Source organism: Ascidia mentula, chromosome 4 (genome assembly GCF_947561715.1).
Source record: "Ascidia mentula chromosome 4, kaAscMent1.1, whole genome shotgun sequence".
NCBI lineage: Eukaryota > Metazoa > Chordata > Ascidiacea > Phlebobranchia > Ascidiidae > Ascidia > Ascidia mentula.
The window spans coordinates 17,164,075-17,406,309 of record NC_138569.1 but is presented as its reverse complement, the minus strand read 5'-3'; the positions used below and the strand labels follow the sequence as shown (position 1 = coordinate 17,406,309).

Genomic DNA, 242,235 nt, shown 5'->3' with positions numbered 1-242,235 from the left:
TGGGCTGCGAAGCCTGTAAACCTCGTGATCTCGATGCGATAGCAGTGATCGCCAAGTAAGGACCTGCGCAGTGGGTCGATCCTGCCAATCATGCCCTTGCATGAAACTTTAATGCGTTGCATACAGTCTTTTGCAATGGCGAGATAAATAACAAGCGGTAAGTCTAGAATCAGGATGGAATTAATTGTGCCACATAGTAAAAGACAATAAACATTTGAGTTACACCCTAACTTGATCGCGATCAAAATTTTCAAAAACTATATGTGCAAGACAAATAAAATATCCAGTTTTTAAACCGTGTGCTTATAGGTATAAAACACTCTGCAATAAAAAGAATCGTTGATCCAGCTCAAAACAAGCAAAATCAAGTAAGTGTTAATTACTGTAAGCTTCATGCGTAATCGATGACACAAGCGAAACGACGTAAAATGTTCCTTCCGTATTAATGACGGTAACGTGTGGCGGACAATTTCCTGGTATAAAGTATAACGAGCAAGTAAGTGCTCACACTTTGCTCTTTTTAAAAAATGTTGCACTGATAACAAGTAATGGGATGGGACAGTAGACATGCGGGTTATTTCATAGCTGTTCAGAATATATTCGGCAGGCAAAGAGCAGCTCCCACAAAACTTAACAACGACCAGTTTGTTTTAAATGCTTGTGAGTATTTTCTTGCTGGCACCTTGCGGAAGCATTGTGACAGACATGGCAAAGAAACAAATCCTGAAATAAGTGCGCAAATTTTTCACCAAATGGGACTTGTTTATACACGAAGAAGTCCCGATAAAGTGTGTTTGATTAAAGCAGCAGCACTTATGAACGCAGCTCTATGTAGAGAGTCCAGTATTGTTGCAGACATACAGCGCCATTTGCGTAGGCTTTACGAGCACGTACTGCTACTAGCTGGTGCTGCCACGCTCGACGCTGATTTGGAGAAACCGACGGCTCACTGCAGGAAACAGCTTGACGGTTTGCGCTCGGAAGTGGATCATGCATTGAAAAGGTTTGAGAAAATTGAAAAGAACATGAACGATGAAGTTAAACTGCAGAAGGCTGACCAAATGGAATGTCTTCAGCAGTGGATAACGAAGCGTTATGTCGCCATAATGAACGAAGTGATGGGTTTTTGTGTTAAAGCGATGGGCACACCGCCATGTAGGTACACATTGGTCGCCATGGGGTCACTCGCCAAATTGGAAATAACCCCGTATTCTGACTTTGAAAATATTATTTTGCTTGAGCGGGGTGTTGAGACGTGGCCAACGTACAATGCGATTATTGATTACTTTACCTGGAACTCCGTGCTGTTCCAAATGATATTAGTAGGCTTAAAGGAAACGATTGTCAGGTTTCTTTCTATACCGTCCCTTAACGATCCAGAAAACTCTGTGGAAGATTGGTTTTATGATGTCTTTACCCCATGCGGCGTGTGCCCCGATGGTTTGCACCCACAAGCAAGTAAAAATCCGGTTTCAAGCGATTCGAAATTGATAAGACCGGTCGGTGAGATGTTAAAGTACGTAGATCCCAAATACAAGGCCTCGCAAGACCCGCGCTTGGCCGAAATGCTGACGCGTACCCGATTCATTTCTGGTTGTCCAGAGGTCTTGGAAGATTTTCAGGCCGAAGCGATTAAAATCGATGCAAAAGAAGAAAGTTACGCCATGAAGATGGACATGCTTGACGAGTGCCTGCACAAGTTTTCGACAGCAAAAAAGCTCATCTCTGTACAGTCCAGCAGGAAAGTTGACATCAAACGAATAGTTTACCGCAGTACCACAATGTTCGTTAGTGTCATTGGAAGGTGTCACGGCATCTACAAAGCTTCGACTTTCGATATCGTTAGAGAACTCCAATCTAAAATCGTTATTGTGGACGAACTTGAGGTTGATCTTTTGTTTGCGATTGCAGTGGCTTGCGAGCTGCGTTTGCGAGTCTACGGAAAGTGGAGAAGTCAAAACGATTTGTTGGCAGCCAAGCCGGACTCAGATATATCAAGTTCCACATTGCGCAGTTTGATGGGCGAAGAAGTTTCGTTGGCGTATTTTCAAATCGCCTGCGAGCTACAAAACATGGCTCTTTGTTTGACGCCTTCTCAAAGTGCTAGTATACAAAATGTCGGCCGTAATGGAGTTGAAGGATTGGAAAATCAAATTAACAAAATCCGCATATACTACTCATTATCGCTGTACGACAAAGCTTTGAAAATGTGTGAAGAATTTGGATGGTTGAATCTTGACCAAAAGCAGGCCAAATATTCGCCGAAATGCCTATTTTTAATTGGTTTGTGCTTTCAGAAAAAACACATGCACGACACGGCAATGGAATACTTGACTCGTGCCCACGATGCCTTCAAAGAAATTACAGAACCACCCCACCTCGACTTACTCAACTGTATTTCAAACATGATGCGTTGCTGCAATGATAAGGGCGACCCTATGCAAGCCATGAAATACGTAAGTGAGAGTGAAAAGTACGGTACCTATTTGCGGGTTCCTTCAAAGCTTGAACTTCCAACCGCATTATTCCAAAGATACACAAATCCAGCCGTTCGTGCCAAATTGGAAACCACCTTCTCCGCGGCGAAAACGCTGCACAGAGTCGGTCAAGTATATCTGCTTTTGTCAATGGAAGAAAAAGCACTGTCCAGTTTTCAGCAAGAGTTGGCATTAAGGACAACTCAAACAGCGTATGAAAACGACCCAAACGTGGCCAAATGTTACATGTGGATCGGCAAGTGCTTTCTCTTGCTGGAGCGATTTGAAGAAGCAGTGAGGATACTCACAAAGACCAAAATGGCATATGCGCTCTGCAGGCACAACATGAACCGTAAAATATGCAAGGTGGAAAGTTTGCTTGGTGATGCCTACCGAGGGTTGCGCGATCAGCAAAATGCTCTGCTACATTACGAAGAAGAGTCGCGGTTGCGATTTGAAAATCTGGATAACGTAGATCTCCAAAAAGCCGCACAATGTTTCATCAATATCGGTTGCATCCTCATGCCCCTTGAACAGCCAGAACGTGCACTAACGTACTTTAAGACGGCCATGTACATTCTAAAATCCCTACAACATACACATATGCGTGACATGATAATAGATAATTGCAAGACTTTTATTTTGGCCGCTAAATCAGTTAAACAATCCCTGGGATTTTCATTTAAACGTATTTGATATTTTTTATATAAGACATTACCTAATCCTTCATTGTAAACTAACAGAATTATTGTTTTAAACATGTTTTGTGTTTTCGGCACGTCAACTGTCTTTTTAAACTGTTTATGTTTGTTTTCATTTAGGCACCCCAAGTCAAAATATCCTGATTAGTAATCAATTAACGTTATTCCCCTTCCGAAGGTATTAATAATATCGGCACAATCCATGCACATATTTGGTTTTGTGGTGTCGTCTTACCCCAAGCCAAAACTTACAGCAAAATACGTGGGAATTGAAATTTCGCAAAGACTTTCACCAGTTTCACCTATCCAGTTGGTTGCACTTTTAGTCATTTTAAAAGCTTTTCACTGTATGGTGTATTCAAATGTTGCCAGATGAATATTAGATATCGGTGTTACATCATACAAGCTGGCGGCATTTGCAAACAGGTCTAGGTAAAATCTACTGTTGCCAGTTGCTATTGTATTTTCTGTTGCTGTCATACTGACCTTTTCTTTTGTTAAAAGACATTATTATAAGTAAATCTATAAGTATTTTAACATCTGTTGTCGTTCAATTTCAGACTTCGAAGCCGATCAAACATAGAATCCTTACAATATTTTGCTTTGAGTGGTGTTTTGAAAGAAGTTTTTATTTTTTACCTTAATTAGTGTCCTGTATGTAACTGGCAGGCATGTAAAGGCGCGTAATGTAACTTTGCTTCCAGATATTTTGGGTAAATTTTTACGAAATTGTTTTTCAGTTAACAATCTAGTTTACATAAATGGGCCGCGAGAGATCTTTCGCCATTAAACCATGAAAAATTAACAGACCATAGGCAAGCTTCGCAATAAACCAAAAATACTTTCTCATGAAAACAATACATTTTTGTGTTAGAGTCTGAAGTAGCTAAGAAGATACAGCATATAGCCTACTCTTCAGTCCTGGCTATAAAGATGTTTATTAAAACAAGTTTTGCTCTAGTTTAATAAAAATAGTAATTTTGTCATCATTTTCTTTTGCATTCATTCGTCTTCAGGCGATTCTTTCCAAATATCCAATTCACAGCGCTTTTTCAAATACATTTTGAATTTTTTTTAAATTAATTTAGTCCTTTTACTTCAAAATTAAAAACAATTAAATAACTTTGTACATTACAAATTTGTGATGAAAACCTAACCTATCTTGACATTGCCGCCAAATTTTTCGATCAGCTGATTGGTAAAAAGAAGCTATAGTTCGTCGTAGTGATGCACCGAAACAGCTATTTTTATATTCGGCCGAAACCGAATATTTGGCAAAAGTTGCCGAATTAATTCGGCCGAATAAACCGAAACTAATTTTGGTATCCATCTCTTTAAACGCAATAAATTTAAACAAATCATGTGCTGGATTAGATCTGATCCTATCATACAGCCTTTTATTGGCGCTTGAAGAATAACCTCGTCTTCTGTACCAACTGCTTAAAGTTGATTTTTTGTCATTTCTGTGAAAGTCAACAAATGAAAGGAACATATTCGTACAGTTTAAAACAATGATTTTAACCTTTTCAAAATTTGCGTATCAGCGTTATATGCAGTAAAAAAGTTTCGGTTTCGGCCGAATTTTGCAGAAATATTCGGCCGAAACCGAATAATTGCGAAAACCTTAGTTTCGGCCGAATAAATTCGGCGAACCGAACTTTCGGTGCATCCCTAGTTCGTCGAAACCGCTTCTGAACTAGCTTGAGCTGTGATGCGTGACGTTATTTCCGAAAATGGCAGAAACCGGGTAAGAAGCGAGTCGCGAATCCGCATTGTCATGAACGTGACCGGGCAACTTCCGGACGCAAAAGTAACAGAAAAAAAACGCTAGAAAGGTGCCAAAATAAGCCAAACCAAATTTTTCGAACCAGACAAAATGAAAAAAAGTCAAATTTGGGAAATTTGGCGCCGTAGGCGCCAATGTGGCAACCCTGCGGGGTGGAACAGACAGGCGGAGTATTTCATAGCCGCGGAGAGTATATTCGGCAGGCAAAGAGCAGCACCCACCAAACTAAACAGCGACCAGTTTGTTTTAAACGCTTGTGAGTATTTTCTTGCTGCAACCTTGCGGAAGCATTGTGACAGACATGGAAAAGAAACGGACCCTGAAATAAGTGCGCAAATTTTTCACCAAATGGGACTTGTTTATACACGAAGAAGCCCCAATAAAGTGTGTTTGATTAAAGCAACAGCGCTTATGAACGCAGCTCTATGCAGAGAGTCCAGTATTGCTGCAGACATACAGCGCCATTTGCGTAGGCTTTACGAGCACGTACTGCTACTAGCAGGTGCTGCCACGCTTAACGCTGACTTGGAGAAACCAACGGCTCACTGCAGGGAACAGCTTGACTGTTTGCGCTCGGAAGTGGATCATGCATTGAAAAGGTTTGAGAAATATTACAAGGATATAAACGATGAAGTTAAACTACAGAAGACTGAACAAATAGAATGTCTTCAGCAGTGGATAACGAAGCGTTATGTCGCCATAATGAACGAAGTGATGGGTTTCTGTGTTACAACGATGGGCACACCGCCATGTAAGTACACATTGGCCGCCATGGGGTCGCTCGCCAAATTGGAAATAACCCCGTATTCTGACTTTGAAAACATTATTTTGCTTGAGCGGGGGGTTGAGACGTGGCCAACGTACAATGCGATTATTGATTACTTTTCTTGGATCGCCGTACTGTTCCAAATGATATTGGTTGGCCTTAAAGAAACGATTGTCAGGTTTCTTTCTATACCGTCCCTTAACGATCCAGAAAACTCTGTGGAAGATTGGTTTTATGATGTTTATACCCCATGCGGCGTGTGCCCCGATGGTTTGCACCCACAAGCAAGTAAAAATCCAGTTTCAAGCGATTCGAAATTGATAAGACCGATTGGTGAGATGTTAAAGTACGTGGATCCCAAATACAAGGCCTCGCAAGACCCGCGCTTGGCAGAAATGCTGACGCGGACCCGATTTATTTCTGGTTATCCGGAGGTCTTGGAAGATTTTCAAATCGAAGCGATTAAAATCGATGCAAAAGAAGAGAGTTACGCCATGAAGATGGACATGCTTGACGAGTGCCTGCACAAGTTTTCGACAGCAAGAAAGCTCATCTCTGTACAGTCCAGCAGGAAAGTTGACATTAAACGAATAGTTTACCGCAGTACCACAATGTTCGTTAGCGTCATTGGAAGGTGTCACGGCATCTACAAATCTTCCACATTCGATATCATTAGAGAACTCCGAACTAAAAAGGTTATTGTAGACGAACTTGAGGTTGATCTTTTGTTTGCAATTGCAGTGGCTTGCGAGCTGCGTTTGCGAGTCTACGGAAAATGGAGAAGTCAAAACGATTTGTTGGCAGCCAAGCCGGACTCAGATATATCGAGTTCTACATTGCGCAGTTTAATGGGCGAAGAAGTGTCGTTGGCATATTTTCAAATCGCCCTCGAGCTACAAAACATGGCTCTTTGTTTGACGCCTTCTCAAAGTGCTAGTATACAAAATGTCGACAGTAATGGAGTTGAAGGTTTGGAAAATCAAATAAACAAAATCCGCATATACTACTCATTATCGCTGCACGGCAAAGCTTTGAAAATGTGTGAAGAATTTGGATGGTTGGATCTTGACAAAAAGCAGGCCAAATATTCGCCGAAATGCCTATTTTTAATTGGTTTGTGCTTTCAGAAAAAACACATGCACGACACGGCAATGGAATACTTGACTCGTGCCCACGATGCTTTTAAAGAAATCACAGAACCACCCCACCTCGACTTACTTAACTGTATTTCAAACATGATGCGTTGCTGCAATGATAAGGGCGACGTTGTGCAAGCCATGAGATACCTGGGAGAGAGTAGAAAGTATGGTACCTATTTGCGGGTTCCTTCAAATCTTGAACTTCCAACCGCATTATTCCAAAGATACACAAATCCAGCCGTTCGTGCCAAATTGGAAACCACATTCTCCGCGGCAAAAAGTTTGCACAGAGTCGGTCAAGTATATCTGCTTTTGTTTGTGGAAGAACAAGCACTGTCGATTTTTCAGCAAGAGCTGGCATTAAGGAAAAATCAAACCGCTTATGAAAACGACCCAAATGTGGCCAAATGTTACATGTGGATCGGCAAGTGCCTTCTTTTGCTGAAGCGATTTGAAGAAGCACTGAGGATACTTACAAAGGCCAAAATAGCATATGCGCTCTGCAGGCACAACATGAACCGTAAAATATGCAAGGTGGAAAGTATGCTTGGAGATGCCTACCGAGGGTTGTGCGATCAGCAAAATGCTCTGCTACATTACGAAGAAGAGTCGCGGTTGCGATTTGAAAATCTGGATAACGTAGATCTCCAAAAAGCCGCACAATGTTTCATTAATATCGGCTGCATCCTCATGCCCCTTGAACAGCCAGAACGCGCACTAACGTACTTTAAGACGGCCATGGACATTCTAAAATCCCTACAACAAACACCTGTAAGTGTCATGATGATAAATAATTGCAAGACATTTATTATGGCCGCTACAGCAGTTAAACAATCCCTGGGATTTTCGTTTAAACGTACTTGATATTTGTGTATAACCTGCAGACAGATGGCCACTGTTTCGACCGAAAAGGTCTCATCAGTGCAGCTGGTGTGACTATAAGACGACTTTTCTGACCAGACGGTACTTGATATGTTTTCTATAAAACATGCCGTAATTCTTCAATGTGAACTAACAGCATCACGCAATCCATGCATTTATTTAGTTTTTGTGTTATTGTCTTACCCCAAGCCAAAACTTACAGTTGCACTTTTAGTCATTTTGAAAGCTGTTCACTGTGTGGTGTATTCAAATATTGCCAGAAGATTATTTGAAATCGTTGTTACATGATACAAGCTGGCGGCATTTGCAAACAGGTCTAAGTAAAATCCACAATTTAATTTCATTTTGTTGCATTTACATTCCTGTTCGATGGATAATTTTGTAATATATGAGTGTTTTATATTGGAGAGTTGCAGACAGGATGTGTACACGCACTGTTTCGATCTGTAAGGTCTCATCAGTGCAGCTGTTGAGAGTGGCACTGTGCTTGCTTTTACACTAGCGGGCACACTAATTTCCACTCTGGTTGGGTTTTATTTATTGTACAGAAACCAACTGAATAAAATACAAATCCCATACCACAGAGGCTTTTTATTTACAGAAAACTCAAATTAGGTCGCACCACGTTCAGCATGGGGAAGGGGCGGTTTGTTCATGACAAGATTAAACAAGAAAAATCTCGGCGACCTCTAAACACTGTACATACAATTCTGGAAGGCGCAGCGGATAAAGAGAAGTATGGGTTGGACGCATCAAGCTCGTCAACCAACGAAAGCATTAAAATCACATTAACGCGATAAACAGAGTACAAGAATTAGTTTCACTCTCTGTACACAAAGCGATAAATAAAAACGCCTCGAGACGAAAGCAGTGGGTAATTTTTTCTTACATTGACTCGCAAGTTCTTTGCAACTCTGCAGCAGGGTGTGGAATTATTTTTGAGATAATCGGCATCATGGAGGTGAAAGTAGTTTTCTACAAGTTGTCTTGTTTCATAAGTGCGTTTGTTGTAGTTGTCACCTGACCGAGGCAGACCCGAATATTCGCAAACACAACCTCAGCTGTCAATTACTGTTTTTTGTGCCGACGTAACATCACAAATAAATATGTTCAAAATTACACGAATCAGGGTTTGTCGTCAACACTACGTTATAACACAGAAGCCACGCGCGTGGGAAATAAACAGAGACGAAAAAAGTATGGTGGTTTCGTACTCAGTTGAATCCAGGAGACGACTCGACGATCTTGAACATATTCGCGCCGCCCATAAAATTAAACTGCTTGGGTTTGTTTGGCTGTCCGTTCGCAATAGGTTTCTTCTCCTCAACCACAGCGGGCGCTGGCTCGGCTTTCTTTGCCCAGCTCGGCTTTTGAGCTGGTTGGTTGCCGCCAGATTCAAACATGGCCGCCAAGCCAGAGATCTTGCCGCTTGAAGAACCGGTTCGGACTTTCGGGAGGTCGGCTCTGGCCCCACCTTGCGATTGGTTGTTGACAAATCGGTTTGGTTGGTTGTTAACAGAGCGGTTCGATGACACCACGCGGTTGACGTTGACCTTCGCTGGAAGGGTTTCCACAGGGGTAGCTGGTGGCGTCTTGGGTTCCTCGCGTTTCGAGTTTTCTTTGCCTCGGTGCAATGCTGCTGCGGCGGCTGCTCCTGCTACGGCGCGCAGAGGTATGAGGTTTTCGTCTGTGTATTGCAAAAGCCAATGTTATAATTGATTATAACCTCGATGAGTTTCCAACAACGTTTAAAAAGAGCTCGGTTACAACTTGAAAACATGACTAGATATTTGTTTGTGGACGTGTTTTGTATCTTGTGCAGTAGACAAGTGCGTATACATGGTATGTTAAGGGCCTTTACTCCAAGTAGTTTGCAAACAACTCTTAAACTTTACAAAGGAAAATTTTGTCAGGGTACAATTTAATAAATATTTATAGCCAACCTTGCTGCTCTACGATTTCCTCCAAGACAGCTTCCTTAATTTGTTCCTCAGCTGCTTCCTCAATTTTCTCTTCAATGGCATCCTCGATTCTTTCCTGGACAGCATCTTCGATTCGCTGCTCAATCGCATCCTCAATTCTCTCTTCCACCGCATCTTCTATTCTTTCCTCAATCGCATCTTCTATTTTCTCTTCCACCGCATCTTCTATTGCTTCCGCAACAGCATCTTCAATGCGATCCTCTACAGCATCTTCAATGCGATCCTCTACAACATCTTCAACGCGATCCTCTACAGCATCTTCAATACGATCCTCCACAGCATCCTCTATTTTCTCTTCCACAGCGTCTTCTATTCGCTCCTGGACGGCATCCTCTATTGCGTCTTCAATGCGCTCTTCAACAGAATCTTGGATTTTATCTTCAATAGCTTCCTCTACGCTTTCTTGAATTTCCTCTGCCGCTGCATCCAGGATTTCCTCACGAACCTCATCTTGAATCTCATCCAAGGCCTCCTCTTTTGCAGCCTCCACAACGGCTTCAGCGATTGCGTCATGTAGGTCTTCAGCAGCTTCCTCCCGTAGTTCCTCTTTTGCTTCCTCAATCATCTCTTCCTTGGCATTTTCTATCGCTTCTTCACGAATTTCTTCTCTTATCTCTTCAGCGAGTTCTTCGCGCGTCTCTTTCTCCTCCTCGTTGGCTGGAGGAGGAGGGAAAGTCAGATGAGGAGAATCATCATCTTCCTGCAAGAAATAAACATCATCTCAATTTCGGGAAGTTGTGGAATCAGTGAGTTGCAAAATAACATGTAACCAATCCATCAACGAGGTTAATAGCGCTCTAACCTGCTCGAAAATTTACATCTGCCAATCTACACATAATTTTGAACACACGAAACATGGCAAAAATGGTCTCCTATCAAATCAGGTAAAGTAACCTTTATCTTGGTAAAGTACGTTTTTACATTACCTGCTTATCGTCGGGTTGATCGTGAACGGTGGCTTCCGCCTCAACCAAAGAAGACGACGTTGATTTAGTTTCAAACGCTGTGAACAACAACCCAGTTTAAGCGACCACATGAAACAACCAGCTTACAAGGTCTGCTATCTATGTATACATACCGTCTTTGACGTCTGCAATCGCGTCAGCTACAGCCAAAGCAGCGATGATCTGTATACCCTTGTTCTTGTAGTAGAGGTCGGCTTGTTCGTCCACGACAAGGAATGTCACCTGAGTAAACAAGCCATCATCAGTTGAGTGCGGGCGTACCATTGCAATTACGTATGTGGTGTTTGTGAGTAACTTTGGGGACAGTTAATCAGTGTTGTTTGCGTTTGTTGCGCAATTCGTTCATTTCGTTTTTATTTTGCACATAAAGCAGTTGAACGCGAATGGACTACAAATATGAAATAAATAATCTCATGAGTACCGATTAAATCCATATAGGCTATATAGTATTCGCTAAAGCGTGACCATTGCCAACCAAAGTGTTTTTTATGCTGTTAGAAATCAGGATAATGTGAAACATATATACTCTACCAAATGTGTTGTACGTTTTTTCCCAATATTTACCTGGGTGCCGCTGGAGCGAATCATCTGAACAAGTTCGTCGTGATTTTTACCGCTAATGTTGGTTCCGTTAATTTCGATCAGTCGATCACCTGCAGAAATAACAAAACACAGTTACACACAACATAATACGATTCGCACAACATTGCCAGGCTAGTTGATTTTTGTAGTCGTAATAACTAACATGGAAACATACACAATAGGAGCTATAATAATCGAGTCCAAATTACAATAACTCCAAATACTTTCAACAGCTGTATATGTGTTTGAAGCCCGGAATTATTAAGAAATACATATCGGCAACAACAAGTTGCTTTACACTTTCACATACTATTCGATCTTCCCAACTACAGTTCCTACCTTCCTTCACTCCAGCCTTCTCGGCCACCCCATCCGCTTGCAAACGTCGCAAGTATTGACCAGGTCTATCGCCGCCTTCTCCGTTCAAATGGAAACCGTAGCCACCAGGACCCTTTTCCAACACACAAAGTCTTGGTAGAGGTCGCACTTCGTCCTTTGCTTCAGATTCTTTGAGGAAACGTCAACAAAAAGTTTAATTTTTTTGACTTAGGTCTGTCGGCAGTAATGCGGTTATATTAGCTTTAACCGTTTATTCACTGCTACAACTGCTTTGCTCATAGCAAAAAAATGATGAAAAATTTTCCTAGTTAATATCAGGGCTCTCTAGGGCATAACTATACCATCAGGGTCTTACCTGCAACCAACGCGCCGGCCAAAACAATTAGTCCCTTTGCTTTCAGGAATTTTTTGTCCTCTTCGTCCAATACTGCGAATTTGACTGTATCACCTGATTCTTTGATTCTTTTGACAACCTGAAGGGAAAAATTCAAAATTCACATGTTTGAACTGGACTGTGATTTTTTTGAGCGAGTTCAATTAAACATTCCGATGAATTTCAGAGAAGTACGGATTTAAAAATAGTTTTGATGCGTTCTGCCCGGTAAGATTTGGAACTCATATACACAAGAAAGGCGTTCAAGTGACTTTGGCATTCTTTTCAGTAGGACGTTTTGTTAGGACTCTTACATGAGTAGGCAGCTAAAGTAACGTGTAAATGAACACAATGACAAATTGGGACGCGCGTGTGATCACATGGTTGGCTTTAAAACACACAGCAAGCAACACTGCTCAAACAAGCAGCTTATGGAGGCAAGCACCTGTAAGCTCCCTTCTGCAGGTCGTAAATTACACATAAGCGTGCATGATTTACAACACCAGTCATCAACCCATCGAACATTAACCAACCCCTCACCTCATCGTGGGTCTCCTTCTGTACGTTGACGCCATTGATTTCTATGATCTCGTCATTCTCTTTCGCGCCTGACTCCGCCGCCGGTCCTCCCGCCTCCACACGACTGAGGTAGTGGCCGTCGTCGTCACGCAGGAAGAAACCGAATCCTCCGGACGTTTTGGTAAGCTTACAGATACGCAACTTCCGGTCCTAATAAGATAAAATGTAAAGAAGGGGCGTCTTGGGATATTGCTGTGTTGTTATTTGCAGTTTCATCGTGCTGAGATGTTTTTAATTTGCGAATAAAGTGTTTAAAACGATTTCCAGCAAAACTATTTAAACCGACTGTTTTGAATTTATAGCGCAACATTTTTTTGTGGTGTTGTCTGTAAACGACCGCCAAACACAACGTAGAGTTCGTACACATAAAAAAAGTTTCTCGGTAAAAGAAAAAATAACAGAAAATTCCGCACGCCCAACAGACTTCAGGAAAGAAATCATCTTAAAAACTCTTAGTATAATCATCACAAGACAACGTTCCCCACCTCCTGTACTTCTTCCACGGCCTCCTTAACAGCTTCCAGCACTGCTTCCTCGGCCGCTTTCTCGGCCGCTTTCTCGACCACGGCCTCCTTGAGTTTTTCCAGGGCCACCCCGACGAACGAAGGCATGAGGAAGCAGGAGTCGGAAGGCCAACTCTTCAGGAACTCCTGGTTCGGTTCGACTCCGATCTTGTAGAAAAGTTCCATGGTCGCACGCGGCGCCACAACGAGAGAAACCGAGTTCCCAGCCTCCCTGTAAATAAGCGGCCCGTTCTTTATTCGGTTCCTCGTAATTTCATCGCAGATATCGGCGTCGCGTATCACACAAAGAGTAAATAGTGTTTTCTTCCAACAAACCATTATAACACCATACAGAGTAATGATAAAGCCGTGGAAAATTGCTGACTTTATTATGCAAAAGTTTCACAACTGTGTTCATCACCAGTGCAAAGGGTAAATAATCAGTGCAGAATATTACAACACCTTTCTCCCATGGTACAAACGCTCCACTTTCCACCTTTGTTCAATACGCTTTACTGAGGTTATAAAACGCCTTCATTGCAAGCAAAATAAACTACGACAAATCAAACGCATTCAAACACCTAATATGGGCCTCACTGCACAGCAAGGTTTAACCTTCAATCGCTTGATTTTATGATATGGCGCCATTTGGATTGCTGGCCTTACTTGATTCTGCCAACACATTCCTCATGCGTTGCATGCATCACGTTATGTTCCCCGACCATCGCCACAATTTGGCCGTTTTTGAGGCCGGCGTCTGCGGCGGCGCCGTCGGTTTCAACGTCGGCCACAATGTGCATCGGACTGCCCTGAGAAGTGGAAAAGATTGGTTAAATCGAAATTTTATTAAACATCAATACAACCATCACCTTGTCCATTTTCAGGAAGAACCCGTAAGAATTATTTTTCTTGTCCAGATCGATCTTTGTCGGTTTCTCCATGAGATGTTCCTTGGCTCCGAGCAACACTGTCGCCAAGCCATCGGTTTTGGCTTTTCTGTAAACATTGGAGTCGTGAGTTGTTATTATGTAGTCGTAAATTAAAAAGTGTATTGGGTTGCAGAAATCCATTTAGGGCATTTTTTGTGTCCAAACATATGCATGCCAGTAAACGTAAAAATACAAACAGTTCGAGAATGAAAGCAACAACTGTAATATGATTGCTAGTTGTATAGACAGTCTGCAATAACATTAAAAGCTTCCCAAGAAAATCTGCTATGTTAAGGGTATCTTAAATGTAAATACAGCCATGCTAATCGACCCACACCAGAAGCTAGGAAACACCCAATTCAGTTTTGCTAAAGCTTACTTTTCAGCATTCGGTCCAACCACGACCAACACCACGTGATAGGGGATGGATTTGACCAGTTTGACGACCTCGCCGTGGTCGACGTCTATTACAACATCTCCGTTGACTGCGATCACCCTGTCGTCCTCACACAAGCCGCACAGAGCCGAGGCTTGATTCTCAACGAGGTCGCCGGCGTATTCGCCTTTGAACATGTGATGTTTTAAATGGTTTGAATAGTTGGACTTTAATGGCTTGGGAGAAAAATTTTAGCTTTAAATGGAAATCGTTTATTTAAAAGCACGGTTGTCACCACGTGGACTTCAGTGAAGGGACTTTCTTTTGGACAAATCATAAATTGTGTTTCTCCTTATCATTAACATATTGTTTCAATCACCAATCAACTATTACAATGGCAGACGGTAACAGTTTAACATACTGTGGTATGTGTTGCACCGTTGTGTGTTGTTCATATGCTATACTGTATGACTAATGATTTCCCACTGATTGACTGAAACTAACCACATTTTTGTGGATTACAACCTCATTACATAAATACCTGGCTGTCCTTTCTTCACGCGTAAGAAGAACCCGTATCCGCTACTCTTTCCTTTCACGACGTGGATGATGCGCGCAACCTCGTCCTTATTGGTTGCAGTTGACATGGCAACAGACTTGATCGACTGCGAGGACTTGCTGTTAGAAGCGCCCGACGTCGACCTTGAATGAGAGGCCACGCTCTCGCTCGTGCTGTATGCATGCTTCTTCTTGATTTTCTTCTTTCTGTGCGAGAACAAGGACAAACGACATGAGGGATGATCTTCGAGGATTCGATATAAGTGATATTCGGTTTTAAATCGTTTCGTCATTATCTTCTGACCAAAGGAACACTTTCCCTTTTGAGCTGGTTGGTTGTTTTATAGCAAGCTTATCGGCACAATATTTGCAGTAATGTACTAAAATCATATATTGCGAGATCCAGGCCGATAGACTGATAAGAGGGGGTCAATACGCCTTGTGGCGCTTTTGGTTTGCATAGCGCGCTTAGGAGAAACAATATATTCAAATATACCCAAACGAGAACGAAAAAGCAAACTGCAGAAAAACAAAACATGTAAAATTGCCAGATAGAGCATTTGTTCACCTGGCTGCAAAGTGTTTGTACGTCCCTTCGTCTGCTACCAACAGAACAGTCGTGTTGCCGCTTTTCTTGATCGCGTTCACCACCTTCTCGTGACTCATCTTTTCAACGTTGGTCCCGCCTACTTCGATGATTCTGTCGTGAACTCTCAACCCGCTTAACTCTGCTGGACCTCCGTCCGCCACCTCCTTGATGAAGTGGCCTGCAACGAAAGTTACCGTTAAATTGATGTAAGGATAAGAGTTGATAGAATTTTGAGCTTTGCGTATTATTATTTTTTTTAAACACACCAGGGTTGGAACCCAGGACATCCTGGGCACGAATCTCGCGGAGGGTTTCTTCTTGGTATATGGGTCGTGCGCTTTGCGTTATGTGGCTGGATGGTATTGTTTTTTTCGTAATGGCTCATCTAGTGACAAGTTTGGTGGCTGTCCATTTTTCAGTGGTTAAGAGTAAACTTATTTTGCACATATGCAGATATAGCCTAGAGAATACCACAAAAGTTGGGGATTGTGATATATGAATGTATGTTCCTATCAAATAGAGATTTTCCTAATATACTTCACGGCACATTTTCAGTTTTTTAGAGCGTTTCGAAAAATTTAATCGTATACCTGCTAGTCTACCAGCTACCATGTGCAACGGTCACCAGCAGCACTGATGAGACCTTACAGGTCGAAAGAGTGTGTACATCTGTCTACAGCTCTCATTGACTATTATGGCTGTTTTGGGCATATAATTAATCATATTGTTGTATCATATGGAAAGTTATAATTAAGAAAAATGTTTAAAATCATGGGTCTTTAAGTTATTTTTGACTTAAATTTTCTAGTACGATACTACAGGCTGTCAGAAAGATAATTCACCTGGTTTATTATTTCCCTGGGCTTGCAAGTGAAATCCAAACGTTCCTCGTTTCTTCGTAATTTTGCAGATTCTCGGTCTCAGGTCAACTTCACCCTTATGTGCGTTTCCGTTTACTTTGGGCGACCTTAGGGTCAAACATTTGCACATTACACAAGAAGATCACACAGACAATACACAAGGCTTTCGTTGATCATGTTTTCGTTGCGTTTGAAGCATGAAAATATCTTTACAACCAACGTCGTAAGTTACATCACAAAAGCGTATAGGTAATTATTGCATGTGATCTTGCGGTCAAATAAAGCTGAAAAACACGAAAATAGACAAATAAACAGTTAAGAAATCGTTCCTGACTTACCCTCCACCTTTTGGTTTGTCGTGCTCCTCGTCAATTAGAATAAATTTGATTTCGTGCTTCGGGATGCATAACCTGATAATGTTCACTATCTCATCATGCGACTTGGATTCCACATTCTCTCCGTTAATCTTAACCAACCGATCTCCATCCCTTACTCCGGCGCGATGGGCCGGCCCGCCGTGGGTTAGATTTGTGATAACCTACATAGGATGGCAAAGTAAATTAACTTTGACCTTTTCACAGAAGTTTTCTGGTCAGAGTAAAAGCACAAAAAATCTTTCTCCCGCTTTGTCTTCAGATGGCAAAAAATTGTTTGTCCTCGCACTGATCAGTCATTAGTTACAAACAGAAAAGTTACAACATTTATTTGGAAAATTTATGTTAAAATCAGTTTGTAAAATTGTCATGTGGACATAGCTTTAAACACGACTTGACGAAACAGCCAAAAGACTAACAAATACTTTACTTGCTTTACGTATTTTTTTTCTATATTAACAATCAGGCAAACCAACTTTGTAAAATAAAATGGAAGGCACATTTTCACCAAACTAATGACCGCGGCCTTCAAATCGCTGGAAAATATTCATTGCCGCTAAAAATAGGACCAGTACTGTGGGATGGTGGCACAATAAAGAATGGTAATTTATGCTGCAAACCGTTGGGCACAAAAATGAGAAGAGAACAGCAAGCGCAGTCAGCTGTGGAAGTCATCAATAGACCAATGCTTGTTTGGTTACGGACGGTGACTACAAAAGTCTTTCTTTGAGTGAGCAAACTTTATAACCGGTCATTTATATGCATTGAGTGGGGTAGGGGTGTCGACGAAACATGTTCCTTTAGTGTTTGTCGAAGGCGAGTTATTGAATAAAGGTGGTAGGTGCGGCAATGTGGGTTACATAAATCTAACTCGTGTACTGCAAAGTCAAAATGTAGCATTTTTTGGAACGCCTAATACCAGGATATTCCTTAAATGTGGAATTTATAAGGTTACGCGTTACCAAGTGCACGCTGCGAAAAATCCTTCACTTTAAGGGTTTATTGCCGCTTACCTGGCCTTTCCGTTTGTCGTCCACCTTCAGGAAGAATTCAAACTCCTCGTCTTGCTTCTTGACCACATGGCATTCGCGTAAACCGTCGTCGACTGTCATTTCTGCTAGCGTGCAATGCAGTAAACATAAATGACAGATGATTCTAAGCGATGTTACACAAAGAAAAAAACATTAATGGAAAATTTAAAACATTATATTGGATCACACAATCAATTTGGTCACAAAACAACAAAACCTGAGCGAAGTTTGATCAGTCAACGACTGACTTGTTGCGATTTATTACCATGCAAGGACGGAAAACACGCAAACAAGCAAGCAGTGGGGCGAGGCATTTATTATTCCTTGTTAATATTTGTCAGGCAAACCGTGGGCGGGCAGGCGTACCAGCCTTGCATGCGCGTCAGGCCAAAGTCCTTACGCACCACGGGACTGCAATGGGGCCAGGCCATCGACCCTCAAGTTACGGGACCGCTCGCAACTCTGGTTAATAATTACTGCGACCGAACCAATACGTCGTAGGTTTGACGTGCGAAACAAAGATTGCGAAACAAAACAAGGTTTCCGAGTTGCGTTTATTTGGCAAACTAATCAAGACAAAACAAACAGAACCAACAATGACGGCTCAAGATATATAGGCTGTAAACTGACTGCAATAAAGTCTGCCTCATAGCGTGTATAATATTATAGAGCGTTGGAACTTTCAAACACTGGATTTCTAATTTTCATCTTCTTTGCTTTCCTGCAACGAAGAAAAATACATGCTTTATTCCAAAAGTTATTAAAATTGACCAAGCGGCACATCACGAAGCTTACTAACTGGAAGAGGAGCTGCAGGTCTTACTTCTAGATCCAGAAACACTCGCCAGGCGCACATACCACAACACAAATCACAAGAACATTGGTTACCGCTACACAGGTCAGGGTACGGAACGATCTAATTTACAGTGACGCCAAACTACCCGAAGTTATGTCGCAACTGTTTGCGCAGTCAACAAAATAAGGAGCAAACAACTGAGTCATTGCCCCAGACCTCTCGCATTCGGCTTAAACTTCTTTGAATCGCGATCGTCTATCAACAACCCTTTGTCTGAGTTATTAGTGGCAAAATCTTGAGCTGCGTGTGGCATGAAAGACGCATAGTATTTGTCCTGTAGGAACAAGGCGGGTTTCGACGCAAATAGAGGGGTTGCAAATCTCAATTTGCGAGCAAATACACACTGACAAGTCAGACCAACAGCTTATAACGGTACATCCATTACCACATTAATGATCATGTACATACTGAACAATTTATGTAGAATATATCTGTACCAACTCTGTGTGCGCTCATACGACCTGTTCGGTCTGGTGTATTTTATCAATACCAATTACAAGATGTAAGCTCGTTGTCTCAATCAAACATGGTGTATTACATTGTAAACAGTAAACCGAACATTCTTCACAAGCAAAATGGACCACAGCAAACGAAAAAGTTGAAACTTGGGCAAGTAGGACTTTTCGGATATTCCATTAAGCTTATGGCACAGCTGGACAAATAATGGCGAAGGTAACGACGAACAAACTGTTGTTAATCTGGAGAAAACAGCAATGCCGTTGCATTGTCTAAGATTGAATTTTTTTGTTCCAATATACCTGAACAATTTATATATTCCAAAATCACCCTAATAACCTACAAAAATTCTGAGCGAAAATCAGTTGATTTCTAGGAAAACAACCCAAGCCCTAAACAGCGCTGTAAAGTCCCCATTACACTTCACATGAAATTGCATCGCCGTACAATTAATGATGATCTTGAGGATATGTAAGAATACATAAGATCGATTTGGCAAAGCAAACTCATTAGGTGCACCACTGTGATGTTACATGCACGTTCTTTAATGTAATGGTATCGGTGAATTGGGTAATTGAGTTTGGATTGAAACTCCCATGACATATAAACGAAGTACCAGACAAAAGTACTTCAGCAACAGGGCGAAAAGATCCGAAATTCTTGAGGCCTCTCGATTGCGAACGAACAATAGACGCAAGTTTATGGCTTATTTCTTCGCCACAAACTGAACTTTGCGCTGCAGCACAATTTTTATGTCAGGGCGACATTCTGGAGGCTGTTGTTTACAAACCAAAAGGTTGGAAAGGATTTCGTGCGCAGTTTAACCAAGGCAATGAACTAACTGTACAAACAAAACGGAAAGGTTACAGATTTTTCAAACCATACGAGCGCTGGTAAGACATCTTCGTACATCCACCACATCCATTGGCTACACAAAATTTTGATCGACCATCTCGTATACTTCACTCCATATTTCCAAAAAAATATTTACCAGCACTCGTCCAACATGCAATTTTGTACACTGGGAGAGTTTAACTGCTGCTTCTACAATGGCAGCTGAACAAACAAACTGCCTGCCACATGTCTAAACAGTGTTTTCACACAAACGCCTGAACAGAAAATACGACCTCTCTCCTGCGCTCGGAAACGTGTCACGCCACCCGACTCCACAACCAACAAGGTAAAAAACTGTAGCCGAATACTTACTGCGCGACAGACTAAAGTTAATAATTAGACCGGATTCCGAATTAAGTTACTTTCTACGTCACGGCTCGGGCGCGGTAAGGGCGCGCAATGCTGTTACCCAAGGTTGTGTCAGACTCACGCCCTGTTATACAAGTCCCTAAACGAGTGTGCCATTTGCTTCTTTCCTTCACCTTTATTTAGGCTAAATTTTGGCCTCCGCGCCAGTTGTAGAACTGGCTGAAGTCAGCTAGGATCGGCTAGCACGGTACTTAGTTAACCACATGTCTAAACTCTTTTCATTGGAAAGTTAATAATAAAATTTCCAATCAATTGTGGTTTATGCTCACTGGTTTGGGTGCCCAGGTAGATTGTCAAACAAGTTTTGTTGCGTGGTTGTGATGTTGCTGCACCTTATATGATGCGACATCTCATCCATTTCGACACACCTTTAAATGATTTAAACCTGTGTCACCTAAGACCTACATTCGGTACAAAAGAGCTCCAACCTTAGGAACAAACACAGAACACTTCGGCCGTTTCCATAATGGATAGGATCCCGATCCCTTATATTGAGCCTCGATTTCGGGCAAGTCACAAGGCAAATAACGTCGTGTGTTTGAGAAATAATGAATCACCTCCGCCCGCTTGCAAGCATGCATGCTGTTATTTGCAAAACGAACGGGGCAAAGGAGAATGATGATAAGCTGGCATATCACTTACCGATGAAGTGATCTTCTGCTTCGTTGTGCACCAGAGCACGGTTGTCATAACCGAACAAGTCAGCACCCTTATCAGCCCTGCAAAGAAAAACACCGAAATGTTGACAAGCACAAATCCTTGTGCAATGTTGTTTAGTAAGCTTGTGGTTGTCATCACCAGCATTCACAAAAGTACATGAAATAATGTTTTCGAAAAACTTACCAATCTGGTGATTCTTCGTCAAACCGGCGAAAAACTGCAAACGAAAACTTGCATAAATAACAGTGTTTATTTTGATGGCCTGAAAAAGTAGGTCGAATAAACAAAAAGTTTAGTGAAAAATGTGTTTGCTTGGTCGTGAATGTTAACGGCGATGAGGGAAGCGCTCAACGTCGACGTCGGATTATGCCGCGTTCTTTTTACGGTGGATTCGTATTTATACGTTGATCGATGTTGACTCTGTGGGTGCGCGTGCGCGACATGTTGGCGTAATCGTCATTCGCAACGTTACGACGCGTCGATTGGATTTGGTAGTTTAAATGATTAATGGCGAAAGCGTGCATAAACATGTGCAACCTGATGATGGTAAATACAATGACCACCGATTTCGCTTCATGACTTAATATCGTCCGCTAAAATCGCTTCATGACGTAGTACCGCATTGGAATAATATGACAAAAAAAGACTAAAGCTAGACTATGGACAAAACTTCCCTTGCATTTATACAACAAACGGCTTAACTGTTTAGCTTTGCAATTTGTTTTCTGAAACTACATCTTTAAACATGTGCTCTATCCAGTCTAAACTAGCAACCAGAAACAGAAACAATCTACGCGGCTAAAACGAAAGCGTTCTTCTCTAAACGTTATGAGGCGACACACACAGGCGAAGAACATCTTTCGTACTGTTTTCCGACCGTGGGTTGTTCCCCGATGGGTTCTAAATCCAACAAAAACGACCGGGAAACATTTAGACTACTATAAGTGGACGACAGACCAGGGTAAATATGGTTGGCATGTGCTTAAAAAAAGATAAGCCCTTGTGATTCGTGGATCGACAGGAAGAACGGCGCCTCACGTTTTTCCCCTTATTCCGATCAAGTTGATTTTCCACTCGGTGCGAGATATTATTCGCCTGTTAGTTTCTTTCCGCATCCCGACACCATGCCATCTCTCGGGGCCACTTCACAGAAGTTGGAGCACGGCTTTAGCCACGGCGCTCGTACAGCCCAAGTATTCATTCAAAGCTGGTCGGATTTGGGTCGCGAAACGAATTTTCAATGCTTATATGCTCTATGGGTATATGTAACGCTTTGTCAGGTTATTGGGCATTTTCGTTCTGATGTAATCGAGTTGTTGAAAACACGAATGACGGAAAACCCAAGTGGTGACAGTTTCACAAATTACGATACATCCGCAGTCGCAACATCGCATGTGTTAAACTGTTTTATTCGAAAATTATACAGATAAACACTGTTTTTCTGACCTGCGAACACAAACAGCTTGCGCGCAATATAAACTTCATGAATGTGCTTTCGTATGAAACAATTATTTAAAAACTGCCTTCCAACTGCATGCTGAATAAAGTCGGGCCGTCAACTTCTCTATTCCGTTTTTTTTTCTCAGCTTATTCTCAGCGTATTTTTCAACATTGCACGTCGCCTAATACATACAAAAGGTCTTGGGCGCGAATTTTTTGACCGCGAAACGAAGAAAAAACATTTGTCAACAAGACACAACACGACTCGTCCGGCACAAAGACAAAAGCTGAAACATCCGTCACGCACTGACAATCGATCGAGTATCTACTCCACATTCCGGAAACTATGGCAACGGGAGACGCTCGACGGTCGGACCGAAATGCGCAGAAGAGACTGAGATAATTCCTCTTTTATCCTTGTATGGTTTCACCGGTTTTGGCAGAAAATAGCGTCCAGTTTACGTCATGAAAATGTGTTTATATCGTTCGCCATAGCATTCGCAGAATATTTCGAAAAACCGCAAAATATTTCGAGGTCACAGAAGAAATTGGCGCACGAACCTGAATAATCTGGATGTTTGCTTTGACAACTGCCGCCCACAGGAATAATAAACATGAATAAAATTGTGCATAAGCTGCAGACAGATGGCCAGTTTTTCGACCTAAAAGGTCTCATCAGTGCAGCTGGTGTGACTTTCAGACGACTTTGCTGACCAAACGGCCAAAATAATCATATGATTATTGTGACAAGGGGCCTGACGGCACTATTGGTTGAGCTTTGCTTTTTCCACCTTGTTTTCTCCGTAAGGTTGCACCTGGTTTGGTGCCCAACGGATGACGGTGATTGTATAGTCACCACAAAATGGAAGTCCTTGCTTGGCTGTTTGGTGAGACCTTTTAGGTCGAAACAGTGGCAATCTGTCTGCAGCTTATACACAATTCATATTATTGGCTCCACATTGCTTATCATGTGAATAAAATTGTTGGGGCATCGATAAAATCATAACGATTTCAGACGACCATATTAAGGTGATTGCAGAAAATTATCCTCTGTCACAGGGTCGTAGTCAACAGTGATACGACGGGTTGCGACAGGCCGCATCGGACGTTAGGTGGTCGGTCAATTTCATTACAACCATGCATTTTATAAATGTTTTGTTTCTGCTTTTTAGAAAAGTTGTCGTTTGCACTTCCATTAATTTCTCTAAAACCTTTGCACATTCGTTCTTTTACAACTTGGGAAGAAATTTCATTATGGGCAAAAAAGCTAGTGGCGGAGCCCAAAGCCAGATCGATCACTTTTGCAAAATAAAACAAACAAACAAACAATGAAGTTACGACAGGCCACGAAGACAATATTGGAGGTTTTACTTCCGTAGGGGACGGAACCGGTCAGTTGTAATCAGAAAATCAAGTGTTTAGCTGGTTGAGTACACTTTCGTGCTCTTGGCAATATTTGCCAACGGGGTTCCTTGAAGAACCGCCAGATTTTGGTGCAGGAATTGACACAGCAGGGTGCGCACTGTGTGCTCAGCCCTTTGTATCCAGCTTTCCCACCGTCCAGGCCAGAACTGCAACGTTAGCAGGTCAACTGCATTGTGCTAACTGGAATGTCACCCACGGTGATGCAATTTTACATTGCGCGTTTAGCGTATTAGCTTCGAGGCATCTGATTCCTATATCACAATATTTCTTGAGCGGTAAAGATATTGAGAAATGCAACCAGTGGTTTTTAAAGGGGATTTTTAGCAATGTTCCCGTCCGCTAAAAGTCACACAAAGCGTGTGTAAGGCCATCAACCCTCAATAAAAAATCATTTGAAAATCAGGGTTTTCAACATTAACATTTCTTTTTCATTTTTCAACCGTGTTAATGCCGCAAAGTATCTTGCAGTATCTGACGCCAAAATCAACAAGCCACGCAATTTAATAGAAATTGACCTTTTATTGTTGCAGAACCGCGCTGCACAGGAATAACTACAAATATGCGAATTGCAGCAGAACGTGCGCCACCTAAAACAAATAGACTGCAAACCAAACTACCATAAAACATCGAATTGCGCCAATACAGCAGGGTGCTGCCCTCATTGATGTCAATTTTATGGTCCACCTACAAGCGAAGCACTTGCGCAATAGGGATTTTTTGGAATTTCGACATTAAAAAGTTAAAAGAAAGATACATGACAACAAGTAAAAAAAAAAAAAATTTGGCTACAGCGGCGGTGTTTCAAAAACATTGAATTTCAAAAATCAGGAATTATCGCAGTAACAGAAGTAACTCAGTTGGCAAAAAACACGCATACAAACAATCATCAGTGTAAAGAATTGACTGCAACATAGATTGTAAAAAGCAAAAACTCCATTCAAACTCTATAACACCAAAGTCAAATCAAAAAGCGGAGTTGCGTCACGTGTTATGTAACAGAAACGTCACAGAGCACGCATTTTGCGAATCAATCCGCTAACACAGAACAAATATTGTGTCTCCTTGCAGTTCTTCCCATCGACGGCCATGTTGCGGTTTGACCTGTCTAAGCAAATCAATACAAAACCATAGAACGATCGTAACGGCGGGGACATGTGGAAATGGCTGGTACAAACGACGACACGACCAGCTGCGTAATTGCCAAGGTGCTCCAACACGTGGTCTCGTTTGATTTCCATTTTACGTTGCCATAGCGTGCAGAGCCTCACCGATAATTAAGCCATAAACTAAGGTTACGAGAACAGGTTTTCGCTGAACGCCGGTGTTTGCACGAAAGCCACTGCCACCATCAAATTGCTTCAAACCGCAAGGAATGCCCCGGAAGGCTGCGACTCCTGCGGTCAAACTGCTGGCGATGGGCCGACCTGTAAAGGAACAATGGTTATGGGTTTAATGGCAAACGGTTTTAAAGGTTTACAAATCTTTCAAAATTTTCAAAACGGGTTTAAAATTCCAAAACTAACTTGTAAACCCATTGCACAACTTCACAGAAATCAAATTTCATATGATATAAATATACTTGCAGTAGGCTTCGTACAATAGACAAAGACGTAGATATTTACCTCAGGTAGTTGATGCTTGCTTGGAATGCTCTGGCTCGTCTATCGTCCAAATGATGACGAAACAATCGCCTTCCAGGCCGCCTCAACTCGAAGGACAAGTCATAATCGTCTGCGCAGCGTTTGTCACGCAAAACCGTAGTTTAATAAAAGCGTATGCGCGCTCATAAGCGTAAGGGAACGACGGCCTTAAAGCACTAGATTTAATAACTGTATTTATATCTAATTCACACATATAACTAGACATACACAAACGCTTCCAGAGGCTGTCCTATCGATACAAGCTGCTAATAAAAATCAATTGGTTCAAGCTACTGAGGCTGGAAATTGTTTTGGTTGATGAAGAATTTGAGATGTTTTTTGTTACAAAGGTATTGCGTTAAAAAGGTCAAGTGTGTTGGGTCTTCTATACAAATTTTACCGCATTCCGTTTATCCTTTTCTCGTTGCGCTGGCAAAGGTTAAAATTTCACCAACCCCCAAACAGACCACGTTTTGATTTCTTCTAGGTTCCGAAAAACCTTTAGCGCTGTTACCACTACGAAACTGCTTGTGTTTATTTGCAGGCATTGGAAACTCTTGGCTTATGTAGATGATAAGAACGTTATCCCAATGTAAAGAGCGAATTTACACGAAATTGTTAATTGTTAACAAACTTGGTTAGTGGATTCAAGAACTTATTAGAGTAACGTCAAAGCTACTTAAGCTATACGCATACAATACCACAACCCATTCATCCGTGTCGGTTACTTAAAATTACTCCTTACATTCTCACCATTACTGTTAAAACTACAGGTGGGCGAGGAATGTTATCCCTGCAGGGGGCCGAGGTACATTATCAAAAACATATACGCACAGGCGACATGCACATTTTTCACAGGTGGCCAATTCTTTTTCGCGCGAAGTTGCGGCTAAAGAAGCCAAGCCTTAAACAAACATGATGAGCAAAATCGTGCAGCAAACAAACCGCACCCAGAAAACGCAGAACCGAGCACTTTGCCCGTTAAGTGGCGCTGTTACCAGTCACACAAACTCTTGATCACACACATTGAACCACCGCAAGGCCCGGGAGCTTTAACACAATAAAAAGATCAGCTTTAGCGCTTCGAAGGATAATGTTTGCTTTCCTCGTAAACCTCGCCAACGTGAGCAAACGTCCTGAATCGCTTGTCGGTCGACTTGGTTAATGTTTAGCCGGCGCCCATTATGCAAGGGCCAACATTTCGCCGTGCTCTGCAAATTGTCCTGCAACAGGGGCTCTAACGCTTACTCTGCTCCGCCTAAGCCGATTTTGCGCCGCATTGAAGCGATAAGACAAACAGGCAGCCATTCCAAAAGCTACATAAGGTGAAATACTGAATTTTATGCTGACGTAGAGGTTGTAGCCTCCTTAATTAAGACCTACGTTTGCTAATAAGAAATACTTGCATTAAAAAAATACACATACCCAGTCAAAAAAACACGCATAAACTTACCCATCTTTCGGCGTCGTTTCCGGAAGTGACGATACGTGATTACGTAGGCGCCAACCACAACCAGCAGAGCGAGGGTCGCAGATACAACAGCCGCGATCGGAAATTCCTGAGTTTCGGCTTCTGTCGGCACTGTTTTTGTTTCCTCTCGCGCTGTCAGTGACAAAGCATGGTTTAGAATAGTGTTTTGCAACCGCAGGTCAGCGTTGATTATTTACTGGTCTCCCGATATATACATTTTTGTTCTGTTCAGCACATTTTAGTTTAATTTATTCAAATCACCGGGTCATAAAATTATTAAAATTTTCCCGGTGCAAATTGCAAAAAGGTTAAGAACCACTTGTTTAGAGGTTTGGTGATATTTGCCACTGTTTTAGCTCAAGTTCGACGCTTCTATGCGTTTATTAGAATTTAATTATGTACGCTCCAAAAATCGCGATACAAGCGCAGTGTAACAAAAACGGTATTTAATTGTTCTGTGTTGCCTATTACCTGTACGGTTACCACGTGTTTGTAAACTTTACCGTTAGAAAGACAAACCAAGATTATACAGTATAAAAAACAACACAGGTACAATACAAACCACAAAATCTTTTGTAAAGGAATGAAAAAACGTTTCGACCGGATGCTCGCAAATTCTTGGCAGGGCACATAGTAAGGCTATTGATAGCTGCAAGTAACAATACAAATGTACACATACCTTTAAAGGCTACAGTCCTAGCAGGAACGGGGATACCGCACCCCACGTTGATGCTCCAGCAGAGGTTGACCTGAACTTGCCATTCAACTGATGTTGGAAGGTTGAGACTGCAAGCTTCTGTCCATGCAGCTACGCACCAAGCCACAACGCGCCACCTTGTTCTACAGTATTGGAAAATATTGCAAGGTATGAATAGCGTAACATCATCTTGTAGCAAATATGGTTGAAATGTGTATGATGTTGTAAAGTTTTCTCACGCGACTTTAAAATTGAAACGGAAGAAAAAATATCACTTTTATAATAATGCTTTTTCCACTTATGTTCAGTTCACGCAGAGCGATATTAAAACGAAATACCACGGCATCATTTAAGGAGGTCAAGAGCCGATAATGCAGATTCAAATTAACAGATTAAACATAATCCATTACGTTTTGGTTGCATGACGCTTTACATCCATTTGGCAACCACTTTATGTCTGGATGTAACGCCATTTTTACGTAGAACTACAATCTTGGCAAATATGACTTACTGGTTCGCACTGCGGGCCTCGACCTTCACACATCGCTGTAGCGAACTCGAATTCCACGACAAAAGCTCGTCTTCGAACGAAGATTCTAGACGCCACCTCACCCAACCATCCGTGCTGTTATACACGATGTCTTGTAATCCAAAGGTTCTCTTGCTGGGCTTGGTTGGGCTGAAAGCGATTGTTGTCGGTGAGTTGGTTACTGCAGGGGTTGTTGTTGGTGCTGGATTTGTGATAGACTCGTTTCTCGGTGTTGCGCTGGTTGATTCTTCGGGCGTTGCAGGAGAAGTGCTCGTGGTCACAATTTGCAATTTTTCTGCAAAAAAACGGTCGTTATGTTGTGTTATCATGTTGTATAGTTGGCTCCAATACTTTCCACGGAAATTCCATGAAAACGCATAGGTTAAATATGTCAATGATTTAAAGCGTAGTTAGTAATGGAAAATAAATTAAACTCCTGGTCCTCACTGACCTTTGGTTTTCACCGACACCACATCCGACTTTTCGCTTCTTCCAGCCGAATTTACTCCGAAAACTTGAACCGAGTAGACCGCATCCGCCTTTAGTGACGTCACGCGACATGACGTCGTTTCACAAGACACTGTAACAGGAGGAGCGTCGTCCCCACTCAGGGATACCTCCGCCAAAAATTGTTCGCCGTTAGGAATGTGGTTTTCCAGTTTCCAGGCAACGACGAAGCCGGACTTGGTCACGTGACTTATCGCGACGTTGGTCGGAACAGGAGGCAAATCTGGGACACAGGCCAAAGGCGAAAGGTCAGCAAATACGTTCGTGTATAACGCATTATGATTTCCCGCATTATAAAGTTTGCATGTGCATCTAAATTTCTGCAGCGACGTCTAATAAAGGGTGTGCAAAAAGAAACACCGTTTATCTAATCGATTCGTGAAACAAGACTACTATTAAACCCAACGTCAATCGCTCAATTTAATCGTAATTAATACACATCACAATATTGGTAATTTGTATGAATGTTTACAGTAGCAGACATATGATCCAGTTAGGTATGACAATGTGTTCCTTCCAAGCACAATGCACAGCATGTTAAAACTTTACCCATGCAACGAAGCTCCGTGAAACCCTTGTCAGACCCGACCACGTTCTCCACCCCACAGTAATATAGACCACAGTCCCGCAAACCAACCCGAGTTAACTGCAAGAAAGAAGAATACGCGGTTAGGAATGATTTATTTATATCAAACAGTTAAGTGTTAGGAACTACATGTTTAGTTCTATCTCTTGACTATTGTGTTAGTGTTTATACATCAACGCAAATGGTGCTATACTTGTTTTTACTTTGTCAGGACAGAGGGAATTCGAATAAACCGCATTTCAATGGCATTAGTGTTCTAACTTATAAAAAAAAACAGAGCACCAATCGCCTTTATAGATCCATCATCATTTGTTACTGGGTGCAATTATTCCTAATCAACGTGAACCATAACATGTTTGCATACCATTAGTTTGCTTTCTAGGGTTGTGTCATCCAGACGTACAGTTGATATATACAATCTCCCTCTTGTTCCATTCCGAACAACGCTGGCTATGCGAACATCGGATGAGCGCGATGAATGCGACCATTCCATCCTCGGCAAGGGATAACCGCTCACCACACACGTGATATTGACGTCATCGCCGACCAAAACACGACGTACAGATGATAATATGGTGATTGTGGGAGGATCTAAAAAACAGCATATTTGTCGTTCTTGCGTGACATGTTTCGATGGTAAGAACATGGACATGGATACTTGTGTGTTGACGTGTTGCATAAACCTTGCATGTCTTCTGTATATCTCTATACACTGGAAAATCAAGTGTGCATTTTTCACACACTGACGTGTTGTTTTAACCCACCTGATGGGTGTTTATGACACACCACGTGTTATTTTCACACGGTTGGTGTGTTCCATAGTGTGAAAAACCCTATACCCGTGTGTTATTTGGCAAATAACCAATTACACAACGGATTGGGATCGAAGCATGTCAAAAGTGGCTGTTTTGCACACTAGTGTGTAAAATGGAGAACTTCGTTACACACCAACCCGTGCATAAATTTTCATTGCAAAGTCGAATTTGCAGTTGTCATAAAAATGAATGTATTGAATGTTTCAGCTATCTCGCCTGCATCGGGTTGTTTCAATATCGGTATACCGAGAGGAATGAGAGCAACCTGTATCTAATTTTGACATAGCAAATAAAGCAAGCGATAAAACAGCTTAGCATAAAAAATATGTCCGTATGCGAAGTCAATTTTTTGTTCTGATTTTGTAAGCTGTGAAACAAATTCGTGTGCGATATAACTGGTGGCACGTTTATGCTCGATCTTGCTTGGTAACATGTAAAAACTATTTATAACAGCTGAGCACACAACGGTATACTTTCGACACCACACAATAGTTTACTTACAGCGTATGTGCACATGAGATTCCGCAAAAACCATCCCAAAGCGATTTTCGGCCTGACATCGGTAAACACCCCTGTGTTGCCGGGAAAGCCTGTCAACCGTAAGTGAGCTGGATCCGACGACCGCACTCAGCTCAAAATCGGCGTCGATCTGAATGTGGTCCTTATACCTAACAGGTGCCGAAAGCAAGCAGGCTAAAGTTTGTCTAAATTCCTATCGCAAACACTAACACAATAGCCGGCACATGCATCTGCATTAAACCTAAATATGTGCTTTGGTGCGCATGTTTTCAATGCGATAAGCCATGGCGGAAATAACTTTCAAAAAACTTTTAAAAACTAAAAAAGTTCGACGGAATTTGTAGACGTAGCGAAATGTTAACAACAATCATTAACCAAGGGTATATTTACCAGGTGTATTTCGGTGCCGGAAGTCCAGTCGTGTTACAAACCATCGTGAGATTTTCCCCGACGTCCAAAGTATAACTGACCGATGGTTGCGCGATTATCGTCGGCGGGTCTGAGGCCAAACAAACACAATGATAAGATGATTACTTGGTCATTTATATTGATTTTTGGTTTCCTTGTTTACCAAGCTTAAAATAACACGGTCAAACAATAAAAATGTCAAAATAATACAAATCGTACGAAAAATGGATATTCTAAATGTATTTTTTTCTCAAGAGAGGTTATAATTGTAAGTGAAGGTTTGCAACTTGTGGAAATAATAACAGGTTTGTCCACTTTCAGGAATCATGAAACTATTGTAATATCATGTTTTGTTACGTACAAAGGACGGTAACGTCGGTGGCCGCTTCCTGCACTGCGCCTATTCCATTTGACACAGTGCACAAGAATCTTCCCGAATCGTTGCGAAATAACGGAAATACAGTGAGATTTCCATTAGGTAGAACCATAAACTGTTCCTGGTCTTCTTGCTCGAATGAAACTTTTGCCCCTCTGGAAGTTTCCCATTGAAAGCGAGGGGCCGGGTTGCCAAATCCTCCACAAGGCAACGTCAAAGCACTTCCCTCCACAGCGGTATAAGCAGGCGCAGGCACGAGAGTCAATGACGGTGGATCTGGTTTTAAATATAACACCAGCCATGATTACCTTGTAATGAAAAAATGTTGCATGCAAATGTTGCCATGGAATCAATAAACACAACACAATGATAATAAAGTGATCAATAACTGGGGACTTTACATTGCACATCCAGGGTGATATTGATTGAAACAGGTTGTCCCACGTTGTTGAATATTGTTGATGTGAAAATTCCAGCCACCGAGCGCGTGACATCTTTTATTTCGAGTTGACTCACTTCATCAGATACTTGTGTGATCCTGAACAGGTAAAATTGCTCATGAAACACAAATACTTACAACATGATAAATTTACAGTAAATTCAGTGCTATTTTAGTGGACACATATTCCAATGATGTGTTTACTAGTAAGTTTTCAAGTGGTAATTTTTTCATAGAACAATATTGCACAAATTCTCATTCCTACCTCAAAAATGGATACACTTTCGTACTTTCAAATCCAAAAACATTTGACCTGTAAACAAAAGATGTATATTGAAAATATCATTTTATGTACCATGAAACAGAACACATTAAAAAGGTTAAAAAGGAAATCATTAATCTCCTTACCATCCAAATAAATCAATTTCTTGTCCCATGTAAAACCACTTAAAGGTAATGTTGTTCGGCACTGCCACAGCTGTTACTGAAACTAATGCATCTTCCCCTTCAATCACTACAACAGGCTCCTTAGGAAACTTTACAAAGGTGGCAGGTCCTTGAAACATACATTGATAATTAAAACATTGCTGAAACAGTTTTGAAAGAAACTGACTTTTTAGGTATAAGTTGAAATATAAGCTTGATGATCCAACATTATTGGTTGCCTCACAGCGAAATGTTCCTTCAAAAGATTTTGAAAAGTCTAAAAATAAAATAAGCAATGTGATTATCAATGTATTTTGCATGGTAAATGTTTTAATGGCCTAACAGAACAAGTGCCTTACCAGAACAAATAGAACATTAAATTTATAACAAACAAACTGCTGTTATTTCAATGAACATGCCTGAAATATGAAGACTTTTTCCATTGACATACCACAACCTTGGGTCGTCATCAATATTTATAAATTTTTCTGTCACGTAAGAGTCATCTGAAACAGGAGCTTGAAAATACCTTTGCAAAACAGTAAAAGATGATTTTGTTGGTTGCAAATGACAACAGAGATGATTTACCAATAGTAGTGAATTTGTTCAGGTAAGCCAGTTGCTTTACACGAAAGTTCAAGATCATCATAGGTATTAACATAAAGGGAAGTATTTGAAGCAAGAGGAAATTCTGGTGGATCTGTTTGTAACAGCAAAAAAATGTCAGTTTGGAACTCAAATTATTTTCGTTTCTTAATTTGAGGGAAATTGTATTTCACAGACAATGCTATGATAATTTAAAAGTAAATTATGTCAAACTGAAGCTTTTTTGGGACGTTTTTAACTATGAACACGACATAAAGACGGTGTAGGGTTTAAGGGATATATGCAATGGTCACGTACAGGGGGCTCATGCAAATACCCTTTTGGCAACACCAAATTTTTGACTGTCACCACTGGAAATATGTTAATAGTGGTAGGGTAATTTCATTGCACTGTAATGTGCGGTAAATTGACTTACAAGTAACAATTAGCTCGGTTTCAGCTTCTCCTTGTTCGAAACTTGGCAAAGGAGTGACTTGACAGCGGTACTTTCCCGAATCCGATTTGTGAACTGGTGACAACTGAAGCGATGCGACCCCCACCTGCTTCAAGCGGCCACTATAGTGTTTTTCGTCATGCGGGTTCTGAAACAAATTGATCATTGAACTTTTCCAGTGGTATCAATTACTTACAGAAAAAAAAACAAGTTACAGGAGTTTGGGTCAATATTCAAAATATATGCTACAATTTTTTCTTTTGACAAAGACAAAAGTGTGTTATACATGAAAAACCTACTTGCGAATTAAAAACGGTCGTTGCCGTTCCGGTCTGTGCATCCAACTTCTGCCAGAGAATAACAAACAAAGTGTCGGATAAATTTTCTTCAGAATAAATGCAACGAAGTACGGCTTTTTGACCTTCCAACGTTTCTTCTGACGGGGCTGTAGAAACTTTCAAGCCTGATACGTCTGCAAAACAAATAGTTTACATTAATTATACTATTTTATATGGACCTTCAAAATTTCAGTATATATTTTAATTAGTCAAACTGCATTGGTTTCCATACTAACGCGTTTATATAGGCTAAGTAGGTTTTGTATTTACTATTACTAAACCAAATGCATTGGTTGGTGAAGTAATAATAAATATGTGTTTGTGTGTCTATTATCCAAACAACGAGCATATTAAACAATTTGCCCACACCCTTTCAATACCAGCATTGCTGTTGCTATTGGAAAAATCTGCACTGCAGAAAAAACTACACTTAAACCGTAAAAAAGCGGTTTTAAATATGAATGCAATATCTTACCTTGTACCTTAAATGAAACCAATACTAAAAAGACCAAGGATTTTCTTACAGAAGAAAACATTTTTTATCTTCTGTCGATCATAGCGACCACTACATAACCAACGTTAAGCTTTTGGATTCCACGCATTGAAATCGTTCCAGAAGTCGAATACTCAGCAGAAACCGCCTAATACCTACGACACAAGTTCAGCTTCCCGGATATCCTTCACTGAATAGAAAATCTCTCAATGCAACTGAACTTTTTTGATCTATTTACAAAACTGTTGGTCGTAACTTGCGAAAAACATTCTGCTAATGCTTAATTATTATAGGAAGAGGTCAGATAAAATATTTATCATTCAGTTCAAATACGAGTTCCACACATTCACAATCCACCAGCCGTCACGCAACAACGAAACTGAGCAAACGATTAAATGAAAATTGGACATATGTGCAGATCTTGCCATGACGGCATTAAAGGCGATTTGCAGTTGCGGTCACAATGGACATAAGCGTGGCGACAAGTGGTAAATCCCTAAAACGATTAAGTGCCCATGTCGTACAATCCCGTACAACCGTTCACCAAAACAATACATTCACAGCCTTCGTATCAGCATGCATTAGTTATTTCTTCATATATTCGTGCAAAAAATCACTGTTAATCCTTGACTTTGCTGGATTTTGACGACACCTTTTTGGCAGTTGTCGCTTTGCTTTTGGATGCGGGTTTTTTGTTCGTCGCTTTGGACGCCGCTTTCTTCTTGGTAGGATCATCATCTTTTTCTTTTGATTTGGGTTTCTTTTTCTTTGCGGCTTCTTTAGGTGAAGTTTTTTCTGTTGCATTAATAAAAGTCCATCAAAAGCAGTTGTGCATTCGGTTATGGCAACTTGGCAATAAAGGAATAGGCCTACTTATAAATCTGATTGTTATGAAAGCGTTTTAAATATTTTTTTGGTTACAACTCGAGTCACCGTTTTACCTGCTTTTGCTTTGGTTGTCTTTGCCTTTTTGGTTGCAGTGGCCTGAAGCAATAAGCATTTTTTATCACAAAAACATCGCGCGCAAAAATTTTAAAATTATACAAATCAGTGTCGACATTTTTAGATAGCAAGACATCTCAACCATAAAAATCATACGTTTGATGAATTTTCGTCAGCAGGTCGTTTTTTTCTTGCAACTGGTCTTTTTTTCGCGAGTTTACTCACGGCCGGCGACATCGCGAGAGATTTTCTTGCTTGTTTGACCTTGTCTTGGGCCAACTGCAAATCAAACAGTATAGCTCCATATCACAGGTTAGTCGTTACTGTTATAAATACGTACCCGAACTGAATAAGGTTTATCTTTCAAGCTTGTAAGATTGCTTCCGTCTATTTTCGGTGCCTTCGCCTTCGCCCCTGTCGTTTTCCGTTTGGCACTTTGGGCTTTCTTTTTTTCCAGGGCCTTCTTTTTCTTTTCCTTATCTTTTAGCCACTGAGGGTTTACCTTGAATCGTCCGAGCAAACCTGTTGATTGAAATATCCGTATTTAATTGTGTGATACAAATTTGATCAGATTCGTTACGATTACGATCAAAGTAGACATAGCGAACCAGTCATTTCCTTTGCTCCTTTTTTCGGTTTGGGACGAATTAGTATTCCATCAGCTAAGCATTTTTCCAAGGTACTCTTCAGATTTCGTTTTATTACAGCCTGCTCATCAAATACAAAATCACGAAATTCGCAAGTAATAGTCGTTGAAGACAATATGCCGCTAATGAAAGGGAACGTTAATTTAAAATTGTAATACAATTTTAAATTGATTTACAGTTTACAAAATATAGCGCTATTAACACAATAAAACACTTCGTTAACACAGCGGAACACTTAAATAGTTAAAACTAAAATGCTTTTATTTCCTAATACTTTCGTGATGAACGTTGGTAAACGACTACCAAACATAACAAATAAAATTAGAGTTATAAAATATAAATTAGCAACTAACGTCAGAAACGAAGTAGTTCGCAATGATGTAGGTCTTGATCGCTTGGTTGCTTGCGCCTTTTTTGTCATTAATCCCCGAGATGGCGCTGATAAGCATGTCCGAAAATGGTGGTCGTTTTGGGCCGGTTTTTGAATTCGTTTTTAATTTTTTGTTGGCGTCTTTCTTAGGTTTTTCTTCGTCACCATCATCATCATTCTCCGTTGAACTGATCAAAAATTTCAAAATTCGTCATAGTTCTGAGAATAAATAGACTGGCCCATTCTGTTTAAAACATTGACATATTTTATTTATTTTAAACGTTTCGGCAAGTGCTAATGCCATCACAAGCACTTGCCGAAACGTTTTAAATAAAACATGTCAATATTTCCTACAGTATGGGGCAGTCTCTTTATTCTCAGAATCATGAGTAGATTCGCCATGGAGTGTACGCACAGGAATAACTTCCCATTAATTTTACTGACATAATGATTGATTTTGGAAGCCTACCTTCCATTACTTTCAAACTCAAGATGCATAGGTTCGGTGATAAGTTCATTGTCATCAGAGTTCTCATCGCTCGTCGTTGATTTTGTAAAGGTTCTGTTCATTTTGCATGGTTAAAATTATCTCTCTGATAAAGGTTAATGTAGCCCAGTCATCACGCTATCTGCCTTAGTTTAGCAATAATCACAATTTATAAATCCATCATTTAAAATAATTATGACGGCCGTGTTACACTACTTGAATGAAAGGGTATAATAAGAACTAACACTGCGGTCAAAACAGAAACATCATTGAGGTATCAACACCAATACATCAAAAAAAGCAGCAAATCGACTTCGTGCCGAACCGATTCGCAAATCCGACAAGCATGACAAATTGCGTGGCAGGACGCATTCTCCACACGATGCATTCGAGAACAAGTTGTTTCACGATTTTTTTTATTGCGGAGTTTAACGTGGCATAAAATGTTCTACTTTGGTTCATTGAACATACTTTTTACGTGCATTTGAGAGTGTGGTGTGTTATCATATTAATCACATGCTTTTGTACAAATATTACGTACTTCTGTACGGAAATAGTTTATTAAAAAGTAAGGAATATTGGAATACGCGAAGCACTGAATCGAAAACGAAACAACGACAGTCTTAGGTTGAGGAATACCTGATAAGATTATCCTTAGGAAAGAGCAGTGTTTAGTCACAGCCGTAAACGTGAAGCACTGAAGCGTGGCGACACTGTAGCCAGCTAACAACATTTGCTCATTCTAACGCAGGTAGTTCATCGACATGGAGCTAACTGCAAGTGAGGAAAAGGTTAAGCGCTCTGGTGGAGCAAACAGTTGGAAAATAACAAACTTTTCATCAAGGTATAAAGTAAACATTATTCAGCAGGTTGCATAACACTGTTAGTGTACAAACAATGCGGTAACTATAGGGCAAGGTACAGTCACTCTAAAACACTTGATCGCGTGTTGGTTTTCGGTACCTTTGCTTATTTCCAAGCTGTAGGAAAAAATAACGGTGTAAAAGCATAGAGACAATGGAATGTAGACAATCAGTAATTGTGCGCGTATCAAGTTACGTTTAAGCCAAAGGGAAAAAGTTAAAATGTGCATTCGAAAAAATCGAACTAGGCGCTGTAGATTACTGCGAAGTTAAAATGCCTGTTCATTTAATTAGGGTTTCGGATGCAAACATGAATGGAAAGGCTTCTCAGTCGACCAAATACGACGTCACGTTGAGCTACCACAACATCAGATATGAAGTGCTTCAAAAACTGGACGATGTGCCATTATGTGGCAAAACTGCAATGAAGGAGATACTGTGCGGCGTAAGGTAATTGTCATACAAACTGTGTCTGATATTGGATTTGGTTGTTTTGCCAAGTTATTCATATGTGCATGTTTTCAGCGGTCTGCTTCCACCAGGACTGAACGCTATTATGGGGCCAACTGGTAGCGGCAAAACTTCGTAAGTTCATCAGACAGAGCAACTAAAACGAAATGTCCAATCATACGTATGTTTTTAGGCTACTTGACGTGTTGGCCAAACGAAAGGACCCCAAAGGGCTTAAGGGTGGATACGTTTTGCTGAACGGCGAAAAAGCTCCACAGGACTTTCGTCTTATGAGTGGCTACGTTGTTCAGGTAAACGACGCAATCGTAATTAAACCAGTCCAGACACAAAGGGTTACAGCTTGCTAAATATTAACTAAACCGTTAAAGCGCGAGAGGTCATATACATTTTTTCAATTATTTGTTCACGTAACTGCTTTTACCGCCCAAGCGTTTAATTTTAATACTTCTATAGGACGACGTAGTCATGGGAACGCTGTCGGTTAAGGAAAATCTGGCATTTTCGGCCAACCTGAGGCTGCCACCGGAAAAGTACAGCGCTGCTGAACGAAAGAAAAAAGTTAATGACGTCATTGAGCAACTCGGTTTGCAAGCCTGCGCCGATACATTGGTATTTTTTGCCTGCTCAGCGAACCTATGCACAAAGTTTATTGTTTTACGGCCCAACAAGCCCAGTCATGCGTGCCCCTGTAAACCGTAAAAAATGTTGTTTATCCTTCAGAATTTCTTCCTGTCGCTTCTTTCAAACGGTTTACTTTAAAATTGGACACCAAAATCTTGCTTTTTTGCAATGTCACATGTAATATGATCAGGAGTGTGCTATCCTTTTTACACAATATCTTAGTAGATAAATTCAAATGCGCCAAGTTTCATCGTATCTTACACCAAAAACACGAAAATCGACAGGTTGGCAACGAATTTATTCGTGGCGTTTCTGGGGGTGAAAGAAAACGTGTGAACGTCGGAATGGAGATGATTCTGGACCCGCCTGTGCTCTTTCTTGACGAACCCACGACTGGACTCGACGCCAACACAGCCAATTCCATCGTTCTGCTTCTATACAAGTAATAAATTTGTTTATTTTTATGCTGTCGTTCGAATATGACGTCACGACATATGTCCAGTACTGTAAGTATATATTTGTACTGCGGTGTTTGGTTAATATTTCTATGTTTACATATTCAAAAGTTCGAACAAAAATATGCCTGAAGTCAATGAATACAAGACAATGAGACAAAATAAATCTCGAACAGTTGAAACTCACTTAACCAAAACTGACACGGCTACAGGCACATGGGAGAGTGCTGGGCCGTTGTGCTTTGGTGCAACACAAAACCTGCTGCTGGGTTGAAATTCCGCAACGGCACCGCGAAATCGTCCAGGTGTTGATCGCGTTTGAAAGCCGTCTATCACCGCCTCCCTTAATGTTTACGAACCTTGATTGTACCTCACTGCTTTGTCGTTCATGTGAACAGGTTGGCAAGCGGTGGTCGAAACATCATCATGTCCATCCACCAGCCGCGGTACTCGATATTTTCACTCTTTGACCGTCTGATTATCCTTAACAAGGGAAAAACGGTGTACAGGGGACCTGCTAAACGGGCGGTTGGCTATTTCAACGATATAGGTGCGTGTCATTCGCTTTTGAGCTTTATTTTAATCGATTTCTACGTAACATAATGGACTTGTTAAGTTAAATATATCTACAGAACTTAACCGAAGTTATTTTCGTTGTTTGATAATGGGAAGCAACATTATACATGCACCTGAATGTGAATACTAATTAACTTGAGAGATAGGCAACTTGTTCAAATTAAAACGTGGTTGATTAGTAGACACTATGACATGTGCGTGCAGGTTACCCGTGCCCCCAATATCACAATCCCGCTGATTTTTTCCTGGATATTGTTGGTGGGGATGTAAATACTTCCCGGCTCATCGGACGAATGAACCGCGAGTCAGAATCGGAAAGAAGTAAGTCATTTGTTTAGCAAAAATCTGTGCATTGATTGATGTAAGCCTTTTTCTTATTTTAATTCTTTTTACAGTGAGAAGGTTTTAAAAGCACTGAGGCATTGCTTTACACGGTGTGCCTTGTCATATAACAAAAAATTGGTCAGCGGAATTAACAATCTTTTATTAAGCACTGAAACATGTATTGGATTGTAACCGTTTTTTCTTGCTTTATTTTAGTGTGAATTTTATTTTACTGTTAATTTTGATCTTAGAAACTCTTGTTTTGAATTTTTGTAGCTGACGGCGAGGTGAGCACAAGAGCAAATTATCAGGAAATCCAAATTGCAATGGACCAGGACCAGAGCGGAGAAAGCGAGGACAAACATCTGGCAGAAACTTTCGTGAAGTCGAACTTCGGCGCTGAGGAAAACGCCAAGCTCATGGTGGGTGCTGAGAATTACAATAACCGCATGATCAGAACTTACGTCAAATAGAAAATTGAGTTACGGGCATATCCCGATTTAAGTACACTTCAAATTGATGTTAACACGTTAAAATGTGCAATTTAATCATTACATTGTATTTTAACGTTAAAACGTGGAACACTTGGATGCTTAGCACCGTTAAACCTGATTCCGTTGCCCATTTGGCGCGTTTGCGCATGACTACGCACAGTAAAACTCAGCTTGACGTACTTTGGGGTTTGGTAATGACGCAGCGTTTTTTAATGGCAGTCTCTTCAACGACCTTACGAACAAGATGCGGACAGGACGTCGGTAGTTTCGGATCAGTCCTATGGCACTCGATACTGCACAGGATTTTTTCATCAGGTACAAGAACAATGTTTGTGGGAGATATCTATTTGGTCTTCGACTGCAAATTAGCAGCACTCTTTACTTATATCTCGTAAAGGGTTGCCGCTAGATGCGTTATCCAAACATTACAAGCGAGAAACATGTTTTATAATGACGCTTTTCTCTAAAACGTCCAGTGCACTAAATTAACAAAAATGTATTCTGGTAGTTGTATATATCCGTGCTATTTTATTCCTTTACATTCATTGATGTTGTTTATGTTAAAGCTGCATGCGGTGGTCAAAAGAACGGTTCTCAATATCATCAGAAACCCGATGACATCATTTGTACAGATCATTATCATGCTTATCTTCGCCTTGCTGATTGGTCTCATCTACTTCCAGAGCGACACATCATTTAAAACAGGGTTACAAAATCGGTAAACAATGTTAACTACCAACAATTTCCTATGTTTTCTGACTATGTGAGAGTTACAGCATGTGGGAAAAGTAAACAAAAATACGTTTTACTGTTTGATACGTTGAAATGCACCTAAGGTCGACGATTTAGGTTTATTAATTTCAAGTTAGTTTTGAAAAAATGTCAAAAAAATAAATTATGATGGCGGCAAAACAAAAAAATAGCCCCGTGTTTGCAACTTGCACAGAGACGGGGGAGCAATCAAAGAGAAAGAAATGGCTTTATTTGATTTGAAGTGTACTTCGACTTAGATCCTGCAACTAACAAATATTATGTGTTTTTTGTAGATCCGGAGTGTTCTTTTTCCTTATTACTACCCAAGTTATGTCCAACTTGTCTGCCTTGGATTTATTTATCAAAAATCGCGCACACTTCATGTAAGTCTTTTAACTGTTGAAGTTTGTCAGATTATGTTGTTTGTTAGTCTTGGTTAATGTTAGAGAATTCATTTTACTGCACCTTACAAGCCTACATAGAATACAAGTACTATCACCTGAGGGCAGGTCTTGTGTTTCACGCTAATTAAATGCACAGTACCTTTAATTGTCACTAAGATAGTAAATCAACCCAAAGAATAACACCCAGTCTTGTATCTTATTTACAGTCACGAATCGGCGAGTGGTTATTACCGGGTTTCGGTTTATTTTATCGCCCAAGTCTTCGCCGATCTCATACCCAATCGTCTGATACCGAACATTTTCTTTACCATCGTTATTTACTTCATGGTCGGTAAGTGAGTGGATTTTTGGAATAGTTAAATTAGTTTGGTCATTTTGTATTAAAAAACTATCCCCTTTAAAGCATGGTTGTTATAATAAGATGATGTGGTCAATGCAGAAAACATATTCGGCAAAAGAATAAATTGCCTTGAACCAAAGAAATTTAGTAGTGATGGGTGGACTTAATTAACGTTAAAACGAACCCGCCAGGATAACTTGCGTGTTAATTCCTGTCCTTTATGGGCGAGTGCAGCAAGCTAAGGTTTAATATTTACAAATCACGACAAATTTTACGGTATGTAATGTCACTGCACCTAATATTTGTTTGTTTCTGGCATAAACAGGCTTCCAGCTGGCGGTCGAAAAGTATTTCTTCTTTCTGCTGACAATCGTCCTCACAGCCGTATGCGCTTCTTCGCTCGCCTTCTGCGTTAGCGCCTCCGTGCGGATATTCGCGATCGCGAACGTGGTGGTTTCGTTGCCTTACATTCTCATGATGCTCTTCGGCGGATTTCTGGTTAATGTTGGATCGCTTCTTAACTGGCTTGAGTGGATCAAGTATATCAGCATCTTTCGCTACGGCATCAACGTAAGATTGCACAAATTATTTTTTTCGTTCATATCGGCACTCAACATTTCTGAGCGTTTTGTGATGTTTTTCGTGTGTCTATGCAGTTAATTGTGGCGAAAATTTGATAACGCTAAGCTTAGTAGTTGTTTCAATTATTGCGTAGTGAAAAAAGCTATTTACTGTTTGTTTATAGGCACTTACTGTGAATGAAATGACAGGATTGGTTTTCATTGACAACTCATCCTATCCCGGATTTGACCCTGATTCGCCAAATCCTTGCTGGAGCACTTTGAATAACTTAACGATTCCAAACTGGTAAGCGTCAACACGTGCTTTAGCTAAAGTCTATTCAAAAGTTTCCATTTTCATTGTTTTTTTATATTGATATGTGTATCATTCGGTAGTTTATTTCCGTGTGTGATAAAAACAATTTTCAATTTGAAATATATTTTTCACTTTTAGCACGACAGGCGAGATTTACATGGACATACAGGGGATACCGTACGGCGTGTGGGGAATGTGGCAGAATATATTGGCGCTCGGTTGCATGGCTGTGGGCTTTCTTTTTCTGTCGTACGTTCAGTTAAGGCGCGTGAACAAGTTCAAGTGAAGGAGTGTTTGAATGTTCTGGAGGAAGCTGCGATTTTGTGTTGTTCAATTACACACGTTTATTTCTCCTATTTTGTATATGGTGCTTTTTACTTTCACATCCTCTGTTACAATTGCAATAAACTACAACATTGACTTCGCAGGCTTAGGTGTTACAAACTACTAAAGAAATTTCAAACTTGCACACCAGTTTCACAACTCTTTTTTACATTTCCACATTTTCTATGCTCGATGAATTTCAAGTAACAGTCACATCAAAAGAATTGTTTCAACAATATCAAAAACTATCTCCAGACAAAATACATATTTGAAGGTTACGCAGTAATATTTCATGCAATGCCTGGGCTGCCAAGCCTGCAAACCTATTTGAAGGTTAATTTTTTTCTAGATTTTTTTTTAATCTGGGACAACTAGGAAGCCACATCAGTAAAATTTACGTTGTTTTCTTCTTTATTCGCTCTTTTTAGCATGAACTTAGGGACATGATAGGATACCTGAAAACAAAGAATGCTTTTAATTCATCATATATTTGAAAGGCACAGGCCAAAATTTTTGATCGAAAATCAGCATGCATTAATGACATACAAATTATTAATGGTTGATATGGAGTCTATTTTAATCACTTTGCATGGTATTAATGTACCTTTTGATCACAAATAGTATGATTGTTGATGGACTTCACTTTAGATATAGAGTCCGTATCTTCAAATTTAATTTCCGCACACTTACAGGGTAACCCATTACGATCCTAAAAACACATTGTTATTGAAGCGAAATAATGACAAATTTGTTTACATTTCATGATGGTATTATATACTGATATATAGTCTACATACACTACACAACACACCAAGGTGCTAAACACCAGTAACTTACAAAAGGAAATTTGATGTACTCGATATTTCCATAATTTCCAAAATATGTTTCCAAGTCTTCCCTTGCGGCCGTAAATGGCAATTCAAAAACAATTAAAGATTCTGGGTTGGCTTTCCTTTTTAATGCTCCCAAAGCATCTCTTTGCTCTTTATGTTTTATTTGTATGTGTTTTTGATAATAGTAGCATACGGGTACTACAGAAAAGCTTTGTAACCTTGGTCGAACCGTACTGAAGACTTTTTGTAGCAACGCCATTTTATGACAACCTTTCCCTTTGCCAAGTCAGTGTATTTTCCCACAAAGCATGACAAAAGACGTCCAAGCACCAACCACTCACAGCCAACGAAAAACAACTCACAAATGCAAGTGATTGCAGAGAGAGGGGGTCTAACCTAAATTTACCATCATTCTACCCGAGTAACCAGATTGCCCCTTTGCCCTTTTTTAAACAATTTAGATTTGACAAATTGCATGTGGCCCTTTTTTCTGATTGGGCCTGAAATTGGACATATTTAGATTATTTTATGTAAATATTGAACAGATCGCACAAGGTATAGGCAATATACTCTCAACGTTTATTAACGCACCTCTTTCTTCATTTAAGTTGTTCAATACGTGTAACCCGTTCGCACTTCACTCGGACATTCTCTTTGCCACCCAACTAGTCTCTGACACTAACCAACTGGCACGCGGTAAAAGTTACTCGCTCAGTCACTAACGCGCTTGAACAATATAAAGTTATTGCCACCTGATATTGCAACGTGTCTTTCTATAAAAACAAGATATGTCTGCTCACGGAGTTCAAATTTAGTTGCTGTAGAACACGCCCAGCGGACTTAGTTTCATTCATAGTAACCGTCCGAACTACAAGAACGCTGCACTACCTATGTGGAAACAGTGCAAGGTTGGTATAGACCACATACTCCAACGTTTAACGAAGCTACCTATCATGGACATAGTTCAAGGCAAATGATTTAAATTTATGTTAACCCCTTCTTGGATAAAAGTATGTACCTTTCCCGCCACGGTAGTCATGTGTTTAGGCTACTGATTTTGTCCAGGCAGCTGATCTTGGATTATTGGCTACCTTAGCCGTAACGTAACAGCCCTACAAGGCATAGGGGCCAAAGTTTCTCCTTCATTTCAAAATCAGTTTTAAACTAAACTTCCACACCCTTTTTTGTTATCAATTTATTTCGTGTGTACTGTGGACAAAATAAGAAGATTTTCTTTCCAATAATGGCATGTTAAGAAACAATGTATTTTACATTTTAACTGTTGGAGATCTAATCACAAAACACATCAAAACCCTTGATGGTTGGCACCATCAAAACCCTTTTTTAAGAAGAAACTTTTCTACTTCTTCTTGGAAAGAACCTTTGATATAAATTTTTTGTGCCACTTCATTAACTGTTGTTGCAAGGTCATATTTGATACGAGGCCTCAAATGATTTGCAAGGTCTTCATTTAATGCCTGGCAAAAATTGCTTTATTACACACACATCATAAAATTAAATGGAGCAAAGAAACAAGCTTACCCAGACGTCGCCTTCAATATTGCTTACTTTTGTGTAAACAACTACTTTTATCTTCATCTCATTGACCGGTAGAACATGGTAATGATTGCGACTCACAAAATACGGTACATTTGGTGGGGTTTCTAAAAAAAAGACATTCACAATATAAAATGGCAATAGTCTAATTATTTTTTCTCATACAAGTGTAATAAACTACCAAACTAAATTTTCTACCTGCAGGCGGTGACCAACCAGAAGGTGTGGGGTATGATGTATGTTTAGGTGGATCTGGTATCCTTGATGGTGGAAACAAGCGCTTTACCCAATGAAAGTCTTCCTTGCTAACAGTGTATGCTACCGCATTGTTATTTTCCTCATCTGAATGAGGAACTTGTGCTTGTGATGTGTAGCGCTGTGAAAAAATATACAATTGTGTTACATTTTGCAACATGTTTAACTATAACAATCAACTTACAACACAATTTGGATGTCTGGATTTTGTCATGTCTAAGATGCGCCGACAGGACTTGCAAACTACGTCAACCTTTCCAAATTCTTTCAAAGCAAACATTTTGGGACAGAAACGGGAGTATCAAGATTCGAATTATTAAAAAGCAAGTTCCAAATTTTGTCACCGTGTTCCGCATGACTAGGTTCACGGTTGGTTTTAATTTATTTTTTTTATAGTGTTGTTTTCGTTTTTTTAGAGTGTTGTTTTCGTGATAAATAAGGTTATAAATATAAAAACGAATTTGCAACATTTATCATGGCAATCTTTCAATCGAAAATCTGTTTTATTAACAGAAGGTAAGGTAAAGAGTACACCATATCCGTGGCCATCAGTGCAAAAGTTTAAACTGGTGGATAAACACAAATAACACACTTTAAAGGATAATTCTGTTGACGTTTTTACACATGGATATTTTATTATGCCATGTATTGACAAATATTTTGGCATTTAGTATTTATTTGGTCTATTGGTAACCACGCTGGTGTCATTTACCACGTAGCTCAGGATTTACGCAGAAATTTGTTGTTAAGAACTGTAAGCTAAAGTTGAAATTAAATGGTGATGTTGGAAACAATATTTTTGGTTTGTGGTGCCACTTGTTTTTTAACTGTTTTGTATGTATTTTTTACAAACGGATAAAATTACTAATGTTCAACTGAATTTTATTATTATTCTTTTGTTGTAGAGAGTTTATGCAAAACTGCTTTCATGGCCCATCTTCTGGGGAGTAAATTCTGTCTAGAAAGTTTGTATCATGATGTGAGGGATGTTGAAGAAATAATTACTGAGATTGCATCCAGGGTTGGCATGGTCAGTATATTTTTGTGTTTCATTGAACTTTGCAGAAACCATGTTTGTCGTCATACAGGTGAAAGCACAATCATGGAAATTTCCAGACAAGTCATCATCAGATATCAACATTTCAGAACTGCTTGCAGACTATACTTATGATGAGACTGATGAAGAAGCAAACCAAGCTGCACATGTGATGCTTTATGACCTAGTCATAGACAGGCAATACTTCAGTAACATACAAGTAAAACATTAATCAGCTCTTTTATCCCAATCTTATTTATCACAGACTCCTGTACACACTGCACAGCTTTACAAGATACAATGAACTTCTTTTGTCATCTGAGACAGTGTCACCTAGTAAACATACAGGATCATTGACATCCATGTCTGCTGGCTTGACGACAAAGAGATGTTGGAGCCGTATGACACAACTGGCTGGTGTTATGCAGCAATTAGCACAGGAGGTATAATCAATTTGCAAAAGTCTTTTTGAGGCTACAATGGCCTGACTTGAACATTTCTTGGTATTTGTTTTCTGAAGATTTAAAATTGAGATGTCAAATTGTTACATTTCTTACTATGTTTGATGTTACACAAATTTGTACCTCGTTAAATTTGCACCATAGCATCCTTTCAGTATTTATTTTAACATATTTCAAGGTGGAAAGAAGCAAAGCCTTGTCTCATTCATCGGGGAAAATCTTACATGAACTAAAACAAGATAGCAGCAGTTCTGACACGAAAACATCTCAATCTCTTTCCGGTATTTTGAATGTACTAATACTGCTTGAAATGAGTTTCCTATTTGATTATTACTTGAGTTTACTTATGTGTAAGAATATTTTGCCCTCAACCTCAATTAAAAGCTTTTGTTATTTTCTTGAAACTGTTATTTTATCTTTGAATGCTCTGTAGTTGAAAGGAGTCAACCCATTTCTCATGAAACTACCCACCGTAGTACACAGACTGAAGAAACTGCCTACAGTTCTTGTGAAACTTGTTCCAGGACGCAGACATGTCTTCATGAAGTTGGAAAGTAAGGCAACACATTTTTCATAGGCATCGATTTTTTAACGTTTTGTAAAATATTAAGGGTGACATTTCCAGGTTTTAGAAACACGCAAAAAATTTTTTGTCAGTCGTATCGCCCTAAACGTCAGTAAACGACGCAAATTCCGTTTCGTGTCACTTCGTTGCATAACAATCCACGAGACACTTGTTTGTCCTGATTGTGACGGTGATTTTAAAGGTCGTTTGAAACCAGCTTAATGCATAGTATAATGTATGTGGTTTTTCTGACAATAATTTTTAATTTAATCGAAATCCAGTGCATGCTTTGTCACCCCTGTTTATTTGTGAGGGGTGACATGTCAACCCAGTCACCCCTAAATCGATGCCTATGGCATTTATGAAAATTTTTCAATTGCATACAAAGTATCAGGTTGCTATTTTTCTGCTCAAAGGTCAATTGTGAAGGTTTGCAAATCACAGGGACTCCCAACTGCATTGGAAGTTTATATTTCAAAACAAACTGATTCTTCTCTGATGTCGATTGCGGAAATTTCCAGGTGGTGTATGGCAGTGCATGAATTCCTAAATACATTGCTTCAGTGGCCCCCTCAGTATATTTTAGTAGGGAAAGTCAAGTGTGTATTGAATACATTTTGTATACTTCCTTGTAAGATCTGTGTAAATTCACACAGTCACATCTCAGTTGCAACAAAACTAGAAATAGTGTCTTTCAATAGTTTAACAATAATGTTGATCACTGCTTGCATGTCAGTGCTTGTACAGCAGTACATGTGCAAGAAATTTGGCAATTTTCAGGACATAAATTGACGATTTGTTCTTAGATGGAAAAACCTTCAAACAAAAGACTTGTCGAGAGTGGATCGACATCTTGAAAGTCTCGTAAAACAGATTAAACCACTTAAAGAGCAACTTTCTGCTGCAAACAGACAAGAAGCTGATGCTAAAGCAGAAGTACATAAACTCACTGTTTTGGCCGAATACAGAGAAAAAGAATTTGCTGAACAACAAAGAAGAAGGGAACAAAAGCTTAATGAGGTTTGTTATTATGTTTCTGTTGCTTAATATTTAACTTTAGGTGGAAAAGGTTGTTTTAATGGCACTTAACACAGTGTACCACACTTTTCTATTTACAGGAAGTCAAATTGCTCCAAGCAAAAATTGCTGATACTACCAAGGAAAATGTTCAAATCAAGACTAATTCTACTTCTCTTAAAAATAATTTGTCAGAAATCAAAGATGAGCTCTTGAAAAAGCACAGAGACTTTATTCAAACAGGTTTTACACAATGTGCCTTAAGCTCCTGGCCAAATGCTTTGCAAATTTTGGATTTTTGCTTCCATTTCAGAAAATGAAAAAGCCAAATTGAAAGCAGAATCTTTGGAAAGCAAAAGGTTCCAACAAGATTCAATGAGATTACGATCAGAAGCCAGTGAACTTCATCAAAGGGTCACAGAACTAGAGGAGAGATTGAAAATGACTTATGAACAACTGGAAAAGGAAATTGCCAAAAACACAACTTTGTCAAGTCATGAACAGGTTCTGATTTGTGTAAACTATGTTTTAAAAATTTTTTAAATTACATGTTTCAAAGGTAATTTTGTCATATTTATCTTGACTGATTTGAGTAAAACAAAATAAAGGCAAGAAATATACTGCTTGTCTGGCATAAAATTAACATTTGGTGAACCAAACCCTGACGAAATCTTGCTGATTGGCAGGAGAAACGTCCTAACAATATAGTATGTCAATTTTAGTTTTACTGTTGCTGGTAACTACATACTCTCTTGTTGGTAGGCCATGCAGGAAAAGCAAAGTGGCTTGCTAAAACGTTTGGATGAACTTGATGAGGAGTGTGAAGACCTCCGTGAAAGATTGTCGATGGCGGAAGAGGAAAGAGATCAAATGGAAGAGGAGGCGGGGGGTGACACTGAGCAAACTCAAATCCTAGAGGAAAAGCTTAAAGCAAAAGAGGTTTAACACAATTTTTTTTCATCCTAGTTATTTGTAGAATGTATTTGTGTAAATTAAGTTTACATGCATGTTAAAAAATTTCATTGTCAATTCTTCATCTTTTGAAATTTATGCAATTGTACAATTGTACGAGTGAATCAGATAATTTAGTTTGAGTACAAAAGGGGAGAGACAAACTTGAATTTTGCATCAAAGGCTTTGGGCACTTTCAAATTCAACATTGTATCTCTCAGGCAGCATCTCTGCGTATTCTGAATTTCTCTAATCCTTAGGAACTGGCAACAATCCTGCAGCAGGACAAAAACACTTTGGAAAGAAGAGGAGAAGATTTAGGAGCACGGGTCAATGAACTCCAATCACAAATGGAGAGTTACTTGGAGAGAGAACGATTGCTGGTGGCATACCCTGATCTTCACATAAATAAAGTTCCTCTTCCTAACAGTTAGTATATATTGACCCTTCCTTTTCTGGAAAATTGGCAGTGTTACACCACTTAGTTTTAGACTAGTGGTTTATAATTTTTGGTAGAAAAATAGTTTTAGACTAGCGGTACTTTGGGTTATAAATTATCTCAGGCCCTTGCAGGATTAAATGCTTGTTTTGTGATATAAAACTGAATAAAACTTACTCAACAAAGACAAAAATAAAAAAACATCTTTAAAAGAGCTGTCTGAAAGATTGACTTAAAAGTTGTACTCAGCTACTACAGATACGGTATCGATCGACAGCCTACCAGGGTGGCTTGGTTCACCGATCCGGTGTTGTTTATTGTTTTTCCTCAACGAAGACATTTATTAAAATTCTTGTTGTTAGTTAAAGTTTGTTTTGCATAGGTTCTGGTGATGTTTACACTGATATGCAGAATCAAATTGAAGCCAACAACTTAAGGATCACTCTGTTGGAAAAAGAAAACCGATCCCTCACGAAAACATTGTCAAATATTTCACTTTCGAGTCGAGGCACAAATGAATCTTTGGGTTATGACGAGAATATAGAGCAGTTTGAAAATGAAAACCATGTCCAGGTATCTATATACCTGTTTACTCCCTTTTTAGAATTATTCTTGAGTAGATTTGGGAGTTAACAAATTTAGTTGCTAATTGTAGTATCAGATGCACATTATCAAAATTACACAAACATTTTAACAATAACAGAGAGGTCAATGAATCAACTGTTATATTATGTAAGTGTTTTTTATGGTAAGTTCCCGAAAGTAAAGTATTTTAATCTATGATTTACATGACTTAAAATCTAATTAGTGTAAGAGCTCTGAAATTAGTTCTGGGTTTTGGTATACACTATTGGTGTTAGATGTAGTATTATTTTCTGCAGCCTATTCAGTTGTGGAATCGGGGCAAGGATGAAGACAGTATCTCATACTCCAGCAGCCAAATTAGGTAAGAATGTATTGAATTTTGATAAAACATAAATTGTAACCTTTTTAATAAACTCTGTTGATTGGGGATGAACAAATAAATTATTGAGCATTTATTATTGGTTTTGAGACACTTATGAATAAAGTTGATATCAATGCTTGATTCGTTTGTACTTTAAGTGCAACCGGGAAACCAAAAAAGATAAGCTCAAAATCGGAAAGATATCGTCATTCAGAAAGTTTATTTTCTGATCAGTCACACCAAAACAATGTGATTTTAGCATATCGAAACATCAAACAACAACATAAGGTAAGGTGCTGATAACACACTATAATCAAAAACATAAAAAACAACAGCTGATAACATATCACATGACTTTTAACTCCAAAATTATTCAAGTCTGTTTTATTATTCATGCATGACTCATTTTTTATTTTGTTAATATTATGTAAGACAAAATATTGCATTTTTCCGCTTTTCAGGAATCTCAGGTTAGATCATCTTTTCACATTGGGCCGGGCAAGCAACGCAGTAAGACACCATCAACTTCAACTCCAAACTCTGGTAGAAGCGCTCTGCTCAAACCTTGGACATGATATATGTCATTTAGAATGTCTTTGTTGCAAGGAGCATGCATAAATATATTTATAATGTAGTAGCACTGGAAAAGAGTGCCCGTAGTTTATTACTTGTACCTTTCTATGCTAAATGGCACACATTTGCATTGTGTTTATTTCTTCATCTATTGTAAAACCATCTCCCCATTTTGGTTGTTGCACCAGAACAGGTTTGCACCCACACATTGGGCATAACATGTTTCTTATAGACGATGCTCTCATCCAAACTATCAAATTGTGGCGCTCAGAGTTTTCACCACTGATTTCCATTGCTCCATGTTTATGCTGACCCCTGTGCAAAATGCCGTAACCAACTCTGTGTTCCACTCTGGTTGTGTGCAACAAGTTGTTCTGCTCCTAGAAATAAAAATAACTGCAACATAGACTCTTTAGTAGCATCTATTAAGCCAGGTTCTCACCGTCCTCATATTTCCAAAATACAAACTACCTTCTTCAAAATATTTTCCCAGGCAAATATTGATAGTGACCTCAGCATTGTCAAAGTGGTAAGAGAGATGCAAGTCCTCCCCGCACTTATACTTGACGGTAAACGCTTTATGTGAATCCAGTCCAGTGCCAACCCACTCAGGCAGCAATAGTTTAGCAATCGGTGCAAGATATTTTTGTCTAAAGATATCAAGAAATCTTTCATCAAACCCAAGTTCATTTAACAAAATCTAAAAAAAAACATATAGTCAAGTCAAAACGTTGTTTATCCCAAAAATGTGTGATCTATTTACCCCATAATTGTTCATTGTGTTTGGTCTCCCTTTTGGTGCATCATGTGCTTCGAAGTGACACATTTCTTTGACGAAATCATTGCAAAACTCTTTCGTAAACACAGGAAATCTCCAAACTTTTTCTGCACATGTTTCAGTCATGGAAATCACACTTTCACTTGTGGCTGTCGGTGATTTGGCAAAGTTTACAATCTCCACAAACTTTGGGTCCAAAAATTCTGGCTAAACAATATACAAATGAAACTGTCATTTCATATATTTTACCGACCCCTGTGAACTATTAAGGATTTATATTTTGTATCCAGTAGTTTGTAGTTATTTTACTTTCGATTATGTACATTTACAATAATTTACTTGTTCAAACAAACATAAAATTGTTTCGAAGATAGTTTTGGTCTACCTTAAAGTCATACAGATAAGGATGTCTTGGAGTGTAAGTCTTCTTAATGCATTTACCCCTTTCCACACTCTCCACACCCAAATATCTCCTTCTTTGCTGCTCCTCCTGCAATGTTGCCAAGATTTTATTGATTTCCTCATTTGTTGCACCTTTGCTTTGCAATATCTTTGTAAAGACAAAACCAAGTTGTAAGTTTGATAGCCTTTTTGTATTTTTTTTTGTAATTACCGAAACTGTATTTTCATCCAGGTAATTATTAAATTCTACATGCATATTGTATTTCTGGATAAAATAGTTTCTGGTGAACTTACACGCGCATACATATGCATCTGACATGTTTACGTTGTTTGGTAAATCATAAACAAAACCAAGGTGAAGTAGGTCTACAAGTAGTCTGGAATTCTGGAATTACCCGGGTGAATACCCTTTGGATTGTCGTACCATTTATCAAAATCATTGGACTGAAGATTAAAGTTTTGTGTAAGCATTTTTGTATAAAAATAATCATTTATGTCTCCAAAAAGGCTTCCATTGTTAACAAATTAAACGTTACAAAATTTAAATAAATAAGTTAATGTGGAATAATTAACGCTTGGATGAACACCAAAACAGCGTGGCTTTCCGAGAGATGAGAGTGAAGATGAAGGAATTGTAAAAAAGTGTAATATTGCAGGGTTCTTCTAATTATAACGGGCTGATAGGAGTTTTCAGGATTGACTGGGAATTTTAACATAAACCCTAACTTAGATTTTGGCCCCTGGCAAACACAGCAAACCAAGCCTCTTGCCCTCCCGCAAACCAATATCCTGTCTGCCAACCCATAGTATTAAGTTCATTGGTACAGAATTGGTGACGAAGCGCAAGGCATGAAAGACAAAAAAACACAAATTTAAAAAAATTGTAAGTGTCGGTAGTACCCCTGAAGTTTAGAGGAGCTGAATGTTGCATGAGTGACCCTGTGTTTCCAGGTTTTACATATTTCAATTGTTATGTAGTATCATGATCATGCATATAGAAGAGAACATTTTGTTTTCATGTTAAAATATCTGAATTAAATTTTTTTGTTGCCTCAAGGTGTGATACCAACACATACATTAGAAAAAGTTAACACTACCACAAGCAAAATGGCTAAACTTAGGCCATTTAGGAGCCGTGCAAAGAAAACTATTAGCAAGTCCAATGCAAGCACAAATCCAGGTAAGTTGTAAAATTAATGAAATCTGATCAATCATAAAATGAAATGAATTACAGATCGCCTGCAAGTGGTTGCCAAAGGCGGACAAAATATGCGATCACAATCCACAATCAAACGTTTAAACATGTACAAAGGTGGAAAGCCTATTAGGTATAAACTGTTTTGAAGTGTGTTGCACAATAATTTTGCGGAAAGGTTAAATTGACACATATACTATGTTTAAATAAAGGTTAATCATAACTTATTATTTATTTATTTAAACTATTTTGCTATATTGAAAAAATAAGAGATCAAGTTGAATATATTGCAGGAATCGTAAAGGTCAAGTTATAAAGGCCGCTGAATTTCAGTCAGAAGTTGCATCTGGGGTGCAAGCACGGGTGGAACCTAACAGAAGATGGTTTGGTAATTTAAAATTATATTTCTTGTCAGTACCAACCATGGTCTGCAATTTTTCATTTGTTTATTGCAGGCAACACACGAGTTATATCACAAAATAGTTTGCAGAAGTTTCAAACCGAAATTGGAAAAGTTATTAAAGATCCATATCAAATGATTTTGAAGCCAAGCAAGCTCCCATTGTCCCTGCTACATGAAAGGTCAAAGGTAAAACCTTTTCAAAACTATGCAGAGTTAATAACAGAATTGTAGGATATTTTGTCCAGCAATCAATATGTTGAAAATTTAAGCCGAATTTAATTTATTGACAAAAATTATTGATTGAAGTAAAAAACTATTATATAAAAAAAAAATTATCTTAGAAAATACATCATTTATAAATAGAATAATTGTGACTTGGAGAGTAAAATGTCAATGACTGGTGTATGTTTAGAAGAAATGACAAAAAATTCTGACCAATTTGTTTTGACCACAGACTGCCAGAGTGCACATATTGGACACTGAAAGTTTTGAATCCACATTTGGCAAAAAATCCAAGCGAAAAAGACCCAATGTCGCTGCCATGGATTTGACCGAACTCAACAGCAAGGTAGACAATTTTCCTGAATTTGTTGCAATGAAATTTTCAGAATCTTTAATTATTGTCTTCGTGTATATACAAGATTGCCAGTAGTAACGAAGCTTATGATGCTGAGAAAGATGAAGATTTGGTAAGACTGGATGATGGAACACGTGATATTGCATCAGCCTACTACAATAACGCTGGCCAGTCAAGAAGAATTTGGAATGAATTATACAAGGTAAATTTAAGATAAAGCAGTTTCCTTTCAGTACTTCGAATATATGCTTTGTGCAAGGTTTTGGATTGCTCTGATGTTGTTATCGAAGTTCTGGATGCACGAGATCCTATGGGGACAAGATGTGGCAGAGTAGAGAAGTACCTGAAACAAGAAAAGCAGCACAAACATCTTATATTTGTACTCAACAAAGTTGACCTTGTGCCGACCTGGGTTACTGTAAGTGCCAAGTCGTGTTTTGTATCAAAACACCTTATTAATTATGATTAAATTTAGAAAGCTTGGGTAGCCACATTGTCAAAGGAACATCCTACAGTTGCATTCCATGCATCAATCACAAATCCATTTGGGAAAGGTGCTCTAATTAATTTGTTGCGACAGTTTGGAAAGGTAATTCAAAAGAACCTTACATTTAAGTAATTTTTTATATTATAATATTTTTATTCTTAACTCTATGGAACTTTGGTTATTACACATTTAATTTTTTTAGCTTCATTCTGACAAGAAAAATATTAGCTGTGGTTTTATCGGTTATCCAAATGTGGGAAAGAGTTCTATTATCAACACGCTGAGGAAAAAGAAAGTTTGTAAAGTTGCTCCACTTGCTGGAGAAACAAAGGTGGAAAAAAATTTTTTAATACTAACTTGGTTATGCATATCAGTGAAATGTAATGTGTGTTATGCATGCGTTAAACATTAAACTACAATAGATAAAATATTACTGCAAACTAGAAATATGTCTTGTTGTGTCAAAGTATAAACTGCCAGGAGTGGCATGAATATATTATACCTACATATCCTTTTCGGTCAATCAGGTGTGGCAATACATCACACTCATGAAGCGAATTTTTTTGGTTGATTGTCCTGGAATCGTTCAACCAAGCGGTGATACTGAAACTGATATAATTCTGAAGGGTGTGGTAAGTCAAATCTGTTCTGTAGAGATTATTTTCCCAGATTATTGTTTATGTTCAAGACCATGTGTCTACCCTAAATCTACCCATTTTTTGTGTAAAGGTTCGAGTGGAGTATGTACAGGAGCCTGACCAACACATTGCGGAGATTCTTCGACGTGTAAAACCTGAATACATGTCTCGGCAGTATCAAATTACTGAATGGAAAGACTCTGAGGACTTCCTCACACAGATGGCAAACCGAATGGGAAAACTGTTAAAAGTACTCACATCATTATTATGTCAAAAACAGTTTAAATGAATGCTTGTGGTTAAGGGTGGGCTTCCTGATTGGAAAACTGTTGCGAAAATGGTCCTCAATGATTGGCAGAGAGGAAAAATTCCGTACTTTGTCCGACCACCCAGTTCTAAAGAAAAAACTGATGAGGTATGGACCTGTAGAAACATGTGTTGGGTTCGCAAAAAAATCGGTTTAAACTGGACGCTTAAATTGTGTAATTACAGCGCTTTCATTTGTTGTTGTTTTTATTCAGCCAGAGAATGCATCTGCCGAAGCGGACGTGCAAGCCGAAGGCGCCACTGACAACGAGGGGGACACTGAGAAGCAAACGACGGCCGCCGAGTTGGAAAAGAATCTGCAACCGGTGGAACAAGACCTCGCGCAAGTAAAGATCGGCCTTGTCTTTGATGATGAAACGCTAGAAGACAAACAAACGAACGAATCCGTGATGGAAACCCCTGAACCGCCTGTGGATGCAACTGACCATGAAACAAGCGCAAGCCCCGAAGTGGTCGAGGTGGAGGTACCTGGTGAAGAAGCGGTTTGTGACGAAAATGTGTCGGAGTTGGTAAAACGCGCCGACGCGAAAGTAAAAAAGCTGCGGAAGTTTTTGTCTTCAAGCCAGAAGCGGCGATTTGAGACGGTGGCGAACTTTACCGACTCGCTAACCAGAGAGGACCTGCCGCTCACAGCGCGCAGAAGAGGCAAGAAGCTGGCCAAGAAGAAGAAGGAGAGTACGGGTAGGACGTATGTTGACAATTTTACTTTGGGAGGTGTTTAAACATGATTTGTTTTTCAGGCACAACGGAAAAAAGTGAATTTTCAACCAAATCTTCCAAACAGGTGAGCGTTGTTTGTCCCACATGAAAATTTACCAGACGGTATCACGTAGGCTACTTTTACAAACTAGTTTGTTAACGATGTTGTTCTAGAAACGGAAGGAACAAGGATTGGGAAAGAAGAAAAAGACCGGAAGCGAATATTACAAATCAGCAAACATCAAAAACAAAAATCGACGTTAATCATGTTCGCTAATAAAATTTATCTTGTCGTCGAGTAATCAGCTCTACGTTCTAATATCGTCTGTGTAGCAGCGCAAAACAAACCCAAACGAAGCCCAAGGGTGATGATTACTGAACAAAACTTTCATGACTCGCTTAGGTTTGCTGCAGCACAAAGGCAGTTACGTGAGTATCACGAAGAAACAACCACCTAGATCTTGGGTCCGCCAAAATTTATGTCAAACAAAACACCACGCCCATTCATGAAATTACGATGGCGGACGACTTCCAAACGACAATTGAACATGACCCGCTTTCCGCGATTTAGCAAACGGCGTCATGCATATATAAAAATATATATTAATAAACTGGTGTGTAATGTTGGTGAAATTATAATATATTAGTTTGATGTGAGGGTGGAACCATTTTAAACCGGATCGTTGTGAATAGGAAAAAAGCAGCATCAACTTTAAAGCACCTTGTGGTGTGGTCTTTGTTCAGAAGTTGTTTTTTTTTATTTCATTTTAACAAAACTTACGGTGGCCCACAAGTGCCAACACGAAATGATAATGCATCGCGAAATATATTTCTATCGCTCAAAATATATTTTGCTTCGCGAAAAATATTGCGACATCGCGAAATATATATATATATATTTTAAATGCGCGAAACATCTAGTAAGTTATTATCAGTTAGAAATACCTGCATGGCAGTAGTCTAGTTGTTTAAAGGTATGTCTAGTCGACTGGTCAGCCACCCGCAAAATACACTCGTAGTAAAATCAACGAGAATCACAGCATTTCGCAAAAATAAAACATTTTACGCACTGAAAATATATTTCGCGATGTTGCAAAGTATTATTTGTAGCTGTCGAAATATATTTCGCGATCTCTTAATATTTTTCGTCAATGCGAAATATATTTTGAATTGTGTATAAGCTGCAGACAGATGGCCACTGTTCCGACCTATTGGTCAGCAAAGTCGTTTGATATATCACTATAGTTACACCAGCTGCACTGAAGAGACCTTATAGGTCGAAACAGTGGCCATCTGTCTGCAGCTTACACAAATCATATCATTGGCTCCGCGATCTCGAAATATTTATCGGGAAAGCAAAATATATTTTGCTCAATAGAAATATTTTTTGCAATTCGTTGGCATTTCGCGGTAGCACTGGTGGACTAGAGGGATATATGTTAGTTGACGCTTATAACTCTTTCAAAGGGTATTAAAATATTTAAAATATTCGATTTGAAAAGTGCAGAAATATGCATTTATGTTTCGAAAATGAAAAAATATCGATTTTTCTTTTTTCACAGTTGTGATCCCATTTTCAATTTACAACTTAATGAAAGCACGTAAATCAAACTTTCCAAAAATATTAAACTTATTACCCCCGCGTAAAGCGCATACCCCTGCGTAAAAAAGTCATGCTGCTACCTCGAAGGGCGGCCGAGTAATCCGCGTTTATAGTTTTGTTAACTGGCGATTTTTTTAACATCCCACGAATTTTAAAGAAAAGAAAAAGGTACCACCAGAGACTACTTGGTACTTAGTAGTAGTCTCTGGTACCACCAACTTTACCTGGGGAAGCACCGTTTGGTATGGTATGGTGTGTTGTCAGTTGTGCGCTTTTACGCACGCCTCATTTGTCGTGTTTTCTTGGGTGTTTGCGTTTTTTTTTGTTGCCCCTTGCGCTTTGGGCGTGTTTCAGAAATTCAAAAATTTGATAATTAGTTCATTAATTTTGCGACGAAACGATGTTTAAGCCGTATTTATCAAAGTAATGAGTCAAAGTAATGAGTGTTACTGTGATCAAAGTAATGAGTGTTACAGGTGTTGCGTCCTGCTCATGGTCTTAGTTTACGGTTTAAGTGTTCAACCATAAGCATGAAATGACGATTGGTGTACATAGTATGTGTAAATTTTATTAACATCGGGCGCATTTGGGCGTTTTGTTTTAGCAGAAATTGGCGCTTTTGGGCATGTTGAGACAAAAAATTAGGCGCTTTTGGTAAAAAAAATCTGGCAACAATGGTTTGTTCGAAAGTATTTTTTTATTTCATCTCAACAAAATTACAGCAGTGTGCCTTTTTTAGAACCAAAGTGCTTGGTGACTCAATTTGTTGCTAAAAAACAACTAAATTTGTAGCTTTGTGGAGAACGACTTTACAGAAAAATGGATGTTGACCAAGAACAAGTAATACATTATACAATCTTTTTGAATAGTGATTGAAACTTACGGTAAAATATGCCCAAGCACGTGTAAGTGTAACCTATCTATAACGTCATAGATGCCAAGAGAATTCAATTTGAGAATTAGTAACATTAAATATTTTTGCTCCAAACATCGTTAACATAAAGAAATCTAATGATTTACTGGCATTTTAATTTTTTTTCAGTCCATGTCACACAATGTTGATGACCACTATGACTCAGTTCCTTCACCCTCTTCAAGCTCTATACCTGACATGAATGCTATGCGAGGTCCTCCAGGATCATTAAATGGTGAATTTGGAGCAAGTTCGCTGGTAAATCTTATACAACTTGAAAGCAATGTCAAAATCTGAATTTCTAATTTTCACAGGCAATTCCCAGTGATGCTCCATCATTTGAATCACAGAAAAACTATGAAACACTACAGGTTTTTAAAAGTGTTAAAGCCACAAAACAATTCTATAATTTTTGTTATGTTTTGTAGGGAACCATGGAATTACAGTTTAAGTCACTACAACGTATGGTGCAGGTAGCTAAATCTTGGGCAAACTTGGCTTCTCAAAAAGCTGATTCAGCCAAAAATGATGCATCATTTGTAAAACGCAGTGTACAAAGTTTACCTCACTTGCAGGTAAATTGGTTCCATTTTTGTTTCAGGAAAACTGTCATTCCATGTCAAATCAAATAATAACTGAATTTGGCATATTTGTTAAGTATTACGGCACAGTCACACATTTTAGTCCAAATTTTAGCCCAATTGGACCAGTTTTTCAAGAGTTACTCTCCAAAATTTTCGTTTTGGGACAAAGTTAGGATATACCTTCTGTTTTTAAACCCCTATATTTAAAAAACTACTGGGCCAATTTTGATAAGTTGTTTGAAAGCTAATTAAAAACAGATCCCACTGTGATTGTTTTTCAATTTTTTGTTTTATTATTACACTGACCTTTGTTATGTGTTACCGGAGGCTATTAACTTTTTGGTCTACCTATTAATTCAAACATATCAAGTTATTGAAGGAGCATTTTTTTGTGTTATATCACTTTAAAAACTGAACATTAGCCAAAAAACATTTTGTTTGGTTATGCAAGAGTATTAAAACCCTTTTTCTGCACAGAATGGATTTTTTTAATGCAATACTGTTATTTTCCTGTAAACTGTGGTATCAAAAAGGGCAGTTGGGTGACTTTTTATTGCATTGTCATTCATTTATTCCAACGTACCTTTGAAGCATTCTTTCTGTCCATAAGGTTTTGCACCAAACTCATTTTTCTTTGCGTATATACACAAAAAAAATATGCCGTATTCATAGCACCCCACTATGTCCACATTCTGATAATTGTTACATCATCCGCTTCTGTTATAGTATATGTTCTGCTTAATAAGGCCGAACATCTGTGAAAAGTTAAGGTGTGCTTGAAGATGTTTTTCCAGTACGACAAAAATCTGAAATGGATTTCTAGTTACAGAAGTAATGTTTCTTATACCTCACCATGTTTTTTTCTGATTCAAACTAATTTATCTCATTAATGGCTTGTGTCCTAATAAACCAAAAATGGTAACTTGTGCATTTCTTTTTTTAACACAGAAAAAACAAGGCCTGGAATTTGACCCATGTCAAAAAGGATCCTAAATTATTTGTTGGTAATTTTTAGAAAATGGTGGCATCTCAGACAGACAAAAATCTTGCACTGAAGAAGGAACTTGCTGATGGTCTCAAAAATGGCGACTTGAAACTTGAGGAGGTCAAGAAAAAGTTGGATGAACAACAAGCTGAAATCCTTGTTATCCGGCAGAAATTGGAAGAATTGGAACGAAAAGTTGAATCTGGCAGTAGAAGTGGACGATCAAGCGGCAGTGATAATGCTCCAGGTTAATAAGCTGCTTATATGAACATCTTCTGACATGGATGCATCCAGGGCCCCTCCTAGATATACCTATGTTTTCCAGTGAAGATGACACTTGTAAAATGTGTTGTTTGCAGACAACCTGATGCAAATGATAGATGCTTTTGAGAGGCAACTTGGGATGTATGATGTGAGAATTGCAGAGATGGATTGTCGATTCCAGGTTATGCTTTTTAGTGACTCTTTTTAAGTGGTTTGAAACTGAAAAGATTAGATAGTGTAACTTGTTTGTAATATTTAGTTATTTATCCTGGATTCGTCAAAAAAGTGTATTCCAGGAAGCCATTATAGGGTCTTTGTCGCTCCAATGCAAGATTTGTACCAATAACCCCGTTCACATGACCAACTCCTCGTAGCTGGGTCACATAATTTTTACATTCGACGCACAAAGCGATGAATTTACATTGGTTTTTAAATCTGCTCAAGTTAAGCAGTCTCCGCACTTACAGGATGTATTTCAGGCCCAATACTAAATGAATAATAAATGTTTGTGATATTACTAAGAGAGATAACTTATTGGCACATTCTTTTCTCCTAGCGGACTACTGTTTATAGGAATTTTTTTATATCTACTTGTGGATTATAGCCAAGTTTTCTGTATTTTAAGGATTTGTTTTATTGCTACAAAATAAGGTTTTGGAGAACACAAGTTACAATGGAGTGTTGGTGTGGAAAATCAAAGATTATGCACGGAGAAAGAGAGAAGCTGTCACCGGACGAAGTTTGTCGCTTTACAGCCAACCGTTTTATACAAGTCGATATGGATACAAGATGTGTGCTTGCATCTATCCTAATGGCAACGGATTAGGTATTTCCTTGTTTGCTTTTGGAATTTTTCGTTGTAAAAAGTGCTAATAAGAACACATGTTGAAATGCTACTGAAGAAGAAATGTATGTCATGGCCAAAGCTTGTGTACAAAACAAATTTCAAATATTGAAAACATTCAGGCCTATTTTCATAATTTTGAGAAAGAATTTAAAGTGATACATGTTGTACATAACTCATGAAAACAATTTCACAGCTTCAATGTATTCTAAAGCAAAGCTATATTTTATATTTAAATGGTACAAAACACATACTAAACTGCTGGCTTTAGCTGCTTGAGAGATATACTTTACTATTTACCTGCAAATTGTACCATATTAAAATATTTTGTCCGAAAATCAACACAAAACCTGATGAACTTAAGCATAGATTACATACATTGTCTTCTAGTTCTAATTGATAACTGTTGTTTTGTGTTTAACTAATTTCAGGTGAAGGTTCACACATGTCCTTGTTCTTTGTGGTGATGAAAGGAGATTATGATCAACATTTACCATGGCCATTTAGACAGAAGGTGTGAATCATTGTTGTGTGAATTGTTTTTGTGTTTTAAATGTTTACTTTGCATTGAACGCAGGTGACATTATGTCTTCTGGACCAAGGTCCTAATTTCAAACATAAAACAAACACGATTCTGCCAGATTCAATTTTTCCAAATTTTGGGAGGCCCACATCCGGTAGGTAAAAGTTGGAAAGCAAAATATATAATTGTTAAACAGATAATATATGATATCCTGGCATATGATATACCTTTCTAACTGCATGTATTGTTTAGACAAGAACTTTGGAGTGGGTTTTCCTTATTTTATTGTTCATGATGATCTTGATTGGAGTTGTTACATAAAGGATGACACAATCTTCATTAAACTTAAAGTTTTTGCATTTGATCTCAACAACGTTTCTGGGGGCTAACCAGAGGGTAATATCAATTTATGTGACCACCACATGAACCTGCCCATCATTGTTTTTGTTTTGATTTTATTTTTGTTTTTGATGCACAGAATTCAATGCTTCAGGGCCAACTCTTCATTATTAAATACAAAATAATAATTATTGCCTCTTCGCCGTACTTATTCATTGTTCTTTCACTGCACAATATATTCACTAAAAACTAAGAGACTGGGGATCGGTTGCGAATATCTGACCCATCATACCTGATGTTAGTACCTATAAGGGCCAGATATAGGCAGACCGATAGCGTAGGTCTATGCGTGACATTCAACCAACCTATTCTGCCAGGTGTTGAGGCTAACATAAAACGCATGTATAAATCACCAATCCTTTTGGATAAGGCGCTCTAATTAACTTGTTGCATCAGTTAGGAAAGGTACTGCAAAACATTTGGGTGGTGCTAATACATGCCTGCACAATTTTTTTGTATTATTTGCCATTATCTCTTCACAACTCTACAGTTTTCATATTAGCATACATATTAGCTCAAATGTAAAGTGTATTAATTAGTTTCAAAACAATAAATCCTTATCTGGAAAAAGTCTTGGTGTTTTGTGTTCAGGGTTCCATCAAGCAAACTATAGGACCTATATGGGTATTACATTGGAGAAATCCTGTTTTCAAGGCCCTCTGCTCTAATGCATCTAGCGACTGTTCCGCTTGTTTCCCAATGACCGTTGATGGGTCTTGTGACTTACATAGGGACGTGCATGTAACAAAATACTACTTTGCAGAAATGTCTTTTCAATACCGACGCATAACCGAAAAGGTCTTTCTTAAGTAGGCCCCGCATTTTCTACGACCGACCATGTCTGAAATTAAGTCATAAATTCGTGCTACCAAATTTTCACCACTAAAAACATGTGGCCATACCTTTCTTATTTCTATTATCCAAACCGAGGACGCATCGGAGCCTGACATAAATGGGTTGCAGTGCAAAATACATTTACCTTCAAATATAGGTGTGGCGTGCTACAATTTGAGCCCGAATCATTGTAAGGACGTTAAAATAATACCAACTGGCCTTTACCAGGTGCATTACCGTGTGGGCCTTTCGCTCAGCAAACCAGTTATGTGCTGTAATGTGTAATCTATTACAAATAGCCCAAAGAAAGAGATATCATAGAAGATTGGTAACGTATCACATGAAACAATTTTTGGAATTTCTGCTCTGTCTTAACACTGCATGGGCTTTGATGAAAAACTTTTATCTAAACCAGTGTATTTTCTGCCAATTTTGCAGCAGTGTGATGTCAGGCCCTAAAAAAACGTGGTAAAATAAACAAACATATAAAAATAAGCGATATTCTTCTCTCCAATATGCCGTTTGCCGTGGAATCGAAAAAAAAACAAGAAACAAACTAAAAAGATTAAGTGTGCTGGAATCCATTACATTGTATGCAAATGTGAACGGTCTCTACACCCAAAACAACTTTATAACCTGTGTCAAGCACTTATCTTTTAATGTTTATCTTTTATCTATTGCAATGTGACAAACTTAAAAAAGAGCACACCTGAAACCCTTCGCATATGTCTGTTTTCCAAGTGGATTGAAAGCGAAGCGAGTTCAATGCACCTCCTTCGAACGGGTAGAGCGCGAGAGCGATTGAGCGCTCCGTCGCTCCTCTTGCGCATAAAACGGAATGAGCGATTGAGCGAAGCGCATTCGAATTCGCCTCAATTGTTTGCTTGAACGGACTTGATGTCAAAACCGCACAACAAAACAGCAAATATCCTTGAAGCAGGTCAGTGCTACATTAAGGCTCTGTTGGCCCTCTGAAGCAAATTGTGACAAATTTCCTGAAAATACACGTAACGTATATATAAATGCGATGTATAAACATCAAAGAACAAATCTGTCTGTTTTGTAATTTCGAAGTAAAGCTTGTAAAAGTATTACTGTCGATGCTTGTTGAGTTGTTGACCATTATACTTTTAATCCTGAACTTTCGTTATACGCCTGGATGTTTTGCTGGCCGAAGGCTCTTGCCTTGTTTGCCTAATGTTTGCCCGATGCTGATACCAGGGGAAAACCCAGGTACTGATACAGAAAAAAACCGAACTATTGCGCTCTGTGTCGCAAGATTGCAAAAAGCATCGTGTTAGTTATATGTAAAAGAAGACTATTGTAAATAGTTTAATTTTTTCAGAATAAAATTGAATGTTTTAGCTCAAACTGTTGCTAAAAACAAGTAAACTGCCTCGATAAGTATATACCAGCTTTGTGGTGAACGACGTTTCAGAAATATGGCAGTGAATCAACCACAGGTGACAACTGTAGTTTTTAAGTGAAGTTTGTGGCAATATCTAAGGCTTTAAATAGGTCAGCGTAACTTTAAAACCTATGAAGTTAATGCTATTGTTAAGAAAACATGCCTTTTCAAAAACAATGCGTTTTCGTACCTATTTTCTGAACATCTTGTAAACTCTGAATAATGTGACATTACAATGGACGTCAATTCCCGGGGGGGTTGCCCCCCTGATTTTGAAATGTATAAATAACGTCAGGTTTCCGACATGCGTACGAAAAGTTGTCCATTGTCGCAACACTGCTACAGAATTCAATGCTGTACCGCATTTGGTCAAACGACAATTGCTTTCGCATCAGTGCGAGTGAACGTAACGGGGAAATTATGATGCAATAAGACAGATGAGCACAACCTGCAAGTCCGTCATTAAACAGCAATGATGCAAGTCCGTCATTAAACTGAAGTAACCCGGTGGCGCGATGGGGTTTCCCCATATCGCCCGACCATGAGGTAGTTAAACTTTCTATTGTCTACCTCGACTGTTGTTCCAGTGGTACCAGCACCATCCCTTTTTCAAACTTTGAAAGAACTTGCATTAACTCGGAATCAAACTGGTTTAATTAAATTCGGATTTGCATGAACAAACAAACTATTTCTCAAAAGGTTGCTGCTGTCCCTCTCTGTACATTTGGTATGCGCCAATAGTAACATTTTCTTTTTTTTTCTTATTTTGACCTCACCGGGATTCGTCGCCGGGATATGCTGGGGGATATATCCCTCCAACGAATCCCGATTACGTCACATCTTCTTGGTAGCCTATATGGGTCGAGCGCTTGACCAATGCTGGCAATTTAAGTCAATGTTTTGATGGTCGTGTTAACTATATTGTGACCTGGAGCAAGAAGGACCTGCGCAATGTTGAAATCCTGTCAATCATGCCATTGCATGAAACATTACTGCGTTGACATATAACTAATATATAATAAATTTTGTGATGTAAAATATAGTAATGAACTAGTGAAATTTTAAATATTAGGTTTGATGTGAGAGTGGAACACTGATTAAACATGTTTAATAGAGATCAGTGGGGTGAAACTATTTTAAACCGGATCGTTGTGACGAATTTTTAAGAAAAAGGTACCACCATAGTATACTCTTATGGTAGTGCAACGGCTCCTATTTTCTTTGTTTGTTTTATTGTCTGTGGGAAACTCCGTCACGCATGATTTCCAGGAGATCAAATGCGACTTTTTGCATACGAAGAGATAGGAAACACGCAAACAAATTCGAATTACTTAAAACGTGGGTAGAGTTTTAAAACGAATTTTCAGTATGTTAAAATAAGTATTATACTGAATCGAATGGGTAAAAAAATAAGAAATGAATCATTTCCTTTTTTGAAATAACACGTCGTTTTTCCGAAGAATTTTTTGAAGGCCTTGTGCAAATGGAATGAAAAAGCGTTCCACTTTGCATTTGTTTTTGTTGTTAAATGTGTTTCAACATGCCTCTGCTGACGTAATCTAAGTGTGACGTAATCATGACGCAGATTGTGAGTACTAACATGGCTAAAACCGCTTTGTTTGTTGTAGAAAGACATTTCAAGGCAAAATAACGTAGTCTGCCATATGTAGACTATATTTTGAAGTTATTCCGGGTCTTCAGACATTTATAAATGTGCTGCTAATCTATTTTTGCATGTATCTTACATCTTGATGTAATATTTTAATGGGTTTGGTCATTTTTATGTGTTGGATATGTATCAATGCACTCCACAAACTAAGTGACCAAACAAAATTAGTAGATTTCGGTATTATGTCACAAGTTTGCTTGTTGCAGTTTAAAGTAAAACTCTACTTAATCTATCTTCCTTGCCTAAATTTGTATGTCCAAATTATCACATACTATTTTGCCAGAACATGACAAAAGTAATATATTTCAGACAATTTTCAAGATTCTCAGATGAAAGAAGCAAGATTTTTGTACCAATCTCCACAAATTTATATCATTTGAATTCTGTCTCTGTTAGTTTCACAATATTGACTTGAATTCTGTCTCTGATGAAAACATTTAATGTGTTCAAATATTAAAATTATTGTAAGTTTTATGGTGTATGATAATAAATTCTAAATCAAAATGTATGACTAACTCCTGTCTAGCAAAAACCAATCACCACACAAAAAGTAAACAGGATACTTTGTTTATGTACAATTGCAAAGGAAATACTCATGTCATGCTAGCATCAGAATATATTTCAACAACATGAAACCCAAAGCTTCTTTGAAAAATACATTTTTGAATCTAAGTTAACAGGCACACCGCACATTATGTATTGCTTATTTTTTATCTAGTTTTGTTTCTCCACACTTTTAATTTTGTAAACAACAACCTAAAAGAATTCATAACTGACTCACATAGAAAAAACTGTAGGTGATTATGAAACACATCATATTACATAAATTTGTATGTATATTCTTAAAAAAAATATTTTTGCCTGTGGTAGGCTACTTAACTTCACCAGTTTCACAAACATTATTTCAGAGCAAGCAGCCCCAAAGCATTTCGAGCTTTGGTCATCTGTTGATGTACATTGTAGTTAGGAATTGAATCTTGCATGAAAATCAAAAGACCTAAAAAAACGCAGTTTAACACGACAGGATAGGCTACCTTATAACCGTATTTATGCCTATAAAATGACGTCCTGATTACGTCACTAGATTTATTACGTCAACACAGGTATGTTTATACATACTTAAACCAAATATTACGTAAGGTGGTATACTTACACTTTAAAACTTCCAATTTACACATGGTGTCCAAAAACTGTTCGACAAAACATCACCGTACCTCGGAAAGAAGGGTAGGAAATATTCAATATTTTTAATTATTGGAATCAATATAGTGCTAACTTTAACATACTAAAAATTCAGCTCGAAACTCTACCCACGTTTTAAGTAATTCGAATTTATTTGTGAGTTTCCTATCTCTTCGTATGCAAAAAGTCACATTTGATCTCCTGGAAGTCATGCGTGACGGAGACCACCAACTTTCCCTGGGGAAGCACCGTGTGGTGGTTATGGTGTTGGTTCGGAAGTTTTTTTTTGTTTTATCCCAACAAAACTACAGCGGTGTGCTTTCTTTTAGAACCAAAGTACTCAGTGACTCAATCTGTTGCTAAAAAACAACTAAATTTTTAGCTTTGTGAAGAACAACTTTACAGAAAAATGGATGTTGACCAAGAACAAGTAATACATTAGGTCTCCCATGCCTTGTTTGTCTATAGTAACTCTTTTAAATAGTTTTAGGTGAAACTTTTGGTAAAATATGCTCAAGCACAGTGTGAGTTTAATCTATCTAAAACGTCATAGTTCGGGTTAAAGACAACAGTTCCTTATTGAAAAAATATTTGTAGGATAATCGAATGAAAAATGAGGTGCCCAGGCTTACAATAATAAAAAGGGATACACTAAACATTACAATTTTTATCCCTTTTTTCATGAAATGCAAAAGTACTCTACGTCACTATAACATGTTCAAATATCACACCCAATGTGCATCATTGATTTAGTCATTATCACATTGAATTTGTAGGTTTTGGTGGATTTATAAATTATTCACCTGAAACTAAATGAAATTTTGCTTTATTAAGTATGTGCCTTGCATAATTCCTGTATGACACTTAACTTTGCCATGGCATTTTTATATACAATGGGATGTTGTACCTTAAATTAACAGATATATATTGGGGAAACAAGAATACACTTATCTTAGGCAAATCATGTCACAATGGCCTTCGAAATTATGATTTAGATTCCTGGGTGTTGAAAATCAAATTATTAAATGTGTTGTATCAAAGAGTGCCAAATCAAGAGAATTCAATTTGACAATCAGTAACACTAAATATTTTCACCCTAAACATTGTTTATTTTAAGAAATCTAATGATTTACTGGCATTTAAATATTTTTCAGTCCATGTCACACAATGTTGATGACCATTATGACTCAGTTCCTACACCCTCTTCAAGCTCTATACCTGACATGAATGCAATGCGAGGTCCTCCAGGATCGTTAAACGGTGAATTTGGAGCAAGTTCGCTGGTAAATCTTATACAACTTGAAAGCAATGTCAAAATCTGAATTTCTGATTTTTACAGGCAATTCCCAGTGATGCTCAATTCTTTGAGTCACAGAAAAACTATGAAACACTACAGGTTTTTAAAGCATTATTGGCACAAAACAATTCTATGACTTTTGTTATGTTTTCCAGGGAACCATGGAATTACAGTTTAAGTCACTACAACGTATGGTGCAGGAAGGTAAATCTTTGGCAAACTTGGCTTCTCAAAAAGCTGATTCAGCCAAAAGTGATGCATCTTCTGTAAAACGCAGTGTACAAAGTTTACCTCACTTGCAGGTAAATTGGTTCCATTTTTGTTTCGGAAAACAGTCATTCCATCTCAAATCAAATAATAACATCCCTTACCTCTTCAATTTTGACAAATTTGGGGAGTTGTGTTAGGTATTATGGCACAGTCACACATTTTAGTCTAATTGGACCAGTGTTTCAAGAGTTACGTTCCAACGTGTCTGTTTTGGGACAAAACTGGGATATATGCCTTCTGTTTTAAAACTACTATATTTCAAAAACTAGTGGCCAATTTTGATGAACTTAGTGTTGTTTGGAAGTGAATTGAATGCAGATCTTTATTCTGTGATTGGTTTGTATTTTTTGTATTATTATTACAATGACCTTTGTTACAACTCTGCTTTTGACATAGTCTTATGTGTGACCCGGAGGTTATTAACTTTTTGGTCTACCGTACCTAAACATATCAAAAAATTGGAGGGGCATTTTTTTTTCTTGTTACATCATTTCAAAAACTGAAATTTAGGCAAATATCATTGTGTTTGGTTATGCAAGAGTGATTTTTGGGTTAAAACCCCTTTTCTGCAGAATGGATATTTTAGCAATACTCTTATTTTCCTGTCAACTGTGGCATCAAATACGGCAGTTGGGTGACTTTTATTGCCTTGTATGTAATTTACCTACCTTTGAAGCATCCAAGCCTTCTGTACCTAATTCAAATGCATACAGAAAATAAACCCTATTTATATATTCATCGGACCCATCTTCATCCACATTCTTATAATTGTTACATTGTCCTCTATTGTTATAGCATATGTCCGCTTTATGAGGCCAATAATTGTGTTTCCATTACACACAAAATATTTTCTTCAGTGGTCCAACAAATTTCTTCATGGTTTGGCCAGCAGAACAATGTAGATTGCCCATAGGGATGCATGAAACGAATAAAAATGTCCCAATCCATGCTTTATTCTTGTACAAACTACAAATGAAGCTTTGTTTGTTTGTGTCTGGATTGATGTGAAAGAAACCACATCAAGGAACAATTCATTGGTGGATCAATCAGGTTAACTTATAAGCTTGTTGTGTGCAAAGGGATGAAATTGCTGAGTTACTTTTGCAGTCTTGGGATTTGCAAATCTTATAAGTAAAGCAGATTGATCTGCCAACATCAAAATTAGTGCTGATAGATGAAGCAGATAGATGATTGAAGCATATGGCTTTAAAGTAGACCTAAAAATTGAAGGGCGAACATCCGAATTAACATCCAGGTCACACATCAGGCAAGATCAAATTTGGGGTAACAACAAAGGTCATTGTAATTTGTAGTATAAATAAAAATTCAAAACTATATACAGATGTAAAATTTAACCCAAAAAGAAAACTATTAGTCCGAGTGGGCTAAAATTTGGCTTGTGTTACTGTGCCACAGTACTTTACACATGTGTTTCTTATTAAAATTAAAGAAGTAGGTTTTTGGTCATTGGGTGAATTGACATTGGATGAGCCTGGTGTATTAATTAAAATACATAGCAGTGAAGACTGTTTGGTACAATTTTAGATTTTACCAGATGCAGTCTTGTACAGAAAGGCATTCTGACAAAACTCTTTTTAAGTCTTGTGGGATAGGTGGCGAAACATCTGTGAAAAATGAAGGTTTGCTTGAGGATGTTTTGCCAGTGCTATAATAATCTGAAATGCACCACTTGTAACAGAAACAATTAATATTTCTTATACCTCCACATGCTATTTTTTTCTGATTCAAACTAGTTGATCTCATTAATGGCTTGTAGTTTAATAAATAAAAATTGTAACTTGTGCATCTTTTTTATGACCACAACAAGAAAACAATGCCTGGAATTAAACCGATGTCAAAAAAGAGCTTAAATGATTTATTGGTTATTTTTTTAGAAAATGGTGGCATCACAGACAGACAAATATCTTGCACTGAAGAAGGAACTTGGTCTTAAAAATGGCGACTTAAAACTTGAGGAGGTCGAGAAAAAATTGGAGGAACAACAGGCTGAAATCCTTGTTATCCGACAAAAGTTGGAAGAATTGGAACGAAAAGTTGAATCTAGCAGTAGAAGTGGAGGATCATCTAGCGGCAGTGGTCATGCTCCAGGTTAATACGCTACATATGTGAACATCTTCTAGTATGAATGAATCCAGGGACCCTCCTAGATACACTCATGTCTTCCAGTGAAGATGAAACTAGTAAATTATGATGTTTGCAGACCGCCTGATGCAAATGATTGATGCTTTTGAGAGGCAACTTGGAATGTATGATGTGACAATTGCAGAGATGGATCTTGGATTTCAGGTATATAGCATGTATTCTGGGTAAATCAGAATGATGAATGATGCAAGATCTGATTGATTAAAACTGCGTTTTCCGAATTAATCGAATTATCGGCATGGCTATTGCATATCAGAAATTTTTCCATAATCTACTTTAGTTTAAAGTTCAACAACTCGACACTCAATTTAGTTTGGTGTAATCACAAAATCACCTGTAACTTAACTCAACAAAACAGCAAATACGACCTTAACCTCACTAGAACTTCATCGTCGATAAATGTTAATTCTTACATCATAGACGCATAGTAAAAGAAACAATTAAAAACAACTTTGAAATCGTAAAATACAAAGATAGTGAACCATTTAAAAGTAAAGTAATTGTACAATGTACGTATTGTAAAGCTTACTAAACCACTCTAGTTATGAAGCACTGCATTGATTACTGCTTTCGCACTGTATGAAATGTTTTTAGATATATCTTTACGGACCCCCGTGCAGTCGCTGCAGACCACCCAGGAGAACCCTTGCTTTAAGCAACTATCCTGCAACTAATTTTGACATAAATGCATAAACAAAGGGCCTAACATAAAATGACAAATGAAGGTATACCTCTGTGATTCATTTTTTAGCTGCATCCCCTTAAACATTTTGCTGCTTTTTTAACAAACTTTTTGACAACACCCAGCACTAAATAACTAGCTGACCGAAAAGGCCAAATAATGCACTAAAACTGCACCAAACACTCTGAAAATGGCCCTGGCAACAGCACATGCGTTCCTGCTCATTCAACCCTAAATTTGACCTTACTGCATCACCGGTTGCTTTGTTACATAGCATCTTTCTTTATAACAGAGGACTATAAGGTGGGCACTTCCTGCACACAAAACTTCTTTAAAAGAATTCCTGATATGCAGTCTACATTCAGATGAAGATTTTATAATATTTACCACAGTGATTCAACAAGTGACAGAAATTAGTAGAAGTTTGTAAAGTAGAAAAAAAATGTAAAACAGCCATAGGAATAAAAACAAATTTCTTGCAACGAAGGAGCCTTGAGTTCAAGGATTCTCACAGTAAGCCACAAGTAGAAAGCATAGCTGTTTACATCATATACTTAGATGCTGTAGGATTGTAGGACTAGTCAGCCGAGTAATTCAATACTAAGTTAATGCAAAATAAGGAAGCAAAATTCCATTAATTACATCAACATTGAGGGAGACCTATATGTGTATTATTAAATTGGAGAAATCTTGTTTTCAAGGCCCTTTGCTGTAATGCATCTGGCGACTGTTCTGCTTGTTTCCCAATGACCGTAGATGGGTCTTGTGACTTACATAGGACTAATACTCTACAAAGTTAAAAAAAGGGGTGTGGCTAAACTATTTTTCTAGAGACTAACTTTGATCAAAAATTTTTCATCTGGGATGAATGATGAATCTTTCATAAAATCACGAATAATTGACCACTTAAACGATTCATTTTTCCAAAAATACAATCTGAATTTTGTTCTCCATTTTCACCATAATTTTCAGCAGCAGCCAGTAACCACCTGATTAAAATACCCCAAAACCCCGCGAGAACTGCCCCAAACACCCTAAAATTCGCCATGTCAACAGCACATGCATGTGTGCTCATTCAACCGAAAAATTGACTTATTTGCATCACTTTGTGACATGCTCTTTCCATTGTGACAGAGGTCTATCTGGTGGGTATTTCCCACCACCAAAACTTATTTTCATAGAAATACCAACATGCATCCTAAACTAATAATAGCAAACAAAATTGTACTTTTGAAAAATTATTTTCTTGCAGTGTGAAAAATCACAATTGTCTTTATATCCCTGCTACAGCTTTGTTTTCTTCCCCAAGTTACAATATGACATCACTTGGTTTGGAAATAAAAAAAAACTTTGTTACTAAAAAACATGTATATCTGTAAAGATATAACAAACTAAACTATATTTTAATTAATCAACTTGGATTTTTAACTTGTACTCTGGCAACATACATTCTTTACATCTCAACCTATGAAGCTTGACCTTTACTTATGAATAAAGAACAAATATAAAAAGACTTTTAAAATTCAAAACAAGGTTTTGGAGAACACAAGTTACAATGGAGTGTTGGTGTGGAAAATCAAAGATTATGCACGGAGAATGAGAGAAGCTGTCACCGGACGAAGTTTGTCACTTCACAGCCAGCCATTTTATACGAGCCAATATGGATACAAGATATGTGCTCGCATCCACCTTAATGGCCATGGAATGGGTATTTTGTTAATTTGCTTTATGAATTTCAAAATTAATTTTACACAGGGTTACTGAGTAAAAAATGTTAGATTTGGGATACCAATCCTAGAATTAACCTTCTAATTTTTTTTTTAATTTTAATGTTGATTTTAAAAATTGTTTCAGGCATGGACACACACATGTCTTTGTTCTTTATGTTGATGAAAGGAGATTATGATGCACTTCTGCCATGGCCATTTACACACAAGGCATGTTATATGATATTTACTGTCTGTATAGATGTTTCTGTTTGTTGTGATGTTAGTTTTATGTATTAAAACACAGGTGAACCTTGTTCTTTTTGATCTGGGACCTGATCGTCAACATCTAACACGCTCATTTAGTCCTGATCCACGTTTGCATTGTTTCAAGAAACCTACTTCCGGTAGCAAGCAAAAATATAACTAAATTATATAAATTACAGTAAAGTGTTAAGTACAACTCAATGACTTCCTTTTTTTGATATTAAACAGATCATTGCTAAATTGTGTAAGCTGCATACAGTTGGCCACTGTTTAAACCTAAAAGGTCTCATTAGTGCAGCTGGGTGTGACTATGGACAACTTTGCCAACCAAAGACTTCATCCGTATGCAGCTTACACAATTTATATTATTGACTCCACTTTGCTTATCATTGCTAATAGTTTATTGTAATTAAATTTTATTGAAGCTACAAATACATCTTTTGTGTAGATATGAACAGTGCATCTGGGTTTCCTCTTTTTGTGGCTCAAAATGTCATTTATGGAAGTTCTTACATCAAGGAAGATACAATTTTCATTGGAATTCAGGTTGTTACTTCCAACCTGGATAATTTTGGTGCTCCCTTTGGAAGAACCCTTGTGGACTCCCTAACAGTGGAAGGTCTGTCTCTCTCCGCCCGTCATAGAGGTAGCAAAAATATTTTCTGTTAAAGCTCCTCACTGTTTTAAATTTGTGGTGTGTTTTTGTTTAGAAATAGTGGAAAAGCATTTGGCAAACAAGACCACACAACCAGTAAGTGTCTAAATTAACTAATATTTAAATTAACTTTTGTGATTTTTTTCTATTTATTTGAAATTATTTTCAGAAACGAAGACAGTAACAACTATTATAAACCGTTTTTGGAATTTGGAACACATACGGACCGAAGGATGTATATACTCTCACAGTCTTGTGGCATCCGGCTCAACGACAGATCTTTTTTCATGTAACTAATTAAATACGTGTAACCCGTTTCCACTTTAATTCTTTGACATTCTCTCTGCCACCCAACTAGTCTCTGACACTTATCTGACCAACTAGCACGCGGTAGGCGGTCCTTCTAAAACAGTGTTTCTCAAACTTTTTCCAATCACGTACCGCTCATTTCTTTTTTAATGCACTGCGTACCACCGTATTACTATACCATAACTGTTATGACATAACACCAATGAATAACAATTTAGCCAATATCAGCAGTTGCTTGGTTTTCTATATTGTGCGTTTGTGACGCAATAGTATCAACTTGAAATTGTTGCACAGTTGAATACACGATGTCAGAATTACTTCAACAGTGCAACAATTTCACGTTGATACTATTGCGTCACAAATGCACAATGAAGAAACCGACATCATGTATTTGCAGCGGTTTTGGCTTCTGCAAAGTGCGGCAAATTGTATAGAGTAGACTAAATCGCGTACCACTTGAAAAGCTCTCGCGTACCACTAGTGGTCCGCGTACCACAGTTTGAGAACCACTGTTCTAAAATGTACTTGTGCAACTATGTGGAGCTATGTAAAAGATTCTTCTGTTTATATTTTGTACACTTGTATAGCAGTAATAAAGTTTGACTTCTATGGTCGTTTAATGGTATTGCTGCTAGACAAATAGGGGAGACCGGGGATAGCTCGGACGGTTTTGGGAAAATTCTTCATATTTTTTTTTAATTATGAACCACATTCTTAAATTTTACTTTGTTGTAAGTAGTAAAGCATTACCCAAAAAACGAAAGGGTTTTGGTTGGTTTTATCTCACAAAAAATGCTCATTCAGCCCATTTTTTAAACAGGTCTCAAATGTCCGAAGTCACCCCGGTACCGGGGTAATATCGGACGTGACTGTGGATATCTCGGACAGCAAGTTTTAAACAGACGTTTTTTTGTTTATTTAACAAATATCCGAAATCAAACTTGGCGCAATATCTCAAAATAAAATATCATTCAAGCTTTTCGCGCTCAAAATATCATTCAAGCTTTCAAGAATCGGGGCGTGGCCACTCATCGTTTCGACCCTACAGCACGGATATTATAGATTTTCGGGTCAACAAACGATTTTTCATCTTTGGGGCTTCTTCTTACTGCCAAAATTCGATCATTTCATCCAGCCTCTGTTTATTCTCTTCAATGACCTGATAATTTTTCATAAAACTCAAAAAGTGTGGTCTTCTCGCGATTTCTTGCCATGATGTCCGAAGTATCACCGACCACGTGACGACATAGAAATTATTAAAATTTGGCCGTATTTTTAAAGGTTACACAAAATCATCATTGCCCTATATCCAAGAATACGTATTTGAATATGCAATCAACCAAAATTTACTGCATTTTGATTAACTGTGACTGATATATAGCCTTTAACACATACAAATTAAAAAACTTGGTTTAACTGAAGTTCCTGTTAACGTTTGGTGGAGACATAAAGCTTTTGTAAAAGTGTCTTAACAATACCTAATTGGGACGTAAAATACCTGGTCCGAAGTATCCCCGTGTCCGAGGTATCCCCGGTCTCCCTACATTTTATCAGGCGTAATAATCACACCAAAAACATCAGCTGCCAGCAAGGATTAGTAACATGGATGTAGACCAGGGGTTCTTAACCTGGAGTCCATGAACCCCCAAGGGGTCCGAGAAGATGCTTTAAGGGGTCCATGAAACGAAATACAATTATTCCGAAAACCCACGAATTTTCCTCTGTCCATACGGTTTCACTGTCCACGATTTATGATTTTTCGACATTTGCAATGTGTTTCTTGCAAATGGGTCCATGGCTTTTCAAAGAATGTTTTAGGAGTTCGTGATCCAAAAAAGGTTAAGAAACACTGATGTAGACCAAGAACAGGTGGCACTAAAATTTTTGTATTGTGTTTAAGATTCTATTCACTTTCTCATCAGTTCAAAGTCAGTTACATCAGGGGTTTCCAATTTTCCTTTTGAAAAAGGAAGGACTTTTAAATGATGTCCATGTAATTGATGTGCTGCCGCAACAGCTACATACCTTTCTTTTACAAAATATTCGTTTTGCGTCTAGTCTAATTGGTTGGTGGTGGCCATTTTTTCAAAGCAATCATCATAATTTTTTTGAATTTTAAGTCTCCACAAATCCAAACTATAACATGTTTGAAATTCTCAATTGTTTCCACTGCTCTGTTTATAACATATTTGTCATACCTTTCAAACCAGCAAAGGTTTCATTGATTGAAATGGCAAAAAGTTGTTGCATAGCTGTTGCGCTGTCATTGGCAGTGGGGGTGGGCGTGACTCCCGCGCCCGGACAATGCAAAAGGGGGATTACTACAATAGTTGCAACGTGCAACCCACTTCCGTGAAAACGAACAACTCCGTTTTCTTTTGAAGGTTTTAAAGGTTTTGAGCGGTTTCTAGTTGCAGTATTATAGCAACCAAAAAGAGAAATAGGCAATTTTTGCTATTACAGATTCACAAATTTCGGGAGATTTCAGATCAACCAGTCAGCGGAAAACAACGGCACTTAAATTATCCTTATGCAAATAGGCTGGAATATAAAATTTACAATAAGTCAGCAGCTCAGACAGACAAGAACAAGTCGACAGCACGAGCAGGCAGCAATATTCCACTAACACTAAGATCCGTGCGACGCAACAACGGCACATTGAGTTGACGTCAAACAATCACAACACAGAAAACAAATTGTCAGCATACAATTGGCGATATGACACTCCACCCAAAAATGTGTGAATGACATGAAACATTTATACAAACACGTGTAATGTATGCTATGTGTAACATACGTCACAGAAAACAGTGTTTATATTGCGTAATGTTTTGCGTGCAACTTTGTATTGCAAAATCCCATAATGTGACTCAAATGATTTGGCCATCGAATGTTTTCAAGTAAAGCGAGTCATTTAATATTCTGTTTACCATATAAAATGTTCTCACAGGATACAAACTCTTATATTACACTAACTATTTCAATGCGTCCCAGATAATACAAAAAGGATCAACTCCTTCCGCTAGTGAGCACCAGAACATGTGAACCAGTGACTCCCAACGTTTGAATCATTTATATCCCTTCTCACAGATAATCTCGATGTGTACTGTATTTTATGCTCTTGTATTATATTGACCGTTTGGTAATATCACGTGATATTATTGATCAATCAGACCTCATAATGGAAAGCGTAAAAGGGCCCAGTTTTTACCCGTAAATTTGGTCTTATAGCCTTCGCCATTCTATTTGCTGACATTACATCAACGTTGTATTGAAAGTTGTAATGTACCGAAGCAGATAACAGAAATGAATACAATTATTCGGGAAGATATCCTAGTTCTGGGTGCTTTATAGGACGGGGCAGAAGCAGGTTTATTAATCGAAGGGGCTCAATTCGCGCTCAGGCCATCGAGACACTGTAAATATCTCTGAGACCCTTAGAGTTATTTTCATATGCATATGGTAAACATAAATTCCAAAGTAAATGAAATGTTGCTATAAACCAGTAGAAATATGTCTAACTGTGTCAAAATATAAACTGCCAAGAAGGTGTTCCTTATCTGTTAACCAGGTATAGCAATACATCACATTTATGAAGCAATTTTTTTGTTGATTGTCCTGGAATCGTTCAACCAAGCGACGATACTGAAACTGAAATCGTCCTAAAGGGTGTGGTAAGTCATATTCTGTAGAGATAATTTCCTAAGAATATTGTTTATGCTAAGACAAAGTGTCTACACCAAATCTACCCCCAAAAAAACACGCTTCGGTTCGCCGAATTAGCAATTTCGAGGAAGTTTCGGTTTTAACCAAATAATTTGTGATGATTCGACCAAAACTAAAGTTTTATGCTCAAGAAAAACGTTCTGAAATACCAACACTTGCGCGTGGATTTGATCTATTTCAAAACTTTGAAAGATAATAGTATTTCGGGCGCAAAATTGCCTTTTCCTCGTAATTGTGTATCACACAATTTGAAACTGCTGCTGTGACATGTTATTATTGTGTTGCATATCCTAGCATAGGCCAATACGTTCGCTAAGGACATATCGTTTAACAAACGGGAGTCGCCAAGTACGGTATTTTCCTCGCTCTCAATCATACAGAATAATTTCTGTAAGCTGCAGACACATGGTAATTGTTTCGAACTATAAGATCTCATCAGTGTAGCTTGGTGTGACTCTTCTAGACAACTTTGCCGACCATATGCGATCAGGCAAAGACTACTAGACTTCACCCGTCATCCGTTGGGATTAATGTTTGTCACGGTTTCCGAAAAAGGTAGTGTACTGAAACAAAAATATTTGTGTAAATGTTTTTGACATTTTAATTATGGCAGTACTTTTAACAATTTTCCCATTCGCTTTGCTACCTGGCGAAGAAAGTCCTCGGAGTCTCTCCACCCAGTAATTTGATATTGTCTTAATATATTAAGTATGATTTACCATAATTGATATTGTGATGTAAAAACAATACTTTAATTATTAGGTGTGGCGTTCGCTACAAGTATTTTAAACTGGATCGTTGTGAAGACGTAAAAGAACGGCCTGTTACCACCAGGGGAATAACCGTTTGAACCTTTTGTTGAAAAAAGAGGCGTGATTGCAATCGCAAACGAATCATAAAAACATCGAATGAGTTTGGTAACGTATCATTCTAAAACTATACCATCAAAGCGACAACGAAAAAAATGGTCCAGAACAATATTTTACTGTGGGTCTGAATATTGTTCAAAATTATTTAATTCCAGCTTTGACAATGCTACAGAAATATGAAAGTGGATATAAGAAAGGTTAGCTGAAAGGTTGTTTTTTAAATTCGTTTTTTTACTGTATTTAAGTAGTTTGATTAGTATTAAATGTGGGAGTATTCTTCTTACCCATTGTTTTATCCATGTACCTAAAAAATATCTTCAAAAGAAATTCTTCAGTTCAGTTGTACGTATGAGGGTGAACAATAAAACTTTGTGAAATTACTTCAAGCATTTTTGTCGAAATTTGTCAAATATAAGTAGTGCTTGTTGTAACTTGATTACCAGGGATGAAAATGCTGGCGCATAGGATCAAGTACCAGACAGGGGCAATCTGTTGTGTGAAAATAAACTGATTATTGAAAAAGGATGGTGAGGTCGTGCATTATCCACACAATTACATCCACCATGAAAGGAAATTTTCCAAACTAACTTGTCTAGAGCATGGGTGATAAGTTGTTTTGTGTTTTTGATTTGACAAAAAAACAGTGAGCAGTGAATAACCATCAAAAGAAATGTGTGATAGAATTGACCTTTGTGGAAATTTTAAGTGATAACAGATGCACCGGTAAATATGGCCTTGTGATGAAAATGTTTATAATTCAGTTACGAAATCTTCACAAAACATTATTTGCACTGTGATACCAGCAATAATCACTATGTTCCACCCATTGTACCATTATAACTGCTTTTCAATTTTGTCTTAAAAGCTGATTTGATGACATCAGTCAATCTTCTTCAAGACTAATTTTACAGTTTTATAGAGACGATGCCTGGGTTTCTGAATGCAATTGGTGTTTTCGAAAGGTCTTGCCTAAAAAGATGTATCACACATAAAAGAGGTATGTTACCCTAGTATGCTCTGTTGCCAACAGTTCGGTTCTACTCTTTGACTGCAAGATTTTGTACAATAGTCGATTCTGTTACCAACACAAAATTATGAGAAACAGTACAATTTTCTTTAGTCCAGCATGAAGCAAATAGCTTATGTGCACTTCTAACGAAACACTCTTGCCTCTCAATAACCAACCATTACAGTGCTCTATAAAGAACTCTGTTTTACTCCTTTGCAGTGCTTATTTACAGGTTAAGTATTTTGTTTCTTTTGTGTTCTGTATGATTTTACTGGAGATTGCGAACAATCTATAATTCTCTGCAAACAGGTCACATGATAACTTAAATTATCTGGGCAACCCTATGCTGTGTCAAAAATATATTCAATATAATGTTCGGTTTCTGTTCACATGAAAATATCAATGCCAGCCTGCGCTGGCGAACTTGGGACAGACAATTAGTTACCAATTACAAAGCCCAAATTGATAAGTGTGAATACAGTATAACAAAACGGAATAACTGTAATAGATGAAGCTGCAGGTAGTGACTACATATCGGTAATACAGAATCGAATTGAACAAAAGTAGAATGCCGAGCAACCTGCAGATGTACGGCGGTTCAAATGGTAGATCACATGAAAATGGAAACAAGGCTATTGTGTGTTGTATACTAGCATATACAATTTAGTAGGAGAGATATTACCGATGTCAGTTGAAGCATGGTCAAAAATCCCTGGGGGGCGGGATTTCGGGGATTTGTCTCCCAATATTTGGGTTGTTGGAGCATAAAATGACTTGCCAATGGAAATTCTTGCACAGTATCGTTACAGATAAAGTTCTTGCCCATTTGTCCGGCTATAATGTTTTTGGCTTTTTGCCAAGTGATCAAGACAGCGGAGATTGTACTTCGTAAAACCTGAATACATGTCACGGCATTATCAAATTACTGAACGGAAAGACTCTGTGAAGACCTTTTCACACAGATGGCAAAACGAATGAAAAAATGTTAAACGTTAATTTGTGGTAGACTTGGTAATGTGTAAGACTAGAATACGTCATGTGGCAAAAAAGGGCTAACAAAACACCAAACACCAATGCACCCTATTGAAATGCACCAACGCGCCCATTCGAAAAAAATATCTTGCGTCAAGCGCACCCTGTGGCTGAGCAGTGCAGAGTTGGAAACAAAAGACCATCTTTTACCAGGGGAATACCCTTTCGGTAGCCTACCTTCCTACTGGATTGTTCCTGTTATTGCAACATAATTGTATGAACAAATGCTATCATCGAAGAACTGTTTCAAGAGAAGGTAAGAACATATTTTAATGCACTTAAAAGCAGTTTTTTGTTGGTGGTATAATCTATACTAACTAATATGCCTTAACCTCGTATAATCTAGCAATACACTGGTGAATATTGCCCATAATAGGCCATATCAGTGTAAGTAACATAAGGCAAGTAATAGAAACATCGCATAAAGAAATGGAATCGTCTGATGCATATAAAGGCTATGTTTTGCAAATGACTCGTGTTTGACTGCTACCCCTTTTTGCCGACCCCTTTCGCACAATGCAAGTTATTACATTACATTCAAATGGGCATAAAGTGCATATGACACGGTCATGGCAACTTTTCGTAAACTGAAGGAACATCTACAACAAACATATATCCAAGTTTTTCGGTTCTACGTCAACTAAAAATTGCAGAAAACTGCACGAAAAGTAGCGACGACCAAAATCGTAGAGCTTTTTCGCTGCAGCAAATTTGACGCCACACAAGGCGCTCGCGTCAAAAAATGCATTGTACCAGCCTTATATTGCAGATATCGAATAGTTTCAAACATACGAGAATCCACAGGTTACCTTTACCTCAAAGGTCAGGGTTTTATATCACACAAAAATATGTCACTGTGACGTCACAAACTAAAGGCTTATTTGTCTCTTATTATGGGAAGACCAAAGGGTATTACAGCAGCGACATACGCTGTACTTCGATAAGACGGGGATGGTGCGTTTCTTTGCTCAGTGACATTGTATGACGTCATTTTGGGTGTGATGTCATAACTTTAACCTCACCTTAGTGTTGACTTTAATTTGATGATTCCAACATTTGTAGTTACGAACTATATTGCGAAAAATACATTATAGTGGTTGATTGTAGCAAATTAATTAAATCATTTATGACGCAAACTCGCTACTGACAGACAAAAAGTGATACTATGACAGTGTAACTGTGTTGCATAATCAGCTAATTTGGTCGGCCTTTCTCAGCGGGCTTTGCCAGCCTTAAAATTCAATTACTATATGTTTTGCTGTGAGTGGTTGCAGAAGTTCATGCATCCCGTTAGCGATCATAATAGCTGCAACCACAAGAACACCTTGTCCTAGTAACTGTTTTATTATTACGCAACTAAATAAGACTTAATACGTCGAAACAGTGGCAATCTGTCTGGAGCTTAAATTATCATTAAAATCCGTTTGTTGCACTTGTTCACTTGTTTAAACGTATAGCTTTGATCGGAACGGTTTAAACTTAACTTTGATCACCGGTATCTCAGGGTTTTTCAAACAATGTGGCGCGGCACACTGGTCTGCCGTGAAGCGTTCAGGCATGGCGCGAGAATTTTTATTTAAAATGTAATACCATTGCAATTGTCGGTTTCCTTGATGACAATGACAAAAATAGCAGCCCCGAATCATAGCAGTTCGCTCACCTAACCAGGACCACCTGTTGTTTCCTTTTCAATCTTAAACTGACTTAAAAATTTGGCGTTCGTAAACGAATTAGGAGGATCCAAGTGTGCCGCGAGCCCAAAAGGTTTGAGAACCCCATTCTAAAATAAAAAAATGACATTACCAGGGGAATCACCTGGGCATTTTCAAAAAATTTCCGTGAAGGGTGGCATAATAATTGACAGTTCTGTTTTTGTAATCTTAAACATACATCGATCTATTGTGTTTAACTCGTTCAGAAAAAAATTATATATTTGTTTCAAGCTGTTCCTAAAAAAAGTAAATTTCAGGGTAACAACAAATCAGAAACATGGAAGTGGACCCAGAACAGGTAACAACTAGCTCTGTTTTTTTTCTGCTTGTTTCTTGGTAACAACTGGAGTGAACAACATCTTTTTAAAAGCATCCGATATTCCCTGTCATTTATTTACTTTTGAAGTCCACCTAAAGTAATTTGATGTAAAAAAATATGATGACCACTGACATTTTAATATTTTTTAGTCGATGTCACACAATGTTGATGACCACTATGACTCAGCTCCTACACCATCTTCAAGCTCTATACCTGACATGAATGCAATGCGAGGTCCTCCAGGATCATTAAATGGTGAATTTGGAGCAAGCTCGCTGGTAAATTTTTTGAACAACTTGAAAGCAATGCCAAAAAAAAGAATTTCTAATTTTCACAGGCAATTCCCAGTGATGCTCAATCCTTTGAGTCACAGAAAAACTATGAAACACTACAGGTTTTTAAAGCATTAATGCCACAAAACAATTCTATGATTTTTGTTATGTTTTTTAGGGAACCATGGAATTACAGTTTAAGTCATTACAGCGTATGGTGCAGGAAGGTAAATCTTTGGCAAACTTGGCTTCTCAAAAAGCTGATTCAGCCAAAAGTGATGCATCATCTGTAAAACGCAGTGTACAAAGTTTACCTCACTTGCAGGTAAATTGGTTCCATTTTTGTCTTGGAAAACAGTCATTCCGTGTCAAATCAAACAATAACATCCCTGACCTCTTCAATTTTGATAAATTTGGGATATGTGTTAAGTATTATGGCACAGTCACACATTTTAGCCCAATTGGACCAGTGTTTCAAGAGTTGCGCTCCAACGTATTTTGTTTGGGACAAAATTTGTATATATACCTTCTGTTTTTAAACCACTTTCAAAAACTCCTGGGCCATTTTTGATGAATTTACTGTTGTTTGGAAGCGAATTGAATGCAGATCTTCAATCTGTGATTGGTTTTTCTTTTATTAGTATTATTATTACAATGACCTTTGTTACAAATTCTCTGAATTTGGCATTGTCTCATGTGTGACCCATAGGTTATTAACTTTTTGGTCTAACTTATACCTACCTAAAACATATCAAAAAATTGTAGGGGCATTGTTTTTTCTTGTTACATTACTTTAAAAACTGAAATTTAGGCAAAAAACATTTTGTTTGGTTATGCACGAGTGATTTTTAAGTTAAAACCCTTTTTTTGCACAGAATGGATTTTTCATGCATGCCTTCTGTACCTAATTCATTTTTTTGCACACCAAACTTCGTTTTCTTTCAAATGCATACAGAAAGCAAACCTTATTCATATATTCATAGCACCCATCTACATCCACATTTTTATAAATGTTACATTGTCCTCTACTGTTATAGCATACGCTTTATGAGGCCAATGATTGTGTTTCTATTACACACATATTTCCTCAAGTGGTCCATCAAATATCCTCATGGTTTGGCCAGTAGAAAAATGTAGATTGCCCATAGGGATGCATGAAACGAATAAAAATGTCCCAATGTTCTTCAGGCACATACTTTACTGCTAATCCATGTTTTATTATCGTACAAACTTCAAATGAAGCTTTGTTTTTTTTGTGTCTGGATTTGATGTGAAAGAAACCACATCAAGGGACAATTCGTTGGTGGATCAATCAGGTTAACTTATAAGCTTGTTGTTTGCAAAGGGATGAAATTGCTGAGTTACTTTTGCAGTCTTGGGATTTGCAAATCTTATAAGTAAAGCAGATTGATCTTCCAACATCAAAATTAGTGCAGATAGATAACACAGATAGATTATTGAAGAATATGGCTTTAAGGTAGACTTAGTTGAAGGGCTAACATCCGAGTTAACATCCAGGTCAGACATCCGGCAAGATTAAATTTGGGGTAACAACACAGGTCAAAAGGTCATTGTAATTTGTAGTATAAATAAAAATTCAAAACTATATACAGATGTAAAATTTACCCAAAACGAAAACTATTAGTCTGAGTGGGCTAAAATTTGGCTTGTGTGCCTGTGCCACAGTACTTTACATATGTTTTTTATTAAAATTAAAGAAGTAGGGGTTGTGGTCATTGGGTGAATTGACATAGGGTGAGCCTGGTGTATTAATTAAAATACATAGCAGTTAAGACTGTTTGGTACAATTTTAGATTTTACCAGATGCAGTCTTGTACAGAAAGGCATTCTGACAAAACTCTTTTTAAGTCTTGTGGGATAGGTTGCCAAACATCTGTGAAAAATGAAGGTTTGCTTGAGGATGTTTTGCCAGTGCTATAATAATCTGAAATGCACCACTTGTAACAGAAACAATTAATATTTCTTATGTCTCCCCATGCTATTTTTTTCAGATTCAAACTATTTTTTTCTCATTAATGGCTTGTAGTTTAATAAACAAAATATTGTAACTTGTGCATCTTTTTATGTGACCACAGCAAGAAAACAATGCCTGGAATTTAACCGATGTCAAAAAAGAGCTTAAATGATTTGTTGGTTATTTACAGAAAATGGTGGCATCACAGACAGACAAAAATCTTGCACTGAAGAAGGAACTTGCTGATGGTCTCAAAAATGGCGACTTGAAACTTGAGGAGGTCAAGAAAAAGTTGGATGAACAACAAGCTGAAATGCTTGTTATCCGACAAAAGTTGGAAGAATTGGAACGAAAAGTTGAATCTAGCAGTAGAAGTGGAGGATCATCTAGCGGTAGTGGTCATGTTCCAGGTTAATATGCTGCATATGTAAACATCTTCTGGCATGGATGCATCCTGGAACCCTCCTAGATACGCCACTGTCTTCCAGTGAAGATAGCACTTGTAAAATGTATTTTTTGCAGACAACCTGATGCAAATGATAGATGCTTTTGAGAGGCAACTTGGAATGTATGATGTGAGGATTGCAGAGATGGATCTTCGATTTCAGGTATATAAATAGTATTTTTTGGTATATCTGTTTGAAGGATCTGTTAAAGCAGGGCTGGATCATAAAATTTTGAAGAATTTATGGAAAACTTTTAATCCAGGAAATTAAACAGGACATGGATATGTTTAAGTGACTAAAAGAGAAATTGTAAACAAATAACCACTATTTGTTTTAAATCAAAAATACAAAAAGAATTAAACTTGGACAAAATATGGAAAACTCAATGAGTTCAAATGTATTAGAGGACTTTAACATCTGTTAATGTTAAAGCTCCTCTCCTCTTCACACTCAGATGAGAATTAATATTATTTACCACAGATCAACAACTTAGTGACAGACATTAATAGTAGGTAGAAGAAAATGTAAAATAGACAAAAGAATAGAAACACTTTTTTGGTGGATTGTGTTTATCTGGTGACCTCATGACATTGTGGTTTGTTATTACTGTTGGAGGTTATTATTGGTTAGTGCTGTTCGTTATGAAGTGTGCTTTGTGTCAGGCATGTTAGTCACATTGTTTTACTTTATTGTTATTTGATTTGAATAAGGTTTAATTTGAAGACATATCAATGAATTCCTGGAATATTGGCCAATGACTCCCAAGGGCTTAAAACTGCCTTTTACATACTGTCAAGGACTAAAGAAGCGTAAGAAGCACAGAAAAAGCTCAAGGAAAAGCACAAGGAAAGGCACAAGGAAAGGCACAAAGAGAGGCACAAGGAAAGGAAAAAACGAAAGGAAAAACGAAAGGAAAAAACGAAAAGGCACAAGGAATGGAAAAACCACAGTGAAAACCACAGGGAAAACCACAGGGAAAAGCACAGGGAAAAGCACAGGGAAAAGCACAAGGAACAGCAAAAGAAAAATCAAAAGAAAATGCACAAGGAAAGAGGAACGGAGACACTAAAAGCAGATGAAAGCTATGATGACGTTACTACAAACAGGTGAGGGTATTTCTGCCACCCATATCAGCGCACCCCAGACCACGCCTAATTTTAGAGCTTTCGATTCCTGGATTATGTATCCAGGTTTTTCACTTTTCTAAAGGCTCACAAAGTTTCGGAGGCAAGAAGAGCATAAGTTTTTCTGACGAATCAAACTGGTACCGTGTACAAGCTTCTGGCCAATCTGGCATGGCAGGGTAACCCGCCCAAACAAGTACACGATTTGTAGATGGAAGATATTAGAGCTTTCGTGGATGAACAGTATGACTCCAAGCGTTTCGTGGTTAGGAAATAAAGCGAAAGCTGGGGAAATCGATCCAGGAACTTGCAGCATACAATCGTCAATACCTGTGACTTTCCGACCCATTGGACGAAGCATTAAGGACTCATTTCATCTGCTATGTTGGGAATGAAGTTCGTCTGAAAGCTGTTTTCATAAAATAGAGTGATGAATTATCGTTTTCGTAGGATTAGTGAACAAGGTGGAAAAGTTTCGCAAAAATTACAGTGAAATATTTCAAGGATACTGTGAAGAAGCATGTCCTGCGTGTTATGAAACGTTGATGCACCAGAAACACCGAAATTTGAGGTACTGAGCCTTATCAACACAAAGTCCTGCTTGCTGGAAGTGGATACGGCGGCCGGAGGCTACTTTGTATCCAAAGCTGTGTGGAAATTGTTGGGTTGCTCGCAACTTCGAAAACCGGAAAATCGGATTTGCGCTACAAGCCCGCAACAGCTCATCCTATGCCAGTTTTCGGTTATTTTACTGAAGATGCAGAATGTTCTAACTATCAAACGACGAAGGTAACGTTTCTTGTACTGACATTCCACGACTCAACCTTCGTGGTCGTTACGGCATCCGTCGACTGAAAATTTCCCTTGACCGACTTCTCTGTGGGAGCAATGACGCACCAAGGCCTGTTAACGCCATTCACGATGATAAACTGCAGAATGCATGTCAAAGACTTTGTGAAGCGTTTCCACAGTTGTTTTCATCAAAATTGGGTTTTCTCAATGGTTACGAGCTCGACGTCCAGTTTTGTCTCATGCACGTCCATTGTATTGCAAGCCAAGAGCTGTTCCCATTGTCTTGCAAGAGGGCTAAGCTTCGTAAAGCTTTGTTACCCGGTCAAATTTTTCTGCCACCAACTAGAAGCCCATCAACACCCGTTGCAGTTACCTGAGCAGCTGATGAGGAGATTGGGAGGTTGACACTGTTTCACAAAAATTGATCTGGCAGATGCCTACAACAGATCCGGTTTACTCCTGAAAGCAGTAAAAGACTAGCTCTCAGTACACACTGTGTTTTGCTGCAAAATGTCTTGCCTTTGGAATCTCTCCAGTACCTGAATATTTCAGAATGTTATGGATGATCTTACAAGTGACCTATCCGGAGTTGGATGATATTTTGGTTAGTGGCTTCACATCTGAAAATCATCTGCGAAATCTTTGAAGCGAAAAGGGCTGCAGTGTCGATTGAAAAAATGCCAGTTGATCGAGCAAAAGTGGAATACTTGGGACAAACCCTTCCCCGGAATGGGGAGGAGGAAGGTAAAAAGCTCAAGAAGCACAAGTGAACTGTTAAACTTCAAATTCACACAAACTTGGACATTCTCCTGCAATCGCCTGTACACATGGCACAAGGTCTATAAACGAGACTTGCTTCTAACCCGAAGAAGCTTGAATCAATCGTCACAAAATCTCCTATCAAGCAGGAGATCCATGCTATACATTGTATTTCGATACAAAAGATCAACGTCAAGCACGATATGTGCCTGCAACAGCTGTTAAACACTACGGATCACACAGTGTTGATGTTCGTGTGTATCCAAATGGTGCAGTGTGGAACAACTTCACCCACGATACACTCCCACAGAAGACGAGGAGCCTTGCGGTGACTCAGATTGGTAGCAGATTCTGTCTCAACCGAGCAACATTACTGACACACGGCCTGATCATCATGTGTCTGTTCATGATGGGCCTGGTGATGAAGTAGTAGTTCCAGAGAGAGGTACCGTACTGGAACTCCCGGTGTTGGTACCTTGGAACCTTAGACATTCCTATTCCACGTGCAATTATTTCAAATGTAATCTTAGTGTTACATTATTAAAATCTTGTTGGGGAGGTGTTGTGATGGGGGAAGCTTAACATTTTTCGTGCCCTGTGATATTTCATTTCGCACTCTGTTATTCCAATGCTGATAGGACTGTGATTACCCTCTTTTCATATATAACCATGGTTGTTCTCTCTTGTGGGGAGTCTCAATTTGTACGTGCTATTGACTCATGCTTTTGCAAATGCAAGTTGCTGTAGGATTGTAGGACTAATCTGTTGAGAAATTCAATACTATATTAATACAAAATAAGGACGCAAAATTCCATTAGTTACCTCAATATTAAGGGAAACTTCACCAATAATAGCCAAAAAAAATTTACTTTTAAACCTTTTTTTCTTGCTTGGACCAACCTATCTTTGACACAAGCATATAATTTACACAAGATTTCTTGTCCTTCGTTTGTATTAATTCCAGCAAAATATTTTTGAGTGTGCTCACAAAGTACAAAAACACTCCAAACGAATGCAACAGCCTTTTTTAGAAATGTTAATAATGACTGATGATAATAATATATATAAATAAACAAACAGTGTTTTCATCTAAAAACATTGTTTTTGCTTTTCCCAGGGGAACATAAAACACAACTTAGTACTGTGTGGATTATCACAATAGCCCATATATCCTTACTACAGTTTTTTTTTGTTCCCTAGTGTTGCAATATTACCTGGTTTTGGAAACAAAAAACCTTTTTCACTTTGTACAAATGTTGCTAAAAACTAATAGGAAACATGTTATGTTACTTGTGTCTATCTGTAAACTCTTGTGATATATGACGTAGCAAACTAAAGTATAGTTTAATGAATCAACTTGGTTTTTTATTTCACTACCCACGCCCAATTTCATTGCTGCAAATTTTGATATAAGTTTATTTTTGGAGAAGCTTCAACTCTTGCACAGTATTTTTTATTTCATTTCTCAATATATATATGTACGATTTCTGAAATATAGTAGTGGTCACCTTGTATTCCATGTATGGCAACGTACTTTCTTTACACATCCACCTATTAAGGTTGACCTTTACTTATGAATAAAGCACAAATATAAAAAGACTTTTTAAAATTCAAAATAAGGTTTTGGAGAACACAAGTTACAATGGAGTGTTGGTGTGGAAAATCAAAGATTATGCACGGAGAAAGAGGGAAGCTGTCACCGGACGAAGTTTGTCGCTTTACAGCCAACCATTTTATACAAGCCGATATGGATACAAGATGTGTGCCCGCATCTATCTTAATGGAGATGGAATGGGTATTTTCTTGATATGCCTTTTTTATTTGGAAAAAAATGCTATAAAATGTATCTTAAAAATGTATAATGTGTTGGAACAACACAAAGGAATTATTGAAAAAATACCAATGTAGTCACAAATACATGTGTTTTGCTTAATATATTTAAAATAATATGTTTGTTATACAAAAAAAGTGTAAAAATGTACAGTATTTTATCATGTATTTATATGATGGTGAGTTGGCGGTAAATTAAGGATTTTGTGTCCTCTAGCCAGCATCACCCACTAAATTCTAAAAGTAAACTGCTAAATTTGATCAACTTAATGATTTGTTTCACGGAAAATAAACTGACTGATGACTGTGTGGATAGCAGACAGGATGTCATTTCACACCCACTTACAGCTTCTGCTATTTAATTGTGTAATGTGGCTTTGCCTGACATGTGGCACTGCGATGGTGCAACGTGTAAGTAGACACTCCCTAGAGAAATTAATTAGTTACCTTTGGTAATACAACAGGCACAACTATGTAAGCAGTCCTTTTAGTAACCCAATTAGTAAGCAATTCCTTTTGAGCTCTTTAATCACACATTTCAGGCAAGGGAACACATATGTCTTTGTTCTTTGTGGTGATGAAAGGAGATTATGACCCACTTTTGCCATGGCCGTTTAGACAGAAGGTATGCATCAAAATTTTACAATTTTTTTAAAGTTTTCATAATATGTTTGCATTGCAACACAGGTGACTTTGCTTCTTTTGGACCAAGGCCCTGATCGCAAACATCTTACAGATACATTCAGGCCTGATCCATCTTCATCATCATTCAAAAAACCCAACTCTGGTACCTAATAGTAATATAACCAACATGTATGAAACGCATGATTGCAGATGATGGCATTTCATGAACCTAAATTGTTTTTTAACCCTAAAAATTAAAGGGTACATTATCACAATTAGGATAAATCTGTAATAATAAAAGGTAGATATGACAAGACAAGAGCCATTGTTGTGTAGATATGAATATCGCATCAGGGTGTCCACTTTTTGTGGCTCACAATGTTGTTGATGGGAGTTCTTACATCAAGGAAGATACAATCTATGTCAGAATTCAGGTTGACATATCTGACCTGGAGAATTTTTAGAACCGGCTGGTGCACATTTACATTTTATTGGAAATATGACTCTTTCAGCAACCAATACACGAAAACAGGTCCTTGTAATGTTGTTAGCCAAGAGCATTTTTGTTGGTGGGGTTTGTTACTTCAGTGGTTTCCAACTTTTGTTGCAGAATATGTTGACCATCTTACTGGTAGATTATATACATGGATAAACACAATTTGTTTTGTGTTCTTTAACTGTATCAAAAGTGCAACTAAACACTTGTTGCATTAGGTCTACTTCAAATACTGAACTATGTTATTTACTGTAATTTTGTCACTTCAGTCCCGATTTTTATTCTGTACATTATAACGCAGTTTTAAAATGTAGCTTCAACACAGTTTTTAAAGTTTAAATGATAATGTAAAAATAACTAATATTATTTTTTGAGGTGGGTTTAATGCAATAAGAGCATAGTTGTTACTTTTGATACAGTTAAAAATATCAGAGACTGGGGCAAAAGCTAATTATATTTACTTGGTTTAATAGACAAAATGTTCTTTTTTTTATCTAATGCAATTTTTGTTTACTCGCTAGTTTTATAAGTTTATTCAGAAATAAGTTTAATTGAATTGCCTAACTAAGTAGTTAAAATTAGACTTATATGTCTGTTGCATTTTTGTTGGAAGGATTTTGTGAAGGTTGAGGCGAACATACCATAGAAGGGTCTGCTTGAATTTATATTATTTATTGTATATTTGTACAATGGTTTTTTTCTCGCATATTTCAAATTTCTGGAAAAAAATTGTTTGTACAATGCATTAAAGAAATAATATAAATGCTTTGAAAGCAAACACGCCACACTTTCAACAAACATTGCTATGATGGTGTTTACTTTTTCTGAATTGTTGAGCATTAAAATTTCCTGTCATTAAACATTTGTCAAAAATTCATATATTCCCCCAAGGGAGTTGTTATCTAAACATTAACAGTCCGGTATTAAGTTGGCAGTAACTGCACCATTCAAAAGAATAGAACATCAATTTGTTTCGTATTTATCAAAAACACAAATTTTGCTTGTACCAGTTATTATTTCCCCTTATGATTTTTTTATTTTAACCAATATGGTCAACGTATTTTGTAACTTGGTTGGAAACCACTGAAAACCCATCAAATGTATTCAACAATACGTATAACACTCCCATTTCAAAAAGTTCTAAGATACTGCATATCGATTCCGTGTCCCTTCCAACATAATCGACGCTGTAATTTAATTTTGGTTGTATCTTGTGCATATGTAACTAGCATCAATTTCGCGTTGTGTAATTTGATTTTTCCTTGTTTGCCTGTTTGGTTTCGGGGCAACTGTAAATGTGCACATTGTATCGAAACTTGGAGTAATAATTCTGTGTATTGTATAGCGTAGTGGCATGCTTTATTCTAATAAAAGAACGTTTCTCCGTGAAAGATTGCATTTTAAATTTGTAAAACCCACAAAGTTTTTAAAGTTATTTGGCACTCTGCAGTACGTGGATACGGACGTCAGTTAAGAGGCAAGTTCATACGTTGTGTTAGCTTTTAAGTCCGAGGTTGGAAAGATTAGTAGTGTACAACAGCTTCGTTTCATGATTGATTTCATGTACGTTGTAAAAACGATAAGTACGATGAAACTGTGTGCTGTTTTTTTACACCAACAACTCACCCAAAATTAGATAATAGTATTTACACTTACGCGAAAGTTTGAAATTGTCACAGTTTATTAAAATAAAACAAAAATCACTTGTCTTTCAAAGTTTAATTTTTTATAATGTTCAAAAGTTTAAAAAATCTAAACACACAACAACGTATTATTAGCATCACTTTGAGTGTTTTTGGAAATCAACTTTCCTCTCGACTATTTGCCCACGCCCCCTTTTTCTTGCAAGTTGCTGCACTCAACAGGCATTGGACAGTGGTTTTGATTCAACGGTACAACAAGTTGTATAACTACGAAGTGCAGTCACAGTTGTAGCAAAATGATGCATCCCGTAACCGTTTTGATAGTTCTGCAAGCTCTGTTGATATATAGGGGTAAGCATAGTAAAAGAAGCTGATTGTAACTAAACTGTTAATGTGTTGCCAAGTGCCCATAAATAATGCAATATCTACAATGCATTTCAAGCAAAAAAGTAAGAATACAAGTCAATCTTACTGTGTTTAAGGAAGCGCAATAAGCCGGAGTCACACGTTTGTTACAAACAGCAACTTTGAAAATCCGGATCGTTGGCTTGATGCCGAACATGGGATACCGTGTGGTGGGGACAAAATCGAGTTCGATCAAAACTCGGTGAGTAATGCATAGGACAAATGTTTTTGCAGTTACTTTCTTTTAGTTGCTCGCCTATCGATATGATTAAAAGACCAAAGTTTTTTAAATAATTTGTAAGATTTCCAATATAGTCTACAGCTGAGGCTAGCCTATATTGTATATATTGGTCTGTGCATAAAGAAGTTCAGACTTTTTTGTCCTCAGTATGTGTACCGATGTAACGGAAAAAATTTTGGGCAGAAGCGCTTTAAACTAACAACACATTGTATTTAACAGGGACACACCAGTTGGTAAATAGTTAAACCTACTGCAAGAGACAAAGAAGCATGCGTTCAGTTTGTGTGCATTCGTAGTTTATTGGTGCAGTTTTGTGCGTCAAACAACATTTTATTGTGGTGATAAAATTGCCCCGTTCCACAAGCTGTGCCAGTCGCCTGGTATTTGTACTGCAGTTTCCCTAACGTGCCAAAGTTCCATTTACTGGTCCAAACACTATTGCTTTATGAGATACATGCTTTAAAATAACAGAAACTATACTTTCGTAATCACACTAAAAATAAGCAGTATAGCTTTTTACTGCAAGATCAGCGTGGCTTTTGACCAGGAATATATATTTCGCCCATGGGCATTTTCAGTTCCCTACAGTAAACACAATAAATTCAGAGGAATATAGTAATTTGTAAAATTATTCCAAGCTTGTCCTATTTGTGTTTTACGAACTGGATTGTCTCAAATAAAGATTTTCATGTTTTTCAGAGAATGTCAATCTTTGTTCAAAGCAATTTTACCATCACCGAAATCGTGAGTAACTATTGCTGATTTAAAGCGACAACAAATTTCCCCGGAATGAAAGTTTCATTATCACTCCCAGGTTTTGCCTTTGGATGGTGAGTTTATATTTGCCGACGGAGTAAATTGGGGACCTGATGAATCATTAAGCTCATGTCACGAAGATGGCCACGACGATCACGGTAACCGCAGATAGAATATTTTTTTTTATAAACATCTTTCAAAACCTACATAATTACATATCACACCACGTTATGAACGCAAGTGATAACAGAATGTGATTAACTTCCGCGAGGCCACTTTGTACAGTTTTTTACGTAGCATGTACAATTTTAAAGGTAAATAAATCATTCTGGCCTTTTTTATCTTTTCTTACAATCGCAACAATTCCAACTACGTCAAGGTAAACCCTGGCACATTCCAAACTCGTAAATATCTCGGTGTGCCATGCATTATCATCCATGCCACACATAGGCTGCCGAATCCTGTATTAAACTTTAGCATTATTGCATGTAGTCATCAGGTTCAATTCACAACCGGACAATTGGTTTGATGCAGCAAACTGGCAAGCCAATCTTGGAAGTGGAGATGCAATGAATCCAATGGACTTGTTGGACGTGGAAAAGGTTTTGATCATTGTTTATAAAACACGTAGCGAATAATCTTATCTGTTGTAAATACTCATTTTGTTATATTAGGTACCATGTGAACACGACGCTGCCCTTTTTCCGGAACAGAATTCCTGGATCACAACACTTTCTTATGACTTTGGGCTGCAGTCATTTTCTGTGTGGGAAAAGGTATTGGTTCAAGATGCGCTGCAACCTAAATAGATTGTATGGAAAGCGATGGCGTAACTCTGTATATATTCTCACATTGCCGCGATACAAATGACATACGTGTAATTTATGGCTTCTTATTTGACCAGCAAACAACTCTCTTGATTTCCAACGAGCTAGTTGTATAGGAAAATATTTCTTTTAAAACTAAGTTCTTTTTAATTAGTTCATGGGTTCTGATTTTGTATTACTTTTTGGTCTAAATCACATAAAACTTTTTACCATTTAAATTTGTTTTGAAATAGGCTTACGGCACAAACGAATTAGTTAGCTACCGTTCGTCGGGTGGTGGCTACTACCAGTTTCAAGGAGACGGACAAGTGGCCATAAACCCGAGTCAATGCCCAGATGTGACAGGATGTGCATGCAGAACCGGGTCTAATACAGCAGTAGGTTCATAATCCATTCATAAACTTTCAAAGAACGATAAAAATAATCCATGCATTTGTAAAACAGGAAATTCAGGCACAAATATGCAACTCATTCCAATGCAAAAGTTCACAGCAGTGCAAGGACCCGATTAAGGCAGCAGGCCAGTGCTGTCCGCTTTGCGGCGCCACGGTGACGTTTCAATACGAAACGGGTTATACCGAAAACGCGATGTCGAGTTATTTGAATACTTTGCTTGGGAAATCGGAAGTAATTCACTGACATACGTTCACTAAGAACTGTTCACTGTTGGTAAAAGCGGTAAAAAACAAATTAACCTGTATATTTTAGTACCGAAGTTGCCATTTCGCCTTGTCAAAGATTGGCCTTGCAATGTCAGGTGCGTCTTCGAACGTGCGTGCGGGTGTCGGCACTCAAGGTACAAGCTGCACTAAGTTAAGTTGATTCAAAGAAACCAATTCAACTATTACGAGTTTGCACTCAGGTATTTCTGCAAGAGCCAGTTCCGATTACATACAAGTTATGGTAACCGCAGAAGACAATGGAAAATCCGCCCAAAAGTTTGCAAATGAAGTCGCCAATTACTTAAAATCAGGTTTTCTTTTAGTTTATAACCACGTCCTTCAGTTACACCTTGATTTTGTGGTTTGTAAATAAAAGTAAATACTGAAGTGACTGTGCAAGTGGTTTCACGTTGCTCGGACCGACTGTAGTTTTTTGCCTATGACTTATATTTGTGATAATTTTACTTTCAGCGTCGAGTGGAATGGGGGCGGTAAACGTGACGGTTCGCGCTTCAGGCGATCCAACCGGTTCAGGTCTGTCATCAGGCCAAATCGCAGGGATTGTGATTGGCGTCATCGCGGGAATACTGTTGATAACCGCTGGTTTGGTCTTCTACAACAAACGGTATGGGAAGTGCTCCCATGGCAAAAATGGGGTGTTATGTTGGCAAAATATTATATTTGACGCTGGGAAGATTGAATTTACCAAGTTCGAGGTATCTTGGCGAGGGAAAATATATCTTAATGTTGTGTCAAAAAAAGTTGCTTTTAATGTGGGTTAACCACAGGACTTCAAACAATATTCAAAATGTAATATACGCACAACAACCCAGCACACAAAATCGTTTACCTGTGTTTAAAAAAGTCAGTTTCTACAAATATTCTCCTTTGAATATAGCGGTTGCTGATCCAAGTGCGTCTGTTTCAATATGGAAGCGCTTTAAACTAACAAAGCCAATTCGTTCTGACCTGCCCGCGTCGCTGGTCTGGAAAACGAGTCCCACTTAAAGTCATAATATTTACTCAATTAAATCAACAACTTGCGCACCCTCCTATTCTCGCAAAGCTTTGAATTAAATCCTTTTTGAAATTCGTGACCTGCTTGTGATCGTGCTTTACCAAAATAGTTCGTGTTTCCTCACCCAGGGTTGCTTACCAACAGAAGTTCAAGCTCTTTCAGTTTAAAGACGATTCAACACACGTGGAAAACCCCATGTACAATATGGGTTATAGTCAGGTAGGTCATTCAATATAACCCACATATTTTATAAATAATTCCAAACCAAATCTATCTATACCAATGCGCATGTTGAGGTTTTGCATTAGAAATGTCTAGACTTTCCCAAAAGAAATTGAACCCTTGCATTTCAGCAGAAATCTGCACGCGTCTGCTTCTGCATATTCGATTGTGGTCGTTTATTTCCTATACGAACCAGTTAACAGTTACTGTTTTTGCCCCACATTGTAAATGCCCACTTTACGCTTTTATTTTATTGCTATGTGGTAAAGTATCAATGAATTGTACTCCACTAACTGTTTGACAGGTGAATGGAAGGTTAACTTGTGTCACGCGAAAGAAGTGTGGCTGGTTAAGTAGATTTCATGAAGTAAAAACATTTTATTGCTGTTTGACACGTCGAAACTATTTTCGTTTGACAAATTTTAAAACTTGAAAAAATATTTCAGCCGATACTTGTAATTTAATTTTTTTAACGCAGAAACCGGCTGTTGAAGCAATGGAAGGCGAATCGCTTGATTCAAGTGTGACTGGTATGCCAAGCATGAGCGCCATGACCAGCGACTTTGGCATTACCTTTGGAAATCCCATGTACAGAGAAGAAGACGTTTAGATGATTTTAACCGAATTCAAAAGTTGTTTTTTGGAATCAAGCCACTCGTATATGACGTCATAAAATAATTCACCATAAAAATCACGCTAAGCTTTTTGTATTTATTGAGAAGAGAAATATGTCTGGGAAGCGCAAATAATCTTGATTTAAATTCGCCAGCACTTATAAAAGTATAAAACATTTGTAAATTTTTACTTCATACAATTACTCGAAAACAGCAGAACCGAATAAAAACATCGACGTGTCGTGTTTCAAGCAACAACATCAACATGCATCCTGAGTTGGTCAGATGTATTCCGATGTGTTCCTGGGAGCGTAGTTTCGTTTACTGTATTTTGGTCGATACGATCTGGTCGTTGGAATTGGTATATTGTGGAATTTGTTGTCAAAGTCAAGCTCTTGTGAGTCTTCGTACAAAAAGCAGCCCGATCGAGATATTAGCTGGCAGATTCCTGTGCAAAGTTTGAAAACAAATATGGTTATAACACCTATCATTTTTTTTAAAATAACGTTTAAAAATTTGTAACAGCTCTCGCAGATTTGCTGTTGGTTTAGGTATAAGTACAAAATCCAAGAACAAGTACTATTTTGGTCATCATACGTCAATGAAATCGATATTATTTTGGGAGGAAGTCAAAAGTTATCAGATCATTTCGCAATAGCGTTGTGTATGAAAAAAAATAAGATAACAACACAAAATTGGTATATACTTTTGAAATTTTGCAAAACAAATAAAAAATCACTATTTTTAACAGTGCCAAGACCAGAAAAGTACAGCTCAGTGTCACAAGACTGATACAACTTCTGAGTATAAAGAAACTGGCCCATAATGTTATTAACCTTGTCATGTTAAAATAAAATGACATAAGTTTTTGTCGAAACGTCTTATTTTAACATGACAGTGTTAATAACAATATGGGCCAGTCTCTTTATACTCAGAATTATGAGAAAACCCGTGAGTTGTGTTCCTGATACAACTTGTTATATAATATAACATAAAAAAATACAGTAACTATGAAAAAAAAGTATTCTCGTAAAACAATATTTTTACCACTTATCAGTCCAAACAATCCCGAAGCAAGAGCCATCCAAATTCCACGTCCCATTGTGTAACCTAGACCTGCATTCTGCGCCTGATGATACCAAATTCTCTCGTTGTAAATTTCCAGTAGATACCAACAACCAGCCGAACCCACCAAGGCCCCTGTGTAAGAATATCTGCATTTAACGGAATATCAGTTCAAGTTATATGTGCAAACAAAGCAATTATATTCATTGAGAGGTGCAAACAGGGTGTACACATTGTTTCGACCTGTAAGGTCTCATCAGTGCAGCTGTTAACTGTTAGTACATGTTCTTTCACAGGTATTGCCCACGTCATGTTACCTGCGATAAGAGCAAACCAGCCTGAAATGTTGACACACTTTCCTTTCTGCTGAGCGTGAAGGGATTTGATTTTGCAGCAGTAACTCCCATATCCGCCAAGGAGCAAGGAAAATGAAACGAATATGATAGCCGTTATGGTCGCTGCTCTGCAGTAATGCTGCCGCGCTATACAACAAAGGTAAAAGAGTTTTTATTACAAAGTGAAAAAAGATTTAAATCAGGAACATGAAAGCATCCCGTTTCAATGGATCAAATAACTTGATTTCAAACCGGCTACATCACAACTCAGAAACAGTTTCACACAAAAACTAAAAGAAAACACATGTTTTGTTTTTCTTATTCGGATTAAGATGTATAGTATTTTATTGTAGCCTATAGCTACTTTAATACACGTCGTGTCGTGGGCACAAAATAACAACCTCTTTTAAATGTTGTACAGTTGAGCCGGCAAAATTTCGACAGTAATTAACGAAATGGCGCTGTGCGAGATCACAGATATCACTGCAGTACGTACGACTTACGACTAATGTTTCGGTCAATGACCGTTTTCCCAAAATAGCCGTCACACACCCAACTTCCATCGGTGTTCACAGTGCAACCAATCCATATACCGTAACATATGCTGTAGGGTTGGACGGCTAAGTCAGCGCTCGAAGTTTTCCAGCAGGGATCAAAGAGGCACCATAGCGATCCGGCGTCACATAAAAAACCGAAAACCAACCCGAAAAGTTGGAGTAGAGTCGGAAATAAATTGTTGTTAGGGCCGGTCGTGTTTGGAAACATACTAACTTTTACTTGATAAATTATGCACCGGCTGTTCTTTAGAGTTAAAACACAGGATTAGTTATAGATAAGCGACGTTATAAGCGTTTTCTCTATTAATAAAGTGTTTTTAATTAAAACTGAAACAATTTTAAACAAAAAAATATCGTAACTCATTTTTTTACGTTTTTGTAACAAATGTATTTGGAAAATCAATTAGGTTCGGTTTAATAACTTAAATAAACTCTTTTCACCCAAATTCTGTCTACTTGAAGCGAGCAAACTACCGACGTCCATGCATCTACCTCGTTACAACAAACTAACTTTCCGATGAGGTACATCCGTAACTTTAAGGCTGAGTAAACGTGCTGGTGTTTAGGGCGGTGTTTTGTAGTTTGCGGCATAAGGCGAGCCTCATTTCCTGAATCTCACACTTCTCCTTTATCGGACTGAGTCTTCCAAACGCAACTGTTGAGACAAGCAGACAGAAAATTCATTTCTTATCTCGCACCCGCCCTGGCATCAAAACAAACTTCCGTCGGTGGCAAGCGATTCTTTCAGCAAACTTTGCTCCTTCAAGACGAACTCCAGACAGCGAGATCGGCCACAGCTTCCCAATCAAACGCGGGCCGGGTGAAACTTGCCTGGAGAAAACTTACTGCCCTACATTTGGGCGATGATCGTGCGAGGACGAGATTAAAGCGATCAGGCATAGAATAGGATTAAACGGGGAAATTTTGGTCGTCGTCACTGGGATGAACAAACACCAAAGCGCATTGAAAGGTTTACATGCTGTGCCGGATTACTAATATGAAGTACTGCGTAATATACTGGAGTGATTACTCCATTATATATTGGGATATTGTCCTTTTTTTCAAAGAAATAAAACATAGTTACCCTTATTAAGTGATGACACAGTTTTATTTTTACAAAACAAACATATTACTTGGTACTATAAGTGGAAATTATATGGTTTAATACAGAACTGTTTGTTGATGCGTACACTCAATACCATTTAATTAAAACCATTTATAGCAATGTACTTTTCGGTCCAATTAGGTTCGTCCTGTTTGATTAAACTGTAAATGTGTCTTAATATTTTATAATATGACGTTGGTAATCAAGCGTTGATTAGGACCAGTGGAAACGTAATACTGTGCAATGTGATATAAGCCATTTGCTTCTACAGTGAATGTACGTAGATTTTGTTAATCATGTTAATTTTTGAGTGACATAAATTGCTGGCCTGTTTTTTTCCTTCGTACATGCTATATAGTTGTGACATTACAATTCGTATGTTTAAAGTTTGTTATATCGATATCTAAATTAGATGGTGTAATGGATTTAAAGATTTGTCAATAATGATTTAAATCAGCACAAGCATGCTTACCTTTTTCTTTTAAAATAATTTCAAAAGTTACCAATGCAGTGGCCTATATATACGGTTAGTTATGTTGCAATGATGAGCACCGCCATCGTTGTGCACTAGCTTACTTAATGGCGCCATCTAACGGGGTATATTAAATCGTCTTGACCCACAATGTTGCAAATGTACTGGTAACAATTTATTAGGAACATATGTATAAGTTTAAACAGAATTGTACTGTATGTATACAGTATAGTATACCATACTAATTCTATGGAATTTAAAGTTATAGATAAATTATTAATACATTCAAAAAACATTATGTTTGTCCTGGCGATTTATTGTTCATTTATTGTATTTGATTCAATAAATGTAATAGATTTAGTGATGGTACAAGTAAGCTGCACACAATGCAAATGTTTCGATCAGCATAGGCATTTATTGTTGACGAGTCACGTAATTGATCCTTCCGTACATATTTCCCAATGGTGGTTACTCACAGACAAAACAAAACCTTTCGGGCCGTTTTTCGCACAATCTCCGCGGAATCTCACCAACGAAAATCGGTCGAAGCACAATAGGCCAAAGCGGGCAATCCAGCGAGACAGCTGGGCAAAGTTGCAGCGCTCGGACGCGATCAGTCCCGCGGCCCTAAGTGGTCCTTCACGCCGCAGCGCTGAGCCTCTTTAGCCTCCTGATTGACGGGGGTGGCCGGGCCGGAGGTCCAACCGGGCCGTGAGCGCGTTTGAAGGCCGAGCGCACCGACAAACAAGCAATGCGGGCCAACACCGCGTTTCGGGGCCAAACAGCGGCCGGAGAAGAACAAAGCGATGACGTGGATGCGAATCGATGAGCCGAGTGATGAATTTTCGCCCCGCTTCACATCCGAGAGCTGGGAGTTTTTCGGGAAAATTCTTGCCGCAGGTGAACAGTTTCTTAAGCAGTGGCTTTATGAAACGCACGAAAGTGGCCATACAGCGGAGCGAGACGCCGCTATTTTATTGGAATGCACCTCACGCGACCGCTGTGAAAAAACATCCGGGAAGACCCAGACTTCAAGGACACAGCGACCTCTTCAAGATCGACTGGTGGCAAAAAAATGGCCTCGGCAAAAATTAAATTAATTTTTACATGAGGTAGAGGAAATATTTTAAAGGCAAAATGGCCGACTCTTTTAGATGCTTGCATTGAATCAAAAAAACTTTGGGTAAATGCCGCTTAAACACACGGTGGCTGTTTAATTACATGTATATCTCAACGGAAAGGTATTAATTCATTGCAACACATTTTCGTTTATATTCTTATTATGGTGTTTTACTCATTCTGTTTTTCAAAAATTTCAAGAAACATAAAAATATGTGTTCAACATTACTCACATCAAGATATGCATAGTTTTAGAAATCACGTGACTGAATCGTATGCCGATTTTTTTTCAACAAAACAAATCAATAAATTCCATTTCCAGTTCAAAACAGTCTGTTTATTTAGTTTTGTTTTGTGTGAAGCAAAAATTGTTGAGTGCAATTCAAACAAGTCACTTCATGAGTGACGCCAGACGGTCACTTGCACGTCGGCATGCCACAATGGCCAGCACTTGGCCAAACGGCGTCAGATTAGGCCCGTCAACTATCGCTAACGGCGCGGCACAAGTATTTAAACAGACACTGTACAGTGGGGCGGGCAACTTGTCCGATTAAATACCGATCATGGAAGGGTGACGCGTGTCCTGTCATCACTACGACTTTGATGCCAAAGGGAGGGGAATATTCGTTGCAAGTACCCCTCCAATGCAACGCTTTGTCTGTCCCACGTTTTTCGAGGCGGTAGCCAGTGTGTGTACACAGAACGGAGCCATGTTAGTTTTTTGACGCCCCACTACGAGGGTTTTGCGTTGAAACAAGGTTGCACGCGGAAGGTTGAGGGCAAAACCTTCGTTTCGGTTCCTTTTTAGGGTCGTATGTGTTATGTTGGCAAGCACACCACAAACACATGACAATTTTTTGCCATATATTTCGGCAAAATTTGTTTGTAGAAAAGACCTGATACCAAGGCTATTTTTTGGTCTACACTAAAGTTTTCCATGTCCGCTTGCAACAAAACTTCATGTTACACAGTCATGAGAACACCGGGATGAGGTCTTCCCTAGCGATGCCTCCTTCGTCCGCGGGAACTCGCAATTTCAAATACGCGTGTGGTTTTGTTGCCCCCGGAGTCAGCGCGCGCAAAATCAAAACACGCGCGCGGAGTTATTGGAAAAGTCGGCAATCGACTGGCGGGAATAATTGCGACAGTGCGCGGAAGCGGACAACTCGGCGGCTCCGGGGGCCCCCACGCGAACGAACAAAGCAATTCGGGAGACTACAAAAGCTCCCAGTACGAATTCTGGGGCTCGCTGATTTGCCGGGCGGGTATGAAAACCGTTAACGAGGAAGCTCAGCTGTCCCTGAGTGCCAGTCCGTCGCTTGCAGACCGCGTTTCGAGCACGTGAAGGGCCCTCGGGTGCCTGCGTTGAAGCCAGGGTGCGCAGAAGCCGAGCCGCAAATTGCGCTGAGTTTGGAACGCAGCGGCGCGAACGTTACCGAAGTTGCGCCAAAAACTCAACTAAAATCGATGAAGGTGGAAACAGCGGCGATGACGTAAACACAGCCTCGCAGTGAATCACCAAGGACAGATGGGGGTTAGGGTAATTTGTGTTTTACTTCCAAAGCGCGCGTCCTTACTTGTGGACTGTATCGCGACTGTCCGCAAAATGGCGCTGCGAGTCGGTACCACTATTCGAATAAGCCGCCGGTTTCAATCGCCCGTGGATTTAAATATTAACTTGAATATGAGTGAAATGCTTAAAATTACAGCTGTACAAATACATATTTATTGCTGCTTTTTCTGTGCAATACTATTTTCATTTATTTGTTTTTCTGATTCTGTTGGCGAAGAGGTATTCTTTCAGTGACACGTATTTTTCTTACTTGGCTATAAAATACATATCGCTCCTCGCTGCGTTTCAATGTAATAAACATAATTTATTTAAGGTCAAACCAACAAAACTAAATAGCAGTACATCTACCGCATGTGGGATAAAACGTTAAATTCACAGGAAAACATTTGAAAAAATATATTCTCAATTTATTGACGGACAGACCATTTGTTTTAGGCACGTGAAATAAACATATTAACTTATTATTTTAAAAAGGCACAGTGCATAATATTTCTTTTTGTAGTTTGTTCAGTTGTTACTACAAATAAATATGAAAATTACGAAAAAACAACAGAAAAAAGCCCGATCAAGCGACCAAGAAAACTAAGATGTGTAACACATTATCATAAATTTCGTTCGAACATTTGCCCAAAAAGTTTAGTATATTTACAACTCATTTTAATGTTTTTTTTATTTAGCAAACGGAGTAACATCGGAATGCCCTAATTGTGATACAATGTCTACGGACAAACTGCTGCACTACAACGTTCATCACTACCAGCAAAATCCTACCGCATGCGTGAATTCATCAGAGGACAATATTGTGTGACGGTCATAAAAAACAAATGTTAACAATGACAACAGTGAGTTACGTAAACTACAAAAATGTCCGAGTGGCGAGTTGTAAACAAAATTAAACAAAGTTTAAGTTTGTTCAAAAACGATTAAAAAATTTCATAAAATTTCTCCAATAAAATTACACAATCTCGTCATTATATTTACGCCAAATCACCACCATGTGTTAAGTAAATGACCAACAAGTCTGTGGACGGAAGATAAAAGTGTTCGATTAGCAAACGAGAATTTCCTCTTTCAAGGGCAGCCAACACACTTCCGACCGGGGTCGGATGTCTTTCATCGTCGACTTGTTTGTTTGCAATCTGGTTTGCTACAACTAATTACGCGCCAATCGCTTTCAGCGTCAGCGTCAGACCTTCCGCCGTCAGAATGATGACGTCACGAGCGCGGGCGGCCGAATTATTTTTCCTCTCTTTTGTCGATCGCGTACCTGAGTCGGCCACACAGCTCGTTCGCCTCCCTTTTTCGGCGTGACGCCCCGTCGGCTCTCGGTCCGCCAGTGCACAGCTTCGCCTTTCCGAAATAACAATGCCAACGCGCGCGTTCCTCTGGAATCACCTAAAAATTTTAACAACGAAAGGGTCAGGTTTAAGCAGGAGTTTATAGCAGTAGAAAGAATTTAGCACAGCGGCAAAATTTAACGAGATTTGTTTTTGGTTTGTTGCAGAACTTAAGGGTTGTCGCGCCGCGTCAAAGAGGCTCTGAAGGACGCAGTTTTGGCCGCCAATATTTGTTCAAGCATAAGACGTAATACCTGACTTGGCGCTGCGCAGTGTAGTTAACGATTTGCCAGAGCGAGCTTGTCGCGCGTGAGGGAAATGTCCTTGAGTCCCAAGCAAACGACCACAACGCCATTTTCAGTAACAGACATCCTCAGCCCGCTCGACGAACCCTACGGTCAACAGCACGGTGCTCATACGGTAGACGAAAGCATCAATCTCCCACCACCTTCAGTAGGAACAGCATCAATAGCTGGACGGCGGGAAATTCACGACCCGTACAGCGTGTCTATGGATCCTGGACACACGGTCGCAGCGTCCAGCGGCCTACACGTACCAAACCTCGGCGGCTCCCTAAGTGCAGGGTCGACCTCTCCGCCCATGTCGTCGCTCTACCGTCAGCCCATGTCGATGGGTACACCGCCACACCACAGCGTGCATCACCATCAGCAAATTCCGACCGCAAGCGTGCCTTATCAGAGCGTACCAACAGCAGCGGCGGTGGCAGCTGGTATGAACACTGGGTACAATCTTCACCCCATGGCCCCGGCGCCTCAGGCAACTTTCCACACGATGCCGGGCTCTGGATCGTCAACAGGTTACTGCAACGGCGCCGACTTGCCGTCGTACAACAACGTGCAGGCGGCGGGTTGGTACGGTGCGCCGGCAAACCCAGACCCGCGGTTTGGAACCGTTTCAAGTGAGTTGAACTTTTTTGAGATTTTAGCGTTAACAGTTCTAAAAAGTTTGTGTAAAAACTACTCCAAATTTATATTAATTGGGGTGATGGTTCAATCTGAAACCGAGCAAAAGTGTTTTAAATGTCTTTGAAGGTTTGAAAGTTAACTTAAAAACTATATAAACCTCTTGTCACGTTTGTCTATTTTGAGTAGATAACAAATATGTAAAATATGGTGAACGTGTGAGATTTATTCAATAATTTAAAATAACGTCGCACTCTAGAGCATCTATAGAAAATGCAATTGTAAAACGGTTTGCCTAAAAACACATTAGAAAACCATTGCATTCCTAAAAATTCTGCTAATTATGAATAAATTAATACATTACAATAATTGCATAGTTTCTTGTCACATTGTAAGATTTTCCGCGTCATTATCTCAGCGTACCGTTGTATTTGACAGACATCACAACCAAATATTTAATCGGACAATATATATTTTCCGTTTGTCTCCTCCAAGTCAAACAAGTGCCAAACCTGGTTGCACCATAACGCGTTTTTGATTATTTATGTCCGGAATAGCCACAAACTCACAAAAAGAAATATTGACAAGCTTTATCGGTCAGGCGATGGTTGTTATGGGCTTTCCGCTTCGTGTTTCAATCGGTCGCCATTTTGATTTTCGCATGCTGTGGTCAAGGTATAGCGCTTCTATATGACTCTGTAGCGCTAAGTTTGACGAATCGATTGCTTCTCTAAATCTTATTTCAACTGAATTAATCGCCCGTCAAGTATGCGAAAAATTCAGTATTCTTTACCAAAAATCAACTTCATTTGAAAAGGCGACAACTCGTGTTCGAATCTTTGCTGTGCAGAACCTGCGTGAGCATTTGCCCTCTTGCCTGCGTTTCGCTCATTTGTTCGGGGTTGAAATCTAGCAATTATTCTTTGAGGGCGGCATAAATTAACGCTGTCTTTGCTATTGCCCATTGGGCCACTACTAATCGCTATGACGGTACGCGAGGTCTCATATACCAAACATTGGGATGATGGTGCTCTTGCCCATCATCTCAAGCAATCTTAAAGTGCGCTTCGTAACACGGGCTGAGAGCAATTCGCCGTTAAAGTAGTGCCCGTAGTGCGCTTGGCTGTGCCGGCCGAGGACCTGGAGCCTGCTAATAGAAGGCCGCCGATGACGAGATAAGAACACCTCGATACGTAAAGGGCCCGCGCTCATAATTCTAATATTAAGCCAATGCAATAGTGTTGTGTCCACAAGCTTGGAGACCACTCAGACGTCGGTGCTTCCGATTGAATGGGAAGGAATCTCTGCGATAAGCGCAGCAGAAGTGCACTTGCATACAAGCGACCTTTGAAGAAGTCCCTGGATGGGCGACTTGAAACTGCCGCAATGGCCCCATGATCAAGGGTGCTGGATTAGACTGAGCGTGCTTTGCATTACTGCCGATTCGGGGCTTATAGTCAAACATAGCGCGTACCGCCCGTTGAAAATAGATTGAAAATCCTTTTGCACAACGCAAAAATAACCGACGGATCCTATATTATCAAATGCACAAGTAAGTTGATATAGTAATACAGTGGTCGAGCTGACACACCTGTTCTCCCAATAATTCAACGAAATACCACAACTCGTGGAAACGAATGGAATACATGTTACCCTATATCTGCAACACTGCAGATATAGCGATTTCGTATTCTTAAAAAAATTAATAGAAATAATAATGTTAGTGGATTAAATTCGCAGTTTCTCTTTGCTAAATTCCCAGGGGCACTGCCTCAAATGTTGTTTACCGCCCCTCGTTGTCATTTTAAATCACAAAAACTAGCGGTTTTCAATCTCTGAATTAAATACATTGGACGTGTACTTTCCGCACACCCATTAATTTGCTCTTGGCACACTTCGGAAATAACAGCACAGAGTTCAATAACCTTAATGCAGACGATAAACGTTCCGCGTGAATCAGTATCAATGCGAAAACGCCCATTGAAATTAGGCTTGTAGTTAGACTTGATTTCGGAACTTTGCTTACGTGGGCGAGTTTAAACATTTTTGGCAAACACGTTCTCACAGCGGTTACTGGATAAGGAAGAGAGTTAAGCGATAACAAATACCACTAAGAACATATATTTTTTGCCAAAAAGCCTTTGTTGGAAATGCATTTAATATAAGTTTAGAAACCGAGATTTTTAGTGGTTGTTATTCTAAAAAAACGGAATATCGCTTATTCATTTGGCACCGTTAGATGCGTTTTATCAAGGCAGCCATTTTGTATTTTTCCACCCACGTGTAAGTTGCAGCCGCATCCAGTTACCAGGCAACCGACAACTTACGATACAACAACGAACGCCCAACAAAAGTTAACGGCGTCCACCCAGGATGGGTTGTGTCTCGTTGGAAAATCCCACAATTGCGGTGAAGGATTTCGCGTGCGCTGAAACAACAATCTGGCGTAATCGGTTGCGCATCGAAACGCGACCAATGCTCATGAAGATGTCCATATATTGCGATTAGCGTTGCGTTGCGGTGATCGGCTTTTTCCGGCTCACTTCACTAAGAACGAGATTGAGTAGCGTTGATTCCAGAATGATACGCCACGCGCCAACGCGAATCGTTCTTTATTTAATTAGGTGCAGCTGCGTTTGCAAATCGTATCTTATCGTTCTTGCCCACCTTCCATCTGAATCACAAATCTGGGGTTGTGGCAAATGAACCGTTAAAATCGCCGACAGTGTTCAATGTAAAGAAATGCATACGAGCTATCTCCATATCATACAAGTAGTGAATGTTACTTTTTTGTTTATCTTTTGTCTTTTAAACTTACCTGTACTTCCCTGTCATATTTCGATTAGCTTAGTCTTACACCTTTAAAGTGTTTCAACCAGGGGTTGCTACGGACCCCATTTGGGGTCGTGGAACATAATGTTTGGGGGTAATTCTATGTTTTACGCTTTTTGTTGTTCATCAGGGGTCAAACAGATTTTTTTCAAGATGGGTTCGCCAAGAAATTTCCCTTTCTAAATGGAGTTATTAAAGAAACAAGTTTACCTTGGTGTTTAAACCACATTAACAGCAAATATAGACGTCAGGGCGAAGTAATATTTAAACGGGGCGCGTGGATCCAATGGAATTAGTTTGCGAATTGCGCGTTCGATTGTAGATATTTATCGAACGCCATAGATTGGCGCGAAAATCGTGACAAAGCAATACGCATTTGGCGCATTAGACGAACAGGTTATATCCCGGGTGGCAGATTTGCATCGATAAACGGATAATACGCGCGCGAGCCATGCTGCGAAAAAACATACATCGACCTGGGTTCGCGTGTAGCACAAATCCGTATAAATCCGAGGATGTTCCACGGAGAATGTCATGTAAAAATTCGCAAGTTGAATATAATTAATTTTTGCTAAAAACGTTGAACACTAAAAGCAAAAAATGGATATTAAAATCATTTCAAGAATTTAGCTGATACCAAAAAATACTACCGAACGTCCAATATGCGTTTATTGTGTTTGCAAACACCCATATTCGCCATTTTGTGCACAGATACGACCCGGCAATAACTTATTGTTATAACAATCCAACAAACCTTTCATTTCTTTGCAGTGTCCCGTTATCTCAACCCATCGGCAGGAATGGGGATGAACAGTTACGGGGGGGTGAACATGATGTCGGGAACAGGGATGGACGGAATGCACAAAACTTTATTACCAGCCTCACAACGGCGGAAAAGGAGGGTGCTGTTTTCACAGGCACAGGTGCGGAGAAATATTACAAAATGTGCGATTGTGGTAAAGCGTTTGACAGCCTTGCAAACCTGAGTTCGAGAAACTTAAGAAAATTCTTAGTTCCCGGAATTCATTTTTTTTGAAACGCTTCTTATGTTTAACCTGAGAATTAAAAACCGTGAACCCAAAGGCCGTGCCCTTAAAAAGTCGCAAGATTTAAAAAGAACTGTTGCAATGACTGTTGAATTTTAAATGGTGATCCTTATGGTAAAAATACATCGTAACTTTGATTTTAAATAATGACTAAAACATAATCGTGTCTGGGTTATTGGAAAAAAAATCGTAAGAATATTAGATAGATTTTTTTCAAAGTCAATTTACCCGTCGATGGGGACAACAAGCGATCGACCGCAAGCTAAACTTTGTCTCGCAACCGCGCAGGTGTTCGAGCTGGAGCGTCGGTTCAAACAGCAGAAGTACTTGTCGGCCCCCGAGCGCGAGCATCTGGCCCAGATGATCCATCTCACGCCGACCCAAGTAAAAATATGGTTTCAGAACCACCGCTACAAGAACAAGCGATCGCTCAAGGACAAGCAAGCCCAAGTGGACGCAGTGACCGTCGCTACGCAGCAACAGCAGCAACAACAAGGTTCTCAGGTGAATGTTGGGTCCCATGTAAAGTTGTGTGGAAAGCCGGATGTTGCATGAAGGCTGTTAGTGTGTCTAACTATTTAATACAGAATCCCGTAATTGTGCGAGATAAAACATTTTGTCAGTCATAGCGGACACTCGGCATCTTGGGAACAAAAATTTGTCGACCTTAAATTTACATTAGTATTTTTGTTTCAGAATACTAACAACCAAAATCACCACAGCAGCGAGATTGCGCACCAGCAGCAGAAGCAGGCGATGGTTAGCGGCGCACACACACCTCAACAAACATATTCGCCAGTGGCTGTTGCCGGAACCGGAAACGCTGGTCAAGTTCAAGTCGTGACTTCGATCGTTGAAAGCGGCGATGGCTCCGCTCATCACATGGTACACGGGATCGTTCAGCCTGGACAACAGAACGGCGAACACTCGCCCGGACGGCATGCCATCATGTCCGACGTGTCAGTGAGCAGCGACCACGGGGTCGAGGAGTCACCAGGCATGCATATGGCGCTCACCCCAGTCGCTCAACCATCGAATATTTCGGAAGGTGGAATGGCGAACGGTGGAGAGGTGGCAATGAGCCAATACTCGACCTCCGTCAAAATAGAGGAAGGCACAGCAACGGGTAGCGAAGGCTCGAATGCGGTACCCCACAGTCACTACATGACCGGGGTCAGTGCAACAGGTCAGCACCAGGACCTCATGAACGTGAATGTGACCACTCTTAACACAGTGGATGCGTATCAGCAAGTACAGCACCATGGCCACCACCACTTGGCTATCGGCAACGCAATGCTCAACGACTCTTCGCTGCTCTACGGTGTGTATCGCTGACTGCGCGCCGACCAATGCCGTTCGTTTGCCAATTGTGCGACCTGCTATCAGCCAGTTCCGCCGCAAAAGCAAACACTGATTTCGATTCGTGCTCACTCGGCTGTCATCCGGGCAAAACCGCGATCCAACACAATCATATTTAAAGACTTATTGTTCCGAATGTCAATCCCGCGTCTGCACGCCGCAATCCCAGGTTTTACGCGCAGAGACACACAACGTACGACAAGCTGCCGTGTGCTGTTCAGTGAGCGGTCATCCTGTCAACATGGTCGAGTGTGTGAATTTGATACGAGTCGCGAGTCGACATTAGAAGCGGGCTAACGCTTTGATACGCACTCGAGAATGCCTCGTTGATGCGCTCTCGAGACCAGTGTGTAAATCCACTTTGCTCGACTTAAAAGGAACAGTCAACATTATGTATCGCACATTGGAATGGAGCGCAATTAACACTTCATTGACATGTGAGCGAAACCCCACGGGGAAGCACCTTCTTTGGGGTGTCTCTGTATACAAATTTATCTTTGATCGTGAAGTTTTTGCGGATGATTTCCCGTCAATGTACTTGTACAGGTTAGAGTGTTCACCATTCCGCCTGCATTCCTAACGTCGCCTATTGCTTTTAGTCACAAACACACACGTTGCGTAGTTTCTCGTTTGCGATGAACTCGTTTGTTTCTCGCGCCGTTCGTCGATACGTACTTTACCTATCCATCGCGAAACAGGATAAACACCGTAGTAAAAGATTTGATCTTGAAAATGTGGTGTGTATTTTTTGTGTTTGTATTGAAGAGAATGCAGGACAAGTTATTTCGAGCGTAAAAATGTCAAATTGATAAAAATATGATGTAGTTGAGAAAAAATACTCATGTCATTAGTTCAGCACAGAAAAACATCCGCACAAGCAAATGTGTAAAAAAATCCGACTTTATATAGCCAAGGCAAAAATAGCTATGCAGCAACAGCTTTATGAAATAATCCTTCACAAAGTCAGGAAGTATTCTTATTCGGGCTTACGTCATCGTTTAAACACACATGCCCCCGGGTACCTGTTGTCACAACGGATGCAGTTCCCGACCCGTCACTGTTACAGTGTTGTTACAAAGGCGTTCACCAAATACACAGTTGCGCTGCGCGGTCGTCACAGAAATACGCGGTTGCTTGCTTAAAGGTCCCATTTTGCCAGCAATTTATCCAAACACTTGCGAACGGCAAAGTTCGCTTTAGCACACAACCTATCCACACCTGTTCAGGGATTGGAGATATGCGTGGTTTATGCTGTGTCGTATATATTTGGCATGATTAATGACACAGTGTGCTCTACGGATACAGCACTTTTTGCAACTATCTAAAACAACCGATCTGTAGAAGGCAACTCGCATTAAAAAGCCGCAATTATAACCAGTTAAGCGATGGTTCTTGTGTATAAATTTAGCAGTCAAATGTTTGGCATTCCTTCAAGCAAATCCGATGCACATTGTTTCAATGGTTTTAGCAACAAATGACTGGAAACTCATAGAAAGCGCCTGTGCTGGCCCAGTCATACTCATCAGGTTCAAATTATGCACGGCGTCATTCAACAAACTACGATATGCCGAAGTCTATGTAAAACTTGGAAAACTTTGCGGGCGCATTAACCTGTCCGCTTTGTCGCACGTCGAGATAACACGGCGGAAGCGGAGCTTGTTTGTCCAAGCAGGTTTGCCTTCGTGGGATCGTCGAAGGAAGGGCTCCGCGATTATCACCCGATACAGTTTTCGGTACTGCTCCAGTCCTGGCGCTGTTTCAGTGTGTATGCTGTTTGCAAGACAACATACTTCACGACAATATCGGAATGTCCTTTGCGTATTAATCTGGCTTTTTTTCTCAAAAGCAATTCACGTACCATATTTTGCAGCGCTAAAATTGGGATCTGATTTCTTCACTTGTGACTGGGATTCATTGCAAAAACTGCCCCTTGGAAAACACCTGTAAACCCTTGGACTGCCACGTTGTACACGATTATTTTTTAAATATAAGACTTATATGCTCAGAAAGGACAGTTGATGCAGAAACATTGATTAAAAACACGAAACAAGAATTTTGTTTGTCTTGTATTCACTGGATGTGAACGTAAGCAATGTGATTATTTATCCACTGTGAAAATCGACCTGCTGTGCAAAGCGAGGCGTCAAAGGCGACTCCTTAAATACAAGTGTTAAGTCATACCCAGAACTCTGGGCGTCAAAAAAGGAATAGAAACTTGGTCATTTCGTCTGAAACACCTTCGCACACAGCACATATAAACCAGCGGGAGATTCGGACGTTTCCTCACCGCGACAGAAGCAACACCTCATAGATAAAACTTGGCAGCGCCACAAAGGACGACCGATAGCGCGAGCTGGGTATTGTTGTTTCTGGGGCTTCGCGGGGAAGCGTTGGGTGCGCAACTGAATCAGCTCGCGACCGGTTAGTGGCAACGAGCTGTGGGAGGTTCACTGGGACAAACGCAACTGTGGTGACTGGTGGTGCGGGAACGACGGGACGCCTTCAAATGGACGTTGTACAAACAAGTTCCAACGGGAGTGCTGAAATCCGGGATTCTTCATTCGACCCGCAAATATTCTCGTCTTAGATTCAGACATCTGAGAGAGGGATATTTTCGACCAGATTCTCACACAATAATCGACCGAATATACCCAGACCAAAAGTCAACAATAATCTTATATCGTTTTCAATATGGTGTAGCCTGAATCAGGTAATATCCATTCACAGACCATGGTTAACGCCTTTCACACCTCCGATATCCTTTATCTACTCACGTTTAAGTACTTCCTTGTTTTTTTAAGATCAAATTTTACACAAATCAAATTTAATTTGGTTCGATACACAAAATTTGAATATGTATAGTTGGAATTAGAAGTCCAATGCGAAATGTTTTTAGGATTTATCCCCCGTGTTCCCGTCAGTCAGGTTCATTGGTAAAAAAGAGAAACTCTTTCGGGGAGGAGTAAATTCACCGCTCCGCTTATGCCTTCATATCGATCGTATCGGATCACATGCTTATTCGTGGGGGTTATTGCACTAAATCATATAAAGGCCTCTTTCTTAAATCAATGTGGCCGCTGGGGTCGGGCAAGCGAACGGGACCCAACCGGCGCATTGTTTCAATTTGTGGCATCGGCAAATATTTTTTCAGCGCGATAAGTCTGTTGAATTAGGACGTCCTGGCTCAGACTGCCGCCCAATGTTGAAACTCGCATAACAGAGCCGCTATATTATACTTTAACCAACTTGGGATTTTTCAATATTCGTGTAGAAATCGCAACATGTTGTAATTGATTAAAGTACTGTTTAGATGCACAACACCTGTATTGCTGTATTTTTTACAGTGTTGACCCAAAGCGCGTGAATAAATTTACAGTATTGCAGTTATTTTAGTTTGTCATCCTATTAATCAAGTGTCACTCAAGTGTTGGGGGAACATCCCGCCCGACAAGACTCACAAGGTACGTCGACACGCTTTCTGTGTGTGCAACAATTATTAAAGCATTAATCCTGGGCCGGTGATGGCGTGAGAAATGGCGGCGTCAAATATTTGCCTTCGCCAAACAATTTACGCGTGCACAGAACGCGAGCGTGCCGCGTAATCCATTAACAACCGGTGTAGTCCATCCTCAATATAAGGGAAGAAAACCATTTTGAACAACGTTGTTTCCCAGAAGTTTATTCAAAATCCACTTTTTATGGGAGTAGAAAGTCCAAGCGTGTGGCATCCTCGAATTATAGCCTATAGTTTATGATTCACGTACGGACTGGTTGCAAATGCTTCACGGACCGGTACCGGATCCTAGATTTGAAACACAAGTATTTGGAATACGATTGTTCTCGTCTGATTGGTCAATAGACTGAAACAAGTTTACTGCCACTGTACATTGAACATGGTGGACAAAACAACATTGGTTGCAACTATTCTCAAAAGGATCCTTGGAGTACAGCCAGTAAACTAGATTTTAAAGGTTAGAACTGAAACGAAGCATGTCATAGCGAGAACGGGTGATCTTTAAGTGGTTGTGCACTATGCCATAAAAACTCTACAAAAAATGGTGGAATCTATTTCGACAAAACAGATGAATTAACTCAACAATATTACGAGACTTCTACTAGGAATGTGTGTAGTGCTTGCTACAGGCACTATATACTTTGTCCGGATACGCCCTAATTGCAATTGTTAATAAGCAACCATTCCCTTGGCAACTCCTTGTTTTCGGTGAGGGCAGAAATGCAAACAATCAAGACCTCAGAGACCACAATTACGCTCTGCCTATCAAGTGCAGTCACAGGAAAGATAAATATGTTCGGAAAACATCAAATTTGTGTATCGTGTCCAGAGGTCGTCGTCGTCTTGCTCGCGAGTGCAAAGGGCAAATTCGTCGCGGAGCTGTTTTTTTGGCAGCAACCGAAGCCAGAGACCGAATACCCACGCCCAGGGTATGTTTGTCACAATTAGCAGCCTGGTAAATACGTCCAGTGACCCGATGGCGCGAAGATTTTCGATAACACCCCGCCTGCCCGCTGGCTGCTCTATTTGACTGTTTGCTTTTTCAATCACAGCAACACACCGATCGAAAAGCTTTAATGTGGGTAAAGTGCAGTGAATCTAGTACATGTAATAGACGGTTACCGGCAATTTACTGTTGTTACAGGGAACAAACATGTTGGTCACGCGTATTCCGACGGTATTGCAAACGTAACCAAGTGTTCAAAAAGTTTGGATTTCAACACCAAAACGAGGTTTGGGCAATCTTAACGACAAAACAAAAGCACTAACGTGTTTTGTGATTCTGGGCTAATTTGTCACAAGCTTATACGTCAGGGATTATGGCGAGAAAAAAGAATGCAGCACCTCTGAATATCATGGACTGAGGAAATTGGAGTGCAGCTCAGTGCACGAGTTCAAGTAGCCACGAATCCACCTGAACCTTAACGTTCTTGCGCGCGTAACATCCCAACAATGTGCTCACCGCTGTGATGGTAATACCCTGAATAAAAGGCGGTCGAGACTAGCGCCCTAAAGCGGGAACAAGTTCGCCACAGCGGGGCAGCCGCCACCCAATACATTGTTACAATAGGAACGCCTCCCGTAGTTCGAACGCACTTTGTAATGCGAAAGTGACATTGTGACGTCACACGCACAGGGAATTACAAACGACGATTTTAAACCTTGAGGCTTCAAGTCAAGTTCATGATTTAAAACTTGTTGCTTCTTCGTTACGAGTTTTTTAGAACAAAAAGATGCCCCATACTGATGTTGGATCGTGTTTAACTTTCCACTTATAAAAACCGCTTCGTTGGTCATTTGTGTGACGCACGTTTATCGCTACTGGATTCACCGCAACATCTTTGACTGCGCTTATAATTTCTTCGCTACAGAGAGAATCGAAATAAATTCTAATTCGATAATACTTCAAACAACACATAAAGATATATACCACGCTTCACCGCGCGAGGATTTCAAAAGCGATTTCAATTTCAAGTGTGGAATGATCCTCTAATGAGCTTGGGACCAAATTACTGATTGGGACAAACCAATATGCGGCGGATTAGGCGATGTCAGATCAGTCAATGGTCAGCAGGTCAAGTGGTAATATTCCAGTTCACCTTCCTGATTACCGGCAGCATATACCGCAAAAATGGGAAGTCGCACAGATTCGTAGTTAGATCGTCGACTTGGATCTTCTGCATATTACGCCTGTCAACATACGCGAAACGCGTAAGCTCTTGTGGCGACTAAAATTTTTTCAATATGCGAAATTTAGACAACCTCGTAAGAGTTTCTAATTTTCGAAATTGCTGTTTTTCATGATATGTTATCAAAGTAATTTCGGCTGCATTCGCAGTTTCACATGTGACATGAAAAATCGTCATTTTAGAAGCGACATGCTGATAAGAACCAGGATACTTTCCCAATGACCGCGCGGGGACCATTATCACGAAAAAACAAACATAATGTATATGCTGCATCCTCAAGAGACTTTTTTGGGGTTTTGGTTGCTTGTTTTTTATGTGCATTTTTGGCTCTATTGCGCTCATAAGTGTTGCTGTCATATACATCCGTGCCGGTTTTATAAATAGTTTTTTTTTGCCCGGATGTCGTCCGATTTATCACATTTAAATATATTTGTACACTGTATTGTGACAATGATAAAAAAAGGAAAATGAATTAATTTGAATTATAAAATTTCCTTGAAACGTGGCTGGTTTTGGCCACTTTCGGTGCCGGGTGGTACGAAGCGGGTTACTCGGCCGTCCAAAGACAACAGGCCCACTTTTGGCCCTTTGATCGGCGCGCCGTCTAATAACGCTGTTTGATTGGAACGATGTCGACGATTTGTTGTTTCTGGCCACTTTAACATCCTCCTGTTTGCGTCGTCGATTTCTTGGAACATCTGCATTGCGAATATATTTTGAAGCAGGCGATTCGAAGGCTGTTAATGTTTTTTTTTTGCAACAGTAATCGTATCTAACTAAAAGTAGTATCGTACCCTACGGTAAATTATCGTACCATAAAACAAATGAAAAATTTATCGAATTATCGACAACCCTTAATTGAAAAAAAATATATTTCTGTCATTTTTCTCATTGCAAAATGTAAATTGTAAGTTGTGGTATTAGAGAGGATAGGGTGGTTTTGTATTGCTAGAAACTAACAAAAAAATCCCGAAACCAACCCATAGGAAGTAAGTTCTCGATTTCCATATAATATCCCCGCTCATGAAAACTTCGCCGACGTGACACAACTCGAACGGATGAGCGGAAAGTCCCACCCCGTTGATGACGCGCGCCTTGCATAGGTGAAAAGCTCTGTGATATATCTGAGATGGTGTCGTCATCAGCGTCAATGTTGAATCGGCGTGGACACGAGTCAACGGGTTTCGAGTGGGAAATGCCTCTGAAGTCGGCCGCTTCACTCAGCCACCGAACACACACCTTCCACCAACAGTTTTGCTTAGCCTTACTGTAAACCAGTAGGCCCACTACCGTTTTTGGCGATTTAAGAAGCCAACAATGTGATAAAAAGACCTTATTTCATTGCCTGACCTTTGCGATTAGTAGAGTTTGAATCTATTTATAAAACAAAATGTTCCAGAAACTTTTTCACATTATCATAGGATAAATATGATGTTTTGTTATGTTTTCATTTTTAGTTGTAGTATCTATTAACCTTGCCAACCCTGATATTAAATGTGTTTCAATCAATAGTGCGAAAATTAATGCTCAACTTAAAACATCAAGTGTTTGGACTAAAACCATTTTACTCTTCTTGTAATTTCTCACAGCAGTTCGGGGATTCAGAGCAAGGATACGTCAAACAAAAAGCGTGCACACAGAAGAGAAAAAAATCGGTCATTACAAACTACATGTATCTGCGATTATCTCGGAAAACTTATTTGAAACAAAAGAGTTTCGGTGTAACACAGGCACCCTGAGACGTCATCGATGGAATTACGATAATATTCGTACTTTAGTTGAAGAAGAAAGTTTTTGTTTCCACAACATTTCGACTCAGCTTGACCTGTAGCCAAAACGCAAATTTGTTGATATATTATCGAGATACGATACCAATGCTGAAGCGTCATGCTTCCGTTGTATTCACACGAAGCTTACGCGCTGCTTTGCGGATCGCCTGAGTAAACACCTGCCATCGCATAAATCGTGGGAACAGCCTATTACTATTATCGGTGAATATGGAATTGGTGAAAAAAACTTTTCCAAAACTGGCACGGACTTGCAGTTCGAAGTGGGTGTGTGGCGCATTTTTATCAGTCTCGTTTGGACAGAATGAAGCGTGGGACTTTTTCCCGGTTATTTTGGGGTCAAACGAGCTATTGGCGCATGTGTCATAGAAGCCAACGCATCGCCGTCGCTTTCCAAACAGCCGGGACCGAATGTGGGAATGTGCGGGCGAACGGCGTAAATCACGCGCTAAACTAACAGCGGCGATTGGACTAAAAGCGGTCACTCGGCCTCGAAACAACAAAGCTCATAGACGGCGTTATGGACTGCAGGTGGTCAGCAACTAGCCCGGAGTGGCTTCGCACCTTTTTCACACATGAAACAACAGATCGGATGGGGGTTGGGTATCGAGCAGCCACAGAAGGGCATCGGGCTTACCCACAACAAAGCAAGCACTAGGCGAATATTTATCGGTCTAGAAATAATGTATGTGACCACTTTACTGCTTCAAGCCGTTATATGATGGCCGCGGGTTCAACAAACCGCTACACAGTGCACAACGCTACATTGGCAGCTGTGTTTATTTACATTTTGTGGAACTTTTTGTAAGTTTTCCGCTGTCAGTGATTTATATTACATATCATACCTTATAACAATTTACTCTCATTAACAAACCATTTATTAAGACGCACCTTTTGCCTCTGAACATTTTAAACACCGAATGCTCTCCTTCGCAGCTTCGACCACTCAAGAGGCTAATTGGTTCACACTTCTTCATTTAACTTACAAGCATGTCCAAATATGTTATGCAACAGTTGACATTATTACATAATAGTCACTCAACAACCTACGTATTTCGGCGTGTTGTTTTGATGAGTCGCCTTGTTGTAATTAAATTTTGGAATACAAACTTAATTGCAATGACTTATTTCGAAGGGCATAACTTATAAATGCAGAAATATGAAAAATCAAATCAAAAATTCCAGTGTGAAGAAGAGAAAAAGAGAGAAATCCAAGAGGTATTGTGTGACAAATATATATTGTACAGATTGAACAGCAAATAAAATTTTGCATCAACTGAATTGTTTATTTTTTAAGAATGGAATACGATTATTGTGTATCCCTTAAGTTTAGTAAAAGTGTAAAACAAACAAAGTGATTAAGTAAAGAGAAAAAAGCAAAGTCAAGCATTTAAAAATAGCAAAGGTTTGAATTCAACAATAGTGTTCAACATATACAAATGTGCCGAATATTGAATTCAAACAATGTGTTGCAGGCACGCCTCGTATTTCAATGGTTGGTGGCCAAAGTGAAAAAAGGAACAACGGCCCCCGTCTGTCGCGTCAACGCCGCGAACGGATTCTCACGAAAGTGCCACCCTTTATTGCCACCTAACGACAAGAGAAAACAAAGTGAACGTAAAGTGAAATTTTAGAGAAGTGTAGATAGGAAAAACAAAACTGATTTTGTGAAAGGAAATTTGAGGACGACATGGAGTTACAGATACAGGCGGAAAATTAAACGCAAGAGAAAGACTACCTGGAACATGGGCGAATGTCTGGAGGAAGTTTTCCAGGAAATGACATGTTTAAGAAGAGCTGACCTTCTTTCACCTATAGACCTATCTCCGGTAAATGTTCAAATTAATACTATACCTTCGAATATACGTTAAGCACCGAATTCTGAATTAAGTTAAAAATTATTTGCCACTACATTATTCTGCCTTCTCATCACTTTTTGATCACGGATAATGATCAGGTTTTGTAGAACCATCGTAATTGTTTAAAAAATAGTGCTGCAATACTCAACCTTTTATCAGTAATTAAAAAAAGTGAATTCCACTGTACAGGAGATGGTTCAAATTAGTGCCAAGAAGTGGGAGCAGTACGCCAGACGCAAGAAATGCCTCGACGCTGAAAAGCTGACTTGTCGGGCGGAGAAGACGCATCTCGTAAAGCAGGCTTACTGGCGCCGCGAGCGGATAAGAGTGTTGGAAAGAAAATTGCGCAAACTGGAGGCAAAAGTTGAATCAGCCTCTCGCAAGAAACTGAAGGTCGAGGCCAAGCTTGTACATTTGGTGGAAGAAAGTTAACTGAAAGACATGTTGGAAATAAACTCTGGTATAATGCGTGGCCAACAGTAATGGTTAGTGTTTTGGATACGACAGAGAAACACCACGAAAGAAGTGAATCCTAAACAACTGAAACCGTGCTTGTGCCGGTACCAGGCCGTTTTAAGGATCCCCGACCGTCATGAGCTTCCTAATGTACCAAAAGGCCTAGATATCCCTTTCATTTTCAAAGCAACAATGATATACATGCTCTGCTAATATTCAAGTGTCTTGGTGCGGCGCACCTATACTGCCTGCACTTCGTAGGACTTAAAACACATTAAATAACGTGGCAAGTTTTGCGGACATAAGCGCAAAAAAAGATTTCGCCACAATTATCTCCAAACAAGTGAAAAATACTCGTCTATTATTACTTTTCTCTCATAAAAAACAAAGAATGTTTTGGCTTACTTGTTCTCCTAATACTGCAACAATAAGTAAGAAATATCTATTAAAATCATGGCCTGGTAAAAAGAAGAAACCTTTATGTTGGAATATTTATTCCTATTTCTTTCCAATTTACCATAAAGCTGTAAATATGCCATTCAGGCTTTGTTGGCAGATATCGCCTGTTTTGCATACTCCCATACAGTGATGGCACCGCTAACATGAACGTTTAGCGAGCGTATGACGCCCACTTGCGGAATCTCCAAGCACACGTCGAGACACCTCAATAACGCCGGGGGAATTCCCTCTTTCTCATTACCCAGTAATATCACACATTTAGCGGGAAACCTGTAAAACGGTGTGTATTTTATTTTTATGAAAAAAAAACGCAACAATTTAATTTTACCACGAAGTCATCGCTTAAATAGAGGAGTTACGAACATTTGTGCGAGTAATCAAAGGACAAAAGTTTCTGTTAAATTTTGCTATTGGGGTAAAACATCGTTTTCCAAACAATTTTGTACTTCTTTCAATGCAAAACATCTTTTCAGCGTGTGTAAAGACTTAAATGTTTGTAAACGCACCTGTAGTTTGACAGGCATTCGCTCTGCTCAGTCTGTTCAGTGCCGATTATTGTATAACCCTTCGCCTTCATGTCAACCACGTACTTCTCCAAGTCCCACCTCTTCACCTCGTCCATTCTGAGCCACTTGTGAGCAGTTACAGACAGTGACTGAAAAAACTTATCTTCCACACAAGAGAGAGTGTGAACGACAAGACGTTCGGCCCCTGCAGATACAGTGTTGTTGATAGTGTTGGAAGTTTAGTTAAGTTTGATGTTGTACTGTTTACCAAAAACTTCGCAAGTTCTTGCGAGACCGCCAAGGTTAGATGGTTTGTCGATCAGTGAAGCAACAAGCACAAGTCCCGACTTCTGAAAGAAAAAAAGAAGTCTGTATTTGTATGTTATGTCAGTAGAAACGATGGAATTTTTCAAAACGCACCAAACTTATGGTTTCAGGTACAGAAAACGTGCCTGCACTGTATAAATATACATTATTTTACCGTTCGTCAGCCGTTACTCTCACAAAATTCCATTTAATATAAAAATAAACACAGATCAATAATCCAAATGCACTTAAACTCCATCTGCATTTCACGCAAATCATATACCAGCCAAAGTTACCTTTGTGGCCTGGGTGTTTGAAACAACGATTTTCTTCTGCATATTCATTCCACTTGTCAGGTCTCCTTGAGGTTCTTCTTTAATCGATTTTTCTGGTTTCGTGGAAACAGAGGAAAGCCACACTGACTTTGGTAAATTCCTCAGGATATCTCGGTCGTTTCGTGCAGGAACCCTGTTACCCAAGTTTTATAGCAAGTGTTGGAACTTACATGAAAAGGTTAACAGTCTTTGTTACAATTTAACTTAATACAAAACCTTATGATGAACCTTATGATCAAACTACAAGAGCTGGGATCGCCAAATATAAAGGACCTGCGCAGTGGGGCGATCCGGCCTTGCTATGAGAAAGTATGGTAGTACTTCACGAAAATCTTGGCTCCCGCTATGCAGGATATACACTAACCATGCATGAAACTGCATAAGCTTTTCCAAAACATTGACGTTGGGATGAGTCACGTGACATAGGCGAGGCAACGAGCAAAAGATCGTCTCCATGGAAACGTCGAGCACCGGGTGAAAGTGAAAGAGGACAGGACTTTGTTTTATTCTCTGCCAATTGGTTTTCACATTGCCGCTCGAATTGTCGGCAAAGTTTAAGCAAGTCTCAACCGATGGAAAACTTTTTCGAAGCTGATTCAACTTTTCTGAACACATGAATGGAAATATCGCTAAGTCGTGGAATCAGCTGACGTATTGCAAGTTTATGTTCCAAACTAACTGGTCTTTTATTATTGTGCTTTTTTGCAGTTTACTGGTAGTGCATAATTACCGACAGACCAGGCTTACCGTTGTCCTCAAACAACAATTTCGTGCGTTGTAGAACGGCAAGGGCGCAGAGACGAATGGTAAAGTGCTGTGTCATGCACCAGGGTATCACAACCTCAGCCAAGTCCAAGAAGTATTGGATCTGCAGAATGAAAGGTTTTTTACAGGGCGGATCGCATTCTATACCGAAGCATAGGTTTTTTGCATCACATGATAACGGTTATTTTGGCCATGCACATAATCACTGGCTGAAATGTACCTGAAACTGTTGACAAGATTGATTCTGGGCAATTCCGAGCAACAAGGCAACGGTCAGATAGGAACACATTGCAGGAAAAGTAACATCACCCATACAGTTGTGCTGCAAGCGTTGAAACAAAAGTTCCCGGTGCATAGGGTACCTTAAAGAAGGGATTTTTTGTTATGGACAGGCAAAACAAAACACCAAACTAACCTGATTAAGAGTAAGGTGAGGCACCATTCCATAAAATGCCTAATGGAGGCCTGGACGTTTTGACTCAAAAAACAGAGAACATCATTTATAAGTTTAAGATCGGAATCAGCAAACGGGATAAAGAGTAAAACGTTTTGCCACAGCTTCTGCTTCGTTAAATGAATTGTGGAGTTGAAGTGGCAACGGTCCTTACTCTGTGTAGAATAAATATTGAGTTACGCACTTTATTGCTGCAGCACGTTCTTAATTCATAACTTTCTTACTTTACTGAGAGTCATCTCCATGTTCATCAAATATTTTAGACAAATTGCACCAAAGTTGGGGTTGTTTGTGGCCAACTCAAGAAGCACACTTGATGCAAGAAGGTTTATTTCCACCACTAAAATATACAAGAAACAGGTTTTTATGGTCTCTATATATTAAAATATATATTCCTGGCAAATACCAGGCTTGTCCTGTTTTGAATAGAAACACGTTATATCTGTTTCCGAAATAACACAAGAAATTTTTGAAAACAAAAGACTCCAAAATGTGTGGCCCTTACATTTATCCAGATCAGGAACAGGAATTTGATCAGGTAGAAGTTGCCTCATGTGATTAAGTGCTTGCTCGGTTAACAACGCACTCTTGGATGGTACAGTGGAAATTGTAGCACAATGAACCAAAAAGTCCAGATAGTCCTCAATATGCCTTGCACTTGAAGTTATACTGCTGTTTTCGACATTGAGTAACAAAACTGTACTTAGCACATCAGCTTTTGTGGTATTTGAACATGTATCCTTGCATTCAGCAACAATATTAGCCATAGAAACAACAAGTTTTTGTAGCAGTAATGGTTTGTTTTGAGACTCCGCCTGGATCTCATTAAGTACGTATTTCACAGCATTTGTCACTTCATCAGACTTGCACACAATGACTTCTTTTTGCACAACAGCACCAATTAAAGCCTTGTACAAGTGCCTGAAAACTGATGAGTTTTGTAAATCATAGGTGGTCTTCCATAAAAGTTTGATCATTTTGCTGCAAACACTCGAGTTGTCTGAATTCAAATGAGCTTTCTGACAAGCCTACATGAAAATCAGAGTTTGAGATATTGGAAAAAAATGGAAAATTTTAGGCAGCAAAACATTCAACTTACATTGTAAAGCAAAGTTTGTGCAATATTAAACAAAGCAGCAAGATGATCGTAACTTGCAACTTCAATTTGATCGAGCAAACATAATAAATAATTTGAGGTACTTGTATCTTCTGCTTTTAAGTTTAAACGGAAATCAAAAACAAAAGGAACCACACTCCACCAGTGCATTTTCACCATCTCTCTAACTTCCGTACAATCATCTCTGTCCCCAATTTTTATTAATGAGAGCTCAGCAAGTTGACAATCAAAATTCAACAAAAATGCTGCAAAAAATGTGGGTTTTGGTAAAAATTCAACACTTCCAAGTTAATGAAGTTTCTGATAACAGCGTCAACCTGTAAGTCTATTTGAAGCATCCTTCATCAGCTTAAAGTCAAACTTTTGGCACATTGTGCAGGACCAGGTTAAAGTTCTGTATGCAGTTGATAGCACGTTTTCCTTGGCCTTGTAACAAGGAACTTAGGTAAAAAAAGTCAAATTACTTCATGTCCAATACCTTTGGTGCTTTAATAGTTTTCTCAATAATGACAATTGATGTCAAAATGAGAGACTCCATCATCCTTATTCCTTGGGCCATCATTTTATTTCTGTACTGAGTCTCCCAGTAAAGGTTTACTAAAGCATCGGCAGTATCAAGATAACATTCCAGTGCAAACATTGAATCACTATATGCTGGAAGTTTCCTGGCAACAAATTCCACGATTCCTGGCCAAAGTTGCCACAAGCAACTTAAAACTGTGACACTTGGAATTGCTGTAAAAAATGTGCAGTTAGTAGTATAAAAACAGAAACATTTTCTTATGCTTCACCATTTTTGGATGTCTCATAAGTCACAAGTGCTTTAATAAATTGAAAACAGGACAACACTTGGTTATGTGATAGGTAAGGATGGGTGGCAGCTTTGTCAGTTATTGACTTGACTTGTGAGGTCATATTTTTTATTAGAGCATCATGTTGTGGTAAATGTTCTGCAAAAAAAGAGTTATGATGCAAACAAAGTCCACATACATTATGCTAAGTATTTTCTTACTTGGGCTGTTGGCATCTGCATAAAGTACAAGCAGCATTAAAAGCACGCTTGAATCATTGTTGAATTTCTTTGCAGGGTCATGACACCCAGTACTGTTAAAAATTCTTTTGAACCAGCTTATTGCAGTTTGAAAGAAATCAGTAGATCCATCTGTTAACCCAAAACTGTTCACAAGCCACTGGGAACACTGTGAAGAAAGAAATTGACTTAACAACACAAGTTTCTATAATTATTGAAATGATAATGATTAGAAAGATATTTCCCAATTATATGGTATTGACACAAGCTACACAGATGTACCTTACCCTAGTCCAGAGTCTGGAGGGCCTCAAAATCAATTTCTGCTCAAAACAAAGGACAAAAAAGCTTAACAATTCTTCCATCTTTGTGTCTGTTACATCCGTATGGGAGATTAACAGCAAAAAGAATATCCGTTGTAGAGCAATAGTTAATGGTTTGCTATTGCCCTTAACAGACTGAAATATTAGAGTCCTGTACATAAAAAGAAGTGATTACATCAATAAATATACAAATTCACTGCAATTAACCTTAAAGTTTGTACTTCTTTTCGTCCCCAACATTTTGAATGTGGAATAGAAAGCATTGAGCTGGCAACATACACCATTGAAACAGGACTCCATGATGAATTGTTTAGACCTGACAGCAACTGTTTCAAAAGAGTTTGTTTCTTTACTTGAGGTAACATCACATAGCAACTTTTGAAGAAATCCCCCAACATAATAGGAACAGTATTTAAATCTTTGTTTGTGTCAACGCTAAGAAATATTGATATTAAAGCATCATTATAACATTTTGAAACTGACCCCATTTCAGGGCCATTTCCACAATAAAAATTTACCTTGAACAATAATAAATAGACTCATCCTTCAGTACAAGTAGAAAATCATTAACAACAAATGAAACAAATGATGGTTGCAATGCAATAGGATAATTTGAATTGTCCAACCTTAGAATCAAAGTGACTCCCTCCTGCTGGACATGCCTTGAAAGTAAAGTATATTACAACAAAAAATGTATTTCTAATTTATTAGTAACCATACTTGCTATCATGACTCAGCATCCTTCGTGCTACGATCAACAACCAATCCAATGGTATTTGGTTCTTCTCACTGGTGGAAAATAAACCAAGAAGCTTTGAAAGAACAGGTCTGATAACATGGATTTGGTTTTCCTCTAAAGTTTCACAAATGGAAATGAAATGCAGCCATTCCCTAAAGCTTTCAAACTCAGAGGTGGAGGAAAAGAGCTTTAGACCTCCTTCTTTCTCTGACGTGGGTAAACAGACATTTGTTTCAAGCTTTTTGACCTTAACAAAGTTTATGGTATACCTAAGGCAGTTTAAAGCTGTTTTCCTGGTAACCGACTTCGAATGATGCAGCCCAGCTTGCATGACACACCACACTGTGGGGTCTGATAGAGTTTGCAAATATAGGTCAGTGTCCAAGTTTTCAACAATACTTTCCATAGTTTCCATTGCTAAGTGGCAAATGCTAATGCATTTTGCAATGCAACTATTTTTTTCTTTTTCACCGCAAGACACAGTGGATGGTTGAAATTGATGGACATGATTAAGCATTTGCAATATCATAGATTTTACAACAACTTGTCCATGGTTCGATTTCAATAGAATTTGCATGCTGTTAAATAATATTCTGGTAATTTGTTTGTGAAGAAAGGGAAAACCCGGTATTAGTGCAAGGATGTCACAGAGTTTGGGTAAAACATTGGATAAACATTCTACTTGTTCCATTTGAACAAGGTTTTCTAGTAGGGAAAAACCAACATGTCTTTTTGAAGAACAATCCTCACACCAGTCAGAATTTATCTGATTCACTTTCAGATCCAAATATACACCATCCAGAAATTTCACCAAATACAACATTAATTTCTTCGAAAAAAATGTTTGGGAATCTTCAAGACAGACACAGGAAACCAGAAAGGAAACAACAGAGTTTGTTTGGTGTTTATCATCATGTAAAGATGCCAAAGTAAAGGAAAATAATTGTGAAATACTGGCTTTCACACCAGGAGAAGAGCTTTCATAAGTCCATTTAGAGGACAGTATTGAAGTGATAAGATCCAAGTCACGTTCTTCTGAATCCTTATTTTTGCTTCCTTGTTTGGAAAGATGTGATTCACACAAGGCTGCAATTATTTTTTCGGGACAAACGTTAAACTCAGGTTTAAATAATAAGTTTAATGTGTTAATGTCAACAGAAGAACTCATAGTGAAAAAAATGGAAAACTGAAATAACATGGTACATTTCGTCAAACAAAATTGTACATGTACGGTTTGCAAACATAATCTAAATACAATCAAATAGACAAAATCTGTGTAGATTTTTTGTGTCTTTAATAATGCAAGAGCAGATTAGAAAGCACAAGAGCTGAGTTTCTGGGTCGCTAAACATAGGATGGATAGGACTCTATATGGCAAGTATGCTGTCACAGTTATTTTAGTCAACATTCTTTGTAACACATAAACCCGATCATGATGTTGGTCCCAAAAAGTACACGCAAACGCAACCCTAAATGCAAATAACGTCTCTGAAAAAGTCATTGAACGCACGTGTGCTTGTTTATGCTGTGAGGTTCAGAGGTTAAACTCAATGGAGTGAAACATACTAGCTTTCAACAAAAATATTAGCAAAGCAACATAAAGTATTTTGAAAACATATAATATAAGTTTAAAGCATGAAAAATGTTTTATAGGCCATAAAAATTAAAAAATGGGATTGTGTAGGAAGCAGATTGTTTTTTCACACGTTTGCTGTGACCATGACTGCGGCGAGACTAAAGTTTCATAGCAACCGTTGCTATTTAATGTGCAAATGGTTGCTTCAAACGCCAAATGTAGTGTATTCAATATTTTAATATCTGTACTAAATTGAATCTGAAAAAAAGTCTATCAGAGAGTTATGTGAACAAATTTTTTATATTTGCTTGTTGTAATTTCCAGGCATTGGGCAACTGAATTTCATCGCATCCATTTTATTGTTGTTTTAGCCAAAATTGTAAAACAAGTTTTCTGCTAGCCTTCACCAACTATCTTAAAATAAAAACATGTCTGATTTAGGCTCTGATGAATTTGAAGATGAGGGAGGTCCTTATTTGGGTGTAAGTTTCAAATAGGTTTGTGTCAGCCCCAGAATATGTGATTGATAAAAATATAAGTTCATTTTTGTAATGTAAAATGTTGTACATGGTATAACGTCTGTAGCGTATATTTTATATTAATTAAATAAAGCATTTATTAAAATAGACCACATATCAATTTTAAATATATTTTTTTTGCAGGAATATGAAGGTGACAGAAATGATGAAGGTGAACGACATGGTCACGGTAAAGCTACTTTACCTAATGGTGACACTTACGAAGGACAATATGACAGAGGAAAGAGACATGGACATGTAACATTACTTATTTATTTATGTTAACTTTAATTGAAAAACATGTCACAAAAGTGTGTAAATATGGGCAACATTATATGAGAATTAAACTATTTGTATAACAGCCTATGTTTTTTGAAGGGATTATACAGATTTAAAAACAGTGCCAGATATGAAGGGGATTACTTAAGAAACAAAAAGCAAGGACAAGGAATTTTCATATACCCTGACGGCTCCAAATATGAAGGTGCATGCATTTGATAAAACTAGTATTTTTCATGTGCAACAATATTGCTTTTTGCATCAGGCTCTTGGGTGGATGATCAAAGGCATGGAGTTGGGAAATATTATTATGTAAATGGTGACACATATGAAGGAGAGTGGTCAAAACATGAGCGACACGGCCAAGGCAACTATGTCTATGCAGAAACAGGTCAGTCAACCAGAGTGTCTAGTACATTTAACAATATTGAACTACGGTTAATTCATACAGGGTCAAAGTATGCTGGTACTTGGATAAATGGAAAGTGTGAGGGTGCTGGGGAATTTGTTCATGCAAATCACAGATTCCAGGGTAACTGGACTGATGGCAATGTAAGTTGAATATGGATAAAATGTTATGAGACAAAAGTATAATAAAATTGTTTTCTAGATGCAAGGACCAGGCAAATACATTTTTGACATCGGCTGTGAACAGCATGGTGAATACATCTCAGTTGAACAGGTTTGTTATCAAAGTAAAGCAATTACAAGAAAATTAATGTAGAAATGAATTATAAAGAATACATGCTATGCACCCACCTTCAGTCATGTGTTTTTTTTTGTTGAAATTAATTGGTGCCAAAAAACTATCAAGTGTAATTTGTGAACAAACCTTATTATCTAGGCCCAAGGAGATGGTGAAGAAGAAGAACCTATGACGATAACAGTTCCAAAATGGAAGGCTGGAAAAATTACCCCCATCACCCTATATGCATCAGAAGACAAAGCAGGTCTGCTAAATATTTATCGTTTACTCCCAAAATCTCATTATTTTAGTGAAGTAATATCAAAATAATCGATGAAATGTCAATAATGACCAATCCTGAATTAGTATTCGTTGTTTTTTTCCAATTGGAATGTTGGTTTTTCCTCAAATGCAAAAGTGAAAATGTAATTGAGATAAATATTAAATTTTTATCCCACATTTGCACTTTTTGGAACAAAATTATTTTCCTGAAAGTAAGCACAACAAAAAACAAATATCTTAACATGCAACTTAATGCCTAGACGATGTAGAAAAAGCTGCTACAGAAGCTGTGCTAGAAGAGGAAGTTGCTGAAACGCAGGCCGAGGAACCAACCCAATCACCGGCACCTGCTGAAACAGAGGCAGCTGAAAGTGAGACTCCTGCACCTGCACCTGCTACTGAAGAAACTGCACCTGCAGAAGAACCAACTGATGAGCCTGATGCCCTGGAGGAAACAACTCCAGCTGAAGATTAAAACTTTTCTATGGTTATTTTTGTTTGCGCAGTTTTGTCACAATATATTATCATTTTTAAGGAGTTGCTTTGTGAAAAAGTTTTGCAATTCTGAGTTTATACAGTTGTTGATCGAAAAGACAGTGGTCCTACTCCTTCTTTATCTTGCCGCCCCTTTTTCAGGACAGTTTTATGGACGGATTCTTTTAAATTTAATATTACCACTGTGAAATTTGTTTTTTTACATGTGTCTTTTACAGCGATCAACTGGGGTATAATGTTTACAACGAAACTTAAAAAGGGGCGTTCACACAAGCTGAGGACTTTGCAAATGACCTATCTGTACGGTAACATATTTGGCAGCCCACTGGTTGGGAATCCCTTAGTCATCAACTGGAGTATAATGTTTACAACAAGACTTAAAAAGGGGCGTTCACACAAGCTGAGGACTTTGCAACTGACCCATCTGTATGGTAACATATTTGGCAGCCCACTGGTTGGGAATCCCTTAGTGAAGGAAAAGGTTCCATTCTTTTTGGAAAGGGCAATGGGAGATTTATTTAAATGCAACAGTAAACTCTTTTAAATGGCCACCAACATGATCTACAAAAAACCAAATGCACTTTAAAAGTTGCATAACATATGTACAAGTATGATGCACCATACAAACAACTGAACACAAATGTACATAAATGAAACCAATAAGTCAAATTGCAACATATGGACAAAAAAAAACTTAGTACAATATTGTAAAAGGTAATGGACAGCAGTTATGCAATCACCAGAAAACTTGTTAAAGTTGCTACACAGTCAAAGTGGCATAACACTGAGAAAAGTAGACAACAACTGTTACATACAAAAAGTACCACTTCTGACAATTGTGTAAAGAGCATGGTAAAGAACTAAAGCACCTGATCAATATGAAACTTGATAAAAAGCATGTATATATGATAAAACATGGTAGCAGCGATTTGGATGTCAGACGTTAAACGTTGGACTCGTATCTGGCAAAGGCTCGTTTACGCTCGGCTAGTTCTGCAACAATTGACTGACGGTTGGCTTCATAGGACATGACTATTTGTTCCAATTCCTTTTTCATCAGCATTGTAAGCATTTCACTAAAGCAGTCAAGCTCATGGACTTGAAACAATTCCCACCTTAACTTGCTATCAAACCTAAATGGACATACACTGTGTCACCACACAACCACCAGTTATTATATTAACTTAAGAGAAAGCTGTTGACCAATTACCATTTAAGCAATCAACTAGTTAATGTGTTTCCATTGTTGCATAACATAAGTTTCAATAATTGGCATACTGGCAAAAACTAACGAAGACGAAGAACGATCACCAGTAAGGAATTTGCACTATTTTGGTACTTTCAAGGTTGATAAAATGACATTAAGCTAATTTGTACCTTTGTGGGGCAGTTGAGTATATTTGTAGCCAGTGAGGAATTTCAGTGGTGCTGAGATAGGGATTGGCTGGAACAACTTGATTCAGTCTCCATGTATCATACTGTTGACTTGGCTCTGCAGGTGGTAGGGGTTGTTCAGGATTGGCCCTAACATTTTCTCTAACAAACCAAAAGCATTATTTAAGCCGGGAACTGTGTGAAGCTCAACTTTGTGGAATGTGTCACAAATCCTTTTACATCAAAACATAAACTGTGGCACATTGGGTCTTTGTAAGTTACAAACAACAGAGTAGTACATATTTTGCAGAAATTTAAAAAAAATTAACTTAGATATTATACACAAATTACTAAAATTTTTGGAAGTTTATCATATATATACCTTGGAGCAAGAGGATGCTCGTACTGCGTAATTTTGCTGACATGATTCACATAATATGTTCCAAACTTGTTTGAAGTTACTTTCTCCCAACCAGGCGGCAAGCTATCAGATGTGAGTGGGTGGGTCCAATGTGTAGTATTGGTGTTGTGGTCAACATAATAGTGATGGCCATTAATTGTCCAATCCACAGACCATCCAGGAGGCAGGTTTGCACCCATGTCAACTGAGGATGGATTATGAAGATTGTCTCGTGTTTTTTGAACTATGTGGAGAAGCAACAATGTAAAGAGCAAATATAAAACATGTGCTTATGCCTATTGACTAACTATTTCTTGACCTTAATGTCCTCTAGAGACAACCCAATTATATCATTATTGCTGTAAATTATTCACATTTCAGGTTTGGATGATGTTTTAAATATTTTAATACCATGTCAATGAACAACAGTCATGTGGCTGTTGAACACTTAAAATTTTATGACATATGTACTTACCCAAATTTTCTTGACTCCTCACAGCTTGCGAAGTTGAATAAATTTGCCCAGGGTAGTGAACTGGACTGTCAGTTTGGGAAGTCGGCATTGCTGCAATTTGTGATGCCTGTGGAGAAACATGTGCCTGAAAGAAAGAAAAACAAAAATATAGTCAGCAATAACACTAAATGTGATCATAAGGTACAAGTGGTAATGTAAATCAAAGCCACTTTTTCCTAGGTCTTAAATCAAAAAAAAAAAAAATAAAAAAAGATACCTACCTGTACAAAATGCCCACTGTTTCTGTCAGCAACCTGGTGGCTGGCATTTGGTCCAGGGTGTTGGTATGAATTGAGTGACTCAATAGATCTTCTCAGATTTACTTGTGCTGGTGTGTATTTTTCATTTTTTATTGGCTCCTCTGTAGCAATGTTGAGGCTCGGATTGGAACGAATATGAGGTATGTAGCTTTGTGGCTTACCATACTGATCAGATGATCCAACGTTTGAAGCATGTCTGTAAAGGTTGGTGGCCTGCTGTACTGGCTGCTGTGGAGGCCGTATGATTTGCTTGTGAGCATCATGGCCTTGATAGGGCCTCTTTGGTCTTTGCTGGATGGCATGATGGGGCATACTAGGAGGTTGCAATGGTTGGTAGACTACAGGTCTGGCTATCTGTCTGTTTTTTCCCATGTACACAACATGGTTGTCTGGTTGCTGCACAATATATGTTTTTTTGTTGCCATTGCCACTTCCTTGATCCACAGCTGCTGGAACACTGTGAACACTTAGACCATTTTCATAAACACTAACATTAGTGTACTCTAGATTTCTTGTTGAAGGGTTGTATATGGCTGGCATAGAACCAGCAAGTTTAGGCTTAGATCCAGCAGACATTGGGTGCTTCATTGCAGGATAAACAACTTCCTGAGGGGCGCCTATCAAGCGTTCATTGTACTGAGGCTCAGCACGTTTTTCTGGTGCTCCTTTGAAAACACCATGTTGAGTTCCAGGCTTGCTAACACCAAGAACTGAAATATTGGATGCTGAATTGGAGCGTTTTTGCAATGTGGGGCCTTGGCGAATGACCCCTTGTTCAGGTGCAGCTAAAAGAATGAAAGCTGTTAAATAATGCAACAAAAGATTTCTAGTTAATAATGTCTGGGGCACAAAATTTACATTGATAGAATAACTACTTGCCATTAAAATTCTGTTTAATCTGGAGTGTTAAATTAACAATTTATTTTAATCAAGCTTATTTGATAAATAACCCAAAACAGAACTGCATAAGCAATAATAGGTGAAACTAAAACCAGTCATGATTATTACACCAAGTTTCATGCTTCTTACCTCTCACAAACTTAGACGTATTTTTCTGTACATACTTTCCAGGCAATGGAGCAACATTTTTATGCTTCGATTTTTTGCCGAATAAGGGCATTTTCCAATTGCTTTCAAATATCAAAAATCTTTAATTGGACATGCTATTTTAAAAAGTGTTTCGGATGTGACAAGGCTACGAAATATCAATTTAAACAACCACTTCTCTTCAGTAATAAACAACTCTATCAGACATTTTCCTGCGGGAACTGCTTTCCCAATTATATCGGATACTAGCGTCTCTATGGTGGATACTAGGGATGAAAAATAACATAATTATTTAGAAAAACATACTAAAAATTCTCAGAACAAACAGACTGGTCCATACTGTTAGAAATATTGATATGTTTTATTTATGTAAAACGATTCGTTTAAAAAACACCGCATAACTCAACAAATTGAAACTATGTGCATACAATAAGTCTGGCCCACATTTCACAACAAAACGTTAAACATTAACCACTAAGCTGCGTACCATTGCGGCATTATGTCGGCTTTGATTTTCTGCGTAGTCAATCAGTTTGCCAGCAATTAAAATGCACAACGACGAATTTTTATCCGTCAACCAGCCACCTTTGGATCAGCAGTTTACCAAAAAAAGGTTTGAAGGCAAAACTGTTATCGTCACAGGCGGGGCATCTGGTATTGGATTTGCTGCAGTTGAGAGGTTTGTTAATGATGGAGCAAATGTGACGATATTCGACAAGAGCGCCGAGAGCATACAGCTTGCTGTGAAAAACCTAAAAGCAGAATTTGGTGTAAATGTTCGGTATGCTTGTATGGATGTGACCGACAAAACTGATTGTGTTGCCAAAGTTAAAGACGTAGCAAAAGCGTCAAATGAAGGAAACGTTGATGCTCTTGTAAACTGTGCTGCTTACTTTGGATCCAAAGGTAAACAAAATAGTAATACGCACCTACATGTGGCCTAATTAGCTCGTTACGTGTTTTATGGTAATGGCAGGTTTATCCAGCGAAAAGAAGGATTGGATGACAACGTTTGAAGTAAACGTGGTTGGAGTGGCAAACATGGTCCAGGCTACATTTCCTTTAATGAGCGAAGGTCAGTTCAGTTTCTTTTTAAATTTCAATAAAACAACAGAAAACAAAAGAATATTTTTTTCCCTTTACCTTTAATATCAATGCAAAAATTTAGGTGCAGCCATTGTAAATGTATCGAGTATCTCAGCCCATCGCGCTCAGCCGAACCGCTGGACTTACTCAGCCAGCAAGGGTGCCATCTCCACAGTCACGAGGAACATGGCGTTGGATTTGTCCCCGAAAAAGATTCGCGTTAACTCCGTGTCTCCCGGATGGACATGGAGCCCTCAAGTGAGAATAAATTTATCTTGTATTTATGTTTGTGAGACTAAAAGTATATGTATGTGCCAAAAACGCGCACAAAATTACATTTTAACCCACAGCACGTTGTTTTAAAGATGGCCAAAGCATCCCCGGATGGCACTTTGGAAGCTATGTTGCCAGCGGTGAAACAGTTCCAACTCAAACCAGTCGGTTTGACGTCGGAAGTAGCGGCGGTGGTTGTGTTTTTGTGCAGTAGGTAAGTGCTTTTATTTCTTGCAATTTGTGGTGAATAATCTCAAACGAACGTAGAGGGCACAGTTTTAGATGTCTCAATATTACAGTTCTTTTTTCTTGCAGGGACGCGTCGTTCATCACAGGGACCGATCTTCACGTAGACGGAGGATACACCGCTATTGGGCCTGAGCGCCGAGGAGAGGAAACATCCATTGTCCCGGAATAAATTTGCAGACAAAATGAAAAGTTTTTCCAAAAATGTAAAAACGTAGCCTTTTCGTTTCAAAATAATCCGAAAAAATTTAGTAAATTGGGTTTGAGTCAAACATTTACTGCTTGGCGTGAAAATTCTCTTTTCACACTACACTCGAATATTCGCAATTGCTTCAAAATATCGTATGGATTGGGGCATTTTAATAAAATAGTGTAGACTGTTTTTAACAATGCGACAGAAAGGTGTCAAACATAACCTGGGTTCAAATCCCAAGTGCTTCAAAAAACAATTTTTTGGGCAGATATCACGAGTGTATGAAGACGTTCCTGTACCACACCACCATGCGAAATATAGTGGTTACCCTTTGGCGACACCTTGCTGCAGGCAAGATCAGTACGATTATAAACTCCCAAATGTACACTTGAACGCTGCTTTTGAACTTTGCCAAAGATAGCCGACTGCAGATATTTCGGTTACATTTTTAATGCACAGAGGACAACCTGTATACAAAGTCATGCGGACTGTAATCGGTATATATACTCATCCATGTAGAAGAAGACCAGATTTTTAAACGTGAAGCGGGACTATACTACAAATTATTACATATTTCAAAAATCAGAAATTTTTTTGGTGAGGTGATATCTTCTGACACACCGAAATAAAAAAAATCAAGACATTACCAAGAAAGGACATTTATGGGACTTTGAGACGCCAAGGGCGGTTCCAAAGTCTTGGCTCTTTTAGTGGAACGTTGGACTGTTTAGCGGCAAAAATGCGCAAAATATTAGAAAAGAAAGAGGACATATACGTTTAAAGTAAAAAGTCTCGTCCAATTCGTATTTTAGCGTAACTTCGATCTGATTTCGGTGTGATAAAACATTTGGGCAGTTGGGGCAAGAAGTTGAACATTAACCACCATGGGAAGCATGGTGACATTTTTCTGGTTTTCCTTCTGTGTGCGGTTGATCAGTTAGCCAGCAAATAAAATGCACAACGACGAATTTTTATCCGCCAACCAGCCACCTTTGGATCAGCAGTTTACCAAAAAAAGGTTTGAAGGCAAAACTGTTATCGTGACAGGTGGGGCATCTGGTATTGGATTTGCTACAGTTGAGAGGTTTGTTAATGATGGAGCAAATGTGACAATATTCGACAAGAGCGCCGAGAGCATACAAGTTGCTCTAAAAAACCTAAAAGCAGAATATGGTGTAAATGTTCGGTATGCTTGTATGGATGTGACCGACAAAAGTGAGTGCGTTGCCAAAGTCAACGAAGTTGCAAAAGCATCGAAGGAAGGAAAAATTGATGCTTTAGTGAACAGCGCCGTTTACTTCGGCTCCAAAGGTAAATAATTTAAACTTCTACCACAAAGTAGTGGTGAATTGCATTACTATACAAAGATTAGTTACGTTTTTCTCTACAATACACTTCATTTGGTTTTTTACTGATTTTTGTATCTTCATTTTTGAGCGTAATGATAAATTGCCGTGGCAGGGTTATCCAGCGAAAAGAAGGATTGGATGACAACGTTTGAAGTTAACGTGGTTGGAGTGGCAAACATGGTCCAAGCTACATATCCCTTAATGAGCGAAGGTCGGTTGAGTTTCTTGTTTAAAATATCAATCAAATTCCATGTAAAATACAAGATATAAATAAGTAAAACTAATTTTGATATCTGGAGGTCTATTGGCAATTGTATCCCCATATCTGTGAATGCATTACTTCGCAAACCTCTCCATCGTGAAACCGCAAAGTCCGCGGGGTGATTTTAATAATTAACGTGGACATTCAGGTGCAGCCATTGTAAACATATCAAGTACCGCGGCGGTCCGCGCCCAGCCTAATCGTTGGACTTACTCAGCCAGCAAAGGCGCCATCACCACAGTCACGAAGAACATGGCGTTGGATTTGTCTCCGAAACAGATTCGCGTTAACTCCGTGTCTCCCGCCTGGATATGGAGCCCACAAGTGAGAAAAAATTATCTTGTTTTACTTATGACGAATGGCACAATTTCACAACGCAGTTTAAAAGTTTTACATCGAGATATGGGCGTATATAGGACATGTAACAACGTTTATTAATTTCTTTCTGAAATTAACCTTTTTCAACGTCACTTGTTGTGCGTGACACAGGTGGCAACTTCACATCAATAATACAATATATATATCCCCGTGTCAAACGCAGTTTATTGCGTCCAATTTATATGGAATATCCTGAAACCACAAAATAATTTTGCTTATTTAGTCATGAAAAAGTTATTTGAAAGTTATAAATGTATGTATAAAGATGGCCAAAGCATCCCCGGATGGCACTTTGGAAGCGATGTTACCAGCGGTGAAAAAGTTTCAACTCAAGCCGGTTGGTTTGACCTCGGAAGTGGCGGCGGCAGTGGTGTTTTTGTGCAGTAGGTAAGTGCATTCATTTCTTGCCAGGTAATCTCGCACGAACGAAAAGGACCTTGTTTTAGAAGCCCTAAAACCACGGTTCTTTTCTCTTGCAGGGACGCATCGTTCATCACAGGGGCCGATTTGTATTTGGACGGGGGATACACCGCCATTGGACCGGAACGCCGAGGAGAGGAGACAGCAATTGCTCCGGAATAAATTTCCAAGCAAATTACTTCATGTAATTCGAAGAAATAAATCCTAGTAATTAAAATTGAAGCTGTGCACGGCATTTGTAGCTGCAGATGCAGATATTACGTCGTGAAATTGTTCGAAATTCACTTCATTCTCCAAAATGTCTTTCTGTATTTAAGACAAGAAAAGTCTAATACTATGCGTTCTGTGAGCTTATTGCTTCCGAATTAAGTATCCGAAGTTGGCCTCAGTGAAACTTGTTGCAAATAGATCAGTGTGATGAACAAGATTATTTTTCCATCAAACAGGCGAAATCTCCAAATATTCTTTTCAGAAATCTTTTATTTGACGTGTGACGTGGAAACACCAAACGCAAACAAGGACTTTTGTCAACAGCAAATCGAAAGCATATTTTGTGGAACCGCGTATTTTGAACATATAAATACAAATGCTCCACGCAGACGTTGCTAGGTCATTAAAAATTGCCTACAGGATCCAAAAAAACGTCGAAATAATTTCAGAGAACATTATGTCGGAGAAAAGAGTCATGTGATTGTAGGGTGTCACCAGGTAGGTGAGAGGGCAAAGGAGTGCACCCATTGCACGTTCCACGCACGAGTTGGAAACAAAAATGACGCGGTGAAGCCTTTTCTGCAGTTCCATCACGCACGAGTTGGTGTGTAATGTTTTTTACAAGTTTCTGAATGGTAACTACAAGTTACCCCCTCCATTTCTGCGCGAATGCTACAGATTATGTTTTAGTCCTTATTGATGCTGTTATGTCCCACGCAACAAAAGTGAATGCAATATATATTTATTAAGTCACTTGGAAATTAAGGTTTGAAATAAGCTTCACGTTACAATTATGTAGTACATTTACGATGTATCTATTTAAAGAAAAAGATGAAAAGCGTGCGAGCTTATTTTTTGGATTGCTTTTGTGTGTGTGTTACACTAAAATGCTGTGAGCACTGAAAATAGAATGACTACTCACCTGTCCATCGACAAAAGCATTTGCACCGCGATGCAATTCAAGAGCATTAAACCTATAGTGAGGAAAGTTACTGCCGCGGGCGTATCGGGGTGTAAAAAAACACGGAGGAGAAAAACGCTTTATTTGCTCGGTCACCCACGACGCAGAGACGTGGCACCCCCTCATTACAATTCTGATTGTATACCCACCTAGACAGCAACATTATACAGCGGACAGAAAGCAACACCTTACAATGACAACATACGAGTTAATGTACTTCAATGCCAAGGGCAGGGCAGAAATTATACGTCTTATGTTTGCACTGAAAGAGGTGAAATACGAAGACACCCGCATTGGCGATGACTGGGAAAAGCGCAAGGGGGGTAAGTAATTCCACACGTTACTGTTTTTACTTTTCTCTGTTAAACTCATAACTTTGGTCATACTTTTGTTTGCCAATATTAACACTCACGTAAATGACGTGGGAAAAGGTAAAAATTTAAAAATTTGTCGTAGAAATGCCATTCCGGCAAATGCCGGTACTCGTCGTCGACGGTAAACACAAGATCGCCCAGAGCGGAGCCATTGTCAGGTTTGTCGCCAGAGAGTTGGGTTTGGGGGGCGCAACTTCAATAGAACAAGCCAAGGTTGACATGTTCGCAGAAACTTTTGGAGAAATCGTATCCAAAATACCTTTTTTCAAGGAAAACCCGGTAAGATTTATTTATTCTTTTCACAACATTATCATGCCTCACATTTGCACATGTCACAGTGTTTATTCAGTTTTTGCTTTTTGTGCTATACTTTTAAATTAACTATTTCCTTTAATTTTGCGTTTTCTAGGAGGCGCTGATGAAAAAGGCTATTGAAGAACATATCGGTTCCTTGCTGGCCGCTACTGAGAAGCTGTACAAGACGGAAGGGGGAGAATATCTCGCGGGGAATGTAAGATGTGTTATGTATTTGGTATCATATATACCGAAAAACGTAAAAATACAATCAGTTAACATCATTTTCCAAATAAAGATTGGCCTAAAATTCTGTTTACATTACCGGGCGAGTATAACATGTGAGTTTAACAATCAATCACAAAAAGTTGAACTGGTGATTTTGAAACTTTACTATAATCAATTGCCTTGACTTGGTGGAGGGTTAAAACATATTGATAAGTTACACTCAGTAAAATGCATCCATTTCTTGCAGAGTCTAACTTATGCCGATATTCTTCTGGCACATGTTGTGGAGGTGATTGAAACTTTCACTGCAGAGCAGGCAAACTACGTGAAGTCGAATTTTCCAGAACTTCACAAGCTGAGAGAGAAGGTCACTGCTTGTCCTACTGTCGCGACTTGGATCAAAAACAGGCCCAAAACCAACATGTAACGGCCATTGTACACACACAGGTCGTTCTATGCTCGATTTGCACGACCTTTTTCAGTCGCAAAATAAATCACCTGTAAGGTACTTTCCGAGTGTTCCATTCATGTTTGTACAAGTTATGTTTCATGGCGCAAAGTTTTTTTATTGCATGCTAAATCTCTTAGCCTAGCAGGTCAAACTTGTTGCAAGCTATGGCCAACACCAAAGAAAAGAGGAACAGCATGTGAGAAATAGCATAAAAGTTTGATCAGACATGGCAGAATTGAAAAATTGAAAATGAATCAGAGACATTGAATGATCTCTGAATCATTTCTTACGTTTCGGGCCATCACAGCATTCAAGATCATTACATTTTGAGACATGTTACGAATGTCTAGTATTTTTTTTATTAAAGCACTGCGTCTAAATGTGTGGCAGTGCAAAACCAGCAGTGTGCATCATCTGCGGAACAATCAAAGTGACAGAAATCAGCGAACGTTTGTTTAATTAACCCAACATTTACTTTACAAAGACACTAATTAACTAAAAACATTAAGTTATAACACGAACGGAAATATGGCCTACACTTTTTAAGATTTCTATTGGGAAACTTCAGCAACATATGATATTAAGAAGTCTTCAAAAGCTTTTAGTCAGTTTCATGTGATAGGCTAATAGAATAGTATACTTATATATGTAAACTACTTTGGTTTTCTATTTGCATATACAATCTACGTGATTCGTAAATAACAGTTACATCAAAAAGCGCTGCCATATTCATCCTTATCACAGAACAGGTTTTGTTTCTCGCTGTTCGTAGCCTGAGGCGTTATTACGTAGAGAAATGCTCGTGCAAGCCGACTACACAGCTTTACTGTTCGAAATGACTTCGCCGGTTAAAATGCGAGGCTTGATGCTGTTTGTAACGGCGTTAACTGTAATGTACACAGCTCATGTAACGCTCAACACCCTGTACCAGTTTCAAATGGGATGCCAGGAGTTGTCTTCAGTTCAATCAATAAAAAAGAGCCAGTTTGACGGACAAGACGATACAAAACCGGACGTAAATGTTGTTCAGAGAAGTCAGTTCAGAGCCACAGAATCTTTGGCAAGTTTAAATCGAACCGATTATTTTGGGTGCTTGGATTTTGACAAAATTCCCAAGACGACACAAGCAATTAAAGAGAACACGAAGGGGAATCGTGGAATTTCTTTTATTAAGGTGCGGATCAACGGAATTGTCACCTTTGCGGTCTTCAAAGAGGCTAATAAGTAAGTTGGTGGAATGTTCATACATTGCACTCATGCATATACGTGTTTATGGTTCAAGTAGCAAATGATTACAATTGGTTTCATGAGTTGTAACGCCGAATCCTTGCTAATGTAGAAGATGATTTAATGATTTAACTCTTCATTGCAGGTTTATATGTAATACATGGACAGGTCCAGCAACATCTTAGTACCATATGTATTTTTGCTGGTTCAACATGAAATTTAATGTAACAAATATTAAAGTGACAGTAGTATTCTGGCCATGCTGCACATGACAGCTTCTGAACTAATCTGCACATACTATTCAGGTACCCATTGACGCCAGCAAACACGTACAAGTACAACACAGCGAAAAGGGAAATCGAATTTCTTAACAAACTGAAAGGTTTGAGTGGAGTTCCACATATTTATGGATCATGTGTCAACGAAAGCACAGTCAGGTGATGACAATTTATCAAGCTATGCCGGATATACAACACCGTTCTCTTTTTATTAAATGACACTAGTGCTGGAAAAATATTAATCTGCAAACACCAGCTATAATAAACAAGGTTCACAGGCTTCGCAGCCAAGGTGAACCTTATGATCAGAATATTAGAGCTGTGATTGCCAAATATAAAGGGCCTGCGCAGTGGGGCGATCCCGCCTTGCTATGCGTAAGCATGGCATTACTTCTGCGGTGTTATAATAAACAATAGTGCTTGTTGAAAAGCTTGCTCGGGAGTTCAAGATCCATTGTGAAGTGCACTGTTTTAATAGTGGGGCTCGACTTCATTCTTCCACGGTTACTGTTATCCATTTGTGTCACTGCTACATTGTGTTTTTGTACAGGTATATTGTCGAGAGGATAAACGGGTTTACAATATGCAACGACAATGGAACTACAGTAAACTGTTCCAAGTCTCAGTTCATTTTGAGCGAAATAGCCAAAGACGAAGACCCCGGATTGGCTGCATTAAAATTAGCCTTGAGTACAGCCGAACTGTTCCGATTATTGGGTAAAGTTGTGTTGCTTGTAGTTTGTGTTTTACTCTACTTAATCACGTTCCAAATTTGCAGAGGAACGACACTTGTTTTTTGAGGACATATCTGGCGTCAATTTGATGGTGACCAAGTCTTGGAAGTTATACTTGGCTGACGCAGATTCCTTGGTGTTTTATAATGATTCGAGGTAAATATGGTATCTATTTGAATATAAGACAGAAACTGAGGATGACAACAGGCGATATTAATATTAATATATCATGCACTGGCGCTGATTGTCCTTTACTCCTTTTGGAGCCTCAGGAATATAAGACAGGTATACAAAAGTATTCATTAATATGCAAACAAAAATATATTCTAGCAGAACATTGTTTTAGCAAGCGATTAGGGTAACACAGTACAAATGCAGTGTGGTAATAATTTCTAACAATGAAGCACGAACAGATCAGCACAAAAATGGTGATTTGTTTCTCAGAATGTTTTCCAAACTGTCGTGTACGACTGATGAGCACTGTCCTGGTCCAACAGGAAACTTGTGGATCTCCAAATCGCTGAATGCCCGAATTTACACAAATTGTCGGGAACTTCATGGAATTTGCCACATGAAGAGATGCAGGGGGTTCGATACTATGTTGCATGCTTGCGGTATGGCAAATTGGTACATCTGCGATCTATCGAGGTAGGCACATGCAGTATATTCTGAAGCTTTACAACGGCAATAACGGGTTGAAATATTTTATGTGGGTAGGCTTACGAAACTGCTAGATGGAAATTACATGAAGTCAAGTAATTGCTAACGAAAGATAAACATTGTAATAAACAAGGGCACCTTTTACAAAATTTTAGACTTGATAAACTAAACTTAAATAGCACACTGCTGTTTGAAGTAAATGTATTGGGGGCAAAGTTTCTAGTTTGAAATTTTGGGTAATTGTGGTTAAATAGAGACAGTAGCACTTTCCCATTTCATGAGTAAAATATTAAAAACAACTTTTACAATGTGACAATCACCATACTTTCTATTAGGTTTCTAACTGAGTTGCCGGACGTTCAACAAGAATTTGAGAAAATGTGCACATGTATGATACAACCACTACCGCAACACAGATGCTCGTTTCTCGAAGCTTCTAAGCATTTCAAAACTTTGCTGGATACGTACTTAAAAGCCAAAGAGGACGGGCAGCACTGATATGACAACGTCAAGTGCATAAATTTGTGGTTCTGCAGTGGCGTTTATGAAGTTTGAAACAATTTTGCCTGTGGCCGATATCCAAAAACGGAACCAAAACTGCAAATGATTTGCTTTGCTGGACTTACGAAATGTGAAGATTCGGCAAAACTTTCCGTCACTACGTGTGGTGTTTGTTTCTCGCTGAAACTGTTTGCTGGCCTAATCGATATCAGTCGGACTTTGAGTTTGCACAATCACATTTGTTTGAGACGCGGTGGAGGACGCGCACGAACAAAAGGTGCCGACGCGTCTCGCATCGTTACGAGACGGGATTCGCATCATCGGGCGCTCTGTTTGGGACCCGTCATACCCTTTCACGCGACATTGCTCGTGGAAAAAAAAGACTGTTACTTGTTTAAGCTGACGTGTCTACTGTACATTGGGAAACCTAATGAAACAAGGTTTCTTGCTGTTTTAGCAATTTAACACGTAACAGACACATTTTTAAAGTTTGACCAATGAAATGTTTGAAAATAAAAATATTAGTTTCGGGAACTCTTACAAAAAAAGCACAAAATAAATTTCCTCTCAAACGATTTTTCCGATTGTAAAAGGCGTGGCCACAGGAAAAGAAAGTTCCACACGGAATTACGTTGTGTCATGCGATGTGGACACTCTATATCCCAACGGAAAACTACACCAATATGAATGACTCGGCATCTTTGACTCGTGACGGTAAAAAGTGTTTTGTCATCCTCCAAGGCACATATATATCCCGCACAGGTAACGCTGCGCCGCAGAACCGCGCACGCACATTTGTAGCAACCTTCGAATCGTCGTAGTCAGTTAACTATCAAGAAGTGAAAATGGTCAAGTACGAATTGCAATACTTTCCCGTCATGGGACGGGCTGAGGTCATGCGTCTAATGTTCGCTGAGGCTGGTGTAGAGTATGAAGACAGGCGTATCACCTCAGATAAGTGGGCGCACCACAAGGCCGGTGAGTAAGACAAGTATATATGTTTCAGCACAATTCGGGCGAGCATTTGGTTGCGCTTTTCATACAACGATTTCTAACCGTCAACAAGAGTTTCTATTTTACTGAATTTGTGAATTTTGACTACTTTCCACGTTTTCTAAACAATAAAAGAAGCTTCTATGTTTGAAAAATTAATAATTTCTTGTTAAATTGACTGCTATATTTTGAACAAAAACTGTTGATGAAACTGTGATATTTAACTTTTCTTTCAGAAACACCTTTCGGTCAAATGCCGGTGCTTGTTATTGACGGCAAGCAGAAAATCGCGCAGAGCGGTGCCATTGTCAGGTTCCTCTCCAGGGAGCTGAACTTGTGCGGTAAAACCAGTATGCAACAGGCATACGTTGATATGCTGGCAGAAACATACGGCGACATTGCCAGCAAATTGCCTATTATGGAGAAGGACGAGACGAAGAAGGTAAGAATAAATATAAAGACACGCCTTGGACCCATTTAGAGACCATTGTATAATTGTTTACATTACCCCGGTGGCTTTTAGGCCGAGAAAATGAAAGACGCAATCAAAAATACCATTTCTCCACTTTTGACAACCATCGAGACCAAATACGGACAGAAAGGTGGAGACTTCCTCGTCGGCGAGGTGTGTATTGTTTGTTCATAGCTTGATAAACAACGCGACGACCAGTTGTCCAACTGTTTGTGTGCTGGGTACACTATGGTTTAAACCACATGTAATTTTATTTGTAGAGTATCACCTACGCCGACATTGGGATGATGCAAATCGCAAATGTTGTCGACTCCATGGGAGATTGCTACGTCAAGAAAAACTGCCCCAAACTGAGTGCATTGCGCGACAGAATCGCTGCCCGTAAAGGAATTGCTGCTTGGATCAACAAGCGCCCCAAGACGGCGATGTAAACGCAAAAGTTGTACTGTTGAGCTTTTGTGATTCAACTTATTTTACAGAGTAATACAAAAGAAAATCAATAAAAAATAATCGTGTTTTATTACAATTTGTTTTTTCTCACAATTTATATAAGTTTGAAACGAGGATAGTTGACATCAGAGAAATAGTGAAGAAATAAGAAATACATGACAAAAATCGTACAAAAATACAACCTTTTGGACATAACTAAAGGTTTTGAAAATCTCCAATACAAACAAAATAGCCAATACAATAGTCGAGAATTTCATGCTACAGACAACCTTTTGGATTGTAGGGAAATTTGTGACTAATACATGAAAACTTCCAGTACTAAAGGACAGGGCGGTTCACGGCACACATAACTACATAGTCATTACGGATACACCATAGCGTTTCATTACGTCTGTTTGAGATTAGAATTGTGATTCAGGGCTGAATGCCGAAAAAGCACAACATTAGCATTTCAATTCCAAAATAAGTTTATACATAACATTTCAAAACTTTTTCCTAAATTAATTTTAATTTCTGAAACTTTGGCAGGACACGTTTTTTTATCTGAAGTTTTTTTGAAAAACTAATATTGTCAGTGAAGTTATAATTAATTTTTTGGGGCTTGGTATTTGCAATTTCACAAATACGCCAACGTGACAGGAACCTGCCAACACCCAATATCATCTTTCCATTGTTACATTTAACATAGTGTTAAAAGGAGTGCCAGTTTCTGGAAATGGGAGAAGCAAGATTTTTTTTCAAAACGACACCAAACATTACGTAACTGTATTTCGGGGTTAGTAGAGAGATGTAATGACGCAATTTAAAGAGCTTGTGACCATACGTCATGACGTACACAAAGGCAAATGAAAATCAGCTGGTTAAAAGTTGGATGAGTTAAAAGCAGGCCTCCATTAAAATTAAACTCTCAGTTATTTTTTTATTTTTTTCTCGTTTGACATAAATTCTGTAACAACATACTACATGCGTATAATTTGAAACAAAATTTTACCTTATGCAGCAATGTTTATAGGAGGAAGATGTTTAATTGTATATTGTTCAACATCTCATCCATAATTTAACGCTTGAATACACATAACACATCCATTGGAGCGTAGAGTAAGTCAGTAAGGTTCCCGTTGTTGTTATAAAGTTGCAAAACAAATACAGAAACAGAACATATTTTCCTGTTGTTGTTTGTGTTACTCACTCGCTGACGATATTGTAAGTATATTATGCTACCTTTTGTTGAGGATGTCATTTAATGTAAGTGACATTGACATCACCAAATCCGGTTGGCTCTCCAAGCAGTGTAAATACTCAAAAAAGTGGAAAAAGACGTGGTTTACATTACGTGCATCCCAGCTTATGTATGGAGATAGTGAACAGGTAATAGATATGGTTCATTGAGTTCAAGTGAAGAAGTATTAAAATTTCGTTTTTACAATGTTTCAATCATAAAGGCATTTGACAGGCCAAGAAATACACAACATAAAACTGTTTTTGTAGAATTGTGAAAGCATGTTTGGTGTTTCTTGTTGAATTTAAAGTCATAACTGTACTTTCTTGTCGATAAAGGGGCCATTCAAGATCATACCACTCCATGGCACAGTTATTGAAGAAAGTAATGTCAAAGGGATGAAATATGTTTTCCGACTCAAACCACCCAAGAGCAACAGAGATTATCTTATCCAAGCAACAGACCCAACTGAAGAACAAGTATGGATGCAAGCAATTTGTTTTGCAAAAGTTGGTGCATCTGACAATGACAATTCGAGTCTTTGCATTGTTCAGTGAAGATTATTTTCATTTTTTATTTTACAGTTTTTACTTCTTTTTACACTTATGGGCAAGTGCTCTTCAAACAAACCATTTGTGCCTTTTCTTATGCTTATGCACAATTTTATTTCTGTACATATAATTGTCTTACATTGTGTTAGGAATGTGTTTATTTAAATGTGAGGTGTTGAGATGTATGCTCAATGTTAAAACTGTTCTTTTGTTTGAATTTTAACTTAGGAGCTCACAGCAAAACATGATTACCAAATTGGTAAAATGATGGACCCCACATTTAAGGGACAAAGATACGCAAAGAAACATTATTTTTGATCCCTCATTATTCATGCATTCCAATTAACAAAAACAAACATGTCATTTTGAAAGTAAACTTACAGTGTATTTGTCATAGGCTAAATTACTTCTGGCTTGCATGCTCGTAGAAGGTCTTTGAAACATGAACACTGTGCCTGTATTGTATCATCTTCAAACATGATATAGATATAATTAACTTTATAAATGGCAGCAACGTTATGTGTACCATTGTGTTTTGCAACACAGTTTGGCTACTGCCTATTGACATTTATTGGTTGGCTTCTGTTCAGTCAGAAAACCAATGCATCATGCTCTTTCCAGGAAACATTTTTGTGTAACTCAGTGGTGCTGGTTGCATTGTTTCTTGTGGCTGTTAAAAATTTCTAATATATTTTCTGATACAAGTTTATATTGTGAGAAATGCAACTACAGTATACAATGCATTATATGATTTTCCTGTAAATGTTTGTCTACACTCAACCATGTTTAATGGCTGGTAGTTTTGTTGGTTATTTATTAACAATGCTAACCTTGATTACAAGTATTTTATGCAAAAAAAGAAATCTTTTTTCTGTTTCTTGTGAGTCACTGCACCATTTTAAATCCCAGATGACAATCATAATTGTCAAACCATGTGTGTAAGTGTTTAACTAGTTGCTTGGTGTGGGTAAATGCGTGACAGAATCCTTGCTAATAGCCAATGCGTTAATTTTCATATTAATTGTGCAACGTTTTGGGCATGCAGTTTACTGTATGTTCCCATATGCGGTGAAGTCAAGCTAATGGGAGTTATCACGTTGTCACATTTTTGCGTCCATGGTTTTTGCAGTCGTTTGCAAGTCACGCTGCAGCTGGCTACCAGTTGAATGTCGTTCTGTTATGGATGATATTCAACGCTAAGCGTAAGGTAGGCGCTAACCGTTGGCTGTCTCCTTTAAACTCTTTAAGATTCTGTAATAAATTAGCATACTTTTCCGTAAAACATAGATCTCGACCCCCACAGGTGCGTCGTTTAATATTGTGTGGGCGCAGTAAGCTTCAATTAATTTCACTTTGGACACTTTTATCGAAATTTTGGGGAATAGCACCATATTTTTTTGCTGTAGAAATGAAGATTAATTGTGGTCGAGCATTACAACGTATCCTTTCTGCGAGTTGTTTTTTAAGATTTAAGTAACATGAATTATGTTTCTACCGTATTCTCAGCCCCTACTCTACTTCTAACAATGGCACTTTTAGTTTTGTCTTCAATGAGATAACCATACTTTTCCCTTAGTTCTTGCGTTAACCTAGTCGTCGATGTAGCAACACGCATGTTTCCCTACTTAATTCTTCACACATTTGGAACACAGACGGACCGAAGGCTGCAGACGATGTTAGGCTTTCCGACAGAACTCGCACAGTCTTCTTGCATCCGGCTCGACGACAGGCCTTTTTTTTCATGTAACTTGTTAAATACCCGTTCGCACTTTACTCGGTCAGTTCGTTATCATTCTCTGTCATTTTACTTTGCCACCCAACTAGCCTCGGCCACTTAACTAAACTGGCACGCGGTAGAAGTTACTCGCTTAGTCACTAATGCGGTTGGAAAGTCACTAAATGCGCTTACGATTGCAAACGTATCTTTCAATTAAATAAATAAGTCTGTTCTCGGAGTCGAATTTAGTATTAACAACAAGAATACGCGAGCAGTTCTGTCAGAAAGCCTAACATCGTCTGCAGCCTTTGGTCCGTCTGTGCTCCAAATGTGTGAAGAATTAAGTAGGGAAACATGCGTGTTGCTACATCGCTTTATCGTGTGGCTAAGGAGCTGTATTTAAACTTTCGAATCTTGACTCAATTTCTTTTTGTTTTGCATTAATTTGTTTACATTTTTCGCTGGAAAATTTATTTGTATGTTCTCGTAGGTTACATCTTAGAGCTTCCCGGTCTAACTGCCCCATTGTCATTAAAACGAAGCAACTCTGCAACCCATGTTTTACCTACATTACAATACGTTTTGTCTTCGCGAAGGCTGGGAAGTATTGAATTTCCAAAATCCTTTTACCCACTCCATTTTATCAACAAAATTTTCTGGTTTAACTATGCTGTGTTCGGAGCAGACGACACACTTTCCCAGTAGATTTTACTAAAACAAACTCGTCCCGTGGACCAATCGTTTTTTTGGGTACGAGTGAAGGCTTTTTGAACCTGGGTTTTGGATAGTGATGCACCGAAACAGCATTTTTTTTATTCGGCCGAATTTATTCGGCAACTTTTGCCGAATATTCGGTTTCGGCCGAATAAAAAAAATGAACTGAAAACTAATTTTGGTATCCATCTCTTTAAAATCGCAATAAATGTAAACAAAACATATGCTGGAATGCCGAATATTGCGCAAAATTCGTATGCGAATATTAGAATTTTGCAAAAATATTCGGCCGAAACCGAATAATTATAAAACCCTTGGTTTCGGCCGAATAAATTCGGCAAACCGAACTTTCGGTGCATCCCTAGTTTTGGACTGTATATGTCGAACAATCCAATGTCCTGCATTTTAACTTTTACTGGCACGCTTGTTGTTGTGCGGTATCAAACTTTCTTCCTTATCTAGGTTGTTATCAAACACGCAGTTAAAATCTTCCCCCACTATATATAATGTTATCATTTTCATACTAGTTGTAGTGCCGTATGACGCCACTATTTTGCTCTCCATTTTAACTCCCATATTTTAAAGCTTGATGGGAAGGAATGTGTTTTTTCCGACTAAATTATATCAATCCTTTTTTTTTGCGCGAAAAATATAACACACTAATCCTTTTCCTGTTTTTTTTTAATCTAGCGACGTTGTAGGTTATAAATTTAACTTGATTAGCTGCTTAAGCGTAGTTTGTTTTATCTCTCTTCATTTACGTCCGCAGCTTCATTTTTTTTACGTACGCAACTTCAGAATGGATCGAGTACCATCACCTATGCTTCGCATTGAAGCCTTGGCGTAAAATTGCGACCTCCAATGGTAATCTATTTAAATGGTAAAAGTCGGTAAACCCAACACAGCAACACAAGTTGATGTATACGGAATTACAGATGTGGTTCCAAAGGCTATGCAGAAGCAAATGACCCAAGATTTTTTTATGTCAAGTTTTGGGTGAAAAAAATACGAGAGTATGAGTGCTTTCAATAAGTCTGTTGTATATTTTTCCTAGAAACTGGGTAATTGTGATGTAGGGCAATGCTGTGCAAAATTTGGCCGACTCAAGTTTGTTCTCTGGTATTTCTGATATGTTTGAATTACATTGCTTGTGGAACTGGTCTCGTTCACGTTCAAACATTTAATGGCGAAATTGGTGCAACTAACTTTACCTACTACAAACTGACACTGGAAGGCCATGTTGTTATTTCCCTGCACACTTTTGATGGAGATGCGGACCTGTATCTCTCCACAGAAACACTTAAACCAACATGGGAAGATTATACGATGAAGTCGGACACTTGTGACCAAGACACAGTTGAGGTGCAGCATTTTCATGGGAGGCCAGTTGGTATTGGTGTTTATGGGTACATAAACTACCCTGTTTCAAAATTCCAACTCAGCGTGTACATTGATGAATCTAAACAAAGCCATTTCCCAGAAGAACGAAAAGTCAAAAACCCAGAGTCTCACCAACATACTTATGACACAAATGATCCAATGCAAAGCGATGCACAATTTCCAGCAGAAGAGGAAGAGTCGTTGTTGTGGAATATTTTTGTTGGCTTTCTTAAAGTTCTTTTTGACATTTTGATATGACGTATTTTTGCAATTTCATCACGTGCAATTTGGCACCATGGGGGCACCAAAAAGTATTAGGACTGAATGAAAAATTTTCAGTGCTTACAGAGTTTCCAATGTTTTAACGCAGAGGTCTGCAATGTTTTGCATGCAAAGAGCAAGTTTCACTCTTTTGCACTAATTGTTAACACACCGGGCGTTTTTATTTATTTAACAAAACGTACAGATATGTCATTTGCACTAAGTTTTGGATCCACAAAACGAAGTGTACCAAAAGACCCAAATGTTTGCAGCCCAAACAGAGACTAATAAGAGCTGCCCGGGAACATTGGGTTGCTTATCTCTCTCCAATCAAACAACAACTATTGTTCATTAGCATTATCACTGTATTGTATTGACCCCAATGACATGTTCCTTTATTATAATTCAAACCCTTTCATTTCTTTGTTTGAGTAGTTGAAAAATATTTTTGGTGTGCTGACACCTGTTCCAATTGTTTAATAAATAGCAGGAAGGGGCCGAAAACCTTCACGTATATTTATGCGAATTTGGAACCATATCCTCAGTTAATCGCACGGAGAGATTACCAAAACTGTTTGATATTCATGTAAACTTGCCACTAAGTTGTGTTATCTTGACTCTTGATAAAAAAATAACATAGTGCCTTTGATGACTTGAATAATTCATTTATTTTTTTGTGTTTGTTTTTCATGAATGTTGCTTCCAATACTTTTAAGTGAGTCTCCCTCCATTCTTCTTTGGTTTTCTTGTAGGGGGTTCAGTTGGTTTGTTTGTTTGCGGCCTGCCAGTAATTTATTATGTACTTTTGCAATGGTGGACAATGAACCTGCAAAAATGTGTATTTTTGGTAACACAAATCATTCATTTCAGAGTTAGCAAAGCTTGAAAATTACTCTTTTTAGTTGGTATTGTAAGGGCTGGATTGGGTGTAATACACTTACCTTTTGGAGAACAATCATGTGATTTTTGGTTTGTTGCAGTGAGATGCAATTTTGAGGAACATTTTCAATGACAAAGTTAAGATGGATCAAAGTGCAGATAGCACTGTCAAGCCATAACCGACTACCTGCATTTTTTGTACTTCATAAAATGTCACAAATAATAAATAACACACAGAAATAATTTAACTTTACAAAACAAATCTAAAATTTGCACTGTTATTCAATCTTTGTGATATGTCCCTGAAACACTTATGATGATTGTAATTAAAAACATGGTAATTGCAATTAAGTTTGATAAATTTACATCATGAATTTGCCATTAATAACATGAACTTTTCTAAATAACATTAGAAAAAAAGGTTGACACACAACAATCTTACCAGATTGAGGTAAACAATCAACAATGTGTTTGAGTCTCAAACATCCAATATTATAATTGGTTTGCCACCAAGGGCTTGGTATATCAATACAATGGTTTAGTAATTCCTGCAAAATAGTTACAATTAGTCATTTATTAACACCCCTTAACTGACAGAAGACAGAAGCAAATCTCTACCTTGACAAATGCAATTATTTCTTTAGCCACAAAACACGGCTCAACGAAGAGATTGAAGGCTTCTTGTTCAAACAGGCTTAAACTTGAACTGCAAAAAGAATATTACCAGCTGAATATTTATTCACAATATTCTACAGATTGAAACTAACCTATTCAACACAGGCAAACAAGATATCTCCATAACAAACTCCAACAACATTCCCATAGTGTGACAATGATGAGAAATTTGTTCCTTTATATGTGCAAGAAGTTGCTTCAAGAAACAAAATATTTTTCCAAATTCTAATAATTTTTATCTCAACAATAAAAATCTGTACCTTTGTGGCAACACTAGGATAACAAATGACTGTAGAAGATGTTAAATAAGAAACAAATTTGCAAGCTTCTTCACGGATATTAGATTGCTCATCATGTAAATGACCCAAAGCAGTTTTGTAAATAGAACTTGCCAAATTTAAATACTCTTCAACCTTTTCCTACATAAAAAATATTATAGAGTGGGAAAAGTATACAGAAGGGAAATATGTGCTCACCTTTCCAACATTGGGAATCCCAATGATTTCAGTAAGATACTGAAGAACTTTGTGTCCTATTTTACATAGTCCAGAGGCAGAGGCAAGTCTGAGTGGTTCAGAGGCTTGATTGATGTAAGTATGCTTTGAGACTGTGAAAATCCATTCAGTGATATGACATGCTTCTGGTAAATCTTTTGCATTCAAGGTTTTTAGCTGGTACTCAACGAGACATGAAAGTGATAAAATATTGCTGCATGTACAGCTGAGTTTCTTAAAACTTTTAGGTAACTGTTGTAATTTTGAAGAATAAGCCATAAATACTTCAAATGAGACATTTTCGCCAACCAGTAACAAAATATCTGAGAAAATCTGCACATTTTCGGGTCCCAGTGAAGTTGATTGTTCCATATATTTCAGTAACATTTTTAAAGTTCTTTCCATTGAAAGAAACTTATGCTCAGGTTTCAAGCTTATGTAAATCCACCGTAATACTGCTAAGCTTATCTTGGGACATTCAACACCAAACAAGCATTCTAACAACTCAAAAAATTTGTCGGTGTTTGCTTTGTTCAAAATAAATAGAACTGCTTCCTCAAGATATTCAAAAAAGCCTACCTGCAAACACATATGGTCAAAATGTAGTTGTTGTACATACAAATATGCGACTTACTTGCTTAGTATTCACATCTTTAGAGTAAAGTACAACTTGAAGGAGGGACTCTTGAAACGTGCTTGTACCTTCTGAAGAAATTTTCATTGCCAGACCAAATATTTTGATAAACAATGTTGCAGTATATGGACATTTATTAAAAAAAATATTTCCCAGCCATTGTCTTTCAAATAGTAGTTGGCATATGGGCAGCAGATCATGGTTCGTGCCTTCACAGATTTTGCACTGCTTGAAAATTTCGTACATCAAGTCAAGCCATCCATGCAATGTATTTTGTCTCATTGGTTTGCGCAATGTTCCTGAAAATATTCAAAAATAGATGCAATGAATTCAGACAGCTTATGAAACATAAATAGCATTAACATTCACAATTTTTAAACAAATTCTATATTTATATGCAAAAACTTTTTGTAATATTTCTTGATTCCAAATTAGACAAAAAGTAAACACCTACGAGCCATAAATAAACACAAATGCACATTTTTAATACCTTGGTGCCATTTATCATACGGAATACTGTCCAAGAAGCTGGATGCCATTAAAATGACCTTTTCAATGCTATTTAAACCCAATGTTGCTTGAGCACATGATCTTCTGACAGCAAAAGATGGACATGTTAGATAACGCGGCAGAGAATCAAGAAGAACATGCAAGTTTTCAGAACTTGACAAATCTTGGCAATTGGAAAGTTTGGACAAAATGGAAATGATTGGAAATATCGAAGGACCTAAAAGTTTTCTTTGATCAATGATCTCGCTGTTCTCGTCCAAGTGTGCAATCATTATTTGAAGCATTTCTGGGAACCATGAAAAAAACTCCTGCAGGGTCAGGGAGTTGGTTGCTGATGAGTGGTCAGTGGTTTCTATGTGCTTTTGACCAAGCATCCTACTTGAAACAGCTCCAAGCAGATGTGTTGCTGCATTGCGTACAAGCCACATATGAGAAGACAAGCATTTCAGAGAAATTTTAAAAGTTAATGTTGAATGGCACAACATATTCTCACCCAATGTTGTGTTTTTAAACAAATGCTTTAGAATATATAATGCATGAACAGCGGGTATGTCGGAATTTTCACTCGCATGGTTTAATGTTTTATCTGAAAGCTCTGAAATACATGTGGCCATGACCTTCACTATTTTTTCAACAAGATCTACAGAAAACTTAGTTCCTACACAGGCACTTAAGATTGATTCAACAATTAAAGGCAACCCTGCAGACCGACGGGTAACGGTTCCCCCAGATACAAAGTTTTTGTTGCATGCATCTGAGAATAACTTTAAAACTTCATCCAAAAGGCCAACAGCAAAATTAGTTATGGTCAGATACTTTGATCGAAATACGTGATGACAAAGTAAATTAAGGCATTCTGCGCAACTTTCTATAACACCACGGTGTCTACAAGATGTCAAGATTGACATGAACATTTTGGTAACTTTGTCTAGAAGAAGAAGATAACTTCCAACTGTTTCAGATGAATTTAGTTTATTTAAGAGAAAAACTATGGATGTTAACGCCTGACATCCATTCTTCAATACCAACCAGCTGGAAGCAAGAACCACTTCATGGTCAACTGAAAGCATGGCCTGTTCATCACCAATATTATTCACTTTATCTTGAAAAACAATTTCCAAAATTCTGACTGACATTTCCTGAAAATCGGCTGAAGCCACAAACTCCTCGTTTTCACCAACACAAGCAAATATTTTTGTCATAACATGATTTATAACCTTGGCAACATTTTCAACTAGTGGGTTAAAAATAGAAAACATTTCCATCCATTGACAAGTTTCTGAAAAAGTATCTGCTTTTGTAGCAAAAGTATCACAGCATTTTGACAAAGCCAAGAGCCAACCAAAAGTTGGGTAATTATATGATGCATCCAAATAGTCAGTTTGTAGTTGTTTTAAGTGTTGGATTAGATGGGGAAGAAGTCTTGTTTGTAGAAATGTTTGAAAAATACAATAAATGTTGGGCCTTTCATTTACCTCCCAGTCAAGTATGTCAATATTGAGGAGAAAACCTAACATCAAAGCACCACATTCGCCATCCTGTGCTTTTGGGCTGTGCAGTAGATTCTCACATGTTTTCTGAATGACATCCACAAACTGACATAGGATTGACTTGGAAAAATATTTCAGGAGCAATTCAAAAGCTTTATTTCGCACTTCAGGAACAACATCTTGAAGAAGTGTGACTAAAAGTTTTGCTTCGCTTGCTGTCCTGAAGTTAATACCTTTTGTTTTGAGTTCCTGCAATGCACAGGGAAAGTAGCATTGTTAGGTCAACTGTAGGTTAACAAAAGTCCAAACCTCAATGACTGTCTCCATATCCTTTGGTGCGATCCTTGTCTTTTTGCTCTGTTTAGAATAATCTTGCATTTGTAACAAGTATGTAAACACACTTAGTGCAATTTGCTTTCGCTGATATGAACAATTCGATCCCAAGCCTTCCTTGCACAAGTTCAAAACCCATTTGAAAAATTTGACACATCTATTTGTGTATTCATCGGATGCTTTCTGTCAAGGCAAATAAAACTGCATGAAAAAATCACACAATAAGTTCAGACACAAGTTTTTACCTTTTTCAAAGCATAGCAATATGTGATAACAACTCTTTGGATAAACGAACTCACACAAAATAGAAGTTCATTTCGAAACGAAGCACAGTCACTGTTAAAGTTTAAAGGAAGGTGTTCTGTAACCAAATCAAATTCTTTGCTTGTTATAAGGTCAGATGGTCTGTGACTGATGCAAACAATGGACCAAGCATTTGACCTGACTGCATTGTCAAAAGAAATGATGCCTTTATTTATAACTGCTGCATCAAGTGCTGAAAAATACTTTAGCCCATTGCATCTAGCACACTTCATTATGCCCAAGGTGACAAAAAGATGTGTTTCATGCATTGTAGGTTCAGTGCAATGTAAATTTGAGTCAATCATTGCCAACAACTCATCATAAACACTTGAATGGAAGTTTAGGTTTGGTAAAATCCAGTAATGCAATGCATTTTTTTGAATCGTAACATTATTATCCAGAAGTGCTTGAAGTAGGCTAGGAGCAAACCAGCTTTTCCAATGTTCCATCGTACAACACTTTACCTTTTTTGCACCTTCAATGCAGCATTGATATAGTCTGGAGATAATCGGTGCAAGATGGTTTTTGCCGAGACACGTTATATGAGACTCAAAAAAGGTGGAATTTTTGGATAGAAAGTTTTCTATACCAACAAATTTAATTAAAACTGTTAGGACTCCATATTTTCCTTTCACATATGAAGAAGTTGTCGTTAATTGATTAAATGCTAAACCAGCAAGCTCAGCTGAATCTTTTGCTGCAACCTTGTTGACTTGAAGAACTAATTCAAATAGTTTGGTGCATAGTTCAGGAACTCCAGATATCTAAAAATACAAATGTACAAGACATTCTGCAGCAATCGCATCAAAAATCCCTTCACAACAATTTAATTATATTCTTACTGTAGTGGGATTAACATCTGATTATTTGTTTTCACATGAGATTGTTTGTAATACAAAATAGCAAAATAAAACAGATACACACTTGACTGTCCCAGTTTCTCCAAATCAAGTTCAGCGATGCCTCAACAAATGGACTACTTGTTTGCAGGAAAATATGGGTTTCAGAAGTTTGAGATGCTAGCTTGTGACTTCTGCCCCACCAAAGTTTAAGTGCTGCAAACGAAGTTATACAAAAAAGCTTATTAATTCACTTTCAGCACAGTTCATCAGCAAACCTGTTTTGTTATAAATAAATTTGCTTACAAACACAAAATCAGAAACCCACCTCGAAAAGCATGATATTGCAGAACGTAGTCCATGGATTTGCAAGATGAAACAATACAGTTAAAAACAGCTTCCCATAACTGGGTTTTGGAATCATCATCAGACAGAAGTATGTCCGGCTTACAACAGCTTAGAATACCAAGTAGCAACCATATTTCTGACAAGGCTGTCATGTTTAGATTGGTCACATCCAGACTCACATAGGGCATGACCTACACAATGCAGTTCAAAAAGTAAGTTTTTTTATCAGATATATATATTCAACCTCAAATAAAACTGTCTGTGAAAACATTTTATTTTCTTATGAAATGATTTTGAGAACACTACTTTGTGTAAACCTTACATGTCATACCTTTATGCTAAAAGAACTGTTTTGTTTATGGAGCAGAGTAATAATAGCCTTAGCAGCACTACTACTTTCTTTAAATTGACTCAACATATACCCAAGAATTGTTCCACACATTTGCGAGGTATCAAGTAGACTGTTCTGCAATAAAACATGTCAGTGTCATGCAACTTTGCACATATTAAATGCATTTTAGATACAAATCAAACGGGACAAATGTATTCAATATGATAAAGGAATACACCAGAATCAATATCCCGCAACATAGGTAAGAATATTGCTTACATCATTTCTGGTCATAGCTTCAAGCACATCATTCCCGATTATCTTGAAGTCTTCTTGTATGGTACAGTTCGTTGGACTTTCAACATGTGTAATAATGGACCCCTTGTAACTCTGCAAAATCTACAAAAACACAATGACATTTAACCTAAAAAACATCAATGGCTTTAAATATAATCAAACCTGTAATATAAGTCTCATTGTTTTTGAAATGATCTCAATATGTTGGGTGTTTGCAAAACTTTGGAGTGTAGCACTTGCTACATGAATAAAACATGGAACCAATAAAGAAAAGGCATTTCTACATCCCTTAACCTCTTCAATCAAGTTCGTAAGAAAAAGTGCAGTGTTTGTTGAAATGGTATCTGTAGTTGTCGAAATGTAGTGTTAATAAAACAAAACAAGCATACCCATGTTAAATATTTCTAATGTATAACATCACCTACCACATTCCTTTAGATATTGTTCAGTTATGGTGCAAAGATTTTCTGCAACTTTTTCATTACTGCAGATTTTCCATGTTTTGATTTCCTGCTCATAAATCAAAAGTTATGTTGTTCTATAAAATCAGGGTATATATAATTTGAATTAATTAGGCTACCTTCAATATTTCCTTTCTTTCTTTTGCATTTTCAGCGGGAAACCCACTTAACCATGATAAAAACTTCTTTGAGTCCATTGCTTGGCATTGCATGCAGCCTATGGCAAACGTTAAACTAATATGTTGATCAAATGCTGCGTTTATTAAATACTGACGATTCCAACACGGTTACAACAACATAAACAAACCAACACGTGTGACGTTTTGCACACAATTATAAAAGGGAAACACCCTACAATGAGAATTGAAACGCAATCCACAGTCTACGGCTCTTCGCCAACGGGTGAACCTTACAAAGATATTTTTAAGTACACATTTAAGCAGTATTTTTAAATCATAGGCACTACTCTTAAATTTCCCTGTTTCATTGTCGTGTCTGGTTATAATATCAGTAGTAGTGTGCAGCTATGATCGCAGTCAATTTCATTTTAAGTTACTATCCCAAACGTGGGCGCTCATGAGCTTGAATTAGGCCAAAATCCGCCGAACCGATCGGCAACGTCATGAAGCAGACATCAAATTCACGAACACTACAACTAAATTTGTATTTTGTCTACAACCGTTAAAACCTGGATATATATATCCTATAGGTTCCGTCGGATATAGAAAAGAGATTTATTTTTACCTACAGAATACATGACAATCATCTGGGAAATACAAACTAATGTATGAATTGATAAGACGATAAATGTTGCACGCATGTATTAACTCCTAAAATTTGTTTGCTTTTTACTTTTATAACGTCCACATATTATACCATGAAGTCAAAAACTTCTTCGCTTACAATCTTTCAATTGACTTAAAAGGGCTGTATATCTAAAGGTTGAATTTGGGACATTGTGAACGTATCATGCCCTCAAGAAATAACTAAGCTTAGAGAAATATTTGTGAACCCTGTATTTTAAGGTGTCCTTTCTTCTCATCATCATAAAGTATATAATTAGATGACATAAGATGTTGGGTGTGAATTCTTAAATCAAAATATAAATGCGTTCAAAAATTTCCGAGGAGAACCGTCCATCGCCTTCATGTATATTTCAAAACCTTGACCGCTCAAAAAAATTTCCTACGCAAAGCTCTATATTAGGTTCATTAAAACGAATGACGATGAATATTTACTGTTGTTCAAAGATAACATGAAGGTGGGGCGTATTGATTGACTCTCACCAAGTCAAGGTCATGGTCTTCTGCGTACTTTGTCGCACATCGTGTTGATAAAAGACAACAGGCTGATATGTTTTGACAGGTCACACCTTACGGTTTGCGTTCCTCAAGAAACAATCGAATTCCGGTTTTTCAACGGCACGTACCGGGCGGCAACAGTCTTGCTGTGTCTGTGTTTCCACTTCCTCTGCGCCGGATTTCGCGACTAGAATTTGTTATGTTTGTTGTTGGTTTTGATGATAAGGCCAAGATGAAAGGCCAGATGAAAGATCAGTCTTACCCATGCCATGCATTAAATCCTAATTATATCACTTCTCTGACTTTGGCACACGCCTAGTGCCGGGAGCTATATCCATTAAAAATTCCATTACGGAAACTCATGGCGAAGCAAAGGTGATTTGTTTGTTGGTAAATTACGCAGTGACAAACATGGATTTTGTGACTTAATTGTGCTGGGAATTCCCACAAACTCTCAAACAAGCCGAAAGGACATCAAATTATTAGTTGTTGCGCACGACAGTTTGCTTGCGTGAAATGACAAGGAAATGCGGTCTGGTGACGTTGCGAAATTATTGTATTTTCAGAAATAAACCGCCATCTTCCCATAGATTTGTGTTGTGGCCCTAGGCATAAACAGGTCCTTGATGGCGGCGCGAGGAACGCGCACATGGATTCGACATCACGGAAGAATCCCGGCGCGGTTCACGAATATCCAAGGACTGGCCGAAATCGATAAGTATGGGAATATGCATCCTATATAACAAGCCGGATATGATTATCCCCTTGCCTTGCCAATCGAACAGGAAAAATGCATGTTACCTGCTGTCGGGAGCCTAAAATTTAAATTTTCCCCAGACCGATATCCCGTAATATCCATGTCGTTGAAAAACAGGGACAGTATTGTACATGATCGCTATGCCGCACACCTTTCAATTTACATTGAAGTTCTGTTGTTTGTACCGTACCAAGTCAAATTGAAGAAAAACAGTTTTAAGAAGCTACGGTTATGAAAGCCATGTCCACTTTCCGTGACTCGAAACATGTTATTCGGAACGGATTTAAATAGAATTTCCTCGCAAGAGCAAAACTCCAAAAATTACTTTGACATGTCAATAAGGATCCATTGGCTTTGGCCTTGATAACGATATGAACAAAATGGCTGAGACACGGCAATTAACATAATTGACGTACCATTTATAAAATAAATACCCCTCTGAAGTAGGAAAATTACATTCATAGTTATCTACGTGTCTACGAAAGTGTGATGGATATTTACTGTGGCACTTTCTATGATTCTTTACACGACAAACATGCTTCGCAATACAATATAATCTCCGGGGCACGGGTTACGGATATATGAAAACACTGTGCTCGCTTCCAACCGCAAGTGAAAGCACATTTGTCACCACAAAGCGCTAGTGGAGATACAAGTGTCCCGACCGCAGCGGTCTCCTAAAAATTGCATTAAGAGCTGTGGCTCCAACGGGACACGCGCTAACCAAGAAACTTCCAAGTATGGATGTGGTGTCGTCACGTCCCGACGTTTGTACAACCTGTAGGGCACAAGTAGTACGACCTTTTCACGTAGCATAAAGTTTTTAAATAGTTTGACGTCATTTGTGTGGCAAAAATAAAGGCCAATTCTTAGCTCGGCAACAACTTATGTTCTGTGTTGTACAGGTGGTTGGGAGAGGGAAAAATGTACCCCCATAAGAATTACATCTTTTCGAATGTTCACTACGCAAGATTTCGTTGTCAAGCTTGGCCGATGACGTAATGTCTAAAATGGTGAAAGAGAATTGAACGGAGTTTTGCTTTTTCCGGTGTTAAGTTAAGTCGTTCGTTGTAAAGAGGTTAGAAGTCTATGGCACATCAGCACTGACATTCCGTTCTCCTTAATGTTAAATCTTAGTTAACAACAATGACGCACTCTTGCAATTCTCAAACGAAACTGTGTATACATCGAATATACGTGGAAAAGACGCCGGTATCCGATTCTGTTTGCGGAATAATGAGTCACGTCGTCCGCAAGCGGGAAAAACAAATTCAAATACGGTTTGGGGCTTTTATGTTCTCCGGCAACATAAGTGACATTTAGGCCACAAGAGCGGTCGCATAGGACTTTCTTTAAACGTCCAATTTGTGGCTCTGAATCGGACTGCCATTTATGGAAAGCAGGGATGCAAATAGCAAATGTCCGATTGCAGCCTGCTGGGCGCTAAGCAGCTTGTCTACAAGTGCTTGCGGCCTTGCTTAAACCAATCCTGAGAGCATGTCGCGACAGATTACAAGTTTTCAGAAGCCTTAAGTGCAATGCTATTGCCAGAATCGCGGAAGCGAAACGCCCTTAAAACAATATAATTGCTTTCGAGTTGGGGGCGTAGGAGGTATAAACAAGGTCAAGCGGGTCATACAAAACTTTTGAACCAGTTTTAATTTTTAAATTACGAACTAATCCACAGAAATTGGGAGCAAAACCTTTAAACATCAGTATAATTGACATTTTGCGGAACAAATTCCAGGTCAAATGGGTAGCGTTATACACTTTTAAACGACCCACCTCCATAAACTTCCACTCATAATCATAAACCACATCACTGTAATATAACATGATTGCAAAAACTCAATGTGAAGGTTTTTATGCGGGCTTGTGAATTTCTCTAGTGTTTTACCCTAATTTAGGTTTAACTGCGTACAGTAACACAGCTGGAACGCTTCAAAAGCATCGTTCCAGACTTCTCCAAATTAAAGAGCAAGGAAGTCTTGCGGTTGACGGTTCATTAAACAAGAATCTTTGTTTGTGTTGAGTTGGTATGACGATGCAGTAGTAATTCTTGCTTTTAAATGCCACGATATGCTTGGATCTTCAGAATTCCCCTGTGGCACACTAAATAATACGGCGCAGAATACCCGACAAGCACAAGCCATAAAAGAGAATCCGATTACAGGAAAAATAATTGCAGTGATATCATTTAGGCACTTGTATATTTTTTCTTTTAAGCGCTTGTATAGATTCATGATTTTACACAAAACGTGCAGAAACTTTCGCGGCCCACCTGAGCCTGTTACATAGCATGCAATTGTGTTGCCGCACATAGTTTGTGAAATCCAGCAGTAGACCGTTAACTCGACCTTCGATGAACCCAGTCAGAAGTCGACATTCGCCTGAGTTATCTGCTTTCGAAGAATCGAACAATGCCGCGAAGTAGCAATTCGAAGAAATGTTAATTCGGATTCCCGCCACACTAAACGCAATTTGGGCGACCAGTATGCAAACGTTCCAACCTACAAAAATTATGCGCGAAAAGCACGGTAATAAGGCCTCGTACGGTTAGAATGTCGCTGCATCGCGGATCAAAAGTTAGTTTGGGGGTTAACGCAATTTGATAACCGCGTTTTGCGTCTTTAACCATTTAGCGGTGGGATAATGATGACATTATTGATACCCAAGTCGCACGCTAACGTCATCGAAACCGATTTGACCTTTACCCTCGCTGTCGTACGTGCTGTGCTGCAAAAAGTAACACACTTTAAAAACAAAATTTCCTTTTTTCCCTTAATTTCCGTTTTTACTCCGTTAACAAAGCATTGGAGAAGTTACAGCGTATGTGTAAGTGGCCTTCTTATATTCTATTGCTGTCGTTTTTCTTTATTTAAACTTCCTGTCAGTGGAGAGGTCCTGTGGCAGGAAAACCATAATTTGTCATGCGGAGTATCGTAGAGCTACTTTGAAGCCTGTTGATCGCGTCAGCGTCGGTGATGTTGAATGGGACCAATGACATTCCACACGTGAAACACGATATCCCATTGGTGGTGAAATCGGTGTATTTTAGGTTCCACACAATTTCGAACACGTGTCACTTGTCCCTTGCTGTCAAACAAGTACTCTGACGTGGGGAATTTCCAATGACGAGGCGAAGCAAATCTGTGGGTTGTGACGTTAAATTCGTCAGGTGGAAATGTGTAGATTGAGATCAGAGTTTGCAGCATCATGGTGAAAATGTTGTCGTCATGTGACATTTACTGAACCGTCATACACCAAGTTGTTTTTTGCACAAGGAACATAACGAACATAACGAACATAACGAACATAACGAACACCACGTTTATCGACAATTCAACGATTTTTATGCTTGGGTAAACACTGATATGCACCGTATACTATTTGTGAATCATTGCAGAAGGAATACAAAAGAGGGCGTACACAATGAATAAACCCATGTTTGACGCAAGATTGCGTCATGTGCCATTCACAAAAGCCCCTAAGCACTCGTGGAGTTCTCTTAGGGCGGTCTGAACTGTTTTGTGGTTTTATGCCTAGGATTCGACAATGCCCAAAGGCTCAAAAGAGAGGACTCCGCGGAGAGCTTTTCCAACTTCGATAGGTCGGTGAAGGGCAGTGACAGCCGCTGTTCGTAGTAAAGCAGAAGTTTGTTGGGATTTGCTGCCAATCGAGCGTCCCTAGCGCCTTTGAACGAAACCGCGCACTTCAAAATGATTCTTCTTGACACGGGCGCCGTTTAAAGAGTGTTGGAATTTCAAACATTCCCACTTTATAGAAGAAGGAAAGCTTTTGCCTAATATAACCAACAAGAACGGAAAACACAAAAGATGGCGCAAACTGAGGCTCCATTGTTGTCCAAGTCGGAGGCCTGGGACACAATAGGTCAAATACTCTTAATCCCATCCGTCGCAAAAGCAAATTTCGCCTACGACGCGTTCCTCAAACAGTGGCTATTAGTCTCAGTATTACATTGCTCCACCAAGTCACGCCCGTAACGCTGGCGGCATCCGGTTGGTGAATTCGCCATCGCCCACAGAGGCGTGAAAGAAACCTTGCTCCTCCCAACGCGACGTTGGAAATTATCCAAGTTATTCCATCACGTGCCTCTCGAGTTTGATCGGGAGTGAAGGGAAGAGAAAGAAAGACATTACACACATCCCATTTCGCTCCTCCTCCTCTGTTCCACCACTTACCTGACTAGTCCCACATGCCATAGTAAGCACGTCATTCGATAACAATCAATTAGACTGGATGCCCGAGGTGAAGGCGGACGTGCACTTTGAACCACGGCTGTGATCTCGTCTCGGCCAAGTGCGATTCAACATACGGAGACAGGTGGTTGTGATTCGATTGATGCATTTATAAGGTTTTTACCACCTGGCCGTGGGATTTGAGAGGGAAGACTTCAAATGGTGTGTGAAGTGCACTTGTACCGACCCCGGTATTCCAGCCGTACCTGTGTACCAGCGCTTCCAAAAAGATGATGCAACTTCAGGCAATTTCGTGTCTATTTCTTATAGAGACATGTCAACGCGTTTCCCTTCCATATTTCGGCGCCCAACTTCCCCGATGTGGTTAGACAGCGGACGTCACGTGACCGGGAAATCAGCCAATTAGCGTTAGATGATTTGGATACATGTGACATGAAACAATGCGATAATAACGGTCTCGTGTTAGACGAACATGACATTAGCTTCGGACTATCATCCAATTTTTGAATTGTATTGAAACACTTGCTGCATAAATTTCCATGACAAAATCGGGATGCGGAAACTTTCGGACGAGGTTTCGATACAACGATGCATCGTCTGGACGCTGAATTACATCAACGACGTCATAAATGAATCAAAGGTTTTTCCCGTCATCCAAAGTGCACCTAAACGTAATTTGCTATAAACCAAAATGAAATTACAACTCTTGAATTATGGAAGATATTGATTTGGGCATCAAAAAAACTGTCTAATCTGCGCCGTGTCAAAGACAGTCACGTCCTCACGACGCAACCCGATCATAACCAAATTGTGGTAGCATTTCCTATTGGCGCAGAAATAAATTATTGATCGTTAATTTCAAGGCCATGTTTGTCTGACGTACATAATTGAAAATGGAATTGCCGTTTAGCACTTTTCTCCTGTCAAAAACCTTTCCACAAATTATTTATTTCACCTACGTGTAACAATAAATGAAGGATTTTGTCACGTTTTGTCGATCGGGTATAAATTTAATGTATTTTCGACAAAATCGCAACGCATAGTTTCCCCAATAACACTTAGTCCGTGAAATCTGTACAAGACAAAATAACTTTGAAAATGAAAGCCAAAGCTAAAATGCTGTTTTTCATCAGTAAACGTTTCGAACACTAACTGCGTTCATCATCAGTACTACAATGAGTGCATGCAAGAAAAGCGTCGGGGTAATAAAGGACTGAGCAGGCAGAAGGGAAACTGCAACAACGCGCAACAAGCCAGAGGCATGTCACGTGACAACAACATGGAATCACAGCAACGAAGTCATCATTAGCAATATGTCAGGCTGCAGTACGGACCTAGATGTTGAATAGGTAAAGCGGTTTGGAGCTATCATCCACGTTCAGTGCTGGTTTATGGTTTTACAAAATAACTTTTTCTCTATATGCAAAGTGGAGCCAATAGCATAAATTCTGTGAGCTGCAGGCAAAAGGTCACTGTTTCGAGCTGTAAGGTCTCATCAGTGCACATAATTTTCAGTTTAAAAGTTTACTGCACTTTATTTTTGACACATTTCCTGTTTTTGTGAATGTCTGCTTTTGTGAACCAAGGTGAATGTACAGAAACCACAGTTTTTGTGCAAGGTGTTTATTATAAACACAGACAAGAAAGAATGCACAAAATTGCGGGTTCTACAATTTTCACTCGACGACGCCCGGTCCTCGCTTAATTACCATCCGATAATTGGATGCAAAAGGTGTTGTTAAACATCAGCCCTGACGCAAGAGGGCGTTTCCATTGTGAAGAGCGGTCACGATTTAACTGGTAAAAAGCCTAACCGCTAAGGGCAACAGAGTTCCTACGACGGCTGTCGATGACTATAATGTTACATTCCATTCTATAGATCCTCTCTATTGTAACATTAACCCAACAAGGACCCCTGCATGTTTTTCGGGGGTTAAGGCCTAGCGGATGCTGAACCGCGATACAGTAGGTGCTTCTCTAATTACAAACGTGTTTGCAGGCATTTCGAAGATCTTGTGCAACGAGTCTAACTTGTACGGCAGGAAAGACGAAGTAAAGTGCGTTGCGGTGGCAAAGCAATTCATCACCATTCAAGCACATTCATCGATGATAGATAGTCTTGGAAACTGTTGACACGTGACTTCAAGTATTTATTTACACGAGATAGCTTGATGTTCCCAATTCAGGGATGGTTAAGTTATGCCAAAACAGGGCGAATACATAAGATAGAGATCGAAAAGGCGCAACATGTTACGACAAACTCTGCGGGTGAGTAATTCAACTAGTTACCACACATATGATTGTCTGTTAGACTTACTTCGTAATATGTCCGTGGTTAACTTCTTTACAGTCGGTTGAACCTGGTTTTATCCTGATGGTACTTCCAACGCCGTTTTTTGTACGACGCATATCCCGTTTCCCCTTTATATATCATTCTAACTGCGGAAGCGCCACAGTGAGGGCCGACGTGCTGTGTATAAGGGGGTTCTCAAACCTTTTATGATCGCACATCCTCTCAAGGCGTTTGAGGCACACCAAACTTTTAGATCAGATCAACATTAAAAGGAAAAACAAAATTATGTGGCACTAGTTAGGTGAACGACTTAATGCGGGGCTGCGATTAGTTCCGAACGTCGCTGGTCATAATTAGTGTCATTTAAGAAAACGACTATTGCAGTGGTAACCGATAACGACGTTTTACAAAGCAACATCATGTGATTGGGGACTTACCATTTCAATATTTATCAACAAAGTAGTAAGAAAGTATGTGGTTAGGGTTGGGCGACACTTTGGCCTTAACGCATTTAGAACAAACCAGCAAAACTTCTTCCTTTTTCGACCCTGCTACAAAACCGTTACGAGGCAGGTTTTTCTCACACCGAGGCCGAGACAACGGAGGCGCGTGGGGAATAAAGCGACCATACTGTACTAAATCGTTACGGCGGCAGCAGCGTCGGAAGGTCGGCACGGACGTACACGTGCTGTCGACGTTTGTGTGAAGGGTTTCGTTTAAACTAGAAGACAAAGTTATATGAGTTCAGACTGCTGCCTTGTAAAAGGCTGTGCCAGTGTTTACTTTTGATCCTATATCTTATTTACAGTGAGCAAACCTTGTAAAATCGTTATTTAATATTGTAAAACGAGCCAAGGAGAAACTGTTGCTGTTTTGTGTCACCTTACGCGAATCCAAATAAAGAACCAAGAACATGGCTAGTTCAGATTCGCCGTCAAAGCACGAACTGCAGATGGAGGAGTGGTGCAAGAGGCTTAAAAAGCACGTTTTATATTTTGTTTCGATAACTGATTGGATTTCATATTCGAAGTCACAGTCCTTCTCAGATGCAGTGATCTTCGTGCAAACCACCTTCCTCTTTACTTTACTCGTGGTCAGCGTACCTTGTGTCGTGGCCCATCCAGTACGACCAGCAGTTCGATACCACCAAGGTAAGATTTCGCATGATTTCTTTAATTTCGTAACTTGTTGTCCATGGTCGTAAGTTGGTACTGCTAGTGTTGTGTACAAACGCCCTATCAGGTGAAAGTGTCACATTGGCTGCAAAACCCTTCGCAAAATGTCTGCGGTTCTAACGTATACGTGAGAGAATGTGAAGAGATGAGGATCCAAACGCGCACAATGTTGCCATCTTACGCAACACCTCTATAGTCGTAGACACTTCAGCGTGAGTTGTTTGTTATGGAAACGGCCAACCAGGTCGGCCGGATAACAATACACAGCCGCATTAACGGATAACAGTTGGACAATAAAACTAGTTACCCAAGGACCATTACGAAGCATCAAACTTCGCGTGGATGTTTGGTGAGCCAGTGGATTTTCTATGCCTAAATTGGACAAACTTTGCGCCATTTTCTCCCTGTAGTTCGCCGAGCCAAGTGCATCCCTCAAACACCAATTATTTCGGCTAGCCTTTTGTATGTGTTGGGCAACTACAACTTTGGCGATTGTGAAAAAACGCTTGCAGCGTGCCACTGCGTTTTAAATTGCAAGGGACTCTCGAAATTGTTGCCTAAAATGGCGCGAAACAACGCACAACACCAATTGACGCATCTCGCGTGACACCCACCATTTGTCATAGCACAATGGTCTTCCTGGTATAGCGACATAGCAATGGGAAGACGAATTTATTATTGTCCCCAACTTTCGTTACCAACGACTATGTGGTCCAAAATACTTTAGGGAGAATGTTTAGTAATGGCGCCGCTGCTATCTTTAGAGATTAAATGTGATAAAAGATGTTAGTCGCACTTCATTTCAAAGAACAGTAGCGTCTTGGCCATTGAAGATGGCGCCTAGACTGCCCCCGAAACAGTTCCTCATGTCTGCATTAGGGCTGTGACGATGTTTTAACGGTTAGTACGCGACACGGATCAGCGATAAGAAATAATGTAACTTGTCGCGACCAATCAAAACGGCCGACCCTGTCGTCGCACTTGGTTTGATGTGGGGAAACGACGGGATTGTGATGTTTGCAGGCAACAGGTGTTTGCCCACGCGAATAAACAGACAATTTTGCAACCAAATCCGGGAGAAGTTGCCATTTACCAATAAATGCCCAGCTGTCACGCACACCCTGTCGTTAGGTTTGCGATCGTTGGCCCGAGTTCTTATTATAACGCAGCGTAAATCGTAACAGTCGACACAACGTTAAGTAAACACTGGTGGCACTTCGCCTAAACACTGTGCGAGCAAATCTTTTTGTAAACGCCATATTTTCATAGTCCAGAGTCTAACGGCGGCGCGGATCGCGTGCCACGGTGTCGGGCGACATTATAAAACTTTCACCTTTGGTGGGTAAAGCAAAGTATAGTGCATTGTCACCTGTCTTGCGCAACCGCCACCGATGGGAATCTTCTGAAGTTTCTCCTTGTTCTGGGATTGACGGCTGACGAGTTGTAGTTCAATGACAATCGTCTAGCCGTCTACGAGATTACACGATGCTTCAAGAGCTGCCTGCAGCAGTTAAAGCGTTAACGCTCTGGTAACATGTAGTAAAGATTACTCATCGCATAACGAATGGCGGACGTGTGCAATGGTTGCGCAGGGCGGCGCCCTTTCAATTCCTAAACGCCAAGACAACATAATGGTGTACGCAAAAATGCCCGGTAATTTTGCCGCGTATAAAGTGGTGGATCGTCTTAATAGCTGGGCGCATTTTACATGTATCGTACGCGCTCGTTACGTGACTGACGGTTTTCTAATCTTGCTTAGTGCCACGTACCAATTACGCTTAGCTCTGTCGGATTTGCATTGGAAAAATACTTCTCAGATTAAACGCCTGCAGGTTTCAAAGACATGTTCACGCGCCGTCTAAATAGGAGGTTGTGCGCTGTCACGCCGCTCAAAGCTGCAATCAGCACACGCTATGTGTTTCTTGTCCTCGGCACAAAAGTTCGAACTTTGACAAACGGCATCACCGTGTGAAAGTTTGTAAGTGACGTTAATGTACAGTCACTTGTGCATTCTGTCGCAAGTGATGTAAATTGTGGGCATAGTTGTCGTATTAATTGCAGCACCGCAGTGCCAATAAGTCTTCCAAAGCTACATTGAAGATACAACTCGACGGGCTGAAGAATGTACACCGCCGTCCTTTGCGGTATTAAACGGCGTCACGATTCGCCTTACGAACTTGATGCCATGTGTGCACACAAACATGTTGGCAAAGAGCGCATCCCGGCAATGGACTACGCGTTTCCGCGATACCACAGCTCGTGCCATGGCTTTGCTGTGAAGGTCACGTGTGGTTTACATTCAACGATCGCACGAAATAGGGGGAAGGGCAATGTAAAGGTAACGCAATTGGTTCGACTGGAGGGTGGTGGTGCTGAATTTCCAGTTTGTCTTGTAGTAAGGTAACCAAACCCGAGCAGGTGGCAGGCTGCGTAGGCTTAACTTGCTCCCCACAACGACTGACGGTTGTCATCCTTACACGCGCCAGCATACCAAAGTCCAGCGGAATTTTTTTCGTTTCTTTTGAATTGCTGCGTCATGACTTTGAGCAACATAGCGACTCCTTGTGCCAATAAAACGATGTCCGTATAAACTGGAGTTGAGATCATACCAAAAAACAAACATGTGTGTCAGGATGAAAAAACGCTTTGGTAATGTTTGTCATGAAAAAAAGTTACCGTTGGGAACACCTTAAACTTACAACTGCATTCACAGTGAGACATAATGATCGATATTCCCCCCCCCTGTGCAAACAAATTTTTCTTTGAAGTTTTGTAAACTTGGTATGAACTACCCCCAGACGTTCGCTTGTGTTCGACTGGGGTCGTTTAAACATTTACCGCCCATTTTTTCACGTAGATAATGTAAGTGCTGTTGGTTCGCTGCGCAAACAGCAAAACACCAAGTCGGTAAACTAGAGTGTTAGTGTATTATTGGGGAATGCGGAATAGGAAGCACATGATCAGAAAGAATACGTAATATTACCTACGTGGATGGGGCTTTGGTAAACCGTGTGTTTTATGGAGGCAATTTTCACTACCAACCGCAACCGGAATAAAGTGCGGTGGTTGATATTAAAGCGCTGTGAGATTGTGGCTTTGAATTTCACGCCCAACGGCCCGTGGGCGGAGGTAATACGTACTTGCTTCATGCGCAGCTGCGGCTTGCTGCTCTTTCATTGGAACGCTTTCGTTAAACCAGCCCAACTACTGCGTTTTACAGCTCTGTATTGTTCTCAGTCCCTCGTTCGCATTAATTACGGTACTCACTGAAACGCGTACCGTCCAAGAACACACAATCAAATTGATTAGGCGAGTATCGTACGGTAATAGTAGGGTTTGGGCTGACACGCGAGCTGAATAGCTTCCGGTAAAATTTAACCTGATCACCTTTCCAAGAGATAGGTTTGTCCGAATGTTACCCTAGACGTGGTAGGTGCGTCGCGCCGGGGCGTACACTCCACATACTTTCTCCCAAATCCTTTATGACAGTATCTCCAGAATCTTTCGGACCATGCTGGTAAATATAAGCCAAGATATCCGGGGTCGGCGTTTTACAAACTGCGAGACAATTTAACCCGCGCTGTGCTGCGAGCAGCTTAGAATGGCGTGACGATCGTCACAAAGGATTTTGATATTTTAACCGCCGGGTTTACTAAGGGTCACAACTGTTCAGGTGAATTACTACCTGCGCAGAAAAAGGGTGACAGTTATGCGGGATACACATCACCTATGGCAAAGTGGACATATATCGCGTGATGGGTTGAAATCCTAAAGAGAGACATAGCTAGGTTAATTGCACGCCATGATGAGGATTTAAACCGACAGCTGCCACCGCACGCCGCAAGTGACACGATGTTAATTCGGTACAAAAAGGCTTAACACGTTAACGCCCTTTGTGCCTCGGGCATACACAGTATGGGAGTATAGACACTACCACTCTCTAATCTGATAAAACTTTTCCTGCAGTAAGCCAAGTTCCTCGAAACAGAAGTGTTAACGTTGTGACGGTCGAAGCTTTCAAACAAAGCAGTATCGCGTCACTGAATACGCAAGTGAAAGTTCGGTGTTTGTTTTGCCAAACCACGAACTCAACGGCAAGAATTTTTTCGCCACACGATACTGCCCGAAAATATTCATTCCATCGTACGTGTAGCGGCTTGGGAAAAATGCCAGGCAGCATAAGAATGTTTACGAGCGTCTACACAAAATTTTTGTCCTAACCGATTCAACAAACTTTCCCGTCTAACGCAGATCTTGAAACTGCGCTGAACAACACCAAATGCGACGTACGAGAGGAAATCATCGACATCCGAAAGGAACATCCCACTATCCCACCAAACGTTAAACTTCGTCCATCTTGCGTAAAGCTTCGAAGGTGTACCGGATGTTGCAACAACGACAGACACACTTGTATGCCCACTGAAATCTACATTACAGAAGTCGATGTAAGTGAAGCGACGATAATGTTGTTGTTTTCGTCTTTCACGAACAGGTACTTGTTTGTGCAGCCCGAAGCGGCGCCAATTTCTCACACGTCGGCGGTTTGGCGAATATTGGCACTTAAACTTGACGCTAATGTGTGTTTTCCTTGTGTAGATTTCTCGACAGCACATGGCCGGCAAGCGCAGGGTGGACTACATCACTCTCAACTTCACCGAACACGCGCAGTGTGCATGTCTCAGGTGAGATCCCGTGTCATGTTCAACATGTTCAATGCGCACCTAATACAAATTGACATACCATGTTGTCTAAGCTCGCTGACTCGAACGCAAAACTTATACATTCACTAAATATCGGTTTTGTTTCACTTGCCAGTCCCAACAACCCGTGCCAACCGATCGCATGCGCGCCAGACGAAAGATGGAACGTAGATAGTTGCCAGTGCGAGTCTCGTTGCGTGGAGCAGGAGTGTGGTCCCATGCAGCGTTGGAACAAAAAACTCTGCCGATGTGAGTGTCGCCATCAGTGCCACCCTGACCGCATGATGCAGCTTCGCTTTAATCAGGACATGACTACTTGTGTGTGTGCATGCCGTCGGCCGCACCGCACCCGAAATGCATGCAGACGAAGGCAAGCCGAATTCAGCCCATCCAGCTGCACGTAAGTGTTGATAATAGCTTTCTTTAAGCATCACTGGATGCTGTTGTTAACCGCTCGACAAGGCTGTATATAGAAACGCTATTCTCCGAATATCTTGTTTACCCAAAACCTCCTCCGCCGGCGAGTTTGGAGGCAAAACATTCGCCGCTGCCGCCGTCGCGTCTGGTGGAATGACTAACTTTTTGTAGCTCGAATGGCAACGTTATTTGATCACCTTCCTTCTGGGACCATCGGCCGGACAATAATATGGGCCACATTCTTGTCCAGGTGCATACCATCGCCACACAACCGGAACCGATCGAAACGTGGATGAAGATGACGGCCTCGCATCGAACGAACTTTCTCCGGCGCATCTTCGCCTGCTCGGATTTTTCTACGATGCCACTATTTAACGCTCAGCGCAAGGATTATGCGCCCGGCTTCTGCGTGGAAAGGACAAACAATGTTGTGTACACATAACTGTAACTGAAATAGTTCGGCGACCCTGCAATTCTGTTTGACATTAAGGTGGCGAGTCTAAAATAGTAGTTTACCCAACCCCAACTTGGTAAACGTCCAGGTTACCCTACACCGACGGCCTATCACATGTCCTGGAGCCGCGCGTCCAATGTGACTACTTTTGTAATTAAATGAAAGGACGCTAATACACATTAAAGACCAAAGCGCTAAAAACAACGTTTGTTCTATGGCTTGCACAAAACGGGTAATCTAGCGCCCAACAACAAATCTTGATATATCGCACTACAACGCTCAACGACAAATATTTATAAGTGATAATACAGTTCTCAACAACAGAACGGTCCTGTGCTACCAGACATACTACAATTAAGCAGGACTGCCTTTCTGGGGCGTAAATTAACGTACTTTTTTTCTTTCGTTTAGTCTGCCATACAGCAAGACCTTGTATGTCGTGTGGTTTACGTTTGAATTGTAGTCTTAAACCCTAATGAGGCCTTGCTGTTTGGCAAACGAAACGTCAAAATAATAAAGTACGTTGGTTTATGTCCGAAGAGCAGTCCAATTTAAACAAATATGTCTTCACCCCGCACCACCACAAGAGAACCGCTGGAATCTCCACTGATTATTTCGCCCGCCTGCAACTCGACCAATCAGCGCATCACACATCTGCCACGCAAACATGAATGTTCGAGCGTATAAAATAAAATGTGAAACAAATATAGATACATACGTAAGTAAAATAACAAAACGTTCAGTCGTTCACATGAGGATGTGTTGCTTTCATGTCTACATCGGTATGTTGAATAATCGCGGAGGCGGATGCTTTCCGATAATTGCACATCAATCTTAATCAGTATTTAGTTTCAAACGGGATTATCGCCTCTTTTGGTATCGACGCGTGTGGCACTCAGTCAGGTTAAATTTACAAACCGCCACAAGCGCAGTATTGTCTTGAAAACGCATTTTATGCTAGCTTTGTCGAATGCAAAAGCCCGCTTGCCGCGAAACACCTTGCTTGTTCCGTACCGTGTCGCCCATATGTGTCCCTACTATAAGTTCATCAACGCATTTTGCGCCGTTGTTCCATTTTTTTTTAATAATATTTATATTTGTTGTCTTCATTGGAGTTTCATCGTGAATTTCAGTTTAATGGAAACACTATACTCCTTTGTGCTTTTTTACATCACTTTGTCATGCATATGAGGACAGTGACAAAAAAGTACTATTTCATAAAGATGCGGAAAATTCTTTACAGCATATGTCAAGCGTGCGCCAGTTAGTGCAAGGATCATGCAAGGCCACCTAGATTGTTTGCTTGCATAAGGGGTTCCTGTCTAATGTGCTTTTCAGTCAGCCTCACCACAACAGACAGCCTAGATGACTACGTTAGGCGCGGAGCCAGGTATATCTGGATTTAACCTTCGATTTCGACGGACCGCAGTGTTGCTGTGATGCCTCCTGATTTGATTTATCGCTTGGAGGGCGATGCAACTGCGAAACACTGCTGCTGAACTGTTTTGTCAAACGTAAACAAAATGGTCGAACTTTAATCGTCGGATTATTGCGTTTCGTAATTAGAAGAAATGCCGCTCTTTAAAACATGGCCAATCGACGAACAAACGCGATAAATCACTGTAGAAATATGTAAAATACTTTGGACTTTGGACAAGCTAATTATATCTTAAGCACTACAGGTACCAAAGCAATCGTCAAAACTGAAGTAAAAGACACATGGACAGAATATTGGTCGAACAACTATAGATGGTATTTAGCTTAGCGCAGACGCACAGAAAGTATCACGCATCCAAGAAAAGGTCATGACCAACACATCCCAAGCGTTTCTGGTTATATTCACCCCTACTTAATTTCTTTGCATTGACGCAAATGTTATACTGTACATTGTATTTAGTTTTTATAACCAACAATATTTATTACGGCTAAACACGAAAAATTGTGCAACCTTTTGGTGGTGATATTAACAGTTGCAATTTTCGCCTGTCAAAATTAATAACTAAAAATGGACGTTATGGCAGACCGTTAATAGTCATTTTCTTATGGTCTTTGCTTTCCATTCACTTGCACAAATTTTATTCACATGGATGTTAATCATTCAACTGATTAATTAAGAAACACCAGCGCAAATAACTGCAAAATTAAAAAATGGCGAGTACCAGGTGTATAGTTTTCATTTATTCATGTTTCGTTTTAATATTAGGAAGTAAAAGAGTTGCAAGCGGTCATAACATTGTCGGAAAACACGTATCAAATGGACAGAAGTTACACCAATTCTTACAAATACAGTAGGCCTTCAATAACGATCTTTATGCAACTTAAAACACACCAAAGTTTTAACGTAGTTGAAGTTGATTGGTTTTAGTTACCTTTACAGACAAACGATATGAGCGTTATAGATCACAATACATCAACATGCTTTACTTTGACAACACACTTAGAAAACGCGTCAAAATTCTTCGAATTGAGCATCATCTGAATATCGAGTTCAACACTTAATCGCCAAACTTTATTCGTCGTGCGGTCCGGATTTAAAACAACACTTGGCAATGTACTTGAAGTGATAGACTAGTTTTTGCACAGTAGAAATGCATCTCCTGTTATAAACTTAGGTTTGTTGTTGTGTGTCGCAACAAGGTGCGTGGGCGCACAACTACTGTTTTCAATGCCGGATTTAGAAAAGTGCTCAAGGCGCAGGTCCTGTTCGCCGCTACGATCGCCGCTTTGATGAGATTAAATCACAACACAATATTTTTGAAACCTTCAAAACACTTCATCAAATGCTAAAAATATACAGGAGTGGGAACAAAAAACACAAACTGAAAGGAGCGCAGAAAATTGCCCATTTCCAAAAAAATTAATTTCCCCGAAGCTAATTTAATGTTATTTGATGCGAAAATTCCATTGATTCAAAAGGAAATGGTAACGTGAAGTTAGGTAACTCATCATGACTAGAGTAGGTCAACAAGACTATTCATTGTTACTCTCTTACTCCATCTGGTGTTAATTTACGATACAACAACCAACACACTGATACTGGAGCAAGCACTATGTATCGTTCTTCATTTGTATTGTCGTGATTGTTTTGCAAATTGCGGCTTTCATATGATATTTGATCCATACATCCTACATGTGCCCTAGGCGAAGTTTTTATATATGTTTGCTGCAGAGAAGTTTCTTTTAAATGGGGACGCAGAACAAAAAGTTTGATTATCCTCAGTTTAACAGACGAAAATAATATCTCACATGACTATGTTTACAAACACGATACACAGCAAGAACACGAGGTTCTATTTCTAACAAGAATGTGTTTTCTCCTGAAAGACTTTACTCGCACTTCCGCAATCCAAGACCCTTATCCAACCACGCCATTTTTTGTGCAAAGCATCTTTGTTTGAAGTCTGTGACAAATTTGGCGTTGAGTTTTGCAGCAAGGTGCGTAGGTTTATTTACTTGCAATTAACTTTTGATTCAACCAAGCTTTGCACCAAATTAGATTGAATAAAAATCAAGTTTCAAACAAGCAATTGCGTTAATTAAAACGTTCGGGGATAGAACCATCGGCGTTAATTGTCGAAAAAACATTAAAACCACATTCGGTGCGAAAAACAGGAGGAAGTTGCAATTTCAATATTGTTCAGTATTACGTGGTGAAAGTATGCGGTCCGTGTTTGCTTTTTAATCACAGCACTGTTAATACCAGCTCAAAGAATTCAATCATACACTTGACAAGAAGTACACGATGTGTTATTACCAACTTAATATAAACTTGAAGTAGTGGCGTTGTGACATCATTTCTGTTCTAACGGTGCAAAATAGGTTAAAGGACGGTAAATACACAAATTGTGAAGAACAAAGCTAAAATGTTAGACTGCAATAATGAAATAACAGCACAAATGTACAAGTTTCTCCCTATCTTTCCGATAAGGCCGTGGTAGTTTTCGTAGACGCATGTGTGTACTGCGGCAAATCCACGAGGCCACTCTCCGGTGCTTGCGATACTTTTCCTTCCACACCAACCTGCGTTTGATTGGGATATGTAATGGGAGGTGGCGGAGGTGGGATCCGACCTGTTGCCGAACTTGACATTGATCTGTTCAAAACCGACAGAGGGTAAAAGAGCCGAATGATACCATACGTCCAGATATCACTATTGCATTAGTGGTATGACGGTACACATTGTGCAAATGGATATGTTGTGGTAATCTTATCTCATGGTAACTTGCCTTTCGCCAAGATAAAAGAATAACAAACTAATACTTCATAATAGTAACAAACCAATGGTTTATGACGGTAACAAAACAAAGAATACTTTTGAGTAAAATACTACTTATACACAAATCAATATCAAAGTAAGTATATATTACAAATGTTGCTTGCAGGGAATGTTTATTTCCGTACAGGCAAAAATCAATCAGCTTTCTTACACTGAAATAAGCATAGTCAGTGTCTTATTAAAATAGAACACACATTTTATTGGCAAATTGACAGACAGCGTGGAAACTGGTTGGCCCAATAAAATTATTTATTATTCATGTGGCTGTGGTATCAATACTATATACTAGCAACAAAGCTAGTCAAAAACAGGAAGTTGCATACGAGAACTCTTTACCTTTTTATTTCCCAAAACCATGCGCTGGGCGCCTTTAGGCTATGCTTGATTTTTATTTTATTTGTTTGTTAGTCATTGGGTGATTTATTAACCTAAATTGCTTTCAAAACAAGTTCAAGTAAGTTATTTTAGTTACGTAACCAGGGAACTTACAAATCTTGGCGATGATATGGTAGCTGTTTTGAAATGCTTCGAACATATGTGACACAAGGTAACCACTGAAAAACTTGACTGCATAGATTGTCAGATTGGGCTAGGCATGTCACAGGCAAACCCATACATGACGCAAGCCCATAGGCATCTACAATCAAATGAACATGTAAATGAAACTGATCAGCCGAAGAAAACATTTTTTATATTATTCCAATAAAAAATATTTCTTTTTTGATAAATTACAAGGGCATTCACAACAAAAAAAGCATCTTAAACGATAAGCCAGTTACTAACACTTACATAAAGTCCCAGAAAGGCAGCCACAAACAATGTTTACAAAGTTAACATCTGGAACAATCAAATACAGGACAAATAACAAAATCCATGGTATAAAAAATGTCCGCAATGCAAAAAACAAGAGAATCGTCCTTTTCATTGGCATATTTTTGAACAGAATGACAGACATTCCAAGTAAAGGTCCTGTCATACCCAAACCGGGGCAGCTAAAAAAAGGTATTTAAGTCTTTGTAGCTTGTAATAAAACAATCTGTTTCAACGTACCTGTACATAACAGCAGCAAAGTATGTGGTAAAGGCTAATCCGATTGCAACTAAAGTGGTCAAAACAGCTGAGGTAACAGTCAAAATAAAAAAAGTGTAAAGGAAGCGTATGGTGCCTATTAGTCTCTCAGTGATAGTGCCAAATAAACCAAGCAAAACCAAAGTCATTGCAAGTGTTTCAAAGTTCTTGTGGAAAAACACATGTGTGAATATCCGCAAAGCTCCTTTAAACAATATTTCATAAAATGAGTGGAATGAAATCAGACATGCTATTTACCTTCTCCTGATATCACCCTTTGTGGTTGCAAACAAACATCTGTAGTTGGAATCTCCTTACTTTTGGCAATGTAGAAGAAAAGGGAAGCAAAAGCAAACAGCAAAAACGATCCAATGGGAATGTTCATGACATACCACTTTATTTTTGAAGCCAAGTTTTCCATGTTGCGGCAGGTGAACCAATATTGGTAATAAATATAGCCTCTTGCTGCTTGTACGCTACACAGTCTATACAATATACGACTTACAATAAAGAAATTAACTGCTAATCACCTACTATAAGAATATCCAGGTAATACTACCACATATATTTTATAACAATAAAGCAAACGGATACTAACTTACGTCAATGTTTGCCTTATTTGAAGTTTTGTCTCTTCGTACTCGGTCACGCCTCAGTGGCCGTAGTCAAATGCCGCTTCACTACTATGCTCGCCAATGAAACAAATAAAAAAGTGCGCTCAGAGTTTACAAGTGCAAATAACCAAACAGCTCAATTTGCGGAAAATTGAGGCTCTTTGAAAGCACTGGCAGAACTTGCACCCGTGCTACAACTTACAGATGCTTGGGAACGTTCCGTATAAAGTACGGCAATAAAAATATCTACTTTCGCGGGATTTTATCATAGATTATAGAATGTGATACAACATTATTTAGCCGAATGATATACAAAGTTACGTTTTACAAACAAAGACCCTGGTGTCATCAGTTCACTGCTTTGTTTTACCATTTCTGCTGTAAGATGGTAAAATCGTTCCCGGAGTTGCTTTTTTTAGTTCTATTCATCCATGTACGAACATTCGCACGCAGAAAGCTTTTATCAAATTATTATTTGACGCGGAAAAACACCAGCACTCAAAATAAACAACGAAGCGTTAATAAATACAAGTTACAAGCAGCAAAGCGCGACCATGGAACATTTGATTATTATTTGTGCCACTAATATTCATGGGAAGCCAACGTCAAGGCAAGCTTGGTGATTCGCAACATTCCGTATTTCAAGGCATATTGAAGTGTAAGTGCGCCGAATCCTCGGTAAAGACCCGTGTAGCCTTCGGTGGCCACAGTAGTGGAAAAACAATCAGCAACACCTTCGTATCTTGAACTGACTGCCAGGAAACCCCTTCCACTATCAGTATTGTCGATAATGGTGCGGGTACCCTAGTTAATATGATAAAACGTTATACAAAATCAGCGTTGGCGCATTTTGCAATCAATTGCACCTGAATGTGAAGACGATGGATCACAGTCTCCAGCGGGTAAAGTGTGACATCTGCAATTAGGCCTGCTAGAAAACTGGCAAGCAGTTCAGGGTAATGCGCCTGAAATAAAACTTCTATTTATATTTGTGACAACCATAAAAAAGAAACCAAGTTAATACGTTTAGTAGGGATTGTGGTGCATCACCATCTGGCGTAAGGGGATCCCTTTGCAAGGTTCGTGAATGATCGAAGTCAGGAGACCTTAACTGTAATCTAGCAAGTCTTTGTTGGTGTCGGTGGTGTGCATAGCTTCTTATAATGTGTAGAATCATTTTCTCAAGCAGCAAAGATAGGAGGTATCTAAAATGCAAAAATTGAAGTTTAATTGTCACTGGATTATGAAAATCAAATTTAAATAAAATAAAAACATTCCATCATCACAGTAACACCATCTTACCTTAAAAGGGAATTGCAAACAGTTGGTAGTAATAATTGATAAAATGGCATTAGCCTGGGACTCTGTATACCAACTCCAAAAAAACGACAAAAACCTTCAGAAAGGCAGGAAAATACACCTGGAGACTCGCTTGTCATTTCACTCTGACAAAATATACAAATGTGGGGTTAAACAAACAAAGCCCACAAATGTAATTAAGTAATACCAAAATTTTATTCTGCCATCCACCTTGCAAAGAAATTGTAAAAACACAATAACATAATAAAACAGAAAATACTTTGAAATCAAACTTACCTGAACACTTTCTACTAAATGAGCTGAATAAAACGGTGCTGTAATTATCGCAGAAATTGTTTTCAGAGCAACATGGGACATGCATGAGTTGATAGAGAAATTGCTTGTTAATTCTCTTGGTAGTTTTCCTGAGGATAACTCAGAAATTGCTGTTTCTGACCCAATTTCTATTGCGGTCAACCACATACTACTTCCAATACCTTTCCACAAACAGGTTAACCCCTGTGAACAGTCAATGGCATGTTAATCAACTTTATCAACAAAACATATCATATATATGTACTTGTGCTCGTTGCATGTTAATGGCAGTTGTCAAAAGTGAAAACGGTGTCAAATGGTACTTCCGACCAGAATGATTGACCTAAAAATGGATGTTTACATGAGATGTGCAATTTTTCAGCAAAAATTAAACAAACCTGACATTGTCTTCTGAGAACAAGACATGGATAAGCTATGAGTGAATTTGACAAACCACTTGCCACTGTTGCACCAAAAGATGCCAGACGCTGTGTATGCTCTAAAATTATCAAAAAAATATAAACAAGATTGATTGCTGGGTTTGCACTTTTTTTTAGCAACGATCTTAATTCATTTCATACCCTGCATTTCAAAGTCCTACACAAAGTTTAGTTTATAAATTTTGACCTAGTTTAACAACAAATATATAATGTGTATAAGCTGCAGACAGATGGCCACTGTTTCGACCTAAAAGGTCTCATCAGTGCAGCAGTTCATATAATTGGCTCCACATTGCTTAACAAATATATAATATCTAATATAAATTACACTTTTTAGAATGTACATTACCTGAATTTCCGGGAAAACGTCTTAAATTAGGTAAATGCGTAGATGATGAAGGAACATCATTGTCTTGTGTTTCATCTATTCCATAATGTTGCATAATTTGCTGCAGTTCATTATCTCCATGATTCAATTTTGGTCTCATTCTGATATGTTCTTCTGTGGCATCTATTGTTCAACATGTTCAATACAATACTTTAATGCATAACAAACCTAGGGAATTACCTGATTGACTTTCATATCTTGTGACACTTTCATTAAAATGCACTCTAGGACGGTTGCCAAATTCTGGTGTAGATGCACTTGGTCGAACAGAACTAGACGTTGCCCCATGTAAGCGATTGTAGCTTGGGAAACGAGATATCTTTTCTCGTTTTCGCCTTTCCATCAGTATAAGTGGTTATAAACTTAAGGCGCACTACCACATACTGCTACAAAAGAGGACTCACATTTAAGTATGCTAGCACATATTACAATGTAAATGAGCAATTGAAAACAAATTCCAAATCAAATACAAGGCAGTGATTGAAATGCATCAACATACAAGAACACATAACATTTGAACTTCACATGTCAGGCCCTTCACCACCAGGAACCAACATGGTAATGTTATTTCCATTTAGCAATATTTGGTCCAGTTTTGAGATTCTTCTTCCTTCTGATGTGCTTTCATATTCAGTGACATCTTCCAATACCATGTTGACAAAGTCATCAAATCCAAGTAAAGTTCCAACTATTTCTTTTTCACTCTTCATGATAATGTGAATTCTGGAGCCAATGCATTTGTCCACCAATTCTAATGGCAAAAGTTGTGATGGATTTACTCCCCCAGAGGCCATTGTTGTAGTAAGTTAACGCCTAATGAAATCTAATAAAAATTGTTTGCATGTTAAAGTTTGTTTCATTTGAAAAAGTCATGTGTCAGTGTTGATAGGCTATGTGACGAATGGTAATTAATACTACTACACTACTAATGGTTTGGTATACTATATCGCATATCGTTAAACTTAACTTCGATATGATTCACCTCACACGTTCGCACGAACGGAAATAACAAACAAAAATCATTACTTTATGCCCCAAATATCCTCCGATTGCAAGACCCAGAACGCAACCTATCTAGGACATAAACAATTCTTAAATTTTGCATTAACTCAGATACGAATACCGTAACCCAATACCATCATGAAGAGTAAATGCCCTCTTATGACGCATGAATGCACAATGTCCTCCAAAGATACGGATATTTTACTTTAGACCAATATAATAAATACAACAGATATTAAAGTTCTAAAAAAGTCTAAGATTCAATGCAAAAATGCAAAAATATCTTATACCTGTTACTATCGTAAATATATACGCATATTGTCAACTCAGGGGGGTAACAAATTTCTATTCTGAGCATTAAAAAATATTGAGTCACATACAGTAACAGTCTTTTTATTGTCGTTATGTCTTTGCATAATTATTTTTCTACAATTATTTTACACGTAGCGTTCATGTTTGAAGGTCAAAGCTCTTTCAAAATGTTAACTTGTTTCTGTAGTATGTTTTCTATTAAATCTCCAAGGAAACTTGACGCTGTCTGCTGTTCGTTTGCTTGAGATCTCCTAACATGATATATAAAAACGGCAACAATGTCGGATTTAGTAGTTGCAACCACTCAAAAATCATCACGAATTCCCAGCATCACTGCTTTTAACCAACAGAGACTACCAGCTTGGCAACCTGTGTACACTGCAAAATCAGTCTTACCCTTGTTTGCTGTTGTTTTTGTTTCATTTATTGGCATTGGCATTCTTCTACTATTTACATCTTGGAGAGCTGTAGAATATTCTTACGATTACACTGATTGTTTATCTCTAGAAAACCCTTTGGTTAGATGCAGTTCTGTTGTTGAAAATGTACAGCAAGAAATTTCTTCTTGTACATGCTTATTTTCGATTGAAGTTCCCATCGATCTTGATGGCGATGTTTATATGTACTATGGACTAGATGGTTTTTATCAAAATCATCGTCGCTATGTTAAGTCCAGAGATGACTATCAACTTATTGGAAAGAATGTTGATGTGAGCAATATCAGTGAAGATTGTGCACCATATGATATTTACAGGTCAAACGGGCAAGAGAAAGTAATTGCACCATGTGGAGCTATTGCTAACAGCTTGTTTAATGATACTTACTTGCTTACTCTTCGCAATATATCAGTACCTATACTCAGAACTGGTATTGCTTGGCCCTCTGACCATTCTGAAAAATTTAACAATCCACAAGGTGACATAGAAACTGCTTTCAACAACACCGAATCTCCTCTATTTTGGAAAACTCCAGTACAGTACTTGGATAACTCTAGTGATATTAACAATGGCTATGAAAATGAACCTTTTATTGTGTGGATGAGAACTGCTGCATTTCCTACTTTTCGTAAACTGTATGGTCATTTGGACAGGCTGGTTGTCTTTTTTCAGAATGGTTTGCCATTGGGCTCATATAATGTTCTTGTTTCTTACAACTACCCAGTGACTGGATTTGGAGGAAGAAAAAGGTTTATTGTTGCTACAACTACATGGATGGGAGGGAAAAATGATTTTCTTGGTATTGCCTACATTTGTTCAGGAATTATCAGTGGTTTTTTGTGCGCAGTTTTGTGGGCTATTCACCATGTTGGTACCAAAATGCAACTAATTAATGATCGGCCAGTTAGATAATCAAAAATACTTTTGATGTTTTGTAAACTTACACCCTACTTTCTGGCATTTTTACTGTGCCCGGCATTTTGTTCACAGAATTAATGCTAAAGAAGCATACTTTTCAGTATTGCATGTGTGTTGTTACCTACATTGTTTGCTTGCTTTTTACCTTTTTTCTGGTGTTTTGCTTTTCAATACAAAAAACAAAAGTGGATGTAGTTTAGAAACATTTGACAACAAATTCTGAGGTGTAAGATTCAAAATGATACATCCCATAGTATGAGAAAATCATATTGCACGCATTCAAAATTTAGTCTACACAAAAGCTGATGAACACAATACCACATTACATTTTCAGGAGTACTTTATGGAGATAAGGATATACTATGTCCTTGCAGCTGCACTAGAAGGACCTAAAACTAATTTTTTTTGTTAGTTACAATTTAAATCACAATTCTTGCCTTCTCTATTCCGAGTGTCTTCATACCGGTGATATCTAATATGACATGCAACAACTGAGTGGCAAAAACAGAGCACAGTATGTCTTATTTATCTTTTATTTTAAATATCGCTGAAAACTGTTCTTACTAAAACAGTTGGTACACCAGCTATACGAATAATGTGAGCAATAAATCATGTACAACAATGCAGTACTACATTACAACCTAAAACTATACAGATCATTTGATTCTTTTGCATTGTACAGTGTCTTGATTCTATTTATAATTAAATAAATTAGGTGCTACTTTGTATGTTGCATCTTTCAATTGTGTACAGCAAACTATTAAAAAAATTGTGTATTTTGAGTAAGAAACACTTGACCACCTCTGGTGTTTTGTTTGCACATACCAAGAATTTGGCCCAACGCAGTACTTAATGCAATAAAGATACAACAAAGAAAATTGAAACTCCACATTGCAGGTCGTTAGTATGCAGAAAAAAATAACACGCCACAAACTGTAATCAGTCACCAGTTGAAAAGGAAAATACACAGAAGTACTAGGTTTTCAAGTAAGGACCTGCGCAGTGGGCCGATCATGCCAATCATCCAATTGCATGAAACATTACTGCGGTGCACAGAAGCACTTTGCAAATTGACAAAATAAACATTAAACATCGTTAATTTTGCTCTTGCGGAAACTTTTCACTTGATACAGCATGCCTTACACTTGAAGTAGAGCCTCTCTACTGTAGAGGATCTGTTTACAGTATCAATTATATCTTCTGACATGTAGTAGATTTACATTTATGTGTTGCAAGTTCATGGTAATGGTAATCGATAAGTTAGATAGTCCTTGATCGATTGAGGCATGCACAGAGATTCAATCTGGTGCGTTGTGAATTTTCGCCGAGCAGCAAGACGACTTAAATGTTTAAGAGAGCTGATCCCATCTTCACAATCCTGTACTACTGTTAAAGATCCATCCAATTTTCTAAAAAAAGACTGACTGTTTTTTTGGGAAAAATCTTCAACTTATTGTAAATAACATTGATTTAATTGTCACTAAATTACTGTTGTAGAAAATGTTTAGTTCCAAGTTGTGTGAAGTTAAACTGCAGAAAACAGGCATAATGTTATTAATGAAAACTATCTATATAGTATAGTATTCTTGATCACCATATGAAGTCAAGAAGATCAAAAAAATTATCATTCTGTTGTAATATTGTATACTCCCTAAAATAGCAAAAACACATACATAAATTAACATTTACCCGACTGCCAAAACACTGCCATTGTGGGAAAATCGACATTGATGTCCTAGCTTAGTTAGACTGGACTCCACAATCACGGCTTCCTGTTGTTCGTTCCAAAGTTTCCAAATTCGTAAACTGAAAAAAACAGATTTTATTCAAACAGTGCCCCACCTCCAAGATATAGTTGCAGATGAAAGTTAGAGTAAACAAAAGGTTGTGTTGGGTTAACAAGTTACTTACAAACAAAAACACAATTCAAGTTATGACCAAATATCCAACCATTTTGGATCTACCTTGAAGCTTGGTGGTATTTATCCTTCTGCAAGATAATCCTCACAGGTAAGCCTGTTAGGAGTATGCAGTAAGGTTTCTACTTAACACAACGATTTTGACACAAGAACACAATGTTGCTAGAGCTGCTCATACGTTAAAAAATGGGTAGAAGAGAACAATATCAAAAGTTGATTTGAACCAAACAAGTCCACCAAAGCTATTTGAAATATTTCTTTTGTTACATTGTATAGCCATTTTTTGGTAACACAGATTACTTTACCAGGCAAATTTATTCCATCTAATTCTTGGTTATGCAAAATGCATTGAAAACAACTCATGCAAACACCAGTTATTTTTAATTAATGATGTTTTTTGACAACAGAACTATGAGTTAATTATGCAGTGAATGTCAGACATTTTGCCGCAAAACAACTGTAATGTATAGGGTTTACCAAGGGTTTGCATAATGAGGGAAAAGAAACATGCAGTGAAAACGTTACATCAAAAACAAAAACAATCCCAAATGTTCACAATTACCAATTATCTTCGCAGACTGTTGCAATTTTTGTACCATCATTTGAAAAACATAGGGACTTCACCCAATAACCGTTGGCACCACCAGCATAAATTGGAGAGGGCATAGGATACTGGTGCCTGTGAATAACGTTATCAATAAAACAAAAAGTGAAAACACAATACTTTTTCCCAAACCACATATTTCCACTGATAACAAACATTAAATTCACTGTCATCAACCTCATGGAAAACTGGGAATAGTGATAAAACTTAAACAGGAAAGCCAAAAGCTAATTAGCTGTTAAACATTGTTGGTAGACACTTCAAACACTTGCTGCGATAATGAGCTACAAAAAAGGGCAGAGGTGGGCAGGCATGTTTAACAACATTTGCTTTTCTGTTTAAGTATTTGATCCAAGTTTTTTGCACCCTAGTAAAAGTTACTTACGCTAAAATGGAAAGTTGCGTCCCAGTGTAAGGATCCCACACTATCGCAACTGTATCGTGAGAAGCAGTGGCCAACAAGGCACCGTCAGGGGACCAGGAGCATGCTACAACATCATTGTGGTGACCTCGAAGCCATTTTGAAAGTTTAAATGAGCGCTTGTGTACAAGGTCCCACAGAACGGCCTTCAAACAAAATAAAATAGAGCTTTTGGGGGAAAATCCGAGTAAAATAATGCTAACATGATTACGTTTGTTCTGGGGAAAACCGTTAAGGAAATATTTACAAAATAAATAACTATAGCAGGAAGTGACGTAATCAATTGACGTAATAGCAACATGCAACATGTCATGTCGTGTCGAGGGTTCGTTCGTTGTCGGTCACTTGCAACAGAGCGTGCTAATCTCTTGACAAATAATAAGCGAACACCAACGAACACTAATAGGAAAAATAAGTAGACTGCTCAATGCGAGCGCTAGCTTCTTTACCATTGCGCACAAACATGACGCAACGTTTGCGTCATACGCTAGTTTTGAGCAAGCGCCTGGCATTTCTCCAATCTTAGCTGCAGGGATAAGTTGATAAACGCTGTTTACATGCTCGAAGGCAAAGACGGGCACAAGCGACACGAGTTGTTTAGACCTTGAAATGACATGATCAGCAAGGTCAATCAAGTCGACAAGTTGTTACGTGCAAAACACCATGCGTCTCATTTAATATCAATTATTAAAAGGTTTTATTGCCAAAGGTTTTATTGCCAAAGGCTGTTTGAAGATATGGCCAACGGCAATAACATGCCATTTAACGTTTAGCAAGGCATACAAAATGTATTCATGTCCAGCGATTGAATTTACTGAATTCCAACCATGTACTTACAGATTTCCCAAGACCCACAGATGCCAGCATGTGTGGGTCCGTAGGGGAAAAGGCACAGTCGCTGATTGGGTGAAGTTGGCCTGTGATAGTTAAAGACATGTTTCCATCATCTGCCAAGTCCCACACCTATTTATCAAAAAAGCATTCCATCATTTTCTCATATTTCATTCAGGCAGTTGCTGTTCAACCAGCAAAGATGACTCATTATGTTATACGTCTCATTTTAACCATATTTCTCAAATATTGTAAACATCACTTACTTCTAAAACATTACAATGTAAATATAACAAAACCGCAGATGCCATCATAATTAAAAGGAAGGCTATTCAAATTTGGCAATACATACATAGAAATAAGCATTCAGGTGTGAAACGTTAGAGGAAAGTGAACATGTAAGATTGATGTAAAATTATTACCTTTAATGTTTTGTCAGAAGAACAAGAAACCATGATAGGAATTCCACATGGGGAGAAGGTGAGACCATTAACACACTTTTGATGGTCAGACAGGTTAAAAACAATTTCTCCTAAACCAAATAAAAACAACATTGTGAGGTCTACATATTTAGGTCTCTGGCATGACACTGCACATTAAAACTTCTGTTTTATTGGAAAAAATTACGTTTTAGTATAAAGTATTAACATGATTAAAAATGGTAAAATAAAATTAAAAGTGTGTTTTGGTTTGGTTGTGAGCCAACTAAATTGACAGCTTAAAAATGTACTGTTACAAAAATCAGACCTGTGTCTGCATTCCATATCTTGATAGGACCACCTTCCAACCCAGTGGCAAGGAGAGCCATAGAGTTTGGTAGCCCAGGAATATATGGGGCAAATTCCATGGAGATAACAATTGAGCTGCAGTCAATGATTCTGCTGGTCCTGTAGATTCAAGTGTCATATTTTTTCTCATGTTAGGTTTAAATGTTAAATATTTACCTACAGTGTTATTCATGCTATTTACCTGGAATTAACTAATTCTGAAACTTCTTTAATGGCCTTCAAGTGACTTTGCACCTTAACTTTATCATATCCTATGGACCAAGCAAATTTCTTTCCATCATAAGAGAATGCACAGCATTTTGCTTCTCTGCCTGGTTTCCATCTTGTACCACCAAAATGACTCAAAATTTGTTCGACATTTGCAGGCTTTTCTGTACAAATACATAAATATAATAATATAGATAAAACATAAATAAAACAGCAAAAAATCATGTTCTTACAAACCTTTGGCGATCAACTGAGCAAAGGTTATTTCTCCTTTTGAAGTCGAATTGACCATAATCTGTTTGTGACAAGATGTTTAAAACGTGCTGGTTGCTGAAGCGGAGAAAAACACTCAAAATGATGTAGATTCAACAACAGAACGACGTTGGTACTTCAGAACGTTTGTTACAATATCAAATGTACAACAACAAGCTATATAACGTATCTTGTGCCCTGTATAATAACAAACAATGATACGACTCGATATTACAGAGGTCTTATATAGTAGGTTAGAAAAAGACAGCCAACGTTTGACATAATGCTAACACGTAAAGCGTTGTGCCTGCAGTACGGTCCGAGTGACCGCGTCTGCGTCGTTCGTGTCATAAACTGGCTGAAGAAGAGAGGCGCCGCAACAGGCAACTCTGAAGAGTAAAAAGAAACAAAAACTTCTCCTTCTGACGAATAACTCACTCTGCTGTGCGACTTTTCTGATTGGACGAGTTGCTACATGGTTTGCACGCCCCTTTTTGTAGTATCTGCGCAGCGCCCACTCTCGGCCAGGAGTTTGTTTACAAACTCCACAATCCGAAACCCTCTTTAAAACAACATACTTTTTGTAAAATTATTGTTTTCCTTGTCACACCGATTGATTGGTATTATTTGTACTTCTTAACCTTGATGTTGTCAAGTGTACTAACTATATCACTTTTTCGGGGAAATGTTTATCGTAATCTTTAGCATTCGGCGAGGAACATTATTTACCAAGTGGAACCAGTTAACAAAACTTGGTTGACGTTGCCATTTTAGTGGGGGGTGGGATTGTTTTATTACACAATATTGTTTACAGGCCTTTTCAAAGATACAAAAAAGTGTAAAAAATATCGCATATTCGAATACATGATTTGCACCAACGCCAATGCGCATGCGTGAGAATCGGGGTCATAGGTTAAGTTGTGCTACGCGCGTTTTGTTGTGTAGAAAATGATAGGACTTGGTTGGTAAATGTGAAGTATAACAACAGTTCTGGGGTGTTTTTAATTTTTTTTGTAGCAAAATGGAAAACAAAGACCCTAAGTATGACATAGGCGTTGCGGACGTGGATAGTTGGGAGTTTGCGCGAACATTGTAAGCTGTTTGGTTCGCAAACCAATAACAAAACAAAGTCGCAACATATTGGTCTTTTCCTCAGATGTTATGGGTGTAAAATTAAGTTGTTAAAACCAGCAAGGGAAGTAGCCTACATAAGTATTTTATGTTTTTCTGAAAAAGAGCAACTCCTTGACCCATGTGATGGCATTGCAAAGGACAATCTGCTGTGTCTAAATGAAAACGATGTCAATTTACGTGGGCAAAAAGCTCCTAAATGTCAACCTATAAGCAGAGCATTTGAATACCTGGAGTCTCATTATATTAAACCTTAAAAATGCTGCCTATTGCTTGAGTACTGATTTTTCGCATCCAAAAGTGTACACCATCCAAAAGATTCTCCTTGCGTTAGACCATGTGGAGAAATTTTGCGGGCATACTGCATCTGTATAGGTAAGTTGTTTGGGTAGTCTCATTAATTGTGAAGTAGCGTAAAATAGAAAATCAGTATGCCTTAAAACCATAGCATTTTTTTAGATTAAATCAAAACTGCAATCACATTGCAGCATCAAGCCGAAGCTACAGCAACAAAATTAAGAGAAATCGTGCACTTCACTTCTCTTTCAGAGGAATGTATCGAACTCAAATTTTATAGGTTCATTGAAAGCTAAAGAAATAGATTTCTAGCAATCTGGCTTAGACAAAACAAGTGATTATTTTTATATATTTAAATGCACATTGTTAAACTGCCCTTTTTATGTTGTACTTTGTTCAATGCCTTTGTTTGTTCCTTTCAGTTTACTGTCATATTACCTCGTGTAATTGAAAATTTTTGTGTTCACACAGTGGTCCTGATTTATTAATGTTATGTGCAAACATTTGTATTAACACTCAAGTACGTTTCTTTGTGACAAAAACTTTTAAGTAAGCAACAACTTAAAATAAATCATGTGAACAATATTTCTTCTGACTAAATAGTTCTATTAGATTACACATATCATGACAATATCAGCAACAAAATAAAAAACATTTTCAACATATATACGATGATTGGCCAATTGTTTAGTTTTCCGGACTTCCTACCATGGCTTCAATAAATCACAATGTCTGACAAGCAACTCCTCTCAAATGTGAAAAATCCTGTCAGCCATCACAAAGTCGCCAAACAGCGCTGTGTCGACTGCCTCTTCCATCAGAAACAAAATGAAACTGTCTCCATTTGCAATTACATTTTTAGGAGTTTCTGTACAGTAAATAATGTATTAACTTTGTTGTAAAGAGGTTTTTGAAAAGGCTCGGATAGGTCAACATTCAAGTCAATACTATGACTTTTTAGTTGCCACAAAATAAATTTTGTTAATGCTGTTATGATTCTTGAAACCGATGAGCAAGAAATGCCAAATCTCAGTGCTAAATATTTTTCCAACAGTTCAAATCAAAATCTCATGAATGTCATCATCACTAACTCATCATCAAATAACAGACATATACAGATTTGTTTGCTTCTTGTTGCATTGAAGTTTGAATCTTTCCAGTAATTCATCCCAACAGATCTCTTATCTAGTAACTTGAAAACTGAATTCATTTTTTGTTCAATTTTACCAGTTCAAAAGATGTCAGAAAGTTAAATTCACATCGACATCATTGCAATACATTTGTTTTCGGTTTAATGAGTTCACTTACATCTGCAACTACCACCTGCACCTAATATAGAACTTGGTTCAATTGTTTCATGGCTTGTACTTATGTTGGGACTATTTAAAGTTGTTAGGGCTCTTTACTTACTCCTCAACCAGATGGTGGTTTCCTAGCTTTTACGACACTGGTTGTATGACCCATGTGTGAATTAGGAACTGCATTTTGTGTTGTTGGCCTGCCTTTAACAAAGTGCTGTTTGGAGCAATTGTGAGTCAATTTGCGTTTTTTCACGACCTTCACAAAATTCACACATCGATCATGATCTTCTTTATGTTTTGAATTCGTTGGAAACGGGTGAAGCACGAATGGAGAATCACATACGCACCGCGGCACCGACTACATTCAAGATTGCATTCATGAATTTCACCCTGTCACTGTTTAGATCTCCACCGACGCAGTTTTCTTCGATTGTTATTGCAACCAATTACGCAACATCCAAGTCCTGACATTCAGTTTAGAATCAAAGCCGTATAACAAACAAAATAAGTGATTATTTCCAAAACTTCCTATCACACAAAACAGCATTTCGCTCGCGTAGCACAACTTAACCCCTGACCCCGAGCTGACACTAGAGGCGCTGTTTTGGTGCAAATCATGTATTAGAACAGGGTGTTAAAATAACTTACAACTTATACCTAGGTTTAGAATTCTTAAATGTGCATAAACAATTTAGTTCTGAAAACTGTACTGGGGTGTCTTCGCCATTCAGTTGTTGCGTTATGCCTGTACCAACATCCGGAACATGTTCATTAAAAAACAGTTAATGATCCAAAAATAAAATATATAACAAACATAAGCAAAGCTCGCCATTAGCTCCGAGGTAGCGTACAGAACCTCACAACCGACAATAAAAAACGGTGAGTAATTTTGGACTTGACAATTCATCATTAGATACATTGCGTGATGTTGGGTTCATCTCCTGGTTCGTCGTCTTGATGTGATGATGCATATCTGGGTCGAAGTTGGGTCAATATGGAGTCCCCTTATCGGCCTCGGAAAATAACTTTAATCCGAATACTTCGACTTCCGTAACGCTTGACGACCGGTGCGGAAACCATCGTGGGTCTTTGTCAGCCGTAGTCTGCAATATGGTGCATACAGCAAGGATCACCGACGTTGTATGTCCGATGAACGCGTCTATGATAGAAACTTCGTTTTTACCTCCTTGCGCCTGCTTCTTTTGCACATCATGGGCTGGAGAAGGTATCATTGTGTCAATTATTGTTCGCATTTGCTTTCCGTTAAAAAAACTTGCTTGGTGAGTATCCGCTACTGTTTGTAAACGGCTGTTTTACATGTGAAAAATCGTCAATGCCTTTAAAGTTTGCTCCGCTGCTCCATTGGTCGCAGGATAATAAGGTGCGTCTGTTGAATACGGTGTTGCTTTAGAGTACGGTGAATGCAAGGATACTTCGTATAAGCATTAATGGCGACCAACCAGTTATAACCTATAATATATATGGCTTCTTGGGTATTATCCATTGATGTACGGGAGCCTTCGGCATTACTTTCTGTGCGTCACCTGTCCACAACGTCTCGATTGCAATAGCTGCAAAACTTTGTAACGTACTTTTGTTGAAACAACGATTCTGGAGCCAAGAATTTACTTTGCACACCGAAGTCGATGGCTGCGTCCCGCCAACAGTTTCTTTATTAGGCACTTTGGCAGCATCTTCGGTTTCGACCGCAAGGTCAATTGCACGAGTAAAAGTCAGCTCGTCATCCCTTCACCCTTTTCCGAAACAAAGCTTTCAAAACAGCTTCGTTTTCAATTGAACAAATAAAACAAGTACGCAAAGCTTCATCCAATGGATCTGTGATGGATGCAAAAAATGCAAACGGCGATCTCTTGAATGATTTCACAGACTATGAAACGCTTGGGGTCGAACTGAAACTTCATGTATTGGACGATTTCTTCTATCGTTGGCTTGTCGATTCATGTGCAGTCAATTTGAAAGCATCTTGTATACGTTTGGAGATTGATTCGTCAAAAACACCTTCGCCAAATGGGCTTTGGCGAACGTGTAAACCAGGACCAGCAGTCAACGCACATCTCTGAGGTCGAATCAAAAGGCGAAAAATTAGGCGTGTTTGGGTGAGGTACCGTTAATGCCATTCCTTCTGTCGATTCTTCACTTGAGTGAGGCTTCCTTAGAAAAATCATAATCGCCTCCATTCGTTCTTGGTGTCGACGTTCTCGGCACTCAAGTTGGAGTTGCACCATCTCCACAAGCTTTTCCATAATCAGAAATGCCGCCGTCCTCGTCGCCAAACAACTGCTGGATTTTATCGACAAACGCAAACAAGAAAATAACGACAGAAGCGGAATGAGGTGCGAAGTAATTCCCCGGGCACAATCCATGTTGCGACATAGTTTATCACACTGCATACATAAAACGCGATTTTTTTTTGTGGGATGATTAACCAAGAGTTTATTGGTTGATCGTTGTGAGTCTCGACGTGGTTCGACGTAAATCAGTTTGTCTGACCAAACACAGGATTGTGAGAGGTTGTCACTTTTTCTCTGCATTTTGTGCAAGGCTTTACGACCGCCAACAGTTTGATCCGTGTTTAGAGAGTTAAACAGGTCAATGTGGTGGATATAGTTAAAATTTGGCGGACTTGGCTATGCAGGCTCGAATTTTCTATTGCGTCAAAGTTTAATAATATTTGATAGCAGGATTGTGTAAATACGTTCAAAGGATTTTAGCAGTTATACGTTTGGGGAAGGTTTTCATGGCCGAAAAGAGTTTGACCACTGTGCAGAGATTAGGGAAATGTTTCAATATTTGTGGACTTTAAATCATGCAGTGAAATCATGTTTGGAAATAACATTTCGCGATACCAGTGAATTTAAACGAACAACAGCACTTATAAGTGTAGATTGACTTTTGGGCGCGAATGCGGTAAAATAACGCCCTATTACAGGGGTGTCAACTTTTAACGTTTTTTGCTAAATAGATAGGTGTTCCGAATCGATGGCAACACTAAACATATCACACACCTATGATGCTGTTATCGAAAAAGAAACGTTTAAATCAAACAAATATTATGTATGCTTGTCGTGAAAGAACAACTTCAACATAATTATATGTAAACGATAGAAACTTCCTTATCTAAAATTGGACGCTGGCCTTTCAGAATCTTGGGATAAGAGCAAACTTGCAAAAGGGTTTAAATAAGTTCTCATATGAAAGCGTTGTGCGGATAAGTGCTGTTGGTGAGAGGATGCGCTTATGCTGTGGAAGGAAACGTGCCTACAGCAAGAGTTGAAGAGGCAAAGAAATGAACCCAGGTCATATCGAACGTTCCATAGAAAAAAGACAGTAATAAATCCAATATGTCCCTAAAACTGTTGAAAAATTGATTGTTTGATGTTTCGGACGAATGCATTATAAGCAAGAAATGAGATTCCAAACAGGGCAACGAAAGAGCGTTTACTTTTTTGCGGCTATTTGCTCATACAGCGCGTGATAAGGATGGGACTATGAACTGAAAATCAATTTACTTATTACCACAGGTGACTCAGATATCGGATTTGTTTTTTGGCGCCTGAGTGAAAGTATAGTTTCGGCATTCGGATTTAATGTTCGGGTTTCGTTTTTATTACGTCGTTTGATAATTTTTTTGCGACAATTCAAGTGGTGATTAAAGAGCAACGCTTGGAAGTTATGTCAGTAATTGGCAAAAGAATGTTTATATATGTACATTTAAAATGTGTCTTTGTTAGGCGAAAATTAGGCAAGGATAAAACGTCGAGAGGAATTAGTTTTGGTATTTAATTCACTATGGAGCATGTCCCCAAAACCTGGGTTTAGAATATACATACGTGACTGATAACAATGCCTGCGAGCTTCTGGATGCCTTCAGCGATATTTATATATAACCATTTAGAAATGTTTATATATAAAGCATAGATATCCCACTGACAACTTCCTTTGTTCTTGGGGTCGTTGCACTAAAAGTCATGTAAAAAGTGATTATTAGGACTCTAGATTATTGCAGTATCATCCAAGGTAAACACTTAAGAGAATATATATATTCCGCCTTATAGCAGTAGTAATGCACTGATGACTGGCCAATCACAGCCGTACGGTCGCTGCTGTCTTTGCGGCAGTCGAGGAGGCACCAAATGTATGGTCAAACCCTATACTTGACCACATTAAATGGAAACCACCAACTTTACCAAGCTCTTAACTGCCGAAACTATGGTATATATGTTGCCCCATACACAATATGTGGCGTCATTTACGTTGACCAAACAAAAAATTCGTTTTCCACAAGTTGGTGTGGGCATAGAGCATTATGGGGTAAAGACGAATGCGAAGCAAAATGGCAAACTTTAACGAACGCAAAGGTCAACACACAAGGCATGGTGACGTTTATCTCCGAAATGTTTTAATCGGCCCAGCCGCTGGTGTCGTCCCTGATAGTGTTAATTTACCCCAAAGCAAACTGCAGACGCAACAGCGTTTTTCGTTAACAACGTTAACTGATGCTCTGCTTCTTTTTATTTCGTGCTCAACATTAAGTATGTGCAACTGTCTGTAAGTGCATTTGGTTTTAGTCCTAGAGTTTGCTCTTGTTTTATATTTGATGTTTTTAGAATACTGATGACACCGTGAGGGCGAAATAGATGTTTTCTCTAAAGTAGTTATCTTGGATATTGCGCAATAATCTAGGTCAGATCCAGTAATTACTTTTTTTTGTTGTTTAAAGATTGCTAGTGCAGAGGGATTTTAAAAATGGAGATACGTTTACCTTGTTTCATAGTAAGTTTGCAATTATACAAAATATCAAAGTCCCATACAATCGAGGCGAAACTAGACGAAACGTTGGTAACTTAAAGCGGACAAGCTTGCGAACAAAAGGTTCAGATTAGGATTTAAATTGTTTCCGCAAGGTGGCGAACAAACCTTTTATTTGTTTTTCCTTTCATATGGTCGAATGTATTTTTGTTTCAATGTCAATTTTATACAGGCAAATAAGTTTGTGTGTTTATTTCGTTTTGGGATTAATAATTCTTTAAAAACGTTTGATTATCCAAAATCAGTCGTGTTTGTGAGTTAATCCGAAAATATTGCATGAAACCTCTGAAAAGGGGCAACACAGCTTGAACCTATGTCGATTGGTCGTGTTTTTTAAAAACCATTGGCACAAATCAAGTCTTTAACTGACATTAACACAAAGAACGAGCAGAATGTACATGAAAGTAACTTTATACGCAGGAACATTTCAGTAAAACCCATGGTGAAAAACGCCTTTGCGAACTTAAGCCGCTGTCGGTGTGTGCTCAAGAAGTTTTCCGGTCCGCGGGAGCGAAACCATTTGGGTGAAACGCCCGGACGAAAAAGGCCACGCATGCTATCGCGCACTGCATGTGACTACATACTTGTGTTGGGTGAGGTAGCGAGTTGACGAAAATTCACACCCACGTGATATAACTGCGTAACAGCCAGAGGAAATTTTGAGGAGGTTTGGAATAGCGCTTAACCGCGTTTCACGTTGTTACTACGCTGCTGTATTACGTGTTTTGTGAAATGTGCCGTGGCAGCAGATAGGTATATAAAGTAAAAGGCAACTGAATCGATTACAGCACAAGATGCCGACTTTAAATCTAATGAGGAGAAAATTGACAATCGTACTGATGATGAACGCCGCGTTGGGCATCTGGGTGTGGAATTCACATAACAACATTAACAGAAGAATGCTCAGCATGCAAGCTGTTTTACAGCAGCCCTTTCACACCAGCCCAGCGACCAGCAAACCAGAGCTCAACACTGAAACGGAAGAGATCAGTGTCGATACAAATGAAGCAAACGAAAACTGCTCCGTGATCACGGATTTACTGAAAGGAAATTTAAACGTCACTTTTGCAGGTAAACTCGAGCACAATTCGTTGATAAAGTGTGATACAAAATACAACTTCTCCGCAGAAAAGACAAATGACACGAATTGGCCGCCGACTTTCGAAGAAATCGCGGTTAGCAACCCAGGGTTGCAGTTAGGGGGGCACTGCGATGGCCCAGGTACGTGCACTCCTGTCCACAATGTGGCTATCCTGATTCCTTACCGTGATCGCCAAATCCATTTGAGGTAAGGCTTTGTTGACTTTGTGGTTGCTACCTGCTGTCGCTTACGTGACGTTTAAAGGATAATATTGTAATGTAAACCGAAACAGAATTGTGTATGATCATTGGTTACGCAAGCATGTGTATATACTGCAAACATAATCTTCAAACATATTTCCCCTACCATAAACCAACTTTGTACCAGGCCTGATTTTGGTTGACAATTACATGAATACGCACGTAAACCACAAATGGCAAGATGCAAGGTGAAGTTTAAAGGCCATGTCTTCTGCGCAAATGGCGTTTAATGTATTTTACTTTAATACGTTGATACAATCTACCTTGTTGTACAATGCAAAACAACGTAAAATGATATGCCAGTTATTTGGATTTGAGACTACACATTACCCAATGGTGTACATGATGTAAAAGTAACAACGGAAGCTTGTCAATTAATAGTGTATTACGAGACGTTTCTGTTTGTAACTTCCACATTTATTTGTATTCCACTTTTCCGTGTTACTACACGCACACTGCTTTCAAAATATTGTACCGTCGGGTTTTAGGAGTTAGTGCGCCTCACAGAAAACAATTGTGGAATGGGTGAGTTATTCAACAGTTGTTGCTGGATATAAACAGACGATAAATGAGAACAATGTATGCGATGAGGACAAGCGCAATCAATTTAAACACAATGAATACAATGTGATCGGTAGTTTGCTACACATCCCAAAAGTCAAAACGATAAATAATTTGATACCGGTGAGGATTCAACCGTCGCTCCTCCAGGTGGACTTACGCTCCTCCAGGTGATTTAATTACTAAGTTCACGAATTCAAAAGCTGCCTGGCCCCTTTTGTCACTCAACCGTTGCTTGGATTCAAAGAAAAAACTAATGTAATTGAATTTGCTTCACCAAGGTATACTTTGTTTACGAACACTGGACGGTTTCAATCACAAAAGCCAAGAACCAAATCAAAACGGAAACTTACTGTTTATATTACGATTAGTTCTAAAAAGAATTAAGGCGGAACGGTCGGAACGCACGCCGGTAAAAGAATTTTGCGGTACGCTGTTCCGATAAGAATTCGACGGCTAGTGCTGTGTCATTAATAGTAGGAAAAATCTCAAATTTAGAAAATTAGTTCACCTATTTAAAAAATCTCGATTACGAAAACACAATAGTGTATTTTTTCCTGCACATTCAATCGTACCGGTAAGATTTTGTTTGCACTTTTAACTCTGATTGTGATGCGTATTGCCGAAGTGGGGGCACTAATTTATCTTTAGGAATTGATTTTTGTTATTTGCCAATTCTTTTGTTCATTAAATAATGCTAACACTGTTTCCCTGTTTTTAAAGGTACTTACTTCACTACCTACACCTTGCGTTGCAACGACAGCAGGCCCGCTACACAGTAATTGTGGCCGAACAAGAAGGAACAGAGACGTTTAACAAAGGCCAACTGATGAACACTGCCTTCTCCTATGCCGCAAATCTGCCAAACGAAAATTTTACCTGTTACTTTTTCCACGACGTTGATGTGATAAGCGAAAACGATCGCCTTATTTACCGCTGCCGAGGTATGGAATATATGTTTGTTTGTTGTTAGTAAGTGAAATGTAAAGAGCGGTTTTCTTTGTTATTACTTGTTCAAGTTTTTCCATTTTGTAGCTATATGTCAGTGAGAAATACTTAATCCAAGAGCACTTTTCGATTTAGCAATATGCCTGGTAGCGTCAGTAACAAACAATACACTATTGCAACTTTTTCCAGATTTATTAACAAACAGAGCGCAAGCCATACCTTGAAACCGGGTAGAAACATCGGCAAAGCCAGGGATTCCCAAATATCTGAGCAGTTATACTTTTTTGTAAATGTAGCCTTTGTGGTCACGTTTTCTTAAAAATATATTTTGCTTTCAAGAACGCCTATTGTATTTTTTGTTTTGCGAGACAATATTGATCATAAAGTTTGAATTGCTCACTCGCCAAAAATATTTGGTTACGTCACTGGGGAGAAAGACAACCCGAGTTCGCCATTTCAGTGGACGTGAGGCATGATGTTGTTTTTGGAACCAGAAACAATTTCATAGCTTTTCGATTCGCCCAACAAACATAAATTACACTTTAACAGGTGAAGAATAAACACAATACACCTGTTTACATGATCGGGACTTTACATTAGACATGTTTACATGATCGGGACCCTACAAAAAGTCACTTAAAAATGAACACGTTTTTTTTTGCAGGTCAAGACAAAGTCGTTCATCTCGCAAGTAACATCGATAAGTTTAACTATGACTTTTGCTGTGGCATGACGGTTGGTGGTGTACTGGGAGTAACAAAACAGCAATTTCTGGCCATCAATGGATTTTCAAACCAGTATTACGTAAGTACATTCACAAAATTATGTCCTGGACAATAAGACACATAATGCTTGAATTGGTTTGTCGCAAGTACTACTGTAAGCCATAAACGGACTACAAAATTGCTAATAAAAGTTAGTTAAAATTCAGTGGAAATATCTGGTGCCCTGTAATACATAGGTTACTCGCTAGTAAGTGTAAAATATTGTTTCTTTACTATGTATATATGCGCACTATATTATGCAACACTACGTGATAGGTCAAACCAAACAGTATTGAAATTTCTCGATAGCACATCATTTTCATATTGTTAGTTGGACACAATGTAAATGTGTTACAAGCGTATATTTTTTCAACACCAAACTTAAAATGCACAGCGAACCGGGAGTTTCTCTTAACGCTCCACTGGGTTGTATGATATCACCTCTCTGGGTTCTTGTTTGACCTGGGTGACTTATCTTTTTCAAGGGGTTTAACACACCGCCAAGCACACAGGCTGTACCGTAACGTTACCTCAACTATAAAATGTCCAATACAAAAATTTCATACCTCGTGTACTTTGGAAGTCAATAAAAGTTGTTGAGTACCTACTTAGCCTGTATATACCCAACGGATCGTACCGCCACAAAGTTGAAATCATGTTCCTGGCTATAGATTACTAACTAGTTAGGCGCAATAGTCACGGCACTAAAAGCTACACTGAAAAGACTCAAAAGGTCATAACAACCACATGCAGCTTAATAAATATTATGCTGTTTTTGCTTTTATACAATTAAAGATATTGTTGCAAACATCACGATACGAGTTGTGATTCGTTGATGGCCTGTTTGCTTTAAAATTGTGTATTTTTAGGTTGTTTAAAGCTCCGTCGGTAAAAACAATAAGCTTGTTGATACAAAATATAGTGACTATACGTGGGGGTGATTGTTGACCTTAGCAAACTGTCATGACTCCAGGGTTGATAACCTCAGCAAACTGTTTTACCAGGGTTGGGGAGCTGAAGATGACGATATGAACGCGCGAATTAAGCTGGTGGGAAAGTTCCAGATTTTCAGACCAGGCAAAGACATTGGAAGGTAAGCGAACTGTATTGTAATGAGACAGTGAGCGAAATGACGACAAGTTAATGTGATACGTTCTACTTGACGAGTCATGCGGAGCAAAGCTTTGCGAGGGAAGACGCAGAGGCCTAGACGGTTGCAGTTTTAAATCGCCTTGGATTGTTTGGGTAGAAAATTTCGCACGAAGGACATAGGTAACCCAAATTACTGCGTACTCGAAAAAACTTAATACACATGCCACTTCTAAACCTAGACCGATGCTCCTTTTTGCCATAAACATCGATATGGTTCCAAACGCTTAAGAAAGCACAATCAAAAATAGTTAATAAAATGGTAAATTAGTCTAAAAAGCGAAACAAAGTCTGCGAATTTTGACATACTCCCTGCAAAACCAGATTGATTCTGTTTGATGCTAAGTTCTTTGTGTAAAGCTAGAACAACAATGTGCAGGTCATCGTTTTTTATCATCGTTTAATTATACAAAAGCAGAAAACATAATAAATTAATGATAACGTTCCGAATAGAACACAAAAAATGATAACGTTCCGAATACACAACGCAAAAGACACTGTGCCCAGTAGGCAAAACAAACCATTCTGTCCTATACTGCTGTTTGTGGGGATCGTTCTTGGCGAGTTAATTTATATATGGTCAGGGCTGCCGTCAATCTTTCAATCTGAAAATACAAGCGACCGGAAAAAAAAAGATTTTGCCTACAATATTTTTTCATGCAAGATGTGCACAACACAAACGGTTATGCGTGCCATATTTGTTGCTTATTACCTACCATACACGCTGAATATTTCAGTGGTGTTGTTTGGAGGTCATGTTGGCAGAAAAGCTTGATTTAACATTGTTGGATATAAAACAACATACAATTAAGTATGACAAGCATTCTAGATCAGAACCAAGCCTTTTCAACCCAATGGCCAGTAAAATTTGGCATATATAAATTGATACAGAAGTGTCAGAAAAATAGGTACGCTTCTTACAAACAAGCTTGGATGTAACATGGTTGGAATATCAATAAGGACCTTCTTAGAAATGAAATATATTTTTCAAGATGTTGTCATTAAAAATTAAGACAAATCTTAGAAATGAGGACGGTGTGGCATCACTGTCTATACCAGTCAATAGGATTGGCACAAATTGTTATAATTTTGAATCTTAAAAGTGTACTTTTCAGCCCTTAACTAACGGCTTGTCTACTGAAACACGCAGATTCAAAATGGTGCCTCACAAACACGACGAAAAAAATCCGTTGAATCCCAAACGCCACGAGTTGCTGAAGAATTGGAAAAATAGACAAGCTAACGATGGAATCAATTCGCTGGACTCAGACATCGTTGAAATCGTGAAATATTTTACCCACACCAGACTACTGGTAAAAGTCAAGCCAACCGCACGGTGACAATGTTTGTGGGGATTTTCCACCAAAACGTTGGTGGTTTATACGACACCGGTCATACAATTTCGTGACGAGGAGCTAAATTCTTGTTCACAACACGACGTCAAAATGTGTCATTATATGAGTTGCACGAAGCCAATATTACCATTAAAACACAATACTTCTGTAATGCAAGCAATACTGTAGCAGATGAATTCCGGTGTGCTTGAATGCACTGGCTAAATCTTGCCATTGTTGGGACTTTCGTTTTTGGTAAAAGCACTGTTATTTTCCAAACGCACCAAACGGACATCAATTCAAGCGTGTAACTCTCACGCCGTGTAATCATGGACCATGCGTTGGCGTTTCCTGATATATCATATGTGACGTCAGACGTTCTTGTTCTATTGTGGTACGTGCTTTAACGCCATCACGTGATGTGCTGACGTCAGCCAGTCGTATTTTTAATGACGCCAAATTGTTTGCGTGTGAGACTGTTAGGTTGGCGGAAAGATTTGTCCTTACTGGATGCGTAACAATGACAGTGGTATTTCTACGTGACGTTGCGAAAATGACCCCTTCCGTTGATACTTTTTTGTACATGTGCGCAATACGCCGTTCCTGTGTTTTTTGGTTTATAGATTGGTATAAAATATGTAGATTATATTAAAAACACTATATGTTCATTAAAGTTTCAGTTTCTTTAAAAATAAAAGAAATCGTTGTTTCATGTTTAGGTTAATGTTCAACACCATTTTGAGACAAATAAAAGGTATTAAAAATCATCTCAGCGTGTTATTCAACTTGCATAGCGAAAGTTACTTATATTTTATATCTGCACATATTAGCCATGGTAATACGCGTTTTCTAAACATAGTTTAAATAGGTAGTCAAGGAAGCAGTAAAGTGATTCACAGAATAAACCAACCAGGAATTCTAATGTACGACCTCGTTTCAAGTTAATTATGTTTATATTACGTCAAGCACACAGTTCAGATGCTATTTGACACAAGCTCATTTAAGGCAAATATAAAACTGCTCTTGATAAACATTAGCCTGTGTCTAAATATTTTATTCTTCTATATTTGAACATGGCGCCGTACACCCTTGTGACAGCGAAGTATATATTTGTTTTGTTACAGTGAATATTTCGTTGCCGAAATGGTTTACTTGAATCAGTGGCATGTCTATTTTTATCTGTGGTATGTAGGTAGCAGTTTAACCGAAACCTCTTCATAAGTTCAGCCCACATCTGTTTACCCCTCGTGACCGACTTTACGCTTGAATGATTTTTGCGAGCTGTTGGAAATTTGCCTTACTAACAGTTTTGACATTTAAATTTTCTTGCAGGTATTATTTGTTTTACAAATGGCAATGTTTTATTGGTAACTCGCGTTGGAATTATGGAAAATCACGGTTCTAGTAGAGTAATGTTAAAATTAGCCTGCATACTGTAGATGACCATTCAAAAAGAGGAAATCCATAACATTATATTAGGAACAGGAGAACAGTCAATTTGGTACCAAACAGTTAGGGTGGCAAAATATTTACACTAGAAAAACCAAACGAAGAAGTTGCGTGTTTGGGTTTACCAAAAACAATACACCAATTCAAAATCGTCCTGAGGGAAAGCGGAAATAGATACGCTATTACGTGTTCAATTGCCAGTAAAAAAGTGCATGATAAGAAACGGGTATACAACTACGTTGAATCGGACTCCACCAAATTGCAGGTTTTTTGCAGCTCGGCCAATTTTTCACGGAGCCTAAGGTTCTCATTTTCCAGCACCACGTCATGGTTGCGCTTACGCGCGAAGTCACGCTCCAGTTCACGTTTGGCACGTGATGTCACCTCGAGCTCGCGCATCAGCATCGAGAGGTCACTCTTGAGCGCGGACATCTCTCGCCAGTCGGCCATTTCCTCACTTCCGGGTCTGACGGGACGAGAAGAGGGGTCGAAGTCCTTCATGATGACGTCATCGTCGTCGGTGTCTTCCGACCTCGTGCTGGGACTCTTGGACTGGGAGGCGTTCACGTGTGAGTCTTTAGGAAGGTCAAGAAGACAGCGATTGCAATCTTGCGTCGCGAAATCTCGCCTTCTCATGACGACCAAACGTGCTGATGTTGTTTCTTTGAGAATTCGAGCGACGAATTCCGCTCCCACGGACTGAACGTTGATGCCGTTCACCTCAAGCAAACGATCACCTGCGAAGCATATGGAAAAGTTCTTCAGTGTTGTCAAAGCCTCAAATTCCAGTGAGGTCAGTCTGATGCCTTTGTGTGTCAAGTAACTCCCGTGACAAAACAAATTAGCAAGAAAATGTGATAAATTTGTTTCGCCAAAAAACTGAACTTGATGTTGAATATCGTCGTCGGCAAATTTAATAATGCCGGATTCCAAATTGCGTAAATAGGAGTAAAAATAATTTATAATATATGAAAAATCAATGCCTTATTTCGTGAGGACCGGGTTGTTCTAATGCACTGGGGTTATTTTCTAATTTTTTGTAAATTGAATTACCTTTCAGCAACCCTCCTTGTACGTAGTCCAAATTAATGACCGTGCCTCGAATCCGACCATTGTTCCGTGTGGTATCCAGTTCGTCTTTCAAACCCAGGCCGTAACCAGCATTGCCGGGAAACACCTCGCAGCAATGGATTGAGTAACCGTGCTGCGGGGGACTCAATGGCGCAGACACATCCAAGTGCATTCCGTTCCTGCCTGGCTCCGGTGCAACGATGCTGAATAGGCTGCTGTGAATCATGTGACGAAATTTCTCTGCCTTGCGTTGTGCGACGAACAAAGACATCTGAAACCGGAAAAAAACAACTGCTGCTTTTTCTGGGGCTGAAGGAAAATGAAAGACCGATTGAGCATTGCGGACTAATGAGCTTGTTAGTTGGACCGTTTGGCGGTTATGAATTTTGCAGACAATGAACAACAGCATAAATTTTCAAGCCCCCACCTTCATATCCAGGACTTGGTGTTTATGTTTTAATGCAAGGAGATCTGCCTGGTGAACGGCAATCTGAAGATCAACATCAGCCAGAGCCGCGCTATCGACAGTGTCTGGTTCTTGGTTTCCCAGCACAGAGGTAACTTGTTCATCGCCAGAGCTGGCAACGGAACCGAGGCGCTCGTGGCGGGCGAGAAATTGGCGTTGGTGGCGAAACAGTTGGCCCAACATGTCTTCCGTGTTACTGATCATTTGCTCTGTGGATCTAATATAACAAAGTTTGTTTAGATTACAATGTGAAAAGGTGTTTCTTTAAGTTTAGTGAATAACAACAACAACAACAATGAGTTCTGTATTAGACATGGGCCGATCCATAAAAGTTCCCCCTATTTCCGTTAAGTTTTGCAAAGCTAAAACAGTAAATTTATGCTTACTTTAATTCCTGCTCCAATGCCAATGAAGTACCGTTCGTCATATCACCTTGCTGGTAAACTGAGTCGTGGTAACGCTTAAGACCCGATTCCAACATTTGCCTCACTTGCGACACCTTGCGGTGCACTTCGTCAAATTGTTCGTCGCGTTCCCTCAATTGGGCGCGCAACATTGAGTTGTCCACGGTCAGGGAGTCTGTTTTTTGTTGACTCTATAATGAAGGTCATGTTTGGTTTTGCACATATTTCAATTCTGTATCCAGATTTTCCAAATTCGGAATAACTTGTTAAACTTTTTTTTTTGCAATACACGTAAAGCAACAGAACACCTTTTGTACAAACAATAGAGGTTACGTACATTAAATTACGACAATTAACACAAGTAATGTAATAATTCAGGTTTACTGTCTTCTTAAGCTAAACACTGTCAACTTACAGTCGTGGAGTGTGTGGTATGATCGCTGCAGCTGCCCAGTCTCGACTGGAATGAATTTGCCTCGGACGGTCTCCTATTTCCGGTGACAAGAGGCATGACGTCTTCCACCATGACGTCATCGTTGGACAAATCGCTGTCCTTGGTGAGGTTTTCCTTTTCGTTCTCCAGTAGTTCATCCGTGAGTCTGCCGGCCTTGTCGAGACTGTACGGAGTCCAGGAATCGGATCCATTTGAACCGTGACTTCCCTGGAAAGAAGTTTTCGAATCTTAAATGTTGGTCACATTCGCAGGAGCAAAATTACCCACGGAGCGGAGTCGTAGTTTATCTAAGCTTTGCGTCATGCAAATACTTTACGCGCTATGCTTTTATACAAACAAAAATATGTGTCAGATCTTTGAGTCTAAACAACACGAACAAATGTACTTCATAGAAGGCAGAGATCAGCCTCAACTTACGGAGGAAAGGTTTGAAGTCATCGAACAGGATCGCTTGAAGTCGGGCATCGCGTTGGCGGCGCCGCCTTAAAACCAAAATATCCACGGTTCAAATCCGCAGGAATTGGTGGCGGTTTAGAACATGGTGTGGTCACGTTTACCACAGCGACAGTAAACACTTACCTGCGGCGATGATTTCCTTTAACGTGACGCGATCGCAAAGTAGGAGAGAGGTCCCGTTTCTCCACACAGGTTTTCGCGTTTCCGGAATTTCCGCCACGTCTGGTGCGCAAAACAAGTTGTTGTCGTTTAAAAATAAGTCAGATGGAACAGCAAAATTACATGTTTGTTTTGTTCAATTAGGTCGTTACTTTTCATAAATTATACACAGCGCTCTCTATTACCTCCTGAAACGGATATTTCACAAAGCGCGAAGAGACTCGGTTCCACGTTTCGCAGTCGGAATTTGCGCAGCGACAGGCGCATCACATGATCCACAGAGGTCTGAGTCGACACTCGGAACTGCTTTCCCCTGGGTCGATGTTTGCCAATGCGACAGATGACCTGCAACGGACAAAAACCGCCGGTGATGCAAAGGCGCTAATTTGGTGCTCGGGATGAGAACGACTGCGGCGCCTCAACCCACACGCCAGCACATGATTCGTGTCTGGACTTTCAAGTGCCGAGCACTTGTGAGGAAGGATTAAGCGCAGTCTCGGGTATTACAAGGTGTCGGTATGTCAGTAAATGTATTTTAGATTAGTTTCACCGCTTCCTCGTTGGATACTAAATGATCGTGTTGTAAAGTACTGTTGTTAATTTTAATGAAAAACACATAAAACGGTAAAGTTCCATCGCAACTAACCTTCATCACAACCCCTCTCAATTGCGTGAGTTCCAATCTCCGAGTGACGTTGCGCCTCGTCGACGTCATGATGGCTCGGTGTACGGCCAGTGGACACTCGTCTGACTCCAGCATACGCCGGGATGACATTACCCCGCGGTTCTTGTGTTTTTTATCTGCAAGTTAATCCGGCAGCATATTAGATAAAATCACAAAAATGTACTCTGTTTTGCAACATTGCCAAAAACTAACCGCAATGTAAATCATTGAATATTTGTTGAAATTAGAAGACGCAATACTTTCGCCACAGCGTTGTATACAAACCTTTTCCGTCTTGTTCTGGAACAACCACGTCGTTTATAACGAACAGGTTAAAGTCGTCGTTTATGGAATAGCTGTCAAGGAAGAGCTGTATGAGCTCCCCTGTCGTTGTTGTCTCCGTGATCTTCAACTCCGTGGGAGTAAATTGATCTGATAGAGAGAGAAAATTGGAATGATTCTGATAGTTGGGTCACACACAAATTCGGCAGTTTTAACAATTATTCTACACGTACCTTGGGACTTAAGGTCGGAATGTACGACAATGGAATGTAGCAACGATATCTCCGCTGGAGCAGGCGAGGGTGCTTTGATGGGTCTTGAAATCGCGTGTCTAATTTGGGTCAAGGTTTTCCTGACTTTGCTAGACGATGATGTGGAAGCTGAGGCAGTGACTGAGCCTTCGGTAACACTGGTTTCTTGATCGGAGGACGACGTTGATGACGCAGGTAAAGTGGGGCTTGTAGATGAGACGGATGACCCGCTTACGTAGTCCGAAGATGTCATCATCGAATCGGCGTGGCTGATGGACGAAGGTGGGCGAATTCGCTGCTTTGATTTCGGGTGCATGTCCAACTTCACAGGTTTCGGGGAGGTTTTGGCTTCACGCAGACATTCGGCAAGTTTTAACAGTACGTCTTGCTTTTGTCGGCTGCTCTGGAAGTTTAGCTTGTTCATGCTGTTCCACGCGGTCTCGGGATCGGCCAGATGTCTTCCGCAGATCCGAGCAACGCGGAACTGCGTCGACAGTTTATCATCGTCGTCGAGAGCGTTCGACTTGAGCCAGTCGCATGCGTCCTCAGTCGTCCACTCTCCAATGGGCTTCATGTTTCGCACTTGCATAAATTTCCGCATCCTCGAATTACTCAGCTTGTTGGTGTCGTAACACCGCGGTTCATCCGTGCTCGGCGACTCGATGAAAACGCTATTAGCTTTGGCACGATTGGAAGTCGCGTTCCGTCGTTTGCACTTCTGCACCACTGTGCCTTCGCGGGATGTCTTGCGGTGCTTAAGAGATTTGCTGTATTGACCTGCAATGCATAACAACCATCGTCAGGTGGGGTTAAACGTAAGGGCTGTTGACATGGCACACGTCAAACGAGGACTTGTTGGCGGTCGCCGCGCGTCACTGTCAAGTAGTGACGGTTTAAACAACGCTGCCGGCGTTTCGGACACAACGCTGCCCGCGGTACGAATTCGGTGAACTTGGCCGCACTCAGTTTATCACAAAACAAATCTGGTTTCCTCACAGTTGAAATTTAGCGAATCTATCTGCTCACCTACTGTCTTCTTCTTTTGACATTCGCTTGCCGACGATGTGTAGTTGGTTAGAGTAGGATCCGAATTGACGACGCTGGGCGCGCCGGAGTCAGGCAAAAGGCTCAGAGAACGCCTATGGGCTGAATGCTGCAAAACAAAGTGAAACGTTATATGTGCACGCCCTTTTTCCTGCGAACTTGAAACGAAATTAGCCTCAGCTCTAATGCGCCCTGCTTATAGAAAACCGCTCTGCCAATTTTGGGATGCAATTTGCGTCCCCGCCTCAAGCTATACAAGCGACGTATTTTGAAACTATCCATCCCACTTCAAAGAACATGAATGTATGCCCGCTTTGTAGGCCCGTTTTAAGCGAAACGCGAACATTACGGGAAACACCAAAGCGATTTTACACTGATTACTTTGAGTGGTCCGCTGCTATTGCGACAACCACTAAGTCTTCCCGAACATACTTTCGCAAAATAGTCCAAAACCGCTATGGACATCGCGACAAGAAAGGCAAAGACGCACGGAAATCACTTAAACACATATCCGCAATTGCTCCAAATCGCCAAACCGCCGCTTGCGGTAATTGTCGTCATTAAGCGCCGACCCACGCAGCGCGCATCTATTTTGCTCTCTTGGCTATTAAGCACCAGGTATAATGACGCGAATGTCGACCTGAGTTGCCGATTAAACGCCACTAATTCTTCTGACCATGACGTGTCGGATCGCCCTCACTGTATTGCAGATAAACACAACTGTTGGCCTGCAGTGGACAACTTAGGCCAAACAAAGGGCGGTAGGAAAATGTCAACGTCGCGTAGCTACCAAATGCTTAAATGTCTCATGAGACCGAGAAAACCACAACGGACAAAAGCTAATATATTCCTGCGAGACCAAAATCTCAGCTGCTTCCCGCGGTGTCCGGTTCGACTCGGAGAGCTTGTGTACAAAAACAAACAAGTGGTGAATACGTTCTTGTATAATTCCACGACAAGCGCAACCAAACCTGTACTCGGCTTATGTTAACAACTTCTGAAGATTTTCTCACGCCCTACTATATGTCATTAACTGATCACCATCATAATAACTTTTCGCTTTAGGCGTCCGTAAACTTTGTGACCACAAACGTAAATCAGCAAGATCGTATGTCATGTTTGCAAAATAAATAAGTTTACAATCTTTTACGCTAACGTGAGAATTCACACATGGATCATTACTGTAACAATAAAACCTTGGAAACTTCGGTTAGTGTTATATTTCATCTACCACTGCGCCCAAACAACGCTTGTACTGCGGTTAGTTGGGAACCAGTTCAACCAAAAATCGACCTATGCTACACACACGTTTTTTTTCTGAGCTTCGCACATGTTTTCTAGCAGTTAACATTTTAAATTCCAGTCGCAAATGCCACAACAAGGCACGCTAACAATCTACGCCTGGTTCAGATAGCAGCGTGCGCACGCGTCTGCAATTAATTAAGGCGCTGGTGGTAGCGCGCCTTCGATGAAAATGGCATCCTAGCCCGTCGAACCTCTCCGTACACCCCGGTGTCTGCTTAACCATCACAGCGCATACATCTGACCGACGGGCGAACCCTTTCACCTGGCGGTAGTGTACTTTTGACACAAGTTAACATTAAGTTCACCGTATCCGTTCCGTGAGACTTAAAAGACAAACCTCGCTTAAAATATAACAGTCAAGCGCGCTTCCGGCATTAAATGTTAATTGCCGTGCATTCTTATTCCTTGATACGATTTAATTTAACTGCTTTGAATAACTTTGGATTTTCGAGGTGGCCGCGGTCAGTCAGTTAAACCAGCAACAGATAAGACAACATTTACGAGATCGGAACCCTGCGGGCAAGGCGACGTTAGTGACATTGTTTTGCAACAACAAACGCCTCTCGCGACACGCAACCACTGTCAAAACTGCACCACTGCCACTTATACCTGATGTACGGGAACAACCTGGCTACGATTGCACGTTTTTTTCGTGCAGACGCAAAGCCACGACCTTGTTATCAAACCCGCTAGACTCCGCAACTAATCCACTTCGAGTTGGCAACTTCGATCTTCTGATATTCCGCCTTCGTCGTGGGAAACATTTCGTCGCCCTTTCGAACACAATGCGCTTCACGAAGGCCTGATCTAACAAGCGATAGCGGTTAAGTGTTTGTTTTGTGGGACGAGCTTGTCGTATAGACCGCGCCGACCCCTGGACGCCGATTGGGGAAAATATGCCCAAGTGCGAATTGGCTTCAAAGACAATCGTCGAATACATTGCAAACGCCGGCCTGTCAACACCGAAGTGACAAGTGAAAGCAACGATCAGCTACGGATGCACAGCATCCCTTGACCTAATCACTACGTACATTTCCGAACAGATGTTTATCAGATCAAGAATAAATGAAAGCAATGTAAATTCCCTAATTTTGAATCCGATGCTTGACTTGCGTTGTATGAATTCCATATATTTGCGAACTCCCTGGGGTGACCACGTGAGAAACGGAAAACGCTCAACGGGTCAATAAATATTGGCAGTCGCAACTTATCAACGATTACCACCAATTGCAATTAGTGCACTGTGGCCTTGCAATTGCAGGTTAGTAACCGCAATCGATGTCGGTGCGATCAAGCTTTTACACAATCAGGAAGCTCTTTACATATCGAGTACACACAAAACACACCCTCTCCACAGTTTAAAAATCAACAAGCTACAGCACGGGAGGTCGTTGTAAGCTGTTCGACATTCTCCAGCTCGCACAAATACAACTGATAGAGAAGGCGAATGTCCCGAAGTGCACTTGCGTCTACTGACATCGCCTAATCGAAGTCAACGGCGACTAACGATGTTTTCGCTGTATCCAACGAACCAGTACCAACAAACCGCAAAAACAGCGAGTCGTGGCGACGGTGGGGCAATTATAATTCAGTCTCTGCAATTATCTGCCCATCGTGCCAGTCGGCCTCAAGCCAGGATGCGCCTGTGCAAAACACGATCCCATTTTCTTGGGCCACACATGACCATCGCTGGATAACACTCCGGTCACTAGGAAATCAACGGTGTCGCCTTGGAGTGACAACCAAAAATAGCGGGCCTGGCTAATTTTACAAGTTCTCACGGGCGGCGACTGATTGTAGGGTAAAGGAAGGGCGTGAAAAGCTTCTGATCGGAGAAACAGTTTACATTGCAACGACCGCACGCACAGGTGCTGGATGCACACGCCCTAAAACGGTCGAATTCTTCAAACAAATTCCCATGGCCATGCAAGCAGGACTACGCAATCAGCACGTGATATAGAGGAAGGACAAATCCAATTCACAGTAGTCTGGCCGCGTCAATCGTACACTATTCTTAAAACAAAACAATGGAAAAATTTAAATGCTTCTTGCATACGCACGTAGACGTTGTCTTATTTATAAACGTCTGAGGTTTTTTTATAGCAGGTCATTGAAAGTTTTAATATATTTTAACGGTAGGAACCGTTACTTTACGATCGAATAACCGATAAAATGCACATCTGTTACAAACGTTTTTGAAATACCAACGACACGAATCTAATTGCACAAACTATCAATCGTGTTGCAATAATTACAGTTTTCTCGCGGGGATATTACGCACCTACAGACACTACATTGACGCAATAAACACCTAACCTGGAATTACGCTAACCACCAGTCTTCCGCCTACAGATATTGCTCAGCTGACCAATTGGAGTAATGAAGCAAACCTAATAATCGTACTCGACAAACTGCACCAGCGCTCAACCCACACAACCGTTAATCGTAGCTAAGGGGAAAGCAGGATGATTGGGGCCACAATCAAGCGTAATTTAGGCGTCTGTCAACCTCCTGCGCACGTGCCAAATCACTTGAAGCGAACTCTTGATAGTCCGGCGAAAGGTAAACAAGCGTCAACTACCAGTTTCTCGACTAATTGCTCAAGTTTGAGCGCGCGGCCAAAACCGTTGCGTTGATTAACAGCTGTTAAGCAGATAGGAAGGTCAAACGGTTGTTTCACGCCTTTCCATCCGCACGCCATCTAGCTAATGGGATTGCCACGGCCCCTAAAACACAACGCCAATGTGGACATCACCAAACCGCACTTTTGCTGCCAAAATTACAAATGGCCGGGTTCCTAGCATTAACATGTCCTGTCTGCAAAGGCCCGTAGACGACAACTAACCGATTTCCGCGAGTCGACGGGACAAGGCGTGTTCATCCAACTCCAATCCACTTATCCTGAGACGGGTTCAAGTTGGCAATCGCGACAGTTCGCATTTTTGCGGCCGAATCAAGAGTGGAAAGTGAATTCCGGCGTATGTCTTGAACATCGGTTTGCTGAGTTCGAATCCGCCAATTAAGATACGAGTGCCCGGGCCATGTTATCCGATGAAGTTGGGGCCGTGTGGTCACGTTACCGCTTCGGGAACTAATCGCTGCTGCTTTTGTTGTTGGCATTAAGGTCAAAATTCGTATATGAAGCATTGTTTATATTGAGATAGTGTTGTGCGGGTGGGATGTAATTTGTGCAGTTTTAAAGGGTTGAGTGGGCGAACAACACGTCGTTTTGGCTAAAATTGTTCACAGAAACCTGCGTCAGCAATCGCAACGTGCTCTGGGAGTGTTGCGCCACGACCTGTATACATTTACGTTTATATTTGTTTCGGGACTTGTGGCAACGTTACAGTTGCATTTTCGTTTTCGTTTTTGAATTTGAAAGAGAGGTAATGCCACGGAATATTTCCCACAACCTATTACATTAAAATTATTTGAATAAAGATAACTTTTAAAGGTTTCAAAATTTATAAGTTGTTGATAATTCAAACTTTAAGAACTTTAAGAAAATAAAAAGAAATGTTTAATCTGTAATTGCTGGGAAAGTAATTTTTTCCTCAATTGGACAAACATCATGATATAACTAATCCAAAAACACTGTGTGGCGACAGAAGGTATTTGCTCGATAGCAAGATCTGCGCTCGAGACTCTTATGGTCATTCAGACATCAGATCTTGGAACACTTCAATGACACTCACCAGATGTTTAAGCATTGTCTGCAGATTTCGTCCACTCCAAGTAAAAAATTCCACGATTTAGAAGTTCGTGCAGACCGCAGAGTAGTTACAGCTGGAGTAAATATATAAACTTAACTACTCCTTTAATTTACCGGAAAATTCTGCCAAATGACATGATAACTTACCTGCTTAGTCTTGTGCTCGTTATATCTGTCGGTCACAATTTTCCCTGAATTACTTACAGGATGTGATACTCATTATGTCATGGTATATTATCTCACGGAGCACACAAGTATTATGTCAGAATACCTATCAGAACCCTGCAGAATCAATAATAACGTTACTTCACTCCTTTGTCCGGTGAAGGCTGTCGCAGTGGTTGAAACCCCAGTCGACTCGTACTCGAAGTCACGCTGCATCCTATACCTTTTGCCTGCCACACCCGTATTACAACGTTCAGGCGATCTTAGCAGCGCCGTCTGTTGGTGGAAGCGCATCACGACCGGAGTAATCCGTCCCAAGGAATGCAAATGAAGTTTTTTTCACTGTTCTTGCTTTACTCACAACCTCCTTTCATTGGTCTTAGTCACATGTTTGGATCCAAACCAAGCCGATTTGGCCAAACAACTCTTAAGCCTTGCTATACGTCTCTGTCATGTTTGTGACTGACTTCCAAGCAGGAGCGCAAACGTTGAAGCAACGAATCTATAGCGGAAAATGGGGACACTTTTCACAGTCAGTTGAATAAACAGAGCGTGAAATGCGAAGCTGGGGTCGGGCGTGTGACACCGGATAGACATGCAAGCGCAAGCATGCTGCGCAACAATGGCGTGAAGCCGCTTTGGGCAACGCATACTGAGAGACAATTAGCTTTGTCAAGACCCCCGCTGGAAGTCGTTTGTCAAAATGTCAATCCGGCGCTACTTAAGGTTGTTGCCCAAGCGGGGTATCCAGATAGCCCGGAAAATACAGACCCTGTGTCTTGAGGTGTCTACAATTTCAGCAAATTAATGAGTTTGTGAAGGCTTCGTGGCCATTATTAAGTTACCGTGACATGGCACAGGATGCGTTTGAAGTTGCTTCCACGTTCAGTACGAACTTCTCCGAGTCTCCGAGAAATATTTGCCTACAAAGCTTGTAGCGCAAAACTTGTTTTACATATATTGCAAAAATGCGCCGCGTTGATTTCTATCAGCAGAATGCTTCTTGCAACCTTGCATGCAATAAATTGCACACAAATCTAAATGAGCTAAATCAGAAGTTTGTACTCTTAGTCGAATCTTGGTAAGCATGACTTGCCTGCCGTACGTACCCAATATTTCCAATACTATTCTACACACTGCAAAGCAATCTCCACCTCAGCGCCCAACAAGCATGCGGAAACATGTTATGATCGCAGTTTGTAGGCTTGCACTAAGTACTTGCTGAAAGAAACCGACTTTCCCATGTCGAAATTCACAAACAAAGAGACCGATCTTAATTCAGTCTCAAAAACCAATCGATATTTTTCCACCACAGCGGCCAATGATCGAGTACACCGAAGTGCCAAAGGGTAAGCCGCGCTGTGTCGCTTACGTCATGGAGCAAACAAAGACACCTCCGCCAGGAAGAGGGCAGAGGCAGTAACGGCACACGTCACAACACGCTTTATTGCGATGTTTATTTAGTTTTCGCTCAGCGCAAAACCTTGTTTGGTATCGACGTACTCACTCGGCTCCGTTAAAGACCGTGTTAGTCAAACGAGGGCGATGATACGAGGGTAGGCCAAGGCAACTGTGACCTCGTGGGCCGGGTAAGTGTGTGAGATTTGCGACATACCTAATTAAAGCAGTCCACCAGACAGAAAGTGCGACCAGACAGAAAGTGCATTCTAAGCTGTTTCTCCACTTCTCCCTGCTTAATTATTTTGCACGCATGCCATCCTACAGCTGTGTCAAGGTTACCAAAGGACAATGATGACGTTTATTGACAACCGCTGACAGACGGATAACAACGTCCGTCTCAATCAACCCGCATTCATCTCTGTCGGCTCGCCTTGGTCAGGACGCGGGCATAAGTTGTTGGTAACCACACAAGTAACTATGTACACAGCACTGATTGTTGTTATAAAATCGTCCCACATGCATATGGATTAACTGCAAAGGTCCTACTGCATCCGTAAGCGGTTATAATTAACGTCGCGCAGAGCGGAGAATAGAATCAGCAACAACAATGGCAGGAAATACAACCCGACTTTTAAAGCCTGTATATTTATACTAACTGCACATACGTAAATGGCATGGAAACCGGAGTGGGCGTGGTTTTAGAATGTCGTCAGAAGGTTTCAACCAATCGACAACCAGAAAACTCAAATAAATTTTGACATAATTTACAAACAATTACAATGTAATTACAGATTGACAGTAAACCCTAAACCTATTTAATCAAATAAAGCTCAAGTCTGTTCTGTTTTCGAGTCCACGAAAATTTGATTTTTTGTCAATATCACTCTCTTGCGCCCTATGACGGGAATAAGTTATTTTTCATCGACGAAATTTCTTTTTATCATTCTCCACTATAGAAACAAAAGGACTTTTTAAAAGTATAACCGCTGCACATTGTACGATTAAAATATCCGCATGAAGTACTCAATTATCACTATGGCGAAATTTATTAAACTGCCCCAGTCCTATAACGAATAAACAAGTGTATAGCAACAGCAAGGTCCAGAATTTTACAAGTTTGATCTCGCGTCTTTTTCAGATGAAATCCTTTGGGTAATATTATTTCGAGGAACATTATACACAGGGTTGTCACCAATGTGGAACAGAAATAATGACGACTGACAAGGAGTACGATTTACCTTGAATGGTGACACAGAAAAAAAGCAATTCTTTTTAACCGCGTTGTGAGAATGGCAAACAACTGGTGCTCGAAGAAAACGAAGGACTGCATTTTACGTAGTTTGAGTCAAAACACATTAACGCCTGTGACAAACACTGCTTAAATTGGCAAAAAAAACAATCACGCCAAAAGTCACAAATAACAAAAAAAATTTAGAAATTAGGACGCACGTGATTTTTCGTTGACGTTCAAAATAAGAAAAATAAGGACGGCAGGGCAACCCGTTTTTGTACAATAGTCCATCAAAAAAACAACTCAAGAACAAGTTTAAACGAGCCTTGCCTGCTCCGCAGCAAATCAAAAAGTTCGCTCGAGGCTTCCTTGAAAATTAGCTGATCCCGAATAGCAAAGAAAATTACCTGTTGCGCTTGTAAGCTAAAGTGTCACAAGTATCACGTTACCATTTACGTTCGATTGCGGCTGATTTATTTCTGCGAACAACACCATCTGCTTGTAATATGTGCGCGGTCACTTCTCCCTACAATCCCTCCTCAAGTTACATCGACAAGACCAGCTCATATATGTCGGTAGTTGCTGTTGTTTGCACGTCCAGGACAACGAAGTTTGTTTTCTTTGACAAGGAAGGTGTTAAACTCACACGGCAGGTAGTTTGATGGGGTGCATTTAAAACGTCATTTTAACGGGGGTTATAAATTCAACTCTTCTTGCTTGGCCAGCAAATTGCGCGGCGCACTGTCCCCAGGCCTGAGTTCAACATCAGGCGCCGCTCTATGCGTTTTACGACGAGCGATAGGCGGTAATTTGTTGTTGTTTTCGGCAGCAAGAATGACCTTGCGTCATCAGGTATCATTTAATTAGCCCATGATAAAAAGGCAACTTAATTACGTTGTCCGATCGATAGAAGGTTGACAAAGATAGTTTTATGTCGTGTTTTCTGCATGCCAGGCGGTGTAGTCGTTTTGTAGAAGGTGAGATGGGAGCTGCTTGGAGCTCCGCGCAAAGTTGCTACCGAAGGAATAGCAAAAGTTCTAAGAAATCAAACGGTAAGCAGCGCTATGTTTACTATATGCAGTAACTTAAAAATGTATCCTTATCCAGTATATGTGCTTTACAGTCGACGTGGATCGTAAGTTCACGATACTCATAGAGTTCAGAGACAAGGAATCTGGAAACGCGGCCTTGTTGGATGCTGAGGAGCTGTTTGCCAACGGACGTCAAGTTTCGCCGCTTTTTATCAATGATATTTCGGACAGCCAGGACTCAATGAATGCAAAAAATAGTGAAACGGAAGTAAATGACGATGCAAAAACACGTGGAGTGTTAAGTCGCGTTTTGACTTCTCTCAAAAACAAAGGGTTTGTTTGCGTGGGCCAGCAGTCTCTAGAAAACAACGACACTGATTCAACAGGCCCGAAGTGCAGCAAAATAAATATAGCAGATCAACATATTAGCGAAAACTGCACGCGACATATTGACGTGTTGTCGTCCATTCGACCAAACACTGAAAATCAGCCATATCCATTCCCACGATGCTCCAATGATAGCAGAGCTGACCATGAAGAGTGCAACAGTCTTTTGCAGCAGGGTGGAATTTGTGTTCTATCGGAAAACTTCAATCTCGGACACGATTCAGAACCAAAGGAAACTCGCGAATCTGACGTTTTTATAAACGGAAGCACTTCCAACCAACATACTGATGGAGACAGCGATCACGTTTCAGAATCTGGGTCCTTTCACTCTTGCAGCTCATTTTCGTCGCGTAATTTGGCAGAAATCGAACCAGGCCATCGAGTGTTTAGACGATGTCACGAACAATGCAAAGATTCCAGCGAGAAATCGGCATCAACGGATTGCCTAAAGGATAACCTCCCTCGATACGTTATTAAAGGATTGCCGAATGGAAACGATTGGGATGAGTGCCTGCAGGACGATGTGTTTACTTCAGACTCGCGAGATAGAAACGCAAACCGATTCCCGACGCGTCAGATCAAAAATCCCAAACAGCCTTCATTCGGTGAGTTGGAACGTGACTTCGGCGCATTTGTGCAAAAAACCAAGCTGAAGAAAATGAACAAGCGCTGGAAAACAAAGAAATGAACTGCTGTGTGGTTTTAATTTTGCCCGTTGTTGAAGAAAATAAGCGCAGGTTTAGCAACTGATTTAATGCGTTCATGTGTTTGCGGACTTTTTTATACGTTTTTGTTAAAACATTTTTTATCGATAACAGCATAAATAACATTTTTATAGTCACCTCCGCGCCAGCATATATAGTTAAATTTCGCCAAGGTCCACATTGCCACATGTATATACAATAATGCAATTCACAATAAAGTGACTAACACATCGCGGTGATTAAATTTACTTGGATTGAATTTTTTTTTTGTTAAATAGGCATTGTTGGGAGAAACGTAACAATATATGATGTGAGAAATTGGTTTCCAGAAACGAACTCATAAAAGTACCAGATAAAAACTCTCGGACAATACAACATTCCCTTTTCAACAACATTTTGTGAATGATCACCAACCTCGAATTTAATTGCCGCTAAACGGCGACATGGAGCCATTCTTATCGTGAGAAAATACTTGTGAATGGTCTTGAGGCTATTGTAATCGTCCATTTAATACTATTGCTACTGTGACGTAACAAATGTTGTAAACCCTTTGGGCTTACCAAACTTTTCAGACTTTGCTTATTTCGGCGGCGAACGGTGTAGTGATTTTGTACAGGTTTCTGTGCATGAAACAGTATTTTTTTTCAAAGTAATTGATTGCTTTAGTGCTGGGTACAGAATTTAGGAGGTATTAACGAAGAGATTATAGAAACCATTCAGTGGGCATTCGACCGAGAGCAACGCCGACCGTTCATTGTCCGTAATCATTAAGCCGCCTTTTCGAGCACATGCAATATGGTTAAGTGGATTTGTTGGTGTATAGAGATTTGCGTTGCATTTTGGAGTGCTGAAAAGAAAAAGGATTATTTCGAATTGTGTGTCGACATGGTGGACGTTCAGGCACACTTCGGGGCAGATGTAAGATGATATTGGGTTGATTTTAAAGGTCAGTTGCAAAAACATTACGTAAGGCACAGTGCCAGGGCGTGAGTAAAACTACCACTTCGTTTTGTCAGCGCCGGGTCATGGAACTGCGACATAAACCAGATTTTTGTGGCCGCATTGCGCGCCAGGCAATAAAAACAGGCCTCGCGAAAGAAAGTAAAAGCGCATCAATTTCGCAGGTTGTGTTTGGAGGTATTTTACTGCTCAGCATATGTTTTGGTGCAGACAGAGTGATGATGATTGTTTTGCATTGAGCGAAATTTCTTCGGCGAAACCGTTGTAATTATAACCACACAAATTGCTAGATCCTTGCCCACATTCGACTCCAATGACTGTATGTTGCCTGCATGCACTGTGTAAGTGAAATTTGCGCCTAGATATATAATGCAAGCATAGCAGTTCTGAGCGCAAAATGGTAGCAAACTTAATGTAATCGACACTGCTCTATGCTGACTGACGCAGTACAACTGCTTTACTGCAGGAGTTGAAAGTTCCTGGAAAAGCAGCGAATCTGCTCGTTTTGGTGCGGTAGGTATAGTTGTAGAGCTAGGGAGCTGCATTGTAGGTTAAATAACAGCCCTTGTGAAAATGGCCGCGGAAACACCGCAGCCCTCAACCATGAGCGATGCCTCCGAACATCCCTTAGACCCCGGGTAAGAAAATACTGCATGTAGTAGGAAGTTAAGTAATAATGCAAGTGCTCCAATGCCGCTATTTTATTCTGGCGATGGATTCGGTTGAGAAACAGTGCGTTGCATTAAGTTGGGTCCAAAACCTGTGTTGATATTAATTGTTATTTTGTCGCAGAAAAATGTTCATTGGCGGCTTGAGTTGGCAGACCACAGCAGGTAAGGTTGGCCATTTTTTTGGTTGTTAACCAACATCTCTAATTGTTTCTTTTTACTCAAGTTGGTAAAAGTAGGAAAGTTAGTTTTTAAATTTTGATTGGGAAACTGTTTTGCTTTGTTGGCTTTAGTACATCACACCCTTGACACTAACGAGCAAGATTTTCAAACGAGTTGCGCAATTTTCGCGCACATTAATAGTTCATCGCGTGGTATAACACAAAAGTTCCCGGCTGGAGAACTGCCATAAAGCTCCCGAAGCGGGACCACTCGGTCCGCGCTCACGCGTGTTTGTATTGCGCAGATGGCCTGAAAGAGTACTTCAGTCGCTTCGGAGAGGTGTCTGACGCTATGGTGATGCGCGATCCGGCCACTAAGCGTTCCAGGTGTGTATTTAACTCACGCAATTCGTAGGCCCTTGTACGCGAACATCCGCATATGGAACACACTCAAACGGTAGTCGAGCGCGGGGTATGGGGGCATCTCCACTGTCAGTGGGCGCCTATGAGTTGCGTGATACATGTTCGCCATGTTATTACAACAATCGCTCGAGTGTGCGCCCTTTTGTACATGCAGCTGCGTCGGTTTTGCCTCCATCCTCCACAGCCCGACAACAGGCTCAAAAATAGAGTCATATATGACTGGGTGCGAACAGTGATACTTGTAACACGATTACCCACGTCCCTAATGTTTTTTGGTGATTGCCTGTAAAAATAATTGTCTGATATACGTAATTGTAAAATTTCCTGCACTGAGGTCAGTAATTCCCAACATTTCTGTCAACGGCATTTATTTAAGTGTTTCATGTCATTTTGTCATAACTTATAGTCTAATGAATGATTAGCAAATTAATTAGTTTATACAAAGATTCATAAAGATATTTTTACCAATGCCAAACAATTACCAATGACACGATGCTTGCTTGGAAATTACTAGCCCTGTGTTCTAGAGGCACGTTTAACGCAAATTAATTATACCACTTTGAAAAGTAAGTTAAAATCGGATTTAACAGACTTTTATACACATATTACCTCTATTAACGAAAGTAACATAATAGCTGGTATCTATCATTGTCGTGTACTTATTAGTAGCCAAGTATATGCTAAAAAGTTTTCGCTTTTAAAAGTACCGCACGTGGGCGCTAAAGGGTAGTAGGCCGTGCGTTGTCATTGAGCCTTCTTGGCGGGATTTTTGAAACAACCAAAGCCGGCGAAACGCACCGTGGCGGTTTGCCTTTGACCATGACGTTGATAATCGCTGCGAAGGCGTGTTGTTTATTCCCCGTACAACAGAGGATTCGGGTTCGTGACGTACAATGATGCGAAAGATGTGGACAAGGTTCTGCGCAACGGTCAGCAACACACCCTGGATCAGAAAGAGGCAAGTACAAACCTATAAACGCATGCGTATTGTCACAGACTGTCTCAAGCGACTCCTATTTTAACTGCAAGTGAAATCAAATACGCCAACAATGGGCGAATGCAAATTTGCTAAAAGGGCGACGGCCAACTTTTACCGGGTGCGGAAGAGTCCACAAAACCCGTGCGCTCTATTTGACAATCGTTTCTTTTTAAAGTGAAGTCTGCATAGTTAGCGCATATATTACCGGCTCGTTGAGGTTACGTTACTTTAAAAGGCAATAACCCTTTCCTTTCACATTTTATATAAATCCGCCGAGCTCAGTGTACATCAGGCACGAGTATATAACCTGGCGAGCACTAAATAGGTTTGCATATTGTCGAAATCGACTATGCATGTCCTTATAGGGAACAACGACGATGACAGAATTACTGCTATATATACGTACATGTGCACGAATAATAGCGATATGCATCGCACAAGAAAGCCACCGACCAACTAAACTCTGTTTAGAGACAGCATTATGCGTCAAAGTGGTTTGGAAAGAAATCCAGTTCGTCGCCTCTGTGAATATCACAATAACGTTAGGTTTATCGCTTGCAGCAGCGGCGGGAAACGAAAATGTACAAAATCTTACACCACGACATGCATAATACAAAAAAAACTTTCGGATTATGCGAGCTTACCTCCCCCCTATCGGTTATTGCCTTTATTTGAAAACAAATGCTTTGGTTTCAGATTGACCCAAAGATTGCGATTCCACGGAAAGTCCAGACCAAGGTAAGAACTCCAAACATTCCGTGATTTTGACGTAATCCTCCCTCTTGTTGTTGTGCGTGGAACAGCAAACAGAGCATAAACAAAGTAAACGGGGATTACCGAGTTGCATTCAGTTTCCCTCCCGCATGTTTCTTTGATAGATACAAAAATAAACCGAAAATGCCAGGGCTTACCAAATTTGTAACAGATATTTTTGGTTCCAGTACCGCGGTATTTAATCACTTAGACTTGGAAGAAACTGAAGTAATGTCGTACTATAGTCAGAAGACTTTCATCTGGCTGCTTCACCTATATACGCTTATTTAAAGATACTGTTGAAAAGATACATTAAAGATACTTGCGCAAACAGTAAAACATGTGAAACCATACAACTGCGCAAGTACAGTATATTGAGTAAAAATTTCTCCTTTTGTGTACGCATTATCTTTCAACGAAAGAACTAAATTCTAACACGTGGCATGTTGGTCGCTACGCGGACCCCAATACGTAATCTTAAAATGGGAAAGGTTAAGCACCCGAGACGCCTTGGAGGTTGCCACGCACAGGTTGTATGTCCGTTGTGCCAACTTGCCGAACCCACGTGCCCTACTGGATGGGGGTAAGGTGCCTTTTACCCCGACTGTAACAACACGTGGCAGCAACCGGAGAAACAGATTATACGCGAAGAGTATTAGTTTGCCCTGCACCTGCGCTGGAAGGCAACAGCGACTCCTCTCTTACTGACGGTGACTGGATGTTTTTTTGTTGTCGTCGAGGGTTGCTCGTGAAAGGAACTCGCTGCTTCCATGCGGTCGAACCCAACCCCACTTTCCGTTTCTTTCATGTTATTTACTCTGGCGGCGACGCCTAGAGTGGACTAAAAAATCCTTTCTTATCGCGACTCCAACCAGCACAACGTTGGCTGTCGCACCCGGTTCGCTCCAACCCAGCCGAAGCTTTCCTTTGTGTGGCGAGGATCGCTCGACAAAGGCCATAAAAAGAGAGACTGCGCGAGTGGAACGGTGTTTGAATAGGCTTGATATGAATGGCGCGCCCGTTATTATTGCCGGGCCGTGAAGTGCTAGTTTGCCAGTACACGTCAGCCAGTCCCTACTGGCACTGCGCCTGCCTGTTGGGTGCCCAGCATGGGGCGTTTAATCAGGCGGTACCTTAACGCTACAGCGAGTTGTCGGTCAGTCGTTGCAGTGACATATGTCTAGTAATGGTCAGGTAGCCACACAGCAAGTTCTGTGTGGTTATAGAAATAGGAGACTCAGAGTGGACTGCTGAGAATGTAGACTCGCATTCCTCGCCCAAATTCAGCATTTATTTATTCGCAAGCAAACGACGCGTGACGTACGGCTGTAATACTAGTGGTTCAGCGCAACTAGCAATAATACCAGCGAGGCAGAATTTTGAAGTTACTGCGAACTCCCGCGCTTGTAGGTGCCTCGCTTTCTCGATGCCTTGATAAAACCGCGAAATGCGAATCAATAAAGACTGTGGTTTGGCGTAGAGGTGCGAGAAAAACAGTTGAGCCACAGATATAAAACACATTAAGATATAAAAGCATACGGACGCATGCTCGTCAAGCAACTTGCCAACATAAAAATTTTAACTATAATACATATAGTTTTACAGTCAAGTAGTGACATCAACGGACGTCTTCGCCAGGAGCAAGTCGTAAACATTGAGACAGTGCAGATTCGAGGCTTATTCCGGGCCTTTCACCAACAGTATAGAACTCTGTAGCTCAGTTTCCGTCGTGACCGGGCCTCGAGACCATTATTAAGAGATAACGGTGACCATTACCGAGCGCCATAGTAGACGTCAGACTCTCGGAGTGTGTCTCAAAAACGAGCAGGTCGCCCTTCGAAAGTGACTTGGTCATTAACCGCGGGCGCTCGCGAGTGAGGGTTTTGTGTTACCTCTTGCGACAGGACTTTCGGCAAGTTAGTTAGTCACCAGGATGTTCTGTCTGTCAGGCGCGATAGGAGTTCTTTTGTTGTCATACGGCGTGGAAGGAACACGAGGAACCGTTGGGGGCGCGGTGGGGCGGGGGTTTTCAGACCCACTCCACTTTACCGGCTCACCCTATCGGTCAAGCGTTGTAGGTGTTACTCCGAGACACATTTTGCCTGTGTCCACGAGGCCCGCTCTAAGAAATGTTTTGGGTTTGAAAGCGTTATGCGCAAGTGCCATCGGCAGGTGAGGCTTTATGCAGCGTGACATCGCGCCGAATACCGTGTTTACTATGTGGCAAATCTGTAAGTGTGCCCTGGCAGGGGTGGCTAGAAATGGCGACACGGAGCTGTCACACTTTGGCAGTACTATTGGGCCAGTGAGGTGATCCTATGGTACGAATAGCGTACTTAAATAAACCCATACAGGTTTATTTAAGGGAGGAAGAAATACAACAGCTTGTACGGTCGAGTGATCGTAAACGCGAACGCCTTTAAATGTGCACCCGCCCTCATGTGCGTCGCAATTGTGAGGTTGTCAGTCGAAACGGCGAACTCTGCTTAACGTTTGTACGGCTTCCTTGGCTAGATGGACTGCTTACGGATTACTGCAGGTAAGAGACGTGGCCAAGACGACAATTAAGCCATGCACGTGCGTGAGTCTAAGATGTGCAAGCACAGTCTGAGATGCTGTTGTTTACAGTTAACTGGTCGTACACATGTCGGTAAGCCAATGAGAGGCGACAGTCTGGGTCATCTCCAACGGACTACAAAATGCCTACGGCGCTGACGACTGTCTATAAGGTGTCATTCAATATACGGTTGCACGGACCGAAGTTAAAACACGATTTGTTTTTGTTTGACTCTAGGCATAACCGTTCCGTCGACGTAGTGTGGAGTCGCGTAGTAGTTGAGTAGTTTGGTGTATGCAACCTACTGCGGCCGTGGTGCCCTAAGAACTGCATATAGGTTAAGGTTGAGGTAGATTTCATCTTTGGCCATCCACACTTTGGAGCGACGAGTCAAGAAGACTGCCACTGAGAACAGACAAGGTAGGGGATAGGCATTGTCTGCCCAACCCATGCGCAAACTTTGAATTGGCGATCAACCATGAAACGACCGTTGTCAACTGAACGTGACGTTGGGTATTCTTTGCAAGTCATGCATTGTAAAAAAAAAGAAGACAAGTTTTTGCTTTGAGACATCTTGTGTAAGGGTAAAGATTGCCAGTTTCATTTGGGGCATTTCAATTTGATCCCCATTCCCTTTGTCCCAGTGATGGGAAATATGCTGCTGGGATAATGATTGCTACACAAGGGCGTGTAGTAAAAGCGACGGGCGCTTTTGTGTCGCAGGTGATTGTAAAACAGGTCACTTTCTTACACCGAAGCGCAACACGAGATCGGGGAAACGGAGTAGAGTTCCCTCACCTCTCGTCATACACAAAGCCTCCAGCGACCGCTTCCACTGCTTTGGGGTATATGTGCAGTTTTCGGTTACCAGCCGAAGGCTGACGTCACATAAAGGCAAAAGCCTGTCATATAAACTAAATCACAACTGAGGTGTGCTGGTGACGTAACCACGTTTTAAAGTTAAGTTTGTTGAGCGGAGGAATTCGGGGGAAGTTGGCGCTTGAGGCATTCGTGTTTCCTCAGTAATTGTGGCTTTCTCAAAAGGGCCACTTGCTAATGGGCGCGTGACGCTTGTCGGTGACGTCACGCCATGTAAATTGCGATAGGATATGATTGAGACTGATTCTGCGTCTATCCGAAATTTACACCTTCTCTAAAAATGGGAAATAAAGTCGGTTTCAAACCGAACCAAAACAATAATCTTTGTGTTAATGTTACTTGGAAGGTCACTAAAAACGGTTGTTTAGATCTCATAGACTGACACGTTGCAAATCCAAATCCTTTGCAGTACGATGTACAATTTTGTTCATTTAAAAGAACTTCCTTCAATAAATATTTGTGCTTTTAGTTTCCCCCTTATGTAATGGAATTTTTTTCTGCAGATGGTGACAAGGACAAAGAAGATTTTTGTCGGTGGACTCTCTGCAAACACTGTCGTTGAGGACCTTAAGGCCTACTTCGGGACATACGGCAAGGTGGGGGCTCAAATTTAATGAAAAATAAAACCAACTTAAACCAACGCTGCTATTGTGTTACCGATGGTGACCGACAAGTTAATTGCCTAATTTCTTTTGAGTATTTGCGTTGCTCGGGCGGAGTGTTTACACAAATTCGGCTTGCCACTATACGGCTAATCGCCCGTGGAATTACTACGAATTAACGCACAGCCAGCAGAGAAACCGTTTCCACCACGACAGCTAAGAAAACAAGACGTGGTCGCCAGGATATTGGCAACGGGCTCGTATGAAAAGTAATGGCTGTTTGGGTAAAACTCAAGCCATTGTTCATTCTAATCCATTCGTAAATAATTTAATCACGTTCTATTGTCGCACTTTCCTCCCAGGCGTAGCGACATATTCCCGCCTTTTGGAAAGGGCCAAAGCAACGTTGCGCAGAAATAATAACGAGCCCTTTGTCAGAACTGACGTCACGCGCATTGTGTCCAGGGCCTAACGGCATCTGTATTTAAAGCAGTGGCGCCGGAGGTCGCGTATACCCCCTGTGCGTCGCTGTATAGTAAAATGTAATCCATTAGAAACCAAACTAATCCCAAACGAAACTGGACCGTGATGGCCACTCGAAATATGCTAAAAATGCGACAGTAGCAAGTATTTCCCTCAGGCGACTACACAGAGGTGATGACATTGCACCAATAGCACGCCTACATCAAGCAATTTTAGTCACGTCATATTTTCGCAAAAGTTTGCTTTTGCACCAAAGTATAACATGTCCATTTTTCCGTACAAATGTTGTATTTTGTTTCGTAGTATTAACATTTATCATGTTTTCCCTTTTAGGTTGAAGATGCCATGCTGATGTTTGACAAGCAAACTAACCGCCACCGAGGTGCGTATTAATTGTTTGCTACACGTTTTAGCAAAGTTTTTCCGTTACCGTGTGTAAGCAACATTAATCTGACCCAATGCTGGCCACGCGTCGGTTGTCTCAAATCCTGTAAACGCTCCTTTTGTGACTCTGTAGAGCTTGGCAATGTCCAACATGGCGGAGCGGGTGCACGGTGCGGCACACACGTAAGTTGGGACACTGTAGCCTGCCGTAGCACATAGCCGAGTTTTGTTTGTTTTTTTCGAGTCCTGGCAGTTGTAGACATGTAACCTTCCCCACACCTGTATTGAGTTCCACGTCAGAATTATCAACTGTATAGTAGAGCTATCACTCGTCGCGGTGCACAATTAAAACAATAAAAGCTAAGTCGCCACAAACGTAAACCAATACATAACCGTTAAATTCTATGTGGTTTATGATTACCTTTCCCGTGACCTGCCCCGTAGCTTATTTCGTATAGTATTCGAAACAGCTATATTCAAATCCGATTATTTATTGGTTAAGATCATTACAACGTTTTTGGTTAGCCTTTAAACTGGCGGTGCACCGCGAGTAGCTTTGTGTGGTGACTGCTTTAATTGGTCGATCAATTTGACAATCGGCCAAACTTCACCGTTTTGATTTGATTCTACATAGCTAGAATAAACCTGTTTGGCGTGAGTACATAGCCTTAGCAGTGACCCTAGTTATTTTAGTTATGTTTTGTGTTCCGCGGGCGACCACGACATTTTTAATTCGAAGCGCGGTCGACCACCCAACTTAGCTGAAATTTTTCACACTAAACCGTAGAGGTTTCCGGCTGCAGTCATTACATTGTTTGCCACACACGCCGTTCGGGCGGTGCACATGCAAATTAGTAACCGTTTTTCTTTGTGTGTCGTAACCAATTAGATGGCTTGGTAATTTTTTAGCTTTAGAAAAGTTTAGCTGATTGAAAACACTGTGCAAAAGGTCACGCTATTGAGTATTGTCATGTGGCCGTATAGGTTCTGGTGCTTATCAGTAGGGATGGATACCTAGTGGGCGGTTGGAAGTTTTAACAACAGTTGACAATCCGTCGCTTAGCTGCAACTTTAATTCATTTCTGTGTACGTTTGTCTGTGCGAATATCGCCAAAGCGACGAGTGATTTATGTCAACGTTCAAGTGTTGCGGCAACAAATACAGGCTCTCCGTTACAATGAAACACCTGCAGATCCTAGAGTGTCCTGAGCGATGTGAGTTTCCACCACCCAAATATCAAACACAGACAGATTAAGCGTCAGCGGACTTGCCCCGACACGGCAGGCAATAATTGACGTACTTTTGTGCCTTCGACAATGGAGGGTCGGATACTTACGGCAGCGCGCCGTGTGACGGTTATTGTGGCATTCTGGGCAATCATGATCGGCGCTTTATTCGCAACGGCCGAAAACCTTCACAAAAGATAGGCATAATACCGGAGCAAAAATAACAAGACGCGTTCGTGCGAATGTGAGCCCGGGCGGGCAACAAAGGCTCATGTTTTTACCGTTCAGCCGTAACCCAGGCAACCGGAGCCAGTTGGTAGGAAAATCAATTCCTGAAAACATGTTAACTCCGAATATAGTGCGCGGCGGGTTTGTTTAAGTTTCGGTGCGGGGCCCTTGGGTCCCTGAGCAGTACTCGTAGTCAATTGGTGCGAAGGACTCCCGGCATCTCACGAGAGCCCTCCAGGCCCATCAGGAGCTGTTCGCGAACCCGTGGTCCCCGTTTGTACAAAGTCGCGTAAACGTTTTCCGCCCAAGCGCTCGCAACAATGTTCGACAACGAGTTTAAACGAGTAATTTGCACCGCTTGAGTACCGCCCCCGTTCGCGGGAGAGTGTACTCGAACAGGCAGCTGCCCCTCACCGAGTACAGGCCCTTGACGTCATTCAGCGAGGTAGTATAATGTCGTGCAGGTTGAAATCGATTGTCCAAGCACCTACCTTGCGGAGACTGATGAGCTGTTATGACGCGATATAATTGTACCACCCTACCGGGTATATCGACACCCAATAAATTATTCTGTGAAATACGATTCCAAAAGCTATCGTAGATGAATTGTTTACATCCAAAAATTGGACACTTTTGTGGGTAAAGGAGTTCAGTAGTTTAGAAATACTGGTCAGAGCATTTTGTTTATTCTTTAGCGGTTTTATGTATTGCTACATGGGTTGAACGTCCATTGCCGACAAATAATTTAATTAAATCAATTCCAGCTGCGGAAATGACGCCGACAGGCCACAATAAGCAGTCAAGGGATATTTTGGTAACAGCACCTGTAGCCACCCTTTGATTAACAAGCGACTGTTCCCATGTGCCATATAAAAGTCCCAATTAATGGTAAAACACAAAGGTGTATCCTGGCGACTAATTTGATCGCGGTCGAAATGGTGGCGCGGGAACGGATGCGATTTAAAACTGGTAATCGCGCGTAATGAAGCACGCCGACTAATCAATGCTAGCCGGCGGTGTCGACCTTGATCAGCGTAAAAGGAAACACTAAACTGGCGATTAAGTTCGCGTTGCCTCACGCCCGAAATGTCCCCAACTGCCATTTACTGGCGGATCCTCGCAACTGCGGCTTCCCGTGGCATTTGTAAGCACTGGAGTCGGACAGCTTCACCCTGGTGACGGGTTGAGAAAATTGGTAGCTCCAAAGTACAAGATATGCAGCGTGACGCTTATCTTCAAAACACCCTTTTTTTCTGCAATACAGTTCACAAAATACTTGGGTGCAAAATATCTGGAGTTAATAACTTTGAAAAGGAAAGCCAAAGCTAGGTATGGAGTCTCTTTTCTGCGTAGATCAACAGCATCCTAGCTTTGGCTTTCCTTTTCACAGTTTACAAAGATACACAAAAACGTGTTGGCAAATGTACTGTGCTGGTTGCGGGCACAGCATTGTAAGTCACCTTTCCCTGCCACGTAAACGGATATAAAGCTTGGAACGCAACACAGGTCGCTCCATAGTTCCGGTTTCTTTATCCGGGAAGGATCGTTGCACGATTAGCAACGCAGCTCTGTCTCGACTTGCCCGACGAACAAAGCCAACGGTAGCGGTGTGTTGGTCTAAGGCGGAGGTGTGCGTTCCCATTCAGTTGCCGATCTATCAAGTTTCGGCGTTTTCGCTCTTCGAAGTCGTATGCCCGTCGGTTAAATTGGAGCTAGCACTTTAAGTAAACAACGTTTTCACAACTATGTTCCACTGTTGTTCCACAACGCGAACAATTAATATCAGAGCGATGACTGAGCAAGCCACGCCTGTTTTACAGACCACCAAAGCCTTTGTTCTGCCACCCGAACCCATTTGAACCCTTTTCGATTGAAAATAGCATAAAATACGCTCAAAGCTTCAGAAGTTTTTTGCATTTTGGAGAATCGTTTTAGTTGTACTGTGTGCAAGATTTTTAGCCAAAATGTCACCATATTTTTTGGCGTGTGTTAAGGTTGGACGATGCACTGTTTTACATGCGGTTATAAGCGTTGAGAAAAGTTATGTGAAAGCATCTGTTTACATGTGACTCATATTAAACCTTTACGTGACAATGATAGTACACAGACCAGATTGAAAAAGTATTGCATGACAATCGGCATAAATATTACGTAAGAGTGGCTTTGGGGTAGCAACGATACCTACTGTGCTCTTGCGCTGTAGACGTGGCAAATCCGGGTGAACAAACATTAAACGTGGTATCTTAAATCCATCTCAGCTCAGGTGTGGACAAAAGTGAACACGCGCCGATTAAATAGTATAAAGGCTTTCAAGTCGAACGGCGCCATCTCACCACTGGCTGTTAAAACAAGGTCCGGGTGTTTGCGCTGCGTCGTGTCACAAAGTACCCTGCGTCATGCGGGCGCTTAGAGCAATCAGAAAAACTACGACGGCAAACAAATTCGGCGCGAGGGAGCTCCGGGTCGAAGGGACATAGCGAGGACTTTTCATCCGACTTGGAACGAAAAGTCGGCTAAAGACAAATCGTCTTTCGGTTGGCTGCGGAATGATCCAACCTTGTTGATCACACTCACAGTATTTAAAAAGATTAAGGAAATCGTATCTTTTTCCCGAAAAAATAAAGGAGTCTTCGTGCGAGCTAGTCTGAAGGGTTAAAGTTATACATATTGCTGAGTGAAATTGCTCGTTTTAGGGCGTGGTCAAATATTTTGCTACTTGCGGTCCTAACCAGCATCTTTACTTCTGCAGGGTTTGGCTTTGTGACCTTCGACAACGAAGAACCCGTTGAGAAAGTTTGTGACATTCACTTCCACGAGATCAACAACAAAATGGTGAGCCGAATGTTCTTGTTCTAAGCGATAAATAAATGCAGTTTTCAGCCTAAATTTTCTACTTAACGGTAAAATTGACGCGCTTGAAATATATTGTTCGATCCCAATTGTATTGTAAACCTGGTTCGGTTTGCGTCTGGACGTATTAATCTCGCGAGCCTGACCATTTGAACACCAACCGCCAGAAAGCTGTGTTTGTTTTTCCCCGTTAAGTAAATTTTCCACGTGTGAGCAATTTATTATATGGATGGAAAGTTGTATGGCTCAGGCGTTTTATCAAAGGATTTCGCTTTGCTTTGTGGTGATGTAGACACGTATTGCCAAATTTACTTTATAATGTGCCTCAATCAATGGCATTTATTCAATTCGCTGAAACACTGTGCTTAAATAATATTGCAGGTTAAACCTCATTACAGGAATCAACAACCTAACAATAGCTATCTTCTCTTAGGTGGAATGCAAAAAGGCACAGCCCAAAGAGGTTATGCTACCGACGTTGGCTCGAACGGCCCGAACACGAACTTACCCCTACGTAGACCCATCTTCGGCCTACGTGTTAGGGATACCAGGATTAACGTACGGCCGACCGGCAACGGCCTACGCCGCCTACCCGTCAACATACGCGGCTTATCCTGGCGCACTGAGTAAGTATTGGCGATGAAAATGTATGGTGCTGGAGGTGGCTTAAAAGCTGTAGATGAAATGCCAATAGTGCCATTAGGCCTGGCGACTTTTTGTACGGTGATATATATACTAACAACGCCCGTATGCTTGTAGTGTTGTCCCGCGTATTTCATGTAGCTGGTGGCTGGCAGTCGCGGTAATGAGCTACAAAGTGCAAATTAGATACAGCGAAACCCGTTTTACGAGAACAGGACGCGAAAGACAACTTGCGTCCGCTCGCCTCTTTGTTCCGAGTTTCGCGCGCCCTTGTAATCCGGGAACGTGACGTTTTCCAATCGGCCATTTTCGGATTAACCCCAATCGCTAATCCGTTGATGAACTACTTGTGGGCGCACTCCGCAATCTGAGCCGATGTAAGGCGAACAAATCTGTGGCACAAAAGCGTGCCCTGCATTTGTGGGGTCGCATCGAACTACCCACATATCTCCTTTCTTTGGCAAATCCTCCATGTTCGTCTATTGATGACATCGTCCCGTTTAGACATCTTCGACCCGACACAAGCGGCCACTGCCGCCGGTACGACCGCATTCTACCACCCGAACATCGCGCTTGCACCATCGCCTACGACGCCCACACTCAGCTATCCACAAGATGCCGCGACTGCTGCGGCCATGGCAGGCCTGACACGCGTCGGTATGGCCGTTCCCCCTGGGGCCCGTTTGGAGACGCTGGCCTCCGCAAACCCTGCTTCGGGCCTGCAGCAAGTGCCCTCTGTGACCACCACCGATCTGAAACGGGACTTTGTAGCTTCAGGTGTGCTGTGCATCCATTTCTCTTTGGTATAACTGCACGTGAAAACCGTGTAACGTACTTGCTATCGCATGTGTCTTATACTTATGTAGGCATGGTGGCGGTGCTTAGCGTATAACATATGCTTGTATTAAAACATTACGTTATGTTGGGCAACATCGCATCGTATGTTTGCCTTTAAGTTAAACTGGACCAATGGTTCGGAAAATGAATAACATTGCCTTTATGTCATCTGCAGTTCTGAATAGCTACGGAGCGCCGGCACTTGCCAGCTATCATCCGTCGCCGTCCCCTGGAGCCAGAACATTGGCAGGAGCAACTGCAGGGGAGCTGATAGCCGATCCAGCGCTCGCACAACATCTAGTGGGACAGAACACTTCCCCACATACAGGGGTTGCAACGATCCCAGGCGGTCTTGCAGGCCACTTTCAATCAGTAAGGAAATTGCTAAACAATGTGTAATATTTTATAGTGAGCTGTTATACCATAGCTGCATTGATGAGACCTATTAGGTCGAAACAGTGACCCTGTATGCAGCTCAATATAAAAACATTATTGTTTCTATTGCTTGTACAATGTTCAAATTGTAGGATATGCATGTGATGTGTCGATACTGTCTTTACAAATTTACGAAACTTGAGGATATGTGGATAAGAGTGACAAATGCTGTTGCGTGAGCCTGAGAACAAGCCGCCCCCTTGTAATCTCTGTGGTATTCACCAGTGTTTTTATTTCCAGGGTCAGCTGATTGCAGGAATCTCCTACCCTTAGTACTCCCCTTCAAATTTCGATCGTCGACTTTGCTTCACTCAAGGCCTTTGTACATATTCTTTAGCGCCACCAAGCGTCGATACAATATTGCTTGCTTGCTTGTTTTTACGGTTTGGCTTCGCATATCGCATTGGCTTCTAAACGGCTTGTGAGCTGTTGACTTCACTATTAGGAGTCGTATTGCCTCTGGTTTTCTTACTTTCAGGCTAAAGTTTTGCTTGTCTTACACACGTCGACCTGCTGAAAAATTCAGTCACTGTGACACCAGCCGTGACCGCAATAATTGTAAATGAACAAAACTTTGTACGTCGACGTAGATGTGACGCAAAATCAGTAGACAAGTTGCGTACGTCAAGCTGGCGACGCCTCATTTAAAGTACACACGGCATTATCGATCAACAATCTATAACTTTTCCCGGTCCCACCCTTATCGAATAACGTAGTTTTTGGGCATTTAAATGGTTGCTAGAATAGTGTAGAGGGTGTCGTGGTGATAGCAATGCTGGCGGTGCGACGTGCTTTGCAAACCTAAGGTTAGGTTATTTTCCTGGTGGCCAACGGTTTTTGAGCTTTACTTGTAATTTTCTATGTTTTTGTTGTGAAACACGATGCGCACAACCTTCCAGCAACGCGACATCTCCACACATTGTGATCATCTCTAGACATTCCCATGGTCGCTTTGCATTTCCGCACGATGGCGTATTGTTTTCAGGTAGTTTTACTTTCTCGCGGCGAGAATCATAAAACGTTCCCGCATGCGCGCGTCCGGTTCTGTATCCTGTCTGAGCGTACTAACATATAGTAGCGAACTAACCCGCTTGTCGGTTGCTGTGTGAGTGTATGTAGAGAAGTGTGTCCTTTTCGTAAGTGGCCCCTTGTAGAGGCCGAAGCGCCTTATAGTTCTCCTGCTTTTTGATGGCGCCAAGGCCAACTAAACGCCCTTAACGGCATTTTGCGTAGCTACAGTTTGATTTTTTTTTTTTTTTTAAAAATGGTCGGCCTCACGAGCTTGTGCTCGAAAGTACACAGCACCTTACCATACGACGATATCTATTTGCACGTACTCTTTAGCGTCGCCCTGGGTGACCCAGTAGTCCGAACTATTTCGTAGCGATATTTAAATCAACTCAGTTGTGGCTGGTAGCGGTCGGTGTCAGTTGCTAACACGTAGGCTGTTCGCGTCCGTAGCTGTTTTCGTGCGACACTGTGCAAAGGAAAAACATAGTGAGTGCTCAAATTGTCGGCGATTTCTTCATTAAAAGCGCGCGTCGCCGATTGCGCTGCGAATATTTTTTCATTTAGCTGTTGTTTGGGAACAGCTTACTCGTCTCACAAAGCTTTTTATCGCTTGTCTGTTCTCCTTTACTCGGCGTCCCTTTTTAAGTTGTACATACGATCGCATCGTCACTCTCGTTGTATTTGTACGTCGTGCTTTACCTTCTTATATACGAGCCGCTCTCGGTGCGTGCATTTACCTGGATTTAAAGATGTCAAAAACAATCCCTCTCCTAGAAGCCGCCTGGTGTCGCTCGCGGTCGGCTTCTATGTATTTGGAAGTCCTTCACTGTAGCGCCGCGGCGACACCTGGCGGCTAAGTCTTCATTAGATTAGTTCGGTAGAGTAGCACTACAGCAGAAAGTGCAATCAACGTTTACAGTTTGATATATATTGAGTGCCGTAACGAACGATGCGGCGTCATTTTGACACATTTTGTCTCCCGTTCCTTGCTGTACATATCCAACTTGTTTTTTGTTGTTTTTTCAAGTTCTCGAGTTTCCAACAAATAAAATATTCGCTTAAACTGAGGGTGGTAATTGGGAGTGAATGTTGGAAAAGAATTCTACAGTTTTGAATTCATCACAATCCGTGACTCAGGATCCCTTTCATAGCTGTATTAGCAACGTGATAGTGGTTGATATACGCGGAGGTGACATAACGTCCTTATTTCAAAGAATTATCTTGAGACGATAACGTAAAAGAAAATTATTTTCCTTTTCTTAGTAAAAAATAGCCTTAGTTTTGACGGGCGTTTACAGCTTTACGTTGTCGTAGCTCGAACAATGTTAAAGGCAAGCTCATCTCTGAGAATCTTCGTTTACTTCTGTGATATTTATATGTGTCAGAGACATAAGCCCCCGCAAAAACGAAGAGTTCGTAAAGTTCATTCCATTGTGTTCACTACAACACCACAAACGAAACATTGGAGGAAAAGGAAAAAAAGTACAATCCATTTTACCCAGTCGTCCTTATTTGGGGTTCCGGATCGATGGCAAACCTGGATTTATGTATTCCAAAAAACAATTTTGCCAGATCGGTTGACCCCGTGAGTTATCCACATTAAAAAATATTTCACTTATTTTCACATGTCTTTTTATGATTTGTCAAATCTTCAAGCATTGTTTTCTTCAGAAAAGAGCATTGCGACTGTCTTCCCTAAATCAATTAAAATGCAATCAATTTTTGTGAGCCTAACGTCTCGGACTGTGTGCAAAAATGTTTTATATGAATGGTAGACGTACCCTATAACAAAAACTATAAACAGCAAGAATATGAAGTAAAAAAGTTGCAAACCGTGTATGTATACCATGTAGAACTGAGATCGAAAGTGAAACCACGGTGGCGGTAAAGAGTTGAGCACTTTTAATCGATGACGAATGAACGCAAGATGGTTGACCTAAAGCTTTAAAGAACATGTAAAGGAGCACAGGTTCCAATATATAAAATTTGCGGTTATGTGTGTTTCATTTACGTGTCCTGGCATTTTTTCAATGCCATAAGTAAAATACACATTCAATCATTTAAAGTTTCATTTACGTGTCCTGGCTTTTTCTTAGCTTGTGAAGCGACTGGCAGAAACAGACAAGTTCATTATTCGCTCATGAAGGCGCTCATAAATCAGTTGATTATCGAAGCAAAGAGGTTGGCGACGAAAAAAGGGCCCATTCAGGACCATATAAGAATGGCTGACATACGATAAGTCGGATTAACCTTCGCGGCGGTAAGCACGATTTGCGTGGCCCGGAAGTACGTATGATAACTGCGGGTTTACCGCGGCCATATCGCTGTTCTCAGACACTCTTATCGCGGGGTCGTGTAATGAAATGTCCCGGAAATTGTACCACGTCTGGTCGGTATGCTGATAAGGTTTAATGTTCCACCAACTGCCTATACAGATGAATGTAAAACAAGTTGCGTGGAAAATTTACCTTATTGTCAGGTCCATATCGAGGGCAAGCAAATTGATTTCCAAGTCGGACTGAAGACATAAACCAATCCATATCGACATCACATCCTTGTTGATCTCAATTCTTACTTTTTAATGCATTAACAAACCGATATTAACAAAAAAGGCCAAATACAAAAAAGACAGGTCAAACAATAATAAATTCATACAAGTAATATGAAATGTTCTCCAAATCTTATGTACGTATATGTAAGTGTGGTAAATAACTGTGGACATCAAAATTTTCCATTATTACAAAGTCCATGTCCGTATTTAAAATGGTGTAAACACTAAACAGGCTTTTTAAAATCAGT

The 242,235-nt window shown here is 39.6% G+C and overlaps 33 protein-coding genes and 1 pseudogene across 50 annotated transcripts; 21 read left to right on the top strand and 13 right to left on the bottom strand.

The window, feature by feature from the left end:
• Positions 1-8,341: 8,341 nt before the first annotated feature.
• Positions 8,342-29,776, bottom strand: LOC145899851 (uncharacterized). The gene is made up of 25 exons (XM_082988777.1): positions 29,686-29,776; positions 29,285-29,381; positions 28,680-28,958; positions 28,211-28,523; positions 27,682-27,842; positions 26,985-27,134; positions 21,210-21,243; positions 21,009-21,085; positions 17,774-17,874; positions 16,725-16,924; positions 16,369-16,493; positions 15,506-15,704; positions 14,921-15,144; positions 14,383-14,566; positions 13,944-14,070; positions 13,741-13,883; positions 13,057-13,306; positions 12,533-12,721; positions 11,975-12,092; positions 11,620-11,787; positions 11,263-11,351; positions 10,812-10,920; positions 10,660-10,736; positions 9,695-10,433; positions 8,342-9,438 (listed from the first exon to the last, which is right to left on the bottom strand). The coding sequence occupies exons 1-25, from the start codon at positions 29,686-29,688 to the stop codon at positions 8,966-8,968; spliced, it is 4,629 nt and encodes a 1,542-aa protein (XP_082844903.1). The 5' UTR covers positions 29,689-29,776; the 3' UTR covers positions 8,342-8,965.
• A 7,551-nt stretch (positions 29,777-37,327) lies between these two features.
• Positions 37,328-43,222, top strand: LOC145898251 (broad substrate specificity ATP-binding cassette transporter ABCG2-like). The gene is made up of 16 exons (XM_082986679.1): positions 37,328-37,464; positions 37,778-37,933; positions 38,009-38,068; positions 38,127-38,244; positions 38,408-38,563; positions 38,860-39,017; positions 39,429-39,580; positions 39,811-39,927; positions 40,207-40,352; positions 40,644-40,739; positions 40,991-41,142; positions 41,471-41,560; positions 41,788-41,912; positions 42,247-42,491; positions 42,667-42,788; positions 42,936-43,222. Exons 1-16 carry the CDS (start codon positions 37,385-37,387, stop codon positions 43,081-43,083), a joined length of 2,121 nt encoding a protein of 706 aa, XP_082842805.1. The 5' UTR covers positions 37,328-37,384; the 3' UTR covers positions 43,084-43,222.
• Positions 43,223-43,286: 64 nt separating this feature from the next.
• On the bottom strand, positions 43,287-44,266 carry LOC145898253 (SRA stem-loop-interacting RNA-binding protein, mitochondrial-like). The gene is made up of 3 exons (XM_082986680.1): positions 43,959-44,266; positions 43,726-43,830; positions 43,287-43,576 (listed from the first exon to the last, which is right to left on the bottom strand). Exons 1-3 carry the CDS (start codon positions 44,211-44,213, stop codon positions 43,493-43,495), a joined length of 444 nt encoding a protein of 147 aa, XP_082842806.1. The 5' UTR covers positions 44,214-44,266; the 3' UTR covers positions 43,287-43,492.
• An 874-nt stretch (positions 44,267-45,140) lies between these two features.
• LOC145899065 (large ribosomal subunit protein mL49-like) lies at positions 45,141-46,119 on the bottom strand. Its single transcript, XM_082987776.1, has 4 exons — positions 45,951-46,119; positions 45,710-45,887; positions 45,497-45,618; positions 45,141-45,432 (listed from the first exon to the last, which is right to left on the bottom strand). The coding sequence occupies exons 1-4, from the start codon at positions 46,044-46,046 to the stop codon at positions 45,286-45,288; spliced, it is 543 nt and encodes a 180-aa protein (XP_082843902.1). The 5' UTR covers positions 46,047-46,119; the 3' UTR covers positions 45,141-45,285.
• Positions 46,120-46,675: 556 nt separating this feature from the next.
• LOC145899201 (coiled-coil domain-containing protein 157-like) lies at positions 46,676-51,885 on the top strand. The gene is made up of 15 exons (XM_082987930.1): positions 46,676-46,796; positions 46,855-47,000; positions 47,068-47,245; positions 47,442-47,544; positions 47,697-47,817; positions 48,245-48,349; positions 48,635-48,848; positions 48,947-49,088; positions 49,159-49,349; positions 49,608-49,784; positions 50,057-50,225; positions 50,618-50,808; positions 51,117-51,181; positions 51,340-51,469; positions 51,643-51,885. Exons 1-15 carry the CDS (start codon positions 46,695-46,697, stop codon positions 51,754-51,756), a joined length of 2,148 nt encoding a protein of 715 aa, XP_082844056.1. The 5' UTR covers positions 46,676-46,694; the 3' UTR covers positions 51,757-51,885.
• On the bottom strand, positions 51,476-53,296 carry LOC145899203 (2-oxoglutarate and iron-dependent oxygenase domain-containing protein 2-like). Of its 5 annotated transcripts, XM_082987935.1 has the most exons (6): positions 53,146-53,269; positions 52,918-53,082; positions 52,518-52,739; positions 52,197-52,454; positions 51,856-52,134; positions 51,476-51,745 (listed from the first exon to the last, which is right to left on the bottom strand). In XM_082987935.1, exons 1-5 carry the CDS (start codon positions 53,251-53,253, stop codon positions 51,865-51,867), a joined length of 1,023 nt encoding a protein of 340 aa, XP_082844061.1. In that variant the 5' UTR covers positions 53,254-53,269; the 3' UTR covers positions 51,476-51,745; positions 51,856-51,864. The 5 variants fall into 5 exon arrangements, with proteins under 5 accessions (XP_082844061.1, XP_082844059.1, XP_082844062.1 ...); XM_082987933.1 differs by lacking the exon at positions 51,476-51,745 and having other exon boundaries at positions 51,865-52,134; positions 53,229-53,296; XM_082987936.1 differs by lacking the exon at positions 51,476-51,745 and having other exon boundaries at positions 51,865-52,128.
• Positions 53,297-53,994: 698 nt separating this feature from the next.
• Positions 53,995-57,558, top strand: LOC145899202 (uncharacterized). 2 transcript variants are annotated; one of them, XM_082987932.1, is made up of 15 exons: positions 53,995-54,114; positions 54,169-54,262; positions 54,423-54,517; positions 54,585-54,718; positions 54,987-55,100; positions 55,174-55,311; positions 55,369-55,527; positions 55,585-55,698; positions 55,799-55,927; positions 56,124-56,228; positions 56,326-56,484; positions 56,539-56,649; positions 56,756-57,236; positions 57,302-57,345; positions 57,435-57,558. In XM_082987932.1, the coding sequence occupies exons 1-15, from the start codon at positions 54,042-54,044 to the stop codon at positions 57,522-57,524; spliced, it is 2,040 nt and encodes a 679-aa protein (XP_082844058.1). In that variant the 5' UTR covers positions 53,995-54,041; the 3' UTR covers positions 57,525-57,558. The 2 variants fall into 2 exon arrangements, with proteins under 2 accessions (XP_082844058.1, XP_082844057.1); XM_082987931.1 differs by having other exon boundaries at positions 56,756-57,242.
• Positions 57,559-59,585: 2,027 nt separating this feature from the next.
• Positions 59,586-64,056, top strand: LOC145898772 (TNF receptor-associated factor 3-like). 4 transcript variants are annotated; one of them, XM_082987380.1, is made up of 11 exons: positions 59,586-59,703; positions 59,906-60,034; positions 60,091-60,147; positions 60,205-60,351; positions 61,376-61,592; positions 61,705-61,790; positions 62,261-62,435; positions 62,885-62,967; positions 63,031-63,107; positions 63,254-63,372; positions 63,455-64,056. In XM_082987380.1, the coding sequence occupies exons 1-10, from the start codon at positions 59,683-59,685 to the stop codon at positions 63,363-63,365; spliced, it is 1,104 nt and encodes a 367-aa protein (XP_082843506.1). In that variant the 5' UTR covers positions 59,586-59,682; the 3' UTR covers positions 63,366-63,372; positions 63,455-64,056. The 4 variants fall into 4 exon arrangements, with proteins under 4 accessions (XP_082843506.1, XP_082843504.1, XP_082843505.1 ...); XM_082987378.1 differs by having other exon boundaries at positions 63,031-63,130; positions 63,229-63,372; positions 63,455-64,055; XM_082987379.1 differs by having other exon boundaries at positions 63,254-64,055.
• A 323-nt stretch (positions 64,057-64,379) lies between these two features.
• LOC145898771 (uncharacterized) lies at positions 64,380-76,426 on the top strand. Of its 6 annotated transcripts, none has more exons than XM_082987373.1 (14): positions 65,653-65,672; positions 65,913-66,955; positions 67,596-68,898; positions 69,623-69,751; positions 69,808-69,864; positions 69,921-70,067; positions 71,931-72,144; positions 72,257-72,342; positions 74,414-74,588; positions 74,735-74,817; positions 74,894-74,993; positions 75,302-75,499; positions 75,564-75,604; positions 75,678-76,426. In XM_082987373.1, the coding sequence occupies exons 3-14, from the start codon at positions 68,878-68,880 to the stop codon at positions 75,690-75,692; spliced, it is 1,266 nt and encodes a 421-aa protein (XP_082843499.1). In that variant the 5' UTR covers positions 65,653-65,672; positions 65,913-66,955; positions 67,596-68,877; the 3' UTR covers positions 75,693-76,426. The 6 variants fall into 6 exon arrangements, with proteins under 6 accessions (XP_082843500.1, XP_082843502.1, XP_082843496.1 ...); XM_082987371.1 differs by having other exon boundaries at positions 65,913-67,115; XM_082987374.1 differs by lacking the exons at positions 65,653-65,672; positions 65,913-66,955 and adding an exon at positions 64,380-65,149.
• Positions 76,427-81,579: 5,153 nt separating this feature from the next.
• Positions 81,580-94,187, top strand: LOC145898773 (uncharacterized). The gene is made up of 11 exons (XM_082987381.1): positions 81,580-82,709; positions 84,423-84,463; positions 84,634-84,762; positions 84,822-84,878; positions 84,935-85,081; positions 86,922-87,141; positions 87,254-87,339; positions 91,473-91,647; positions 92,225-92,307; positions 92,370-92,469; positions 92,643-94,187. Exons 2-11 carry the CDS (start codon positions 84,443-84,445, stop codon positions 92,768-92,770), a joined length of 1,146 nt encoding a protein of 381 aa, XP_082843507.1. The 5' UTR covers positions 81,580-82,709; positions 84,423-84,442; the 3' UTR covers positions 92,771-94,187.
• A 520-nt stretch (positions 94,188-94,707) lies between these two features.
• LOC145898207 (protein amnionless-like) lies at positions 94,708-99,186 on the top strand. The gene is made up of 13 exons (XM_082986637.1): positions 94,708-94,796; positions 94,928-95,052; positions 95,791-95,835; positions 95,906-96,005; positions 96,340-96,449; positions 96,522-96,623; positions 96,908-97,051; positions 97,119-97,301; positions 97,383-97,470; positions 97,537-97,647; positions 97,808-97,961; positions 98,483-98,573; positions 99,055-99,186. The coding sequence occupies exons 1-13, from the start codon at positions 94,742-94,744 to the stop codon at positions 99,184-99,186; spliced, it is 1,440 nt and encodes a 479-aa protein (XP_082842763.1). The 5' UTR covers positions 94,708-94,741.
• Positions 99,187-99,471: 285 nt separating this feature from the next.
• LOC145899390 (claudin-15-like) lies at positions 99,472-101,355 on the bottom strand. Its single transcript, XM_082988145.1, has 4 exons — positions 101,094-101,355; positions 100,573-100,737; positions 100,241-100,390; positions 99,472-99,674 (listed from the first exon to the last, which is right to left on the bottom strand). The coding sequence occupies exons 1-4, from the start codon at positions 101,353-101,355 to the stop codon at positions 99,472-99,474; spliced, it is 780 nt and encodes a 259-aa protein (XP_082844271.1).
• Positions 101,356-107,071: 5,716 nt separating this feature from the next.
• LOC145898806 (uncharacterized) lies at positions 107,072-112,889 on the top strand. The gene is made up of 4 exons (XM_082987430.1): positions 107,072-107,672; positions 111,280-111,431; positions 111,843-112,058; positions 112,251-112,889. The coding sequence occupies exons 1-4, from the start codon at positions 107,072-107,074 to the stop codon at positions 112,887-112,889; spliced, it is 1,608 nt and encodes a 535-aa protein (XP_082843556.1).
• A 10,317-nt stretch (positions 112,890-123,206) lies between these two features.
• LOC145898611 (tRNA (guanosine(18)-2'-O)-methyltransferase TARBP1-like) lies at positions 123,207-129,933 on the bottom strand. The gene is made up of 19 exons (XM_082987135.1): positions 128,734-129,933; positions 128,532-128,675; positions 128,221-128,448; positions 127,978-128,164; positions 127,673-127,859; positions 127,452-127,610; positions 127,139-127,395; positions 126,978-127,086; positions 126,643-126,905; positions 126,049-126,571; positions 125,768-125,883; positions 125,505-125,698; positions 125,310-125,451; positions 125,072-125,192; positions 124,689-124,929; positions 124,286-124,457; positions 123,952-124,033; positions 123,684-123,888; positions 123,207-123,447 (listed from the first exon to the last, which is right to left on the bottom strand). The coding sequence occupies exons 1-19, from the start codon at positions 129,918-129,920 to the stop codon at positions 123,258-123,260; spliced, it is 4,707 nt and encodes a 1,568-aa protein (XP_082843261.1). The 5' UTR covers positions 129,921-129,933; the 3' UTR covers positions 123,207-123,257.
• Positions 129,934-130,638: 705 nt separating this feature from the next.
• Positions 130,639-132,629, top strand: LOC145898521 (radial spoke head 1 homolog). The gene is made up of 8 exons (XM_082987010.1): positions 130,639-130,810; positions 130,991-131,104; positions 131,225-131,330; positions 131,391-131,516; positions 131,577-131,677; positions 131,736-131,807; positions 131,970-132,075; positions 132,353-132,629. The coding sequence occupies exons 1-8, from the start codon at positions 130,757-130,759 to the stop codon at positions 132,565-132,567; spliced, it is 894 nt and encodes a 297-aa protein (XP_082843136.1). The 5' UTR covers positions 130,639-130,756; the 3' UTR covers positions 132,568-132,629.
• Positions 132,630-133,093: 464 nt separating this feature from the next.
• On the bottom strand, positions 133,094-136,389 carry LOC145898741 (uncharacterized). 2 transcript variants are annotated; one of them, XM_082987325.1, is made up of 6 exons: positions 136,165-136,389; positions 135,097-135,920; positions 134,837-134,960; positions 134,344-134,605; positions 133,965-134,123; positions 133,094-133,720 (listed from the first exon to the last, which is right to left on the bottom strand). In XM_082987325.1, exons 1-6 carry the CDS (start codon positions 136,253-136,255, stop codon positions 133,531-133,533), a joined length of 1,650 nt encoding a protein of 549 aa, XP_082843451.1. In that variant the 5' UTR covers positions 136,256-136,389; the 3' UTR covers positions 133,094-133,530. The 2 variants fall into 2 exon arrangements, with proteins under 2 accessions (XP_082843451.1, XP_082843452.1); XM_082987326.1 differs by having other exon boundaries at positions 134,344-134,566.
• Positions 136,390-136,730: 341 nt separating this feature from the next.
• LOC145898206 (3-oxoacyl-[acyl-carrier-protein] reductase FabG-like) lies at positions 136,731-137,959 on the top strand. The gene is made up of 5 exons (XM_082986636.1): positions 136,731-137,088; positions 137,159-137,257; positions 137,351-137,526; positions 137,634-137,755; positions 137,857-137,959. Exons 1-5 carry the CDS (start codon positions 136,731-136,733, stop codon positions 137,957-137,959), a joined length of 858 nt encoding a protein of 285 aa, XP_082842762.1.
• A 974-nt stretch (positions 137,960-138,933) lies between these two features.
• On the top strand, positions 138,934-140,551 carry LOC145898205 (3-oxoacyl-[acyl-carrier-protein] reductase FabG-like). Its single transcript, XM_082986635.1, has 5 exons — positions 138,934-139,291; positions 139,442-139,540; positions 139,740-139,915; positions 140,235-140,356; positions 140,449-140,551. The coding sequence occupies exons 1-5, from the start codon at positions 138,934-138,936 to the stop codon at positions 140,549-140,551; spliced, it is 858 nt and encodes a 285-aa protein (XP_082842761.1).
• Positions 140,552-141,666: 1,115 nt separating this feature from the next.
• On the top strand, positions 141,667-142,964 carry LOC145899190 (hematopoietic prostaglandin D synthase-like). The gene is made up of 4 exons (XM_082987918.1): positions 141,667-141,883; positions 142,017-142,213; positions 142,344-142,445; positions 142,704-142,964. Exons 1-4 carry the CDS (start codon positions 141,754-141,756, stop codon positions 142,881-142,883), a joined length of 609 nt encoding a protein of 202 aa, XP_082844044.1. The 5' UTR covers positions 141,667-141,753; the 3' UTR covers positions 142,884-142,964.
• A 778-nt stretch (positions 142,965-143,742) lies between these two features.
• Positions 143,743-146,833, top strand: LOC145899041 (uncharacterized). Its single transcript, XM_082987750.1, has 6 exons — positions 143,743-144,131; positions 144,440-144,571; positions 144,963-145,129; positions 145,191-145,302; positions 145,591-145,794; positions 146,142-146,833. The coding sequence occupies exons 1-6, from the start codon at positions 143,743-143,745 to the stop codon at positions 146,302-146,304; spliced, it is 1,167 nt and encodes a 388-aa protein (XP_082843876.1). The 3' UTR covers positions 146,305-146,833.
• A 247-nt stretch (positions 146,834-147,080) lies between these two features.
• On the top strand, positions 147,081-148,281 carry LOC145898926 (hematopoietic prostaglandin D synthase-like). The gene is made up of 4 exons (XM_082987598.1): positions 147,081-147,285; positions 147,537-147,742; positions 147,824-147,925; positions 148,033-148,281. The coding sequence occupies exons 1-4, from the start codon at positions 147,153-147,155 to the stop codon at positions 148,201-148,203; spliced, it is 612 nt and encodes a 203-aa protein (XP_082843724.1). The 5' UTR covers positions 147,081-147,152; the 3' UTR covers positions 148,204-148,281.
• Positions 148,282-149,321: 1,040 nt separating this feature from the next.
• On the top strand, positions 149,322-150,696 carry LOC145898884 (rho GTPase-activating protein 22-like). Its single transcript, XM_082987529.1, has 2 exons — positions 149,322-149,590; positions 149,780-150,696. Exons 1-2 carry the CDS (start codon positions 149,456-149,458, stop codon positions 149,996-149,998), a joined length of 354 nt encoding a protein of 117 aa, XP_082843655.1. The 5' UTR covers positions 149,322-149,455; the 3' UTR covers positions 149,999-150,696.
• A 2,785-nt stretch (positions 150,697-153,481) lies between these two features.
• Positions 153,482-155,022, top strand: LOC145897293 (UPF0669 protein v1g209471-like). Its single transcript, XM_082985520.1, has one exon. It carries the CDS (start codon positions 153,504-153,506, stop codon positions 154,059-154,061), a length of 558 nt encoding a protein of 185 aa, XP_082841646.1. The 5' UTR covers positions 153,482-153,503; the 3' UTR covers positions 154,062-155,022.
• Positions 154,763-161,940, bottom strand: LOC145897291 (tRNA (32-2'-O)-methyltransferase regulator THADA-like). Its single transcript, XM_082985519.1, has 18 exons — positions 161,778-161,940; positions 161,623-161,707; positions 161,360-161,541; positions 161,180-161,299; positions 160,901-161,035; positions 160,550-160,760; positions 160,307-160,437; positions 159,325-160,146; positions 159,056-159,262; positions 157,237-158,995; positions 156,747-157,045; positions 156,095-156,691; positions 155,879-156,037; positions 155,711-155,814; positions 155,562-155,649; positions 155,386-155,491; positions 155,006-155,130; positions 154,763-154,890 (listed from the first exon to the last, which is right to left on the bottom strand). The coding sequence occupies exons 1-18, from the start codon at positions 161,868-161,870 to the stop codon at positions 154,822-154,824; spliced, it is 5,292 nt and encodes a 1,763-aa protein (XP_082841645.1). The 5' UTR covers positions 161,871-161,940; the 3' UTR covers positions 154,763-154,821.
• Positions 161,941-169,288: 7,348 nt separating this feature from the next.
• On the top strand, positions 169,289-178,126 carry LOC145897752 (vascular endothelial growth factor A-like). Of its 2 annotated transcripts, none has more exons than XM_082986169.1 (5): positions 169,289-171,380; positions 175,656-175,849; positions 176,001-176,086; positions 176,220-176,353; positions 176,772-178,126. In XM_082986169.1, exons 1-5 carry the CDS (start codon positions 171,143-171,145, stop codon positions 176,894-176,896), a joined length of 777 nt encoding a protein of 258 aa, XP_082842295.1. In that variant the 5' UTR covers positions 169,289-171,142; the 3' UTR covers positions 176,897-178,126. The 2 variants fall into 2 exon arrangements, with proteins under 2 accessions (XP_082842295.1, XP_082842294.1); XM_082986168.1 differs by having other exon boundaries at positions 169,297-171,380; positions 176,220-176,504.
• A 2,269-nt stretch (positions 178,127-180,395) lies between these two features.
• LOC145898883 (uncharacterized) lies at positions 180,396-182,962 on the bottom strand. Its single transcript, XM_082987528.1, has 6 exons — positions 182,922-182,962; positions 182,578-182,804; positions 182,302-182,524; positions 182,041-182,243; positions 181,741-181,888; positions 180,396-181,068 (listed from the first exon to the last, which is right to left on the bottom strand). Exons 2-6 carry the CDS (start codon positions 182,738-182,740, stop codon positions 180,888-180,890), a joined length of 918 nt encoding a protein of 305 aa, XP_082843654.1. The 5' UTR covers positions 182,741-182,804; positions 182,922-182,962; the 3' UTR covers positions 180,396-180,887.
• Positions 182,963-183,395: 433 nt separating this feature from the next.
• On the bottom strand, positions 183,396-185,808 carry LOC145897491 (mitochondrial outer membrane protein SLC25A46-like). The gene is made up of 9 exons (XM_082985803.1): positions 185,556-185,808; positions 185,337-185,498; positions 184,946-185,046; positions 184,813-184,890; positions 184,530-184,751; positions 184,236-184,378; positions 183,958-184,138; positions 183,800-183,898; positions 183,396-183,737 (listed from the first exon to the last, which is right to left on the bottom strand). Exons 1-9 carry the CDS (start codon positions 185,716-185,718, stop codon positions 183,516-183,518), a joined length of 1,371 nt encoding a protein of 456 aa, XP_082841929.1. The 5' UTR covers positions 185,719-185,808; the 3' UTR covers positions 183,396-183,515.
• Positions 185,762-186,202, bottom strand: LOC145897492 (U6 snRNA-associated Sm-like protein LSm5). Its single transcript, XM_082985804.1, has one exon. The coding sequence runs from the start codon at positions 186,167-186,169 to the stop codon at positions 185,897-185,899; it is 273 nt and encodes a 90-aa protein (XP_082841930.1). The 5' UTR covers positions 186,170-186,202; the 3' UTR covers positions 185,762-185,896.
• A 744-nt stretch (positions 186,203-186,946) lies between these two features.
• On the top strand, positions 186,947-188,196 carry LOC145899074 (cell cycle control protein 50A pseudogene; annotated as a pseudogene).
• Positions 188,197-188,561: 365 nt separating this feature from the next.
• On the bottom strand, positions 188,562-193,262 carry LOC145897601 (WD repeat and SOCS box-containing protein 1-like). The gene is made up of 9 exons (XM_082985956.1): positions 193,052-193,262; positions 192,789-192,978; positions 192,567-192,706; positions 192,242-192,351; positions 191,826-191,951; positions 190,953-191,134; positions 190,526-190,642; positions 189,734-189,850; positions 188,562-189,453 (listed from the first exon to the last, which is right to left on the bottom strand). Exons 1-9 carry the CDS (start codon positions 193,104-193,106, stop codon positions 189,282-189,284), a joined length of 1,209 nt encoding a protein of 402 aa, XP_082842082.1. The 5' UTR covers positions 193,107-193,262; the 3' UTR covers positions 188,562-189,281.
• A 7,907-nt stretch (positions 193,263-201,169) lies between these two features.
• On the top strand, positions 201,170-207,489 carry LOC145897460 (beta-1,4-galactosyltransferase 2-like). Its single transcript, XM_082985767.1, has 6 exons — positions 201,170-201,696; positions 201,754-201,913; positions 203,251-203,471; positions 204,140-204,279; positions 205,244-205,332; positions 206,539-207,489. Exons 1-6 carry the CDS (start codon positions 201,420-201,422, stop codon positions 206,726-206,728), a joined length of 1,077 nt encoding a protein of 358 aa, XP_082841893.1. The 5' UTR covers positions 201,170-201,419; the 3' UTR covers positions 206,729-207,489.
• A 635-nt stretch (positions 207,490-208,124) lies between these two features.
• On the bottom strand, positions 208,125-218,723 carry LOC145898613 (uncharacterized). 2 transcript variants are annotated; one of them, XM_082987138.1, is made up of 14 exons: positions 218,587-218,723; positions 218,423-218,513; positions 213,405-213,531; positions 212,361-213,155; positions 212,131-212,277; positions 211,828-211,982; positions 211,367-211,526; positions 211,146-211,244; positions 210,984-211,048; positions 210,528-210,773; positions 210,095-210,303; positions 209,670-209,925; positions 209,225-209,513; positions 208,125-208,908 (listed from the first exon to the last, which is right to left on the bottom strand). In XM_082987138.1, the coding sequence occupies exons 2-14, from the start codon at positions 218,435-218,437 to the stop codon at positions 208,406-208,408; spliced, it is 3,066 nt and encodes a 1,021-aa protein (XP_082843264.1). In that variant the 5' UTR covers positions 218,438-218,513; positions 218,587-218,723; the 3' UTR covers positions 208,125-208,405. The 2 variants fall into 2 exon arrangements, with proteins under 2 accessions (XP_082843264.1, XP_082843263.1); XM_082987137.1 differs by lacking the exons at positions 218,423-218,513; positions 218,587-218,723 and adding an exon at positions 217,573-217,678.
• Positions 218,724-222,090: 3,367 nt separating this feature from the next.
• LOC145898204 (uncharacterized) lies at positions 222,091-223,342 on the top strand. Its single transcript, XM_082986634.1, has 2 exons — positions 222,091-222,288; positions 222,360-223,342. The coding sequence occupies exons 1-2, from the start codon at positions 222,168-222,170 to the stop codon at positions 223,340-223,342; spliced, it is 1,104 nt and encodes a 367-aa protein (XP_082842760.1). The 5' UTR covers positions 222,091-222,167.
• Positions 223,343-224,812: 1,470 nt separating this feature from the next.
• LOC145897026 (RNA-binding protein Musashi homolog 2-like) lies at positions 224,813-240,493 on the top strand. Of its 2 annotated transcripts, none has more exons than XM_082985183.1 (12): positions 224,813-224,956; positions 225,111-225,151; positions 225,453-225,534; positions 226,441-226,528; positions 227,246-227,287; positions 231,242-231,334; positions 232,157-232,205; positions 236,411-236,493; positions 236,945-237,137; positions 237,658-237,930; positions 238,166-238,362; positions 238,666-240,493. In XM_082985183.1, exons 1-12 carry the CDS (start codon positions 224,892-224,894, stop codon positions 238,696-238,698), a joined length of 1,239 nt encoding a protein of 412 aa, XP_082841309.1. In that variant the 5' UTR covers positions 224,813-224,891; the 3' UTR covers positions 238,699-240,493. The 2 variants fall into 2 exon arrangements, with proteins under 2 accessions (XP_082841309.1, XP_082841308.1); XM_082985182.1 differs by having other exon boundaries at positions 226,414-226,528.
• Positions 240,494-242,235: the final 1,742 nt, after the last annotated feature.

Coding starts and splice junctions, on each gene's coding strand:
- LOC145897601 (XM_082985956.1), bottom strand. CDS start 193,106: ATGGTCAATTCGACTTCAAAAGGAGAAATAACCTTTGCTCAGTTGATC. Junction 191,135..191,825: donor CTGTGGGTCTTGGGAAATCT/GTAAGTACATGG, acceptor TTTTGTTTGAAG/GCCGTTCTGTGGGACCTTGT. Junction 190,643..190,952: donor ACGCAACTTTCCATTTTAGC/GTAAGTAACTTT, acceptor CGTTATTCACAG/GCACCAGTATCCTATGCCCT.
- LOC145898806 (XM_082987430.1), top strand. CDS start 107,072: ATGTCCTTGAGTCCCAAGCAAACGACCACAACGCCATTTTCAGTAACA. Junction 107,673..111,279: donor GCGGTTTGGAACCGTTTCAA/GTGAGTTGAACT, acceptor ATTTCTTTGCAG/TGTCCCGTTATCTCAACCCA. Junction 112,059..112,250: donor AGCAACAACAAGGTTCTCAG/GTGAATGTTGGG, acceptor TTTTTGTTTCAG/AATACTAACAACCAAAATCA.
- LOC145899202 (XM_082987931.1), top strand. CDS start 54,042: ATGGCTAAACTTAGGCCATTTAGGAGCCGTGCAAAGAAAACTATTAGC. Junction 54,263..54,422: donor AAAGGTGGAAAGCCTATTAG/GTATAAACTGTT, acceptor AATATATTGCAG/GAATCGTAAAGGTCAAGTTA. Junction 55,312..55,368: donor TTTGGAATGAATTATACAAG/GTAAATTTAAGA, acceptor GCTTTGTGCAAG/GTTTTGGATTGCTCTGATGT.
- LOC145898521 (XM_082987010.1), top strand. CDS start 130,757: ATGTCTGATTTAGGCTCTGATGAATTTGAAGATGAGGGAGGTCCTTAT. Junction 131,105..131,224: donor GAGGAAAGAGACATGGACAT/GTAACATTACTT, acceptor TGTTTTTTGAAG/GGATTATACAGATTTAAAAA. Junction 131,517..131,576: donor CTATGTCTATGCAGAAACAG/GTCAGTCAACCA, acceptor TAATTCATACAG/GGTCAAAGTATGCTGGTACT.
- LOC145897291 (XM_082985519.1), bottom strand. CDS start 161,870: ATGCAATGCCAAGCAATGGACTCAAAGAAGTTTTTATCATGGTTAAGT. Junction 161,542..161,622: donor ACAATATCTAAAGGAATGTG/GTAGGTGATGTT, acceptor CGACAACTACAG/ATACCATTTCAACAAACACT. Junction 160,147..160,306: donor GGAGAAACTGGGACAGTCAA/GTGTGTATCTGT, acceptor TTGTATTTTTAG/ATATCTGGAGTTCCTGAACT.
- LOC145898772 (XM_082987378.1), top strand. CDS start 59,683: ATGGATGTTGACCAAGAACAA. Junction 59,704..59,905: donor TGGATGTTGACCAAGAACAA/GTAATACATTAT, acceptor ATTTTTTTTCAG/TCCATGTCACACAATGTTGA. Junction 61,791..62,260: donor AGATGGATTGTCGATTCCAG/GTTATGCTTTTT, acceptor CTACAAAATAAG/GTTTTGGAGAACACAAGTTA.
- LOC145897492 (XM_082985804.1), bottom strand. CDS start 186,169: ATGGCCTCTGGGGGAGTAAATCCATCACAACTTTTGCCATTAGAATTG.
- LOC145899041 (XM_082987750.1), top strand. CDS start 143,743: ATGACTTCGCCGGTTAAAATGCGAGGCTTGATGCTGTTTGTAACGGCG. Junction 144,572..144,962: donor GTCAACGAAAGCACAGTCAG/GTGATGACAATT, acceptor GTTTTTGTACAG/GTATATTGTCGAGAGGATAA. Junction 145,795..146,141: donor TACATCTGCGATCTATCGAG/GTAGGCACATGC, acceptor ACTTTCTATTAG/GTTTCTAACTGAGTTGCCGG.
- LOC145898884 (XM_082987529.1), top strand. CDS start 149,456: ATGTCATTTAATGTAAGTGACATTGACATCACCAAATCCGGTTGGCTC. Junction 149,591..149,779: donor TGTATGGAGATAGTGAACAG/GTAATAGATATG, acceptor TTGTCGATAAAG/GGGCCATTCAAGATCATACC.
- LOC145897752 (XM_082986168.1), top strand. CDS start 171,143: ATGGCTAGTTCAGATTCGCCGTCAAAGCACGAACTGCAGATGGAGGAG. Junction 171,381..175,655: donor AGCAGTTCGATACCACCAAG/GTAAGATTTCGC, acceptor CGTCTAACGCAG/ATCTTGAAACTGCGCTGAAC. Junction 176,505..176,771: donor TTCAGCCCATCCAGCTGCAC/GTAAGTGTTGAT, acceptor ATTCTTGTCCAG/GTGCATACCATCGCCACACA.
- LOC145898883 (XM_082987528.1), bottom strand. CDS start 182,740: ATGGAAAACTTGGCTTCAAAAATAAAGTGGTATGTCATGAACATTCCC. Junction 182,525..182,577: donor AAGGGTGATATCAGGAGAAG/GTAAATAGCATG, acceptor TATTGTTTAAAG/GAGCTTTGCGGATATTCACA. Junction 182,244..182,301: donor TTTGCTGCTGTTATGTACAG/GTACGTTGAAAC, acceptor ACCTTTTTTTAG/CTGCCCCGGTTTGGGTATGA.
- LOC145898207 (XM_082986637.1), top strand. CDS start 94,742: ATGATGCATCCCGTAACCGTTTTGATAGTTCTGCAAGCTCTGTTGATA. Junction 95,053..95,790: donor TCGAGTTCGATCAAAACTCG/GTGAGTAATGCA, acceptor CATGTTTTTCAG/AGAATGTCAATCTTTGTTCA. Junction 98,574..99,054: donor ACAATATGGGTTATAGTCAG/GTAGGTCATTCA, acceptor TTTTTAACGCAG/AAACCGGCTGTTGAAGCAAT.
- LOC145898251 (XM_082986679.1), top strand. CDS start 37,385: ATGGAGCTAACTGCAAGTGAGGAAAAGGTTAAGCGCTCTGGTGGAGCA. Junction 40,740..40,990: donor GCACAGGATTTTTTCATCAG/GTACAAGAACAA, acceptor TTTATGTTAAAG/CTGCATGCGGTGGTCAAAAG. Junction 42,789..42,935: donor AACTTAACGATTCCAAACTG/GTAAGCGTCAAC, acceptor TTTCACTTTTAG/CACGACAGGCGAGATTTACA.
- LOC145898611 (XM_082987135.1), bottom strand. CDS start 129,920: ATGAGTTCTTCTGTTGACATTAACACATTAAACTTATTATTTAAACCT. Junction 126,572..126,642: donor CACAAACTTTGCTTTACAAT/GTAAGTTGAATG, acceptor ATTTTCATGTAG/GCTTGTCAGAAAGCTCATTT. Junction 124,034..124,285: donor CAAACACCCAGGCCACAAAG/GTAACTTTGGCT, acceptor TTTTTCTTTCAG/AAGTCGGGACTTGTGCTTGT.
- LOC145898741 (XM_082987325.1), bottom strand. CDS start 136,255: ATGCCCTTATTCGGCAAAAAATCGAAGCATAAAAATGTTGCTCCATTG. Junction 134,124..134,343: donor GAGCATCCTCTTGCTCCAAG/GTATATATATGA, acceptor TTGGTTTGTTAG/AGAAAATGTTAGGGCCAATC. Junction 133,721..133,964: donor TACTCAACTGCCCCACAAAG/GTACAAATTAGC, acceptor ATGTCCATTTAG/GTTTGATAGCAAGTTAAGGT.
- LOC145897293 (XM_082985520.1), top strand. CDS start 153,504: ATGCTGTGCAAAATTTGGCCGACTCAAGTTTGTTCTCTGGTATTTCTG.
- LOC145898253 (XM_082986680.1), bottom strand. CDS start 44,213: ATGGCGTTGCTACAAAAAGTCTTCAGTACGGTTCGACCAAGGTTACAA. Junction 43,831..43,958: donor AGTACATCAAATTTCCTTTT/GTAAGTTACTGG, acceptor ATGTGTTTTTAG/GATCGTAATGGGTTACCCTG. Junction 43,577..43,725: donor ATACTATTTGTGATCAAAAG/GTACATTAATAC, acceptor CTTTGTTTTCAG/GTATCCTATCATGTCCCTAA.
- LOC145899851 (XM_082988777.1), bottom strand. Junction 21,244..26,984: donor GAAACGACGCCGAAAGATGG/GTAAGTTTATGC, acceptor TTTCGTTTGCAG/TTTTTCGCCGGTTTGACGAA. Junction 10,737..10,811: donor GATTGCAGACGTCAAAGACG/GTATGTATACAT, acceptor TGTTGTTCACAG/CGTTTGAAACTAAATCAACG.
- LOC145898771 (XM_082987374.1), top strand. CDS start 68,878: ATGGATGTTGACCAAGAACAA. Junction 72,145..72,256: donor CGGCAGTGGTCATGCTCCAG/GTTAATACGCTA, acceptor TGATGTTTGCAG/ACCGCCTGATGCAAATGATT. Junction 74,589..74,734: donor CCTTAATGGCCATGGAATGG/GTATTTTGTTAA, acceptor AAATTGTTTCAG/GCATGGACACACACATGTCT.
- LOC145899203 (XM_082987935.1), bottom strand. CDS start 53,253: ATGTCAGATGCATATGTATGCGCGTGTAAGTTCACCAGAAACTATTTT. Junction 52,455..52,517: donor ACACAATGAACAATTATGGG/GTAAATAGATCA, acceptor GTTTTTTTTTAG/ATTTTGTTAAATGAACTTGG. Junction 52,135..52,196: donor ATTTTGGAAATATGAGGACG/GTGAGAACCTGG, acceptor TTTTATTTCTAG/GAGCAGAACAACTTGTTGCA.
- LOC145899390 (XM_082988145.1), bottom strand. CDS start 101,355: ATGTTTCCAAACACGACCGGCCCTAACAACAATTTATTTCCGACTCTA. Junction 100,738..101,093: donor CATTGACCGAAACATTAGTC/GTAAGTCGTACG, acceptor TTTGTTGTATAG/CGCGGCAGCATTACTGCAGA. Junction 100,391..100,572: donor CTGGTTTGCTCTTATCGCAG/GTAACATGACGT, acceptor ATTCTTACACAG/GGGCCTTGGTGGGTTCGGCT.
- LOC145898613 (XM_082987137.1), bottom strand. CDS start 217,608: ATGAACACGCCTTGTCCCGTCGACTCGCGGAAATCG. Junction 210,774..210,983: donor TGACTTCAAACCTTTCCTCC/GTAAGTTGAGGC, acceptor ACTTCTTTCCAG/GGAAGTCACGGTTCAAATGG. Junction 210,304..210,527: donor ATACCACACACTCCACGACT/GTAAGTTGACAG, acceptor CCTTCATTATAG/AGTCAACAAAAAACAGACTC.
- LOC145898926 (XM_082987598.1), top strand. CDS start 147,153: ATGGTCAAGTACGAATTGCAATACTTTCCCGTCATGGGACGGGCTGAG. Junction 147,743..147,823: donor AGAAGGACGAGACGAAGAAG/GTAAGAATAAAT, acceptor GGTGGCTTTTAG/GCCGAGAAAATGAAAGACGC. Junction 147,926..148,032: donor GAGACTTCCTCGTCGGCGAG/GTGTGTATTGTT, acceptor TTTTATTTGTAG/AGTATCACCTACGCCGACAT.
- LOC145898206 (XM_082986636.1), top strand. CDS start 136,731: ATGCACAACGACGAATTTTTATCCGTCAACCAGCCACCTTTGGATCAG. Junction 137,258..137,350: donor ATTTCCTTTAATGAGCGAAG/GTCAGTTCAGTT, acceptor GCAAAAATTTAG/GTGCAGCCATTGTAAATGTA. Junction 137,756..137,856: donor GTTGTGTTTTTGTGCAGTAG/GTAAGTGCTTTT, acceptor TTTTTCTTGCAG/GGACGCGTCGTTCATCACAG.
- LOC145897491 (XM_082985803.1), bottom strand. CDS start 185,718: ATGGAAAGGCGAAAACGAGAAAAGATATCTCGTTTCCCAAGCTACAAT. Junction 185,047..185,336: donor ACGTTTTCCCGGAAATTCAG/GTAATGTACATT, acceptor TGATAATTTTAG/AGCATACACAGCGTCTGGCA. Junction 184,139..184,235: donor GTTTGCAATTCCCTTTTAAG/GTAAGATGGTGT, acceptor TTTGCATTTTAG/ATACCTCCTATCTTTGCTGC.
- LOC145899065 (XM_082987776.1), bottom strand. CDS start 46,046: ATGTTTGCTTTGAAAGAATTTGGAAAGGTTGACGTAGTTTGCAAGTCC. Junction 45,888..45,950: donor CCAGACATCCAAATTGTGTT/GTAAGTTGATTG, acceptor ATTTTTTCACAG/CGCTACACATCACAAGCACA. Junction 45,433..45,496: donor ATATTGAAGGCGACGTCTGG/GTAAGCTTGTTT, acceptor AATTTTTGCCAG/GCATTAAATGAAGACCTTGC.
- LOC145897026 (XM_082985182.1), top strand. CDS start 224,892: ATGGCCGCGGAAACACCGCAGCCCTCAACCATGAGCGATGCCTCCGAA. Junction 224,957..225,110: donor GAACATCCCTTAGACCCCGG/GTAAGAAAATAC, acceptor ATTTTGTCGCAG/AAAAATGTTCATTGGCGGCT. Junction 237,931..238,165: donor ACGGGACTTTGTAGCTTCAG/GTGTGCTGTGCA, acceptor TGTCATCTGCAG/TTCTGAATAGCTACGGAGCG.
- LOC145898204 (XM_082986634.1), top strand. CDS start 222,168: ATGTCGTGTTTTCTGCATGCCAGGCGGTGTAGTCGTTTTGTAGAAGGT. Junction 222,289..222,359: donor AAGTTCTAAGAAATCAAACG/GTAAGCAGCGCT, acceptor TGTGCTTTACAG/TCGACGTGGATCGTAAGTTC.
- LOC145899190 (XM_082987918.1), top strand. CDS start 141,754: ATGACAACATACGAGTTAATGTACTTCAATGCCAAGGGCAGGGCAGAA. Junction 142,214..142,343: donor CTTTTTTCAAGGAAAACCCG/GTAAGATTTATT, acceptor TGCGTTTTCTAG/GAGGCGCTGATGAAAAAGGC. Junction 142,446..142,703: donor GAGAATATCTCGCGGGGAAT/GTAAGATGTGTT, acceptor CATTTCTTGCAG/AGTCTAACTTATGCCGATAT.
- LOC145899201 (XM_082987930.1), top strand. CDS start 46,695: ATGGCCCATCTTCTGGGGAGTAAATTCTGTCTAGAAAGTTTGTATCAT. Junction 49,350..49,607: donor CTTTGTCAAGTCATGAACAG/GTTCTGATTTGT, acceptor TCTTGTTGGTAG/GCCATGCAGGAAAAGCAAAG. Junction 50,226..50,617: donor TAAAGTTCCTCTTCCTAACA/GTTAGTATATAT, acceptor TGTTTTGCATAG/GTTCTGGTGATGTTTACACT.
- LOC145897460 (XM_082985767.1), top strand. CDS start 201,420: ATGCCGACTTTAAATCTAATGAGGAGAAAATTGACAATCGTACTGATG. Junction 201,697..201,753: donor TTTAAACGTCACTTTTGCAG/GTAAACTCGAGC, acceptor ACTTCTCCGCAG/AAAAGACAAATGACACGAAT. Junction 205,333..206,538: donor CCAGGCAAAGACATTGGAAG/GTAAGCGAACTG, acceptor TGAAACACGCAG/ATTCAAAATGGTGCCTCACA.
- LOC145898205 (XM_082986635.1), top strand. CDS start 138,934: ATGCACAACGACGAATTTTTATCCGCCAACCAGCCACCTTTGGATCAG. Junction 139,292..139,441: donor CGTTTACTTCGGCTCCAAAG/GTAAATAATTTA, acceptor TTGCCGTGGCAG/GGTTATCCAGCGAAAAGAAG. Junction 139,916..140,234: donor CCTGGATATGGAGCCCACAA/GTGAGAAAAAAT, acceptor GTATGTATAAAG/ATGGCCAAAGCATCCCCGGA.
- LOC145898773 (XM_082987381.1), top strand. CDS start 84,443: ATGGAAGTGGACCCAGAACAG. Junction 84,464..84,633: donor TGGAAGTGGACCCAGAACAG/GTAACAACTAGC, acceptor AATATTTTTTAG/TCGATGTCACACAATGTTGA. Junction 85,082..86,921: donor AAAGTTTACCTCACTTGCAG/GTAAATTGGTTC, acceptor GGTTATTTACAG/AAAATGGTGGCATCACAGAC.